General features: G+C 43.1%; 4 protein-coding genes across 6 annotated transcripts; 2 read left to right on the top strand and 2 right to left on the bottom strand.

The window, feature by feature from the left end:
• Positions 1-15,749: 15,749 nt before the first annotated feature.
• Positions 15,750-29,496, bottom strand: DUSP5 (dual specificity phosphatase 5). The gene is made up of 4 exons (XM_035132802.2): positions 28,809-29,496; positions 23,158-23,300; positions 20,732-20,951; positions 15,750-18,953 (listed from the first exon to the last, which is right to left on the bottom strand). The coding sequence occupies exons 1-4, from the start codon at positions 29,239-29,241 to the stop codon at positions 18,526-18,528; spliced, it is 1,224 nt and encodes a 407-aa protein (XP_034988693.2). The 5' UTR covers positions 29,242-29,496; the 3' UTR covers positions 15,750-18,525.
• Positions 29,497-108,559: 79,063 nt separating this feature from the next.
• Positions 108,560-108,795, top strand: LOC118093894 (peptidyl-prolyl cis-trans isomerase FKBP2-like). Its single transcript, XM_060274230.1, is given in 2 exon segments — positions 108,560-108,629; positions 108,632-108,795. Coding segments are annotated over 2 exon segments (234 nt in total).
• A 44,504-nt stretch (positions 108,796-153,299) lies between these two features.
• On the top strand, positions 153,300-170,667 carry SMNDC1 (survival motor neuron domain containing 1). 2 transcript variants are annotated; one of them, XM_035133200.2, is made up of 6 exons: positions 153,300-153,440; positions 156,986-157,105; positions 159,577-159,719; positions 161,723-161,884; positions 163,187-163,340; positions 165,453-170,667. In XM_035133200.2, the coding sequence occupies exons 2-6, from the start codon at positions 156,986-156,988 to the stop codon at positions 165,588-165,590; spliced, it is 717 nt and encodes a 238-aa protein (XP_034989091.1). In that variant the 5' UTR covers positions 153,300-153,440; the 3' UTR covers positions 165,591-170,667. The 2 variants fall into 2 exon arrangements, with proteins under 2 accessions (XP_034989091.1, XP_034989090.1); XM_035133199.2 differs by lacking the exon at positions 153,300-153,440 and having other exon boundaries at positions 153,504-157,105.
• A 1,286-nt stretch (positions 170,668-171,953) lies between these two features.
• Positions 171,954-247,084, bottom strand: MXI1 (MAX interactor 1, dimerization protein). Of its 2 annotated transcripts, none has more exons than XM_035132468.2 (6): positions 246,734-247,084; positions 231,392-231,524; positions 210,682-210,711; positions 180,012-180,126; positions 177,498-177,669; positions 171,954-176,031 (listed from the first exon to the last, which is right to left on the bottom strand). In XM_035132468.2, the coding sequence occupies exons 1-6, from the start codon at positions 246,978-246,980 to the stop codon at positions 175,868-175,870; spliced, it is 861 nt and encodes a 286-aa protein (XP_034988359.1). In that variant the 5' UTR covers positions 246,981-247,084; the 3' UTR covers positions 171,954-175,867. The 2 variants fall into 2 exon arrangements, with proteins under 2 accessions (XP_034988359.1, XP_034988360.1); XM_035132469.2 differs by lacking the exon at positions 246,734-247,084 and adding an exon at positions 231,964-232,736.
• Positions 247,085-283,531: the final 36,447 nt, after the last annotated feature.

Genomic DNA, 283,531 nt, shown 5'->3' with positions numbered 1-283,531 from the left:
GAGTGCCAAATCACCCACCACCCGGACAAGAGGGAAGTGTCAACGTTCTTGGGAATCCCCCTGGTGGCTGCAGAAGTACAGTACAGAAAGAGAAATCGGGGAGGGGATAACGAAAGAGGCAAACCCGAAACAGCCCGGTTCGAAATGATGACTGGTTGTTGAGGGCGGGGACTGGGAGCAGAAAATTTGTGGGTGAGGAGAGGAATGGACTCCCATGGAAAAAGAGGATGGCGAGATAGTTCATTGCTCAGGAGCACTCCACGCTGCAACATTTTGTTGTAGGTTCTTGCAATGCATGTAACATTGCTTATGTCGTAAGGTAAAGGGTAAACCTAGACAGCATCATAAAAAGCAGAGACATCACCTTGCCGACAAAGGTCCGTATAGTTAAAGCTATGGTTTTCCCAGTAGTGATGTATGGAAGTGAGAGCTGGACCATAAAGAAGGCTGATCGCCGAAGAATTGATGCTTTTGAATTATGGTGCTGGAGGAGACTCTTGAGAGTCCCATGGACTGCAAGAAGATCAAACCTATCCATTCTTAAGGAAATCAGCCCTGAGGGCTCCCTGGAAGGACAGATCGTGAAACTGAGGCTCCAATACTTCGGCCACCTCATGAGAAAAGAAGAATCCTTGGAAAATACCCTGATGTTGGGAAAGATTGAGGGCACTAGGAGAAGGGGACGACAGAGGACAAGATGGTTGGACAGTGTTCTCGAAGCTACGAACATGAGTTTGACCAAACTGCGGGAGGCAGTGGAAGACAGGAGTGCCTGGCGTGCTATGGTCCATGGGGTCACGAAGAGTCGGACACGACTAAACGACTAAACAACAACAACAACAAAGGTAAAGGGACCCCTGACCGTTAGGTCCAGTCGTGGATGACTCTGGGGTTGCGTCGCTCATCTTGCTTTATTGCCTGAGGGAGCTGACGTACTGCTTCCAGGTCATGTGGCCAGCATGACTAAGTCGCTTCTGGCGAACCAGAGCAGCACACGGAAACGCCGTTTACCATCCCGCTGTAGCTGTTCCTATTTATCTACTTGCATTGACGTGCTTTCGAACTGCTAGGTAATGTCGTAAGCACCGCCTTTTTAAAAACAACCAAGGGTATTGTGGCCCCTGAAGGACCCACCCAAGCTGCAGTTCTTTCGCACATGTATGCAGCAACATGTAAACCACCCTAAAAAGTTTGCAGTATGCCCAAGGTCCCTTAGCATCTATGAAATATCACCTCAAAAGTTCACAATTCACAAGCTCTTCCCGTGCAGCTTCTGTTTGCAGCGGCTTGGCCTCTCCCCACCACTGAACTCGCCCCCCCCCAAATGCCCACATTTGAGTGGGTGCCAGGATTGGACTCCCACCCTCTCAGTCTGAACAGAGAAGAGGTGCAAAGAACTTCTGAGTGTGATGGTGGCTGATGTAGGGGCTTTTTTTTCTGTTGACTGACCGGGAGAAGCCCATATAATTTTGTCTTATGCCACTCCACACTCAACTGCAGCCATTTTGCATTATGTCATAAACTATTTTATGATAGGTGTCCATCATAGCTGCCAAGTTATCCCTTTTTTTAAGGGATTTTCCATTATGCTGAATAGGCTTCCTCGTGAGAAAAGGGAAAACTTGGCAGCTATGGTGTCCATGACACTTTTGCAAAACTCCAAATGTGCCCACTGGCCCCAAAAGGTTGACGACTCCAAGCAGAGGCAGATTTAGGGGAGCGCATCCGGTTCGGTCACATTGGGCAAGGAGCCTTGGCACCACTACAGGGGGCAACGCAACTAGGAGAGGTGGAGGATGCTGAATTTTGTGTGAAACCCCAAAGTCCACCACTGCTCCAAGGAATAACCATAGCCATGCATGTTATATTATACCACACACAGTGAACATCATTTCATTTTTCATACATGGAGATAATCTTCATTTTGGAAATGACGTAAATATTGCAATATATGAAGGGTAGTGTGACTGCATTTGCTATGGGTTAGGGTTTTTTTTTACAAACTTAAACAGAAAAATAAAAATGAAAGAGAGAAATCATAATAGATCTAGGAAAATGCCAATTTATATTGATTAGGGGTGACAGGAAACAGATAAGCAGAGTGATGCAAGTATTCTATCCATTGGGCAATATAAATTGGCATTCTCCTAGTTCTATCACGATTTCTCTCTTTCATTTTTATTTATCTGTTTAAGTTTGTAAATGAAAAAAGAGTAAAAGGAAAGTTACTTTATTCCTTTACTATCAAATATTAATATAATGGATTATAAATTTAGAGATTCTTTTGTAGTAATTTCTGTAGTCCCTGCTGCTTATCTCTTTAACTCTTATCAATGCTTAGGATGCAATCCAAACTCCTGGTTAGCAGTGTGGAGCTTAATGGAGTGACGAGGCTCCCACCCCATCCACAGCCCTGTTGCTTACGCCAACCATGGCAGAAGAAGGGAGGCAGGAAAAAAGCTCTTCGCTGTGGCAGCTCCCAGGCTTGTGTAATGAAGATCCCTGGATCAGGCCCACTGCTGCCACATGATGCCAGCATGGCTTGCTCAGAATCCAGTGGCTCTTCTGCCATCCCAGCTTTGCAACCTCCCTATCCACAGGCTACCACCAGCAGGGATGCCACCAGTAGCAACTTCTGCCTACCCACCATTTGGGCAGGTTCATTGATGTGCTCCTCACTTGATGGGAATGTGAGTCCAACACCCTCTTGAGGGCCACATGTTCCCTATCCCAGCTGTAAATTGTTGGGCGTGTGTAAAATGGGAACTCTCTCTGAGTGACTTTGCTTGGCATGTGACTGGGGAATGGGTACCAAGGAAGCATTTACAAAGACCACATGTGTGAATTTTCACAGGATTCTATCAGCCTTTCCCATATGAAATATGGGAAACTGAGGCCAACTGCTTGCAAGTACTATACGAAAAAGAACATGCTGATTGAGTGCTATAAAGGCCACAAAATAATCTGAAGGAATAAAGAGAAAATGGTTATTTCTACTTTCTGTAAATTATAGCAATTTTAGGCACGACGTGTAACAACAGTGGGAAGAAAATTTACCAGAGGAAATGGGATTTTCACCTTGACAGCATCTCATTTTAGAAGTGTAATTATTATCAAAATCAATTTGTATGTATAATAGAATTTTTGCAGCTAGCCCTTTTCCTATTAAAACAAATCTGTTCAGAACATAATTGCCTGGTTCCTGTCTCTCTGCTGTGAGCAGTAGATATTGGCCAATTGCTTTTCTTTATCATTAGCATTCCAACATCACAAAGCGTTCTTAGCACTCTTCTAATAGCAATAATAACAACAACACCTGTAACACCTGAAGGAATAGTTTATGCTGAGAACACTGCCAGCAAGGGTACTTATTTAGGTTTTAATCCCATCCAAACCCAAAAGCTCTGTGTGGGTAAGAATTCTTAAAGCACATGCACAATAGCCAATTAAAATCAGTAAATCCATAAAACCCTTTAATTAAATGAAGCGCTGTTAAGCTGCACATATACTTGACCTTTTCTTGGGAGATTTGTTGTTGGCAGGCATTCTAGAATTCCGTAGGCTCCTTTGCCTTTAATAGCTGCATGACAAGCAGTAAGTCAACTGTTTGAAGCTTCCCCCTATTATCTAAATTCTAGGGGTGTGGTGGGGGTGAAATCACACGTTGAACTTGTACTTGATTCTAAAGGTCTGAATTAAAGAGACGGGGTGGAGGAGTTGGTGTCCCAACCATAGCTGCCAAGTTTTCCCTTTTCTCGTGAGGAAGCCTATTCAGCATAAGGGAAAATCCCTTAAAATAAGGGATAACTTGGCAGCTATGGTCCCAACCACTCATGGTTAGAAGGTTTTCTCAATAACTAATGAAGTCATGCTTTTCTACACTTAAAGAATGTCTTTATGTGTTTCAACTTTCCATCTTCTTTCTGACAGCCTTGCATTTGTAAATTGTTATCAGTACCTCTTGTATTAGGGGACCCAGGTGGCGCTGTGGGCTAAACCACTGAGCCTAGGGCTTGCTGATCAGAAGGTTGGCGGTTCGAATCCCTGTGACGGGGTGAGCTCCCGTTGCTTGGTCCCAGCTCCTGTCAACCTAGCAGTTCGAAAGCACATCAAAATGCAAGTAGATAAATAGGAACCGCTATAGCGGGAAGGTAAACGGCATTTCCATGTGCTGCTCTGGTTCGCCAGAAGCGGCTTTGTCATGCTGGCCACATGACCTGGAAGCTATACGCCGGCTCCCTCGGCCAATAATGCAAGATGAGTGCGCAATCCCAGAGTCGGTCACGACTGGACCTAATGGTCAGGGGTCCCTTTACCTTTACCTCTTGTATTAGTCAATATCTACTGCTCCATATCAAGATTAGTCAAGAGGAAAGGTTACAGCATTTGGAGCTTTTTCATTTAGAGACAAGGTGACTAAGACATGATAGAAGTGTCAGTGCAAAAAACAACAACCCTGGACTGCTTATTCAGGCTGCATCAACAGAAGTATTGTGTCCAAATCAAGGGAAATAATAGTCCTGCTCTATTCTGCCTTGGTCAGACCACACCTGCAATACTGTGCTCCATTAAGAAGGATATTGACAAGCTGGAACATGTGCAGAGGAGGACCGAGATGATCAAAGGTCTGGAACCAAGCCTATGAGGAACAGTTGAGGGTGTTGGGTATGTTTAGCCTGGTAAAAAGGAGACTGAGAGGAGATGTGATAGCCATCTTCAAATATCTCAAGGGTTGCCACATGGAAGACAGAGCAAGCTTGTTTTCTCCTGCTCCAGAGGCTAGGACCTGAACCAATGGCTTCAAGTTACAAGAAAGGAGATTCCAACTAACCATCAGAAAGAACTTTCTGACAGTAAACTGTTCAACAGTGGAGGTTGTGGACTCTCCTTCCTTAGAGGTTTTGAAGAAGAGGTTGGAGGGCCATCTGTCATTGATGCTTTAGTTGAGATTCCTGCATTGCAGGGGGTTGGACTAGATGACCCTTGAGATCCCTTCCAACTCTGCAATTCTATGAAATGAAAGGAAGTACTTATCCACACAGTGCATAGATAGACCCAGTGGTGTCGAAACGGGGGGACGGTGCACCCTGGGTGTCATGTTCTTGGGGGGGGGTGACAAGAGGGCACCCCGTGGAGGCTCGTGGAGGCATGAGCAGCCATCGCACCGCTGCAGCCGCATGTGGAGGATCCTCCGTTTGCAGCTGCAGCTGCAAGCAGAGGATCCCAGTGCCAGCAGCAAACCGCTATGTACAGGGCATGTGCGGCATCGCACGCATGCATTGTATGTAATGCTGCTGCACATGCGTTATACATAGTGGTTTCCTGCTGGCGCCACTTCAGCGCCATATGGACGGCAGTGGGATCCCTCCGTTGCCGCTACAGCCGCGAATTGAGGATTCTCCGTTCGCGGCTGCAGCCGTCAGCAGGGGATCCCGGCATCGTCCGTACGGTGCTGGAGTGCCGCCGTTGGCAAACCGCTATGTACAGCGCATGTGCAGCGGCATTGCATACAGTGCATGTGTGCAATGCCGCGCATGCGCTGCACATAGTGGTTTGCCGCCCCGGGTGTCACGACGCCTTCGTTCGTCCCTGGATAGACCATGGAATGTGCTCCCACAAGAGGCAGTTATGACCACCGATTTGGACAGCTTTAAAAGAGGGTTAGACAAATTCATGGAGTTTAAAGGTATCAGTGTCTGCTAACAGTGTCAGAGGCAGTATGCTTCTGAGTGCAGCTGCTGGAAACCACAGGAGGGGAGAGTGCTGCTGTTCTCAGATTCCGCTTGCAGGATTCCCATGGGCATCTAGTTGGCCACTGTGAGAACAGGATGCTGGACTAGATGGGCGCCTCGCCTGATCCAGCAGGACTATTCTTATTGCTTTTATTCTTGCTATCACCTGAAGGTCACAGGGTGGTTTACAGCATAAAAATACAAAATGCATAACACTTTTTAAAGAAAGAAAACCACACATTTAAAAGGTCATAAGGTGTTTAACAGCCAAGCTTCTGGCTGAAGAGGGATGTTTTCACCTGGCGCCTACGTTCTTACCTACAGTAAAGTGTAGATCAGGTTTCTTCAAACTCGGCCCTCCAGATGTTTTTGGCCTACAACCCCCATGATCCCTAGCTAGCAGGACCAGTGGTCAGGGATGATGGGAATTGTAGTCTCAAAACATCTGGAGGGCCGAGTTTGAGGAAGCCTGGTGTAGCTGAATGCAGGAAGTAGTGCACAAGTCAATCAGTAGGTGACACTCTGCACCCTTCTTTGAACATAGGATGCTATCATATACCAGGTCAGGTCAAACTTGTCCAGCTAGCCCAGAACTGCCTACTCCAGCAAGCAGTGGAGATCACTTACTACCATAGCTGCCAAGTTATCCCTTTTTTTAAGGGATTTTCCCTTATGCTGAATAGGCTTCCTCGCGAGAAAAGTGAAAACTTGGCAACTATGCTTACTACCTTAATTCAAGATGCCTGGGATCTCAGCAAAGAAGGTGCTGTATTACTGAGTTATGGTTCCTTCCCATGGTGGCCAAGGTTACCCAGCACTGCAACATTTCATCTACCTCTTCTTAAATGAACTGGTACAATCTCTCTGCCAACTTTCAGAATGGTAGGGGAGACTGTACTATTCTTAGGGCTGGTAAAGTAGAATTCACTTTATCTCTCTGTGAGCAATCAGCCTGAAAACTTGTGACGTGAGGGAGCTGCCACTGGGTAAATACATACTAATAGATGGGTAAGCACCCAATGAATTTTGTGGCCAAATGGAGTTTTTACACACACACACACACACACACACACACACACACACACACACACACACATTTTTATTAATTTTCACAATTAAAACCGTCACATTAAAGTATACTGTAGTGGACTACAGGGCTATTTTTCAGCCTGAACTCACTGGAACTCAGTTCTGGAACTGCCATTAAGAGAACAAGGGAGGCGTTCATGGTGAGTTCCGGCACCTCTTTTTTCTAGACAAATAGCACCGGTAGACTAGAAGATCAATGGTCTGACTCAGTACAAGGTGGTTTCATATGCTAATTAAATTTCACTGATGAGGTTATATCATCAGAGCCACAACAAAAAGAACAACACTTTGAGTAAAAATAAATAAATGCAGGGAGCAGGGCTTTAGAGATGAAGCACTTAGACTCCTGAGAATGGTAATGTGGGTTCCTTTTTTCCACTCACTCAGCATATTTGCATGATGCGTAGGAGGGGGCAGCAAGAGGGTCCCCCTCTGGAGGCAGCACCAGGTAATTATCTTGCTCATCTTTCCCAATCCCTCCATCTGAGATGGAATATCCCTGGTATTTGAGAGAATAATGATATACTATAAAGAGTATGTCTGCATTCTCCTGGGTATGTTCAGCAACCAGTAAAAACCACCACCACCAAACCCCTTCCAATTATAGAGGAAAGAGCTAACAGTCATAGAAACATCGGTGAATTCACTCACCGGATGAACCTCATCTGAGCATCAGATCTGTACTTTTCTCTCCTCCTCCTCCTCCTGTCAAAGAGCCCAGGAGTAGACAAGGCAGATGAAGTCAAGGGTGATAATGACAGACTAGATAACTAAAAGGTTTGGTGCAGAATAGGGTAGGGGTGGGAGGATGAAAATGGGAGCCTTTAAGGAAGTGTGGTAGAACTTTAAAACCACACCACTTCCTTGTGCTCGGCTCTAGTAGACATCAGGGGAAGACAGCTGTTTTATGCTGAAATCGTGTCTGGGAAAAGAATCACCACCAGACATTGTGTAGGGGTGGAGGTGGGGGCAGGATGAGGAAAAGCCAATAAATACTCCCCTAGGAAGCTGAGGCACATTTCCAGGTCCTGAAGGCGTCCTTTCTCCTTTGCTGATGTGAGCTGTGAATCCACCAGCCAGTGGGCAGTTGCAGCCCCAAGGACTTCTTATTTATAGCTCCCACTCCTCATTCCCCACCCTGTTCCTGTCTGCCCAGAGATGTACAGTAGCAGTGAAAGGCAGTAACTCCTCCAGCGTCTCGGAGTGAATCAGTCGCAGTGAGGTGCTGCTGACAAGTGTTTGACAAGCCTTTGTGGTGAGGAAATCTGGAGGAGGAGGAGGAGGAGGAGGAAGCGAAAGAAGAGGAGAGTTTAAATATGTGCAAATACAAGCCTCAGATCCCATACTTTAAACACAGGGTGCTGGGATTTATTTATTTTATTTTTCTCCCACATGCCAGCTCATCGTCATTGATTCATACACCAGAGTGTCTGGCTTTCAGAAGCAGCTGTAAAGTAAGGAAGTTTCTGTCTCTCTGCTCAATGGTTAGCACTGACTTCTGAAATGAAGAGAACATGCTTCTATGATGATATTATGGAATGACAGCCTACATCCTTAAAAATAAGAGGTTCCTCCAGCTCTGTTGTTCCTTTGGGTTTCTTGGTTGTTTCTACATCTCTGAAAACTAGAGAAACTTCTGACGGCCAAGTTTCCTCAAGTTAGGCATGCAGCAGACCTCAGGAAAAATAAGTGTGATACAAGGAAGGGACATTGCTACAGGTACTACTTCTGACAGTAGACAGCAGATGTTGTCTGCTCTTTGCCAGGCTGTGTTACCAACACAGATTACAGGAAGCTGCTGTATGGTCAGTCAGACCATTGGTCTATGTAGTTTAGTAATGTATAAGTCAGAATAGCCAATATGATACGTTCCCCTCCAACAATGGCGGACCTTGGTGCCTCAAATTTCAGTGGTGCCCTATGAGACGCCAAAATACAATGCCCCCGCCTCTCGTCTTCCATTGGATGTCATAGTTGTGGCACCCCCTGCAGGACCCCGGAAGCTCCGTGCCCAATGGAACCACATCAAGTGTGCTCTTCTAGATCTGCCTTTGCCTCCAGATGTTTCTGGATTCCAACTCCCATCAGCCACAGCCAGCATGGCCACTGGTCAATGATGATGGGAGCTTTAGTCCATTAACATTTGGAGAGCACTATATTGGCCTTCTCTGTTCTAAAGTGCCTGAAATGATTCTCCAGGGTTACAGACAAGCTTATTTTCCACCCCTGACCAGAGATGCCAGAAACTTAGCCAGAGTCCTTTTGCATTCAAAGCACATACTCTGCCACTGAGTGTTCTTGCTTCTGAAAGGTCAGCAAGAAATTAGCCTTCTACTCTTTATTATGTAAACATAATGTGTGGCAAATAGTAATATTGTAGTTCAGGCTAGATGTACCATCTGAATATTCTTCCTTACTATGTTAATGTTGTTTAGTCGATTAGTCGTGTCCGACTCTTCGTGACCCCATGGACCATAGCACGCCAGGCACTCCTGTCTTCCACTGCCTCCCGAAGTTTGGTCAGACTCATGTTCGTAGCTTCGAGAACACTGTCCAACCATCTCGCCCTCTGTCGTCTCCTTCTCCTTGTGCCCTCCATCTTTCCCAACATCAGGATCTTTTCCAGGGAGTCTTCTCTTCTCATGAGGTGGCCAAAGTATTGGAGCCTCAGCTTCAGGATCTGTCCTTCCAGTGAGCACTCAGGGCTGATTTCCTTCAGAATGGATAGGTTTGATCTTTTTGCAGTCCATGGGTCTCTCAAGAGTCTCCTCCAGCACCATAATTCAAAAACATCCATTCTCCAGTGATCAGCTTTCTTCGTTAATACATTGCAGTAAATTAAAAGTCCTACTCAACATGAATTTATTCATATTCCTACTTGTCCTCTAACTCAGTTGTACTGTATACAAAATGCACAAAACCCCTAATCAAAATGAGTTTAATACATTTCAGAAAAACATAGTTTCTCTCTACATTGGATAAATGTTGGAGGGTGTGGCGTTATCTGACCCCTGGGCCGTCTGAAGGCAATCCTGTATAGGGAAGGTTTTTTTAAAAAAAAAATGTTTACTGTTTTATTATGTTTTTATATATGTTGCAAGCTGCCTAGAGTGACTGGGGCAATCCAGTAAGGTGTGGGGAGGTAGAAATTGTAAAATTATCATTATGGGACACCCCTATTTTCATTGGAGAAATGTTGGAGGTTATGAAATCATAAAACAGATTCTGAGTTAATCCCAGGTAGATGGCTCCCAGTTCCATCTACCTGAGATTCATGGGTAGTCAATGTGATGCTGCTGCACTACAGCTCCCATCAACCCTGACCACTGGCCGTGCCTGTGTTCTCTCTTCCATTTAGCCAGCCAAATTCTCTTGGGAAACTTGCAAAGAAGGCTTGATTGAATTGTTGCCTGTTGTTCACTCTTGTACAGAGAGGTATTCCACTGTTGAACATGGATATTCCATTCCCGAGTTTTGTTACCCTACAAATGCAGTTTCATAACCAGTAACTGTGAATTGACCTGTTTTCTATGAATGCACATAACCCTTTTATATTCCACATTGTGCATCAAATCCAAAGATGTCTCCACAAATCAGTCTCCTTTGCCAGCTGCAAACACATATTGACCACAGGGCTGCAGAAAATCCATGCAAGCCTTATAAATAAAGACCCATGCATTCCCTGCCCCACCCCTGCAGTCAGTCTATGTGCTGGTACCTTTCGCTTTGAGGACCTTGTTTTACTGCATCTATGTTAGGAACCTTTTCCTTAGCATTTTAATATTGGATAGAAGTAGAGTGAGAACACATGATGCAGGAGGGAAGGGGGGAGCAGGAGACATGAATGGTGACCTGTACAATGATGGCGAATGTTCTGCCTCAGTAAGTGTCTTGTTTTATCTGCTTGAGTTCATTAATGCATTGCTGCTCTCTCTTCCTGGCCCCTCATTCTCCACCACTTCCTCTCTTGCCTCCCTTGATTTTCCCAGCCTGAGGCAGGGATTTCTATAAGAGTGGATTGTTCTCTTTTTTTCCTTGGGGAGGGGGGGTGTGTCCCTCACAGGAAGAGGATAAAGAAGTAGGCAGGAAGACAAAGAAGAATGGGGTGAAGTTGCTTGAAGTGGGGAATTTGGCAGTAGCGCCCTGCAAGGAAGGTTCACATACATCTCCCATTTCTCTCTTGGTGACCTAAAAAGAAAAGGCAAAAACAGAATCCCATGAGCCATACACTTTCTTCAGAGTTTCCTGCTCCTTCCTTATGGTCTCTCTCTCTCTGTCCCCACACCTCTCTCTTCCTCTCCCCCTGCTGCCCTCCTTTCCACTTTTTCGAGCCACTTCTCCAAGTCATCTCAGGCGAACACCGGAAGAACAAAAAGCAAAGCAAGTGTTCTTCCCAGCTGTTGGGAGTAATCAGAACTGTCAGAGGCCCACTTTATGACTGCCATAGCAGGCAGAACAAAACATCTTCTGTCTTTCCTCTTCCCTAGGAGTGCCCCCCTGATCAATTCTCCAAAGCATATCCTTCTGCATACACCCTGCTGAAGGCCAGAAAACCAGCTGCTCTTCACAGCTGGATTTTGTAAGCTGAACCGTGTCAACTCTTTAGTGTTCAGTAGCACAGACATTTTTTTCCGCCCACCTGGGGCCTGACATTGTTTACTTAGCCGCAGAGTGGCTGAAAACGTGCTCTGCATAGACTATTAAGCCATTGTAGAAAGTGTGTTGACTGGTACCTTTTGATTTCAAGTACATGACATTTTACAGAGGGTAGGGAGGAAGAATCAGCCAACAATTTGCAGCCAACATTGCAGGTTTATGCCATAAAGAACTTGAAGTCAGTATGAACTGAATGGATAATGCGCACACAAGCTAGCCACGGTGCACATCTGTCTGGCATTGTGGGAAATGTGCACCTATTGAGAGGGTGAGTGGGGAATTGTGTACTTTGTCTACTCCATCTGCATAACCTCAAGTCATAATTTGAGGAAGTGTCACATAGCTTACCAGCACATGTCACAGTTTCTAAGTGGAGAATGTACATATTGACCAGGCAATGCATTAAATACTTTGCAACCAGTTCTATGTTCTGCCTATTCACCAACATCAGTTGATGACTGGGTACATTGACCAAGCGATATGCAAACTCTCCTGCTGGTGCAGTTCTCCATGAGAGTGCACAAAGGATTTTTAGGTGTATATTCCTTCCATTCATATTAAATACAACCTATATACTGTGTGTAAAATGAATAGCCACTCATGCTAAAAGTAGCCTGGCAGTAATTTGCACTCGAAACAAAAGCCCACATATTGTTCAGTTTCACATCTATTAGAAATGCACATTTTGACCAGCTAATTTGTTTTGAATGTACTAAATTTGTATTAGTGCTTAAATATATCAGAATCCAGCAGATGAAACCCTGGATGTGATGACAAAGATGGCACTGCAAAACAGAAGTACAGGTTCAGATTTTGTCATTCACCTGTCTTCCAGGTCCCTTCCTCTTTCCCAGGATCTCCACTGATGCAATTCAAACTCCTCCTTTCATTTGGGTTTTGAAGCAATGTGGATTTAGGATTTACTTATTCTCTCTCTTTTTTTCAAATATGGTACAATAAAATACAGAACAGGAGATGGGGATATGAAACTATAAGAAAAGAAGCACACACACACACACCCCTATTTAATTTATGAAAAGTTTTATGGCTCTTTTATACTGGGGTCTGCAATGTAAGGTATCTGCCTATTTTTAAGATTTCCTTCCCAATTCTTCTTGTCCTATAGACGTAACACTAAGATTTAATTTGGTTTTCAAAATGAGTTGTGAGATTAATAGAACATTATATTACAGTATTTACAAGAAACTGTATGCCTAGGCCAGTCTTATCATCGTCCTCCATGAATGCAGCTTTGGCACTCAGCAACCTGTTGCTACTCTTTGAGAAGAGCCTTTGAAGATAAAATTGCTCTTCTCCATGGAGACCTTGATGTTGCTCTGACTGCAAATCCAGCTGAGGTGTCCAGTGGTACATCCAATTCTCATTTGTGGCATCAGTTGATGCACTCTGATGATGTGGACAAGGTGCTTGTAGGAATGAGGCTGATCATGTTCCATCCAGACCATTGCCCTTCTTGGCTGATTGCTAGAGAGGTGTGTGTGTTCATTGGATGGGTCCAAGGTGTGGTGAATGCATCTCTATATAGGGGAGTGGTGCCTGCTGCCCATCCTGGAAATGTCCACCCTGGATTCAATAGTTTTAGACATCTATCATTCTGTCATTAATACCCACTTTTCGAGCAACGTAATTGAGACGGTTGTGGCAACACAACTGAAAGTATTGTTGGAGGCTATTGATTATCCAGACCAGGTGTGTGGTGAACCTTTGGCCCTCCAGATGTTGCTGAACTACAGTTCCCACCAGACCCAGCAAACATAGCCAATGGCCAGGGATGATGGGAGCTGGAATTCAAAAATGTATGGAAAATCAAAAGTTTCCCAATGCTGATCTAGATCCATTTTAGACAAGGTTCTGATCCGATGGTTTTGGCTATCATGGTGGATGACCTTTCTCAAGAGAGGGATAAATGTTATTCTGATGCAATCTCTAAGTACTGTACTATAGTTGTTTTGTTATACCATTGAACACTGTCTCTTTTTGGACTGACTCTGCAAGATAAAAATTGCACGCAGTGTTCTTCAGCGATTCTCTTCCTACCTGCAGGGTTGGTTTCAGAGAGTAGCATTAGAGGACTGCCTGTTGGCCCCACCACAGCTATGCTTTATGGGCCCCAAAGGCTACCATCTTGCCCCCACACCGTTTAACTATACAAAGCTGTTAGGTCTCAGCATTAATATGCTGATGACATCCGGTTCTGTTTCTCTGTGACATATGAATCAGTTGAGGTTGTCCAAGCCCAGAGCCAGTGTCTGTAAAATTCAATATAGTTTTTGTGAAGCGCCCACACAGTTTGCACATATATCAGGCCGCAGACAAGGGAGGAAAATGCATCATTGCTGGTAATGGAAATTGGAATTTCTCTCCTAATCTTAATACACTCTATGAATAGCAGAGCAGCTCTGTTTGCAAGCTGGAAAAGCCAGAGCAAAATGGCCCCATCATTTCGATACAGATAGAAAACAAAATGGGATGCTGCAATTGCAATCCCCCGTTACTTGTGTGCCCTCGTTTGATTCACTCAGATGACTCAACCCCACCTCCTCAGCTATATTCATAGTTGGAAAATTTAATTTACTCATGTCTCAGAGCAAGCTGGTGATGTGATAGAGCACAAATGTCAAGAGAACTGAAATGTGTGAGGCTGGTGGTGATGCCTCCCCCCACCCAAATTCCTTCTTCCCCATATTCATGGCAAATGCCTTTTCTTGCAACAGTAAGAATGAGGTGGCATTACGTATCATCATCAATGCATAAAAGAAGGGGCATAAGAAAGGAGAACTGATGAACCTAATTCATCCTTGGTGCGACTGTATTCCTTATCTTTCTGCTACAGCATAATATGAACCAAGACATCTGCACACCAGCACACCAAATCTTGATTTCAGCAATGCAGTGGTACCTCGACTTACGAATAACTCTACTTACGAATGTTTCTACTTGCGAACAGAGCTCCATCCGCCATCTTGGATGCGGTTTAGATAGGATTTTTTCTACTTACGAATTTTTAGATAGGGTTGCTTCGACTTATGAATTTCTTCTCCCAATGCATTCCTATGGGATTCAACTTACAATTTTTTTCGACTTACGAATGTGCGTTCAGAACGCATTAAATTCATAAGTAGAGGTACCACTGTAATTGCAACAGGTGGTCTTAAGCAAGCTGTTACTTCTTGATCTCAGTCCCAGCTCTGCAAAACAAAAATAATACTCATAGCTTGCCTTACAGGATGGTTGCATGGTTGAGTATTTGTGAAATGCTTTGAACACCCCAGATCAGGGGTTGCCAAGCTTTTATAGGCTAGTGGGCACATCTGAAATTTTGAGAAACATCACCTACATGAGCCACTGCCAGGCTCAGTCGCAGAGATGGAAGAGTGCATATCCTGTCTTGTGGGCCTGTTTAAAAGGGCATGTTCACTGTAGGAGAGGCCGGGCCTGTGCAAACAGAAACTGAGCAGGAAGAGTAAGCAGTCTATTTGTGCATTGTGGGTTTTTGAGGGGGTATTAACCACTGAGACCTTTCACAAAGACCATAGGATGTACTGGCAGACTGTTGGATTTTGTTTTGAATAGTCATTACTTTAGTGCCGGTCTAATGTAAACACTGTCTGTTTAAGAGAAACAGGTGCAAACGTTTCTCTTAATTGCTCACAGGCGTGGGCTCTGGCTTTTTGTATATAAGGCTCTGCTATAAAGCCTTCTGCATCTCTTGCTAGATCTTGCAGTTTGATACATCTCGTTATGGATCACTCTCTGTTTGTTCTTAGTTTAAGAGATCCCCTTTAGTTAAACCTTAGTATAATTACTTTGTTTGCTGATAGTTCTCGGGTAGTTTAATGAGGGTTTTTGTGGGAGGTTTTGTGGGAGGTTTTGGATGTGGGAGAAAGTATTTATATTTAGTTTAAAGCCTTTAGAGTCAGTTTGTTTTTTACGTTGAAGAAACCCAAGTTAGTTTTTCATCTGTATGCTTTGACAAGCATACAGCTAGTAAGGGGTTTCACACAAGGCAGATTATACCTACACTCTTGGTGGTGTTTTGCTTAGCTAACTGCGCATACTCTGCGTGAAGAATACTTTAAGGGGCCACTGGTAACTGGGTGATTTGTGTTTAGTACCCAGTCATTCCCAATATTAGTTTTACTTTATATATTACATTCCAATACAGACTGGGTGACACCTGCCCTAGATCACTGTAGCCTAAACTAAAACATATACATGTTTGATTAGCATACCTAATTCTGTGTTGGATTTAGACCTGCACGCATTATGCCAGGGAACTAACAGATACAGTTATACCTTGGTTCTCGAAAATAATACATTCCAGGAGGCCGTTCGACTCCTGGAACCATTCGAAAACCAAGGTGCAGCTTCCGATTGGCTGCAGGAGCATCCCTATTTGAGGGCATACATAAATAAATTCAATAAACTGCTTTGAAACCTATTTTTATTGGCTTGATCATCCTAACGAGTTCTCCTTCAGAAAGTAGCTGCTGTAGTTTTGAGGGTATTGAGAGCTTTGTTAAGCAGTTTCCTACTCTCTTCACAGAAAGCAGCAATCAAAGTCCTTGGTGTAAAAGCCATGATAGTTACCTGCATTTGAAACTAGGTTGTGAGCGTGTTAATTAGGTAGAGCTTTTAAAATGGTGTGTGCACTCATGCTTGCACACAAAGGACAGGCCTCCCCGCAACCACATGGTATAGTAATCTCTCTATAGAGCTTCAAGGGTTCTGTATTTTAGTTGACATTTACCGGTAGTTTTCCATTCTATGAATTGCATCTTGAACCTTGCAGATAATATTTTCACATGTTGTCTGACTTGGTGCATATAATCAACAGAACAAAAAGTTTCAAATTCTGTTATTTTTTTACATTTTTATTTTCTTTTCTTTTTTAGAAAAAAAATATCATATTCACATTCAGAAGTTTTCCAGGCAGTTATTGCCATTTCTCACATTTAGAAAAAAATGTGACTGAACAAAGCAACAGCAGCACATTGAGCCACCTGTAGACATACAAGCTAGACACACAGTTCCCCTGGAACAAAAGGACCCCAGTTGGCTTGGAAATAATGTTATTCCACAGCCAGAAATGTGTTATGGAAGAGATCAATCAATACAGGGAAAAGCAAGCCACATGACGTTCAACAAGACCACGTAATATATAAATGGATAACACTTCAATGGGGAGGTGCATTGTTTGCAAGCTGCCCCCTTCCAACTTTTTTTAAAAATCTTAAAATGCAGTAAATCTAATTGCAACGAAAAGAGAAATGGATAAGCATTTAATTTTTTTCAAGCATTCTTTTACTTAACCAACTGCTGTAGAACTGCCTGCTCTTTTAAAATTCCTTCTTTGCTGCTCTTTAGTGAGTGCATACTGTTAGAAGAGGAGGCAGTCATCTCTCAACAGAAGTCCAAGTCTGGAGTGGGGTGACAATATGGCCTGTGAACAACCTGTGCAGCTCCACCCATTAATTTCTTTGCAGCCTGTTAGCTCAGCAGTATGTCCTACACATGGCCGTTACTGAACTGCAACTGAACCAGTCTGTGCTTTGGCCATTGGCATCAAGCCAAAATAAAGCTGTAGAACATAGGTTCTCCATTGCAGAAGCCTACTTGGAACTTTCAACCATGGGATGTCAGAAACAGATTAGCCAGTGTGGAAAATGTGTAGCCTTCCTGATGTTGCTGGAGTAAATCTTTCATCACGTCTGATTTGGCCATGCTGTCTGAATCTCATGCCAATGCAGATGTCCAACAACACCTGGAAGGTCAGCAATTCACACACACACCCCACCAAGTAACAGTACATCTGTGCACACCATCCGCCTGAATTTGACTATACTTCACTCAAAGGGTAGGTGCAGCATGGCTACCATATGCCAGCCACACAGAGTTCTACTGGTACCATTTGGGAATATGTGTTGCTACATCCAGTTACAGAGTTGGTAGGGTTCTACTATCGAGTTGGATGATTCAGGGCTGAAATAGAACATAGCAGGTGTCCCCAGTGGAACAGGGGGAACCTCTTGTGTTTTGATAGGACCATGGTGTTTTAAGAATGAAACATCCCCTGGAAATAAGGCATCTCTGGAAACACAAGCTGGATTCAGCTGGATGAGAAAGAGTGGAACCCTTCTGATGTTGCAGCCTTGGGACGTGCACAAGTTCCTCTTGGCAAGACTACCTCGTTTTGTTATCCAGGCTAAAAACTGACAAGCACCCAAGGCCTCTGGGGAAGGATAAACCTGACCCCAGTTGTACAGCAGTAAGCAATGGTCATTGGATGTGGGAAGAAAGAATTCTTCTGCTCCTACCTTCTAACCCACGTGCAGCCTATGGTGTAGTACATATTAAAAACACACAAAACAGGAAAAAGCAAACATTCAAGTTTCTGCCATCACCGAAATGTCAGTGTTTGCTTCTTTTGTAAATTGTGCTTTTCATTACAGCTCTGCTTTCCTGACACAGCTGTTTATTGCTTACACTTTTAAAACAAGGCTATAATTAAAAGAGAGGGAGGGAGACAGCAACGGAGAAGCAATCAGACCAGACTGACTTTATGTGGCGTTCTGTCTACCCCAGCGTAGTCTGGAAGTATAGTAGTGGGTGCACCAACAGTCCAGAATTTATTTTTTAAAACCCTTAAACAGTGCACAACTTTCTTTAAAAAAAAATCATTCTTTTGAAAGCCTGATCTAGCCAGTGTCCATACACTTACGTTCTCAGCCATAATGAAGGGCATCTACTTCCGGGAAGAGGAAGAACTATCTTCTAGTTCAAAGCACAAGCCTAGGACAATTTGAGCTACAGCAGGAGATGGCTAGACTCGGCACAAGTTAACAACCTGAAACGGCATAGCTACCCCCCAAACTTAAATGCACTGAACAAAGATTCCCTCTCAATGTACAATGACTTTCCCCCTTCCTGGTATAGACAGCCCCTCAAGTGTCCAGTTCAAGGTGAAATTCATGAGGTCCTCTGTATTGCATGTAGGTGAAATGTATCATTATAGTCTCTGCCGGGCTCATGGGACTGTATTGTCTCTTGTTCCCAGGAGGGTCCAGCAGGATGAAGATGCAGCAATATTTAGCTGGTGGACAGGTGAGTGAATGGGCACGGAATTCAAAACTGAGGTAGGAAACGCAAAACAGGAGCCTTCGAAGCTTTTGCCCAGAGCCAGCTCTTCGGTGAAGAAAGACACAGCATCCCTTTTGCAAGAGGCAACAGGAGGGCTGGGAGTCGAGGACAATATTTCTGACTCATACTGTAGCAGCTGGCCCATGAAGCCAAAGTTTGGTGAGATCAGACTCCTACGTTGCTTGATGTAATCAAAAGCCTCCTCCAGGCGGAACTTTCTCATTTTCATCAGATACGCCATACAGATAGTGGGAGAGCGGGAAATTCCAGCTTCACAATGCACCAAGATCTTACCCCCTGCCCGCCTGGTGCAATCTAAAGAAAAAGAAGAACAGATGAGGGTGGTGATGATGCATTGAATACTATAAGTGGATCCCCACAATGGCAGCACAACATTCTGCAAACAATTGTCCAAAAGGTGAAGTGGGCTGACAGAAGGTGTTCCACAAATGGAATTAATGTCAGAATGGCAGAGAAGAAATCTCCACTTTATTCACTAACAGTGGCTTAAGCATTTAACACATTTGTTCAAATAACAAAACTTAATAGCTATACGGTAGATTAATCAAGTTTGGATAAAGTTAAGAGGTTTGCCTTCCCCTCATCTAGCCGAACCATGGCAACAGATGTGTAATACGGCAAATACTACAATGCCACAAAAGAACTGAATTCAGTTAGGTTCTTTTCGAAAGTAGCACAGACCTTGCGGCAAAAGGTGTGGGCTTGCTTGCTGCATGTTCCCTCCCATCTGATGAGGAGGTATGCCTATTTTTCCATTGGGTAAGAGCATGAAATGTACTGCTTCTGTTCCCCACCTTTTGTGGGCCCTTTTGGTAGACACTCAGCATGCATTTTGAGCAGGGATGTAAAGTCCCTGGGTTCCTGGGGTTTCTACCGCAAAATGCACAATAAAGTAGCCTAACATCTCTAATTATAACCCTTGATAAGTGGCACTTGGATTTAAGTCAGGCTATAAATGGCTGAGGCAGAACCACCATTTTACGCAATGGGAGGCCCCTAAGTTACTCACACAATTCAATTATTGTTATAAGATTAAAAAGAAAATTCTGAAAATAAGCTCCTTGTGCAAAATGTGTTGATTAAAAATAGAACTTGCCCTGTTTGGCTGGCGTGAGAAATATATTACCCACATTTCATCTTACTGCATTCTGCTCTGGGTTACATCCTCAAAGGCATGCCGTAACAATCGAAGTACCCATCTATCTTAACATTTCTTGAATCCTCAAACTTCTCATCTTCAATATGGAGTTACTGTTTCATATATTTTAATATAATCATTATTTTAATGCTTGTTAATGCAATAATGTGTCCTAAACCGCTTCCTGCTACCAAGCTTAGGGTACAGTACTGTTTTAACAGACATTAAAATAATAGTACTTGCACTAAATGTAAAGCACTTAACATTTTCAGTCATTTTCACAACAACACTATAAGGTAGGTCAGCTTTGTTAAACCAATACTGAAGTTGGGGGACAGAGACAGTGGCTAGCTTTAGGAACAAAATTTGAACCAAGGACTTCTTGGTTTACGGCTCCTTGCTATTCTGCTCAGGTAGATTATGCAGCCTCACTTACAGTACTCTTGCATATTTGCTGGCTGAGAGATGCATCTAGCCCACAGAGGCCTAGGCCACAGTAGTTCTTCTGTAGTTTATACCTCACATTTCCTCAATTAGCTCAAGGTGGGTAGCAAAACGAGTTTAACACAGTGAAATCAATTTCTTCTTCTTCTTTATAAAGCCTCTCCCCCACCCCCTACATATATAGGGCTACTGGTCAGGGATGATGGGAATTGTAGTCCAAAAACAGCTGGAGACCAAAGTTTAGGAAACCCTGCTCCACAGCCATTTATCACTCAAATCTTCCCTGTAATAAAATATTTTAACCAGCCTACAGAAGGGGCAGGAAGGAAATGCACTTCCTGGTAAGTGAGGGAGCTGCGAAGCCTGATCACAAGCTCTGGAAGGGCTTTTTCCTTAGCCCCAACAAAACCTATTTCTGGAAATGCGGTTTGGTCTCTGATGGCGGCCTCCATAGATGTCACTATTAACTTCAATAGAGAAAGACACCTACCAATAAATTCTATTGCTTCCTGGAAGTGTGAGCTGATGTCTGCTGTGTGATTGTCCTCCACTGGAATCCATTTATAGCAGTATTGATCCGTAAAGGGCTCGGAGCTCTTCCTGGAGACATTCAGGAGTGCCGTGATGTTCAGATTGGCTAGCGACTCGCACTTGGAAGCATGGTAGGCACTGCCAAGGTACAGGAAAGGAAGGATCTCCACTGGGCCACCCTGGAAGGCAAGGAACCGCATATAATTATAGGCTCTCATTTACCGTTTTCTGTTTTTTCTTCCACACACACAGAGAGACGCAGTAGAACACAGACAGCAGGGGCTGAGCTTTGGACAATTTTAGGGTGTTTTCCAGACATCACTGTGATCAGAGCTGTCGCACCCAGACAGGAAGTACCGGTACTTTGCAAGAGGTGCAGTTCCTGCTGCAGGGGTAGAATTACTGTTGTGGTCTTGGCACAGTGAGAGCTTTGCCAGTCCTGCTACTTCCGTACTGGCCGGGACTGCAACAAGGACTGTCCCTTAAGACCTGTGGGTTGTGAGCAATGCAAAGACTCTGATAGGGAGTCCTGGCCAACCACTTATCCACCCATATAGGCTAATATGGTAGCTCACCAGCAAACCACTGTGACAGAAGACTCCTTACGAAAAATCAGCGGATTTGGTTTTTCTCATTCACATTTGCCATGTGTGGTATCACGAGCAATTTCCTTACGCCTCCCCGCCCCCCCCCCCCCATGAAGCACACACCAAAAGGATTTTTACTTCTCCCTCCCGTCACCATGATGAAAAAAATGTAGGGGCAAGTTCCCCCCCCCCACAGCATCCTACTAAAAACGTAGACACAAAGCCTGTTCAGTGTCTCATGACGGAGCCTGGTAGGCACGATGTACTTTAACCAGAAGCTTCAAAGATATCTTGACAATGCTATGCACTGTGCGCGTTTGTTTTAAAGTTCAGTTTGAAAGGAAAACATGAACACATTACTGGGCTTAGCATGACACTCTTTTCATGCGCGCCTAATTCATAATTGCAGGATGGCAGCTGGCATGTGCCTCCTCCGACTTCAAGCTGTCTTCGCCTCCCAAAGCAGCATCGGCATGGGGCCCTCAGCCCTGCACAACGCTCTCCCCTGCGGCTCTCAGCCACTCAAGTCTTCTCCCCCTTTGTGGATGGAAGGCAATAAACAAGAAAAGAAGCTAACATGCTAGAAAACGTCACAGCATTATGTTTAGTGCCCAGAAAACCAAGCCAAGGCGCCATTCATCTTTCATAAGGTGTCGGAAGACCCCTTCAATACATCACCTTTGGGAATACAAAGAGTGCCATGCGTAACAGATCCCATGTGGGTGAGCGGTTGCACATGTCAAGGCTAGGACTGGGAAGTCCCGGGTTCAAATCCACTCAGCCTTGAAGCTGACTGGAGGCGACCATGTGTCTGCCACTCTCAGCCAAACAACCCCCAAAGGGATGGTGTGGGGATAAAATGGGGAGGAAAAGCTGTTATAAGAGTTCCTCGGAAGAAATGTGTGATAGAAATGTAAATACTACTATTAAGTTCTGCAACGTCTCCCACTCTTGACTCTCCCCCCCCCCAAAAAAAGTATACTTAGGTAGAAATATTTTCCATTCCTAGTCTTTTTAAAGAAAATATTTTAGCATTTATAGATGAGAAGGGGAAGCACAGGCCCCAGCAACAGGTACAGGTGGTGGGAGGGAATATTAAAGGAGCGCACTGTGTGTAAACAACAACAACAACAACAACAACAACAACAACAACAACAACACTACTTCCAATAAATAGAAGAGCTGGCTTGCAATGGGAGGGAGAGGTAAGGTCAGGCATCCCCCCAACTTCGGCCCTCCAGATGTTTTGGACTACAATTCCCATCTTCCCCGACCACTGGTCCTGTTAGCTAGGGATCATGGGAGTTGTAGGCCAAAACATCTGGAGGGCCGCAGTTTGGGGATGCCTGGGTGAGGTGATAAACCCCCACTCAGCTTGAAAGGTTGCTGGGTGAACCCTTGGCCATATGCAGTGTCTCAGGTTAAACTCCTTTACAGGACTGTTGCGAGGGAGTGAAGCGTGTATAGCTCCTTGGAGGAATGGTGTGAACAGGAATGTGTCACTATACAGTTCTTAAAAGTTACAAACTCTACATATCAAGGAAGAAGAGGAGGGGGGAGAATAGGTGGCTTTGACGGCATCTCTCTCTCTTTGTTTTAAGGCCACTTGTCTTCAAAAGTGCACCACACTCAGACTTCTTATTTGAAACATGACAAACATGCATGCCGAGTCCTTTTGTCACATTGCCAGACATGAATAAAAGAGTGAACTAGTCAGCTACGAACAGGATGATGACAGGAAGAGCCCCCGAGGAGCCAGAGCGTGGGTGGGATTAGTCATATCTTCCCCTCAACACACCTGATCGTATGCTGGTTTGTGGTGGATGCAGGGCTTCTCGTAGAGGCTGCTGGTGCTTCTCTCCGTTTCAGGTCTCTCTTGGGATATGGGTTTTACATCTATGCAAAACTCGGGATACTGCAAATAAAAGGTTTCGTAGCCTCCTGAGGAGAAAGAAGCAAACAAAGAAATGTCAATTAACGGGGTTCAGAAGTGTGTGGGGGGGGATAGTTTAATTGTTCCTGGTCGTCAATTAAATTGAGGCTGTGATAGTTCTCACTGCATGATTAACATTTTAAAAATAAGTGGGGAAGTTTTTCCTACCACAGCTAAACAGGGTTCAAACAGGGCACCAGGCGCTTTGTGCCTAAAGATTCTCCCATTGCGAGCACCTCCAAAAGCTTGGGTGCCATTTTTTGCACCTGGCTGACACTCAAGGATTACTGAAATGTATGTGCTTTGAAGCCTCAAAATATACCATATGTTAAGGAGTTTAACAATAAAGAGTACAGTGTTTTGAAAATTGAAGTATGCTACCAATACAGTGGTACCTCTGGTTGTGAACGGGATCCGTTTCGGAGGTCCGGCCACATCCCAGAGGACCGCTTCTGCGCATGGCGCGGTTTAGTACTTCTGCACATGCGCCGAAACCCGGAAAAATAATTCCGGGTTTGCTGTGTTCGCATCCCAAAGTGTACGTATCCAGAGGGATACATAAGCGGAGGTACAACTGTATTTTTTTTGTAAATACCAAATTAAATACTGTTATGTATTAACAATTTCTGCTAATAACGTGATATTAACAATGTGTCACTTAAGTGAATTGCATATTAATTCATGCCTATCAAAATAATAAATACAAAGTGTGACACACACACACCCTCCCGTGGCGACTAGACATTCTGTTTTGGCACCCACAACCCAGGTCCCAGGAGCCATTTGGCTCCTAGCTTTTTTATCCCATTTTCTAACGCTGCAGCTAAATCAAAAATCAAATCAAAAGAAATCAAATCAAAAGAAAAACAGTATGGCAGTTAAAGGTTAGTAATAGAGATTGTGATTCTTTGCGAGCAGAAATCAGCTGACTCTGTTTCAAAGATTAAAACTAACACCAACAATTCTCCATTTACTTCTGAGACATTTATTATCATACAGCTTCATGTTTGTATCCATTTGAGGAAGGGCAAGTTCCGAGAGGGTGTTCTGTACCGATTAATAACTTCCATTCCATTGTGTTATGGTAAATGAAATGGATCCATTAAGAGCCGTAAAACTTAATTAAACCCTATGACGGGCTCAGACAACAAAACAGCCCCAGATGAGTCCTTTTTATTTTTTGCTGTTAGATAAATTAATTAAGTTCTCTGCGCAATTAGTGAAAATGAGCGTATCTGTTAAGCTCAGACCTTGGATGAAATTGTGAAGCATGCAAATCGGCTGCACCGTGTATTTCTATGTCTTTTTTAAAGGTCTCAGAAAGGATAGGTTTACTTGGGAAACAAAACCCGTAACTTGTTTCAGTGAATAACTGTCATGGAAAGTGCTGTACTGTACTGCTACATCTTCTCAAAGGTAAATTGCAGCAATGGATAAATTGACATTCTGAAACTCTACCTAATGAATCACATCTAGGATATTACAAGCCAGCATTTTAAACACTTCTCTCTTAAGATTTCTATTCTGCTACATATTCTATGCCAGGCATGTCCAACAGGTAGATCATGATCTACCGGTAGATCACTGGTAGATCAGTGACTCCCCCTGCCCCCAAAGAAGCTGAACAACTGCAGCTCCCCTTAAAAAGCTCAGCTTTGACCCGACCCCCCCCCAAAAAATGGGCCTTCCTCCTTCCTAAAAAAAGCTCAACAACTTTGACCTGAACCCTAAAAAAAGGAGTAGATCACTGCCAGTTTTTAACTCTGAGTAGATTATAGTCTCCTGGGAGTTGGCCACCCCTGCTCATAGCTGCCAAGTTCTCCCTTTTTTAAAGGGAAATTCCCTCATGCTGAATAGGCTTCCTCGCAAGAAAAGGGAAAACTTGGCAGCTATGCCCCTGCTCTATCTACTGTATGTCCTTGAGTAGCTGCGTGCTGAAACAATCTTAGCAGGATATTGACGGTGAGGAAATACAGAACTAAGGAACCAGTCCAAAGTCAGTGGAAGTGTGGGCTTCAGTAGATTCCACGGAGCCTCTTTTACAGATTCATTTAATCCAGCAAGAATGCAGAAGCTTAATTATCCTGCATTTAAAATTCCAGTTTACCCTTGTTAAAAGCTACTAGCTGAGCCTTAAAAAAACCAGCAACAGAGAATGTGTCCCTTTATCAACTAAAGTTCTGAATATATTTTTTAAAAAAGATTACATTGATCTATCACATATTTGCTGCATGAAAAAAAATTCCCTATCACTCAGCAGAATGGGAGAAAAGACAACTATTCTGGAGCAACAGCTCATTTCAGAGTGCTTTGGTCACCTCCTGAACAGGGCTCTGTATGGGTTTTCAAGAAGGCCGTGAAAACTGTTCTTCTTAGGAGCCAGCTTTTCTCCTTTTTCTCCTCTGAAATATACTGATATTTCATTCCACATCCTCTTTCTATGCCTCCTGACAGTTTATAAATAGGGATTTTATATGGTGAGCTTTCCTCAATTTTATGCCCATGGATTCACCAAACCAAGGAACCAGCCAAACTGATTTCTCTTGGGTGGCTGGTGCCTTTGCTCAGGAGGCCAATAGTAAACCAGGAGCCTTTGGGGATCAGGAGATTTGCAGGCAGTTCTTAAAGTGAGTCACCTTTTCAAGTCCTCCAGCTCTCTCTCACACAAACAGACACACACTTCTGCTCCCCCACTGGCTGAACTCTGTTGCTATTATTTCTGCTAATGCTACATTACTCATCTTGTGAGAGGGCTAGGCTTCATTTTCACCACCAATGATTAAAATCCGATGCAGAACAAAGTGGCAGAATAATCCAGCATTATTTTTATTGGCATTTATGGCTGCAGCCTCTCTCATGAAAAATGACTGCTTATTTTATAGGGGGGGGGGAGAGCCCACACTAGACTCTTTGAGGATGCCCCCTGCCCAAGGCTGACAATTTAAACGATAAAGCCTATCACGAATTTAAACATTGCCGCATATAAGTGCAGATGAAATACAATGAATTAACGAAGGCTGGAAGTTTATATAAAAAGGGGGGTGCTGCTGAAAAGGATTGTGTCATTCCGCAGTAAAAACAATTCCCTGAAGAGCGAGGCTGCATTTATGGCGGCTGACAAGAGTTCTGACTCACACCTTTATCTCACTAGGACTGCCTAAGTCCAACCCCAATCGGAAAACTTCATTCCATTCAACCGTGAATTTTCTCTCTCATGTCACAGTTCAGACAAAACCCTTGGGACAAACCCCGGGACTCTTCTGTTACTTCATAGTGAACATTCAAACAGAACTAAAAATATAGCAGGAGTCTCAAGAGCTTGTGACTCACACAGAATTCGCCAATTTAGCCAGCTTCTGGAAGATGGAAACCTGTGGCAACAACAGGGTGTTCTATTTAAGGACGTGCAACTTAAGATTGTATTCAGACTACAGGCTCGCTTTTTAAAAAGATGGTTTCCCACTGTGGCAGCACACTCTTAAGTGCTCTTCATTTTTGGTTTCTAAAATCACTTGCTATAGGCAAGCAATTTTGGCTGTGTGCACGCCATACCTTTAAAGTATATTCAATGCATATTCTTGACCCTTTTAACCAGCTACTGTGCCCATAATTCTTTGAGGGGAGGAATATGCTTTGGGGTCTACATAGATGGCCTAGAATAAAAGGCTCAAATAGCGAACTCTTTAAATGTGGATTGGAAGAATTCAAAGCATATAGCCACACAGAATTTGCCATACCAGTATGCCTAAGGACTGGATGGCAGGAAGTGTTTGGTTGTGAACACTGTCTTAAAATATAAAAAAGGTTTCTTATCTTGCAATGTGTAGGGTGTGTGTGAAAAGAGCTGCAGCCAAGCTTCAGGTTGGCAATAAGGAGCTTTGGAATGGAACGCATTATTAGCAGCTTCACTTGATGATGTTTGTGGCACAAAGGTCACTCCTTGAAAGAAAGCGGTACCACTACTACCACATTCTTCCACCCCGTACCTGCTTAGCTCCATAGATAGGGGGCACAAGACTTCCACAATCTTTCTGTACATCTAAGTTCTTCATATATAGGGGTAAGGGCAAAGAATGTGAAGTCCACATGAATTAGGCACACACACTGTACGCAGAAAGTTTGCTTCATGCTCAGTGATGAAAATGGACTTTGCCATTTACACACAAGGAGGATCGAACCTGCAGGCAGCCTGCATAAAAATATGCAGCACCTTTCACAGGACCAGTTCCCATATTAACTCTCGGCCCTATTCTGCTACATACAAAGAGGCAATTGTTTGCTTTTCCCACCCTCACAATTTAGGTGGAAAAGAGGATGGCATCTATGACCATTGGCATCTGCCTGTTTTGGAACACTGGAAGAGTGCACATCGCCATCTATATTTCTTTTTAATTTTGTAATTTACAAGAAACTGCCCTTTAGAGGGCACTGCTGAGTTTTTACACTGCTGAACTCCTTTTTATTAAGAGAGCGGGGCATTATTATGTATTATAAACCTTGGTTTCTACCCAACCCATCCCATGTATTAGTTTACAGCGTTTCCGATAAATTTACTCAAAGATTATAGTATTACTGAGCAGGCCAGGAACACTCCAATAGTGTCCAGCATTTTGGAGTTTGGGATACTTGCCCGTGTCCACAGGGGTAATTTATTCTACAACTCTGAATCCCTCCCCCAATCCCACATTTCTCTTTAGATGAACGTTTGATACTTTAACCCAGTGCGGATACTGACCGTAATTAGTCACTAGACAACTGAACATCATTTCATTGCACCTATTAAATTTTAAGCTCTTTTATTTTCACCACCAGCAGATTTATCTCTTGTCCGTTGATGGGGGAAACTTTGGGGAGAAGGAGGGAGGGAGACTATGGAAAGACTATGGAAATACAAACCATTTGTCTATATCCACCCAGCGGTAGCAATCCTCTAGTCATGATTCCCTACGCGTGTGAGTGCCTTGGCGCTCTCCAAGACACACGTTGCTTTAGGCGAGGAACCCACCACCTCTCTCGAGATCTGCAAAAGCTTTGCAGCCCGGCATTACTTATCCAACATCAGCGCCCCCTCCTCAAACACTAACGGGGGGGGGTGTCTCCAGATTCCTGACATCGGGTGCTGAGGGGACGGGCCGATTCGCGTGAAACTCTGAAATCTATTATTGCATTCGCGTTAAATTAAGGAAACAGGCGAGGCGAGCCTAGCAGGACCAGACATCGGTCGGCGGACGTCCTAACCAAAAGCGCGAGGAGGCAAAGCAACAGAAGGCGGCTACACCTCGCTGGCTTCGCGATCACTCCTCTCTTTCCGACCCCGAGATCTCGCCTTCTAGGGCAGGCAGAAGAGTCCGGCTCCTTAGCCGTCGTGCAGGCGAGGGAAATTACTCGCAGAACTCTTTGGCCGGGAAAAGAGGCTCCCGCCAAACTCCGCCACTAAAGCAACCCTCCAAAGCCGATGGGGGAACTGGCCCCCACGATTCCCAGTCCTCGCCTCTCCCCCTCAGGCCGCCCCTCACCTTTCAGGAAGCAGACCCTCGCTCCGGTCTCTGGCAGGCTGGCCAGCAGCGTGTTCAGCACGATCTGCGCCGTGCTCTCCTTCTTCAGCTTCCGCCAGTGCCGGGTGTTTTGATCCAGGACGACCACGGCCGTCAGCAGCCGCCGGGAGGGCACCGCATCGTCCCCTTCCCTTTCCTCCTCCTCCTCCTCCGGGCAAGCCCCAGGCAGGAGCAGCCGCCCTCGGGCCGCTTCGTCGGGCACCACGAAGTGTAAGGGCACGGGCCGCCCGTGGGCGCGGCGGATCACCACCGAGTTGAGGTTCACGTTGAGCGATCCGCGGAGGCAGGAGGCCGAGTAGGAGAGGTACGGTCGGCAATCCAGCACCAGGCAGCCGGCGGGCTCCTTCCGCAGAAGCTGCTTGAGCTGCCGGGAGTCAAGAGCGGTTACCTTCATCGTCGCCTTCTGCCCCCTATAGTTCCCTTCCCTCGGGGAGGCTCGGGAAAGTAGCGCAGCCAGGCAGCGATTAAACTAAGTGGGTCTGGAAACAGGCACCCCGCCTTTTTTTGCTTTTAAAACGGAGCCGGAGGGGCTGCCAACCCTCTTCCTCTTAATGCCCCTCCTGGCTGCGGCTGCGGCGCGCCCCTCCCAGCCTTTGCATTTCCCTTCGCGTAACTCCGGTCAGGGGATTCCGCTTACAAGAAGAGGCAATTTATCTGAATGAAACGCCGGAGCCGCGCGGCGCTGTCCATATAAGGCGACTGACGTCACAGAAACGTTCTCAACCTGGCACGCCTCTTTTTGCTAAGCCGTGCCCGCTCGTGGGGAGAAAGAGAGAGAGATAGGGGAGATTCCCTCCCCCAGGAAGAGGGAACGCAGAGGCGATGCTCAGTAAAGCGTTAGTCAGACTTCTTGAAGCAAAGGAAGTTGAAGAACGCCTCAGAAATTCTCTAGTCACCAGAAAGCCCTCCTCACACTCACACTCACTCAATCATCACTTGCTTCCGTCGACTTACTAAGAGAGGGAAGGAAGTGTGATGGTGGCTGTGATGATGGTGGTAGAAATCATGGAAGTGGTGAAGAAGCGCGGGCAGAGCAGAGGTTGCTCGCTGCTCAAGTCGCAGTGGACAGGCCCTTAAGCTGCCCAGTGCAGGCCGCAGTTATTAAAATGGCTAAAAGTGGGAATGCAAAGAGATGAAAAACAGCCCCTGTTGAATGTGTGACAGCACATCTATTAAATGAACAGCTGATATATAGGCATGATATATAGGCATGTGCAAAGGGCTGAGTATAGATTTTGGAGAGGGCTGGTTTTAGCACAACTCATTCCGCACAAGACACCTTGGGATGCTGCCATTTTAGCAGGGCAGGTTCCTGAGGGAGCACAGTTTGCTTTGCTCCAGGACTGAGTAGATGTGTGGAATGCCTTTCTTGACAGAAACGACATTATTATTATTAGAAAGTATCAGTTTGAAAACGGGAATAAGCTCACATAAAAGTCCTATGTAGAGTGAAGCATTTTATGTGAAAAGGGAAGAAGCAAACTTACACTGTAGTACACAGTTTAGCAATTACTTGAGGATGTTTTTAGGAGTTAGGAGACCAGGATGATCATGTTAGGTGGAAGGCACCTGTGTATTTTAAAATCCTTTGATTATCCCTTGGCAGTCTTCTACCACTTCTCTTAATGTGGATTACCACCATTCACAAGTTCTGCCTTTCTCAGCTGAAAAGTCATCATGCCCCTTTCCAATTAGTATTGTAGGAGAAAACATATTCCCTCACCGGCCTGCCCATTCCAGATGCTGGCCTGGAAACGGGCTCAGATATAATACAGAGCGTAGCCATACTTCTCTGAATTACCTGCCCACCCATCCTTGTATCTGAGGCAAACATACATTTAGTCAATTTCTCTTCTGCAATGCTTTGTGGGTTTTCCATATGTGTTTGGTTGGCCACTAGTTGATGAGAACAAGAGGCTAGATTAGACAGACCTGTGGTCTGAACCAGCAGGGCTGTTCCTGTGCTCTTATGAAAAAATCAAAACTCTACTGTTCATTCCAGTGTATGGCATTTTAAACAAAACACTGTAGAAATGTGAGACAGCTAAGGGATAGGTTCATAGCTGCCAAGTCCGGATCGTAAAGATCCGGGATCGGCAGCGCGCGCATAACCGGAAGTTGCGTGACGCAACTTCCGGTGGCGCTTCGCCCTTCTATGGGCACCAGAAAATGGCGGCGCCAGCGCCGGAAGTCGCTTCCGCGCATGACCGGAAACACGTAAAAGCGACTTCCGACGCCGGCACCGCCATTTTCTGATGCCCATAGAAGGGCAAACTGCAACCGGAAGTCGCGTCACGCAACTTCCGGTCATGCGCGGAAGCGACTTCCGACGACGGCGCCGCCATTTTCTGGTGCTGAAAGCATCTCATTTTTCCTTTACCAGTGGCTCAGACAGGTTCCTAAAGGACAGAAGTGTTCTCCTTATGAGATTCTGTTCCAACAAAAGCCTGATGTGAGCATCACTAAGGTTTTTGGAACCAAACTGTGGGTGGCTTCACTTGAGGGCAAGCCAGTCCAAGGCATCCTATTGGGTTTTGAGGAAGGTCAATGCAGAGTTATGTTGCATTCTTCCAATGAGGTGATTCTTACTCAAGAGGTAGAACACTCTCCTACGCCACAAGAAACATATGTTCTTGATGAATTTCCCATAGGTGCCAATGATTTTGATGATTCCTACACTGACACAAGTTGTAGTGATAATGATTCCTTTGCTGAAGGCTCTACCCCGAGTAGCTCTGACACAGGGGAGACAGTCATACACAAAGGAACTCATGCTGTTTTTAACAGACCTTCATCGGATGATGAAAAAGTGCTTGAAGCACTAGATCCACTGTTTACCATTGGTAAGAGTTCTCCCAAAAGTCCTGAGGGGGAGAATCTCAGTAAACAGGATTTGCACCTCTCACGCAGGTCTGAGAGGATTAGAAGAGGACCCAAGAGGTATTCTCAGGAGTTTGCCAACACAGCAATTGCAAATTTAGCTGTGCTTAGAACTCCAAAACAGGCAGCAGTCACACAGGCTAAGCCACAACAACAGGTTGTCAAACGCAACACTGTTTCTGTCAACAGAGCAACTGCTCTGGTCCCCTGGAAGCCAAAGCTGGTCAATCCAGTCTCAGAGAGTTCCACAGCAGGAAAGTCCTACTTTGTTTATGACAACTGTCTGTTCACTTCTCTTAATGATGCTCTCACATTTGCATCTTTTTCCATTTCAGGATTCAGGGGAGATGTTAGCATAAATCCTCTGCATGGCACAGATGCTGCATGTGGATGAATGTTTACTTTATGTGATTGCTGTAACTTTCCCACACAGGAGCTCAAGCTGTAACCTGATCTCCTGTCATGTGATGTTCTTTGTTCTCTTTCTATTTTCACTTTCTTCTGAACTGGAGAGTGATGGCTGAACACACACTTTCTGAATAAACGTAGATTAGCACCTACGATTGTTTGCTGTCTTCTTTACCGAAGCCAGTGGCAATAGTAAGAATATTGGTGATTTACACCCCAATATTCCAACAAGCGGCACCAGAAAAATGGCCGCCGGGAAGAAGCAAATTAAAGGGACAATGCTGGGATTTTCCGCCAAACGGGAGACCGCCGGGAAACGGTAAGAAAAAAGGGGTTTTCCCGGCGGATACGGGATACTTGGCAGCTATGGATAGGTTTCCAGTTTCATGGACATGGTAATAGAACAAATTGAGTTCCCACTGTGGTACACAGTCATAGCTGCCAAGTTCTCCCTTTTTTTAAGGGAAATTCCCTTATGCTGAATAGGCTTCCTTGCGAGAAAAGGGAAAACTTGGCAGCTATGTACACAGTAGTTAGAATGTTAGATTAGAGCCTGGGAGACCAGGGTGTAAATCCCCTGGGCTCATTGAGTAACTTTGTACTAGTCACAGACTCCCACACTAACCTATCTCACAAGATTGTTGTGAGAATAAAACAAGGAGGAAAAGAACCATGTTCTCTACCTTGAGCTCTTTGAAGGGAAAGGTGGGATATAAACAGTGTGTGTGTGTGTGTGTGAGAGAGAGAGAGAGAGAGAGAGAGAGAAGAACAAGCATACATCTCAGATGTATTTTCTTTTATTAGAGCAGCATGGGTGTAATATCATTGGGAAAAGAAACCCACCACCCGGGGTGTGTGACAGCTTCAGTCATTTTTGTTGATGTGTGTGCTGCATTTACAGTTCATAAAAATATATGAGGAGAAATCCCAGTGCATTACAAGGCATTGGGAAAAAGAGTCAGAACTTAGAAAGACACTCACTCCCTGTACAAATACATTTGAATGCAAAAAGCAAGGAGATTAAAAAAATAAAATGATGCTTTCTTACTCCTTTGGTTTCCGTCCTTCATAATTGATCATCCTCCTGCACTTAAGGAAAAAACCTGAACTGTGCATCCCCTCTATGAGGCCAGCAAGTGCTTCCGCTCATAGCTCAGCACTTCCATAGTGGGTGGGAAGAGAAGTTATAAGGTGAAAATATACTCTATGTAAATAGGGATAACAACTCTATGGTGGTGTCAGGAGTATGGGCAGGAGTCAGGCTCTGGGGCCTGTAGTGCTTTGCAGGACTGGGGCCTGCCTCAGCTTGTGCTGGGGAAGCAAGGTGTGGCCACACAGGTGAAGACATCAGCTTGTGCTGGAGAGGCAAGGAGTAGTCACCCAGGTGAGGCCACTTGAGATCTCACTGCACCTGGTGGCAGGAGCTGGGAGAGATAAAAGCTCAGCATTTTCCCTTCAGCTCTTTGCCACAGCAACGCTATCCCTGCCTGGTTGCATCTGGCCTCCTGCTCCTTGGACCCTCACCTTGTCGTCGCCTTGCTCCTTGCTCCTGGGACCCTTGCTTTGCCTTCGCCTTGCTCCTCGATCCGTGGACCCTTGCCTTGCCGACGTCTTGATTCTTGCTCCTTGGACCCTTGCCTTGCCGACATCTTGATCCTTGCTCCGTGGACCCTTGCCTTGCCGACGTCTTGATCCTTGCTCCGTGGACCCTTGCCTTGATCCTCGTCCCTTGTACCTTCACCTTGCTTCTTGTTCCTTGAACCTTCGCCGTGCTTCTTGACCCTTGGACCTTCACCTTGCCGACGCCTTGCTCCATGACTCCCAGACCTTCGCCTCCGCCTTGCTCCTTGACCCTGCAACTGCCTGCTGCTGGACCCTCAGCCCTGCACCTGTTCCTGCTTATTCACCACCATCTTGCCTCTGGTCCTGACGCCCGCCAACCGGACCGTGACAGGTGGCAGTAGCAGAGGACTAAGAATGAACTTGAGACAGAAAGCATGTGCTCACAAGTGACATTAAAATGCAAAAAGATTGAAATATGGTTATAAAACCATCTTCCCGTAGGGTCAGTGGAGCAGAATTTTCTCCCTCTCCATAGACCACTTGAAAACTGCAGAAGGTCTTGGCCAGGCATCTCCAAACTTTGGCCCTCCAGATGTTTTGGACTACAGTTCCCATCATCCCTGACCACTGGTCCTGTTAGCTAGGGATCATGGGAGTTGTAGGCCAAAACATCCGGAGGGCCGCAGTTTGGGGATGCCTGGTCTTGGCAGACCAATTAATGGTTGTTCTGCCTGTTGTAGCAATTGTTCTTCCATAGAATTCAAATTGTAATGCAATAGAATACAATAAAAATCAATGAGGAATATTCATGCCATGGACCACCTGAATGAAGCTCATGGACCACTGGTGGCCCATGGACCACAGTTTGGGAACTCCTATTTGTCTTTTGCAGAAGGACACGGGCTCAAATGCACTTTTTAAGTGCCATGTGTGGCTTTGGTCATAGTTTATAAAGAAGAATGTTGGGCAAAGCCCTCTAAAAGAAAGTACCTCCCTTCCCCACTTCTTTTCCTTTCCTTGTTCTTTCGCTTTTCTCATTTCCTGTATGGCAGCCCAGGGAGGTCTTATGTGGATGTCAGCCTGAGTGAGCCCTGACACACAGGATGCCTGAGGAATGTCAGGAAGCTTACCCCCAGGGCCCAGACTCTTCCTTCTCATGAAGCTGTCCGTAGATGTCATTGTTCCAGATGCTTAAAGGCTTCTCTTTCTCACAAAAATACTGTTGGGGACAGAGCTGGCAAAATTACAGCGAGTTTGACTTTCGTTAAAGATTCCTCCCTTATCATATATCAACATCCTCTGGAGTAATATGTGAAACAGAGGGAGGAAAGCCAAGGGGAAATCACGCTTCCGATTCAATTTTAGGCAGCCTCTGCTGGTTGCCTTAGCAAGGAAGGGAATACATTTAAGATGGCAACACGGCCAACATTTACCATCTTTTCTTTCCACATATACGGTAGAGATCCAGGTTTCCTCAGAATTATGGGCCTATCGCAGGCTAGTGTGCATAGGTTATAATCTGAATTTGCTTTCCTATATATTTCATTTAGGATATATACTGTAAAGACCTTTTTCTACACAGAGTCAGATCAAGGATACACCCAGCCCAGAAGCGGCTAAAGGTCTCACAAAAAAAGTGTCTCTTGGCCCTCTTATTCGAGATCCTATTAACTGGAAATGCCAAGGTTTGCATTTGGGACCTTACAGCACCAACACTGGGCAACATACATTCGCCTAATATTTGTTGTCTAGTTGTCAAGTGCAGCCTGATCATTTGCTAACGTTCTCTGTGAGCCACACCCTGGTCTTGTACTCTTCAGCCCAGGGATGGGGAACGTGTAGCCTTCTGGGTGCTGCTGGACTCCAGCTCTCATCAGCCCCAGTTAGTACGGCTAATGATAAGGGATGATGGAGTTGGGAGGGTGACATCTGGAGGGCAACAGGGTCCCCACCCCTGATTTAGCCAGTGCTTTAATGCAGGCATCCCCAAACTTCGGCCCTCCAGGTGTTTTGGACTACAATTCCTATCATCCCTGGCCACTGGTCCTGTTAGCTAGGGATCATGGGAGTTGTAGGCCAAAACATCTGGAGGGCCGCAGTTTGGGGATGCCTGGCTTTAATGAAACCCATGACACTATTCCATTATCACCAATGTGCATTTTCCCCCCTTAAAGATCTATCTTCTGAAGTCACAAGGTTCTTACAAGTATATACCGGTATCTATAATATTAGTCTCCCTTCAAGTGAGGTAACCTTTGAAAGAAACTATGGCAGTAATAGCAAACATGGTACTTGTCAGGGGATTGTTGCATCTACTCTCGAGTAAAGACGCTCCAGTCTGCTCTGTCTTTAAGAGCTTTATTGTGCATACTATTTACAGTGCAGAGACATCAGAAAACATGACTGCCTAGTCTGATTCAGAACCTGGCAATGGCGCTTGTCTGGTTTTGCACCAGCATAATAGTCTGGGAACCCCAAAATGCCGCCCCCTTGCCCTACATCTGGAACTGGGCACCGGAAGGGGCTGCGTACCTTCTCCCATCCCTTGGCTGGAGCGTTGCAGAGGCTCCGACCCCATCCTGTGCTGCCCTTCCTCCTCTGGCCAACTGGGTCAGTGTCGAGGCTCTGATACGTCTGAGAGCCCCCGCTCCATTCCTCATATCCTCCTCCTGACCTGCTGCGTGTGCTGTCACTGGGCGAAGTGCTGGTCAGGATGACTGGGGGAGGGTCCCTTGTAGGGAGTCCCCCTGACAGTACCCTTCAGGTACTTAAACTCACACCATTCCTGATCATTGGCCATGATGGCTGGGGCTGATGGGAGTTGTTTTCCATAATCATTAGAAGGGTCCATGTTGGCTATTCTTGTACTATGGACTATTCATACACTATAGACTGTGTAACAGCTGCAATTCATGTAACTGCTTGGTGACCTGCCCCTATTTCATCAGGGGCAGAGCTCACAGCTACCTCAGAGAGCCACTAGAATGGCTTTTAATAGATGATCATAAGATGAGTGAGGAATCATTCTGTCATTAGAGAAGGATGCTTTGGGACTAAGCCCATCAGCTCCCATTTGAAAACCCAAACCCAATATCAACATCTAACCTTTGCTACTGTAAAACCCAGTTCCTATGGGTGCCTACACCAGCGGGGTAAACAACAAAAATACCCTGTTCTCATGAAAGTGTTTTATTACATTTTCTAGAAAGCCTGGGGTAAAGCCAACACATAGGGGCATTAAGGAATGAGGGTCATAACAGATGCTTCCCCTTTGGCATGACTCATCTGTGCCTGCGTTTCACTTCTAGCAGGTTGCTAAACTGAGAAGTGAAAAAGGAGGTGCCTTTTTTAAAAAGGGAAATGCTGTGTAAGAAAAATACCCCAGCTTAGGTAGGAAATCCCCCTTCTTTCTCCTGTCAAACCATATCTCCTCCTTCTTCCCCATTTTGCTGCTGTGGGATTTCTCCCCATGACCGGGCTCCTGGTGATATTGACACCTGTAAATGGAGAAGAATGTCAGTACCTCTGACTTTTCCAGTCCCGGGGCTATGGCAGAAGGAGAAGGGGCCTCTGTACAATTATGACAATCAGCTGAACCTTGTCCCACAATGAATCAACAATATCAAAAGCAACACGATGGCCAAAAACAATTACACCTCTGGTAATTGGAGGCACCTCTGGTAGAACATTTTGTTTCTCACAATCATTCAGACACGGATTTATTATTTCCTTGTTATTAGTAACACTTGGGGTCGGCTATATATATATTTCCAAAAATGTTGTTAGTAACAGTGACTACATAGTCGCATGAGCACTGTTCCAGAGTATTTTCCATTCTCATGTATATTACATCTATTCGAAAAAAGATTGGGTATGTAACCTTTTTATGTTACAGTTTATAATTTCCATGCTACAGTGGTACCTCGGTTTACAAACACAATTGGTTCCAGAAGTCTGTACTTAACCTGAAGCGTACTTAACCTGAAGCGAACTTTCCCATTGAAAGTAATGGAAAGTGGATTAATCCGTTCCAGACAAGTCTGCGGAGTACTTAAACTGAAAATACTCAAACCGAGGTGTACTTAAACCGAGGTATGACTGTATTTGAAGTTGTGCAGGTCATCATTTGAACATTTTATTTTCAGTTTATGAAGAAATTACATATCGTTCTACTCACGAGTGTTTGTTGAACTAATTGGCTGATGAAGAATTCAACGAAACAGTAGTTGCTATCTGGAAACACTGTTCAGCAGAGTTCAGAGTTGGACATCAGAATTGGACATTGCCAATTACAAAGCTTCACAGCTTGTTCTCTGCCGGGTAAAGTCTGGCAAGGTGATTCATTCAGTACTTTCAGAGGCTTTAGTTTGTTAATCTTTGTTTTGAATTATTCCATAAAGTTTCACATTGTAATTGTTTTTTGCCATTATGTTGCTTTTGATATTGCTGAGTCATATTTTGCAACACAGGGGTTTGTGTGCTTACCCACAATGAACCAAGTCATTCAGTCAATATGGATGTGGGCTTTGGTCACTTGCATGGGCTGCTGGATGACTATGTGTAAATACGATTCATTTATGTAGAATCCTAGCCAGATTGGGGGCTAGTAATATTGCACTACACGTTACATCTATGCATACAATTTAAACTCAACAAAGCATGAATTATAAAGAAGCTTAATCCTTCTCGGCATAACTCTTTAAAGCAAGTCCTGTCCAGACTCTTAACACCTGCAAAGAAGGCTTCCAACATATTCTGCAATATCAACCATATTGAGCCCTATGTGTCATGATGGGCCAGGAGTCAGCTTCACCTGCTGAACAGCAGCCTGAAGGGGTGGAATGTGGAGTGACTCCACCTGAAGCTGATCAGCCTTCAAGGACACAGAGGAGAAGGTGCTGATGAGAACCAGCTGGCTTCAGCCTTCCTAAGCATAGCTTCCAGCAGCACTCAGATTCTGGTAACAAATCTTGTAGTTCTTTGCCCTACCTTGCTGCTTCCTGCTTGTCTTGACCCTTGACCCTTGGTTTCCCTGACCCCTGGACTGTCAGACCACATGGATTGCTGTTCACCTGACCCTAGGACTGAACCTGACACTGGATGCTGATTCTACGTCCAGGTAAATACATCTCAGAGACTATTCTGGTTGGCTGGCCTCCTACTCCACTGAGCTCTGCACGTAGCTGCTCAGCAATGAAACTATGATACTATGATTGTTAAGGGAGGACCTGGTGGTGCTGGCTGCCTGGCATTTATATGTGATGGGGCCTTCTTGGTGGTGGTTCCCCATTTGTTGAAATACCTTCCCTTTTGATGTGATTCTGTCTCCACAATATTGTTGTTCAGGGGAGTTTTAAAACTTTCTTGTTTACCTAGGCATTTGATGGCTGAAAAATACGTTTTCTGGTAATCTAGATAATTACCGGTATTAGCTATGAAGGGAAGGGATGTGACTGCTTTTAGATGTAGCTATTTTTTAGATGTGTATGTGTGTGTATATATATAGATATATTGTTGCATTATTTTAACTTCTATTATGTCTACTGTCCTGTGCTCCATTGAGAGGAAGGGTGGGGTATATATTTAAATAGTAGTAGTAGTAGTAGTAATGATCTACACAGTAAAGGTTTTCTGTTGCAGGACAAAGAAAGTTGCCTTTCCATGCTCTTGCTGCCCTGATTTGGTGTGCATATACATTAGTCAAGAGGGCATTCTTGGTAAACTTAAAATATGCCATCTATGCAGGTGGTTTGTTAACACCAGGGTTATCTTGCAGGTCTTATCACCTGGTGCCTTGAGGGTCATGTATGTGTATGAGATTCACCTTCCTTTAAGGACTTGATAATACAGACAACCTTTGTTTTGCATGGAGGTTATGTTCTGGACTCTGTGTGGGTTAGCGAAGCGTGCGTAAGCCCACTCTGCCCTTGCCCCTTTTCATTGTCTTTATGAGGTTTTGGTGTTACTTCTGGGTTCAGTGCTGTGTGTGTGTGTGTGTGCATGTGTGTGCGTGTGTGTGTGCAATTGCACGTCATTCGGATGCACCTAAGTTGGTCTTTGCCTATACTGTATAATATTCTATCTAAAGCAACATCACATAGTTATCCAACACATGAAAATCTCCTAAATGCAATACACATCTTCACAGCAGAAGGAGGTATGTAATTTGAGCAGTGCCGGAACATTACCTTCTTTTGGATGCTCACTCTCTCTTTCCAGCAAACCTTGACACACAGCATAGAAAATTGGAATTGCTAGCTCTGCCCTGGAGCCCCTTCAGAGAAAGAAAACCCACACACTTATTTCTACATTCAGGCAAGCATTAATCCAATGCCAGGAGGACAATATCCTATTCCCAAGTACAGTGCTGGAAAGGGCAGTAGTCTTGCTGAGGGGAAATGAAAGGGAGAGATGTGAGTCATTTCTAGAGGAGTTCAAAGGTCTGCAAGATCAGAGCACATTGCTGTGTCAGATGAGTGAATGTGCTTTATTTCGTGGGACTGCATGGCTTTTTCTGTGCCTGGCTGTATGCTTCTTCTCTTCTTGCCAGAAGGAAGAAACAGAATAGACAGCAGTGCAATCAATTCACCTATGTAGGGGAAAGGACAAAATTCACAAGAATGGTGTTGGGTATGAATTGGGATGGGAAACTGCGTCCCCCTACACACAGGAGCACCCTTTATGGCTGGAGATACCAGGGAAAAGGTTTAGTTAGTTCCACTTTAGTGATGCCCCTTATGTTTGTCCCCTTTGCTTTTGCCTACAGCAGCAAATTGATTTTATGGGAATGGCAGAACACTACCGGTATGTATGCTGAAGGGTAGGGGAGAAAGAGAACTAGAGGGGTATGGGAGGAGGGAGGTTGCAGGAGGAACAGAGTCAGGGCCATCACCAGATGGGCATGGCCCCAGAAAAGCACCAGAGGCATATTTTTTATGAAATGTGGGACTGGAATGACACACCACTTGAAGCATGAACAGATAAGGGGTCACACCAACCTTCCTTCCCACCAGTGAAATCTCATGGGCTTCTCACTCGTATCTAATAATGGCACAGACACTATCCAATAGCTATGCTTGTCTCACAGGAAATGAAGAACAGTGCGCTCCTTGCATGACTAATGATCACCCGGTAGGCCCTAAAGCAGTAGAAGGATTCCCATTGCAGTGCATACAAGAGCCAAGATCTTCAACCAGATTTCCTGGCCCAGTAACACTCTTTTTTCAAAACAATAGTTTTCGAAAGCAGAATTACTAGCTTCCTGCACATAGGCCAGAGAACGTTAACTTTTTGATGATGAAGGAAGGTGCAGTAAACCTTGGAGTCAGTTCTCACAGGAAACTCCAATATAAGTTTCAGAAGAGCCCCTTTGGATGAGGTCAAAGGCCTATCTAGTCCAAAATTCTGTTTCCCATGGTGACCAGCTAGATGTCAAAGTGAAGCCTATGAGCAGGACCTGAGGGAAAGAGCATTTCCCACTGTTGTTTCCTCTAAAGACTGACATTAAGTGGCATGTCCCCTCTGTTCCTTACAGCCTTCATGACTTTGATAGCCTTTTATCTTCCACAATGAATGTATCTCTTCCACCTTTGAAGCCATCTCAGTTGGTGGCTGCCACCACATCAAGGAACAGCAATTCTCATAGCTTAACTGCTATGCACTGTTTGAAGGAATGCTTCCTTTTTGTCTTCCCCTGATATCGGGCATTGTCAGATGACAACAGATTCTCTAGCCTTATGAGAGATAGAGGGAGGGGAAGGACCCTTATCTGTACCCAGCCCTATTCAGATTCACGTCTTTGTCCAAAGTCCTATTCAGGGATGAAAAGAATGCCCCAGGGGAACACACAGTGCAGCAGGTGTGGGTGACCACACCCCACCAGGTCACCACCACATGCCCTGCCTCACCTACTCTGACCTCCCTTCCCTGAATGGGAAGGTCCCACTGCAGGATGAATTCTAAGCACACCCATCTAAATGGGCTTTGAATCTCTTTTCCGATTTTGCTGGTCAATGTGGGAAGTGCAGGAATGTAAGGGTCCTACACACAGAGACATTAGGGCTGTGGCTAAGGTATGGCTCTATCTATATCCTCTCTCCAGTTTATGTCCTCATATGTTCTTTTGATTACCTGAATAGGGCTTGATTTGACAGACTGGCAAACCGTTCACTGTAGAGAGACTGTGGGATGCAAGATAAAGCTGACTAGTTCAGGATGTACAAGTTGGCCGCTGCTATATTTTACAATAGTAAGCCCATAACATTATGTTGTTCGGGCAGCTGAGAAATGTATTCTTCCTGTTAAGGAAGGAGCTGCTATTCCCAAGGTATCAAGGGGAAATAGAGCCAGTATCATAAGGGTGTTCATGGGTGAAGAAGAAAGGCAGGGGGGTATTTCCAGGAGGATGTGGGGGTAGGAGGACTTGAATGAAGAAGGGTGTGGTGCCACTAAAGACAGGTGTGAAGTGGACTTAAACATATTGCGTTGCGCAGTGGCACTTCTGGAAGGAACTGCCAAAAAAGCAGGGAAATTGCAGGATAATACTAAGTTAAGAATAGAATTTGGCAAGGATACTCCTTGTTCATAATAATTCACAAAGTACAAGCTATCAAAACCCGATAAATTCCTCAAAATGAATGTAGCTGTATAACTCATTGCCAAAAAACTTCAGAATTTATAGGCCTTGCCCAATATAGTGCCAAAAGCATACTTTGCATTCCAATACAATAAGATCACTTTGTTTAATTGCCCCACACAGGTATGAATCACAGAGAAACCAACCCTCTTTAAAAAAAGGAAAAGAATTAATAAAGTACTTGCTGACCCGAGAATCACCTCTTATGCACAATTTTTCGATAAGACAGGTTTATGGATTTTGCCACAATGTGTTGATAGTTTGTACTGAATTGACAAGTACTGTACAAAGATCTGCTATTGGGAGGGTTTACGAATCCCACCCATTATAAAATCAGGAGGCGCCAGAAGGGAAGGGGGTGTTGGAGTATTTGAACAAATCCCTTTTCTTCCCTGTCAGCATCTCATAAATATATGATGGGCAATAAGACGCAGGTCCTAGGTCACCACAGCTCATCACTCTCAAGGCTATGATGGGCTGAGCCTGGATCACATTACGGTTATTAGAAAATTTGTCATATCATTTGAAAACATCCCTCATACACTGGGGATCTTCTACAAATCAAAAAATGGTTTGAAATTTTAAAACCAGTTGATTTTGAGATTACACAAACATTCAGGTTTTGTGAAAAGAAACAAAACCCTGAAAGTCTGTTTACATATTAATTAACCTCTTTTCTTTCTTTAGCTACCTATTAACCTCATTTTAAAATTAAGCTTTAAGCTTTAAGCCAAGGAAAGTTCACTGCAATTTAGTAAACTGCTCCTCAGTTATTTCAAGGCAAATACCAAAAGCTCTTCCATAGATCAGCCGGTAGCCGGAGATTGCTTTCGTAGTTTGAATATTTTTGACGTTACCCATTAAAGTTTGTAAAGCACAAATTGTAATGTTTCTCCCCGTAGCTACAGCTTGCTGTAAACATCTTTATCAGCAGGAACTCACTGTCATTTTGTAAGCTTGTAGTGTTTTTCATGGTGATTTTATTTGCACTTTATTGCTACCTCTTTCACTCTTTAGCTAAAGGAAGTGGAAATGAGGCATTTTAGAAGTGAGAACGTTCCCAGAGTGAGAACATTTGCTCTGTGACAATTATTCTTAAACTGTGGTCTTCAGTGCAATTTCAATTCATTCCCAAGACCACCGCAAAAATAATATATGGGCATGTTTTTGGAGCAAATGTTGATGAACAGTGCTCTAAAACTCAGTCCCTTCTGTTCTGTGAGGCAGCATCAGTGGATAGGTGCTGCCAAGTTTCCACATTTTCTCTGCCACTGAAATGCTCGTCTGAAGCGAAATATAATCGGTCTTCTCTGTGGAAGGTTCAGCTGGCCCTGAAAAGTAGTGTATATGCAAATGTTAGGAGCACTGAACCACTACCTAACAGAGCTCTTTACCCTTTCACCCAACACTAGGGATTACCAACTTACCCTCCCTTAAGGAGTACCAATTACCACTGTCCCATTGCTAGCCTATGCCTATGGCATAAGTCTCATAGGGATTTACGGCTACCTCAAGGTCACTCCCTGGTAACACAGGGGTGGAAATGAGGCCTAGCTTGTCTGCTTCTATCCCCTCCTCACAGTGACTCTCCTGTAAAACTCACTAGCACCACTATTGGAGTGCAGAATGAATTGAGTTTCAATTCAGAAGGCTCACAAATGCCCTTTCTCTGTGGCAGCCCAAAGAAGAAAATGTGGTAGTTCCAGAAGGTGCTGGTTCTTAAACAAAATATTAAAAAGTGATTGTGAGATGAATGTTTGGTATGGGAGTCTCCTAAATGAATTGAACAAAAAAGAAGTTAATTAAAATAAAGCAGTTTGTGGGGTGTGTGTGTTTAAGAATTGCAGTATTCTAAGCAGCAGAGAAGCTTGTGGATAGAAATGTAACTCTTCATCCACCAGTTAAAATGTCATCCTTCTCAACTGACTCTCTCAACATCGTGGAAAGCAATTAATAATTTGAATTGCCATGTATCATTGGAAAATGCCCTTTTATCATGCTACCAAAGCAGTTCAAGTTATCAAGGTGCCTGGTGGGTGCAAGAAATACAGTGTGGGATGGAGATGTGAAGAAATTTTCCACGGCAAATGTTAAATCCTCTGTTCTCACATCCCTGCTGATTTGTGAGCTGCAAGTGTGCAGATTTCCTTTCCAGCAGCCCACGACTTTCTCTCGGAAACCAGCCCAAGAATATGCCTGGATACTAGGAATGTTGTGTTCCCATGTAGACCTACAGACCTGGTACAGAGCAAATATCAACGCCCTCTCTTTTCGAGTAAGAGCCTACATAAGGAAATAGGAGATTACAACAGAGGGGTGAGAGAATTAGGGAATGGAAACTTTGTTGTCAAGAAGCATGATTTCCCCTGAAACGGCTCTTGCCTGGCACAAATGTCCCTCTGACATTCTGGGGTGTTGAGGAAACACGCAAGCAATTTTTTATTTCATTTTAACAAGTTGCACAAACCATTTAAAGCCCAATGTCCTTTGTAGCCCCTTCAAAGCTGAAGCCAGAATGGTTGTGTTATCCTTTATCACAGGGCACAATGTTATCTACCAGTCTCTTTCCCAGGGAGAGCTTACTCGGATGTGGGGTGGCCCTCCCAGTTTGAGACTGATGCAGTGTGTTTAGCTCAAGGAATTATTCGCAGAGGAAGTGCCAGATAGGTTTGATCTAGCAGACTCAATTAGCCAATGCTTTGCTCAGGAGCGCTTTGCAAAAACCTCCCAGGGGAAATGTTTCTTTCTTTAACATATTAATAGGACTTCCCCAGAGTTAAGAGGGCTAATGACAGCCTGGAGCTCATCTACATTAGATTGCTTGAAAAAACATCATGTGGGAGGAGGATTCTGTAGGGGTGAGAGTTCGGAAAATAGTAAGGAGTGGTGGAAAATGTTCTTAAATGTTTTTTTTTTCAGAGGGAGGAATTGGTTGGTTGCAGGAACCTTCCATTCAGATTTCCCAGGATTTAGACAAAAAATGAATAGCAGGAAACAAGCTGTACAAAAAGAGTACATTCCTTTGAATTGTATGGAGAACATACAGCGCAGGCATACATCCGACGGGGGAGCTGCTTGTTCCATTCAAGATAATCCTTCACTGCTGGCAGCCATGATGATTAATAGCTTGATCAAGAGCTACATCAGCACAATAAGTAACTCCTGGATCCAGATCTAAATCCTGCATCTGGCAAGCAAGGCCAACAGCTATCCAGCTCTCCCTTGCTTGTCAGGCGGACTGATTAGTGCTGTAAGAAGGAAATGGACAGTTCTAATGCTCAAACAGCTTTTAGCATGCCATGTAAGGAACTGTCAACTGTGTCCCATTTATCCACCACTGACTGCTACACAGTCATCTCTTATGTAACACTGCAATACCGGTACTGTGGTAGCCCAGAGACCTAGCCCTGACCTTACAACTTCCCACCTTGTTATGTTGGGAATACATCCTGGTTTCTTCTGAAGGGAGTACCAGCTTTGTTCTCAGAGGAGAGACGGTGGTTTTAGATCTAGCCTACCTGCACAGCACATTAGCATAGACTACGGCTGTCAAGGGCAGTGGCTTCTGGTACAATTCATTTCTACCAAAATGACTTCGCTGTTCTGTTTCCGATGTTGAGGCTGCATATGCCATTTCTTAGGTAGGCAAAATGCACCACCCACAAACCAGTGGGAAATATCAGCAGACCTGGGGGGGGGGACGACCCTAAGGTCAGCATAAGTCAGAAAGTTGTTAGGGTGACCCCCCTCCCCCCCTCAAACTCACAGTCCAGTGAGACCTGTTCATGTGCAGTGGCCTGGTTGACTGTTGGGGGAGATGGGGGGGCAGGGCAGGGATGAGGTGGAATGGCTAGAATTCTGATTAGCAACACTTCACACTGTAACATTTTGTTACACTTCCCACTTGTATCCAGTATAAGAATAGTGTGTTACTCTAGCTTTTAAAAAATAAATAAATAATAAACAATCACTGTATATCTTATAGAAAGCTTAGAATGATTGACATGGGGACTCCCAGGAGTTTCCAATCTAATTGACACCTACTTATTTTCTACAATGCCATATCTCACTGGTGATCCTGGAGAACTTACTGGCCTTGTGATATGTATAGCCCAGTTCTGTGTGTGTTTACATGGAAGTAAATTTTGCTATGTTCTTACTTACTCCTAAGCAAGAGTACCTAGAATTCCAGTTTGTTTTCTTTCAACCATGGGGCATAGACCTATATAGGCTTGTTCCTGAAATTTGGTGCTAACACAGCTCTTGACTATGCTGAAGAATTTTTACAGCATTCGATTCAATCATCTTCAGATGCATGGAATAATAAATCCAAACACTGGTAACTCAGTCTGGCCCTGGAGTCACCTATGATTGTTAAATGTCCCTAGTTTTGGGTCCCAGTTTCTTGTTGGTTCCTTGCTCTACAATATCACAACCTCATAGAATGAAATTAATAAAATCTATGTCAAACCACTGCAGTTAACCACTCTGAAAGGCTCAGAACAGGCACTGTATTACTTTGTAATTTGCCCTTCTTATTAGGCAACACTACCATCAGCTGAGAATCATTTCTCGGCATCTTGTCAAGTTTAGGCTACTGAGTGCTGCACCTTTAAACAGAATCTCACCCTGTAGAATAAAGCAAAGCACATTTCACCAAGTGTGAGAAAATAATCAAGAGGGAGTAGCCAAACTGGATCTTTGAAAATGAAGCATTACTTGAAATCCCAGTTCTTGGCTGTCCTGACTGTGTTGCTTAATATGCACACTTTTTAGAGAAGATCCTCTTCAGGTTTCATTCTTCTTTTTTTAAGGTTTATCCTGCCTCTCAGTGCAAAACTTTCTAGGTGCCTAACATAACAAATACTGTATGTAAAACAACACATTAAAAATCCAGACTCAAACAATTAAACAGCAGTGAGTCTGTGGTAAAGCGATCAGCTTGGATTCCCTACCTGAATCTCCCAAGCTCAGAACCATCTTTCCCATAGGCTTAGTGGGGTGCTGCACCAGGGCGCCGGCCTCTCAGGGGCGCCCCAGCAAGTGGGGGAGCTGCGCGGCTTTGCTGGCGGCCTCCCCTTTACCTGCATGCCCGCCAGCTGCGCCCTGCCAACCATATGCCTGGCGGGCGCGCAGCTTCCCTCCCAAGCCTCTGCGAGGATCGCTCTCCTCCCAAGGAGGCTTGGGGGGGGGGCTTCACTCTCCTCCAGCAGAGGCTTGGGAGGGGCGCAACTTCCCTCCCAAGCCTCTGTGGGGATCGCTCTCCCACAGCTGCATGGGGGAGAGTTGCGGGGGGGGGCATGGCTGGCAGTGTGCAGCTACTGCCATCCCAACACTATCCGTGGTAATTTGGGGGTGCTGGGTGGATATTTGCACCCTGGCACCGCATCTGCTAAAGTCGGCCCTGCCCAAGCTAATCACTCCAGATTTGAAATGTAGATATTTATCAGTGTTTATTGATACGCTTTTATCTATGGTTGCATGTCACCTATTATGATTGTTTGCCCGTAATCTACCAAAGCATTCTGAACAAACAGGATTCAAACATTGTATATGTGACCTATTGTTTTTCTGTCACTTTGTGCCGCACTGGGGCCTGCAGGATATTGCACGATGTGCTATGCTAAGAGCCTTAGAAAGGAAGTAGGTAATATAGCATGCCATAATAACTGAGTCGGACTGATGGTGCATCAAGATCAGCTTCCTGTCTCCTGCAGCAGCTAGAATCAGATTATTACAGGAAACGTAGAAGGAGCCACAGGGCAAATATGGGATAAATGGTTTACTCTTAGACTCCAACAAGCTGTGGCTAAGGGCAGCTTATTCAGTACACTATAGAAGTGTGCAATTCTCTGTCAAAAATGTGGTGATGGCTAATACTGCAGATGCTAGCAATACAAATGACTATTAACAAGGGTGATGAAGGCATACATCCTCCTCCTTGAGATACTTTTAGCCTAAGGATGCTGGAAGCTTTCAATTAAAACTGGGAGATGACTTGCTCCATTATTGCCCCATGCTCTTGTACAATTCTGAAGCATCAAATACCATCAGAAACAATATTCTGGGCCTCAGCCTGACTGAGGGAGGCTACTCCTATGAGTACTGAATGTCTTCTATAGTAGCCATATTTTAGAATTAGACTTGGACTGTGTGGGGACTTGTCCAGGTTTTTCACATCATGAAAAGGTATCAACCGGGACTACTGTGACATTTGAATCTAGTATGCTTGCCATTTCTAACAGATGAACCTCATTAGCTCTGGCTTCCAAGAAGCTCTGGATTTGGAAGATTGGCATAAGGTTCATCCACTTGTCAGAGCTGCTGCACTGGTTACTGAAGACGAGTCCTGAAACCCAATTCTTGCTGCAGCATTTTCAATAAAAGCAGGTGAATGCCTGTCACTTATGAACATAAGAACTGTCTTGCTAGATCACCTCAAGGTCTATCGGTGGAAGCCGGACATGGAAACCTAATTCTGCTTTCATAGTTGATAACCATTGATAGCCTTGGATAAATTCATGGAAGTCTATCTGAGTTAATGGTTATCATCCCATCATCCTGGGCAGGCTGGCAGGTGTCACACACAATCTCATGAGCCACATCAGTCATTATTTTCGTATACAGATAGCATAACACCCATACAGAAGAAAGCAGGCGAACCACACAAAGATTATCAGATGTGACAGCACCATTGTCTATTACACTGGATGCAGACATGATGACAGCACAACCAAACACGGCTTCTCATTGTGTTTTCACGCAGTGAAATAGATATGATATTTGTGCAATCATGATGGAACATGTCAATCTTCCAGGAAGCTTTGCTGTTGACCCTTAAGGTGACTATTCTGGAAAGGGAGACTGCAATGTGAAGCTACTGACATAGAGTTTATTGAGAGGTTCCCCTGTGGCCTGAATCCAGACAATGGTTTTTGTTTTAAAGCGCACTACATTTGTTAATTACCAGTGCCAGGATGTTTCTGTTATCACCAACCCTGTATTGTGAATGGTCACTGTTAATTCATTTCCCTCCAACGTCACTGTTTACATTTCACCACATACACCCTTGTATATATAATATACCAGCAACTCAGAGGGAGGAATTCAATGTAGCACTAAGGAAGTTGCTCCGTCAGCACAAGCATCTCTGCTTGCCTGATGAAAAATGTCCTGTCTCCTTTCCCCACATGCTGCTTTTGGGATGGAGGGGAAAGGGGAAAGCCTTGATGTGCTAACGGAAGCCATTGTGTGGGCTTCAGCTATCTTTTATTCAAGCATCCCACTGGTCCTGCTAGCTAGGGGTGATGGGAGTTGTAGTCCAGCAACAGCTGGGTCCCAAGGTTGAGAAACACTGCTCATACCTGGCCCAGTACAACACTTCATCCATCTAATGGTGGGCCCAAGGCTGAGGAACCTGTGGCCTTTCAGGTATTGCTGAAGTACAACCCCCACCATCCCTTACCATTGGTCATGCTGGGGTGGGTTGGAGTTATAGGGCAACATCTGGAGAGCCACAGGTTCATCACTTCTGACTAATCCACAAAAGCTTGGGTTTTTTTGTTTTGTTTCAGTTTTTCATTTTTTCCGGTTTTTGTGTTTTAATGCTGTTTTATTATCTGCATTGTGTCTTAGGAAGCCTCGGAATGTAGAGTGGTTTATGGATCCTTACATAAATAAATGCCAGAGTAAATTTGTTGCTCTTCAAGGTGTTACAAGTCTCTCCTGATGTCATTCTCTACCTATGCCTGCTTCAAGGGCTAACTTTGTAGGAAATATATCCTATTTAAAGTGGCACAAACTGGATGATGAATTTATTTCGCCTCTTCATAAATCCTGTTCCAAACAGTGAAATCTCAGAGAAAGATCTGCCAGCTACTTTTAGCACAGACATGAGGGATTCTGAGATGCAATTAGTTGCGGCAGGGACACTGTCAGGATCACAGTTAAGTGACCACAGAAGATCAATGGGATAGGAAGCCCATTAGCAAACCAAGATTATGCACAGATATTTATTTGCTGCTAAGTGCAAGCTGCTCGGCCATGGCTCATCTAGCAGCATTAACATGCGAAGTAGCACCAGCAACACAAATTCTCATGTGGGAAGTGTTTGTTTCTATCCTCTTAGTCATGGCAGAAGTGAAGGGGGAAATGGTAGAGCATTCAAATGACTTGCTTATTTGTGAGTAATGCTGCTGTTGAAGTCAAGGAGAAGCTCTTTGGGGCACATCCACACCGACACTCTGGGGCCTGCAGAGTTCCCACTTCCACCTTAGCAGAGCAGGAGAAGGGGATGCTCTTCTTGACAAGAAGAGTTGGTGCATTGTCACGCAAGAATGTCCAGTGTGACGAATTAACTCTCTTTTTATTTTAAATATATTAAAGATTTCTTAGTTTACAAAAATACGTGTGTTGGGGGGAATGGTGAGTTGAGTGGTTATGCTTCTATTCTTCTACTTAGTGTATGTGTGGAGTTTTGTGTCAGCATTACTTGTATGGGTTCTCTTACTATTCGCTTGTTGAAGCAAAATAAAAAAATTCCTTCCAGTAGCACCTTAGAGACCAACTAGGTTTGTCATTGGTATGAGCTTTCGCAACCAAAGGGCCAACCAAAGTTGTTGACCTTTTTTCAGGATTCAAGTTGTTGAGGTTTTGGGGGATTTTACCCACAGGGACTGGATTAAACTGACCGGCGGGCCAGATTAGGCCCCCAAAATGGACTTTGGACATGTCTGACATAGAGCCATAGAGTCTTCTCTCTTGACTCTTGAGTTATATAAAGTTCTGGCAGGAAACGGGTGTGCTGTAAGGGCAGATTCAGGGTCTACCTTGGACCTAACTACTGGCTGCTATAAGCTTCCATTTTTCTGCTTTAGACTTTACTCATGTTGCTAGGTAAGTCTCTGAAATTATTTCTAACTTCAGCCTCTGACTCTCAGATTTCAAACTTTGGTCCCAGAGAGCTGTAACCCCATCCCCAAACACTGGGCCTGCTGTTACTATATTCAGAGCACAATCCTATTCATTTCTACCCAAAAATAAGTCCCACAGGTTCAACTCAACTTGTTCCCAGGAAAGCATGTTAAGGATTGCATACTTGCATATTCACAAAGCACAAATATGACCTGCTGCATGTCATTGGGAAACTGAGTCACAGGATGCAGAGGTGCGGCTCATATCTGAATGGTCTGAGCACTGCTGCTGGCTCATCATGCAGCCAAATATTCCCTGGTGTGTTTTTTTAAAAAAAAATTGGGAAAAAGTTTATTGTAAGAAACAAATGATATTCCAAAATAAACACATACACATCTAAACATTATAACCTTCTATAACAAGACATGATACTATAAAGTCCCAGGTGCAGGTGAGAAGGATTTCTGTTATATTTGTGCATATCTCTAAGCACAAATGTTATATTTGTGCATATCTTGAGCACTATCCATAACATTAGCATCTTCCAACTCTGGACTGCTGTTACAAATTTGAATGAACCTTTTATGAGTCCCATATCTACACATGCCTGGCGGGGATTTGTGTCATACTACCGGATTTTAAAGCACATTTTTTAAAACTGTTGTCTGGTATATTAGAGCCACAGGTGATGCAGATCCTTTTGTCAGTCAATCGCTTTATTTGTATGCAACCCTTCCAAAGTTAAAACCATGACCAAGGCCGCTTACAACATATTTTTTAAAATACATAATCACTATTTTACTGATATTTTATTTCTTATGCAGTCTATAGCAGCATACATACCACAAGAGGTCCAGTCAAACCTCAGCTCCCAAAGGCCTCCGTTTTGGAACATTTCGGCTCCCAAATGCCAAAAACCCGGAAGTAAATGCTCCGATTTTCAAACACTTTTCGGAAGCTGAACGTCCGATGTGGCTTCTGCTTGAATGCAGGAAGGTCTTGCAGTCAATTGGAAGCCGCGCCTTGGTTGTCAAACATTTCGGAAGCCAAATGGGTTTCTGGAACAGATTACCTTCGACAACCAAGGTTTGACTGCATAGGGATATTTTAAAGTGGAATTTTACTTGCCAACTCTATGGCACTCTGAGATCCATTGATACATGCCTCTCTTTCAGCATATCATTAGGTGCCTTGGGACCCAGCTTTACACAATTTGCACAACTCACGAATTGCATCAATGAACAGTGCCAATACCCATTCGTAAATTCAGACTGTCTTCACACTTCTAGTTATTCTGGCTCCACTGAACTCCCACTACTGTACACATGACATTACCCATGATGCATAGCAGTTTCTTGAGAAATATGGCTGTTTGAAGCTGATTTGAGGGGAAATGAATCAATCCGAAAGGAAAACTTAAGTCGCATTTACTTTGCAATTAAGCAAGACAGGCATTGCATATGCACAGATGAGTTTCACGTTCAAGAGTTGTGGGGAGGTTGTAGGGTGGAAACAAAATCTTTGTACCCATGGATATGCTCGACGTGAAATATTTTACAGCATCCAAACTGAGTATGGGAGACACATTTTTGTCTGGAAGCCTTGATGATGACCCCTCAACGCTATTTTCTTGGGAAATTTACTTATTAAAGCATCATTTCCTCATCTAAAGTTTATGCCATACTTACATTTGTAGACTGGCTGCTGTTTTCATATGATATGCACAGCCATGGATGTGGGAGTTCTTGCTGAAGGGTCCCCATGTTTTGAATTTCTTTTTCTCATCCCAAGTCTAGAGACTTTCAAAACAAGCAGTGATGCATGTTGTATTAAATGTAGCCTATTCCCTCCCTCCCTCTCTCTTTTTTCCTTTTTAGTCAGGCAGCTGGAGGTGTGGGAAAAGGAAATTAGTCAGCAGAGGTAAAGATAGTTGGGCTTGAGGCCAGTGGCTGACAGCGCACTCTTTTAAAATTAATGATGTGCCCGGATATCAAGATGATGGAGCTATGATTTCATTTTGTATACAGAAACATAATGATGCTTGCACACACTTACACACATATACACATACATATCCATGGACATGGTTCTCCAAAACCAGATGCATTCATATCCTGTTGCACCTGCAGAACATAGAATGCAATTCAACTGGCCTGGAGGATGTGTACTATAAGTGTTGATCTTTCCTTTGAGTCTGTTAAGAGCTGTTGAACACTTATGGTTACTGTAGGGTTTCAAGGGCGTAAAAGGTCCTGTTATGGACTATCAATGAGAGAGGGGTGGGGAAAACCTGCCAGTTATTACCACCAACAATGCAGCCCATCTAGCTGGGTTCCAAGTACAGTGGTGCCTCGCAAGACGAATTTAATTCGTTCCACGAGTCAATTCGTTTTGCGAAAAATTCATCTTGCGAATCGCGGTTTCCCATAGGAATGCATTGAAATTTCTTGTTTTGCCCATAGGAACGCATTAATTAAATTTCAATGCATTCCTATGGGAAACCGCGATTCGCAAGACGAATTTTTCGCAAAATGAATTCATCTTGCGAGTCACCATCAGATCACAAGACACATTCGTCTTGCGAAAAATTCGTCTTGCAGGGCATTCGTCTTGCGAGGTACCACTGTAGGAAGAAATCAATTTTAGTGCCTGGCTGACTGCTCTGCTGTCCATTCAAAACCTTTGCAAGGTTTAGCATTATTGTGCAACCCTGATAGCTCCCCAAAAGTACCATGTGGTTGTGTCTTTATACTATTCTTATTCAGCTGCACTGAAGCAAAGCTTTATGGGTATGGTCACGTGCAGTGCTCCCCTCCTAAAAAAATGTTTAGGGGTAATCTCATTATGACTCACCATTTTATAGTTCAAATCGGGGGAAATACCATAAATACAGTAAACGGACAAAAGTCCAAAGATTCACAACATTTTTAGGGGTGTGCATACCCCTGCATACCCCCAGAAAAAAGCACTGCTCATGTGTATGTGTGCTGGAGTTATGTCACTGGGGCAAGAGTGTAAAACATCACACTGACAAAGTGAATATTACATCAGCCTAATCATGGAACATTGCTCTGACTGTAATAAAGACCTCTGCAACAGACCTGAGGCTGCAGCTTATGCAGTAGAAATAGATGCTTAGAGTGTACAGGATTCCTACTCCCTTTCATGCTCCAGGCATAACAACCACGGACAATTGCTGGGGCCACAGCTAGCACACGTAATGTGGGCTTGTCCAGCAGTCGTCATATTTTGAGCTGAAATCTGAAGCAGTATGACCCTGATTCTCAATTCCTCCATCATATATTTAAGGGGATCAGTGCCATATTTCATGTATGCATGCACACAGAATTATAGAATATAGGCAGACAACATTCTTATTGAGGATACTCCTTGTTGCTAAACATGTGATTCTCAGGAAAATGTAAGTCCCTGCCAGATCACGAGAGATGGGTTAGGAAATGCTAACTCAATCAGTCTTGGAGCAAGTGACATTCATGAGGTGAGGAAATCTAGAAAAAAAAAAAAGAGGGAGCACGTGGGGTAGGTTTTTGGAGCCATATAAGATTTACGTTGCATACACACTGTACCTTTAAAACACATTCGAAGCACGTTTGTCTCCTCAAAGAATTCTGGGCAGTGTAGTTTACCTCTTGCAGACTTGCAATTCCCAACAACCCTTAAATTACAGTACCCAGAATTCTTTGAGGGGAAGGCTGTGCTTCAAAGATATACAGTAAGGCCTGCACAGCCCTGGATGCCACTTGGACCATGCTAGAGCGGGAGGCCAACTGTGTGAAAGTAAAGAGATGAGGGAACAGAGGAGGGTGGTCATGATGAAAATTTGTATGTCTATAGATTTTTTTAGAAAATCTTCTAGGACATGTTAATAAACAAACAAAAACCTTGGTAACAGAGGAGGAAGAATGGGGCTTCATGTATGGGCATGGGAGTGGGGGGTAAATTTCTAGGAACTAAAAAAAAAGTCAGAGAGAATAATAATTTATTTAAAAGAATGATCTTTTTAAGCCATATGTTTTGGTGAAAAGTATGGTGCCATGTGTTTTGTTAAAATAGTTTATCCGTATTTACTAGCTGTTGCTAAATAATTATTAGTTGTTTTACTCTAAAGAAACTCTTTAAACTAATGGCTTGAAACATAGGAGAAGCTATACATTTGTGGAGGGGGAACTTTGGGGAAATGTGTGTGGCTATGAGTACGTTTGCCCTTTATAATAATGGGCAGCTTCCAACAAACATTAAAATACATCAAATATCACAGACTAAAAACTTCCCTAAACAGGGCTGCCTTTAGGTATTTTCTAAATGTCAGGTAGTTGTTTGTCTCTCTGACCTCTGATGGGAGGGCTTTCCACAGAGCAGGTGCCACTACCAAGAAGGCCCTCTGCCTGGTTCCCTGTAGCTTCACTTCTCGCAGTGAGGCAACTGCCAGAAGGCCCTTGGCGCTGGACCTCAGTGTCCGGGCAGAACGATGGGGGTGGAGATGCTCCTTCAGGTATACTGGACCGAGGCTGTTTAGGGCTTTAAAGGTCAGCACTAACACTTTGAATTGTGCTCGTAACGCCTTTGGTGGCGTTCCTGTGTTAAGAGGAGGAAGCTTGCACGTGTGTAGCTGTGGTCTGGGAGGGGGACAGAATGGAGCAAATTCAGCACACCTAGGCTTTAAAAACCATGCTGGTATTAGCAGAATGCTGTTTCCAGATGGAGATGGTGCTTCTTCTGTAGTTTTTAATATGAAGCACAGGGCCAGCTCCCTCCCACTGTTGAGGAAGTGCCCTGTGGTGGGCTGCTCCTGCTTTTCTCCCCTGATGCGCATACCTGCTGGAAGCAGCAGCAGCAGCATTGCAATCTGCACCGTGACCTGTGAGCATTGCTCAGGGGCACTGTAAGCAATTAAAACAGCAGGCAGCTCCCAGACCCAGGTGTTATGGCCTCTTGCAGCTGCCTAAGGTGCTGGCACAGGCACTGACAAAGCACCATAAATGAAATCTAGCATTCCCCTTTGCTCCTTCCCACCTGTGCTACTAGCATGCACCACCCACACCACAGCATATTTCTAACTCGATTTAACTTCAGCAGCAGTCTGGCCTGCTTTTAATAGTACAAGTTTTCCCCCTTGCAAGTCAGACAAATCAGACAGCAAACAATTAATTAATTGAGAAAGTGTTAAAGTTTGGTTAATACTGAGGAAGTGTAACATTTATTCATTAACAAAAAATAAATAAAGTCCAGCAATTTTTCGTTTGTCGTCTGCAGTACTGACCCTGGGACCCCTGCCTCACCTGAGTGGGCTAAGCATCTTTTCACTTTTGCAATTTAAATTAGCTTATTTGTCTGCCGGAACCGCTCTTTGGATTAGGAGGCTGAATGTTCATCCAGCTTCCACAGGTGTGCAAAGCCTAGGATTATGGTTTTAATATAAAAGTTATCTAATAATAATAATATCACACAGGCATGCATTCACACCTTGCCAGGCAGGTATAGGGCACCGAGGAGGATAATAGGGGTGCCAGATCCCCACATCTTACACCCTCAGCATTTATTGTCACCAGCTATTTGTCTTTTGCAAATTTTTATGTAGGTGCTAGTAGGCTCAGAACATTATATTTTGTTTCATCTGTCTGAGGTTCAAATCTAGAGGTGAGAATCGTGAGAATCGCAGCCATGGCAACTAGGCTGGGAAACTCTAATTATTTCCCCTGTTGAAGCAGAGTCTGGAATTCTATTTCAGTATCCTGAACCTCAAATCTGCATGTTGCAGCTGTGTGAACTAGGTGAAGCTTTTCTTAGTCTAGCTTGCCAAGTAGAACAGCAAAAGAAGCACAACGGGATTTTTTCTTTTTCTTTTTAATTGTTTAAAAAAGCACTGGCAAGGTTGCTCCATCCCAATCGCTTTCCTTGGGCAAATGTCATAGATGACAGAAGGGGATCAAAGTGTGCTTTCTTTAATCCTGCAGTTTGTTATCCCGAAGTCGCTGGAACACCTTGTGGTGTGAGCAGAGCATGCAGGGTTTACCTGTTCCACAAGCGCACATATGTTGTATACTGCCACATCACAGTTCTTTTTATTTCATGCCCCACTGTTGAGATGGCAAGACCCTGGATATAACCTTCTTTGAAGCAGCTTGGCTTGCCAGGCTGTTTGCTTTGCCCGGATTTCCTTCTCGCTCTCCCCCCCCCCCCAAATGTTACACAAAATGTTACAGTAAGCAAACAGGGCTTAGTCAGAAGCACACGTGATGGACTTAGGTGCTCAGTATAATCTGGGTGACATCAGAGGTGTAGGAGGAAGCTCTCTGCGGTGTGTTTACCTACTTGGCTCAGGGATACTCCAAGCTGCCAAGGGAACAAACAGATGCTTCAAACATTTGCCACTCTACATCAAAGGCACAGAGGAAGGAAACAGCTTGATCGGATTTTCCTGTGGTCAACAGGAAACTTTACCTTTGAGCTGCTTCTTTCATATAGATTAATCTTGTCTTCATCTTGTGTTCCCTTCTTCTCAGCTTTGCTCCTTCAAGTGACTCCAACAGAAGCATCACCTTCTCATGATTAGTCTCATAGGTTTCAGAATTATTAAACAGTGAAATCAAAAGAAGACATTTCAGGGTGGGGGTTGATCAAATGTCAAGTGTTTTCATTTTGGTTAATTATTCTGTAATAGTTTTCTGTTTGCTGTGGGGATAACTGTTGTATTTTATTCATTCATATCAGAGCTATCAGCTCCAGGGCAATTGTGCTATGTGGCCTGACAATGTTCCTTTCCTTATCCCACTCCCTGGCAAAGCTATTTAACATCTATTTGAAGCCACTAGGTGCAGGGCGTGGTGGTTATCAGTATGCAAACAGATCAAAGCTCTATATCTCCATTCCATCTGGACCAGATGTAGCTGTGTTCGCATGTTGAACTGGTGCATGGAAGCAGCAAGGGGCTGGGTGAAGGGCCAATAATTTGAAGCTGAATCTTGACAAGATGGACAAACTGTTGGTGGTTGGTTCTTCTGTCCAGGAATAGGATGTCTGGTCTGTTCTGGTTGAAGTTGCATTCCCACTAAAGGAGCATGTATGTAGTGTGAGGGTGTTCCTAGAGCCACCATTGTCAGTGAAAGATGTTCTAATGACCTCCTGTCTTGGTTGCTGTTGTAAGAATTCTAAAGTCTCAAATATGGAATAAATGTTGATAATTGCACACATATGTATATCAACCACATGGCTAAAATATACAGGAGAGCAATTCAAAAGCCATCTTGGCTCTCCTAAAGACACTAAATGTTTTCTCTGCCTCCCTGTTCCCCTTTGCCTGAGAGCACTGGGCAGATGGCAATCAGGGGAGGTTCCTGAAGGGATTCCTCTCCTATATCTAGGAACCTCCTTTGTATTGTCATTGTTTTCCCAAATGCTCTGCGTTGAGGGATATTTAACAGGCATCCTGATTGTCTTATCAAATGCTAGTGTTTTGTGTAAACTGTGTCTGGAACTATGTAAAACTTGCTAAATCCTCAGGAATATCACACCTTGGCCTGCCTGAGCCACAGTAACCCCACCTTATGTGTGATGTAATTTCTGACTGTTTGTAGAGGGGATGTCCTCCTTCGCCATGCCAAATGCAAACCCTTAAGAGATGTTTCTTCTTGGTCCTAGGACCTAGGTCTCTCTTGCCTCCTTGCTAGGAGGGGAGGGAACTCTCTTGCAACACAAAAATTAATATCTGCCTTGCTTTCACTGCATCCTGCCTCCATCCATCCGTCTCTGACTGATCATGGGCCTAGGGGACTCAGTCCCTTGGGGAGTTGGGCAGCAAAAGCCAACCACCCTTATTTTTCCATACCAGCTACTGTAATTCACTCTACATGGGGTGTCCCTTGATGATGGCCCAGAAAATATAGCTAGTACAGAATGCTGCATGGTGTAGTGGTTAAGAGAGGTGGACTCGTAATCTGGTGAACCGGGTTCGCATCCCCGCTCCTCCACCTGCAGCTGCTGGGTGACCTTGGGCTAGTCACATGTTCTAAGCAAAAATCTGCTCTTATTCCCTTATGGGGTACACAAGAGCCTTATTGGGTTCTCCATCGGTCGGAGAATATATAACAGAGGCCAACCAGAGAAGTTTGAGAAGCAAAGCCTTACACACACTTCTGTGAAGTCTCTCAGCCTCACTCGCATCACAGAGTGTTTGTTGTGGGGGAGGAAGGGAAAGGAGAATGTTAGCCGCTTTGAGACTCCTTAAGGGGAGTGAAAGGTGGGATATCAAGTCCCACCTTTGGGTTGGGTGACTTCATGCCAGCTGAGCCAGCAATCAAGTAGAAGAGCCAAAGATCTGCTGCATCCTAAGTTGCTGTATTTACTATAGCGTTTCCCCCTGAGTCATGTTCATTAATTCTAACGGGTCCGCTCTACATAAAACATAGCAGAATCCCATCCACAGTCTCTGTGAGTAGTAGCCATACTATCAATGAATATCTCTAATACTTTTTAATGCCATCCTAGTTACCAACCATCACTGTGGGATAGCAAATTTCTAACTACTTGCAGTATGAAGAAGTTGTTCCTTTTGTCTGTCCTCAATCTTCCACCATTCAGCTTTACTGGACAATTCCAGGTACTAGTAATGAGAGGAGGAGAAAAGGCTTATCTCTCGACACTGTGTATAACCATATACACTTCTATCATGTCCTCCATTACTCATCCCCCCCCCAAACTAAAATGCCCCAAACATGGTAACCTTTCCTCCTAGGACAAAAAAATTGGCATCAGTGCAAACTCAATTTAACAAGCTGTCAAAAGCTGCCTGTGACAGCAGAGTCTTCACAATACAACGAAAAGCAGGAGTAATAGAGCCAAATGACCTTCTTGGGGAATGGAGTTCCCAAGCCGGGACACAATTACTGAAAAGGCCATGCCCCACACAGCTACCTGCTTTTACTTCTGATGGTGACACAAAGCAGAGCCTCAGAAGAAGAAAGACATGAGAGAAGGGGTAGTTTTGTATTGGAGGAGAAGGTCCTTAAGGTATCTGCCAGTATCTTAAGCACCAGCTGTTTGAATGTGTGGAGCTGGAAACAGAATGGAAGCCCACGAAGTTGTAATATTGGAGCACTTGCTTGAGCTCCATCTGATGAATCCTAGCGGAGACTCTCACAGCTGCATTTTTTGACCATTTTGCAGTTTCCAAACACTATTCAGAGACGGCAGCCCCATGTTCAGCATGTTACAGCAATCTAGCTTGGATGTTCCAAGGACATACTCAGCTGTGACCAGATCAGTTCATTTTATTTTATTTTTTGAAAATGAAAAGTCCCATTAGCTTCAGTGGGCAGTGGGAAAGGGTGAGCAATGGTAAGAAAGGGGTGTAGAGGATGATGCATCAGTCTGTCTTTGAATCAGTGCTATTGAGGATAAAGGTGGGTTCTGAGGTTGCAAGGAGGTGGATGTGCGTCCACATCAGCTGCACACACATAAGCCTACTTCTGCACACGAATCTCCTTTGCTGGATTAGGTTGACAGTGTCTGTTGAGAGTGGCTTAGTGAGTCACACAGAAGTAGGAAGAGAGGGCATGGCTTTCTCTCTTGGCACTTCCTGTGTATAATGTCTAAGGTGAGTCTTGACATACATCTTCTCCCAAGGACGTTTTGCAGGAAACACCATCGTAAGTGCTTCCTCTCCTCTCCTGTTTGTGATGTGCAAAGCTTACAATGGCTTGCAGAAATTCCAGTAAATTAATTAAGACCTAATAAATACAGATTGCATGCAATGACATTCCAGTAACCACATAAGCTTTGCCAAAGACAAAATTCTCTGTTGTGACTTGCAGGCTTCTGTGGAAAACCACATCGCTTATTTAGCAACAAGCCGAGTTGTATCGCTACTCATTTAAGTTTAGCCTTGGCTAGTTCTAATGTAGATTGTGTGAAGCTCAACATAAAAAAACCAAGATCATGGCCACTGGTCCCATCACCTCCTGGCAAATAGAAGGGGAAGAAATGGAGGCAGTGAGAGATTTTACTTTCTTGGGCTCCTTGATCACTGCAGATGGTGACAGCAGTCACGAAATTAAAAGATGCCTGCTTCTTGAGAGAAAAGCAATGACAAACCTAGACAGCATCTTAAAAAGCAGAGACATCACCTTGCCTACAAAGGTCCGTATAGTTAAAGCTATGGTTTTCCCAGTAGTGATGTATGGAAGTGAGAGCTGGACCATAAAGAAGGTGGATCACCAAAGAATTGATGCTTTTGAATTATGGTGCTGGAGGAGACTCTTGAGAGACCCATGGACTGCAAGAAGGTCAAACCTATCCATTCTGAAGGAAATCAGCCCTGAGTGCTCACTGGAAGGACAGATTGTGAAGCTGAGGCTCCAATACTTTGGCCACCTCATGAGAAGAGAAGACTCCCTGGAAAAGACCCTGATGCTAGGAAAGATGGAGGGCACAAGGAGAAGGGGATGGCAGAGGACGAAATGGTTGGACAGTGTTCTCGAAGCTACGAACATGAGTTTGACCAAACTGCGGGAGGCAGTGGAAGACAGGAGTGCCTGGCGTGCTCTGGTCCATGGGGTCACGAAGAGTCGGACACGACTAAACGACTAAACAACAACAAATGTGTCAGGCTGTTTTGAATCAGCATAGCAGAGAGAGAGAGAGAGAGAAGGGGGAGCTTCCCAGTCAAAGAGGAGCAACTAAAGGACATAGACTAACCAGCAAAGCCAGGCTTAACTCCCTCTTACATGACTGTCTGGTTACGGCTTTGTTATGTGACACCTTGAAAGCCTTTACTTTGGAGATGAACTCTCTGAGGGATGTGCTTATCTCACATATCAACCACATCTGAAGGACCAGACAGGAAATGCAGATAACACATTTCACTGAGATTACATACTGGAAAGAGGGCAAGAGAAAATTAGATCAAAGCTTTATTATCAATCTTGAATGCCCAGCTCTAGTTAGTGAACTGGTACCTAATTTCCCACTACATCTAGGATGATCTTGGCTTCACTTACTTTCTTTTTGTAGTGATGAGATTAGTCTAGTAAAGTAGACAGGGGTGGAGGAACCCTCAGCTAATTGGGAAGTACGTAATGAACAAATGGGAAATGGTCAGATTGTGTGGGATGCTGTTCTGTTTTGGGAGCTAAGAATATATTTGCTTGGAGACTGCTTAGATGAGAGACTGGGTCTGGCAGTCCCATGTGCCCTTTTCTGTGCTTAGAGAAGTAGAAATGTTACAGATTTTAAATACAGTGTACAGCTGCATTTCAGGTCCATGGATGCTGTGGAGAAAGTCCCTCCCCTCTTAGTATAATACCAAAACTCAGGATGTTTCAATGAAACTCAATGGTGCAAAATAAAAAAATTCCTTCAGTAGCACCTTAAAGACCAACTAAGTTTTAATTTTGGTATGAGCTTTCGTGTGCATGCACACTTCTTCAGATACAGGTCTTCAATGGTGCAAAATTCAGGACAGGCAAGAGACATTTCTTCTTCCCCAAATGCATTGTTAAACTGTGTCCTTTGGGCTGGAAGGAGTTCCCCACCTCTGCCTTAAAATCAAGCCTCAGTGGCACCACTGGGCTTTTATCCTCATGTTCTGCTTGATGGCTTTCCATAGGCATCTGATCAGAGGCTGTGGGAAAGATTTTCGGAGTGGATAGGATAGGTCTTTGGTCTGATTTAGCAGTTCTCTTCTGATGTTCCCTTCATCCCAGTCTGTCCATCTGCTAATTCTTCTCTTTAGGACCCTCAGAATTATTTCCTCATAGCCTGAGGCTCCTTAGCCAGTGAATTAATGGCTGATATAAGAGCATAATAAGAGCTCTGCTGGATCAGACCAATGGCCCATCTAGTCCAGCATCCTGTTCTCACAGTGGCCAACCAGATGCCTCAGCAGGACTTGGACACAAGAGTTCTTTCCTCTCCGGCGGTTTCCAGCAATTGGTATTCAGAAGCATTATTGCCTCTGACTGTGAAAGCAGAGCATAGCCATGGTTGCTAATAGCCATTGAAACCCTTGCCTTCCATGAATTTGTCTAATCTTCCTTTGAAGCCATGCAAGTTGGTGGTCTCGTGTGGGAGCAAATTTTATAGTTCAGCTATGTGCATGAAGAAGTATGTTTCATCCCACTTTGCTTCAGTTGTTGGCGATAATAATAACAAGCAGCAACCAAGCAAGTGCTCACTTGAACCCAAACAATTGCATACCATCTTCACTAGGGACATTCAAACTCGGATGGTCAGTGGCATCAGTTCATGAATTACTCTTGAAAAATCCTGCTGAGATCCGTCAGCAAAACTAACTCAGGGCCCTCCTTCTAAGTAAGAGTGTGTGTGTTTTAAATGCTTGACTGGCCATCTTCTAAGACATGGCATGCCTATTTATCATAATCAGCTTACCAGGCAAAGGCAGTGTTAACTAGGAGCCACTGGATTAAAGTCTGCCGGCTAATTCCTAGCGCCTAACCAAGTCATACAAATGGACTGATTTTATTTGCTAGTTTCAGTATATTTTATCTGACATTTAAAGGTGGAGAAACAAGGTGCAGGGGACTTTCTTAGGAAAAGATACTAATGCTGCAATTTTCGCAGTTCGTTAAAAGCAATTGCACAGTAAAATGGCTCAGGAAGTAAAATGGTTTTATGTGCGTCAGAGGCATTAACGCAGCAGTCTCCTCAAAGCCCTAAGTGCAAAGATCTTCCTCTATCAACACATACTCTCTTTAAAACTTTGGCCTAGTTCTAAAGGATGGAAGGACACTTTATTTTTTACTTTAATTTTATTGCTCCACCTACAACACCCTCCAGCCACCTTCTCATGCCTGCCTCCTTTCGAAAACTTGCTTCTGATCAGTCTTTTCCTTTCTCAGGAAGGGCACTCTGTGAATAGTTTTGTGGTACTTTCTGGGGAGACTGAAATTTAGAGTAGAAAACTATTAAGGGTTAGTGGAGACAGACCTTCTTAACAGTTTTCTCTTGTGGCATTTCACTACTGAAAATTGCTTCCCCCCCAAAAAAAACAATCCAGATGGTGGGGATAGGGAAGATGTAAGTATATGCAGTGCTTTTTTCCCTGGGGTATGCAGGGTACACAGATACCCCTAAACATTTCGTGAATCTTTGACTTTTGTCCATTAACTGTATTTATTTTTCCTGATTTGAGCTATAAAACGGTGATTTTCTTGAGTCAAAATGAGAGTACCCCTAAACATTTTTAAAGAGAAAAACAGTGAGTATATGTATCATTTCCCCAGCAAGGCTAAAAGCAACTGGGGAGGGCTTGTTTGTTGAAAAATGCCTTGAGGGAAGGTCTGGCTGCTTCCATGCCTGTCTTCTGTTTCAAATTGCAGTCTCTGTCATTAAACCATTGTTCCTAAAGGATCACAGAAATACAAGCATGTGTCTTTTGGATGATCCTCCGTACAAAATGGGGGGAATCCTTGCAGATAGAAAACTAGATGCCAAGGAAAAGTGTGCCACCCTAGTTTTCTCCCTGGCATGTTAGATTTCTATCTGCAAAGATTCTCACCCATATTAATGCCATCCTCTGAGAACTCAGCCTGCCAGCTGAAGTGGTGCAGTCCAAGCCAGGTGCTACACTTCATTGACAACTCTCCCTGTGCAACCTCAAAAATTAAGTACGGAAATACAGTACCGCACTAATTAGCTGTATGGCTGATGCCTACCAAATGTTTCAGTCATGGGCACATTTGTTGTGTTTTGTTTCCCAGTGCTCACATTTTTTCATTCTCAAGGAGCTGCCCTGTTGGTTGACTGGACCCTTATGCTGTTCGGGGCTGGTGGGAGGGAGAAGCAGCGGGGAATCCTGCTTGCTGGGCAGCAGCTCCCAGGACAATGGCACAGCCAGGAAACATTATTGTTGTCTCACTGCTGTCGGACCAGGATGGTCTCTTGGAGAAGGTGCTCCCAGGAACTGCCTCATGGCTAATGAAGGACTCTGCCTCTCAGGAAGGAAAGCATGCCTGCTTCCATTACTGCTGCTAAATGTCTGGAAAGTAAAACATTTGGGCATTTTTTTAAGAAGATCATGTAAACTCATTGAATGGACTGGTTCCCAGTTTCCATTCTGTCTTGCCTGCCTGCAATGTGAATTAGTATGCAAAAGAAAAGGTGGGGCAGGTTAATCAAGGGATAAAACTTAAGCAGTGCATTTTTCCTCTCGCTTGCTTGCATGCTCATTCCTTGGGGAAATAGATATGAGAACTGTAAGCCATCCCCCAGAGTCCCCCATCTAGGACTATCCTATCAATGTCTTGAGGAAACTCTCTCCATGGGTAGAAAAGGTGGGTAGATCATAAATCTTGAATAGCAATGTATCAAATGGCACCATGTTCCTGATTCCACAGTCGGGTGACAAGGCTTTCACACTGCAAAGGTGGAAGCAAATGCTTAGCCTTTGAGCCCCAGCCCAAATATGCTCCCTAGATGTAATTCATATTAGCTAGCCTTATAAAATACTCCTCCTTTTCTCACCATTGTAACTGGAGTAAGATACACTTTACTGGGCTGTGTCTTCCCAAGTGTAGCAATGCAGGAATTGCTGTGTTGCAAAGGTGGCCCAAAGTAAGAAGCATGAGCTGCACACCATTTCTCCCCCTTTCAAATGTCATTGGTGTCCCCCATTCACATCCTATCTTGTGGAAAGGAACAGGAAGTGGATGAGGTCTGGGTTCATATCCTGCTGGGAACCTAGCAGGATGGGAGGTCTTCCTTTCTAGCAGCTGTAATCTCTGATTAACTCAAGAATGTTCCCCACCTAGCATAGTTTTAATTGATCATGGTTCGCATTTTAATCTGGGGAAGAACAGAAATGGGAATGTGGTGGAAAGGTATGGCAGACATGCCTACAGAGGCTTAACATCAGCAGGTGGAAGAGACAATCTCTGGGTGGTTTGTGGAACTACATGATGACAGAATGACTGTGGTGGTTGTATGCCCGATATAGGATCAATATGGCATTTCAAAAAAATCCCACTTTCATATAACAGGTCAAAAAAGTGACCTGTTCCTTTGGAACTGACACGAACTAGTTTCACCATTAGGTAAACACACCCTGACCTAACCCCTCCCCTCCCTCCTGTGCTGCGTGGGTTAAACATGGATGGCATAAAACCTCAGCTGAATCAGTAGAAGCCACAGCTTGTATTTGGCACCAGAAAGGTTCAAGGGCAAAGGAATTAATACTGGATTACAGGGCCAGTTATGTACACCAAAGGCATCCAAGGCAATAGCCTTCACTTAAACCTTTATTGTCAGAGGCAATCCAGGGAACACCGTTTCTGCCCAATGAGCATAAAGCAGCGGCTGTTCCTTATTGTCATGAATGGGCAGAGCAGATAAGCTGGCTGGAGTCAGTCGACTTTTTTTTCAATGAAGAAGACAGGAGACAGGCATCTGAGCCAAGGCTAAGGAAAGCATTTCCGCCTCATTGCCTAAGCAGTGACAGATGCACGGCTACGTCAAGCGGACCAGATCTGAAGATTTGCACTAGGTGCCAGCCCGGTGACGTCTTCTCCAAGTGTGCTAGCGCAGCAGCAGCAGCACAGGGTTCTCCTGTAGCAAACGTCCGCTTCGCGCTGCAGATATTTCAGACAACAACGTGACTTCACCTAAAAATAAAGCAGAGATAAGGCAGACTCGAAAGCTCCTGTTTGGTGTGCAATGCAGCCACTGGTTGGAGAGCGGCTGTGGTATGCTGGAGCACAAAAAATAAGAGTGGAGGAGGAGGAGGAGGAGGAGGAGGAGGAGAGAACGAACAGACAAACAACTACAAAGAGAAGCACAGAATCTTTATTTTGCTGTTCTCGGTATCTTCCCTTTGCAAAATTCCTCAATGACAAAGGACCTTGCCGCCTGCCTCTGATCACTAAGTGCTCTGCTTTCCCAATATTTGCTGAAAGTGTATTTTATGGGCCTGGAGTTCATTTTGTGCTCGGATATTAGCAATTGAGAGCTGAGGAAGAAAGAACAGCAGGCAGGAGGTAATTAAGACTAGGAAGCCACACAAATGAGGACAGTGGAGGTTGCAGAGGAGGAAGGAGGAGTAGGAGTAGGAGTAGGAGGAAGAGAGCAGGTGTTGGTGTCAGTGTTGCTGAATGGGCACTTCTATAATAGCTGGGCTGGGTGACTGTCTGGCCATGATTACAGCTATGCAGTTTGTTTTCAGGTGAAGAATGGATCAGCTTCTAGAAACGGGAACGGCAGAGTGTGCCTGCCCTGTCTGGAGAAATAGTGAACTGATCTTCACTCCCCTCAAATCCATAGCCTTGCCTCTTTAAAAGAAAGGAACACACTGGAATTAGTCACACAGATCTGGAATTGGGAGTAATCCAGCATATTTTCATCCAGTGCTGATTGAAAATATACAATCATCTGTGGAGAATGGAAAAACAAAAATGATTGTGTGGAAACATCATTCAGGCAATGTACCCAAGAGATCCTCAGAATTTGGACCCCGCTGGGTGTGCATGCAAAAACCCAGATCCTCCAAGTGTCCCAGATTTACAGAAGCCATCCCAGTTTCTGAATTGATTCTAGAATGTCCCACTTTTCCTTAGGATGTCCCCATTTTCATCGGAGAAATGTTGGAGGGTATGGAGTCATGCCACCACTGAGCCCAAGGAGTTAAGTAACTATACAACCTTTAGAAGACACCTGAAGGCAGCTCTTTGTAGGGACGTTTTTTAATGTTTAATTTTTAATGTGTTTATATATGTTGGGATAATAATAATAATAATAATAAATAATAATAATAATAATAATAATATATGCCACCCATCTGACTGAATTGCCCAAGCCACTCTAAGAGGCTCATAACAAATGTTACATTTCAAAACCATTGAAGAGTTACAGTGGCTGCTGTGCCTGTAGAGACCAATAAGTTTCCTCTTTCTGTGCTCCTCCCAGCAGTCATTCTGACTATTTTAAAAAAACTAACTAAAGATACATGAATATTCTATTCATGCTGTTTCTGACCCAGTGAGGGACTGGCCTCCAGTTAGGGTTGTGTTGGGGGATGACCTTGGCTGGGAACTGGGCATGGGGACTGCATCCTTGATGCTTGTGCTAGACCTCTCAGTGGCTTCTGTTGCTACTAATGGCAACAAATGGCATCAAATGATGTCCTGCTGGAACAGGAATGATGGATATTGTGTCCTGGAGGACAGATATCCAAAAGAAGGCGTTGGAGAATTACTGCAGAAGTCCAAGACCATTGGTCTGCACCACAGTGTTCTGCTGTAATGTTTTTCCCATATGAAGAAACAAAATTGTGTAGACCAGGTGTGGGGAACTTTTCACCACCCCTTTGCTGGGGCTGATGGGAGCTGTAGTTCAGGAACATCTGGAGGACCAATGGTTCTCCGCTCCTGATGTAGACTGTCACTTCTGACACAAGATTTATTTACTTGGCAATGGCTTCATGACATATGCACTTCGGTAAACACTTGCCACTGCACACAATTTTCTTAAGACTGAATGTCAAACTAGATGTGATGTGACATGAGAGGCCCATGATTTGATTTCCTGATGTCTTTTCCTTTGATTAAAAGTAGCAGCCTAGGATGGGGGGAATAGGGCAATGAGAGGATAGATTTTTTATAACCCTTTTCTTAGGCCATCTGCTCAATCAAACTCCATCCTCTCAAAGCAACTATGAGCTTCAGAGGGCATAAAATTTAAATATGATATGAGTAGATCTCTCTCTTTCTCATCTGGCCCCAATATATAGCTAATAGCAGCTTGCATGTCCGATGGTTTAAGTCGGGCATCCCCAAACTTCGGCCCTCCAGATGTTTTGGACTACAATTCCCATCTTCCCCAACCACTGGTCCTGTTAGCTAGGGATCATGGGAGTTGTAGGCCAAAACATCTGGAGGGCCGCAGTTTGGGGATGCCTGGTCTAAGTTGAGGAAATGGTCCTCCAGTGCCACAGCTCCAGTCCAAACTGGTGCCCCTGTGACTAGTTTTAAGGGAGAAAAAGATGCCGGGCAATGCTAGAACTTGGACAGGAGTGGGCAGAGGAAATGGGGTAGTTTCGTATCCAATCAGGTCAGACTTGGGGCTTATCCACACTTACCTTTCCTCCATGCTTTCCATGCATGGTTTGTGCAATCTTATTTTTTGCTCTGAGTCTGGAGCTTTCCCTGCGAAAACTTTACCACTGAATTGGAGCAAATGGCAACCCATGGATAAATTGAACTGCTGCTTGTTGCACTTCAGCTTTAAAGAGTGGGGTTTTGTGGGGAAAGCTCCAGGGTGTGTGGGGGAGGTGGGGGTGGAAATGAGTGCTTGGACATGGAGCTTTAAAGTGCAGGCCTGCGCCTGGAAAATGTGGGGCAAAAGGTAAGTGTGGAAAAGGCCTCAGTTACTTCTCTTGAAAAGACATGATGTAGCTTTAGGGAGAGCGATATAGTCTATTCTCAAATAAAGCACTGAGGTCAGGGGAGCCAGTCACAGATCTCACATGGGTTTGGCTCTGATATTATCTCTGTGTAGGAAAATGTCATTAGTGGTCCTAAACAAAGACACACCTATTTGGAGGCAAAAAGGAATAACATTCTTGTCTGGGAGCTTTTGTTTAATATGGAATGTCTTGTCTCCAGGTAATGCTTTCCTCTTCCTTCTAGTTCCACCCCTCTCTGCTTTTTCCTGGAAGGCTTTCCCTTTTTGGACCCACACCAAGCAGCAATCTGGACAATAGCTTTATGGTTCATTGCATTGGAATTTTAATGTCTGTGATGGGGGAGCGAAGACTTTATCTTGATGGGTTTATTTTCATTTCATTTTCTTCATTTGGGAGTGCACTGTAGGTGCCTTAGAAAATGAAAACTCTTAAAAATAACCTGGAATCAAGGTTTGTTTGTTTTTTAAAAAAAAATTTATCCCAGTCTGTCTCGCCCATAAAACCAGAGTACGTGGGTTCACCTGTGTGTTGGAGGGGATGGAATGCAATGCAATGGAACCTATTGGCACATGTGGTGGTCTTGTAAACATGTGTACAAATTTTGGGAAAAGACAATGAAGGAAATTTCTGAAATAATAGTGCCTTCAGACCACAAATAATGTCTTTTATCAATGTTTGATACTTGGTTTAATAAAGTCATGTTTATCCTCATTTCTGAAAAATGGACTCGTAAATTAGCAGTACCTCACGGTGCAGCTAAACCTATGGATTTTGCCTCTATTTGGCAGCTGCTTGTTATCCATATGTAAAGTCTGTCACAGAGATGGCAAGTCCCAATGAAATATGGCTTTATTTGGATATTCATTTGTTTTGTATTCTCTTTGGATCAGGTCATTTATTGTTTTGTGACATCTAACTTATTGTGAGTGGCTTGCTAATGTACTTTGAAGCTGGGTTATTTTAGCAAAGTTTTTCTTTTTTTCTTTTTTACTGAACTGTTATTTTAATCTTAGAATAAAGTTTTGATTTATTTATTTTTAAATGAATTGTGCATGGTGGCATGTTAAATGGGCACTTCTTTGACATTTTCTCTGGTGTCAAGCTAGCTACAGTGTCATTTCAACTAGTCTTGCTGGTGTCAATGGGAACAGAGGATGACTAGCTCCATCCTCTTTTGAAAACAATACTCACAATTACTTAATTAGTTTTAAGTGGCAGATTTATGATACCAGATCATCTCAAACTGTGACATAACCTAATCCAGTAACCTACATATTAGAGCCAGCCAGGATATATTGAAACGGCAGTCAAATTAGGCTCTTAAGGGGTGTTTCCTGCATACAGACATTATATAATTGCTGTGGCTAGTCTTACTGGCTGCTTCGGCCTTGTAATTTAATAGAGTAGTTGCAGCCTGAAAATTAAAGCAAAAGTAACAGGAAGTTTTAAAATAGCTTCCAAATAGGGCAGTAACCAGTGGCGTAACCAAGCAGGGAGGGTCAGGGTCAAAGCACTAGCACTTATTATTACACAGCAGGGAAGATGATGTCACCTCCTGGGGTGGTGCTATCTTCTGCATACCAAATGAATGCTCTTTTTTCAGTGAGAAACCCACCAAATAAGCTAAGCAAAGAAAGACAGAAAGACAGAAAGACAGAAAGACAGAAAGACAGAAAGAAAGAAAGAAAGAAAGAAAGAAAGAAAGAAAGAAAGAGGTTACACTAACCACTTCCATTTTGTTAAATTTTTATTCCATTTTCTTTTTCAATTATTACATACATCACATATCCATCACATTCATATTACCATTACATTCCCTCTTCCCTCCCCTCCTGGGCTCCCCCCAACTTCCATTTCTGATTTATTTTCCCCCTATTTCACACTGCTGTTTCTAAAAAATACACTATAACACTTCTTCATAGAATCATAGAATCGTAGAGTTGGAAGAGACCACAAGGGCCATCCAGTCCAACCCCCTGCCGAGCAGGAAACACCATCAAAGCATTCTTGACATATGCCTGTCAAGCCTCTGTTTAAAGACCTCCAAAGAAGGAGACTCCACCACACTCCTTGGTAGCAAATTCCACTGCTGGATGTACATCCACTGGATGTACATTTCCAAAATATAAAATAAAAAACAAATTAAAAAAAACCCTACATACAACAACAATGTTATACGCCGGCTCCCTCGGCCAATAATGCGAGATGAGCGCGCAACCCCAGAGTCGGTCACGACTGGACCTAATGGTCAGGGGTCCCTTTACCTTTTATGATGTAAGTAATGGGCCCCGCCTGCTAGCCTGCTACCAAAAATATCACTGCTTTGCTCATTTCTATATATAGGGTGCCTACATTCTGCTATTTATAATTATTAGTAGTTTGCATCATATGGTATTTACACCTATTATTATTTCATGTAATAGCAAGTTTCTAGAGACTATGAGTCTTTGTAAATTGTGTTTCTAAAGGAACTTTTGTTATTGCCAAATGCCAATGTGTTTGCATTATTAAGTTTGTTATGAATAAAAAATCATTTTAAGTTAGAGCTTAATAATTATTTCACTATTAATATACTGTATTTCAGTTCAACACTTACTTTGATAAAATACATATTTTGTTATGTACAAATGGCTTTAGATACTTATTAGGTCCATAAATTACCATATAGCATATACCCATTGTTCAGCAACAATGTTGACAAAGGACAGCTGGACATATAAAGGGCCCCATTACCTTCAGTAGCTTAGGGCCTCATCCAACCGAAATCCGGCCCAGGGGGGAAGGGTGGGGTATAAAAATGATACATACAATTTGAAATTTCACGCAGGAGTGGTAATCTGCAGGGAATCTGGAATAGAGAAATGGTGGGTGGGTAAAGGGTAAAGTACATACCTTTTCCCTCCCCAGCTACCTCTTTTCTCTTTCCTCCCAAAGCAGTTCTGCTTAAAAAAGAAACAGTATTAGGGCACTAAAAAGGACCCCTTACTATTAGGTCCAGTCGTGACCGACTCTGGGGTTGCGCGCTCATCTCGCATAATTGACTGAGGGAGCCGGCGTATAGCTTCCAGGTCATGTGGCCAGCATGACAAAGCCGCTTCTGGCAAACCAGAGCAGCACATGGAAACGCCTACTACACACATTAGTGTGCAGCGTGTAGAGATTCCTTTCACTACTCTACTATGGATACAGATACTAAACTGATTAATCACTTGAACATTCCACAATGGTACTAAGAAAAAAGAGTGAGATGATCACCTTTCACAGATTTTAAGCTCTCTTCTGATAGCCAGTTTACACGAAGGACATTGGAAAACAAAAGACAACCTTCTAGCTTGCTGCCTAGAAGGTTAGTCTGTTGTTGTGATGAATGTTACATCCTGTTGCAGGAAGGCGGAAAAATAACAGGAAATTTTTCAAGGAGAAGAGGGAAGATGCAGAAGAGGAGAGGTCAGCTGGCGTGGGGGGGATGCCCACTCTGTGTGAAGAGGATGCACAGTCTCAATTCCCCCCCCCCATCCTGTGCAGGGAGAGAATAGATTAAAATGTTTCAGTCCTGTGTTACTTGAGGTAGAGTGTTGTAAGTGCTACATACAATAATTGCTACATACAGTACAAGTTTTTTGTTTGTTTCATCATCATCATTATCAACATGGGGGAAAGCAGGTCTAATTATGCAATGTACTGTATAGGGCAACAGACACTCATGCCTTAGATAAGAAGTAAACAAAACAAGCCTTTCCTTTAAAAAAAAATCTTATCTTACAAGATCTTTTGTTTTCATGGCTCCTCCTCTACTGGTTCTTGATCCCAGTATTGATGTGTCTGGCCCTGGCTGCTTCTTCAAAGCCATCTTATCTGCCCCTAGGCAGGGATTGTACCTGTGTTTGTGCAGTACCAGGCCAACATGCCTTATATTGGGTACATTTAGCAGCTGAAGTAGTCATAGTTAAAGTGCCTTAGGGTGATGACAGATGTAGCATCACACAAGCACTCTTAGTGGGTTCTTCACCCACTGAATAAACTCAGCTTCAACACTTGTGTTACAGATCGAGGTATCATCCTTTAGCTTTATGCCTGAACCAGACCACTTTGTGTTGTGGCCGTAAGATGAGATTTATCTCAAATACAAGTGTGGCTCCCGATTTCAGCTGTGTTGGATGAGAAATGCAAAAGCATCCCTTTCATGAAAACACAATGAATCTAGAATGCGGCTGCCAGACTGGTGGCTGGGAGTGGTTGCTGGGACCATATAACACCAGTCCCGAAGGATCTGCAATGGCTCCAAGTGCATTTCTGAGCACAATTTAAAGGTGATGGGCGGGAGTGACAGAAGATACCCCACCATATCTTTAAACTCTGTTAAAATATGTCCAGAACACATTTCTTCCATTGCTGCCTACAGTGCTATTTTTCTAGAAAAAGAGGTACCAGAACTCACCATGCAAAGCTCCCTTGTGCTCTTATAATGGCAATGGTGCCCACCTGAGAAGTGCCAGAACCGAGTTCTGGTGGGAAAAAAAAAGCCCTGGCTGCTTGGGACTCTTTACTCAGCTGTACATTGGCTTAAAAGACAGAAAACTTCATAACCAACTGATAACAAAAGTACTCATGTTATGGCTAATGCCTGGCCATGTGTGTATCTAGGAAAAGGAAGGCTCCTCTCAACACGTAACTTTCAGCAGAACCTGAAGTTTCAGAAAAGAAGTACGAATCAAACCCTTGGTCAACATACTAGCATGAATCCTGTTTTCTGCGCATATGGACTTGGAACCTTTCCAGATATTTAATACTGCATTGTAAATCTGGGAGAGAATGGGAAAGAAAAGACTGAGGGAGGGAGAGGAAGGGATCTCTTTACTCCAGGTAAACCGTCTAATCCTTGTACATCTCCTTGGATAAAGAAAGTAATTAGAAACAAAAGAGCTGAATGCCTAACAGTTATCACTTTCATCAGTCAGTTATTATGGACTAGCCGAGTTGGTGCCTCTTCCCCATTATATAAGAGAAAGTGGGCTTGTAGCAGATAATTAACATGCAGCCTTGAAGAGGCTAATTATTTCTACGGGTCTTAGGGGAGAAGTGCCACATTAATTCAAGACTGAAGATGCAGCTTTTTAATTACATCCTATTTAGCCATGTCTATTATCAGCTCCTGAAATATGACAATCAAAATGTTCCCAGGAGTTACAAACGGTGCAGATACACGCTGCTCTTCTGCGCTCTCTTTCTGAATAGCAATTCCCATCTGGAGTCTCAAATAGCCAACAAATTCACTTTCTAGTTGGGGGGAATGGATTAAAAGGGATTAGAAATGAAAAGGGGGTGGTGACATCAAGAAACCCCAGGATATATTTCGCTATGTTCCCTGAAGGGATAGTGTCAATGTCTAGCTGGATTTTGAAAAGGAAAGAATAAACAGAACACCCTTCACAGACATGGCAATCTATTTATGATGTATTTATCCCATCCTTTAGAGCAGCTGGCACACTTCTGCCATCTCATTTCACAACAGCCTTTGGAAGTGTAGAAGAAATCTCAGAGTGGTTTTCAAATAAGATAAAACAATAAAATGATCACTAAGAAAATTGCAAGCATAATTTAAAGCATAAAAAGGTAAAATCTCAATAGACTAAAATTAATTAAAACTTACACTAGCTTTCTAAATATCTGGGTAGGCATTTCTGTCCTTACACATTTTCCTTTGCTATAAAACCTAGTGGTGAAATTAAAATGCCTTTTCTCACGAATCCTTACAGCAGCCTTAGGGCACAAACTAATGCTCTTATTGCCATTTTTGGGAGACCTGAGACTGTATTCATTTGGGGGGTGGGGTAGGGTGGGGTGTTATTCTGCTTTTCCACCAAAGAACTCAGGGTGTAATACATGTTTCACCCCCTTATCTTCACAAATGTCCTATAATGTTGGTTGGTTGAAAGAGAGAGGTATCTGGGCCCAACATCACCAACTAACTTTTGTGGAAGAGCAGGGAAGAATTCAGGACTCACCATCTTAATTCCAACACTCTACTCAAGACAGCACACTGATAAGAGAGTTGGTTTCTTAAAGCCACCCAGTCAATCATGGCTACACTAAGATCTGAACCAAAGATTTCTTAGTTACAGGTAGGTAACCGTGTTGGTCTGACATAGTCGAAACAAAATAATTTCTTTTTTTTAAAAAAAATCCTTCCAGTAGCACCTTAGAGACCAACTAAGTTTGTCATTGGTATGAGCTTTTGTGTGCATGCACACTTCTTCAGATTCTTCAGATTTCTGAGTTCATACCTTATCTGCTGTTTGCTGCTTCAACAATGCCATTTAACCCTTCATGGTTGTGTTGCACATTCCATAAATGAACAATGAAAGCAGGTTAAATGGTCCTATTGCAGGGTTAGGCAGAGTTGGTTCCATCCTTCTGCTTCCTCACCACTATTCATTGTTGACTTGGTACAAATGTGTCTTGATATGCAGGGATATAGCAAGTGGAGTTTTGCTGGATTTTTTTAAAAAAATTGTCTTTTCGTAAAGCTTTTTAGGAAAGATCTCTCTTCCTTGTCTTAAAGCAATAGTCACATCTACAGCAAATGATGCTTTTAGATTAATCATTTATTCTGGGCCACAGCTCAGTGTCAAGGCACCTGCGTTACACACTGAATATCCTATGTTCAGCCCCTAGTATCTTCAGGTAGGGCTGGGAGAGACTCCTGCCTGAAATCCTGAAGAGCCAATCAGTGTCACCAGTGCTGAGCTAGATGGACCAATGGTCTGAGTTCATACTAGGAAGTTTCTTGTGTTCCTTTTATAGTCAGCAAGTTATGACCATGCTTGAAGAATCATGTAAAATTGTTCCACAAGGCAAAGCTTGTGGTCCACTCAAATTCAAATGCCTGCATTACCATTGAGGTTGCAGTTGTCCTCTGAAGCCCCTGCCCAAATGGAGCGATGGACTGTTAAGTCCCATTTCCTTTAATCCCTAATATTTTTAGTTAAATCACAAAAGCTGAACAGAGGATTCTACTCCAAAGGCTGAAAATACTACAAAATAAAAGGTGAGTTACAATATAGTCTTCCAGGCCAGATGTTGAAAACCTGCCATGCTTTTATCAAATATTTTGTCACATGAGGCAATCCAGACTTCTTGTGAAGCTGAGGAAAGCACTTGAAATTATTGCCTTCCCCAATAGGCTGCGATAGGAAACAGAATTCTTCCCCATACAACCCCACTGCAGCACCATTTTACCTGCTTTCTTTGTTCATAATGTGCCTTAACTCATAGACACCTGCAACAGCCATGTGTTTTTCTCCATTTAGGTTTCTTAAACCTATGTTTAAATTTATAAACTTGAGATACTTTTTTATTAACTGTAGTTCCCTTGCTTGCTCTATGCTGTTTAAAAGTTCTGTTTTTAATTAATTCCCCTCCCAGCTCTTGCAAAGCTAATCTAAACGAATTTGCTGAGGACCTCTTAAAAACTTATCCGGTTTGATCTACCATCTCAGCCCTTCCAGGTTTATCGTGCTTATCCAAATTCCCCCAAAATCCAGACTTCAGTGAGGTAAATGCACTATGTAGCCTTTCGTCTCGAATTGGCAAGTGGATGGAAATATATCAGATAGTACTGTAATAGCCTAGGCTGCCCTAAAAAGTGATAGTGTTGGAAGGTCTGGACTTCGTTTCCTCCTTTGAAGGTGCAGCTGAAAGAATGGCTTCGCTCTTCATTTGGCCCCCTTGAGGGGCTAGGTCTGCCAAGTCTCTTTTCTGGCCTGCAGACTTGTCCCATGTCAGTTTACCTCTTGTCATTCCCTAACATGGGGAGCCAAACTAGAGAAAACAAACTAGAAAGCAGCCGTGTGCTGCTTCATTTATCAGCAAGAAGAAGGAGCCTCTCCAAGCAGCACTAAAAGAAGCAGCAGGGCACTCTATAGGAAATGACTTTAATTAAGCTCCACTAAGCCACAGATCCCTTTAAAAGACTTTTGTTTTTGTTTTTAAGCCTAAATGACAGGAAATCACTCACAAGTCCTCAGGAAAGGTTTGCCCAAGTCTAAAACCTCATTGGTAAGAGTTGTGTCCCCGGGGCATCTGTGAGGAACAGGGATCATGAAAGGATATAAGATGACAATTTAAAGCCCATACCGGCAGGAGGCCAAGCCAGTACATTTCCCGCTCTTTGCCAGCAGGTTCCAGAGCACCTTCAACAATTTAAAATTGAGAAATAGAAATGACAAAAACAAATTGCAGTTACAGGAACATGGTGGATCTTGAAAGCACATACAACTTGGAAGCCAAAGGTCAGGGGGAAAGTTGTGCACCTTCAGCAAAGCTGTGAAGATATCAGGTGCACATTTGTGGGGTGGGAATTCCACAACTTTGGGAGTGCCACAGAGAATGTCATCTCCTGGGCCAATCCCTCAAATTTATGAGGGAGGTGGAACTTCCAAGAGGGCTGCCTCTCCTGATCTTAAAACCTGGGTTTGTAGCGACCTTGCCTTGTATGTTCTAAGGCAGGGGTCCCCAAACTAAGGCCCGGGGGCCGGATGCGGCCCAATCGCCTTCTCAATCTGGCCCACGGAAGGTCCGGGAATCAGCATGTTTTTGCATGAGTAGAATGTGTCCTTTTATTTAAAATGCATCTCTGGGTTTTTTGTGGGGCCTGCCTGGTGTTTTTACATGAGTAGAATGTGTGCTTTTATTTAAAATGCATCTCTGGGTTATTTGTGGGGCATAGTAATTCGTTCATATTTTTTCCCAAAATTTAGTCTGGCCCTCCACAAGGTCTGAGAGACAGTGGACCGGCCCCCTGCTGAAAAAGTTTGCTGACCCCTGTTCTAAGGCCTCAGCGCCTTGCTTCATTGGAAGCCAGATGGGCTAGAGATGTTGCTAGAATTTGGCAATCCAATGATGTTTACTGCTCAGTGGATCCCAAATATTTATGTCCAACAATCCTGTAAAGCAGACCAGTGTTAAAACTACATATTACAAATGGTAACCGAACACAGAGAGATAGAGGTTTCCATGTGAGTTCTTCTTGGCAGTCTTGATCATGAAACTGTTGCTTCCAGGTCATGTTCCTCCACCCCACCCCAGTAGACTAGTGGAAATTATTTCATATTAGTGTACATTCATTTCTTCATTGGTGTTCGTTCCTCTCCTTAAAAAGAACCCCTCTTTATTCTCTTTGCCTGGAAAGGTGAAGCTGTAACTTCATGCAGAGAGACATTTCTAAAATCCTGCTGCCAAATCTCCAGCAGTCACTGAGCCCAGACAAAGAGCATCCTGCAGGCAAGCCCTTTGTGGGGACTTTAAAACCAATGGCTGCAATTTCCATCAGCCCAGGGTGTGCATGAGACAAGACTTTGCATTTCAAGCAGTAACCCGTGTGTTTGTGTCATGTGGTAGTAGTGCCATTGCCATGACAACATCTGTGCTTTATAGATGCTGTGATGTTGTCACATGCTTAGCCCAACAAAAGTAATTGGGTAACTGGATGGTGGGGAGAGAAAGGTGAAAAAAAAGAAAGGATGCATAACTCATGTGCCTTGAGTAGTCTTTGTTAATGCAGTCCAACAACTGTTCAATTAAATGCTTTTCTGTTATGACCAGGCACAGAATACTCACTTAATCCAGGAACAACTTTTCCGGCTCCTCTTGATTCCAGGCTTTGAATGGCTTGGGGGCAGAATGGAAAGTGAATCAGAAGGACAAGGTGGAATGGGTTTCTATAAATATGAACTCTGGGGACATGCCTGGTCCCCTTGCTTGTATAGAACTTGATAAATTCACAGCAGTGGATAAGTAATTCATGAACATTCATTTAACAACCTGGCTCCTTTGCACACATCCGCTTAGGGATAGGAAAGCAAATGATTTAACAGCAAAGAGTGCTTACTGCATATGTAAAGCCACCTCTCTGAGGCCTTAGGCAATGGTCTTACCCCACCAGGCTGCCAGAGAGGTCCCAGATTGTCCTTGGGGCTTTTACATCCAAAGCACAGGCTTTATATCCCTTCCCAAACGGCTGCATCTGATGTGTCTTACATTTCTGTATGTAAAATTCCATGTGGCCTGGGGCTAGTGCGCCCAAGCGAATATCCCTCCCTGCATGAGCCTTCCTATCACCTAAAAGAAAAAAGTTTGGAAGTGGTTTCATTCAGAAGGTGAAATCAGCATCTCTGTGTGTGCATACTTACACCATGGGGCTTTCCCCCCAGTAGTGGCATTTGCTGTGACAATATAATTAGAAGCGCATGAAGCTGCATTGTTATTTCCAGCATGGCCAGCACCCTATGTGTTCATCTCTGCATGTGGCAATACAGAGATAATTTGCCACAGTGCTCTCGATTTGAAAAGGATAGTCCAATGTTTTCCAATTTCCTTTTCTGCATTATTCAGCTTGAATAATGCTGGTGTCCAACTCCAACTGAAAAAATGTGTTGGACTCCTCCAGTATAACCCAGCTTGACAGAGATAAAAGGAGAAGGGGATCCATTGGTGAGAATGGTGTAACTTGTGGCTGATTGAGCAAGGCTGAAGGTTGTATAGGGAAGTTTAGTATTGGGGGGGAGGCTAATGATCAAGAAAGAAAATCCATTCAGAAAAAAGGTGGATCTAAGTCAGGCATCCCCAAACTTCGGCCCTCCAGATGTTTTGGACTACAATTCCCATCATCTCTGACCACTGGTCCTGTTAGCTAGGGATCATGGGAGTTGTAGACCAAAACATCTGGAGGGCCGCAGTTTGGGGATGCCTGGTCTAAGTTGCCACACATCCATACTCAAACAGAAGACAAAGTATGAAATGTGCACCCAGACTCCAGCCACACAAAACACACAAAAGTTTCTTCTCCAGATTGGTCTTTATGCATTGAATTGAATAAAATTTCCATTTAATCCCTCACATATTGTTTGGTGTACTTCCTGCATCACAGTACGTATACAAAAGTTGGTTTATTTTTAGCTGTTGGAAACAACATGAATAAGTAATTGATAGCAGACGATTTTCACAGAGCAATTTCAGGACGCTCAAAATCACATGCTCCTACATGGAGGCAGCTCATGCTATGAGCAGAGACAAGAGACACAGAGCATGTGCTCCTTTCTTTTGGCGGACATCAGAGCTTGCAAGTTGGTTTGATTTTGCCTTAGGGCTCTTTCTTCCCAGCACCTTTCTCTTCATCTACTTGGGCTTCAAACCAGGCCTGATGCCCCTGCTGTTACCAAATCTCATGATTGCATCAGGAGATGGAGCCACAGAACAAGCATGCGCTTGTAAAAACAAAGCTGGCATCCTCTTGTCACCTATTCCCAAACCCCACAGATTCAGACTTGAAAGGGTTTGTGTGAGAACCCCAGCAGATCTCTTTCAAATCTAGGATTTTTGTTGGGACTGAGTATAGTCATATAGTTTAGGGTTCTGCTAAAAATCTCATGCTTCTGGGTTCCAAATTCTGCAGATTGGCCTGCCTATTGAAAAGAAAAAGGCCTAGGTTAACTCAAAAGTGATGACTGTATTATAAATGATGGCGCAATCTCTCTGCTAAACTCTGGGTTCCTTCTCAATCTGCTTCTTCCCCAACCAACAAATGCAATCTCAGAAGAGCCGCTTAATTTTCAATATTTTGCTTTTCTTACAGGAAATTTGAAGGACATTTAAAAAGCACTTTACTATGAAGTTCTGCATTTATGTATGAGATTCTGTGCCGCGCAGAGCATGCACACTGAGAGATATGCCCGAGTTATTACTGATTTGGCACTGTGGCGCTCTCTCTGCATGAGAAAGCCTATCATGCTTGTTTAGGCATTCTAATATGCAGAGCCCATAGAGCCCATCAGTATCGTCTAGTGATATAACAACAATAATCTTGCTATTGCATATGCTTTCTGGGAAGGTCTCCCACTTCACATTAGGCCAGAAGCCCTGCTCAGTGCTCCCTCTCAAGTGCTTGCTGCAGCCTTGTTGGCAGTGGGGCCAGGAGCAGGGCCACTGTATCTGAGATGGTGTCTCCCGTGAGATCACACACACTGCAATTGCCATCCTCTCAATCCCTGCCACCACTCAGATGAGCCACATCAGCTGTAGTAGGAGCAACAGCCTAGGAGCAGTGCCAGGGACCCAGCATTTCCCCCAGTATGCCATGTGCTGGTGCCAGGCCTTTGTAACGTTTAATGAACCAATGGTGCTTTCCACCCAATCCCAGTTGGGTTAATGATTACATGGGAAGAGCTTGTCTGACTGGCTCCACCCATATGGTGTTGGCCCTTTAAGCATGACAGCAGCACCATGGGATGCAGCTTCTCTCCCACCACAGCTATAATGTATAGAGGGCCTCTTTGTAATCTTTCTTTGTAGGGTGAGCCATTCATGTGTAGCCACTCATCATGCCGATTCTCCGATTTTCACCATGCCACCGCACACCCACATTTACAAGATGTTTGTGGCTGCACATGAATGATTTTTCATACAGAGCTGTCTCCATGTGACTGCTTGGTCATAAGAATTGGGCTTTTGTTTCTTTCGGCCAGAGTTGTGCTATTTCCTGAGGGTCTTATTCAGACTGTCATAAGCCATGTGAACCTCTGCTTAGAAATCCAGTTCCTCGTATTTCTGGTTGAAGAGGGTGGAAGATCATGAATATTTCCTTGAAGCACTTTCCGGAATAACTTACATTTTTATTAAAAGGGGTTGGTTCACTATGTTTGAAATTGCTTAGTTTTTAAAGGCAACTTGTTATTTTTATACATTTCAGCCACCCCTCATGTTGGCAACAGTGCAAAATCTTGGACTCACCTCAAAATGTTTCCCAGCTTAACTTGCATCTACCCCGTGGTTAGATGTGAGTCATGCCTTGTGGAAATGTTCGGTGCTGATTCAAACATTAATCCAAATCCTTGCTCTGATGAAAATATTAAGAGAATGCTACATACCAAGATGCTTCCAGCAGCTCTCAGCTGGAAACCCAAACACTCTCCACCCCTCATTGATATTTGGAAGGATATTTGGTTGATATTAGCAACCATTTCCATTACTTATCCATTTCTTCGGTTGCATTGCTATTGGTAAAGCACACTCAACAGTGACTTGTTTAATATTTTGTTAGTTGATGTGGCAGGCCAGTTCAAAATCATGTATATTTGTAGCACCAATGTGCACTTGAAGCTCCAAAGGAGTGTGGAGGGAAATTGGGGGATTTATGCCTTACTTGGCTATTAGTAACTATTGTATGTACGTGTGGGCTGAGGTGGTTTGACCTTGTGTCCCTCATTGTTTTAACCCCATGCTGTGCTTCCCATGTCATGCACATCAGACGTTCAGTACAGCTGGTATATAAATACAGTCTTTCCAGTTGCCTCCTCCTGCATGGACAGGAAAGAAGGCAGGGGTGACTGAAGAATCACGAATCAGCAGAGGCCATCTAGACTTCCTGTGCAGTGCAGGATCTGTAGTGCAGGATGCGAGCAGAGCTTCCTGGACAGATGACTGTCCAGCCTCTGCTCAAATAGTACCTCTAGGGAAGGAGAGCCCACCACCTCCAAAGGCAGTCTGTTGTATTGCTGAACAGTTCTTACTGTTTGGAAACTTCGTCTCCTAGTTAGGCAAAATCTGCTTCCTTGTAATTTCTACCTACTGTATCCGTTCCAGCCCTGCCCTGTGGGTGCTAAAGGCTTGGTTTTAATAAATGCTAGAATTTTATTAGAAAGGGTATTTTAGCCAGACCCAAATGTGTATTTGGGGCAGTAAGAGGTGAGGTGGACCCACTGATAAGGCTCTGTTATTAGCACATGTTGGTTGGCATCCATCTGGCTTGGGAGGCAATAGAAGTGTGTGTCAAACTGTTGGAGAGTTACAGCGCCTGCCGTGGCTGTAGAGACCAATATGGGAGAGACATTTTTTGTTGCCGCTGAAGCAGATGCTTGACTTCTAGCGCTCTCACTTTCCTGGAATGTATGCATTGGGGAGGCGGGAGAAAATTGAAATGAAATATGTGTGTCAGATTCAGAAGCAAATGAGTATACTGGGGGCCAAAATGGAGATGTGTCCAATTATTCTCAAACATTGGAAGGTCTGCACTCGGTTTAATGTGAGCTTGGGCATGGGAGGCATGCTGACATTTGCATTTTGAACCCCCTTCAGGCTCAGGGCTATCACTCGCTGAGATCGCATGGAGTCATTCCAAGGCTGAAATGAGGTCCAATTCATCTCTAACCACTTGGTAAAGTTGCTGCCTCCTACCCCATATTGCTGTCCACTCTGCTGAGTTACAGTCTCAGATGGGCAGATTGTGCAGACTTCCATGTTCAACGTGATTCACTTCTTCAAAGGTTCCTGGAGCAACATTGGCACCCAGCCACAGAGATAGGGCTACTACTGCATTGCACTGCACCAGGGACAGGGAACTAACATGCAAAGATTTGCATGGCAGTCAAATTTCATATTTGTCTTAATGTTACAAATGATGATTTGGGGTTGGGAAAGGGATAAGAATGTGAAAAACACACAAACGTGGAATGGTTTGGAAGTGACATCACCTGGTTTGGTGCAGAATAAGTTTCTGGTGCCAGTTCTGAAGGAAGCAGGTAATGCAGAAGCAATTCAAGAGTGAGATGACTCATTCACGCAGGCAAGCAGGAGGTGGGGGCGGGGAAGCTCAAGAAGCAACCTGCTGCTGTGTCACATCATCCGTGATGTGTGTTACTGTTCACAGCTGGCTTGTACCTTTACTGAGCGCAGATAGGAAAGACAATTCCCCCTCCCTTTGGCCCCACAGCGGGAACAGCTAGCAAAGTGCCTTAGCTAAGCAGAGGGAAATTCTCCGTCTCCCAGCAAGAGAGTGAAATTACTAAAGAGGAGCAATCAGAAAGGCTGTTATTTTCCCCCACAGTGTTTATCGAAAGATCTCTAAGTAAAATGGACACAGGAGAATTGTATCTGGTCTCTCTGCTTTAATACATGGGTCACCTTTGTGGCATCTGCTGGCGGCGCACATATGTCCACAAAACCCCGGTGCCCTCTCATCCATCTCCAGCTGAAATTAGGCTTCTCAGCCTAAATGCTGGTGAGGAGGAGGAGAAGTGGGTGTGCATGCATGTGCATTACTAGAGGACACATGTTTATGGTTGTGGCACATTTGTAGTACCAGTTGCTGGGGAGTGGCACTTTGAGAGGGCTATTTGGCTCGAGCTTCCCCATGGGAAAGAGGATTCTGGACTGGGTGAATCCTTGCTCTGAGCCAGCAAGATGCCTCTTAGGTTCGTACTATGTCACTGCTGTTGTCAACACAGAAGTCAAAATGGCACAGGCCATACCTGTTGACTGTCCTGCTTTGAGCGGGAGATCCCAGAATTACAGAAGCCACCCCAGCTTCTGATTGAATCCCGATTTTTCTCTGTGGGGAGTTGGAGGGCAGGCACAGGCATGAGGTCTCCTAGCACCAAACTGCATCTTCTCCAGCAGTCAGAAAAATCCTTGAGGACTCCTTGAAATGGAAGAAGAATGAGAAACGGGCCTGTCGGGTCAGTTTAATCCAGCCCCTGTGGCAGTTTATTTCCTGGGGCAAAGTTTGGACACCACTGCCGTAATCCAAATAGTTGTGGCTGGGGACGACTGTAATTCTTCCCAGCTGTGGAATTTGAGAAAATGCAATGAGAATTCAAATCCATAGAAGAAGTTATGTCATTATCCTATGGCCTACACCAAATCCTCTTGGCCAGGAGCCACCACCTACTTGTTGAAAAAAAATCCGTGGGGATGTGCTGACATCTCCAGTCACACACCCACACCCTCTGGACTCTTGTTTAGACTGCAGCAAACATCCCCCCTTGAAGACGACCCTGTAGCTGGAGATGCTTCCATTTCTCCCAGCAAAACCAAAATTGCACGCAATGGGAGATGGATCAATAGTCTCCATTTCTTATAGCCACCACACAGTCATTGCCTGCTTTAGCTGAAACTCATCTTTCCTGTTTCATCATGAGACAGAAGCTCATAAAGGTGCCTCAGGAATGCTGCGGCTGTGATTCGAACGTAGCTGGCTGCATTCTTCTCTCTCTAGCTACGGGGTGTGCCTCAAGATTGGGAATAGGAGAGATCCTCTGTTATGTCATCACTACGGGAAATGGAATTCATGCCAGACAGGAAAACTTGACTTGAGACACCTTAGAAAACTATGTCAGACGCATATAATACAGTTACAGTGATTAGTAGGCAGTTGGTTTCGCCATTTTTGAGGCGGGGGGAATCGAATGGATTACATACAGACATAGAATACATTCTTCCCATTGGGGTGTGCCAGAGAGGTCATCTGTATTATGGAAGGCTTAGCTGTGTTGAAGGGGATTTGGGCCTGTGTTGACTTGTCAGCAATTGCAAGGAGTGGAATTCAGGAGGGGTCTAGGTGGGTCCAACCTTCCTAAGTATTTCAAAGGGTGGGCTCAGCCTACACAGCTATTATCTTGGGGCCTCAGCATTTAACTGTTTACTCACATTAGGCTAACAGAAGGCTGTCGAAACGTTTAGAAGATTAACTTTCGGGATTTTTTCTTTTAAAAAATAATGAAACAATTTTATACACAAACATGCATGCACAGTAAAAAGGTTATCACAAGCTCCAGAACACTTAAGTTTTTTTTGTCATATGTTTGCTTAGTGTGCTTTTGGCCTGGGTAGTTTAACGATGAATGATGGCCCATCAGGGGTGCCCGCTTGAATAACTTATTGGGGGGACCAGGTAAACCCTGTTCCACACAATCGATCACAAGATGAGGTGCATGCACACCAATTGAATGGCAATGCCTATCAACTTTGAGGGAGCCCTCAAATATTTTATGGGGGGGCAAAGGGACCTCAGCCCCTAGGAGTTGGCTCCTATGTCGCCCATGAAGAGTCTCCATTGTGTTGGGTTCCTCCTATCCTCAGTGGGTGGATGAAGTGGCGGAGAGCAGGCGCGCTGCCCCCAGTGACGTGGCGCGTTGTGTGCAGTGGCGGGGCGCGCATTTTGGGGGTGGGGGCACATTGTGCACAGGAATATTCCAGGAATATTCTCCAGCTTCGTGAAGGCAGTATACGGTACTTACTTTCTGATTATATTTATATACCACCTCAAGGTGGTTTACATGGTTCTTCCCATTTTATCCACACAACAATCCTGTGAGATAGGTTGGGCTGAGAAACATGTGCCTGGCCCAAGGTCATGCAGTGAGCTTCATGGCTGAGTGGAGATTTGAACTCCTAGAATCTAGATCATAGCCCATGATTCTAACCATTATACCACACAGATGACCCTTGTAGAGCTGGGGGGTGGGTGGGGAGATGAGGGGCTTGTAGTCTGACCTCATGCTCAAATCCTGAGTTTGAGCATTCCCAACAGATGCCCGTCCAACCTCTAGTTAAAAATCTCCAGTAAGGGGGAGCCCGTAACACCCATAGGTAATTGGTTCCAAACCTTCAATATTGTTTTGCAAGGGTATTGTTTTGTCCCTGTTGCCAAACCCTCCTCCGAGTTCACCCTCCCATTTGGCGCTCATTGATGTCTGCATGTAGATAACCCAATTCCCACTTTGAAAATAAATAGGGTCCCTTGCCCCGCCCTGCGCCAAAGCTGGTCTCCTGTGTCTTTAACAGCTGTGTGAGAAAGAGACCCCTGCTGTGTCAGGCCAGTGGCCTATGCAGTCCAGCATCCTGTTCTCACAGCAACCAGCCAGGTACCTATGGGAAATGAGCAAGCAGGAACTGAATGCAACACCGCTCTCCCCAAAGGCATGGGAACACAGGAAGCAGCCTCATGCTGAGTCAAACCACTGGTCCATGTCACGCAGTATTGCCTGCACTGACTGGCAGCAGCTCTTCAGGGTTTCAGGCAGGGGGTGATCGCCAGCTCTACCTGGAGACGCTAGGGATTGAAGCCGAGATTGTATAGGTGTTTTTTTTAATGTTTGACATTTTATTATGTTTTTATATGTGTTGGAAGCCACCCAGAGCGGCTGGGACAACCCAGTCAGGTGGGCAGGGTAGCAATAAAATAAAAATAAAAACCTAGGACCGTCTGCATGCAAAGCAGATGCTCTACCACTGAACTACTTACTGCCTCTGCCAGTAGAGGTAGCAGCAGGCAAAGCTTTTCCCATCACTGCCGCTGCAGATCATGGAAAGCATTCCCTGCTGAATTTCTGCTTGCCAGACAACCTTGAAAGGTGGAGTAGCCTTTCCCCAAAACGTACATCCCCCCCCAGCTTCAAAACCAAACATGAACTCTGCATCCAGAATCAGCCCCTCTCTGCATTAGGATTGTCAACTTTCTTCTTGTTGTTACAGGTAGGTAGCCGTGTTGGTCTGAGTCGAAGCAAAATAAAAAAATTCCTTCAGTAGCACCTTAAAGACCAACTAAGTTTATATTTTGGTATGAGCTTTCGTGTGCATGCACACTTCTTCAGATACACTAGAAACAGAAGTGTCAGACCCTATATATATACAGAGGGTGGTGGGGGTGGGTGGGAATGGGTGATGGGCTGATGGGAGTGGTAAACCTGTAGATGGCTGTTAATGGCTGCTGATGGCTGCAATTAGTCCTGGGCTGAGGTGCTAAAGAAAGCTTGATCATGCATAATGAGATAAGAATCCGATGTCTCTATTCATCCCAGGTGCTTCCATGGTTTTAAGCTTGGTAATGATTTCCAATTCAGCAACTTCTCTTTCCAGTCTGTTCCTGAAATTTCTCTGTAATAAAACAGCTGCTTTGAGATCTTGTATAGAATGTCCTGGGAGATTGAAGCGTTCTCCTACTGGTTTTTCAGTCTTATGGTTCCTGATGTCAGATTTATGTCCATTTATCCTTTGGCGTAGGGTTTGGCCTGTTTGTCCAATATAGAGAGCTGAAGGGCACCGTTGGCATTTGATGGCATACACAATGTTAGAAGATGAGCAATTAAATAGTCCTGAGATGGTATGTTGGATGTTGTTGGGGCCAGTAATGATGTTGTCCGGGTGTATGTGGCAGCAAAGTTGGCATCTGGGTTTATTGCAGGCTCTGGTACCAGTGTCCATGTTAAGTCTGGTGGTTGTATTATTGTGGGTGAGGAGTTGTTTAAGATTGGGTGGCTGTCTGTAGGCAATGAAAGGTCTACCTCCCAGAGCTTGAGAAAGGGAGCTGTCATTGTCCAGGAGAGGCTGTAGATCTCTGATGATGCATTGTACTGTTTTAACTTGGGAGCTGTATGTGATGACTAGTGGTGTGGCTTACCTAGTATGTAAATGCGCACAGTTAAATTTCTTCCTATTGCTTAGCTGCTTAAAGGCACGGGAGCCCCATCAGGAAAATAGGAACAAGCGACACCCTCCCTGGATGATGCCCTCCCTGGAACTCATCCTGCGATGCTGCTTCCTGTACAGTGGTGCCTCGCTAGATGAATGCCCTGTAAGACGAATTTTTCACTTAATGAATAGATTTTTTCGAGCGGAGGTTGCTTGCAAGACGAAATCGTTTTGTGAAAAATTCGTCTAGCGAATTGCGGTTTCCCATAGGAATGCATTGAAATTCAATTAATGCGTTCCTATGGGCAAAAACAAATAAAATTCAATGCATTCCTATGGGATTCGCTAGACGAATTTTTCGCAAAACGAATTGACTCACAGAACGAATTGAATTCGTCTAGCGAGGCACCACTGTACTGTTTTACTTTCCCAAAGTGTGCTGCCCTTACCTTTGCAGCCTTATAATTACATCATTGCCACACATGAATGCGCTGAATATTTCATAGAGAGAAAGCCTGAGGTGACTATTAAACATAAAACCATCAGCTCTAGCTTGTGTAACAATCCACAGCTACTGACCCAGTTTCTCAACTGCAGCGATCAAATCGGAAGGAAGTTAGAGGTGTGTTAATTGCAAACTAATGGTCAAAAATATATTGAGATTGTAATTACACCTATACCACTGTGCACTGAGAGTCACTGGGACATCATGTATTCCCAATATCCCAGGGCTCCGCAGACTGATAGACGCCACACAAGAAAGTATCTGAAGAAGTGTGCATGCACACGAAAGCTCATACCAAAATAAAAACTTAGTTGGTCTTTAAGGTGCTACTGAAGGAATTTTTTTTATTTTACACAAGAAAGTAATAAGTGCTTGTCTTAAATCTACTCTGTACATTTTAGACACCAGGCAGCAAAGAAATGAAGATTTGTAACTAATTGATTCTGACATCTTCAAATCAAAACATTTCATACAGATCTTAAATGGGGTTTTTTTATTTAAAAAACAACAACTCGCAAACACTGGCCTTTGATATTAAATGGATTCCTTTAACATTTTTAGTCTATTTGCATTTATTGTGTTTTAATATTTTATTTTGATGGATTAAAGTTGGATCCAGGTTTACTCATATTTGCACCTTGAAATCAATGGTATTTCAGTTACTCCTTGTGAGCTTATGTCCCACTGATTTCAGTGGGCCTTCTCTAACCATGACTAAGTCTGGATCCCACCCTAAAAGTTCTCCTGCCTTCCCAGGTTTTATTGGGGCAGTATGTGGGCCTTTCAATGACTTCGAGAGTGTTTCCATGTAATGATTTAATGATGATGAAGTGGAAGCTGTGAGTCATCTCCTTTTTTGCAATATTTATTTTGGAATTAATAACCAGCTCGTTGCTCCTTTTCTGTTCTCCTTACCTGGTAGGTCAGTAAGTTTTTGCATGAGTTAAGAGATAAAACTCCAGCAAATCAGATCAGGGTGGCAAAATTCTTGTCTATGTCAAAGAGGATCGGGAAACAGCTGATTAAATTATGGCTTGATTTTGTTCTCCCAGGAATCGTCCTTGTGGAAGTTATTACGGGTTGTTGAGGGAGCTTGCAGTTTTATGTGTATTCTGCCCTTCTATATAACAATTGTTTATCTGCTTGTGACCCTTTCCAGTAGAGAGAGCAGGTGATCATGCTGAAGCCTTTCTCATGCTGTGAAACAGTGAATGCCTTGGACTCCTGGCCTGAGTGCTGTCTCTGGCGCTGTGGAGCCCATTCTGCACATTGGCATATCAGTGAATGAAGGGCGATGAAACAAGCTGGACAATGGCTAGGGGGCAAGTGGTGAAAGTCGTACCATGAAGCCAACTGTGAGCATGAGTGGGGGGCGGGGCGGGAATAACTTTGTGGCAGTGAAGGTGGTGAAAAAGGCCCATTTCTCTGCCTCCATCGCATTCTCTACTTTTTCTTCTCTCTTTTTTTGTATCTGTTAACATCAACTCTAGGGAATAGCGATTTAGACTGTGAATTGTTTGCAAGGCACTTCAAGAGTAAACTCACTTGCCTCCATAGCAATCTTGATGCCACACTGCTGTAAATGCGAAAGAGCAGGTCAGGACAACTTTTTCCAGTTATTTGGCAACTCAGGGTGGGAAGGGGCAGAGAGAAGGAAAACTGCTAATGCTTGAGTAGCTGGTAGACTTAATAAATGCATTAAGGAAGAAGAATTTTTCCCCTATTTCAAGGCCAAAAGTGATTACCGGTAGTTATCTGCGTCTTAAAGTTTGTGCAAGGAAAAAGAGAGATGCCAATTTGGTTCTTGGGACACTGATAAAATCACAACGCTGTTAAGAGCAAAAGAAGGTCTGTTTATTGTTCAGATCATCAAGGAAGCCTGGCATGGAAGGAAGCCCTTTTCAAGTCTGATTTACAGACCTGTTCTAGCAGGAAGCTGTCTTGGCAGGTATGGCTAGCATCAAAGCTAAGTTCCCACCACCCACTCCTCAGTTCGTTGATTCAGTACCTGTTGTGGGTGCAATTGCTGACAATGAGCAAGACTGACCCAGTATATCTGCTTATCATTCCCTATAATTGCAAACAAGGAGTGAGTGCCAACATGGTAGAAGTCAAAAGAGGAATCCTGAGAAACTAGAGATGGTGGTTATCAGTATGCTCTGGAGAACTTCAAAGTTGCTGAAATATATGTTTCTAGAAATCTCCTTTAACCCCCCCCCCCAAAAAAAAAACCACAATCCAATGAGGAAGATTCAGAGAGTTGGAGGGAGAATTGTAAACAGGTCCTAAGCCTACACCCTGCTCAAGACAGCCAGAACAAAGGGCTGGCCCGCCTCTGCTTAAAGACTTTTGGCAAGGAAGACATCTCCCCCCACCCAGGGAACAGGGTCCATTGTTGAACTGCCCTTACCATTTACAAGTTTCTCCTAATGTTCAACCAAAATCCCTTCCTGTCACTTAAGTCCATTAGAACTAGGCCTGCCCTCTGGGGCAGCAGAGAACAACATAGCATAAGAAGAGTCTTGCTGGATCAGGCAAATGGCCCATCGATTCCAACATCTGGTTCTCCCAGTGGCCAACCAAATGGCAGTGGGAAGCCTGCAAGCTGGATATGAGCACAACAGCACTCTCCCCACCTGCGATTCCCAGCAACTGGTATTCAGAAGCATGAAGCCTCTGACAGTGGAAGGTAGAACAAGTCTTTACCCTTCAGATATTTGAAGAATGCTATGACCCAGGTGGCACTGTGGTTAAACCACTGAGCCTAGGGCTTGCTGATCAGAAGGTCAGCGGTTCGAATCCCTGTGACGGGGTGAGCTCCCGTTGCTTGGTCCCAGCTCCTGCCAACCTAGCAGTTCGAAAGCACGTCAAAATGCAAGTAGATAAATAGGAACCGCTACAGTGGGAAGGTAAACGACGTTTCCATGTGCTGCTCTGGTTCTCCAGAAGCGGCTTAGTCATGCTGGCCACATGACCTGGAAGCTGTACGCCGGCTCCCTCGGCCAATAATGCGAGATGAGCGCGCAACCCCAGAGTCGGTCACGACTGGACCTAATGGTCAGGGGTCCCTTTACCTTTACCTTTATGATGCTCTCCTCCTCAGTGTTCATTTCCAAATTTGCAAGCATTTATCATTTTAAGCATATCTGCAATACGGGGCTTGGTTTTTAAACGTTCATGCAAATGGATAACATTCTTCTTTATAGGATAGAGACGTGGTTAGGGAGCTGTTTACAGATTGTTATAAAATTGGGACGGGCAGCTGCTAAAATTACATTCCTTTTTATCTTTCCTTCCGCTGCAATAATAATAATAAACAACAAAGAATCAAGCAGACTAAGACCTAAGATAATGAATGTAACAAAATAAGAACTGTATTATTATTATTTTTAAAGGCAGTGAGTCATGCAGCTGAATTTTGTCCCTCCTACGACAATGGTCAGTATCTGCTCAGCAGAGAGAATGAGCACGCTTTCACACACTGCAGACTTGGCTGTGAGTCAGCTCAGCAAATGGATGGTCCTGAAGCCAAATTCCTGATGTGTAAAATCCACACAAAAAACCCGTAAGATATAATGACAGGCAGATAGCTGCATTTGTTCCAACAAAAGAAGTAGTTAATTTAGCTGAGTCCCTCTCCATCTCCGTCACACCTGATCACCACCATATCCTGACTTCTTTTGCCATAGAATTAGCCTCATAGTGCTTGCCTCTTATAGCATCTTTTTAAAAGTGCAAAAGCCGCAGGATTATGGAGGATTTATGAAGGAATTTATTGACTCTTGAGGAATCCACCACTTCCCTAATCCTGAAGAGGAGGCTGCATATGCAAACAAAATATGGCTAATGCACCTGCAAAGCAGCCCAACTGCCCATTGATTAAATTTTCCTGGTTTATCGTCTTTCATTTGCAGAGCGATGGGTAAATCAGTCAGTTTCAGTTTCTCATTTTTTCAAGCTTAAATGCAATTCACATTTCCACATGGTTTGTCGGGTTTTCCAAAAAACAAGTCTTCACAAAAATTCATTAGCATTTTACTGTGCATTTCTTCTAATTTCCCCATTTATCTATGCAATTTGGTTGAATATGCACATTTTTTTGCAATTTTTACAACTCTTTCTACTAATACAGACATTTTCCTACACGTGTGAGGCAGAGAAATATATCACAAAGTTTGCATTCTAGAACATGCTTGTAGATGCTCCTGCAAAATTATTGCCCTGGCCTGGATATTTTAAGAACTTGTGAGATTTGCTGGAGCCGATAAGAAAAAATGATTACAAAGGCAAAAACCCTAGCAACATTCCAAATGGTGAATCCAGCCTGCGTCCTAAAACATACAGCAAGTTCTGTAGGACTTAAGAGGCAGAGAGATGCATGACCCTTAAGTAACATCTGAGGAACAAGAAGCCCCACAGTTATGCACAGACAGAAGGAAGGAACAGGGTGTGGCAGCTGAGCTGACGGAAGGGAAGGCCAAGCATGATAATAATCAGAGAGACTAAGATCCCAAGGACTTGGGGAGGAAGTGGTGCTGATGGAAATCCTAGAACAACTGTGAGTGAATGAGACAGAGTAGATCAGGGGTCAGCAACCTTTTACAGCCGTGGGCCGGTGCACCGTCCTCTGACCATGCGGTGGGCCAGACTATATTTTGAAGGGAAAAAATGAACGAATTCCTATGCCCCACAAATTACCCAGAGATAGGGTTGCCAGACTCAACAGAGGACAGGACTTCTGTGCCTTTAATTGCCCTGCTCTCTTTTGAGTCTGGAAACCTTAAAGAGAAACCAGCAGACCCTTTGTTTAATTTCCAAGCAAAGGGTCTGCTGGTTTCTCTTTAAGGTTTCCAGACTCAAAAGAGAGCAGGACAATTAAAGGCACAGAAGTCCTGTCCTCTATTGAGTCTGGCAACCCTACCCAGAGATGCATTTAAAATAAAAGCACACAATCTACTCATGTAAAAACACCAGGCAGGCCCCACAAATAACCCAGAGATGAATTTTAAATAAAAGCACACATTCTACTCATGTAAAAACATGCTGATTCCTGGACCATCCGCGGGCCGGATTTAGAAGGCGATTGTGTCGCATCCGGCCCACGGGCCTGAGTTTGCCTACCCCTGGAGTAGATAGAAAAACAGACACTAAATCCCAAGGACAGGGAACAGTGGCTAAAGGGCATTTGTGCTTGTACCTCTTTAAATGTCCATAATGCCATACAAATACAAACCAGGAGGCCAGAGACACAAGTTTAAACAAAGGCAACTAAAATGAGCTAATGGCAGCCTGATGTCATGGCTTGAAGCCAACCTCCTGACACTGCTGCAGTTTACCTGGATGGTGAAGGGGTGGGGCAAGGTGTTGATGAGGTCAGGGATGCACTGAGCCAACCTGGTGCTCCTGCTGATGTGTCTGTGCAACCCCAAACCCCTGCCACCCTGTCCCACCCCCAGGACCACGCAGGTAAGCTGTAGTGACCCTGGCTCTGCAGTTGTGCCATGCTGGTTGTTACTGCCTAAAGGGCACCAATCACATGGATGAGTCTTCCAGTTTTGCTCTTGGCAGTTTCTCAAAGCACACCAGGAATTGTGCTTGATAAGTTTGTACAAGCCTGGATAATTTATGTTTTGCCTCCTCTTTCCTTTTTCAGTGGTTCCACCATTTGAACTAAAATCTGCACACAGCTTTCCTTAGTCCAGTGTCCACCAAATCGCACTGGCTCTAAGGAAATTTATGCAGAGCTAAGAAAAATCACATGATCTAATAATCTTTCCTGTATATCTGAATTTGGGGAGGTTTGGCTGTTTACACAACTACATGGTTTCTAACTGAAGAGCAGCTAATAGGAAAAAATTGTATTTAATGCCATAAGGTGCTATGTTGTGCCTAGAGGGTTGTTTGAGAGAGATGTCTCTCTGCATCATCATGCTTCCCACTCCCCAGCTCAGCTTTACCTGTAGAAGTATAATAATGAGGCCTTCTATCCACTAAGTACTTCCAGTAGATTATATAGCCTTTAAAGTGTTTTAAAGGGCCTTATCTCGGAGAAGGCTTCCATTTCACATAGAATACAATTTGGAATTAAGGCTGGAAGTTGGGGCTAAGCATTGATTGGATCATGGGGACCCATTAACCTCAAGAGACAGTTCCTCTTCAGGTCACTATGACCAAAGCATGCTGATGATTCATCAGGATATCATCTTGCTTTTGGGTGGATATGTTACACTATATAAGCGATTAACTTTTATCAGAGTCTTTAATGCTAAAGACTGAGTGGCAGAGCGTGATAATAATGTGAAGCTTAGAAGCTCTTCGGTTCCAAATTTAATACTGCCGCTAGGGTAGGATTTGTGGCAAGCTATTAATCTCTGTTTTTAAGAAGTTGTGGCAGATGAGATACCCAAATTTCTCCCGCATAGGGCCACACTGGGAGCATTCCCAGAAACCAGGAGCTGGAAAGTGCTTCCTAAGCAGGCTGGTTGCAAATTGGCTCAAATTGAATACATGACATTCCATGCTCAAGATGGAACAATGCATAGTCTTAGTCTCAGTAAGTCTAAAATCTGACAGTAAGAAAGGTATTTCAGAAATGACTCTTGCTATGCTTTTTGAATGTGTTGTGAAGGATGTGTGAACAAGTTTTTCAAATTTCCTTAAAGGGCATGAGCTTTATGGAAAGCAAAGTCCAAAGCCTTATGGGTTCTGCTGATATAGAAACAACACCTACCAACCTCTTATGCATAGTGCTAACCAATTACAGTGGTACCTTGGTTGTAAACCATAATCCGTTCCGGAGGTCTGTTTGTAAACCAAAGCAGGTTGTAATCCAAGGTGCGCTTTCGCCAATGGGGCCTCCCCCCCCAAAAAAATTGTTCGTAATCAAAAAAAATGGGTTGTAATCCAAAAAAAGGACACACACTTCCGGGTTTGATGTGTGTGTAACCCAAAATGTATGCAAACCAAGATGTATGAAAACCAAGGTACCACTGTACTGTACAGACTTTTAGTAGATCTGGGGATACATAATGATTATCTTGTCACAGGTGGAAATTCTAGTGTCTCTGTGGTACTGCCAGGTATGGAATGTCCAGAGGGAGGAATCAATTCTTTATTGTCCAAAGTACACTTACAAGTTAGGAGAAGCCATGTCCGCCAGTCCTCCATCTCTCAGCTACTCCTAGGTGTGCACCAATGAGGCAGTTGGCGCAACAGAGAGGCCCCGCCCCTGACCTTGGCTTATGTATCTCCCCAATCCAAGCTGTGTGCAAGCAGGCAAAGAGTCCGCCTGTGTGTAACCTGTTTCTGCTCCTCCTGCTTCAATCCTCTTCTGGTCTTGGGAGACAAAGGAGCGGGACCTGACCTATCGCTCCCTCCAACCCTGCAGCTTCTCCTTTGTCTGACCTTCAATGAAGTCCTGTCTGTAACAGGCTCCCACAGTTCACTGATCCCTTCTTCCAAGTCAGTTTTCAGTCCCCCTTCTCCCGCTGCCCACTCATCGCTATCCAGCCACCACTCCTCCGTGTCCAGCCAGTCCCTGACAACTAGGCTGCATAAGAATGCATATAAATTGAGCAGAAGTGTGCCTCTGGATGCACACTCACTGCATTTTGTTCACACAACCTCATCATCAGGTTCAATCTTAAGATAAGTAGTTCTACCTGTTTTCAGCAAAACTCAGCTGTGTATGCAATGACTAGTCTGTGCCGCTGGGTGATGAACTCACCATTCGTCCCGGGAGCAACTAAAACCTTCTAAAGATGTATTGTCTTGTGTGCTTTTCTTTTTTTTTTAAAGCAAACCAAGCTGGCAAACCAACATTCAATTGAATGAGAAAATAATTGGGCTCTTGAACTGAAGGATGCAGGGGAAGTACATGACCAACCACTGAATCAGCATTTGATTCACTGGCTAGCACATCTGCAGTGGCGTCCAAAGTAGCATCACATTAGAAGTTAGAATCATAAAATCATAGAGTTGGAAGAGACCACAAGGGCCATCCAGTCCAACCCCCTGCCAAGCAGGAAACACCATCAAAGCATTCCTGGCAGATGGCTGTCAAGCCTTTTTCAGCTATTGCAGCCTGAGGACCTGGATAAGACATTTGAGGCCAGCCACACCCTCTTGGTGTGTGTCCATATACATATTTATAGAAAGGAGGGGTGCCCCTGGGCATTAAAGAGACTGTGGTGTACTTGCTGCTTACCAAACCCACCTTGGACCCAGACATCTGGGATAACTACTGTACAGTTGCTAGCATTGCTTCAAGAGAGTAGTTGGCTCCTGTCCAACGTCAGATGCTTTTGGATGGAATTGATCAGTGATTTTTTTTCTGGGGGTACGCATACCCCTAAACATTTTGTGAATCTAAGTTTGGCCTCATGGAGGGGCAGTATTTCAATATGAGTTGGAAACTGAGAGTACACCTAAACATTTGTTTAGGGGGGGGGAACACTGGAAATGATTATCTAAACCAATTTCAATTTGGCTCCCAACCTAGTTTGACTAAAATGTCAAACTAAAATCTCCTTAATGACCTTTATTTGAAAAGGGGCTTCTGTTGCTCCTCCTTGATTTTCAGCAGCTTTTGATGCTATTGACCACAGTAACTTGCTGGACTGATTCTGTTGGATGTGAGTTGGAGGTGCAGTGATTTGGTGGCTTCTGGTAAATAGCAGGTCTTTTTAAAGAGGCCATGAGACCACCCAGAAGACCTGTTTACTCAACATTCATCCTGATTTGCTTGCACAAAACTTATGTGGAGTTTATATTATATCTGGTCTTTAGTGGCCATTCATTCTGATTTGTTTGTGGGGAAGTTTTAATGCCCATCATTGTTCAAATCACAAAAAGGCTGGTTCTTTTTTAAAAATGTGGATTAGTTGCACTAAGACGGAAGAGCCCTTTGATCCACCTTAACTGCACAAACTCATACTCTAGGCTCCCTCCTGCAAAATTGTGACAGTCTGGAGGCACCCAGTGTCAGATGCACCAGTTAGGTAAGCCTATTCATCCTCTCTCTATAAATGCAGATAATTTGTATTCCTTAAATAATCCTTGTTAGCTTAATGAGCTCAGTGAGAGCAAATATCAAGTCAGCACAACCAGAGGATATTCTGACAAATCAGCAGCAAACTTATTCCTCTCAGGGATGCTGAAAGCAAGCATCAAAATGTAGAAACCACACATGTGTTTGAGATGCAGACAATGGAGTGTCCTTGTGAGTCCAGGGATCAAAGTCCAGTAATTTATGGTGACTTAATAATAAATTTATAGGATAGGAACTAAAAACTGAAGCTCTACAGCTTCCGGTATGTAATTACAGCTGGATGGAGTGGGGGGTGGGACTCAAGACTGGGAATTAAACGTGGCCCTCTATGCTCTCTATTTGGCCTTCAAGACTCCCCCCCAGACCACAGCCCCTCCCACATACCACACTCTCCTTGACTGCTTTTGCTGGCTGAAATGTCTCTTTGAGCTATGATTGTGCCATTTTGTTGCCTAGAACCAGGAAGATGGTGGTTTGGGGGTAAAGAAATCTCTGGCTTTTGCATGGTAAAAGTCACCCACATCTGCATCCGGCCCTAAAGGTTCCCCACTACTGAATTACAGGATGCAGAGTACATCAAAGCTGCAGGACTTGGAAAATCAAAATTTAATTAGTTTAATTTAAAATAATTAATTTAAAATTTAAACATGAGATGTTTGTTTTTTAAATCATTAGCAGTTCCAAACTGGCAGCGATCTCTCTCCAATGTGGTGCCCTCCTGATATTGCTGGCCTACAACTCCCATCAACTCTGACCATTGACCATGGGAGTGGTAGTCTTTTTTAAAAAAAATAATTTTTATTAAATTTTTCATTTTAAACATTCAAATAACATATCAAATCACACAAAACATAAAAACCCAATTCCTGGGAAACCCCCCCCCCAAACTTCCCTCAACTTCCTCTTCTGGATTCTTTTACATCTTAACTTCTCCTGCTTACTTTAACATATCTTAATTCAACAATCTTCAACTTAATTATCATTAAGCTCTTCTGATATCACATCATCCTTATGATTCCTGTATTTAATTTTGTTGATTGTAAGTGTTTAGTCAATACCTGCTAGTGATTCCAGATCTTTACATTGTTTCTGTAGATATCACATAAATGGTTCCCATTCTTTCTTAAAATCTCTATTGTCCTTATCTCGATGGGAATGGTAGTCTTGAACATCTGGAGGACATCACATTGGCTGTTGCTCTATGTCTATGGCATGCTTTTCTCTATATATATTTGGTGTTTTGAACTTTCAGTACTTCGTTTCGAAATGCCGCTCCTGAATTTTAACCTTCAGAGAGAAGCGGGTTTAATTTCTTATTTCCTTTTGCTAATATCAGTTCTCCCACTTCCCCAGGTGACCTAACGGGTTATGCCAGCCTTGGTGAGAAAAAGAATCTAGGTCACGGTTATTTGGTGTGTATTTTAGCTCAGGAAGTTCCAGTGACTCGAAAAATAAAGACAGAAGAAAAGAGGAACTGTCAGGGTGTAGCGTGCTTTTCCAGTTCTGCAAACTTCGTTGAGGTGAGACACATAATCACCTGTGAAAAAAGGATACAAAACTGTCACTCACATTGATTTTCAGTCATCCTGAAAGCAGAGAAAAGACTCTTAACTTCAGGGGTCAGCAACCTTTTTCAGCCATGAGCCAGTCCACCATCCCTCAGACCATGTGGTGGGCCGGACTATAATTTTTTTGGGAGAAATGTGGGATTATATGCCCCACAAATAATCCAGAGATGCATTTTAAATAAAAGCACACATTCTACTCATGTAAAAACACCAAGCAGGCCCCACAAATAACCCAGAGATGCATTTTAAATAAAAGGACACATTCTACTCATGTAACAACACGCTGATTCCTGGACCATCCATGGGCCAGACTGACAAGGCAATTGGGCCTACCCCTGTCTTAACTCATACTTTCCAAAACACAGTGATTTGGCTGGAGGCTGAATTATAAAAGAGTTGTTGGTTGGCCAGTATGGAATTTGCTAGGAAAAGCAACCTGCCTTCCTTACACACACAAAACTGCCTACAGTGAAGCTGGGAAAGAATGGACAGCATAAGCAATGTGGTCGTTTGAGGAACTGACGTCCCACATTACTTTTCAGTCATCTGACGGATGCACTGACATTAACAATGGCAAGCCTGCAATTGCAGTGGCCTCTGCAGATTTAAATTTAGGACAAACATAATGTTGAACAATGATACGGCCTGGCCTTTGGGCCTTTTGGCATTCATCGCAAAATATTAAGGCAGAGTTGCCAACTTGGGGGGGGGGGGGCTTGTGAACACAGTTACGAATGTGTGATACATCATAGCCACACAAGCAGAAATGCCCTGCAACCATACAATGGCTAACTCTCCCTTTCCCACTTGTAACCCACCCCCCCTGCAAACCACAATTAAGGTTGAAAAAATAATTTTATTTGCTACAATAGAAAGCTTAATTTCAGCAAAGTGAGAGGCATGGGACAATGAGACCTTGTTGGTGGTAGGGAAATTCTTTGGGGGGTACATGATGCGTACCTGCAAACACCATATTGATGGTCCACCTATTATGATGGGTCTTGCCCACACAAATGTGCACTGCAGTTTTCTAGTCCTGTTGGATCTTGTGTTTTGGTCCCACAGGAATTCCTTTATTCTTCCATATATCTCTGTTGAGAATCATTTCTCCCTCATTTTGCCATTTTACTAATTCCAGATCTTAGACAGCTTCCCCATCACTTGTAGTCTAGGCAGGTACAGTGGACTTTAGTGTACAGTAGGTTTTAGTGTGGGTGAACACCTGAAAGAAAGTTAAGAAGCCAGAGTTTTGCATTTTGCATAGATTTGACAACGTGGTCCAGCCATCATCAGTAAACATAAAAAATGCCTTCTATGGCATTTCTAAAATCACTTGCCCTTAGAATTTCCCAGTGAGTCATTTCCAGAACAATTAGTTTTACTACTGTAGGAATAATGTTGATTAATTGTAAATGCTGAAATAGCAGGACAAAGGAAAATCCCAAAAATACCAAGGAAGAAAGAAAAATGAATAATAGCTTTGGTGATTAGTGGATGTTATTAATATCACATATCTGAGCATTTGGTGTTCGTTTATGTTTTGTAACTTTCCCAGATTGGCCAATGGAAAGAAAAAAATAGGCTCACAGTTTCTGTTTTCATGTGTGCTTGCTGGCCAGGTCTACTCAGAAGTAAGTCCTCTTGAATTCAGTGGGGCTTTGTAACATTTGCTACACTGTTTCCATTTGATGTTTCCATTTGTTGCTTTGAGGCATTTTTTATATTTTAAGTGGGGCAGAAATGATTTTAATAATAATAATAATAATAATAACAATAACAACAACAACAACAACAACAACAACAACAACATTGGGAGGAATTCTGTGTAGTGCTAAGGAAATCGATTCACCACCACAGAGATTTCTTAACCATGGTGAAGATTACCCACCATTTACTGCTCTGATACAACACTAAACTGTGGCTCACTGTGAAACAAGGATTTTCCCATCTTCCAGTAGTTGCCAGTGTGGTGTGTTGGAGCTGTGGAGCCACCTTCCCAACACTGACATCGTTGCAGCTTACTGGATGAGCTGAGGTTGGTTAGGGTGACTGCAAGGTTAGGAATGAACTCATGGGCATTGTGGAGGATATAGGGGAAGGGTGAGCACCAAAGCCTGAATCTTATGCTCATAACAATAAACAATGGTTTCTCATCACATGCAGACTGGGGCCAGTGTATCTGTCGTAATGAAGGGAATAGGAATCCAACCATAGCTGTCAAATGTGGTTTTACATCACTTATGTAATATATGTAGTGCTAAATGGCATTTCCCTGCTCTCCGGCACTCATCACTTGCATCAGTGGTGATTTAGTCATGCTGGCTACATGACCTGGAAAGCTGTCTGTGGACAAATGCCAGTTCCCTTGGCTTGAAAAGCGAGATGAGCACTGTGCCCCATTGACTGGACTTTACCTTAAAGGTAAAGGGACCCCTGACCATTAGGTCCAGTCGTGACCGACTCTGGGGTTGCGGTGCTCATCTTGCGTTATTGGCCGAGGGAGCCAGCATATAGGTCATGTGGCCAGCATGACAAAGCCGCTTCTGGCAAACCAGAGCAGTGCACGGAAATGCCGTTTACCTTCCCGCGGTAGTGGTACCTATTTATCTACTTGCACTTTGACGCGCTTTCGAACTGCTAGGTTGGCAGGAGCAGGGACTGAGCAACGGGAGCTCACCCCATCGCAGGGATTCGAACCCTCAACCTTCTGATCGGCAAGCCCTATGCTCTGTGGTTTAACCCACAGCGCCACCTGCATCCTGCTCATCTTTTACCTTACCCAGTGTTAAAATACTTAGATGTGCCATAACGAGATTGCAGAACTTTCATACTATAGATTCTAAATACAGCTCATGAAGTTTGCAAAGAATTGCTGCCATTCCCCCGCCCAATTTCTGCAGTATAAAAATGTATTTTTTTATAAGATTTACATTCATCTTGGAGATTGTGAGTTCTTGAAATGAGCAACTCATAATTTTATTGAAAATGTCAACTTTTGGAATCATCATACAATGGCAGAGCTATTGTATGATGCAAAGTAACATTTTCAATAGGACTTGCTTGCAACAAATACCGTAACCTGAAAATTGTGTGTGTCTAAAAACTGAAACCAGTGTGTCCCAGCTGTAGTTTCACAACTTTGATTCAAACTTCTGACATAATACCATGTTGTTCAGATGTAACAGATGGGTATCGGAGTTTAGTCAGACTGCAAAGGGAATTGTTGAAATACTGGCTGCTCCTTTTTATATTTAAAAAATGAAAGCAGATGTATACTTTAGTGCTAGAACAGGAGAACACATAACTTTTAAATAATTTAATACATTTTCTTTTTAAAAACAAAAGGTCCATAAAATAGTGGTAGTTTTGTGCCGTACAAAGAGAAGGTTAGTACTTCTGAGTTCTTGTTATTTTGTAGAGTTACACTCATGTAGTGGGAATGCATTCTGCTTTTAAAGGTCTCCTACAATAATATGAAAGTTGCATTGCACTGAATCCATTGGTCTGTTTAGCTCAGTCTTGCCTGCAGTTCAAGAGGCAGTAGCTTTCTAGGGTTTTGAACATGTATCTTTCTACCTGAAGATGCTATGGATCAGTAGTGGACAGCCTGGGATGGGGGTGACACAACTCACTTGCCCGCCAGTTGGTCCCATTGCTGCTGCTTACCAGGAGGTAGGGGGGAATGGATGAAGAGGTAGCAAGGTTGGTGTGGTGTTAATACACTGGCAGAGCCAAACCAGCATTCCCACTGGTGCATTTGCACCATGCCAACTTCCTTACAGACTCAGCCCTCCCCCTCTACCTCTCAGTAAGCAGCAAGATGCCAAGGTAATTTAATAATCAATTCCCATTGCATTTTGAATAATCATCAGCTAACTTGTTTGACAGATATATACCGTGTTTCCCCGAAAATAAGCCATACCCCAAAAATAAGCCACCGTGTTGTTGTTTTTTGAGGAAAAATAAATATAAGACGGTGGCTTATTTTTGGAGAAACACGGTAACTGTATTTTTTTCTTGTCACTCTGTTTCTACATGAACTACTATCAGCTTCTAAATGTAATTGATCCTGAGCATAAGATCCTGAGCATTAGTTTATCTCTTCTATGTTTTAAAGTAGAGTGGGTTTTTTTAAAACTGTTTTATCTTTTGTAAACCACTTTGAGGTCTTTTACAATCAAGTGGTGCACAAATTTTATGAAATAAATGAATGAATGAAATAAGTTGTGGAAATAGTAATGCTCAATTTGTAAGTGCTTTTTTTTTTTAGCTCTTCTGGCCGGTCTAGGAACAATAGCTAGACTGCCTTGCTAAAGAGAGTAAAAGACAAATGGGATGCTAGTCCTCCATGCTTGTCATTGTAAGATCTGATGGTGCCAGCCAGAGGCGTATTTGAGGACTGGAAAGCCACCACCAAAGTTCCAATAATGTGTTTTGGAATGTGTCACAGAGAGTTGGGAGGTTTAGGGTTAAATTATAGAAAATGCCTACCTGCTTAGCTTGACCTTCTGCTGCAACTGAAGGCCCCAGTGTTCCTTCCTGCCATCCTTCCTTCTTCAATGAGCAATCAAGGTTGATCTTTGTGACCTTTGTTTCACCCCTGCCAACATCCCAATGCAATTTAGGCCACTGTGTCAATTTCACAGGAAAAGATCTGTAAATGCTTAGCTAAGTCCTGCACTAGAAAGTCTTGCATTGGAGTTAGCGGGTGAAGTTCCATGAAATGCCTGCTGTTCATCTGCCAGGAGGATAGAGAGAAAGTAGCCACTCATTCCTGGCTCAGCTATTGCTGTAGCACCTAAAAGAAGCTACCTGCCTATCTAACCAGGCAAGATTAGAAGCTAGAACAACCTTTTACTGTTTATTTATATTGACTGCAATACCATGATCTATATATTTTGTTAATAAATCAGCTTTTTTAAAGTGCAGCTGGTGTGATCGATCCAAGGAGAATCCAAACACTCTATATACCGGTAGTATCTTATTCCACATCTTTGTCTTGTGACTTTTAGCCAAGCTAATCTATATTCAGTAGTTGGGAGCAGCTACCAATCCATTGGGCTTTTCTATTGTGGGTTTAATCCTTGTGACAACGGTGGAGTGTTTAGAAGCTCAGTTAAATTGGTCTTCTTCATGATTCCCAGAGAGTGTCAAGGTACAGAGAGGGGTACAACATAGAATGGCTGGGCTGAAGCTGGTTCTTCATGGGAAATGTTTTTAGCTAATTTGAGTCACAGAGGAATCTGTCAAAGATCCATAAAAGGAGTTATAATAGCAGTTAATGGTGCTTGAATTATGGGAAGAAAGATAGGAGGGCCTTCATGACCAAATACTGCACACACACACCAGTTTTAGTCAAATCATGCCCCCCCAGTACTCTTCTAAAAACAGTAGAGCAACAAGTAAGTCAATTTAATTTGCTTAGTCATAAGTCGTAACACTGTGTTGTGTGTTCATAGAATCATATAATCATAGAGTTGGAAGAGACCACAAGGGCCATCCAGTCCAACCCCCTGCCAAGCAGGAAACACCATCAAAGCATTCTTGACATATGGCTGTCAAGCCTCTGCTTAAAGGCCTCCAAAGAAGGAGACTCCACCACACTCCTTGGTAGCAAATTCCACTGCCGAACAGCTCTTACTGTCAGGAAGTTCTTCCTAATGTTTAGGTGGAATCTTCTTTCTTGTAGTTTGAATCCATTGCTCCATGTCCGCTTCTCTGGAGCAGCAGAAAACAACCTTTCTCCCTCCTCTATATGACATCCTTTTATATATTTGAACATGGCTATCATATCACCCCTTAACCTTCTCTTCTCCAGGCTAAACATACCCAGCTCCCTAAGCCGTTCCTCATAAGGCATTGTTTCCAGGCCTTTGACCATTTTGGTTGCCCTCTTCTGGACACGTTCCAGCTTGTCAGTATCCTTCTTGAACTGTGGTGCCCAGAACTGGACACAGTACTCCAGGTGAGGTTAGACCAGAGCAGCATACAGTGGTACTATTACTTCCCTTGATCTAGATGCTATACTCATATTGATGCAGCCCAGATCCTTTTCACATGTACTGCTCTCAAGCCAGGTGTCTCCCATCCTGTATTTGTACCTTTCATATATTTTTTGTAGTACTTTTTTGTGTAGTACTTTACATTTCTCCTTGTTAAAATTCATCTTGTTTGCTTTGGCCCAGTTGTCTAATCTGTTAAGGTCATTTTGAAGTGTGATCCTGTCCTCTGGGGTATTAGCCACCCATCCCAATTTGGTGTTATCTGCAAACTTGCTCAGGATGCCCTCAAGCCCATCATCCAAGTCATTGATAAAGATGTTGAAAAAGACTGGGCCCAAGACAGAACCCTGTGGCACCCCACTAGTCACTACTCTCCAGGATGAAGAGCCGCCATTGATGAGCACCCTTTGGGTTCGGTCAGCCAGCCAGTTACAAATCCACTGAATGGTAGCATTGTCTAGCCCACATTTTACCAGCTTCTTTACAAGAATATCATGGGGCACCTTGTCAAAGGCCTTGCTGAAATCAAGATAGGCTACATCCACAGCATTCCCTTCATCTACCAGGCTTGTAATTCTGTCAAAAAATGATATCAGATTAGTCTGACATGACATTTTTCAGAAACCCATGCTGACTTTTAGTGATCACAGCGTTCCTTTCTAGGTGCTCACAGACCGTTTGCTTAATGATCTGCTCTAGAATCTTTCCTGGTATTGATGTCAGGCTAACTGGGCGGTAATTGTTTGGGTCCTCTCTTTCCCCCTTTTTGAAAATAGGGACAACATTTGCCCTCCTCCAGTCTGCTGGAACTTCGCCTGTTCTCCAGGAATTTTCAAAGATTATTGCCAGTGGTTCTGAAATCACCTCTGCCAGTTCTTTTAATACTCTTGGATGTAGTTCATCTGGCCCTGGAGACTTGAATACATCTAAACCAGCCAAGTATTCTTGTACTACAGTACCTCCTTACTTATTCTGGGCTGTGTTTCCCCTGCTGAACCATCTGCTCCATATTCTTCAGGTCGGGCTTCTTCAGGTTGTTGTTTTTTAAAGAAAGTATCCCCAAATATTAAAAATAAATTGCTAATTCTTTTTTAGTGCAGGAGTTCCTAACACCTGTGACACTATTCCTATGGAAACCGTAGTCCTCCGACTACAATTCAGAAAATATCCCCAGCAATTATATCCCATTTTCACTCCGCATTCCTTCATGCAGATGCGATTCAAATTGCATGCACTTACGTAGGAGGGAGAGAGATCTTTTGAATCTTTCAATCACCTCTAATTTCAGATTTCATTCTACCGGGTCGGAAATGCGAACATGCTTCAGGTGGCAGAGGTAATATGAAAGAAATGCAACTGAAGGTTGTGATGCATGCTCATCAGTTTTATTTTAATTTGCTTCTGCTGTTGCTCCAATATTCTGCCAATAGTCTACAACAGGCATGTTCAACAGGTAGATCGTTATCTACCGGTAGATCACTGGACATCACTGGTAGATCACCGGCTCCCCCCCCCAAAGAAGCTAAAAAACTTTGGCTCCCCCCAAAAAAACTCAACACCTTTGTCCTGCACCCCTAAAATGACCTGAACCACCAAAAACAGAGCTTTCCTTCTTAAAAAAAAAAGGTCAATGTTGCTTTGCTCCTTCCTAAAGAAGCTCAACAACTTTTACATGAACCTCAAAAACAGGGCTTTCCTTCCCCAAAAAAGCTCAACTTTGACCTGAACCCCCCAAAAGATCACTGCCAGTTTTTAACTCTGTGAGTAGATCACAGTCTCTTGGAAGTTGGCCAGCCCTGGTCTACAAGGTCAAAGCAGAAGTATAGAAACAGAGGAGGAATACATAATTATGTGAAATTTAATCAATGAGTAAAGTATGAAGAAGCGGTGCACTGGGAGAATGGTTCTAGGAGGATAAAAGAAAACTGAAACCATAGTCAGGCATCCCTTGGGAAATCTGCATTGCTACAAATTAACACAACTGGTTGGGAACATAGGATTGGCATTAAGGAACAGACAGGTCCTATGCAGATGTCTAAAATCTATGTACAAGCAATGCCTAGAGAAGGGAGAGAGAGAAGTAGATCACAGTGAAAGGCCCTGCCATCAGATTCCCAGTGCTTGAAATGAATGAGTTTGGTACAATTAACTTGATTAACAATAACAGTTTGGCTTATTACTGGTACTTGCCCTTCACCCAGTGGTGGATCACAACAACTTAAAATGTAACATTAAAGACAGTTTAAAGCAAATTGCAATCACAAGCATAGAGGGTAAATCTTAAAAATATATATCTTATAAGTCAAATGCCAGTGTAAAGAGATGTATCTTGAGAGGGTGGTGGTATCTGTTGAGGAAAGGAGAGGAGCTTCTGCGATGCAGGTGAGCCAGGGAACAACATTACTCGCTCTTGCAGTGTGTGCTAGTGCTGGGCACGGAAGGCAAATGGAAGCTCCAGGGGTCAAGAAGCAGGTGGACAACTGTCCTATCAAGTCCCACAAGGGTGATGTGCTCCACATGCATTTTACGGGCAAGCTGGAGGATGGGACAGAGTTTATCTTCTCCTTGGGGACTGGACAAGTCATTAAAGGGATCAGGGCCTGCTTGGGATGTGTGAGGGTGAGAAGAGAAATCTGGTTATTCCCTCTGAGCTTGGTTATGGGGGCCAGGCAGCGCCACCCAAAATCCCAGGTGGCACAACCTTAATCTTTAAAGTTGAGCTGCTGAAGATTGAGCAAAGGCAGGAATCGTAGCATCATCTCTTCAGGGGAGGGGGCACGCAGGGATAGGAGGTAATCTCAAGAAGCAACTCAGGATTTGTTGACACTGATGGGCAGTGTTTGTTTTTTCTTTAAAAAAATGTTTAGGGGTACTCTCTTTTTTTACTCATATTGAAATACTGCCCCTCAATGAGGAGAAACTTAGATTCACAAAATGTTTAGGGGTATGCGTACCCCTGTGTCCACCCAGAAAAAAGTACTGCTGATGGGCCAAATAAAATCACATGCCAGGGTGGGGGGAGAGATGTATCTTCAGCACATGAGGAAACTGTATAATGAAGTTGCCAAATGCAAACAGGGAGGGAATCCCACAATTTAGGGGCTGACAGAAATAATACTGTTGTCTGAGCTTCTGAGAGTGGTGGAACTCAAGAGGGGCCCCTTTGCTTATCGTAACACCTGAATGGGTTTGTATGTAAGAAGTTGGTCTTTCAGAGAAACCTAGGGCCTAAGTCATTTAGTACTACATAGCTGCCAAGTTTTCCCTTTTCTCGTGAGGAAGCCTATTCAGCATAAGGGAAAATCCCTTAAAATAAGGGATAACTTGGCAGCTATGGTACTAGCACTAGCTGTTTCTGTTTTAAAATGAACTTTCCAAGCGCTACAAACTCCCATGTGTTGATTGTACCTGTTGCACAAAGCCTCCATGCCTAGAAATCATGTACAGTACAGTATAGGCTCTGTGCACAAGGTACAATCCATCCACAGAGGGCCAGGGACAAGACCTGCCTCTGCAATTCTGCTCACATATTGATTGCATCTAGGCTTCAGTTATCTGCAAAGGCTATCTCAGATGTATATTACCAAAGAATTTAACCAGATATGGGTGAAACAGCAGGACCACACCAAAAAGAAGCGAGTTCATTTCCAGTGAAGACATACCCTAAATTGACACTTGTCAGTTACTCTTTGATTTTTCAGTTTTCCACAGAAATGAGGGCCAAATGGGCCATCTTCTTTATTTACCAAGATGCAAATTCTTGCTGAGCCAAAGGTTTGCAGCCTAATATTGCAATCATGTTTATGTCTACTCATACGTCTAATAGTGCAATCCTACATGTGGTGTCTACTGAGTGTAGAGGATTTTACTCCCAGGTAAGCGTGCATAGGTAGGACTGCAGGCTAAATCAGGGTTTTTTTGGGGGGGGTGGGGGTTCAGTTCAGGCCTTGCCAACAGTGTTCTTCTGCTTTCCCTTCTCTCCTCCCCCCTGCCTCTTTTTTCTTTTTTTGGCAAGTGGCACATCTGGTTCTAAATCCAATTGTTTCACTGACTGACAGTTGGCGGAACTTCACGGCTGATTTTCATGACAAAGAAACTTTTGTTTGGTGTTCCTCTCCAGTTAACAGATGAGAAGCAGTGACATGCAGGAAGGCACAATGGAGGAACACAGCAGAACGATTCCCAGGGTTATTCTCTTTGTTGCCATTGTGTTGCTAAAATAAGCTTTGCCTTTTTTTAAAAAAAATTACTGATGCTTTTTATGTGAATGTTCACAGAATATTTTATTTATTCAATTGCCCTGCCTTTTTGATAGGCTTGCAACACACAACTGTGGAGAACATTTGTGTAGAATATATTTTACAGAGACATTTCTAGTTACCCTTTCATCCAAGGAAACTAGGACACCAGAGGAAGGTGATCTTTGAGACATAGGGCAGGTCCACACAATACAGTTAAAGGACATGATTTCCCCCAAAAGAATCCTGGGAACTTCAGTTTCTCCCTCACAGCACCCTTACAAACTAGAGTCCCCAGAATTCCTGTGGGGGGAGTCATTTGATTTACCGGTAAATGTGCATTGGATGTGCTTTATAAACTTTTTATAGCTAAAAATTCTTTAGGTGAGGAAGTGGAGAGTGCCACCTCTTAAAGAATGGCTCGATAAAGTATCAGAGTTTGACGTAATGGCTACATTAATCCACTGAATTACATCCAGGAAGCAAAAATAAAGACAATACAACTTTATGCCAAGATAATGTACTGAATATAGCAAAACAATATGTGTTACTGTATTGCCAAATGAAAGTTATGGTTTTACAGTATTTTGAAGGCAGAGATAATTACTAGTTGGTGTGGGGTTTGATCCTTAGCCTTTTCCTGCAAAGCAGCAAAGGATTAGGATCAGAGTATTCCTTCTCCTAGATGGGCTACCTTCCCAGGTTGACAAGCATTAACTCTGGAAGTTTATACTGGATTCTGACCAAACTAAGCCTCCTTAGACCAGGCTTAGTCTGGTCAGAATTGAGTATACACTTCTAGAGATAATACTAAATACATTAATTATGGTAAATGAGCCACTTAGCTGCCAGAGGGCTGTGAAGATTTGTGTCCTGAGCTTTTTAGACTCGTCTACCCATGTACTATCAAAGGGGTGCATTAGTTGCCAGAGCTGAAATATATTGGCATTATTTTCAGCTCTCCTATCCCAATATGGAGGATAAGGCTATCCATCACAAGAGTCACAAGTGAGGAGACTGCGGTGACCTGAGGTCCTGCTTTTGGGGCTTCCCACAAGCATCTGGTTGGTCACTGTGAAAACAGGGTGCTGGGATAGATGGGACACTGGCCTGATCCAGCAAGGTTTTAGTGTCAGGACAATACTTTAGGGAGCTAAAGACCCATGTGGTATTTGTGTGTTTATTTTTAGTATATGCTGTTATGCCATCCGTGTTTAGGTTGGCTAAGGGAAGCTGAGACAGAGGAAGAGTCCATAATAAAGAACCGCAATAAGGCTCCAGAGAACAGTCTCCTGGATCCCACCCAACTCTGAATGAGCCCTGTAACAAAAACTTTTCTGTGGAATTTTACTTTACACTCCTTGTTCAACTATTTCTAATGCAGATTTAATAATAGCCTGATAGATAATGATTACAATCCATCACAATGAAAGAATATGTCTACAATTTAAAAAACGCCTGCTCAGAACAGTATAGCAAGCAAAACAGGTAATTTTTTCTACCCTTTAAGCTTCCTGTGAATTCACAACAAATGATTGGCATTACACAATACACAACAAAAGCCATTTACAAACACAAATGGCTCATTCTGATTTTTTGTGTGAAAGAGGTACATGGTGAGGTTCAGGTATGTGACAAAGATGGCTCATAAAATAGATCTCGTTGATGAGAGACACACAACATTTTCCTCTATTGCTCCACAGCTTTTGAGAGTAAAATATTATTGCACATTTAGAGGACACAAGAATTGCACCTGTGTAGAATAAAATATATGCCCCTTACAAATGTTCAATAGCCCAGACTTTTCCAGTTCTATTTATTGATGATACATGTCATTTTAACCAAGGCATAGAGAAGTATGTTAGTCCCACAGAAGAATAAAAAGTAGACATGGTTCAACAAAATATGAGTGGGGTAAGACCCCTAGCTCTTCATGCTGGGATTAGTCTGGAAACAGGATACAGACTGGTCATGTAGTAACATTGTTAGAAAGCATATAGGCAGGGCCGTCTTAAGTGGGTCGGGGTGCCCTGGCGCATGGTGCGCGGATCGCTCCGGCGCCCCCGCCCCGCCCCGTTTCTTCCCGCGGCTGGTGGGTGGGCGCAGCGTGCAGTGTGGTTTCCACGCGGCTTCGTCGTGCAGCGCCGCCCTGGCGCCCCGCGCCACCCAGCCTACCCCTAGAGCCGGCCCTGCATATAGGACCATGTGATAACCAATATAGCAACCTTGGAGGTGCTTGTAGCTGAAAGGCAGGAAACAGCATTTCTATATATATATATATATATATATATATATATATATATATATATATACTTGGTTAGAAGGGAGATGATCTGGGAGAAAGGGTTCTGTAATCATGGGGAAATTGAGGCTGTGACCCTACGCCCACTTCCCTGGGAGGAAGACCCACTGAACATGGCGGGACTGACTTCTGAGTCAACATATACAAAACTGCATGACAAAGCTCTTTCAGGATTTTGTAGAGTGGAAAGGCATAGAATTACTAAAGGGCAAAGGTACAGGACAGGAGGAATGACTTCTGGGTGGGTTGCTGTGCTGGCCGTTTGTAGCAAAGACTCCAGCTTGGTACATTCATGGTAAAGTTATTGCGGTGCAAGTCTTCATTGCTTTGGCCGACGAAGTTGATTTTGTGCGCATTTGTCAGAGACTTTGACAGAAGGTCTTTTTCCACTCCATTTGGCCACACTGCTTGTGGTAGCTTCAAAGCTGAAAGCCCACTCATCTGGAATCATAAGGGCATCCTGAGGTGACGGTGAGTGTACTTGACCTTTCAGGAAGGTCTCAAACTACTGACTTCCTTCCCCACCCCCCTCCTTTCAAATCAGGCTAATGGAATATCCAGTGCATTTGTGACAGTCTGCACAGCATGAGACAGGATGAACGGTAACGGAAGGAAAGGAAAAGACTCTTGTGCTCGTTACATTTATTGGTCTTGTATTTTAAACGATTCCTCTTTCAGGGAGACCACAGAGATATTTCTCTGTGATTTGTTTCATAACGTGAAGCTTCCTTTCCTTAGAAACCACATTATGAGACAGATGAGCTGAATACAATCGTTCTTAGAATTGTAGAGATGTCTTCTCTTAAGGATATGATAAGGTCAGGTTCGAGGAAGGCAGAAGACTTATTCTGACTCATCCCAGTGTGTGTGTGTGTGTGTGTGTGTGTGTGTGATACTGCAGTTCCACATAGCTCTTATTGTTGTGATCTAGGTCCAAAATTGCAAACATGCGCTGGATTATGGAGAAAGCTAGAGAGTTCCAGAAAAACATCTACTTCCGCTTCACTGACTATGCAAAAGTCTTTGACTGTGTCGACCACAGCAAACTATGGCAAGTTCTTAAAGAAATGGGAGTGCCTGATCACCTCATCTGTCTCCTGAGAAATCTCTATGTGGGACAAGAAGCTACAGTTAGAACTGGATATGGCACAACTGATTGGTTCAAATTTGGGAAAGTAGTACGACAAAGCTGTATATTGTCTCCCTGCTTATTTAACTTATATGCAGAATTCATCATGTGAAAGGCTGGGCTGGATGAATCCCAAACAGGAATTAAGATTTCCGGAAGAAATATCAATAATCTCAGATATGCAGGCAGAAAGTGAGGAGGAATTAAAGAACCTTTTAATGAGGGTGAAAGAGGAGAGCGCAAAATATGGTCTGAAGCTCAACATTTAAAAAAAAAACCCAAGATCATGGCCACTGATCCCATCACCTCCTGGCAAATAGAAGGGGAAGAAATGGAAGCAGTGAGAGAGTTTACTTTCTTGGGTTCCATGATCACTGCAGATGGTGACAGCAGTCACAAAATTAAAAGACGCCTGCTTCTTGGGAGAAAAGCAATGACAAACCTAGACAGCATCTTAAAAAGCAGAGACATCACCTTGCCGACAAAGGTCCGTATAGTTAAAGCTATGGTTTTCCCAGTAGTGATGTATGGAAGTGAGAGCTGGACCATAAAGAAGGTTGATCACTGAAGAATTGATGCTTTTGAATTATGGTGCTGGAGGAGACTCTTGAGAGTCCCATGGACTGCAAGAAGATCAAACCTATCCATTCTTAAGGAAATCAGTCCCGAGTGCTCACTGGAAGGACAGATCGTGAAGCTGAGGCTCCAATACTTTGGCCACCTCATGAGAAGAGAAGACTCTCTGGAAAAGACCCTAATGTTGGGAAAGATTGAGGGCACAAGGAGAAGGGGATGACAGAGGACGAGACGGTTGGACAGTGTTCTCGAAGCAACGAACATGAGTTTGACCAAACTGCGGGAGGGAGTGGAAGACAGGAGGGCCTGGCGTGCTCTGGTCCATGGGGTCACGAAGAGTCGGACACGACTAAACGACTAAACAACAACAACAAAGGTCCAGGCAACCCAGTTTGTTGTGATGTTACAGACTGTGACTGCAGGACAGAGAGGGGAAGCATGTTTGTATTTAACACATCTCATTAGCTCAGCCCTTGAGACACCTAAGCTGTAGGGTGAGGGGTTTTTTTTTTTGTTGTTCAAATGTTAGTCCTTTGAAATGCAGATAATTATGTTGTGGTTGCCTGTTCTCTTGGTCCTACATAGTCTTAAAGCTGAGGCCTACCAGTCACTGATGATCACTATCTTTTCCACAGAAAAACACAGAATAAGAGCACCTTTTTTTAAAATGGCTTTTCTCACGCTGAGAAAGTGGTGGGTGCTATATTTTGAAGAATGTTGACACGCCTTACAAAGTGTGGAAAATTCAAAAACTTATGCAAATGTCTCTTGAGTAGCCCCTAAGGAGTTCAGTGTCTGACACCACCGTACCAGTAAGCTTCTGGTCTGTGCTAGTGGTTTCAACATTCGGATGCCGCAATATGTAACTCAGTAAGCATCTCCTGGGAACCACATCCCACTATTAGATTCTAAGAACTCTCCTTGACATGCCTCTCTACCTCCCCCTGAATCACTGGTCTAGCTAGAAGCCCTTCTCTGACGCATCAATAGGCATCAACCACAGTGTCTTGGGCAATTCTCCCCAATGTTTGTACATGCCACATATACAAATAATGAACTTGCAGGTGCAATGTCATTAAAAGTATCAAAGCCGTTTACAACCATTAAAATACAATAAGAACAACACAAAAATTAAACAGCTTGCTTTTACAGAAAATGTTTTTCTTAATAGTCTGCACAGGGCCGGCTCTAGAGGAAGGCTGGGTGGCGCAGGGCGCCAGGGCGCAGGGCCGTCAGGGGGGCGCCGTGCGCTGCACCCACCCACCAGCCGTGGCAAGAAATGGGGTGGGGCGGGGCGCCGGCGCAATCTCCGCACCACGGCGCCCAGGCGCCCGACGTGCTTAAGACAGCCCTGAGTCTGCAGGTGACTGGCAGTGAATAAAAGTCTCCAACGAATGTTTGAAATTTGATAGAGAAGGCACCTGCTGAAATTCTGTTGGAAGAGCATTCTCTAGTAATGGGACAATAACACGGAAAGCTCCCTATCATGTTGATGTCAGATAGGCCTCACCAACTCAGAGACAACCAGGGACGCTCTTACTGATTTATCTAAATGTTTGAATTGGAGTATAAGGATTCAGGTGGTCTCTAACCTTTGTAACTTAATACATTGAACCTGTTTCAGTAATAGTGTAGATGTTTTAACAAAGGTGTCAGTGGCTGCTGAACAACAGCTTTCTTGCACTAACATTTTGTTGGATCCCACCCTTTGTCTTACCAGCTCTAATCGAAACAGACTCATAGTTCAGTCAATCAACTAACCTCCACTGACTTTAATGGGAATTATAGCCAAGCAAGGCTGCCCCTAATGGGGTGAGTGGCCCAGGGCAAATACACTGTCTGGTGGCATGCAACTAAGCTTTACTCAAAGTAGACCCATTGAAATGAATGAAAATGACTAAATCAGGCCTATTAATTTCAGTTGGTCTGTGCTGAGCAAAACTTAGTTGAACACCACCTTTTGTACCTCCCCACCTTCATCTCCCCTCTGCCACCTCCCCCAGGCCACAGCCTGCACTAGGAAGGAAGCATGGGCATAGCCAGTAATTATTTGGGGGGGTTGCTTTATGTTAGGGGAGGGGGCAGAAGGAAGTAGCCAACCTTGTAGAGTGGGTGGAAGGCAGCAAGTTTGATGTGACTGCAGGTGCCAGGCGTAGGACCCCAAAAGTGTGGGGCTTGGGGAGATTGCCCCTTTCTACCCTGCTCCCCAGGACAGCCCTGCTCCCGAGTGAGTAGGTAGCTGAGTATCACAGAAAGTAGTCCGTATGCTGTGGTTGTGGGGGAGCTTCTGGGCAGGCAGTTCATTGATGCAGGCTTTTCCCATTGCAAATCACTTTTCAATCTTTCTGGCAGCAGCAAGATTTGCTTTTTGCGAGTGCAGTACGCCACGTGTTGAATGGCGAAGCCCTGAAAAGTCATTAAACTGCTGCAGAGGGGAAAGCGTGGGCTTTTCCATTCTGAGAGGGCTAATGGTTTGAACTCTGCCTTCTATGCAGAGAACGGTAGCACTTTTGGAACTCAAAAAAGGATTGTGCAGATAAGCCCTTAGTCACTGAGAAATCAGGTGCACCCTTTTTGTACATGCTGCCAAACTCAGGTACATCTTTCCATGTGGCAATATCTCTTTGTCAGGTTACTGGCAAGCACACCATTGTCTAGAAGGAAGTGAAGAAAGCTAAACAACTTACCCCAAAGAGACTGGGGGACATTCTCCTCAAATGAGTTGGGACAGATCTTCTTCCACTTGATCAAATTCCTCTCATTTGCTACACATGATTCTTTAGGACCCAGGAAGAGTTTTGAAAGCAGTTTCTGGCCAGCACCTACAATGAGGATTGTTGAGAAAGTCACAGCAAGGAAATGCTTCCCAACCTGGACATCCATGATATATACTGGTTATATATTTACCTGCAGCTCAGTAAGCAGTCCTCAGTGACAACTCAGACCATCTGACTAAGAAAGTTACCGGTTGCTGAAATGATTCTTGCCAACACATTTTAGTTGATGTTGGTCCCAAAAATGGGAATTCTGCTATGCATGATCACTGGCAGAGGAAGAGGGGGCGGGGGGAGCACACCGCCCCTGGCAGCGCGATCCCGGTGGGGTACCATCATGGCTGCCCCCCCCCCCACTGGGTGCCACGCCCCTGCAGGCAGCATGCCATGCCCCTGCGGGGGGTGCACCACGCCCCCAGGACACGCACCAGCCACACCCCTGCCCGCTCTCTGACCCCCCCCCTGTGCCGGAGCATGAAGCTCTTCCATTGTGCATGATGTCGTGCCCTATCTAATGTATTTTCGTCTGTTTCGCATCAACTTCTCTATTAAAAGGGTTTTTTTTAAAAAAAGTTAAGGAATACTGGAAACAGATCCAGAGAACATTAAATAATCAGATCCTAGGAGAGAGAAAATAGTCTCCTAGGATATTTTTATTGACTATATTAAAGAGGGAAGTCCCCAAGGACAAGGAGATGCTACTTTTCTACATGATTTTTTGCAGCTAGAATGGTACTGGAAAATCAAACAAATTCTGAAGCTGAGGGAGTGGTATGTGAAATGCTGGATCTTAGCTAAGCTGAATAAATCAACATAGGCTGTTTGAGCCAACCAAGGACTGCAAACAGAATTAAAGTTTAAATATATATAAAAGTATTTAAAAATTGTCCAGTAGCACCTTTGATACCAACTACGTTTGTTCTTGGTATAAGCTTTTGTGTGCATGCACACTTCTTCAGATACGGTATCTAAAGAAGTGTGCATGCACATGAAAGCTTATACCAAAAACAAGCTTCATTGGTCTCTAAGGTGCTACTGGACAATTTTTTAATTTTTTTATATATTTCAACTGTGTCAGACCAACACGGCTACCTACCTGAATCTAGAATGAAAGTTTGGAAAGGTATGGAAATGCTTCAAACAATTTTGGGATGATACTGAAGGTAGACAGCATCTTAAAATGCAGAGACATCACATTGCAGACAAAGGTCCGTATAGTTAAAGCTATGGTTTTCCCAGTAGTGATGTATGAAAGTGAGAGCTGGACCATAAAGAAGGCTGATCGCCGAAGAATTGATGCTTTTGAATTATGGTGCTGGAGGAGACTCTTGAGAGTCCCATGGACTGCAAGAAGATCAAACCTATCCATTCTGAAGGAAATCAGCCCTGAGTGCTCACTGGAAGGACAGATCGTGAAGCTGAGGCTCCAATACTTTGGCCACCTCATGAGAAGACTCCCTGGGAAAGACCCTGATATTGGGAAAGATTGAGGGCACAAGGAGAAGGGGATGACAGAGGACGAGATGGTTGGGCAGTGTTCTTGAAGCAACGAACATGAGTTTGACCAAGCTGCAGGAGGCAGTGGAAGACAGGAGTGCCTGGCTTGCTATGGTCCATGGGGTCACAAAGAGACACGACTAAACGACTAAACGACTAAACAACAACAACTGAAGGTAGGTAACCTTTTCCCATTATTGTGATATTATGCTCCATGCTGGTTCATTTAGTCAGTGTTCCCTTTTAATGAACATTCTGTTCTCTGCACACAGTAGATGCCTCCAAGGCATTGGATAGTTACGCTAGGGCTCTGTAGAGCTGTGGTGCCTTTTTGTTGTCGTTAAGACTCATGGTATTCTAAATTAAGAATTATGTTCTTTCGAACTTCCATGTTCTGGACTACATGGACCTTTCTTAAAGCAAACTTCTGGCATCTAAATGTTGCCCTTAAAGTCAACTGATCTGACTGCAAGTCTCCTCCCTCTCTTTCCCATGCTGATTGTAAACCAATGGCCCCACATCCTGTTCCAAACTGTCACCCTCAAGCAGACCAGCTGACTCATTTCATAATTGCCCTTTGCTAATTTAAATGCTTCCATCAGAAAAGGGATGTCACTTCCTCATGCAGTGTTTTTGAACTTGTGTTATTCTAATTATCTTTCACCATTCAATGTTCTTCAGAAGAGAACAGCAGTGACACATGATGTTAGTGACACCATCATGTCGCCTGGCCTCTTAAAAGCTGAAGCCTGATTTATTTAGGGAGCACACCATGTTTATCTGAAGGTGCTGACTTCATCCGTCTCTTTGAAATAATAACCCAAGCAGCCTCCAGAAAGAGGGCAAACTGCCCTTACAGCATACCTTCATCACTTCTTGGGAGATGACTTCTCTGCTTCCTTGCTTCTCAGGCATTTGCAGAGATGTATTGCTCACTTTTGAGATTGGCGTGGCAAATGAACTCTGACACAGGACCACCCCTTTGGCAGGGAGGGGAGCACTTCTCCCCCCCCAAAAAGAGGAACGAGCAGCACATTGAATTGTACAGGAACTGACAAGAAAAAAAGACAATTGGTCGAGTTTGTATTCATAGTCAGAAAGCCTTAAATGATGATGTTTGAGCCCTTATGTCTCTCCCTTTCCCCTTTGCCTTATTCTGAGAAGCAAACAGAAAGATCAACAGTGAGCTTGATCTCTTGGCCCTGCATCCTCTAGCTCCCCATCCCACCAGTATCCCATGATTCCTCCAAAGAGTTCAAAGGAAGAACATTGTTCTTCCCCTCCCCAATTTAACCTCACAACAATCCTATGAGGTAGGTTGGTCTGAGAAACTGTGGCTAGACCAAGATCACCCAGAGAGCTCCATAGCCGAGTGGGGATCTGAGGCCCAGTCTCCCAAGTCCTAGGCTGACATTCTTAACCACTACACTACAATGCCTCTAGATTCTGTTCATGTTTACTGCTGCCAAGCCAAGTCATCTAGCCTGTATTGGCATATCTGGTTTGTCATATCTAAATGCAGGACTCTTACCTACCTGGACATGGGTGGCGCTGTGGTCTAAACCACAGAACCTAGGACTTGCTGATAAAAAGGTCGGCGGTTCGAATCCCCGTGACGGGGCAAGCTCCCGTTGCTCGGTCCCAGCTCCTGCCAACCTAGCAGTTTGAAAGCACGTCAAAGTGCAAGTAGATAAATAGGTACCGCTCTGGTGGGAAGGTAAACAGCGTTTCCGTGCACTGCTCTGGTTCGCCAGAAGCAGCTTAGTCATGCTGGCCACATGACCCAGAAGCTGTACACCAGCTCCCTCGGCCAGTAAAGCAAGATGAGCGCCGCAACCCCAGAGTCATTTGCGACTGGACCTAATGGTCAGGGGTCCCTTTACCTTTACCTACCTACCTGTTCTTGTCTTCTAAGAAAAGTAAGGGGGCGGGGGGCGGGGGCAAACCAGTACAGAAACCTGGAATTGCTTATCTGTGTGTCTGTTTTTGGTGCATCAGGAGATTATGAAGCTGTAACATGAGTGCCAATGCAGGGTTGGACTTGAGGGTGAAGAATATGTGTGCTTCTGCTGTTTGCTCACTGAAGGCATGTGTTAACCGCTTAAACCACAAATAGGTCATTACACACACACACACACACACACTGGTGGTTCAAGTTGAATGCTTATGTACACACCAGAGAGGGGATGGGGATGTCTTCATTACCTGACTTGTTTCTCTACACCTGCAACCTCCTAATGCACGATTCAATGCAGCTATCATCCGCGCATGCACAGCAGGTGTCTGAAATTTGCACCCCTCGCTCAGCTTAACCACAGCTTCCATTTCAAATCAGATGGAAACTGGTTTGAGGGAAAACACATCCAACAGGTGCAGTGCTCAAGAAACTACAGGATAACATGCGGATGGTGGCTAAGGTTGTGTGTATTTGGCTTCAAACACCAGCGGTGGGAGTGTGCTGGAGTGAACAGTAATGTGTACAAAGCTTGATTTGCAACCTTTAAAAATGCTCCTTTAAAAACGCTCCATTCCAGAGCATCTGTTGTTCCTCTTCCATCGATAAACATTCCCCACCTCAGGCCAAGGAAGGGACTGAGGAATATAATTTATTGCAATTCTCAGTGTGCTCCTTTGTGTGCTCCTGCTTTTTCTGTTGGCGCCTGTTCACACTACCACTGCACAATTTACCAGACAAGAATGCAGGTTTTTCTTTTAAGTGGGAGAAAAGCAGAAGGAGAGGAGGAGGAGGTGAAAAATCTGCAGTAGAACAGTTCTTTCTCTGAGTGCATTGACAGGAACTGTTGTCAGTTATTTTTAGGTATTTGTTAAAGTTCACATCGTCCAACTTCTTTAAACAGCATGTTGCGGTGGTTTGGAAGGCATACTTTTTTGTTGTTTTGTCAGTCTTAGGTGCCATATGGAGAGCTCATATTTTTAGCCAGAAAATGTGAGTTTATCTCTCTTATTTTGAAAGCCAGGACAATTGGCAGATTGAGTGCTAAAATTTAGAATGTTTGGCAATTCCCCATTAAATTCTGCCCTGGATGCATTTTGAAAGTGGTGGGGATAGAATGTGAATTTTTTATTTATTGTGATGTGTTTGGGCACCAGAGTTTAGTGGTTACAAGGCATCAATCATTGTTGAGTTTAGTAAAAGCTAGAATTAATCAAGGTTTGATTAAACTGGGCCAAACACAGAAACCCACTGAATTTAGATTATGCATGGCAGAGCTAGCTAGATGGTGGTTATCGGCTGATGAGGGCCCATCATTAACCCACCATGAAAGCCATCAAAAAGGCAAAGACTGCACATTATTTTAAAATTAAAGTGAAAGGACTTGCATGGCCTACAACCCTGATTTTAAGGATTTGCACATTGTTGAGGTTTCTCTGGATCCACCATTTAAAATGACAGCCGAGGGTAAGATAAAAGCCATGTAAGGGCTTTGAGACCACCATTGAATGGGAATTGGGCAGCTGGTAGGGCAAACCAGTGACAGAGAAACATGTACTGGTTCATTGACTTAAAACAGAACCTTTTCACTTGTGACACATATTGTTATTTGCTGATGTTCTGATAATGTGGGCTATTGGTTCCATGCTGGCTGTTGTTGCTTGTTTTGATGCTGACTTATTTATGATAGCCCTAACCTTACAGCACATAGAAAGTATGCCAAAATCAAGCCAATCTCAGCAATCTCTAAACGACAGTCAGGTTAGAACCAACAACCTATATAAAACCTGCAGTTAACAATCCACATGACCTACTGGAGAATATAGCACTAATCAATGAACCCCAAAAGTGCTCTGAAATGAAACACTTCCAAGGTGTTATCTATTTTAGATGCACATTTTCCCTACTGCCACTACATGGCACAGGGCCTTTCCAGTAGCAGCACTAAAGGTGCTGGAACTCTTGATGTGCACCAGGAACAAGATTCAGTTCAGATTCAGTGCTTTGTAAAATAGCCCCCTCAGCTATGACAAATTTCTCCTGTACCTACCAAAGCGTCAACACTCTGATTTCTTTGTTACAAAGGAACAAATGCCATTAATTATTGACAGCTCTAGCTGTTCCTGACAAGAGCTGCAAAAAAATGCAGCTGGAAATTTCTAGAGGGTAGGAATGGATTGAAATGGAGAGGGTTTGGCTAGTGGTTTAAAAAGACTCCATGTGACAGTGCTAATTGTGTGGGGAGCCAGTTGCCCAGAGGCTCTGCCAATGCAGCAAAGTGGCACATTAGAAGGCACCACACGTAACCACTGGCTGCCCAGCTGGTCAAAGTCCCCACACAGGTCATTCTAAAGCGATGAGCATGCACTGCATAGTCATCTGTGTTTACCATCCGCTTGCTAATGTTGGCTTAAATGACTAAGGTTTTCTGTTTTGAAGTACCTGAAATGGAACTGAGCTGAGATGCTTTGGGTGCCCCTCCATTTCATCCCTGTGAAATGAAATCCCTGTTTTACTTGCCACTACGAGATCCTTTTGAAACCACTATTGGCTCCATTTGGGTAGGCTTGAGGGTTTAGCCGATTCCCTGGACTTCTAAAACAACATCTGTTAACACAGTTTAGTTGATGCCCTCTCAGTGCCACCCAGGAGGACATAATCACCTCTGTAGTTTTACATCTGAGATACTCATTTACATCTCTGCTTTCTCAGCAACAGGGTCAGATCACTGAGCGGCCCAATTTATCATCCTCTGAGCCTTTTCTGCAGTGTTGCAACCTCCTCCACCTGCTTCTGCATCACGTTTTTGCATTTAGTTATCCCCCAGTTCTTGAGTTACTTAACATTTGTTTCCCTTTCTTAATTTTATATTTGCAGAGTCTTGCCAGTTTAAAAGCTTTATCATGTTAATACAACTAGGTATGATTTTTAAAAGATTTGTTGGGGTTTATTCGTACAGATTTTGAAATGGATCATGCTAATTCCTCAGGGCTTTGTAGTTGTACTTAATCATTTTAAAACAAAGGCTTTAATATTGATTACCACAACAGCATAATCCTACCTCTGTTTAAATCACTGGCTTTTGTGGAACTAGGATTTTGGTTTTACAGCAGTTGGAAGAATTGTGCTCTCATGGTGATCCAGCCCATCACTACCAGGCAGATCAAGGAGATGCCCCCCACCCCCAGATCAAGTAAATTAATAGAGTACTTAACGAACTGACCAATTGCATCACAGATATCTCGGTTCTGCCCCCCGCCAAGCCTGCCCCTCAAAATAAATTCTGGCTATGCCCATGAAGGTGTGTAACCTGTAACCTTTCAGTAATATCCAACACTTATTACCACTGGCCATACTGGTTGGGGATAACAGGAACGAGAGTCCAACAATATGGGGGGTTGTCACTGGTTCCACACCCCGATATAGATTATTCTGGGTGACGGTTAAACATAAATACCTCCTAGAGCTTAAAAAAAAAATGATAACCTAAAATGATAACCTGTAAATCTGTCTCAAGTTGATGCTTGCTAGGACAGGGGCAGGGGGAGAAGGAAGCAAAACCTGTCCCACTCCAAATACTATTGCCGTGTAATCTGAACAGAAGAAACTATTTCCTTTGTCTCACCCTCCAAGGCTGACTAGTAGGCCACAGTTATGTCAGAGACAGGATTGTAGCTGCGGCAAAATTATATAGATTAACAGGTCACAGCAAGCGTTAGTCATCTGATATGACACTGAGCAAATAATCATGCTGGGTATTTTTAGACCCTTGTTGATTGAGCGTAAACAACAGGAATTTGCAAGTGAAACTGGTAGTACGCAACTGGGCAGAACAAAACTGACCCACCTTCAAAACCCAGCCCTCAGTGACAATGTTAAAAATATTCAAACCACATAACAAACATTCTTTCGCAAAAAGGCACGGCAGTTAGAAGCATGGGGAATGCAGGAGACACGATTCCCACCTCACATTGCCTTTATATCGCTTAATCAACTTAATACAGAAGTATAGTGAGCTACCGCCAGACAGGTTGAACCTCTTGCTTCTGCTTGGGAAGCTTCTGAGCCCTGTTGCTACCAGGACCCTTCCCTTCAACCCAGATCTAGGGGGGGGGGAACCAAGACAAACAAAACCTTGTGCATTGCTCTTGTGCCATGTAGCAATCTTGTGGCCACATCCACACTCACTGCAGCCTCCAGTGTGTTGTCCAGTGCAACTTATTTGGAAGAGTTTCAGTTGATGCGCCCTGATATTGTGGACCAAGTCCCTGCAACAATGTGATCAGCAACTTGCCTCCTGAACTATTGCCCTTCTTGACTTATTAAAGCTTGTTTTGGGGAGGTTTGACCACATAGGTCCAGGGTCTTCTTAATTATGAGGAGTGGTTCCCAACTGTCCTGAAAGAGGTGGGAATCTGACGACTCCTGAGAGACCCTACCCTGGTTTGTGACAATTACCAATCAGTTGCAAATACCCCCCTGTTAAGGAAGGTGATCAAGAGGATTGTGGCAAAATTGCAAGTACTCTTGGATGAAATGATTCTTTTGGCCCATTTCAATCCAGGTGCATGCCTGTCCTTTAAATTTGGATGGTATTACTACGACTTAATAAGAGTAGACTCAGACTGCATAGAAGCGTAATAAAAGAGCAAACCTTACCTTTCTGTTTTGGTTTTTTTAATCTGTAATTTTAGAGTTGTTATTTTAGTCATCACTCAAGTTTCATTTATGAAATACTAGATAGTATAAAATAATTATGCCCACAACTTGATTGACAGTGCCTATTTAAAAGCAACTGTGCTCTTGAAAGGAGACAGACAAAGCAGCAGAACAGGTACATATGCTGCTTCTGATTTTTTTTACATTTTTAAAAACTGCTTTACCCTAAGGAATAATGGTGACTTTATATCTAATGAAGTGTATATTTTTAAAGGTATCATCTGCAAAAGGCTGGTTGATATGAGTCATCTGTAAGTACTGTCATTATCGCTAGGGAGGAGCAAGCTGAGAACTTGTCACTGGAGAGGAATCTAAGGGTACCTCCTAAGTAGAAGGTAAATAAAGAAAGTAAGTTCTTAAACTAATTAGTTACACATCAGAGTTGCTTAGGAAACCATATTTTGGTCAGTGCTGTTTGTTTGTTTGTTATTTTAGGGGATAATCTTTAAGGAGATATTCCACATCCCTTGCCTCCTCACCTCTGCACTTTGAGTGTACGATGTTAAATGATGCTTCTATTATGTGGCTGTGTGGGAGGGAAACAGCTCAGTTTCACAAAATGCAGGCTTTTCAGAGCCTATTTTGGGCACCTTTTTTTCTTTCTTCAGTTGATTCATTTTAAACTCTCTGTGCATCACAGGTGAACATCAGAGATTTACCAGCACCTGGAGAGCATATTAAATGAGGGGGGGAAACCAATGAAATGCACCAAAATTTTCACCGTTGAGATTCTTCTCTATATCAAGCAGAGCTTTAATTATCATATTTAGGATTTAAATAGCATTCAAAAACATCGTGTTAATATGTCAATCGGACCACAACCCTGAAAGGTTGAATACTATTGCAGTTGAGGCTGAGATATAATGACTTTCACCAGGCCACTTTAGTGAGTTCCGAGCAAGGCAAGACTTGAATGAGGGTCTTTCTGCTTCATGGGAAGCCGGGACTTTCTCTCCAATGTGTTTTCTGTCATCTGTTATTTCACAATGAGACCTATAAGACCATCAGTTTCCATATGAAGGAAATGAAAAGAAACAAGTTAGGTATCTTTCTGCGTATGGCAGGCTTATCATTTTTATGTGCTTACATCCCCTTCCTTTCTGTACATATTCTATATCCAAGCTTAACATAAAAAAAACAATATAAGTTTAATTTCCAAGCAAAGGGTCTGCTGGTTTCTCTTTAAGGTTTCCAGACTCAAAAGAGAGCAGGGCAATTAAAGGCACAGAAGTCCTGTCCTCTATTGAGTCTGGCAACCCTAAATATAAGAACAAACACAGGAAGAGCTCTGCTGGAACAAAGGCCCATCTCGTCCAGCACCTTGTTCTCACAGTGGCCAACCACACCCCTGTAAGGAAGCCTGTAAGCATACCACTCTTGAGAAACTATTGCACAACTTGTGACCCCTCCTTGCCCCACAAGGCTCACCCCACAAGGCTCACTCAGCTTCCTGTTTTTGCTGCCTGCCAAGACACTAGCAGGCTGCAATATTTGGTTGGTGGGTTGGGTTTGGCTGGCTGGGTTGTGCAAACCTGCCTGATAGAAACCAGAACTGATTCATTTGATTTTGTGTCTCGGGAAAATTGAAATGGCATCAGTTGTGGCCCTTGAAGTGCCCATGGGTAAAGTACTTTCAGTGGAGTCCTCTCCCTGAATAGGCTATAAGCTCCCAGGCAAAGAGAAGCCACATCACTGCTCTTACTCCTTGTTCCTTTCACTGCTTGCTGGATAGAGAGGGCAAGTGAACAACTGTCAAAAGGAAGTAGCAGGAGGAGGGCTCAGAGACTCCAGGGATCAGCCGTGGGCCCTTGGCAATACCAACCCCTGACACCAAGGCCAGAAGAAATTCACAAATGACTAAACAAGCCACTTCAGCTGTCCTAATGACTGCAAGATATCACTTCCCTTTGATTGGGGAAACCTGGTGTTTTCTGAGTAATGAGAGCTAAGGATTCCACCCCCCCTAGGCTAATTACAAGAAATCATACACACTACATTCTTGGTTCAACTAAATATGCAAACACTTATTTGGGAAGCATCAACTGCATTCTTAGTACACATGTTAAATAATTGCTGAGCTGCTTACCACTTTTAGGAGCTGTGCTTTAAGTCCTGCTGTTTCCCTCCTTTTGTGCAAGCACACAATAGGTTACTATAAACCAGGGGTCCCCAAACTAAGACCCGGGGGCCGGATGCAGCCCAATCTCCTTCTAAATCCGGCCCGTGGACGGTCCAGGAATCAGCATGTTTTTACATGAGTAGAATGTGTCCTTTTATTTAAAATGCATCTCTGGGTTATTTGTAGGGCATAGGAATTCGTTCATTTTTTTTAAAAAAATATAGTCCAGCCCCCCACAAGGTCTGAGGGACAGTAGACTGGCCCCCTGCTGAAAAGGTTTGCTGGCCCCTGCTATAAACCTTACTTAAAGGTAAAGGGACCCCTGACCATTAGGTCCAGTCGTGACCGACTCTGGGGTTGCGCGCTCATCTCGCATTATTGGCCGAGGGAGTCGGCGTATAGCTTCCAGGTCATGTGGCCAGCATGACAAAGCCGCTTCTGGCAAACCAGAGCAGCACATGGAAATACTGTTTACCTTCCTGCTATAGTGGTTCCTATTTATCTACTTGCACTTTGACGTGCTTTCGAACTGCTAGGTTGGCAGGAGCTGGGCCCAACCAACGGGAGCTCACCCCGTCACAGGGATTCGAACCGCCGACCTTCTGATCAGCAAGCCCTAGGCTCAGAGGTTTAACCCACAGCACCACCTGGGTCCCTATACTTAGCTGCTTTTAAATAATGATTTTGAGGTACCTGTTATGTCGGCAGCTTGTCAGAGAGCACACTGACTCCATTCAACCACTGGTAACTGTCAGGCAAAGAACTCCCATCCATTCCATGTGTAGGCACAGGCAATGGGAAAGCATCTTCCACTGCAACTGAGGTTACAGGTTGGTGGCACACTAACACTGATCTTCAACAAAGGAGAATTGCCAAGGGGCTCAAGAGGAGGCTGCTGGTGCCCCCAAGCACTTGCTGCCTGAGGCAACAGTACTCTGCCTAATGGTAGATCTGGCACTGATCATTCTAGCATTTGTTCTTGTTAAAGATAAAGAGCAAGTATTCAATGAAAGTCACCACACTCCGGCAACCAACTCCTGGCACAGGACCTTGAGACGCTTCACCTGGAACTCACTTAACAGAAAGGGTACCCGTCTATGGGCTGGATCAGATGTAATGCTAAAGCAGAGTTCCCCCCTTCCAGAGCTGCCACAAGCTGAATTAGCCAAACCTTGTCATGTCATCTGCACCTTGACAAATTGTGGATAATCTTAACTGTGGTTCGTTGGGGAGGCAGAAGCCCATTTCAAACCAAGGTTTATTTCAGCAAACCAGAGTTTGGACATAACGCCGAATTGTGGCTAATCGGAAATGGAAGTGTAACTCCCCTTCCACCAGAAAAGAAGCTTATAACACTAGTTACTTTGCAGGGGTGGAGTAACCCACATCCCCTCAGCCGTAGCCCCACACCCTCTAATATGGGTATAATAATGATGGGCTTTATCTACATTGACATAAGGGCAGCATTTTAAAAAAATGTTTACAAACTCAATTTTAAAAAACCAACTTGTGGTTTTCTGCATGAAATAATACCCTGGTTAGAAAGATCATGAGTGCCGTGTTTTGTTTTGTTGTTTTTAGTTCACACATTGCTAGACTTTTCCTCTATTAATTTGTCTAAACCGCATATGAGGATGCTGTGTCCTCAGTGAGCTGCTGGGGTGGGTGGGTTGCCCTTTATATTTTTAAACTTTTTTTCCACTTCTTGATTCTCAGTGTCAAATTTGACCACAATCCTCTCAACAACCACCACCTGAGGCTGCTTTTTGTAGAACCCTGTACTGTACTTTAGTGTCCAAGTGAAACTGAGACAAGGAGTCAAGTCATTTAAGTAAAGTGTGGTCTCAAAACTGGTTGACTCAGAAGTTTCTTGTTCATCACAATGACGCTCTTATGTGTAATATGTAATTGTGTGTTATATTTAAGCTGAACTCCCTCTTTGTAAAGTGCTAGCAGATTCATGTCAAAATGTATCATGAGCTAATTTATGGTGGTTATATTAACAAGTGTTAATGTCTCATTTTTAATCTAAGAACCTGCATTTCTTAGTACAATGACTACACAGTACTAATGATTCCTTATTATGCTACCCAGGATGTATTATAAATCTTCTTTCATATGGAAGTAGCAAAATTTGTGCATTCATAGCTCGGTTTGCATTCCCTCAGAGGGCTCCTGGAAAATGTGGAGAATTTTTGGGTTTTATTTCTGGAAACTTGTTCACAACCTGATCATTAATCAACTGGTTTCTCTGACAAATCCTTGATGTCATGTTTGCATAGGTTATACTTCTTGCATCTGCCATTTGGTATAATTATTCATATTTAGCACTATCAATGTGCACGGCTCTTTACAAAGTATAAGACATCATTGCCTTGAAGGACTTGCAACCTCAAATCTGACAACTCAGTTTCACTCTGTTCTCACTTGTATACCTAGAGAAATCTTACTATTTATGGACATGACCCAGCTACATTATAAGAAATAAACATATACTTACCTTTCTCTTAGGAACTGGTGGGACTTAAAAGTGCTTAATTTTGTCTGGACTGTACCTTAAGCCAATATATACCCATTGCATCTTCTGTGTTGAGTTTAGATGTCAAAAGAACATGTGCAACTATCTAGAATAGAAGTCACCAACCCTGTTGTTGGTCCATGTTTATAATAAAAGGTCATTTCCTTGCACAAGATAAACAACAAATGTGGTATAACTTAAACATGGTACATTGGGTATGTGCAAATCCATATTTTCCCAATGCTCAAATCACAATAGTTGATGTGATTTGATGTTGGAGCAGTTCAAGCCTGCTTTGTCCAACTTCCAGCCTGGGCTCCACTTGGAGGTATCCAGGGTGCTACCCACTTGGATTGCCACCTGTGCTTTGCCTAAGGCTAAGCTCCCTTATCTGGACCTACCCTCTGCTTTGTCTGAGCTTGCCTTATTGGAACCTGGCCTCTGTGTGACCTGACTTTGCTTCCTGGATCCTGACCTGGTACTTGTAGCATATGACATGGTCTCCTTGGAACCTGAAAAAAACACATGCTCCTCACTTGGTCCAGAATCCTGTCCTCCAGTTGGGACATTTGTCTGGGACAGAACGATGTGCTACCACCCCTTTTAATGTAAATCTCATAGTGCACCACTAGCATTGACAAGGCTACACTTGAACTATCTGGAATGCTTACAAGTTTTGCTGTCATTCTTTTATCATCTGTGCATAGAATATGGCATAACCTGCTGCCTTGAGATGGCCGAGTATCACAATTACCAGCATTTAAATGGTATAAGCATGTGCCGTTATATCTGCGTAGAAATGTCAACAAACGCATTGGTTGACTGCATGAACACTGTTGTACACCTTTCTAGAACGCTGTTGTTGTTGTGACCAGGTTGCCATTTGCAACAAACTTTCTTAAAAGCTGTGGCTTTAGCTGGTTTGCGGTTATGCATGCAGGTAAAAGGTAAAGGACTCCTGGATGGTTACGTCCAGTCAAAGGCGACTCTGGGGAGCGGTGCTCATCTCACTTTCAGGCCAAGGGAGTTGGTGTTTGTTCACAGACAGATTTCCAGGACACGTGGCCAGCATAACTAAACCGTTTCTGGTGCAACGGAACACCGTGACGGAAACCAGAGTGCACAGAAATACTGTTTACCTTCCCACCTCAGTGGTACCTATTTATCTACTTGCACTGAGCCTCTTGGGCTTGCCAATTGGAAGGTTGGCAGTTCGAATCCTCACCACTGGGTGGGCTCCCGTTGCTCTGTCCCAGCTCCTGCCAACCTAGCAGTTTGAAAGCACACCAGCGCAAGTAAATAGATACCAGTGCAGTGGGAAGGTAAACGGTGTTTCCATGTGCTCTGGGTTCCATCACAGTGTCCCGTTGTGCCAGAAGCGGTTTAGTCATGGCCACATTACCCAGAAAGCTCTCTGTAGACAAACGCCAGCTCCCTTGGGCTGAAAGTGAGATGAGCGTCGCAACCCCATAGTCATCTTTGACTGGACTTAACCATCCATGGGTGCTTTACCTTTTTACCTATGTATGCATGCTATTCTGAGGAGATCATGTATTTTAAAAGACTCAGAAAAAGAAAACTTTGCCCTTTTGTCCTAAGAAGAAACTACCTCATCATGAAAGGTGAGAGCACTTTGTCATCAAATAAGTCACTTGTCCAGAACAGCAGTTCACTGTTTATCAGTAGCAGAGGCTGATGTGTTTGCCAGGGAGTGGGAGAGAGTGGCTTGGCTATTACTGGGTGAATGAGCATGTACTAATGTGTTAGAAGCTGGGCGACGTATGTGTATCACACAGGCTTTCGTGATGGATGATGATACAACATTTTTGCTAGGCATTAAAATCCCATTAGCTGATGAATCATTTCTGCCTTTTGCAAAAAATATATCCTTTCACTCAAATGTATCTTCCCCAGCATAAAAAGCAGGAACCCAAAGATTCCTTCATTTTGAAATTCCTATTTTGGAATCCTAACCATATTATCAGCATTTTATATTATCATAGTGATCTGTTTATTTTGCCTCCGGCTGATGTCTGATTTATTTTGGCATAAGGCTTCCCATGCGGTTATAAATACATGTAGTAGACTGATAGGTTGCATGTCAAATGACAGAACTGGAAGAAACCATAACCTACAAAAAAGACCCCTTTCTATGCTGATTGGAAAATGCTGGGGTCAGGGATGTATAAGTTGGCATGTGAATGACTCCTGGCTCAACACACACCAACTGAGTTAGAAGAGGCTGGAGAGAAGCCAAACTACATTAGATATACATTTGGGAGGATTGTGAGTAGAATTAAGCTAATCACATATATGTAATCAGTCCTATTTTGAAACCCAGGATTCTGTCAATGGACGGAAAAGCCAGGCCATTTTTGAAAATGTATACTGTAGTTGAAATTACAGCTGGATGCTAGTTATATGGAAAGCTGATCTCTGTGAAGCTATGTAAACACACAGAAAAAAGGTCAAACCAGAGGGCGTGTTGGTCAGTGTTATTTCAGCAGGAAGCATGTAGGCGTTTTATACTGAAGGGCAATCTGGAAATTATCTATCATTTTAAAATACCAACTGCTAAATGAAACTGAATTGCAAGTGAGGCGCATATCAATGCCACAAAACTAAGGCCTGGGGGCCGGATGCGGCCCAATCGCCTTCTAAATCCGGCCGGGAATCAGCATGTTTTTACATGAGTAGACTGTGTCCTTTAATTTAAAATGCATCTCTGGGTTATTTGTGGGGCCTGCCTGATGTTTTTACATGAGTAGAATGTGTGCTTTTATTTAAAATGCATCTCTGGGTTATTTGTGGGGCACAGGAATTCGTTCATTTCCCAAAAAAAAATATAGTCCGGCCCACCACATGGTCTCAGGAACAATGGACCAGTCAACTAACCTGACATGCAAGCAGGAACCTTGGCAAGAGCTTCTCCAAGTGTGATGGGGCTTCCCCCTCTTCCCCATCATGCCTTCCCTAAATTGGCTCTGGAGGGTCAGGAGAACCCACAAAACTCTACATGAGAGAACGAGATAATTCCATCCAGCAGGAATAAATGCTCTCACTGACAGATCAATCTATCCCCCCTCCCCGCCCACAAGGCCTGGGTTGCTGTGCATGCTTATAACAAATCACATTTTATTATTAACAATAGCATTTAGAACCATTAATCTGTGCAGAAGTATAGCCTTTCCTGAGAATAATTGCATATAGACTTGAAACACAGGGAAAGAGGTAAACTAACTGCCTTCGCTAAATGTGTAGAGAACCTTTCTTTGAAATGCAGGGCTCCCTTGCAGGAAGCATGATGAACTGCCACACACTTCAGAGACTCCTCTGTGCCTCACATCCTGTCTTCTATACAATATTGTGAGACTTCCCTGTGCAGTAGCTACGCAAGTAAACGTGCCAAAGTGGAAAATAACAAAAAGAGAAAGGTACCACAGGAAGTGTAGGTAGTGCGGGGTGGGGGTGGGGGGTGGGCGAACGACGTCAAGATTTTACTGCTAGCAGAGGAAAAGCCACTCTGTATGATCACATGGAGATCATGCCAGCATTGGCAATTGCTACATTACTGAGGCCAACGTGGCGAACAGCTTTCAAAAGTCATCACCAGTGGCTTTCAGGCAGGCCTTTCTAATATTTCAACTGGGATTTACTTAAGTTGGTAAGGCAGAAGATTGCACAAAGAACTGGCAAAGCAGTAAACAGCATAACTGGTATGATAGTCACCAAGGGCAGCCCTCTTAATTGTTCCACTGCCCTAAATTCAGGTGGTGGTGGTTTGGGAGAGGACCTTCTCTGTAGCCTAAGCTGTGGAATTGCCTCTACATAGAGGTGCATCTGCCACCTTTATTGTATAGCTTTGTATAGCCTTCACATGCTGACAATCACAGTGGTGAGATGTCAGTCACGATTTTGTGACGCCAGGGAGTGCCTCTTGGATATCTTGTCTAGCTGTGCAAAGGCCCATCAGTGACTTAACTGCTTCAATCATGTTGAGCTGATAACCAGTGGATAATGAGACGCGATTCCCTATCCATTTGGTGAATGCATATGATGCGCACCATGGAGGCAGATGCCTTTGTGAACTCATTTTAACCTCCCACACTCTGCTGAACTCTCTAGCCACCAGGCGCAGAGAAAATGCAGCCGCCCACCTCTGCGGTTCATCTGATTGGCTGCAACCTGAATTGGATCACAGGCTTTTAAACATCCAGGGTTCTTTTTGTCTTTTTCAAATGCAGTGTAAGAGATGGGAGACCTCACTATCATTAACAGAGAATTATTTTAGTACAGAGCCAAGATAAAAGGCGGGAGACTCAAGGAGAACTAATCTATGCCTGGCAACCCACACTTTAATCACATGCCGATTACTTTGTTAGTCATCTCTTTATCAGTGCTCTCAGCCCACTCTGGCTCCTTTCGCAGTAAACTTTAATTAACCAGGGAAACATTGTGTAGGAGATACTCAGGCTGAGAATTGTGAAGGTGGCAGTGGTGAGGAGACAAAGAGGTTCGAGGTACTTGGGTGTGATTTAGGAGAGGGAGAACACTCTGTAAAACTTGAGTGTTTTGCTTTTGGCATTTTGCCTAAGTCCCCAAGCAGGATTCTATTGTATTTTTCTCATCAATATCTGCCTTACGGTACTATTGGTGTCGATCTCTTTTTCTAAAAAATGTAAAAGATACAAAAGTGAGTCATGGCTCAATAAAATTACTGTTCTATCTGGTGTTTTGTATTGTTTTCCTTATTCTAAAAGGGTGGCTGTCAATTCAGAGGCAAATAAACAATGATATAATATACTATCGTTTTTTGTACTTGCTCCCACATAAGTATTTAAAAATGTTATTATGCTGCATTGATTATTTCTCCCTTTAAAACACAACAAAACTAAACGATCATCATAGTCTTGCAGCAGCATTAGTATTAGCAGGATGGTGGGCATGGGGCAGGATAGTAAGTATGGGGTCACATTGCTATTTTTGTGTGTGATGTAGGAAAAAAACCTGCTCCTTTTCCCTTATGGGGGTATCCAAGAGCCTGTATAGAGTCCTTAAGTGGGTTCCCTACTGGTAGAAGAAAATAACAGAGACCAACCAGAGACTATTGAGAAGCAAAGCAGCTAGTAAGCCTGATCTTTATTAAACTGTTGCAACAGGGCCCTCACTCACCACATGCAGGAGGGAGGAGGAACCCAGAACAATGGAGTGCAAGCCCTTAAACAGACCCTGTAGCTCAAGACCACCCCCAAAAACATCATACATACCTCACAGAAGCAGGCGATCTACAACAGAAATCCTGTCTGCCAGGATACCTGCCAATGGTCACTGATTGCTTTACTTGGGCAGCCCAACCATTCTTTTGTGATCGTAAATATTTTAATTCCTGAATCCAGGTCACAGGCTCACCCTATTCATACACAAAGATGTCCTAAAGACAGGTAAGCAAAAGACAATGGAGAAGCTTTCTCTTTTACCTGTCCTAAAGACAGGTAAGCAAAAGACAATGGAGAAGCTTTCCCTTTTCCTTCCTCCTTGCAGAGAAACATTTGAGGTCAATTTCGGAGAGTCAAAATGGTTTCAGGATGTACTATTTCAGACACGTGGTTTTATATACTTATGTATGTGTTTGCCTTGTAAATTTATGAACATTTAATTTATATATTTGAGACCTTAAATTCCTATAGCATGTGCTTGTGTTTTGATTTAAATTGCTGGTGTGTGTCACTACTCTGGAGTTGTACAGGAAGAGAAAACTTAGCATCCAAAAAGATAAATAGACTTGTAGAAGTTTACCAAATGGTTCAGTTATACAGGGGAATGATTAAGTTGTCTGGATTGCCACTCATTCATTCTGAGAACCAGCAGCAATGGGGAAAATGTTAAACTAGGACTAGAAAGACCCAGATTCATATCTCTACTCAGTCATATACTCATAGAACTGTGAAGTTGGAAGGGACCCCAAGATTCACCCAGTCCAACCCTCTACAGTACAGGAATCACGTTTAAAAAATCCCTGACAGATGGCCATCCAACCTATGTTTAAAAACATCTATGGAAGAAGAGTCTATTGCAGTTTGAAGTGACTGGATGCATAAAAAATGACTCCTTTTTGGAAATGAAGCATTGTCCAGACCCATTAGACCTTATTCAAAACTTTACTTGCAGAACTTTCTTCAAAACGAAACAAAAACATCAAAGTTACATCCGAACAGTTCCATAAGACATATGCAAATTGAAGGCATTGGCTCAGCATCTTATAAAATATGAAATAATTCCAACAGACCAGAAGCAAAGGCCTGTTTCTCCCCACAGCCTGCATTCCAGCCTATCTTTTGCCTTTACCTGGAGATTTTCATTTACATCCTCACTCTCATGGAGTCTGGGAACAAAGAACTATGGTCACCACCCTTCCACCATGGCAAATTTGTAATTCAATACCTCTCATGTGATCTAAGGTTAAAACACCATGTCAGAGCTACCTGAGAGCAATAATGGTTTATTATACCCATACAAGTAATCTCAAAACCCCACACATACACTAAACAGAAGAATAGAAATATAACCACTTGACCTCACCCCACTCACCATTCCCCCCTCTCCCCCTCTTTTCTTCCTAACTTAATATTGTATGTAACACTAATGTCTCACAACAAATGAAACTGAATTGTAGAAACCACAACTTGAAAAAAGAGACAACACGTGTTTTTGTACACTAATGAATCTTTAATTTAAAAATGGTTTATCATCAAGGAAGTATATAGAGCCTTTTTTGCTTTTAATTTAGCTTAAATGGAATCTTCCAGTTAAGCCCTTTCACAACAGATGTAGCCATTCCCATTTCAGTGTGAATTAAACCAATTATACTTAACAGTCTGCCACTTTCCAAGATAGTCTGTTCCACTGGCAGAAAGCTCTTACCATCAGAAAGCTTTTCCGAATGTCCTTCCTTCATGAAACTATCTGGATGACCTAGGACAGGCCTCTGTATTTCAATCCTACAAAGATGTTGTTAGGAGGAAATGAGTGGTGGGCGACTATGCACGTGGCCTGAGATTCCAAAAAGAAGGGTGGGATAAAAATGTAATAATTCCTACAACATTCATGCAACCATATTCTATGCAATAATCGCAAAACCAACAGATAAGCTATTTGGCAGAAATATATTTTCTGAGAAACAAAGCATATTTTAAGTGCTGACAAAAGGCTAGATTCCAACAATAGGGGAACAACCATGAGAGAAGGCAAGCAGATTGTGAGTGACTAATGAGAAGTGAGTGCTCAGAAAGAGCCGAGTGTGAAAAATGTCAGCAGGTTTTATACGTCAGTCATTTTTATAGATTGTGCTGTGTTGTGCCTGCGACCTGTGAATTCACCCCAGGGGAGCATTTATATGTAATATTTTAGGCAGTAATCCTTTGGTCTCTGGGAGATGGGGGGGTGAGACAGTGGGGAGGTCAGCACGCTGCAAGTACATCACTGGTTGAAGCAAATAGGGTGAATGGGCTGAGTGTGAAGCAGGAGATGGTTTGAAGTTGCAGGATGAAAAGCTTTCCCATTTGTATGGACATAGGAAGCTGTCTGATACTGAGTCAGACCACTGGTTGATCTAGCTGTGTACTGTCTACACTGACTGGCAGGAGCTCTTCAGGATTTCAGATAGGAATCTCTCCTAGTCCTACCTGGAAATGCAAGGCATTGAATCTGAGACCTCCTGCATGCAAAGCAGATACTCTAGCACTGAGCTGCAGCCCTTTATTTGACATGCTGACATGCCACCCCTAAATCATGCACACACACATACTAGATAGATAGATAGATAGATAGATATGCTGGTTAAATGTACAGTGGTGCCTCGCAAGACGAATTTAATTCGTTCTGCGAGTCAATTTGTTTTGCGAAAAATTCGTCTTGCAAAACACGGTTTCCCATAGGAATGCATTGAAAATTCTTTTTTTGCCCATAGGAACGCATTAATTAAATTTCAATGGATTCCTATGGGAAACCAAGACGAATTTTTCGCAAAACGAAAAATTTTCGCATTCGTCTTGCAAAAAATTCGTCTTGCAGGGCATTCGTCTTGCGAGGTACCACTGTATATGTATCTCCCCTTTTGTTGCTTTGCAAATATATTGCAAAAGTACTGCAGATTACATGCTGAAACAGAATTGCTGGTATGAAGTTTTCCCCTCTGCATACTCTGTATCCAGCCATGTATAAACCTGCTTTCCATGAGTCATCCTATCTGCATACAGTATTGTTATCATGTCAGGAGTAGGTGAAGGTTTCAGTCCTTAACATTATCTGTTAAAACTATATAGATAAATTCATATTTGGAGGGGACATCAAGGCCACATCATGTATGATGAGCTGAGCTACTAGCCATGTCCAGCAGCTGAAAGAGCAAGGAAAGGGTGGAAGTGGAGGATTTCTGCTCTTATTCAAACCAATCCAGCAAAAGTCAAAGGTGGCCCCTTCCTCTCACTCCCTTGAACCAATTCTGACAGATGCCCACTTGTCAGGCACCTGACAACATCACGATCTCAGATGATTGACAGGTGAGTGGTCCCCACCCACTGTCAAAGTTGGCCTGCAGGAGTTGGGGAGATGAAGATCTGGCTCAGCAGGCCAAAATGGTTCCTCACACCTGATGCGCATGACCACCCCTCCTCACATGGTCCCTTATGGACCAGCAGCTTTCATGTATTAATTTTTTTTAAAAAAACACTTATATGCCACAAATTACGTGGCATATATCAAAGTGGTGTACAGCAAATAAAAATGCATAAAGACCAAGACCACTGATAAACTATAGAATACATAATTCTTTCTTGTATTGCCTTGCAAAACCATAGCTGCCAAGTTATCCCTTTTTTAAGGGAAATTCCCTTATGCTGAATAGGCTTCCTCGTGAGAAAAGGGAAAACTTGGCAGCTATGTGCAAAACCCAAGTGGCATAGAACAGTTGGAGAAAAAGGCTCTGTCATTCAGCAATATGAGAAATTCAACCACCACATTCCTGTCCAGCCAAACTCTCTCCTCTTTAGTCTACAGCTATATCCCTATCATTTCTTTCAGCTATAAAATTATTCCAATTTTCTCTTGTCACCTGAATGCTGGGGGGGGGGAACCCTTCCCATCATGTGCCCCCCAGCACTTTCTTGATTTGCACATTTATTAATTTATTTTTAAAACCCAAATTATTTAAAATGCCAATAATTTCTGGAACACCCAGCAACCTAATTACTAACAGCTTTTCATTTGTACTATCATTAAATTCACAGCTGCAGTTGAAAGTGACAGGCTGCTATCTCACACACCCAAATGAAAACATACAGGGGGAAAACCCTCCCATTTAATGGGAGCCCATTTAAATCCTCAAAAGAACAGCAGTTTAATATAACCAGATGATGCCATTTTTGCTTCAGGAAGGACAATAGGTAGCAAGAACCAGAATCAGATAATATTTGGAAAGATTCAACAAACTTTTTTCCACATTTTTGTCAGAAGACATTCAAGGGTTTGGTGTGGAAAAGTCTAGTTGCTAACACGACACACCCAGCCTAGACTTCCGTCATTTCTTACATTGCAGTTTTCCAGTTTACCTTAATTCTTTTATTGGTGGAAGTGAGAAACAAGAACTTTGGGTGAGATGCCTGGATCTCTCTGTCACCACACAGCAACATCCAGCTCATATGCCATTTTCTCAGCCTAAACTAGCAGGGCAGGGACAGTTGTAGAATCATAGAATTGTAGAGTTGGAAGGAACTCCAAAAGTCATATAGTTCAACCCCCTGCAATGCAGAAATTGTGCTTCTTGGGACTATGAGTATTCAGTCAATTAAGATATATTTAATTCAGGGATGGAGGTTTAAGCGAAGCGGGCAGAGAAACCTAGGTTGCATAAAAGAAACAAAACAGTTTGTTCTGAAAATAATCTAAGCTAGACAGTAGCCTTTTTTGTGCAATAATGGGTTCTCCAAAAATATAAGGTTACTCAGCTTTTCCACCTCCGGGGATTCCCAGTTGTGTGGGAGACTACATGTAGAAGGTCTGCTTTTGATATAGTCCACCAAACCGCAGAAAATGGCTTGCTAGCCCCTGCAACTTTATTTCCAGATCTGATTGTGAGATAAGATGTCTTGGCTGCTCTTAAAGAGTTGTTGTTTAGTCGTTTAGTCGTGTCCTCTTAAAGAGTAGAAGACAGCATTTCTTCCCACTCCAGCACTGGGGCAAGTGGACAAGTGCTACCTTGAATAGCAGACAGAGGGATCTCTTATCTTGTTGTTGTTGTTGTTGTTTAGTCGTGTCCAACTCTCCGTGACCCCATGGACTAGAGTACGCCAGGCACCCCTGTCTTCCACTGCCTCCCACAGTTTGGTCAGACTCATGTTCGTAGCTTCGAGAACACTGTCCAACCATCTCGTCCTCTGTCGCCCCCTTCTCCTTGTGCCCTCCATCTTTCCCAACATCAGGGTTTTTCCAGGGAGTCTTCTCTTCTCATGAGGTGGCCAAAGTATTGGAGCCTCAGCTTCAGGATCTGTCTTTCCAGTGAGCACTCAGGGCTGATTTCCTTCAGAATGGATAGGTTTGATCTTCTTGCAGTCCATGGGACTCTCAAGAGTCTCCTCCAGCACCATAATTCAAAAGCATCAATTCTTTGGCGATCAGACTTCTTTATGGTCCAGCTGTCACTTCCATACATCACTACTGGGGAAACCATAGCTTTAACTATACAGACCTTTGTCAGCAAGGTGATGTCTCTGCTTTTTAAGATGCTGTCTAGGTTTGTCATTGCTTTTCTCCCAAGAAGCAGGCGTCTTTTAATTTCGTGACTGCTGTCACCATCTGCAGTGATCATGGAACCTTATCTTATCTCTTATCTTACATCCTAGCCATAAGATCAGAGATAAGCCCTCTGCTTACACTTTATGAGTTAAAGGCCAGTGTTAGAGTGGGGTGTATGGGAATTATCTAAAGGGCAAGTAGAGGAATCTTATCAGCCACCCCACCCCAACACTGGAGTGGGGAGCACTGAAAATGCTGTGCATGTGTTTGCAAACATGTGTCCACATGTCTGGTGCATGTGTGTTCATGTGTTTGAACGTGTGTGGCATTGTGTGACTGCGTGGAAAAGGCCATAGCTGAGCACAGCATCCCCCTTGCAGTTGAGGTTCCTGACCTTGATTACAAACGGTCCTATGTTACAAACCAAGCTAAGTGCTAGCGCATGTCTCCAATGTGTCTAGTTCCCCCCACAGCTTTCTTCCAACAGCAGTTCTGTTGCACCTCAAGTGTTGTATGTGTTCCTCCTCCGAAATAACACAATGGAAAGGTGGAGTGGAGATTTGTATGCATCTGAGGTCCTAAGCAAAACTTCAGTGCTTATTGAAATGGCACAGTGTTATTTCTAAAATCTATACAGCTGTGATTTCATCCCAACTGTGAAAACAGCTTGAAAAGAAAGAGACTCCATTCTGCAGTGTTTGTATAGCAGACATCGTTGCTGGCTTTGATGAGTGTTAAATGGAATCTTTTTTCCGGATTTGTATGCCCAATCCCCAAAGCAATTCAATGTGCCATGATAATAAGGTAGTTTGAGAGATGTTTATCATGTTTGGTGGCAAAGTGTTCTTAGCAACTTCCCTGCAAACACATTTGGAGCAATAGCAATGTGGGGTCAATAGCAAATATTTGCCCTGTATAGTGCATATATGCATAAAATACAATTGTCTTGAGGTGCTGGAAATATTTAAAGCTCTTGCACTGCAGGAAAACTTTAGGAGTTCTGATAAAACTTCAGTTTCCATAGGAAGGAGTAGAACACTGGTGTCAAACACAAGGCCCGGGGGCCAAATCCGGCCCGCCAGACCTCGTCATGTGGCCCGCCGAGCGCCCCAGCCAGCGGGACCCAGCAGCGGGACCTTGCTGCTGAAGCGCCGCACCGACAAAGCGCCGACAAACAGCTGGGGCCTGGGGGGGTTAGAAAGGCACTGCGTGGAGCGCCCCGAGCCACAGCAGGAGAAGGAGGAGGCAGCTTGCTGGTCAGTGCCCAGCAGCGCCGCACGGAGAGTGCCGAGCCTCTGGGACGCAGCAGTGTTCTGTAGCACTTTGAATCCTCCTCCTCCTGCCACGGCTCGGCACCTGGAAACGGCTGCTGCTGCTGCTGAAGCACAGACAAAGCACCCAGCAGCGCCGCGTGGAGGAGGAGGAGGATTCAAAGTGCTACAGAGCACTGCTGCGTCCCAGAGGCTTGGCACTCTCCGTACGGCGCTGCCAGGCACCGACCCGGCAAGCCGCCTCCTCCTCCTCTTGCCTCAGCTCCTCCTCCTCCTGCCGCGGCTCAGCCTCATGAACGTGCAACCCTGAGGCTTTACGCACGTCTCCTAAAACGGACACCCGCTGCCTCACGCTGCATGGGAAATGCTTTTTGCCCCTGGGTCCCTTCGCACTCTTTTCTGGCGCTGAATCAAGGCGGCGACCCCCCTTCCCTTTCTTTCTTCCTCTCTCTCATTCTTATTCTTTCTTTCCCTCTCCTTCCTTCCTTCTTTATCTCTGTCTTCTCTCCGTCTTTCTTTTTCTTTCCTTCTTTATTCCCTTCTTTCTTTCCTTCACTTCTTTCTCTCCCCTCTTTCCTTCCTCTCTCCCTCCTGCTCCCTCTTTTCTTTCTTCCTTCCTTCCTTCCTTCCTTCCTTCCGTCCTTCCCATCTTTCTTCCTCTCCCTCATTCTTATTCTTTCTTTCCCTCTCTACTTCCTTCCTTCTTTCCCCCTTTCCGTCTTCTCTCCCTCTTTCTTTTTCTTTCCTTCTTTATTCCCTTCCTTCTTTCCTACTCTTCTTTCTCTCCCCTCTTTCCTTCCTTCCTTCTTTCCTTTCTTCCTTCCGTCCTTCCCATCTTTCTCCCTCTCCCTCATTCTTATTCTTTCTTTCCCTCTCTACTTCCTTCCTTCTTTCTCCCTTTCCGTCTTCTCTCCCTCTTTCTTTACTTCTTTATTCCCTTCCTTATTTCCTACTCTTCTTTCTCTCCCCTCTTTCTTTCCTTCCTTCCTCTCTCCCTCCCACTCCCTCTTTTCTTCCTTCCTCCCTCCCTCCCTCCCCTCCCCTCCCTCTCCCTCTCCTCAGAAACATAGGATGCTGCTTTATACTTCTGGCCCTTAAACCCTGGAACCAGAAGAGCAGCTCCAGTGAGTCAACCTCAGCCAGTCCCTTTGGTGAAGGGTGGTGGCTCACTGGCAGAACATCTGTCCTGCATGCAGAAGGACCCCAGCATCTCCAGGTACCAGTAGCTCTGCAAAGCTCCTGCATGAAACCCTAGCGAGCCTCCACCACCCAGTGCAGTTACCAAAAATCATTTTTCAATAAACTGTACAATAATTGTACATTTGAATATCTACTTGCCATTATTCTGACTATGTTTCTGCTTTCAGAGCTAGTTATTACTGACATTATTACAAAAAACAGTAATAATTGAATGCAGTGACAATAATTTATGATAATAAAGAGTGGACACATAGTCCTACAGATACAACCGGCCCTTTGAGGGTGACCAAACTGCTGATGCGGCCCCCGATGAATTTGAGTTTGACACCCCTGGACTAGAATAACATTTGTGTTCCTATATATCTTGAACTTTGGGGAGGGAGGGAGGGCTATAAACTCAATAAATAATAATTAGAATAGTACAAACAATAAAGTTGAAAAAAAGAAAACTTATTTTAGACTGCTACCTCTGAAACACGGGTGGCGCTGTGGGTTAAACCACAGAAGCCTTGGGCTTGCTAATCAGAAGGTCGGCGGTTCAAATCCCCACGACAGGGTGAGCTCCCGTTGCTCGGTCCCAGCTCCTGCCAACCTACGGTAGCAGTTCGAAAGCATGTCAAAGTGCAAGTAGATAAATAGGTGCCGCTACAGTGGGAAGGTAAACGGTATTTCCGTGTGCTGCTCTGGTTCGCCAGAAGCGGCTTTGTCATGCTGGCCACATGACCTGGAAGCTGTACGCCGGCTCCCTCGGCCAATAACGCGAGATGAGCGCCGCAACCCCAGAGTCGGTCACAACTGGACCTAATGGTCAGGGGTCCCTTTACCTTTACCTCTGAAACAAAACAACTAATATTAGAGCTCTATGCCATTTACAAGCAAATACATTGATTAAATAGTGTGGCCAATATGTGTAAGTAAACATGGATTATACTGTTCTACCATAACTACCTCTATAATTGACCAGGAAAACCATTTACCGGTAATCTGTCCCCAATAACTGATCTACCCATTTTGCAGAATGAGGTGGTAAATTGAGGTGGTAGAATTCTGAACAGTACCACTGGTGTGGGTGTCATATTTTTTAATGTTCTGATTTCTGCACAATAATTTCCCTGTATATAGCACATCAGAGACAAAGGTTTAGACTTAGAGAAACCCTCTTCCCATTGTGCTTACTTGTGCTTACTTGCTGGCCACATGACCATGTTAATGTTGTTCTATGAAAAGACCACCTGGGATTGTATCAGTCTCTAGAGATGCAGTCCAGAATTCTGCCACTTCAGAGACAGGCTATGTTTTACATTGACCAAATCCAAGGACACAGGCTTTGGCTGCTCACAATTTAAGGTGCCTTCCAGATAGTCAAGGAAAACTTGGAGGTGCTTGCCTTCATATCAAGAAAACAAGGTGCTGACTTGTGGCTGTTATCTCTTTCATCTCATACAACTAATTTCCTTAACAATTAAGAAGCAGGAGAAATTAGCTGAGCAAGATATAAGCTAGCAGTGGTTTCTTCTCTTTCTGCATGGGAAAGGACAAACACCTCCAAATTTCATTGAAGATCAGCTTGCTGGAGGGCACCTGTAACATTTTAAAGGCTAGTTGCTTTACACATGGTGAATGTCATAATCTGCTACCTCATTATTTAGTGCAGTGTTTCCCAACCTTGTGCCTCCAGCTGTTTTTGGACTACAACTCCCATCATCCCTAGCTAGCAAGACCAGTGGTCAGGAATGATGGGAATTGTAGTCACAAAACATCTGGAGGCACAAGGTTGGGAAACACTGATTTAGTGTAACATGTAGAATAGCACTGAGACAGATCACATACAGTATCTTGAACTTCCACATCAATTATCATTGCTATAAGTATAATCAATAGTATTCGCTGGAGTTTCAGGTGTTTATGAATAATTTCCTGACCTATGGTCTTGACTTCTTGGACTCCTGAGACCAAAATACTGGCTGAAAAGCTTCTAGCATTCCCCACTCCCTTATCCATTCTGCTATGGAACAAGACAGAATTATAAATTAGAGCCTTGTTTCCCCAGGAAGGCCAAGAGAACACTTTTGCTACTGGGAAGAGACCTGCTTCACCAGTAGTTAATTGCTGGCCTGGCTATCAAATGGTATCTGCCCAGGAATTCATGGTTAGTTTGTATTTGATACATGATCAGCAATGGGAAAATAGTTGATAAAACATAACAGGGTGATTTATCACAATTTTTTTTTGTCTCAGTAAGGTTCCTTAAGACTTGGGTTGTATTAGGCCAGGGATAGTCCATGTGGTTCCCTCCAGATGTTGCTGGACTACAACTTTTATCACCCCAGTCATTGGCCACATAGGCAAAGGCTGGTGGGAATTGTACCCCAACATCTGGAGAGCATCTTGTTGACAACCTCTGTATTAAGTGAATAATTTTTCTCCCAACAAAATATATGTGAATAAACAATGGCCCTGAGGAAAGGGGACTCAATGGTGGGTAGACAAATCCTATGCATGATTTCTTGGAAGTAAGACCCACATTGTTCAATATACATCAAATAAGTATGCATCCTTCGAGTTTCATTTTTTAATTCTGAGTTGTTTATCACCTTGGGTGTCTTTCAAGCTGAAAGGCAATTAATATTATCGTTAAGCTCATATCGGAAGCAAAACATAATTATTTCATGTTCCAATTTTGTTTATTTAATGTAGCTAATTAAAGTAGATGTGGTCTTAACAAGGCATGTATTTTTATACATAGTAATTATTTTTTTACTAGCACCAAACAGTGCCGCTCAGTATTGAGGGCTTACCCATCAACGTTATAGCGGCCGGGGTTTCCTCAGCTTCAAATATCACCCTTCACCAGCAAGTGCCAAGGCAGGTTACAACAATTTAAATTCAGTGTTAAAACATATGAAACAAATTACAATCACAAGAATAGGGTACATCCTGGGGAGGGGGGGACACAAAAGCACATGGGGTAAAGAGGTGCATCATCAGTATTCACCAAAAGCTGTATAGAGAAGGTGATGGATGCCGTTCTGTGGGAAGAGAAGTCCACAATTTAGGGACGGGCTGACACACAGAATGCCATCTGCTGGGGCGCCAACCACCCTGAATTTCTGAGGGAGGTGGAACTACCAAGGCAGCCCCTCAGCTTATCAACACCTGAGAGGATCTCTCAGATATCTGGAGTCTAGAAGACATTTAGGGTTTAAATACAGGTGTGAAGTGTCAGCATGCATGTATGCAAATGAAGTGCCGCGGAGCATTGTGGGGCAGCACTTTCTGTGCTGTGCTTGCTGTGACTTGAAGGAGTGTGGGCTGAAGTTAGCCCAGGTCCAAGTCCAGGTTTCCCTTGACGGAGGCAGCTTCGCTGCTGCTGCCTCGTTTTAGTCACTGCTGCCGATAAAGGAGCAGGCGAGGCAGAAGCGCAAGCATGAGTGGCTCCGTGTGCCGCCTCGGCAACAGCTCCAGCTCCCTCTCCTCTGGGGTGTGTGGATGTTGACCATGCCTCCTGGGGGGATCCTGGCCATGTCATTGCCAGCCAGCCAATCGGGTGGTGTGGGGGCGTGGGCGTGGCTGGTGTGCCCCCCCTAGTTTTAATCCTGGGTACGCCCATGCCTCAGGCCGCAATAATCAAAACTGGTCTGACACAGATGGAGCAGACAGTGCAGTGGAAAGCACCATTGGACATGCTCCAACTGTGGCATCCAACTCTGAGGAATTTTGTCCTTAAAGTGCTGCTGAGGGTGTCAGAGCAGTGCTCACTTGGCCAAAGGACAAAAGCCCATTCACCCCACTTGGAAAAGCTCTTCCAGAAGGCTACTCGTGGACACAATGGTGGTAGAAAAGTAAGCTTTCTTCGCCGTCACCGCTGCCATGTGGTAGGTGCCATAATGCAACCTCGCACATGTTCAGACCCAGATTTATGCCACCCGCACTCTGGCCATTGACCCTCCTGTTTCATTACATGCAGCTCACCAGAGTACTAAGGCGACCTATCCAATTAGCTTGAGAAAATTGATTTTTTAAAAATGTATTGGTTTGTTAACTGAACCGCTAGAAAGTCTGAGAGGTTTCTGATGACGCATCACAGAGTGAGTCACAGTGCAATGGATTAGTCATAGCTGTAAGATAAATACCCCCAAGTTTCCTCTAAAGTGACAGGTTTACCTGATCTTGCTGAAGAATTTATGCCACAGAAGTCACCATCATCTGAAGTCATGTAGCTCCAGCCCCTTTGGGCTACATTAATCCAGTGTCATGCCATGCCAGTTGCCTGGGGATTTTATTCAAATACACTTTTCCACAAAGGGATCAGGCCAGAGTAGCATGCACTGTGGGAGACGATGGAAGAGGGCAGCTCAAATATTGGCAAGACATGCGTCATGAAGGAAAAACGAGGCTCCATGGGGGAATTAGACTTTTGCTCTTCTTCTTTTTTCACCCATACTATCCCTGTGATGTTTGTCCAGGTTCAAAATATTAAATCTTGCTACACTGGAGAAAGAGGAAAACTACAACTACAGTGGCCTTTGGTTTCTTCACTGGGATCTTTAAAACAACAGGACAGCTAGCTCTTTCAAAAGAGGAGAAATGCAGAGCAGTGCTGTCATAATAGTATTATATCAAGTGGAATTCCTAGCCACAGGGCTGGAACCGAAGGTTTGCTTCTGCTAGGAGAAAGGCTTATTCTGCTGATGAAAGAGTACTTTCCAACTTAGCAGCTCCAAGTCCAGAGGAGCTCATCAGGTCATGCAAGTGTAAGACTTTGCACATGCTCATTCTCAAGACCATTTTATGGCTCCGTAGAACGCACACGACAGCTGATATTTTCTGCATTCACTGGTGCATATATTGTAACACAATCCCTGATAACAATGTGATAGCACCGCTCTATGAGATATATTCAGCTAGCTCTTGCACAAAAATTTACTGAACAGCACTACAGTCATACCTCGGTTTAAGTACGCCTCGGTTTGAGTATTTTCAGTTTAAGTACTCCGCGGACCCGTCTGGAACGGATTAATCCACTTTCCATTACTTTCAATGGGAAAGTTCGCTTCAGGTTAAGTACGCTTCAGGTTAAGTACTCCACGGATCGTCTGGAACGGATTAATCCACTTTCCATTACTTTCAATGGGAACTTTCGCTTCAGGTTAAGTACAGATTTCTGGAACCAATTGTGTTTGTAAACCGAGGTACCACTGTAGTGCATTTCCCCCATTTGCCTACACCATGCAAAAATTATGCCAGAATTCATATCAGTGATTGTCTCCAATAAACCTTATCATAAGCTAAAGAAACAGGGAAAGGAGAGAATGCAAACAATATAAATTAAACAGAAACTTAGTCTAATAATAATAATAATAATAATAATAATAATAATAATAATAAACCAAATCAGTAATTCTGGAAAATACTGCAGCCTAGTTGGCTTGGTTGAGAGAATTCATGACTTCAAGATCCTGGTCATCAGAAAACTAGATGCCACTTTAAATTTGGACAACAGAAATGGGAAATACCTGTATTTCCATGTCCTTGATTAGTTGGCCTATTGATCTTTTATTATCAATATTATTATCATATAAATACATTTCTTCTTTTCCAATTATGATGTTTTACCTATTGAGGAATAGATTTGCACAGGGTGCATGCAAGAACACACACAAGTTGATAGAAACCATTTCAATTAAACAAAAAAAACACCCCATCACCGCAAAGTGAACAATGTCAATGCAAGCTGTTCCTTATGCCCCATTGTCTTTATGTACACAAGAAAAGTGGTTCTGCCCGTTCCCTTCATTTATTGTAAAATATCATGCACAATCTCTGACTCATGCCTGGGATTTGGTTGCTTTATGTCGAGCACGACCTGTGTTAGCTTTGTTCCTTTTAGCTGTACAAATTGGTCATCAGTAGCACTGTGGGAAGTAACTCGTTTATTAGTCATAGCCAGCTCTGCAATATGAATGCCTAAAGCAGAAAGGGTCTCTTTTGATCACCCTGGCCTGCAGTGAAATTGCCCCATGGATTAAAATGAAAATGTTTGGATGAGTGTTTTAATTTGTTAAGCATTTGCTAACTGACTGTGTATGTTGCATTTCGGTCTTCTTGTCTTTGGGAAAGTAGTGCTGCTCTATTTGATGGAAGCAAGATCAAATAGTCATAAAAGAGCAAAATTTCCAGACACATTTCAAACTTATATTTAAGCTCCATCAACTCCTCCACCATTGTTGAGGTTCGTTAAGGGTGCTAGGAATTGCAGCTCTGTAAGGAGTAAAGAACAGCTCCCATGTTTTTCTTGGGGGGGGGGGGAACGTTAAAGAGATACAAATGAAATTTACATGTATGGTATGGGTGTGGCCTGTATGGCCAAACTAAAAACCATGTGTTTAACCAAACACAAATGCATCGGGTTTGGTCCAGTGTGCCTTAAGAGGGCATTTGCCACAAGTTCCACTCCAAGGACAGCAGGTAGTAGTGGTTCTGCCTTTAGAGATGAACAGAAGACAAAGGGGCCAGTGGCAAATCTTTGCCAATGAGGAAGGGAAGGAGCAGTTAAGGTGTGTGTGCCAAATGATGGGTAGTATTTGCCTCTAAATTATTTGCATGACTGGCCTACCTTTCTTCATTCAAAGAATGTTTAATCTTTCCAGACATTCTGGCTTGGCAGCCAAGGCAGTTTTTCAAGGGATTAAAGATGCCATAAGAGCAACCTGAAATATGCCCTAAAAGCATATAAACTTAATTTTATTTGCAATACTTGGTGTTGAGTGTATGTATGATGATGGGTAATATAGTAAAAAAAAAGTTTAATAAGAAATGTAATAACACAAAAAAGGAGCTGCTAAGCACACCCCAAGTCGACATAAATGAATTGCTTTCCCCTAGAAAGATATATTTCCATTCAGTTATATTAGAGATCCCCTTCATGGATCAATGCCTTGTCGTGGTGAAGGGGCTTGAATAACTCAGAGAAGCTATGAGCTATGCCATGCAGGGCCACCCAAGATGGACAGGTCATAGTGGAGAGTTTTGACTAAACGTGATCCACCTGGAGAAGGAACTGGCAAGCCACTCCAGTATCCCTGCCAAGAAAACTCCATGGACAAAGACAACAGGCATATAAAAGTTATGACCAAACTGCGGGAGGCAGTGCAAGACAGGAGTGCCTGGCGTGCTATGGTCCATGGGGTCACGAAGAGTCGGACACGACTAAACGACTAAACAACAACAACAACAAAAATATTAGAGATATATAGACACAGCACAGTCAAAGAACCTGGGAGGGAAGGTTTTGTGCAAATGCAGCAGAGCTGCCATCTAGTGCTTGGCACAGACATTGGCACAGACATTTGCAGGGGAGAGAAAAGAATGAGCTGCTGTAAAAACTCAAAAGTTGTTTTTCACAAGTGATATTTAAAAGTGTTTTTGTTTTTGGAATTTTTGTGTTGCCTTTAAGCTGACTATGATCCTTAAAGTGTGTACTTATCTTAAAATTATATCTTCCGCTTCCTTCCTAGTACTAATGGCAGTCATTTTAATTTATAGTGTATAGTAAATATTTTTTATATATTATCTAAAGAGCAAATGACGATCCTTTTTAGATAAATTATTTTAGTTTATTTTTAAAAAAATTAATTTTGATGATGTAATGCAATAATTTACTGTGCTGGTTGGTGACCGTAATAAAGATTTGATTGATTGATTGATTGATCAGTGATGAGTCTCAGATCAATAGGTGTCAGGCACTGGATCTACACAGATATAAAAAATGCGATAAAAAAGCTCTCTCTCTCTCTCTCTCTCTATATATATATGCATTTTGCCATTGAGCTCCACACCACCATCTGGTGGCACATTTTTATAACACACTTATAACATTATAATTGCAGCTGTGTAGTTGAGTCCAGGGACTGGCTGGACGAGGAGGAGTGGTGGGAGGCTCCAGCCAGAGAACCCCCTAAGGAAGCCTCAGAAGAGGAAGGCTCAGAGCCAAGGGAGACATGGGAGACAGGTCAGAGGATGAAGGTGGGACAGAATGGTTGGATGCTGAGCAAGCAACAGGCTTGAGTGAGAGAGAGGAAGAGGCAGAAAGCACTGCAGATGTAGGACAGGCAGCTGGGAAGGAGGTGGGGGCTGAGGCTGCAACAGATTCTCAGGAGCCTGCCAGTCCTACTCTATTCAGACCCACCCCACTTGTCTCCAAGGGCACGGAGGGCTTTGCATGTAGCAGAGAGCACAGTGGGCCTCTCCCTGACGGAGCTTAAGTCTCATGGAGAAACAGCCAGATGGGGAGGAGATTTAGGGGGAAGTGGGAGGCACAGATTGTCAATTTTGGCAACTGCTTTACCAGGACAGTCTTGCTCATGGGTTTCTCTGTTTGTATTCTGTTTCCTTGAATAAAGAATCAACTTTACTGCTCATCTCCGAGTCTCCATGCTGACCTGCAGCTGAACCAGCCCTGACAGCAGGTACTCCTAGCATCTTAAAACACCCTTAATATCTATGTCGCCATATATGAAGTTTCATTGCTATTTAGCAGCAATTTTGACTGTTTTCATTAAGGCAAAAGATGAGGGGCTTCTTGTCTTTTTATTTTTATCTTTACAAGATCATTATACAAACCTGAGCTAGGAAATAAAACTGTGATTGAGAATAATAGAAATAAATAATAGATCCTAAGTACCACAAACAGAAGGCATCTAATCCAAAAAGTATTTTCCACCCCACCCCACAAAAACCCAACCCTATGGAGGGTTGGGGGATGATTCTGGTGTATAGCATGGAGGCTGCTGGAGGATGGTGTTAGGGTCATGACAAAAGAAAATTGCCTTATTTTGAGTAACAGTGGTCCATCCAGCTCAAAATTGCCTCCACCGGACGTGGGATACTGGATCTCACAGAAGGGTAGATCCTGACTGGGTTACTTTCCAAGTGCCATTTTGACACATGCTTCAAAGTTAAAGTTGTGAAAGCAGACAGAAGCTTATCTCCAATCTTAGCATTGTGGTCCCACAATATGTACAGTATATGTGTTTATGACGGATATGTGTGCAAAGAGTATGCAATTTACATGGGGGTTACATTCCAGGGATCACACCTAAAGCCAAAATCACGTGAAGCAAGGGTCGACAAGATTTACCTCGCCTGGGCCGGTTCACTCCTGCGGAGATCGCTCCGTGGGTTGTATCGCGGCTCAGCAAACGCAATTTCTGGCACCGCGGAAGCAAGTCCCTGCTCTGCGCTGATTTAGTGCAGCGCACGGGGACTTGCTGAGCGGGTGGCTCAGTTTGAGGGCAGCTCGTGGGCCATTTTAAACGACCCGTAGGCCGCTTGTTGCCCGTGGGCTGCAGGTTGCCAACCCTTGACGTAAAGTCAAACCCCATTGGGTTCAATCGTGGGTGGGATTGCCAGAGTCATTTTTTTTTAACCAAGCCCCCTTTCACTTCTTTTAAAATTTGTTCAGGCTGATCTGGTTGCATAATTAAAACAAGACTGTACCTGCCTGTGGGCTTATATTTTAGAATAATAGAATTGTAGTGTTGGAATGTACCATGAGGGTCATCTACATGAGGGTCATCTAGTCCAACCCACTGCAATGCAGGAAACTTTTGCCCAACGTGGGGCTCAAACCCATGACCTTGAGATTAAGAGTCTTGCTCTGCTGGGTTCCCACAGGGCTTATTCCCAGGTGCATAACGTAAGAACAAAGGATGAGCCAATGGATCGTCAGGCCAATGGCCCACCTCGTCCCGCATCCTGTTCTCACAGTGGCCAGCCAGATGCCTGCGAGAAACCAGCGAGGAGAACAAGTCAGTTAAAAGCAGCGAGCCCCCCGCTAAAATAATTATTTCTGTTCCGATTTCCCCCTAGAAGATTCGATCAGTTTACATAATAAGCCCTACAGCGAGATTGGGTTTTTTGGTTGACTCTCACATGCCGAACGCCGCTTATTAAGCGGTTTCCTTTGCACTTCCGCCACTCACGCCCCGCACATGGAGGATTCCAAGGAAACGGAATTGGGAGTAGGAAGTATCGGTTTCGATCCGCCTCTTGGTTTGTGCTTCCCCCCCCCCGGAGTGGTCATGTGATCCGGCTTGTTCGTCAGGTCCGGCTTCCCCCTCTCGCGAGCGTTCATTTCCGCCGACCGGGCTCTTTGCGTCGTCGCTAGAAGCAGCAAGAAGGGAGGGGGCGACGTTTGTTGGGGGTCAGACGGGGGCAGGCAAATCTCGCGTGGTGCGCGCGCGCGCGCGAGCACAGACTCTTCTCCTGAGGCCTGACGGGACAGAGAGAGGCCCTACGCGCGCGAGGCCAAGGTGAGAAGCGCGGCCCTTCCCCCAGCTTCCCTCTCCTCTCGCGGGGCGAAGGCGGGCAGGCCTTTCGCTCTCCTCAGCCCTCGGCTCTCCATCACGACCTCCCCTCTCCGTACACGGCGCTCCCGTTCTCCAGGCCTTCGGCCCCTTCCTCACTCGCTCCGGGGCCTCCTTTAGGCCCGCCCTCCCTAAGGCCCAGGCGCGTCTTCCGGCCCGGCCGGCGGGTCACCCGTGATTCCGCCGCCTGAACTTTTGTCTACGGCCAGCCATTGTCTGCGCGCTTCCCGCACGTGGAGGCCTGTTTCGTCGGCTTACAAGATTCGCCGCCTTCTGTGTTCCAAGGATTATACTGTTTTGTTTTGTTTTACGGGAGGTCTGTCTCGGCTCTTCCGTTCTGTCCCGAAACCTCCGCTCCTTTGTAGCAGGACGGCTGGGTTTTAATGGCACCGCTTTTGCGGGCTTTTTTCGGCGTATGTCCTTTTAATTGGAGTCATGTCCTTTTGTGGCGAGTTGTATCCTGTGTAATGTGACTATAAAGAGTGTATTGTCCACAGGATGGTGTTGGTATGCAGAATTTGCTTTCCACACTTTCCACCCCCAGAAAAATAGTACGTCAGGTCACGTGCTATTCCAGCTATTCCTACCTGTAGGTCAAACTACCAAATTTGGCTTTTGCTAATTCTGTACAGATAGTGTTTTCTAAACTTCACACCCGGTGTTGAAAGGACTAGGATAGTTCTTGTGTCTTAACAAAGGATCTGTGTTTGGATTACTTTCAGTTTTTATATTTCCAAATTGAGCACTAGTGTGATGCTCAAGAGTTCCACCCCAGCTCTGCTCCATGCCTCACCCACTCTGTGATCTGTACCATCTTGTATCTGTCACCTTGACAAAGACTGAGGAAAGAGGCTTTTCCAAGGCTAGATCCATAAACACAATCCATGTGTTGCTGTGAATTTCCTTATGGGAACTAATGCTAAGAGAGAAGGATTTAGTAAAGGAGTTTGGTTGTCCAGTATGACGCTGAAAATGACTCTTGTGTTCACAACAGTTGAATAGTCATACTTCTCAAGGACTGTGTTCTGGAAAACTGAATACAACTGAGAAGCTGTGAATGTGCAGATTGTTCAATCTATTTGTAAGCTACCCTTAAGTAACAGGACCATTAGGGTGGTGTACAGCAACAGATAAATAAAAAACTGTAAACACCTAAGAAGGATTCAAGGTGCAAAGGTCTCCTGCAATAAACAGGTTGCACCAGGCACCTGAAATTCAGTAGGGTTGGTGCCTTCTTGTGTGGAGGAGGCATTCCATGGAATAGGGTCCACAACACTGAAGGCACAACTCCTTATTGACATGAGTCATGTTTCTGGTTCATGAGGAACCACTCTCCTCCCTAAAGGCAGCTCTGATTTGGATTCTGGGCAAATCGTGTGCACATGACGGTATAAACAAGGAAATGAAGGAAAAGTGGTTTCTAAATACAGTCATACCTTGGGTTACAGCCGCTTCAGGTTGCATCTTTTCGGGTTGTGCTCCGCACCGAACCTGGAAGTACCGGAACGGGTTACTTCCGGGTTTCAGCACATGCGCAGAAGTGCTAAATTGCACTTTGCGCATGCACAGCAGTGCCGAATCGCAACCCGCGCAGACACAGGTTGTGAATGCTGCAGGTTGCGAATGTGCCTCCCGCACAGATCACATTCACAACCCGAGTGTCCATTGTATTGTTCCACTGTATTTCGTCAGCTAGAAGCAAAGATTCATTGAGTCCCTTGAATTGTGATGGGAGCTTCTATTGCTTCCATGAAACCTAAAAGTATCTGCAAAAAGCATGGGTCTAATATAATTACAGTGGTACCTCTAGTTGTGGACACGATCCATTCCGGGGGTGCCATTTGCACCCCAAAAAGTCCATAAAAAGAGTGGCACTTCTGCGCAAGCGCGGAGCGCAATAAACCACTTCTGCGCATGTGCGGAGCGCGCAGAATGCTTCTGCGCACACGGCGAAAACTGGAAGTTTGCCACGTTCGCAAACCAAAAAGACGCAACATGAACCTAACGCAACACAAGGTACAGTAGTCTGCAGAGGGCTTTCCTAAGTAATTCTTTGAGATTGAAAAACAAAACAACAACCTCTCCTTATATTTTATTGTTTTTAATATTGGAGTAGAGAAGAATTCTGTGTAGCCTGAAAGCTTTCATATCATGTTAAGCTTGTTTGGTCCTAATCAGAGTATTTTTGGTAACTAGTTATATTATAATGATAGGTTTAGATGAAAAAGGGGTAGATTACATAGAGAGTAATGTCAGTGCTGCAGCTCTTCTGGGAGATGTCCTACGGTATTGTGTGCTTCCAAACATGGAAAGTTTGGCAGCACCCAGGTATTGCTGTTCTGATTGAATCTATAAATGTAAAAACAAACTTGCTTTCAGGCTTCTGAAAACAAGGTAACATTCTGTAACCAAGTGGGCAGTTCTTTACCAGCCCCAATTGATCTACCGTAATTGAATCCTGACATTCTTCACCCCTTGTGGGCCACTTTGAGAGGTAGGTGGGGCTCTCAGTCACCATAGGTGAAAGTTTTCATTTGCAGTCCAGTTTGAAATCAAAACATATGGGCAAAGGCAGAAAGCTTTGGAAGCGTTGCCAATTAGTGCTTGCCAGTGCAGTAATCCCTATTTCATTAACCCATGTGGCTTGAAATCAACTATAGCTTGGTAGTACTTGCAAATCTTACTTTGGGCAAAAAACATAGTTTACCTGCCTCACACCATATGTACCGGTAATATATGGCATAAGGTATAGGGCAGGGACATAAGGTGGGCATCTCTTGGAGGAAATGGCCTCATGGGCCAAATTAGGACACACTGGAGATTTTGCACTTATGCTTTACAGCATCAGATTAAAAAAAATCCAGTCAACATTTCCTGAATATAACCATATCACCACTCCTGATGATGATTGCTCCCCAACATCAGGGGGCTGGGATTGATATAAAGATAATGCTATTTGGAAAGAGAAGGGTTAAAGTGATGGAGTTGATTCTTAGTAAGGAGAAATGAACCCTGGCAAAGGAAATAACTGGAGCAGTCTCTACAGCCCATAACAAGCATCCAAACCTACTGGACTGCTGCTAGATAGGCCAGTTCCTTGATAGGCTATCTACACATGGGGAAATTATGCAGTATCATTGTGTTTTTTAAAAAGTCAAGTTTTACAGAGCCCCCCAAATGCAACCCAGTAACTGAACAGGGATAACATGGTGGATGTTTGGTTTACAACATTGGTGAGATGTCCTGTAAAAAGTGAGGGAACAAACCATACAAAAGAGACTACCTTATAACTTGATTACTGCCAAGGTAATCTGGCATTATTTAGGAAGCCTGCTGTGGACCAGCTGGAATTTCCAACCAAGGCAAGTTACATAAATATTCTGTTATTGATAAGGCTGCACTAAGTCATTAGTGATTAAGTATTTTGCCTCTGCAACTGTTTTCAAACAGACTTCCCTCAGTATTTTGTAATGCCTTTTCCCCCTTTCCAGATGTCGGAAGACCTTGCAAAACAGTTAGCTAGCTATAAAGCTCAACTCCAACAAGTTGAAGCTGCCTTGACGGGAAATGGAGAAAATGAAGATTTACTAAAACTCAAAAAAGACTTACAGGTGAGAATAAAAAAAAGCTTTGTAACTTAAATGTTTTTACACGTATAGTGAAGAGCATCGTCTACACTGTCAGTGGCAAAGAATTTACTACAGTGATATTAACAAGAGATGTGCTAAATGTTGGGCTTTAAAAGTTTCACAAAGAACTAGGGCTGTCACCTCATTAAAGTGATTAAAGGCATCTCAATTGTATGAATTTTTGGCAATTAAATTGACATAAAATATGCACCTGAGTAAAAATGAGAGTTCTGAAGCAATAAAGTGCCCTTAGATCTTTTGATGAAGGGGGGCATATAAGTCAAATAAATCATGGGTAGGCAAACTAAGGCCCCAGGGGCCAGATCCGGCCCAATCGCTTTCTGAATCTGGCCTGCAGACGGTCCGGGAATCAGCGTGTTTTTACATGGGTAGAATGTTTCCTTTTATTGAAAATGCCCCTCTGGGTTATTTGTGGGGCCTGCCTGGTGTTTTTACGTGAGTAGAATGTGTGCTTTTATTTAAAATGCATCTCTAGGTTATTTGTGGGGCATAGGAATTCATTCCCCCCCCCAAGAAAAAAATATAGTCCGGCCCCCAAACAAGGTATGAGGGGTCTGCTGAAAAAGTTTGCCGACCCCTGAAAAAAATGAACAAATAAGCCATTTTGTTTTCAGACGATTCACATGTGAATTGTAAGAGTTATTATCTCAGAAAAGGCATTTGCTTGTGCGTGAATAAAAAAATGATGGTGTTTGCCACCCACAATTTTTATGAGTGCTTGTGTGCCGAAAATACGTATATTTTAAAAACCTTCTGCTCAGTCAACTGGGGCACCTTTTTAGTTGCTAAGAAGTTTTAATGGATTAATGTAGCTGATTAATCAATACAACCTCATACTTTTATATATTGCTAAGTGCTGTATGCAGAGTCTTTTAGTACTGGTACTTTAACACTGATCTCTAAATGCCTTTTTTTACTTGTAATCTTTCACATTAAGGCAGGTGGAATGATTACCACAAATTGAAAAGCACTGTCCTGGAGTGAATGTTAATCTGTGTGTTCATTTGAGTTTTGCTTTTTGAAAAACATGGTAAACTAGAGTCTTTTAGGAAACAAATTTAGAATACTAGATAATGCACTATTATGTGTGCTGTTATCTTTAGAATCTGATTCAGGTGTGCCTTGCAAGCACTAAACAGTCATCAGTGGTTCTAGCTCTTTGTTCCTCTTAGACTGTATTTTGCAAATGAATTTGTCATATGGTCTGTTTGTTCATTCATGTTTTCTTTGCCATTTCTACATGTAAGAGCAGCCTTTTACAAGCTTATTGTTCAGCTGCCAATATCTGAGGACAAAAGACAAGTCTTAATCACATCAGATATGAAAGGTGCATATGTATTAAATTATTCCTTTTCTTGTTAAAATTTGTTCTATTTTTATTCCACCTTTCAGGCAGATACGCTCTCTCAGAGAAGCTCATCTCAGTCAAAAGTTCAATGGTGGTGGCAGGCTCACTGCCTAAATGAAATGATGCACAGGCCCTGCCCCATGGTTACAAATTAAAGGGACAAGAGAAAAAGAGCAAGGGAAGCAGAAGCAGAAGGAAGGAAAAAGTAGATGAGGGAGATTAGTTTGACAACAATGTGTTATGGGTTTTACCTTCCTCTCCTCTCCCTGCATGCCCCCAAAGTCTGCTTCAAAGGCTACCCCAACCTTCTGGAACAGATTTTGAGTGGGTACAAGGGGAAGGAAAGGAAAGAGAAGTTCTGTTGCACAAGTAGGACAACAGTATTGGATACAATCCAGTAGACTTAAAAATCTAAAATACATGTAATTTATTACCTATAGCTATAGTCTATTAATAGTTTTATTTATGATCTCTAAATAGCAAAAAACATATGCAGGAAACTCCTGAGCCCTTGCTCATATGTATTTTATAAAGAAAAGTATTCTCTTTATGTGTTCATTCTTGGTATCTGGCTATTCTCACATAAGTACAGTTTTTCAGTATTCAAACAAGAAAACTGACCTGCTGAAAAACCTCTTTCTTCCACTACCCAGTGCATTCATTGCACAATAATTTTCTTTTTTAAAAGGCTCAGTAATCCTTGCTTTATCACTGGAAGGAGAGCTGAAAACTCCATTCTGTAGTTGTGTGCCATTTTCTGCAGTCTACTTTTTACTGTTCCATTAAATATAATAATCATTTGTAATGCAAAGAGGAAAATGAAGACGAGAAATTTCCCTGCTGCCCTCCGCCAATGTTAAAATTAGGATGAGCTATGGGAGTAGTATGAGATACTTGCTAAGAAACCAGACAGATTCCCAAAGCTTATAGAAAAACCTTTTGTAAATTATGCAAACAGATTTCATGTGTTGTTCAGTCTGCTACCATTTGCCAGCAATACCATAGTTGGTAAATAGTCTTCATGTATGGGCAGGGGTGAGACTACTTAAACTATGTTTGACGACTTATTCTTTTCCACCCCCAGGAAGTTATAGAATTAACCAAAGACCTTCTTTCAACACAACCTTCAGAAACACTTGCAAGTTCTGACAGTTCTGCTTCTGCTCCTCCAAGTCACACATGGAACGTTGGAGACAGATGTATGGCAATATGGAGTGAAGATGGACAGTAAGTGTAGAAACAAACTTCTGTAACAGTAACATGAAATAATACAGTTCCATGGTAAGATACTTCCCTTTGGTTTATACTCCCCTCTTCAGTAAAAATCATTGATTGGATCTTGTATTTTTCAAATACAAAATATATTAAACTTTAGAGCTAGGTTGATTGTTTTAACTGTTTAATTTGACTAGACCGTTGTAGAATATAATATGGTTTCTAATATCTTTAAAAATTTGCCACCTTCGAAAAATCCGGTGTGCAGTAACTGAAATCTGTTGCGTATACATTTCATCACTAATCTGAAAACATTAATAGGAATGTCATTTACTTCAAAACTTGGAGCTCAGTTGAGATTGTATTAGGATACTTGGGAACCATTGAGGTGGCAGTAGGGAAAGAAGTATAGGGCAGCAAACTTTTCCACTGCTTTCTCCCCCTTAATCTTTGAAGCGGTGGCGGGAATGGGCTTAGAGAAAGCAGAGGTCCTTGCTCACAATTGTGTACATGTAGAAGGCTGCTGCTGTTGGGAGGATCCGTGGTTGTTGTAAGGGAATATAAAGCAGGATATTTAACATCCTTTCCAAAACTATCCACAGGCAAATATTTTCAGAGGGTTGAAAAAAGACTTTTAGAGCTCCCTTCACAAATAGTGATGTGCCACTAGGGTGTATCCTTTTGCACATTTCCAAAGTGAATCAGTGATGGTCCTCCACCAGGAGAAATTCAATTTACCTTGGTCTTTGCTGGAGTGGGATGCAGCAGTAAACCCATCAGAGTCATTCTGTTTGGTATCATTTGCTGACAGCAGAAAGTGAATGTGTGAACCAACACATTTCCTCCTGGTCCTGTTGCCTTTGACCTACCTGCTGCTGATAGAGATATTTTTTAACCATCAGGGGTGGTTTTTTGCAAGGTTTGGGTGTTTCTTGCCATGGCCTTCCGCTTCTCCATTTAGGCCCCTGAGATGCCTTGACTCAGACATTCCACTTAGTTTACTTAAGCATGTACTGCTTTTGAGTATCAGGTGATGTGATTGAGAAAAATAGATAATTACCTTGATTATCTTCATTTAAGTTACTATCACAAACCCTACATTACTTGATGCTTTTTTTAATCCATCTTCTTACGTTAGTAATTCACTGCTTTCAGAGAGGGAGATTATATGAGGGCAGTGAAACCTCTGTCAAATTACAATCTCACATTGTAATCCTATGCATACATATCTCCTCAGAAGTAAGTCCCATAGAACTTCTAAATACGTGGGTATTGTGGCTGAATGCCTCTTGTGGTGCTGAAAATCAGTACAAATGATAAAACAGCCAAACACAAATTCTCCAGATTCTATTAAACAAATTAGTTCTCACAAAATCAAACAAAAATCAGGTTAAATGTGTGAAGGTGAAAATATATACAGTGGTACCTCTACTTACAAATAACTCTACTTACGAATGTTTCTACTTACGAATGGAGCTCCGTCTGCCATCTTGGATGTGTTTCCTGCTCGGCAGAGGGTTGGACTGGATAGCCCTTGTGGTCTCTTCCAACTCTACGATTCTATGATTCTATGTGGTTTAGATAGGATTTTTTCTACTTACAAATTTTTAGATAGGGTTGCTTCTACTTATGAATTTTTTCTCCCAATGCATTCCTATGGGATTTGAGTTACAATTTTTTTCGACTTACAAATGTGCGTTCGGAACGCATTAAATTCGTAAGTAGAGGTACCACTGTATGTGGTAACAGAAGATTCAGAACCGAAGTTTATTTCAAACTGCTTGACTTAACGAGCTCTTGGACTTTTGGATTGTAACTAGTTTGTGTGCCAGGCACCAGACAATTCTTGAACTGAACAGAATTTATGTTTTCAGTGTTTGACTTGAAATGCCAATCCAAAATGAAGCAGGAATGTCCTGAAATTTAATACTAATATTAATCACTGCAAATACAAGTTTTGTAGGGTTGAGTTGTAAACCATTACTCACATGCTTACAGCCATGATATCTTTACAGGTGTTATGAAGCTGAAATTGAAGAGATAGATGAAGAGAATGGCACAGCTGCAGTCACCTTTTCGGGATATGGCAATGCTGAAGTCACACCCCTGCTCAATCTGAAACCTGTGGAAGAGGGAAGGAAAGCAAAGGAAGACAGTGGCAACAAACCCATGTCCAAGTAAGTGGCTGAAACAGTTTTCAGTTTGCTCAGTATGTCATATAGCAATAAGAAAAGCTGTAAGGCTACTTTGCTGATGAATAATCTCTTCCCAAAGGTGATTTTTACAGCAAAAAAAGTCATAGAAGTCAACACTATCTCTAGATGTTATTAAACCGTACTCTGCGTAGTTACCCTAGATTTGGGAAAGAGGTAATGCACATTGTCTATTCCCCCCCCCAATTAAATAATGCCTTAGGATATGGGCTTGGCTGCCCCAATTTTAGAGGTCCAACCCAGGGAAACTTGTAAAGTCCAGAACAGTCTTTGCCATCTTAGGACTGAACTGGTACTAAGAACTAGGGGTGGACAAATGGGTCTGTTTCTGTTCTGTGACATTTTTGTTTGTGTTTGTTCATAGGTCCCTTCCAATTTCACATTAATCTGTGATTTAAAAAAAAATCCAAACGAAAATATGTATTTAAATTTGGATTGGAATATATGGAGTGAATTAGGTTAGTTCTTAAAAATGCAGTTCTTAAATTATCCTCAAGCCCTACTGTGAACATATACATAGATTGGATTGAGATTATGATGAAGGTGTTACGGTTTGTGCTACTAACTTTAATGCTTATTGTGCTGAATTGGTTAGTCTCATGAACTCCAAAACTCCATGCCTGTGTAGTAGTATATTTCCCCTGGGACAAATTCTGAGCTCTGTGTTTAGCAAGGCATTAGCTAGTTTCAACTGATTTCTGAAAGAGAGCCGCTATTCGTAGTAGTGCATGAAAGTAGGATTGCTGTGCTTTATTGAAACTTGCAATGCATAGATTGCTTTACAGAAGGAATGACAGCACTTTCTACAGCTGGAGAATGAAATGGGCCTGGACAGCTGAAGCCCCATTGTACTGAGAGTTTATCTTTACATTCACCTAGCCCAAGGTGAGACTCTCTTAATCAGTGTATCCTTGCTTTTATCTACATGTTCTGAGAACAAAAGTGAAGTTAAAGCAAAGGTGATGTGGGGCTTCCAGTTGGTTGCAATGTAGATGTAATGCCCATACAAAACCATTGCTGTATACTGTGGCTGAACTGCCAGTGTTGTAAAAAGAAGGCAGTTCTGGTGGGTAAAGATGTGGATGTAAGGCAGTATTGATAACTCAGAATTAACCACCTCGGCTTAATCTCTTCATGTTTGATGTTTTGTGAAAATTTGCCCTGATTGTATAGCAACCACCTTGCCATGACACATTACTGCCCTTAGACTTTCTGAAGAGGAAACTGAGGTACATAAGTAACCTGCAGTGCCATTTCTCATTTTAGAAAAGAAATGATTGCTCAGCAACGAGAATATAAAAAGAAGAAAGCTTTGAAAAAGGCCCAGCGAATCAAAGAACTAGAGCAAGAGCGAGAGGACCAGAAAGTCAAATGGCAGCAGTTCAACAACAGAGCTTATTCAAAAAACAAAAAAGGCCAGGTTTGTATATGCTGTGCATTAGTAGCTTGCTGATAGAGGTGTCTTGCTGAAGAGGAGCAGTGTTAAATGTATGGCAGCACAGGAGTAATCCCCCAAACAAAGACAAAAGAATATTATGGGCAAAGCTGTTTGTTTCTGGAATATACCATGGGAGAGATCTGTTTATAATATTCCTAACTTACAGTGGTACCTCTGGTTGCGAACTTAATTCATTCCGGAGGTCCGTTCTTAACCTGAAACCGTTCTTTTATTATTTTTATTATTATTACAGTATTATTAAAGATTTTCTTGATTTACAAAAGTATGTGCAATGTCTCTGATAACATTTTTACAAATCAGTTTCATTTGTTGAGACATTGGGAAGAAAAGGGGAAAAGAGGTAGATTGGGGAAAGATGGGTGGGGGTGGGGTCGGGTGACGATGTTTCTATTTTACTTAATGTATGTGGGGGGTTTTGTCAGCATCACTTGTGCAGGTTCTCTGCTGTTCGCTTGTGTTCCTTTGGTGGTGAGAGATGTTAGAGTTGGCCTAGGGTATGATTGTTCATTTGTGATTGGCTATGGTGGTCTTTGTTTCGTGTTTGAGTGGGGTGGGTGGGTGGGTGTTTTGGATCAGGTTAGCCATATTGATTTGTATGCTGTGCCTGAAACCGTTCTTAACCTGAGGTACCACTTTAGCTAATGGGGCCTCCAGCTGCCGCTGCGCCGCCAGCGTGTGATTTCTGTTCCCATCTTGAGGTAAAGATCTTAACCCGAGGTACTACTTCAGGGTTAACGGAGTCTGTAACCCAAAGTGTTTGTAACCCGAGGTGTTTGTAACCCGAGGTACCACTGTACAGTGGAACCTTGGTTTATGAACACCTCGGTTTATGAATTTTCAGTTTATGAACGGCGCAGACCCATCTGGAACGGATAAATTCATTTTCCATTACTTTCAATGGGAAAGTTCGCTTCAGTTTATGAACGCTTCAGTTTATGAACAGACTTCCGGAACCAATTACACCCATGCTTCAGTTTATGAACGCTTCAGTTTAAGTACTCCGCGGACCCGTCTGGAACGGATTAATCCACTTTCCATTACTTTCAATGGGAAAGTTCGCTTCAGTTTATGAACGCTTCAGTTTAAGTACTCCGCGGACTGTCTGGAACAGATTAATCCACTTTTCCATTACTTTCAATGGGAAAGTTCGCTTCAGTTTATGAACGCTTCAGTTTATGAACAGACTTCCGGAACCAATTGTGTTCATAAACCAAGGTACCACTGTATTGTTAAATATCACTACACTTAATTTGAGTCCCTGCAAATAAGGTGGGATAAACTAATGGATATGCATTCAGGTTCCAGTTTCCGAGCACAATGCGTTTCCAGGAAATTGTTTGCTAGGCAAGCATTTGCATAACAAGCAGATGATTTCCATTATTTCCTATGGAAACATTTCTAATACATGCTTTCTGCCTGAGACTGCTACAGCCAATAAGCAAAAGCCAGATAAAGGGATATCTGATTTGTCTGATGACTCTCCCTCCTATGGTTTTTGCCCAGAATGGGTGCTGGTGACCAGTAAAGCACAAACATGTAAGGACATGAGCAAACTCCGGCTGTTTGGATATTTGAATCAGCCATTTCTGTAGCAAAGTTTGAGTATAATTCTTTGTGTTTGAACAACAGATAACAAGCGTTCCAATAGCAGCACTGTAAAGTTCATGCCTGTAAAGTTCATTAATAAGCAGCCACATTGTAAAGCTACCCTTAACAGAGCATGCAGAAGAGACTTCAGCAAACTGAGGCTGGTAACACTTTTTGAAGTTTGTAGCTATAGGGGCAAAAAAGATTTTGTTTTCCTTTAGCCCTTCTTTGTGCATCGAAAGGACCCTTATAGAACTGTAGTGGTTCACTGGGAGAAAATATGACTTGCTGAGTGCCATGAACAGAGCAGAAGTGCTTCATTTTCAATTACAGCTTTTTTGTTAAAAGTTACTGTTTAATGATCAATAAAATTTGGTTTTATTTTGCTTTTTGAATGATGCAAGTGAACATTTGATATTAGCACTCCTTTGCTGACTTGTTGAAATTTGAAAATGTTACAATTGGTGCTTTTAATTTGTTCCACAGGTAAAGCGAAGCATCTTTGCTTCTCCTGAGAGCGTAACAGGGAAGGTTGGAGTTGGAACATGTGGAATTGCAGACAAGCCTATGACACAGTACCAAGATACATCCAAGTACAATGTCAGACATTTGATGCCCCAGTAATTGAGGGAGAAAATGACTTAACATCACTTCTGCAGGGCTTTACATTTACCTTTTTATTGTTCTATTTTTCTAAAAGTAAACTATTGGCGCATAGTGAACATGGTTGTTGACATCAGTTGGCTTATGCTGGTACAAGCCTTAAGCAAGGTAATAGCTGTTCAGATGACCCCTTTGCTCTTAAAAGATGTAAATTGCATAAAAGTGTACAAGTCAGACTGTTGAAGAAATGCCCTTTGCAGTATCCTGAAGTGTCTGATTTCTCAAGTGTCCATCCCTGTAGCATTAGTTGGGAATGACATCAAACAAATGGTTGTGAAATAAAATAGTTATCCCAGCTTTCTTGCTCCCTCTTATGTGCTTACAGGCCTGCCATCTTATTGCAGGATAGCTGTTAAGCACTGTAACTCCTGCAGAACTAGTACAATTATGACGACTTTCTCTGGATTTTATTCTATTTTGAAAGTCAATTGTTAGTTGATCACAATATGCATCTGCTTCCTTGGCTTGTAATGAATCTGGGCCATCTAATCTCCAGTTAATGATTCATAATCCAGAAACAGTGCAGTTCAAATTTTAAGATTACAGGTTGAATGCATTGTGCTGGAAGTGTTGACAAAAGCCATCTTCATGAGCAAATGAGGGTTTCCACAAAGCTTGACTGGTCTTGGTAAGCAAAATTTGTGCTCATGATTGACTCACCTGAGGAGGGGTTTGACCTTTGACATAAAGTCTGAGATGCTCTGAAACCTTAGTGTGACTTCAGGGGCATGTCCCTGTCATTTTTCCCTAGCCCAGGCTGGATAGTGGCGGAACCAGGGGCTTGTCTCTGTCACAGTGAGCCTCCGAAAGTCCCTGAAAAGCAGGAAGATACACTGCTGTTTTCCCACTTTCCAAAATCTCTGCAGTGTTGGGAGGGTGGTGGAGGGAACTCCCAGATCTTGCACTGAGTTTCGAAAGCAGCAGGACGTCTTGCTTCTCTCCAAGGCTCATCCTAAATTGATGTAGATTTCTCTTCCCCTCTCTGGAGTATGGAGAAAAGCTAGGGGAATCTCTGAATTCAGCACAAGAGGTGATATCCAACTCATACTTGGAGCAAACCCACTGAAATCAAGTTACCCAAATCAGGGAGTCTGCTTTAACTCAGTTGGGTATTATCAAAAGTCTTGAAGATTCCACCATCTTCTCCAAGCTCAGGAAGGTGAAGTTTCTCACCAGAAAAAAAGCACTTGCTAGAGCCAAGCAGGTAAGCACATTTATTGTCAGGAGCAGAACATTTTGATTTATAGGTCTTGAGGACCTACCTATAGGCTTCGTAAGATGTATTCAGTCACTTTGCAGGTTTGATTATCACTTTTAAGTGTTCAAAGAGTCAAATGTTACATATAGAAATAGTTATTCCTCTTGAGAATTACTCAGTGTGTTTATGTTGATAAATAATATGGCAAGTCACCTGCATTGTGCTGAATTCCCCCCCCCCCCGTGCTTATCCAGCTGTTTTAAACGCAACAGGAGGTTCCTCTTACAAGGTTTAACTTGCGTTAGTATTGCTGGCCCTCCTTGATTTTATTTGGGAAACCATGTGTAAAAGTCCAGGCCTATTTGTATCTTGTGGATGCAATTGCTTCCCTTTGCCATATGTATTGCTTAGGGTTATAGTCTCTCTCAATCTTGAAATGTGTCTGACACAAAAAGTTAACGTATAGCCCTGTATACAGTGTAGATAATTATTTTTGTAAAATATGGTGTTAAGTTAATGAACAAGACTGGATTTAGTTATTTCTCGTACAAGAGTAATTCTTGCTCATTAATCTGAACTCCATTCCCCATGTATATTATGTTGCTGTAGTTCCCTTTTGTAATGTTTTCTGAATTAAATAAGATCAGGAACCATCAGCATTTGTTGATGCACTGATTAGTGTAAATGTCTGTCAGTTTACTTGAGCCTAAAATCCATATCTAGTAGCTTAGAATCCATCCATAGAGAGGGGTTCTTCTTGTTAACAAAAGAGGAGGTAATTTTTATGACTGTGTTAATTTCAGTTTTGTATGTTTAACTTTTATTAAAATAAAGTATTCAAAACCTCTTGGCTTTGTTCCGAAGAATCTAAAAATGTGAAAAATAAATAAATCTGGTATGAAGTTACGTAATATGGTCAAAATTGTAGGAGTTACAACACTTCTGAAATAACACTTGTGAAGTCCACAGACTACTAAGGTTCTTTTTTTCCTTCTAAAGAGATGTTCCTTGGTCAAATTGGACTATAGAGGTATCTTAATTTTTATCTAGCAGTACTGCGGCTTATGCAATTGGTGACAATTTACCTGTTAGGAAGACATGCATATTGAGGCAGGATCTTCAGTTGTCCTTGAAGCTGATCATTCAAATTCTGAATGTCGGGGTCCTGAGATTAGAAACTGCCAGGATTAATATCTTGATTCTGTTGTTTGTTGTGACTGAATAGCTAACTTTCCTATGGGAAAGCATTTAACTTCCTTTCAAAGCAGGTAAAGATGAAGGCCAGTGCAACAGAGCCTACTGTTATTTATACTTACTGTAGGAGATTTGTGCACTTGTATGGAAAACTGGGCTGCAATTTTCAGTAGACTAGGTAAGCCTCTAATCTACGTAGATGGAGCTATGCTGTTGCAGCAGTTTGACAACTGAACTAGTATTAATTTTTTTTCATTAGCGATATGGGAAGAGAAAAGGGCAACAAATCTTACTAGAAATAAAATTTCATAAAATTTATTTGTATATTTTAAACAAGTTTATATAGATGCCCACAAACAAAAGAATGTTTACAATGATGGAAAATGTAACATCTTTGTCAGCACCACCCCTGCACCATTATAGATAATGCTGCTTCAGTATTGTTTTGACGATTGGCGCTGTTCAATCTAAGCACCAATCATGGATTGGTTGGGGGGTTTTATCAGTCAGTTCCTCAAGTAGCAGTTGGCTACAGCACCATTAGAGTAACTGCACCAAAGTTCAGGAAACCTCAGAGGAAGCAAAAGTAGTGAAAACAGAAATCTTAAAAATAAACTTGCACATAAAAATATTTGTCAAGAGGATACATATCTGTTTAAACACGGAATTGCATTCCTAGACCAGTGCAGTATCATTATATAGAAACATAGCACTGTACATTTCCCCCCTTTAATACACAAATTACAAAGGAAACCCATAATTCAGTAGAGGTTGAAACAGATTTGCTGGTATTTTTTTTAACAGCTGGGAAAAATTATAATGGCACAAACCTAATTTGTGCATCAGACACTAGTTAATGTGATTGAAGATAAAATGTACTTACTGAGTTTAAAGACCTGTATTGTAGTCATTTTACATTAGAATATAATAGTTGCAAACATAAATCCTATGCAAGATTACACTGCAGTAACTCTTTTCTTTTAAAATAGCAAAGTAATAGTTAGAAGCTGCAGAAGACTAAGTTTAGGAAAACATTTTGAGATTTGCAAATGTGCTAGAATTACAATTTCCTTTGCATTCTGTGATGGCTAGGCTTGAAGATCAGTAGCAGGATTGTTTATATACCGCAAGAATGTGACAGTTTAAAATCCAAGAGCTACGTAGCACAACAGTGATTGATGAAAAAATGCACTTTTTTCTTATGCTAGCTGTTGTGATTTTAAAACAATTTAATATATGTGCCATGTCAATAGGTGCTGAATAGGGACATCAGCCTATTCCAACAAGAGCACTATCAAAAATATCTCCAGAGAAGCACGTTTTCTCTGTGGAGGAGCCCTATCATTACTTATTTGGGTTGAATTTGAATCATGTTTTTATAGTGGTTAAGGCATTTTATGCATATAAAGGGTTAGCTTGTCTTCATTTGGCATGTTCTTCATTCAAAAAAGGGATTACTCTGTTCTGGCAATTTGCAACAACCAATGAGCTGCTTTGCAAGAAACATCTGCCTGATTACACCCCCTAGTTACTACCAATTGTGCATCATGTTGCACAACCTGGTTGGTCCCTCCCTTAGGGGTCAGCTATAGGGAAGGGTATATAACTGGCACTCAGCTTCCTGACATGCAATATTTCGTTGTGTTGGAGCACCTGCTAAGTTGCCTAGCTCCTGTAAAATTTATAGCAGGACTTGCTGATATTTTTCTATCTAGCAAATGTCTGAATTGAAATGTGTCTTCCACATTGGATTCAGTAATTGATATTACTGTTCAGCTCTTCAAATCCTACATAGCCTTGTAGATTTCATTGTTTTTTTTTTGTTTGTGACAAGTTAAATCTTGCAGAGCATTAGGAGCATTAATGCCGCTACACTTACTTGACTGAAGATTTTAGCCACAGTATAATAGAGAGTTTGGCATGCTTGAGCCCACTGTAATCAAATGACCAGCATGTTGAACTCTTTGTGTGTGACTTGGTCCCTGTTGCTTTTGTAACAGAAAGTAAGGATAGCTGTGTATTTGAGAAACTGTACAATACTACTGTAGCTTGCAATTGGGGGTGGGTGAGGAAGATAGCCTTTTCAGGTAAGTAACTTTGCTTAAATATCTATCTTAAATGTACAGAAAATAGGAAAGGAGCTGAAGGTTGATTTACACGCAGAAGTTTCAGAATAGTAGCTACTGGAAAATCCTGCCGTTTTCCTTAGAAGCTTGTCTTATACCCCCACGGCCACATGCAGCATTCAGCTTTTGGCATGCCACAGTAACCATTGTTTCTTGAACTCCTGATGCTGGATCCTTTGCCTAGTAATGAGTTGAAGGTTAGTCCAGTGTAGAACGTTTGTGCATTCTCTCCCCCCCCCCCCCCGCGCAGCTATTTTGTGTACAGTGATCATCTGAGTTGGCCCTGAGCTTTAATCTAGTCCTGTTATAGTCATAGAAGCAGGTTCCTTCTGTATGCAGTGGTTGTTAATAGAGTAATATACTAAAACCAGGATCAAATTGTGCTACAAGGAGTCAAGAGGGGCAGGGGCAAACTACATAAATGCTAGTGGTATCTGAAGTATGAGGATGTAGATATTCATAGCTATTTTAGTAGCATTTACACCCAAATTTCCTCTGTTTTTCTTAAAGGGATCTTTTAGCATTTTTAAAAAATAGTTCTGACACTGGCTCATATATACCTGCTCTGGTTTGACCAGCTGAACAGAGAAATAATGGATAGTGTTTAGTACAGTTAAAAAAATCCTTTGCAACTTGGCTAGAGAGGAGAAAAATGAACAATTCTTGATGCTGACGATTCTGTTTTTAGTGTTCCTTCTTTTGTAAATTATCTTATTGTTTAGAACCTTCCAGTGGCGTAATTTAATGATGGCAGGTGTACTGTGCACCAGGAAGGCCAGTGTTACAGTGTTGTAAAATGGCTAAGGATTAGGCCATGGATGAAGAGTGAACAGTAACAACTGCTACTTTCATTTGGCTCTAACACTTGCCAGTTTCTCTCTAAGGCCATTGATCTGATGCAGACTATGGTACCTCAACTGGTCCTGGTGCTCCGCTTCTGGAAGCTAAGATCATTGGTTAAATCTCCTTTAACGCTCAACCCTTGTCCCACTTTTGTGTTGCATGACCAATCATATGCTACTGGAATGCAGTTTCCAGCTCCTCAGTGCATGAAGTCTGAAGAGCAAAAGATGAAGTCACAACAAAAGAGGGTTTCAAGTTTCTGAGAATCATGAATTTTAATTAACTGTAAGTTGTTATTGCCCATATTAGCCCATTCTATTAGTATGTTACTGTCTTTGAACTGAAGTGCCATAGTGTGCCCCAAGTCATATAGTCCATCACATTGCACGAGTTTGAAGTTCAGTGCTGTCTAGTTGCTTCACTCAAGACTGTTCAGGGAAAAGTGGCCATGCATGTACAGCTGCTGTTTCCATTTTTCATCACATTCAAAAAAGCTCAGATATAGGGCACATGATTTGCATGCAATAAGTTCAATCCCCAGCATCTCCAGGAATATGGCTTTCCTATAGCAAGGCCTAAACCTAGGGAGAGAATAAACATAGACACATAAACAACCTGGTTGTTTATGTCCATTTCCTAGATGGCAGAAAACAAGCATAACTCTTGTATCGTCTAGATATATTAAGATACACATCCATTCTAGGCATAACCCACACAAGCAGTAACAATGACAAATACCTGAAATAAGAGCTTTCACCAAGCTGAAGACAAACCTGGACTGTTATATTTCTCAATAAGCATCATGAATGTCAACAGTCTAGGTGGTGATGAAGTCAGTTTAGCCTTTTTATGGTCATTAACTTTTGGGTGAATAGAATTTCCCAACCATTCAAGGCCTGGTGATGCACCTATATGGGATTACCAGTTTTGGAAATGGTCCATTCCTGCAGCTGATGCAATTAAAAAAAAATCTATGGCAAATGCAAAGTCACATTTAACTTTTGGGTCCCAGCCTACAGATATGGGCACATTTATCTGAAAGTGAAACACAACTGAACACAGTGTGACTGACTTCTGAGCAAACATTACAAATTATAAATGGGGAGGGGGAGAAGATTACATATAAATGTATCTCAAGTGTAAGGAACAAGAGGAAATTTCAAGATGTAAATGCAATTGAATGACGAACTTGGGGAAATAAAGCCTTTTCTAGATGTTATATGGGACCCAGGTGGCACTGTGGGTTAAACCACTGAGCCTAGGGCTTGCTGATCAGAAGGTCAGCAGTTCAAATCCCTGTGACGGGGTGAGCTCCCGTTGCTTGGTCCCAGCTCCTGCCAACCTAGCAGTTCGAAAGCACATCAAAAATGCAAGTAGATAAATAGGAACTGCTACAGCGGGAAGGTAAGCGGCGTTTCCATGTGCTGCTCTGGTTTGCCAGATGGCTTTGTCATGCTGGCCACATGACCTGGAAGCTATACGCCGGCTCCCTCGGCCAATAATGCGAGATGAGCGTGCAACCCCAGAGTCGGTCACGACTGGACCTAATGGTCAGGGGTCCCTTTACCTTTTACCTAGATGTTATATTGAGGTTTGAGCTGCTTTCTGGCTATCACTGACTCAAAGTTACACAAATGTACCCCTTTCATTTTTTTTAATAGAATGGCTAACATAACATGCACATTCAACCTGTTGTACCTTGTTGCAGAGGCTCTTTAACATACAAACTGTTGTATGTGATTCTAGAGCAACACTTCAAAGTCCCTCTATGTTTATATTGTGCTTGTGCAGAATTTAGTGTAGGTAAAATCTTTTTTATATGTTACTTATTATTATACAAAGGGAGGTTGTGTGTCTAGCTCTAACCCAAAGGTCACACACAGCTCTTCCTGGTGCCTTGTTGAGGAATAACTTCGGATCCTTTTTATCAATGTAGACTCCCCAACATTCTAAATCTTTCTGGCAACCTATGGAGCTAGGAAATCCCTCCTCCCCAAACATTCTTCAAGAGGGTCCAGGAACAGTCACATTACCCCTTCAACAAAGTAATGCATGAAGAGGTTTGTCCGTCCTTTCCATCTAATTTTTTACATGATCTTGACACATAATGGCACTTAGATCAGTATTCAACATCTGGACAGCAACTTTCCAGGCTCATCTTTTTTCTAGTCCTTCTAAAAAAAATTCCAGCCAGAGATGTCAGGGTTTGAACTCAACTTTCTTTTACCTTCAAAGCATGTACTCTGCTACATGAGTTCCCGTGATCAGAAATGGACTCAAAGGATGTCAGTTGGACTGATTTTGTGTCTGCAGAATCACAAACCAAGGCTACCCACACAACTCAGTACTGCAATTTTGGCTCATTTCGAGTTCTCGCCAGTCATTTTAACAGCCCCACAGAATTGTGCTGGGACACTATAGCTTCACACATGCAGATTATGGACCAATTAACAGATCTCAGTACTATAAAAGTTGTTGCTGCTGGTTCAGCTGAATGTTTGACTCCCATTAACTACAACTAATGGGTTCTTATTCCAGCCACTAGAGGGAGAGAGTACCACATGCAGTAAACCAGAATGTTTTATAGAGTCACCTAGGGGAGATTAATGTAGAACAACAACTGGATCCAGGCTTTACCAAACAAAATAAAAAAAAACCCAGCTCTATAAAACATACTATAACCTTGGTGGGATTATGCTTCTATTTCATGACACAGGTTCTAAAGTTGTGTCTTGTATTATATGACACAGTAATAGCTCTGGGGTGAATGGATAACATGTGGGTTCAAACATACACACAGCATATCAGTATCAAGACAAGATCTACATGAGAGGTCATTTGGGGTCATCTAATCACATGGCCAATAGGTTTAAAAAACAACTTCCAGGCACAAGAACATGGGAATTCTAAAATATCATGAGTGACCAAAATGGCAGAACACAGTGCATTTCAGATACAGAAATGTTTAATGGTGTTAAAGTGCTACTATTAAGCAGAACCATATGCTAACATTTAAACACAATTCCACTGCACTGCTAAATGAGGTTACCTTGTGTTTTTTTGTGTTTTTTGTGTTTTTCGTCGCCCAGCCCTATCTAAAGAATAATAAAATTAAAAATCTACAGGACTGAAATTAACAACCCAATAATTATAATCAGCAATAAGTTATGAATTTTATAAAGCATTTTTTCCTCTTTTTCTCTTTTTTCCCTTAGTAATTACGGGGTAGGCAAATTACTTAAGTCTCAAACAAGTGTCATAAATGAGGTCTCTAAAAAAAGAAGTTTAAACTTGGTAAAGGAACAAAAATAAAAATCCTTGTAGTTAAAAACTTAAAAGTGAAAGCAAAGAAGACCTCAAAGTGCAGGTTAGAAAGCATATCGCAGAAGGAAAATCATTTTTAAAAAAATTGGATACAATCTTATTTTGTTAACAGCAAGACAACTGCAACAGTTCCTGCTCAGGGAGAGTGGGAGGTGTCCCCTGAGGAACTGTGAGACACATGCCATGTTAACTGTGGGCCCACAACTATGGTTGGATCCAGGTGGCAAAGTCTGCAAAGGGAATCCATAAAGGAAATCAAAAGGAAGAGCCATAAAATCCCTGTTCCTTTTGTGCATGGCAGCAGAAAAACGGGTCCCTTTCCATTGGTGTTAGTTACAAAAGACATCTGCAGAATCATGCCTATGAGTTCTAAAAAGACATTGTTGCATGTAGGTTCTCTCACCTGAACAACTTTTACAAACATTTATCAGAATAATTTGCAAAAGGAAATAAAAAAAAAGATCATTGCGGCTCAGAATGGAGGCTGTGCCTTTCCTGCACATCATATCTTTTACAGGCTTGTCTGTCTTGTTTGTCTCTCACTCTGTCAGAAGCATCACTCTAGACAAGGAGTTACTGCTGTAGCCATTGAATCCAGAGAGCAGTTGCACTGTGTGCTGGTATTTTACAGCTCAACACCCTAGTGCTAAATAATGTGGCACAAGCTCTTGCCTTGAAACAATGTCCAGCTGAAAAGTTGAGCTGAATGAGAATTGCTTCCAGATTTGCAGCACCTCTCTTTTCACAGGGCATGAGCAGAGCTTCTAACGATTATTGTTATCTCATAGGTAATAATGATCAGAGCTGACTGGAGAAACCAGTGGGCAGAAGGTGTTGACTGGACTAGCTACTGCTGGTGAGAGTACACAAGAACTTCCCATAGTTCTTGCGTTCAGGTTAAAGGGGGAAAGAAGCTTCAATCAAGTGATGGGAGTTTAAGGAGAATGAAAAAAGGAGTTTTTGTAATTCATAAAATTGTGCAAACTCATCAGAAGAGGCTGGTCCAAGAAACTAGTATCACCTTGGCTACTTTTGTCCCACAATCTGGGACTAGCGTTAGATCATCATCATAAGATATTGGACTAACGTTTTTATTTATATTTAGCACCACAAGGGCTCTTAACAAAGCTTGCTAAATTTGGAAGATGGAAAAAAATTCCATTTCTCAGAAGGTATGACAAACTGAGAAAACGGATTGGGGCCAGAATAACCGAGATCCCTTGTCCAAATCAAATAATCTCTTAGCAAAGCTATCCACTTATACATGGGTAAATCTCAGTCCAGCTGTGCACAACTGGAGTCCTGCTTCAGACGTCAAAATAGCTATGGGTTCAGCACTAAGTCAGTATTTTGGACTGTGACAGTATGGAGACTGACTGGCTCCCCTGTTAGGTTCCCACCCTCCTGTGGACCCACAGAGCTATTCTAGAGTTGCATCTGTCCAAGCTTAGCTGTTGAAGTGCGGTTTGGAGAAGAAAAATACTGTATCTAAGAGCTCTGCTGTGTGAACTTCAACTACCCCAAAGAAATCTGCTCTGCCCTAGCACCATGCTCTAGGAAGTGAAGGAGAGCTTGACACTAGCGCTGGAGTAACCCTCATCACTCCCAATGCTTTGCAAGCTGCTGTGGTCATCAATGTCACTTGTACTGGTTGTGCTGATATCATCCACGTCTCCATGGGAGAACTCTGTGCTTTCCACATCCACTTCAATTTCTTCTGCAAAAGAAGGAAGACCCCCAAGTTAGTTTCAGGGTAGGTTCACTGTTCAATCAAGACTGGCAAAAGGTCCTGGCCACATCATGAGATTTGCTTGGAAATGTCTGGTGTTGTATCATTGAGGAAAAAGGAAGAGCAGAAGGCAGGAAACGGCCTCGTTATATTAATCAATGTTTTGAAAGAATTCTTATTACAGCCCATTTGGTGCCAGCTGATTTGGACTCCCAATTTAACAGATTTTGGATTAAACGTTTTAAATTATTGGTGAATGCTCCTGAGCAAGGAAAGGAGCTTATTACTACACAACTCTTTAACTGCTTAGTACATTTTCGGTCATTTTGATTAGAAAGTTATTGCTTAGATTATCACTTTCAGCTGCTAGCTCAAGATAGAAAATTCATATCTAGTGGCACAGCCTTGGATTAAGCAGATAGTTACCAATAAAATATCGTACATCTGAAGTCCTGCTGCTCTAGAAAACGGATTACCCCTTCTCAAATCAACAACAAGGAGCTTTGTTGCAAACCAGGGAAGTTAATCGTTGCATGCAAATTATACACAGACACTATCACATTCTACGCTTTGAATTACTAATACAAGTAAATTGGCATACTCTCACTTAATTTGCACAATTCATTCTAAACTTTTGAGTTCTCAGATATTTATATTTGCAAGAGTGAATGAGGTCTAGGAAAGGGTCATTTGTGGAGCAGGAAGACATGCAGACCTTCAGCCATCTTGACCAAGTACGCCTCAGGTTAAGTATGGACTTCCGGAACCAATTACACTCATACCTCGGGTTAAGTACGCTTCAGGTTGAATACTCCACTTTCCATTACTTTCAATGGGAAAGTTCGCTTCAGGTTAAGTTAACTTCAGGTTAAGTACAGACTTCGGGAACCGATTGTGTTTGTAAACAGAGGTACCACTGTAGTAACAACATTGGTACCATTTGCATCCAGAAATGTTTCTGCCGCAAATGAATTTGAGAGCTTTCTCTGAATATGTTTTGTGGTCCCTCATAACTAAAAGAAGAAAATGGGAAATACATTTGGGCATGGCCACCCACTTCTTCACAGTCACTGGAGGATCCAACGCATGAAACACTCCAGTGCACATTGGGTGATGGGAAATCAATGGGGTTTAAAGCCATTATCTTTGGGCTGGGTTGTGCTTCATGCTACCAGTTTCTGTGTTGGAACAGAAGGCAATACGATAACAGGAAACGAAGAGCAGCATGGGGTCAAAATTATATCTTGAACCACATCTCATCTGACTCCAGCCGTGAGCTGAGTTAAAGAAGAAACTACCACAGAAGATATAATGTTCTAGATGTCCGTGAAAGCAGGCTGTCTTGCCAGGTGAATTAGATTCAAGCTGCTCATGGGCTGAAGGAGGGGAGATGTGTGGAAAGGGAGCCTCAAAAATTCTGCACCCTTCTCTAAAGTCACAGATGAAATACTGACCCCGCTCTGAATCAGAGCGATCTGAGGAAATTGTTGATCCAGTGCTGTCCATTCGTATTCGCTCGATCTCCTGAGAGCCCTGCAGCTGCTCCAATCTTCGCTTTAAGAATCTTTGCTCTCTTTCCAGGTTATCAAGCTGGTGCTGGCTTCTCCTGTCAGCCTCTTCAAGTTTCTGCCATGATAAAAAGCAAGCAAATTATTGTTTCTTGACAGCTACGGTATGTTCTGCCTCCACTGTCAGAGGCAAGACGCCTCTGAGTGCCAGTTGCTGGGAATCACAAGTGGGCAGAGTGCTGTTGCACCCCGGAGCTGCTTGTGGGATTCCCATAGGCATCTGGTTGGCCACTGTGAGAACACAATGCTGGACTAGATGAACCTTTTCTTATGTCCTTATAGAGGATTTCACTAGTATTTTTCTGCAGACTCATTTCCCTCTGTTGACTAACATCTGAAATGAATTATGTTCTCGGGTAGCACCGAAACAGCTTGCTGGTGGTGGCAACAAGAATGAAAACATCTCTGTGAGGATTCTGGTGAGCAATTAACAGGACAAAATCAAGGGGAGCCCGAGTATAGCACTTAATTAACACGGGACGCTGCATTGTCAGCTCTCTCCATTAGTCGATCATAGTCTCCTGACCCAGGAACATTCAGCCCTGTTCAGATTATTTAAGTGGAAAAGGCATTAGAAGTTTTTTAAATATATATATATATGTTGGTGTACCCTTGTTCATTTGGTTTATTAGGTATTTCTTCGAAGCAGTTTCCCAGTTGAACAGTGGTTTATGTAATCTGCTGCAGACTCCTTTGATCGCAGCTGGGAAATCTTACCAGGCCAGTGCACAGGGTTTCCTGATGGCCAGCATGTTGCGTAACTCTAAAGTCATCTCAGGCTAATGCCATCCGTTTAAGCAAGCACGGTTCCCCTCCCTTGCTAAGCCTGAGCTGTTCCAGTGTGTTTAAGCACATCCTGATCCCTGTGAGCCTGGCACTACCCTTTGTTAAAGCAAACCATCAGGAGAAGAGTCAGAAAAAACTGTAGACACGAGCACCTGCTGTGTTGCTTCAAAACAGTCTGGCTCTTTGTGTTGTTACTGACTATTGTGCTGGCTTTCCCTTTTCAGGGCATTATAAAAACAACAACAGTTAACACTGGTGGTCCTAAGTAGCATTTTCCTATAGCATGTGGCTTGGCTCACTTGCTTAAATTACCTGGAGCAATTTGTGCTGAACATCAGATTCTCTCTATGGCACACTTTGGTCTAGATTATGTTGAATGATCTTTCACTGGTTTTGCCTTGCTTCTGAGATTGGGCTTGATTTTTAACAATTCCGTCCAGCTCAAATTCTACTATTTTCCCCCTTTCCATCTCTGAAGGGTTTAAAGCCCAAATTGAAACTACACTTCTGCTGCTATTATTAATGCAGCAATTTTGTTAATCTTTAAGGCAGTAAGGGACACTCTGCTATTTTTATTTCAGTGTGCATATTACAGTTTCAGGAGAAATTCTAGCCAAGTTAACATCTTATGATTTCAGCCATATTATTTACTATGCTGTTTTCTTCAGTATTTCTCTCAATATATTTGAGAGCTAATTTACAAAGAATGCCAGCAGAAGTGCACATCATTTGAAATGATCCAACTCTTAATTTAATTTTGTGGAAAAATCTGCATTCTAAGACTATGATTAATGACATAATGAATCACACCAGATATAAATTTTAGGCGCATGTAGTAAAGTGCAATGAACTCATTGCATATAGCCAAATGCCTTTCCAAAGCATTCATACTATATATTAGTTTTGAACTTATTCAGAACCTCCTGATTCTGAATATGCTATAGGAACAGGGTGGGGAAGACAGAAACCTTCCCACCTCTGACTGCGGCCTCTCCTGCAGTGAATTCATTAAACTTTGGTATCTTTCTATTATGGTTTTTAACATGAAGCTGAGAGCTGCAGTTTGGATATTACAGTGATTATAGTCTGTTAAAACTCCAGTGCAAGCCCTACTGGAATTAATGGTGTTTTGCACAATAAATATTTTTCAATTGATTCCAAAGGCTTACAAACTGCAGTGTCCTGCACAACTCCTATTGATTTTAATGGCATTGGCGCAAGACAAACTCTTGGTGAATTTCCTGGTTTGTGGAACTGCAAACGTTCTGGAGTTTTAACAGATTCCTTTAAAAACAAAGAGTAGCATTTCAGGAACAGTATTCCCAATGCTAGGTCGATCTGTACATTAATGGCCAAACTATGGCTACAATCCTATGCACACTTACTAGGACTCAGTAAAGTCTTATTGAATTCACTGAGACCTTTTCAAGTCAACATGCATAAGACTGTGCTGTAAAAAAAAACCTCACAATGTAATAATGTTATGGTACTAATCCTCCAAGGTAGGGTGTCAACTTTCCTTAGTGCAATTATGGCTCCTAGATAATCAAACTTCATTACCAGACTAATCTTACTGAAACGTGCTGGAAAAACACAAAGAGATGCAGCTCTTACCTTGATATGTGCTTTGGCTTTGTTAAGCAGCCCGAGGGTTGTGTGTCTGGAGCAGTCAGGTCCTAGTGGTATCAGAACTTTTAAACGTTCTAGACACAGGCGGAGGTGAGCTCGTCTGTGAGGAAGAGATGTGGGAGTCAGAGCTGCATTTCATTAGTTTCCCAAACAACAGTACCCCAGTTCCTCCAGGCATCTGGTAACAACCTTGTTGTTTCAGCCGCACCTGACATTCAACAGATTTCACTTTACGTGGCAAAACTCTGACCTCAGTAGAATGGTATGTTCAATAAGGCACATGACAAAGGGATTAACCAGATGATCTACCCCATACATTGTGGGAAAAGTCAACCCACTGCCTTCCTTATACAGTGGTACCTCGCAAGATGAATGCCTCGCGCAACGAAAAACTCGCAAGACGAAAGCGTTTTGCGATGTTGTTGGTGACTTGCAAGACGAAGTTTTCTATGGCCATGCTTCGCAAGACGTTTTTTTTTTGCGGTTTGTTTTGTTTTGCCACGGCAAACCGCGCTTCGCAAGACGTAATTATCAAAAGATGAAGCAACTCGTGGAACGAATTAATTTCGTCTTGCGAGGCATCACTGTAGTTACCATCTACAGTGAACTAAGACAAAGTTCATTCCAAGACATAAATGCAATGACTGGTTATACATGGGCAACACCTATCACATACTCATTGGAGTACTCAGTGTTCAGTAAAGAAACTTGGAAATGCAGTGGCCCCATGTACTAAACAGAGCTCAAACCAAGACGGCATGTTCAACACCACCACCATTATTCTTCCATCGCATGCAATTATTTTGATATCTAGCCACTGTGTTTAGGGAACCGATTCAAGTTTCTTATTAAAAGATCAACAAGGAGCCTAGAATTATACAATACCATCATGTAGTGAGCACAAGACATACAGTCCTTCATATGTAACAGTACAGTGGGCCTTCTTGGTAGTGGTGCCCTCCCTGTGGAACTCACTCCCTTCAGATGTCAAGGAGACAAAGAACTACATAATTTTGAGAAGACATCCGAAGGCAGCACTGTATCGTGATGTTTTTAATGGTTGATGTTTTATTATGTTTTGAAATATGCCAGATGGGCGGGGTATAATAAATAAATAAATAAACATTTATTATTACTACTACTACTACTACCACCGGTACTACTACCAGTACAACAAATGAGTCCATGGCAAGGATGCTACTTGAAACCATCTCTCCTTAATAAAATACAGCATTCCATCTCCTGGACAAATGCAGATCCGCAAGTCAAGTTCCTGATGAATATTAGCACATCAATACCAGATTAGCTAACTCGAAATACAACTGTATATCAGACTCATGATCGACTGCTTATTTGCATTCTTTAAAACATTCAGCCCACTACAGGACAAGTAACAGGAGACTAAATCAAAGTAAATATTACACTACAACAGCCTCTACCAAAAAATCTAACCTTGATTGGCTTAGGCCCAATGAGCAAATGCTAGTGGACATAAAAAAACAAAAACAAAACTTTTTAACACTTGCTAAAAAGATACGGCTTGAGGTTTTTTGTTTTTTGTTTGTAATCTTCCAGGGAATAAAGCAATACAGCTATGGGTTATTCTGCTTCCCTTCAACACTAGAATGAATGGCAGAGTCAAGAGGCATTTCTTGGTCAACCACAAAGATTTCAATGGAACACAGGAGTACACTAGGCCTAAACAACTGAACTGTAACATAAAAAAGCCTTGAATCGTGATCAGAAGCGAATGAGGAACCACTGCAGATGCCAAAGCATGAGTGTAACATACTGCTAGTGACCCACTCCTGTCAGGAGACAGGCTGGTGCATTTTCGTACCAGCTGGAACTCCTAAATAATCACTCGCAGCCAACCCACACAGCACACATTTGACAAATCCAGCATTAAAATCAGAACTGACACAAACATCCGTTTCAAGTCTTCTAGTATGGTCTTCTCTGAAGCAGGGAAAAATCACTACTGGCCCCATAGAAAACAATCCAGATACAGTGGTACCTCGACTTACGAAGACGATCCATTCCGCGACCGTCTTCATAAGTCGAGGTTTTGGGATGTCGAAGCGCCCATTATGCGCACGGCGCACACGGCGAAAAAACTTCCGGGGTTGTCGACTTCGGAAGTCGAAGCGTTTGGATGTTGAGGTATGACTGTATCTTGAATTATAGTTCACCTGCTACTGGGCTTCTACTTGAGAAACAAAGGCAACAGCAAAGACAGGTGCACATGAACATTTATTCATTTAAATAAGGGCAAACTGCACTTTTGTATAAAATAACAGTGGTACCTCCTGTTGCAGATGGGATCCGTTCCGGAGCTCCGGCCGGATCCCAAGGTTTTCACAACTGGAGGAACGCTTCTGTGGCAAAACCCGGAAAAATACTTCTGGGTTTGCTGCTTTCGCATCCCCAAGTTTACGTAACTGGAGGTACTACTGTATCAGACATTAAAAACTTCCCTGATCGAGGCTGCCTTCACTTTACTCTTTTCAATGCCTGCTAAAAATATTTCAGCTCCCCCACTTTCAGGAAACACGATTGGGGGGGGAGGGGCCTGCAAATTTTACTGTAGGGCTAAAAGTGGTGAAGGGAGCCAGGGAGAGAACTTAGGGTTACAGCTAGAGGTGGAAAGAAGCTGTCTGGATGCCAAGTCACCCATGGAAAGCAATAGAGGACTGGATCTGGAATACAAGTTTCTCAGAAGTCAGATCTACCCAGGCCTCACTGCTGCTCAGTCATGGATCTACTAGAAATGGTAGCCTTGGATTCTAGGCGCATATGTGCATATATTTACTTATTTGGACCCTTTATTTCCCACACACCCTGTTCCCTGGGAAAAGTCCTTCATCATATCTCCAGTTGTCGCTGCTCCCAGCACCTCAGTAGATAAAAAGCACATCTATCCATTCTTAGGTCAAAATAAAGACCTTCTTGACCCTGATAAGACCATGCAGACTACACACTGAGGTGAAGTGAGGAGGCACTGAACAAACAGAATTAAGTTAGAGCTCATTTTGAATTCAATATGCAAAATTATTTCATTAAACACTCCCATTAAAATATTTAATACAGTGCTACCTACATACACGGTGCTTTAAATGAATATATGCAAAAGAGCCCGTTTCTTCAGGTAAAAACCTGAATTTCAAATAGGATAGGAAACAGGGAAGCAAGGTTATATTCCCCCCCCCAGAACCATTTTTAAGATGATGCAGAACACCCCTCAACAATGGCCAAAATGCCCACCTTCTGAACTAAACCAATAAAGGTAGAGTTGGTAGCCGTTTGTTCTTGCGTCCCTCGTCTGAAGAAATCTCCCCAATGCTCATTCACAACCTGCGACTGAGAGTGAAATCCCCAAATCGATAAGACCATGACGTCAGCCTCTCCGTTTACACTGAAGGCCTCCCGAGTTCCTGAAAGCCTTCATCAGTCATGTTCATAGACAAAGGAAGGGAATGCAAGCTCAGTCCATCTGAATGAAGGCCGAAAAATTAGTCTGGGTGCTTCATTTACATTTTGTATTTCACATCCACTATTGTTAGTAATTTGAAAGGAGTCCGGGAGGAGGGAGGTGTTGGTAATCGCACAATTATATCACTGACAAGCAAGGATGATTAAGGGTGGTAGGGTCAGGGGTTTGGCTGATGAACTGTCAGAGGAAGAGTAGCACCCACTAGAGAGGACAGCCTGTCAGTGTTTGTATTCCAAAAAAAAACCGTCACAAAAGGCCGTAATTCACTTGGGAAAACAGCCTCAAGGCTCTGACTTTGTCTTTGCTGGATTTGTTTTTTAACACATAAAAAATTTAAATAAAACCTTTAAAAACTCTGGAAGAGAACAATGCGTACTAAACTCCTTCCATTTCTTGCCCCAGCTTTCATATCTTTTCTAAAATGGAAAAAGAAAAGTATACTTCACCCATGCTGCCAATCAAGAGGGCCCCGCAACTCAGATAACAAAATTATATTGACAGCTGCTGGTTGATTCAGGGAGTTGACACAAGTTAATGGTTCCCACCCCAGCAACAGGTGCACTTGCAAATGCCTAAGGAGGGCTTTGCTGGACTTGAAGGGTAGTGACTAATTCGAATCGGGGGAGATCCACGTAGGACTGTTTATGCAAATACACTCAGACTTGTCCAGCCATCTCACTGCAGCAATATAAGATCACCGTATGACTTGAGGCCACAGTATAACTATGGGTGAACTAATTACATTGCTTTAAACAAGTCCCCTTGTCTGGCAGCACCAAAGAAAGGTGACATGAAATTGAGGGTTATGAAGGTTGAACTATGTTGACAGGAGCCATAACCATAACATCTTTGACACAAAAGGGGAACACAGAGTGGTTCACAGTTGTTGTTGTTGTTGTTGTTGTTGTTGTTGTTGTTGTTGTTGTTGTTGTTGTAACTCCACAAAAAACTCCACCAAAAAAACCAGATAACCCTCCAGATGTTTTGGACTACAATTCCCATCATCCCTGACCACTGGTCCTGTTAGCTAGGGATCATGGGAGTTGCAGGCCAAAACATCTGGAGGGCCGCAGTTTGGGGATGCCTGGTATAGAACAACAGATAAAGCTCTGACAGTGGTTTCCAAGGCTTTAAAAAGGCTTGGAGGAATAAAAAGGTATTTGATTGCTGTCAAAATGACCATGATGTAGGTGGAATGTCCTGGGAAAAGAGTTCGGAGATGGCTCTCTCCAGGTCACTGCCTTGCCTTCAACGGTGGAAGCACCCAAATGAGAGCCTTAAGACAGCAAACTCAGTGACTGGGTGGAAGAGATGATCCAACACCCGCCTGGGTCCTAAGCTGTGTAAAACTTTTAAAAACTTTGAACAGCCACCACGGGGGAATCTGAAGGGACCACCTGCCCTGAGTGGAGGGGAGAAGAAGCACCAACAGTTTCTTCTAAACAAGCAGGTTGTCTTTTCCACTTTTTGTAACCCTTCCTTAAAAAGCAGGTGCTTATTGTTGTAATAATCTTCCGTAAGCCGCTTTGTGAGGTCTGCCAGAAAAGTGCTATACAAATACTATAAATAAATGAAAGGATCTTGCTCTTTGTATCCGACATGATATGTGCATATTTTTCATAGCTATAAACTGTCTACTCAGAAGTGGCTCTGATTCATGGACTTAGAGAGAGAGTGGAATCCATGCATTCAACTTCAGGGTCTCAGTAGAAGAGCAGAGGCTTTGCATAGCACAGATCCCAAGCTCACTTCCCAACATCTCCACAAAAAGAATCAGAGAGAGGAAAGAATTCTGAAGAAAAATCTAGAGGGTTGCTGCCAGTCTGTGTAGGGAATACTGAACCAGATGCACCAAAGTTTTGATTCGGTAAAGGGTGGTTTCCTGTTTTCCTTCAGAGATAGTCAAAATGCAGAACATGATAGTTACCAGGTGACACACTTCATCACCTCTCAATATTTGCCCTTTTGCTGGTTAATTACCTCCCACAGCATTAGGAGTCAACCTTACCAGCTCTTAATACGCAGGCTATGCTGACATAACATAATATCTCGCCCAGACATCAGGGGTGAAACTATTTCCTCAAATCTAAAGCAGTGCCTTTAAATTCAGAAAAGCTTTCTGTACATAATGGGGTGGCTTCCCGTCTCTGCATTTTATCAGCCTTGCACATCTAGGCTACCATTATATTTTAAGCAATTATTTCCAAGTGGTACCGGTAGATGTGGATGAATGCATAGTCTGCAGGAGATGTAAGGATGAATTTTTAGATGGTCAGTATTGGGAGTTGGAACCAGTGCAGAGAACTGGTGAATTTCATATCCAGGTGGTAGGCTTGTGGGCAGGCCCGGCTCTAGGTAAGGTCCCGGTGGCATGGGGTGCCAGGCTGGCAGGGGGGGGCGCTCGCGGCGAAGCCGTGCTGCGCGCTGCGAGGGCGGGGGCGCCGGAGCGATCTCCGTGCCTCAGTGCCAGGGCGCCTGACCTGCTTGAGACGGCCCTGCTTGTGAGCCGAGTCAGAATGAAGGCAACGTTCTGCAGATAACATTCTCCTCTGCAATATATTGGAGAATCATTTCCTCTCTGTATCTACACCCTGTGACCTACGTAGGTGTTTCCTGAAATGCTCCTAAATGGACAGGCAAAGTACGCACCAACTGGCTTTTGCGCATCCTGCAACCCAAGCAGGATGGGAGTTGACCATGTGCTGCTTAGTATCACAATAAATCCTGCAGAACAGGATGCTTCACACGCAGATGACCTATCAGGCCAAGCTTTGATATCAAAGTTACCAGCTTCCCCACCCACCAAATGCCCCTTATTCAATGACATCTAGTAGGGGCACTTAGATCCTGCGGACTTAAATCTGTCTCCTTAGTCTACAACAGGGCTTTCACGGAGCAACAGGCACCCTTATTTAAAACGCATACTAAAGGTGCCCAGGAAAAAGGACCAAATATTTGATGCAGTTTATGATAGGAAGGAAAGCAGGTCTAACTTGGGGGGTGGCTTTGTTGAATGCTCCCTGAAAGAGGAACTAGGAACTGTGTAAAGCTCTACTACTTATCAAGAGAACCTGGTTTCAGATTAAAAGACATGCATAGTTTATTCCAGCAGAAGAGGGGAGAAATGTGGAAACTTCCCACCTTTTCTTTTGAGGGAGGGGCATCAGTACAGTCATATTAATCTGCAATAACTGCAACTTTCACACTTAGATTACTGCAACCTGCTCTATGTGGGGCTTCCCTTCCACTTGGTTTGGAAGCTGCAGTGAGCACAGAATGCGGCAGCTAAAGTACCAAATGATATGGGTAGTTCTACAGATATGACACCACTGCTTAGGGATCTGCACTGGCTGCTTATCTGCTACTGAGCCAGTTTCAAGGTTTTGTTACTGGCACATAAATCTCTAAACAACTAGAGATCAGAATACCCAGCAGATAGCCTTTCCTACAGCAGCCTGACTTGACCTTTACAGTCATCAGAGACTGTGGGTTGCCATCCGGAAACCTTACAAAAACAGCCCTTTTCACGTGTAGCCCCAACCCCCAGGAAAACTCTCCCCCAAGATGCTTCGAACATATCCGAAAACTTGGTTGTGTGTTAATCAGGCCTCATTCTGATGCTTGAGCAGGTTACCATGTTCAGTTGCCGATTTGTTCATTTAAGTGATGGAACTTTTACAATGCGATTATTGTACTTTGACCTTTATTTGTATATTTTACTGTATTTTGATTTTAAATTCTATATATTTGCAAACCACTTCCAAACCATAGCATCCAAAAATGCTATGTGGTATATAAATTATCTAAAAACAACCACCACTCTTTCAGGTCATATTTGTCTGGCAGCAGATTGACACGCCTTTTGTACTGGTATAAACAAGCAAGCACCTAGGTTGACCTGGTGGCCTATCAACCACACTCCTGATCTTTATTGGGCAAAAATGACTGACGCAAGGCCCTTTGCAGAGACAGGAAGTACCAGTTTCGAAGCACACCGCTTTTTGTAGCACTGAAAGGTATCATTATGAAGGAACAGTGTGGGAGGAATGAATGAGGCCAGCTTCCATGTTCCTACTGACCTAATAAAGGAAGGTGCTTTGCATTCTCAAAACAGGCCACAGGTAGTTTTAACATGTTAAAACACAAGAGAAGACTCCTGCAAACATGGGTCAAATTCGACTCTGCTATGTAGCTACAGAATCTGGAGTTCTGCTGCTTCTACATCTCTCGACAGAAAACTGCTGGCTAGCCATAAGAGTACATGTGCAAGATCCATTTGAAATGAAAGAGGCAGAGATCCCGGCTGGATTAGGCTGATCTGATGCAAAGGTGGATGAGATCCAGTATGTTTTGGGAGGCTCACCTTGCCAGGCAGGCATGAGAAAAGCCTACACCCACAGACATTCCCTACGTGGGTGCACATGGATGTAAATTCCTATTTCCCTTAAACAAAGCTTATGTGACGAGCACGTGAGTGCATGTTAAAAGACAGATTGTTCAACCAGCCAGCCTGTGCTTTCTCCTTCTCTCAAGGTATAAAACCCCACACTGCAGTGTGTCACACCACAGTCGGACAAGTCTCCTTCTCCTCCTCGCACTTGAGCAGTCGCCCATCTGCGGAGGGCTGCAATTTCAGAGATACTCTCCACAGTTACAAATGACATCACTCCCTCTGATTATATAATGCTCGGGGAGGAAGCCTATTTTTATGAGCATTTACTGCATAGCTCTGGAGCCCTACTGTACCACGCACATGCAGGACCAGACACTGACTGCCTCCTCTGCCTCTTGGGCACAGTGACGGCAGAAATCCTGGCAAAACTCAAAGTTTATGAATGATAATTGTAGATTCCCTGCAGATCAGAGCTAGAACACTGAGGGGGCAATTCAGTGAGCACTTTTTTTTTTAACAGTCAAATGGTTTTAAACACCAGAATATGAGGTCTTTGTGCACTGCCACACTTAAGGTAGGGATTCCTGCTAAAGCTACCACATCAGTGCTCGTGGAAATGTTTACTCACAGTGATAGCTCCACGAGCAGCAATATTGCACAAGAACCAGTCACAACAAGGTTCCCACGCACATACTACCACACCATATTCCCAGTGGCGTCAGAACCCGGTGTGGAGGCTCTTTCCTTATTCAGAATGATCCCTTGTGAGAAGCAATTTCCATGCACTCGGACAGATTCGTACATTATGACCATCTCATAGAAGTGTCTTTCCCATGTGTTGGTGGTTTCATGAGGCAGCAATGATGCCACATTATAACTGCTGCCCGGAGCCACTGCCATGTGGAAGTGTTCCCCATGCTTTTCCATGAAGCTGTTTGCAATGTACGCATCTTCACCCAATGTTTTCCCCACCCACCACCACTGCACTGTAACAATTTGCAGACCTCTCACAGCAGGTATGCAAATGGATTCTAATTTCTTGGGGGTTAAGTTTGAGTTTACATTGGGGGCTAACAGAAGTTAAGCAGCTTTGTTTTGTTTTTTAGACTCACTGCACACTAAAACATATTAAACCCTGCACCAAATGGGGAGCCACACAGACTTCCACTATGAGAGACTGCAAGCAGCCACCTCATATCCTCACATGGGAGAAGGCAGGAGAGGGATAACCTCCACCCTCAAACCTGGGATTTGCATCCAATATAAGTCCTACTCGGAACAGATCCACTGAAATTAATGGACGTGACTCGTTTAGGCCTACTGATTTCAATGGGTCTACTCACAAGGTATAATTTAGCTAGATACAACCCCCAGGTATTTCCGGTTAAGAGTAGTAAGATACCAACAGGGCATATCTGACCACAAAATACATGGACACAAATACTTGCAATCATTTTTAGCCTCAGATTATATGGAATGTCACTTGCATTTCCCTTCCTATTTTGCAGCTCAATGTTTATACCATTTATCTGCAAAAGGAAGAAAGAGTTACACTAAAAAGGCTCTAGAAAAGAACCATTTTTTTCTGATACACAATAGGTTGATGCAGGAAAGGAAAGGAATGATTTTGTATTTACCCAAGTAGGCAAAGATTGAGAGCTTAAATATATCTTTGGACCAATTCAATTAATGCAAACCAACAGGGGCTTAATTCAGGAATCATTTGCACATATTATTTATTTATTATTTATCAGAAGTTGTAGCAGCAGCCATTTTTATACAAGAAACAACAGAAGTGGGGGCAGAGACCCACTCATACTTTCTTAAGACTAAAGATATGCCCAAGGCTGTATTGCAAAATTCCACATGCAGGACGCAGAAGGACCACAAAAACAAAGGTGACATATTCAGCTCTTTTTTAACCATCTATCCCCCCTCCCCCATAACTGGGCCAGCTACACAGAACACACAAAGTCACTGGTTTGGCATGCAGAATCTTAAGAGAACCCAAGTCACATTCTGCTAAGGTACCATGTGGCTTAACACCAAGCGTGTCTTGCAATGACGCACTTATTCTTTTAAAAGGGGAGGGATGTACCTAAAGGGAACAAAGTTTTCTCTCTCAATCACAAGCCTAACTCAATCCTCAAATCAGAAAGCATATTTGCTTGAATAGGGTCAGAGAAGAGGAAAGGAAATGTTCCTGTCTGGGTTTGTTACACAATGGTTACAGGATAAAAACAAACCACACACACAAAAAAAACACAGAGTGCATTTTCAATAAATTGTGTGTGTGTGTGTGTGTGTGTGTGTGTGTGTGTGTGTGTGTGTGTGTGTGAAAAAATACAGAGTTAAATTGTATTCTACAAAAATGCAGAGGAGGGAGGCATCGTTTAGGAGAAAAATAATGGCTGGAGACAAGCAGCCAAGCCTGTATTAATAAATCATTGCAAGAGTATCATTTTGGGGCCAAGTAATAAGAGGCATCTGCATAAATTCTGCATGTTCAGAGAGAGAGCAGGGAAGCAAGCAGGGGCTTCCTTCCATAAACAATTCCCAGGTCATATGCTTATCTTGTAAAGCCATCATATGACTTGACGGGTTTGCTTCATCCTTAACCCAAAAGACAATCAAATCTTTCTCTCTCCTTTCCACTCCCCGCCCCCCTAGCCACCCTTCCATTGGTTGCTGCTGTTTCGATGCATGCTCCTATTGGGCAGTTTGTTCTCTAGCAGAGAAAGGACGAAACCCAAGATTTTGCTAAGTAACAAAACCAGAAATGGAAAGCCAGCGAAGGGCTGGGGATGGATGGAGACTGTATTTCCTTTGCAATAGTGTTACATAAGTGCTCCAAAGCCTTGAGCCAGGCACGGTAACACGGCTGTGGCTTTCTGCCAGTCCTCGGTAACTCTGCTCATAGGTGCACACTGTCAAATGCAAATGCAAAAACACATGACCTTAACTCTCAGGAAACACACAGCTGGCAACACCGTTCGGAAACAGACTCGGCTACCACAGTTTAGAAAGCTTTTTGAAGGCTTTCATACTTTAAGCAAAAATATAATGGAGCCAAATGGAAAGCACTGTTTTCTCCTCCTCGATGGAAGCTGCCGTTTAATTTTCCTCCCCATTCAGTAGTTCCAGCCGATTAAGAGATAAGCTGCATTGAAATAGTTTATTTACTTAAAAGGCTGCACACCCTTTCAGTCAGAGCTTCTAAGTAAAGAAACTCTGAAATCAAGTCAGCAAAATAAGAAATGTAAAAAAATTAAAACAGAGCAACTAACGTAAGGAGGTTTGGTTAAACACAGAAAAGAGAAGAAGACAAACTGCAGCTAAAAATAGAGAAGCAGCAACAGAACCAGAAAGGGAAGCCTCTTCCCCATTTTCTCGAGCAATTTACTTGAATCCAAAACATTCGTGCCAGTGTAGCTACTGGCACAATCAGGGCTTAATTGGAGACAAAGTTCAGTCCTGGAACATATGAAATCAAGAAATAAAATGTCCTTGAGCTCTTTCACTTTCAGTCTTTTGTAGCAAGAAAGCAGGCTACAAACACACCCTCAAAATCCCCTTTCCAGAGACTAAACTAAATACACGTTGGCCACGTAACCAAAACAAGGACCAAAACAAGATAAGAGCAGGCCTGAAGGAATTTCCCTGCCTTCCTCTGGCTACTAATATAGGAACACCTTGTACCCCATTCCCTCCAGACATGTCCATTCACACCTTTAAATTCAAAGCTATGTGTACCCCTTTCAAAGGCTTGTCTCCCAATGCAAACACACTGCAAATATCACTACTAGAGGAGTGAAACCCAGGAAAAAACCTGGAAGAATGGGGAGGACCCCCTTCCCAATTTCCCCACCCCCTTCACACCCCTAATATCTACACACCCAGGAAAACAACTGCCACACCTGATCTATTTACATGCCTCTTCAGCTGATACTCTCCTCAAGAGGGGAGAGGAAGTGAACTTTATATCAAACAAGGTGACTGTACTATGCCTCGAGTAACAGAAGGGATAAAGAACCTTTTCTACTCCCCTCTTTCCAGTCTGAGTAGGTCAGTGGTGCCCTCCTAAGCACTCAGGCAGCCGCCACTGAACCTTTTACGTTCCTCCTAACCCCAGACAGGGGTGCTTTCCAGGCATTCAAAGCAATTGCTTGCAAGGGAAGCAGAGATAGCATCCAGCTTACCTGTCCCTCCCTGGAGACCAAAATAGCTTGCTTTTCTCTGTCAAACCCCAACTCATGCACACATGTAGACCCCAACATCCATGTTTGGCAACAATCTATGGGACCTTTGAGGAAAAGCAAGTGGGGCAAAGCAACATGGACCTTCATCTGCTTAGAACAACACAGAAACGGTTGTTAGGCATGTGCTACAGAAAGTATAGGCCGGGATAAGAAGCTCTGCGGTACTCCAGAAGTAGTCAAACTACAGCTGCCATCACTCCTAACCACTAGCCGTGCTGGTTCGGGCTGATGGGAGTTGGGAGTTCAACAAGATCTGGAGAGCAAAAGGTTCTCCCATCTTTAGTGTATAGGGTTGCTTCACAATTTAAAGTGCTGTGAAAGCGCCATATGAAGAACTCATGTATTGCTGTGGCTCTGGGAAATCTGTGTCCAAGTCCCAACTCAAGTCATGAGCCTAGGTAACTTGGTTCCTTAGGCATCTAACAACTGTGCATGTATGTATAAATTAATAATTTTTAAAAGTTAAAATTGAAAGAGTGATATCCCACATTAATCAAACTCAGTGTAGACTCACCGAGGTCAATAGACAAGAAACGCAAGTTAGATACCATCCAGTGACTTTGCACCAATCACTGTTAGATCCAGAGAAGCTTCGTCTAATGAAGGAGTTTCTTCTTACAGCTTCTCTGGCTTTAACCCACTATTTGTGAGCCTAGCTAGCCTATCCCCACACAGTTGCTGGGAGATAAAAATGGAATAAATCCACATATATTGCCTTGAACTTCTTGAGGGAGCAACGGAAAATAAAATATACACATTACTGATGAGGCCCACAGATCAGTTTTGTACTGTGTGAAAAGGTAGAGATTTTGGTTTATTCTCTAAAGTTTCTGCATGTATTCTCATGGTGTTTCCCATGAATGTGATGCGGAATGCAACTGTGCTAATTATAACGTCAAGATTAACCTAATGGTGCTAAAAATAAGCTAAAAATAAAAAAGGACTGCTATGGAAATAGTTGAGCGTGTATCCTGTGCCCTCATTCTGGTTAATCCCCTTATACTCACTCCTCTTTAGAAGCCATTCAACACAGGTGTGTGCGTTTTCAAAACACCGTGGCCTTCAAATGTGTTATTTGTCAACAATCCAAGAGTGCTGAACCAAAATTGTGCATATATTTGGAAATTTTCCATTTCAGAAAATGCCAAATCCAGAAATTCTAAAGGAGCTCCAAATCTTGCTCATCTTGAATTTAAGCAATCACAATGTCTTAAATCCTACAAATGCCCATTGTTTTCCATCTAATGCTGGTCCTTTACAAATCAGTTATTTGTAGAATTTCTAGAATTTCTTTTGTCCATTAAATAATCAAATGTGCAAGGAAGTTACTGTTTTGGATCCTTGAGCTCAGAGGAAAAATTCTACATGCAATACTTTGAAGTCACTCTTTAAAATGAGCAGAGCATAATTTCTAGTGAACCCCTTGATCAGCTTTCATCAGGTTATGGATAACCTTGCCTGGTAACCAAATGGTATATAGCAAAAGGGCTCAGTTTCATACAGCAAGGTCAGTTATAGTCCTGGTAGGAGACCAAGCCTTCCTGTTAGGAGACCAAGCACAGGATCAGTTGCTTAGACACCTAATCTGCTAATGTCTGCCTTGGAACGGGTTGGATTTGAGCCTGCAAAGAATGAAAAAATACTCAAGAAGGATGGGAAACACGTTGAATCATATAGTTCATGCAGTAGAAATAAAGGGAAAAACAGTATCTCCTAGGAGGAAGCCACAGTGCCTTGTGAACAAGACTAGAATAATTCATATTTCACCTGACATTGAGCCATTTCTATTGTCCTTTTACATGATTAATAACTAAATACCAGCAGACTTCCACAGGAATTTCCAAGAGATTTTTTTTGGGGGGGGGGAAGACATACCAAAAATTGGGACCATATTGGAACTCCAGTTAACCCAGTCCAGTACCAAATGTGTTTTCTATTAAAGGGAACAAATGGCTCACAGTATGGGAGTGATCATGTGACACAATTTTCCCCATAAGGGTAGGTGTTACGGCTTCCTGAATTTCCAAAATACTACACTCTAAGAGATACAAGAAATACTAATATTGCTTCATTCTGTTATCCCCAAGCCACACGGAGGACACATGATTTGGCCTAGCGCATTCCTGTGTACAGTTGCATTTCCCTTCCAGCTGTCATGCTCATGTTAATGCTTGCTACAAAGTACCCCTCCACTGCTGCTAAGAACGGGTGGCTGCATCCAGTGATGTGTGGTTCAGGCACTGCTTGCTCCACGTGGTTCTTTTCTTTGGACAGTCGTGCGGCTCTGGGAAGATGTATTTGCAGAACTTCTGAAAAAGCCCTTTGGATGCTAAGCATACTCACAAATCTCTACGTATGTGGCGCTTCAAAGTGTTTCTCACAAATCTAGCTCGCGCAGAGTTAAAACCATGCAATTTACAAGGGTTGGTTAATCTTACAAAGAAAACGAAGATTCCCAAGGTGATGATTTCTTCAGCCATGCCTGCATGGTGCAACAGTGGGACTAGTGTCCCCGCATAGCCCCGCATGTGACTTGTCTCACTCACTAGGGGCCACATGAACTGTAGGTATATTTCTGCAGTGCACTTGCTCTTTTTCTGTGGATTACTCTAGCCTGGACTGTACACAGGTGGCAGAGGTTAGGTACAGGGTCCTATCTGGACTGTATTAGGTGGCTTCTGGAAATCTATCTCCTACAGGTAGAGGCGTTGGGCAGCTACTTCGCTACTACATTGCGGTGGCGGTGGAAGCGGCATTTGGCAAAATTCTCTTTTGTTTGCAGCCATGAAAGGCACAGGAATCCCTTTCCAAATGGAATTTGGCAACCCCAGCAGTAGATTGGGATATACTATATGCAACTTGGGAGTCCAGCACTATCTGGAAGGCCACCGATTCTACACCTCTGAGCTAAACAACACATCTTCTCAAAGCAAGGCCTACAAACATCAATGAAGGTTATGTACTTTTCCTAAAACTTTTTCCTTCGCAAATGTCTCATTTTCAGCCCAAACCTACTTCCCCCCCCCACTATCCCCCATTTTTAAGCTTTTACATAGATCGTTGGGGGGAAATTGCATATCAAAAGAAACACCAGATTCTTCCTGGAGGCGCATTATTACAGAGGCTGATATCTCTCCTCTGCTGTATGGGGTGGCTCAAGATCTTGGCGTTTGGATCCACTAAGATTCCAAAATGTCACCTATCCTCTACACCAGGCATGTCCAAAGTCCTTTTCAGAGGTCTATTCCAGCCCCTGTGGCAGTTTATTCCTCGGGGTCAAATCCTAAAAGAATATCAATAACTTCAATCCTAAAAAAATCTCAACAATTTAGAGGTAACATTGTAAAAACAAAGCTCAACTTCAATCTTATAAAAAGCTCAACAACTTCGGTCGGCCCTCACGCAGGTTCATCAAATCTGGCCCTCTTTGAAAAAAGTTTGGGCACCCCTGCTCTACACGTTCTTTCTCAAGAAAATATGTAGCCTATAAGCCAATTTTTCTAGTCGTCAACAGTTTAGAAAGGGTCAGCTGAGAACACTGCACATTTCCTGAGAGAGTAATATTACCTAGAATATACTACAGGGACATGCCGTTCCCTCAAATCTGCTTTCCTACTTCTCCAGGCATCAAGGGAACAAAGTTGTTTACTTTGGGGGTGGGGAGCATGTACGCCACTCACTTGCCAAAACCAGTGTTTTTGTCCCATTATCATACACCCAAGCCAGAGTGTTATGTCGTTTTCACAAAGTCTTCCTACTAGAAGCTTTGATCCTGTATTATGATTTTCCAGGGGCTTCTTGTTTACAAGATATTCTGAATCTGTAAAACACAGGATATTTTTTCTCTCTCCTCCACGTGCAATCACATCTATTGTGCTCAGAGGAGCTCACCAGAATCCATATAAGAAAGGGTGAATTATAGAGCATTATTCATGACCTTTCTTTTCCACCTTTATTCTGAGGAGAAGGTCAAGGCATACATGAATCCCTCTTATTTCTTTCTCACAAAAAGTCTATGAAACAGGTTAGACTTGAGTCAATGGGTGGAGTTGCCAGTTCAGTAGATCTTCCCCTTCCTTCCTCCTTTTCCCCTCCCTGCACCTGCTAAATCTAATCTGTGAGGTTCCTCCAACACTCCACAGAGGATCTGAGGAGTTTGCAAGGAACATGCCAGGAGAGGAGAGGGGGAAAGTTCCATTACACAAGTGGAAATCCTTGCACCAAAGGAACAAGAGCAAATAAACAAATAAAATAAGTTACTTTTATGCAGTTTAGAATAAGCAGAGTATAGGCACACTGCAAATAACTCCAGTAAGTGAGTCAAAAAGAAAAACTTCAACTCCTGACAATCTAAATCAGGAGAATTTTCTATCCCATTTCAAATATGATAACTCTTAGAAGTTTGCATTTCCCACTAGATTCTGCTTAGGCAGCAACCTTCTTCCTAAGCATTAAGGTGATTTTAATTTAGAGGATTTTATTTAGGCTATTATTAGAGTTCTGTTCTTATTTTTGTATACCAACTAGAGAAAAATATCCTGCAAGGCAGCTGGTGAAAATATATTTTTATACTGTTGTTGTTTAGTCATTTAGTTGTGTCCGACTCTTCGTGACCCCATGGACCATAGCACGCCAGGCACTCCTGTCTTGCACTGCCTCCCGCAGTTTGGTCAAACTCACGTTCGTAGCTTCGAGAACACTGTCCAACCATCTTGTCCTCTGTCGTCCCCTTCTCCTAGTGCCCTCAATCTTTCCCAACATCAGGGTCTTTTCCAAGGATTCTTCTCTTCTCATGAGGTGGCCAAAGTATTGGAGCCTCAGCTTCGCGATCTGTCCTTCCAGTGAGCATTTTTATATAAGTTGTACTTTTTTGCTTTAGCACCTAAATGTTGTGTACAAATTTTCTGTGCCACATACCTGCTGTAAAATAAATATCCTTGCCTTACAATATGCTTTTTTCCTACACATATTTATTACTGCCCAATTAGAACATGCAGGGCAAAGTGCATCATATGATAAGAGGTGATTGTATGATGTCCCAGAAGCTAGAAATTAATTTGAATTGTTTAAAAGAAATATATGTTGATTGCAAGAGACTAAAAAAAAGAAGTTTCTTCCATCTAGGTGTGACTAGAGGAATGAATTCATGTACAGTATAGATAACAACTACATATAACCTTACAGATTTTAACACATGTTAAAGGTAAAACTGGATACTTTTGAGAAGGAATGGTTTCACTTTCTTTTCATCAGTAGTAGAATAAGAGAAGGCAATCCTAAACTCACTTCTGGGGACCAGGCCCCATTTGAACACAGCAGGACTTAGTTCAGACTAAGCATGTATAGGATTGCACTATTAATAAACAATGTAATTCATCAACTCTGCACTGTACAGAGGTTATATTACATTTCTTGCATTTTCTGTTTATTTATTTATAAAAAAAAAGCTTGGAAACATCAAACATATAGCTGCAACTCCTTTCTTGAAGGAGTGTAGCAGAGTTGGTTTGAAATCTTTATACAATTCTGTAACTTATTCTGTTTTCTGGGAACCCAATAACCTATTTTTGTCGGTTTTCAGTTTGTGGAGTGATTAATGGAATGCTACTACTTATTTTTCTGTAACATTTCCGAAAGATTGTTTTGCATGCCTCTTTGTACTGCAGCACAAGATCTAGAAGCCAGTGTGGTGCAGTGGTTAGAGCAGGGATAGGCAACCTAAGGCTCGTGGGCCGGATGCGGCCCAATCGCCTTCTCAATCCGACGTGCGGATGGTCCGGGAATCAGCGTGTTTTTACATGAGTAGAATGTGTCCTTTTATTTAAAATGCATCTCTGGGTTATTTGTGGGGCCTAAGAATTTGTTCATTTTTTTCCTTCAAAATATAGTCCGACCTACCACATGGTCTGAGGGATGGTGGACCAGCCCATGGCTGAAAAAGGTTGCTGACCCCTGGGTTAGTGTATCAGACCAGGAAGACCCTGGTTGAAACTCGCTCTCAGCCATGCAACTCTCTAAGGGGTGACCTTGAGCCTGTTATTCTGGCTCAGCTTACTCTACCTCACTGAGATGCTGTGAGGATAAAATGGAGAAATAACCAAATACACTATCCTGAGGTCCTTGGGGGAAAGGCAGGCTAAAAAGGGATCCACAAATAAACAGGTTTTTAGACTTCAAGAATGGTGGGTGCCAAATAACTCTTGACTGTTGAACAAGCCTTGAAGCCAAAAATGTCGTATTGTGGAATCAGATGGGAACATTTTGATCCTAAGAGTTTGAAAAGAAAACGCTATGGGAATACAGATATTGCAAGCGCACAGAACACCCACTACTACAGCATGAAGGAAGTTATGAAACTTCCCGAAGCTTTTCAGAGATTTGGTGCAGGCCTGCAGTTCTGACCTTCTAAGGCACGGGATTCAAAGCCAGTAATGAAACGCAGAAGTAAACAGGAGAAGCTTTTCACGGCAGGAAAATGTTAGCTGCTAAATTTCTGCGTTTCAGACCTATCATTAGCTTTGAGGGAAGCACTATGCATCTGAGAAGGCTGCCAGGAACGTTGAACAGGATACAAGGCTGTTGCGGAATCTCTTAAGGGACATATTTGCCAATTTCAGTAGCAGCACTAATACTGCCTAAACATAATTGGTACTGAATGCAGAGTATCTAATATAGAAGCAGAACAATTCCATTGTATAAACCACATCAGACCTCCAAAATTGTGAAGGTAGCTCATTCCCACAGAGGGAAGAAAGAATCCTGCTCCAAAGACAACAAAACCCAGATTGAATCAAGTGTCAGCACACACCCTGTGTCAGCAAGGGGGGTGGGGAACCCTCAGATGATATAACAAGCCTTTATAAATAATATCTTTCCAAAGCAGTTCTGGTTTCCGCCATTTCCTTCCCCAGGCTGACTCAAAATAGCTCCTATTAAAAGCTTCTCCCTTTGTAAAGCACAGTTATGGCACTGTTTCTTCACACCCACAACTATTATTTAGTGGTTTGACCGCACGGACTATAAATGACACATTATGGATAGGTCTGGGGAAATGGTGCTGCTGGCATAGGAAATGTCCTCCCCACCCCCACCCCCATAACAGAAAATGAAACGGAGTTTAGTATCTATGCAGTTCTACTTCACACTCCGCCTCACCAGAGGCAAGTTCGTACATGCATGTTCATCATTCAGTGGCTGCAGCATCAGCAGATAATTTGCTTAAGTGAAACAGGCCCATCAGACCTAACACCCCAGAAAGAGATTTCATATCACCCAACGTCCACTCCTAATAATGAGGGCAGTTTAGTGAACTACCATAGGTTAGTGCAGTATTGAGCAGCGTATAGAGATGCCCCAACAGAATGAGTGACAGGAGGCTTGGGCTTAAACATTTTAGCCCTTAGCTGGGATGCCGATGTAGACTGCAACTTCAGGTTCCTCCTAGTTGAGTGATCACAACAAGACTGGAACCTTTGAAACATGGGTGGAGGTGGAGGGAGGGAGATTAAGTGTAGAAGTGTTTTCGGCTGTTGCTCATTCTGTGGAATGCCCTTCCCTCTGCCCTCAGTTGCTTCAGACGTTTTGTAAAGACTTCCTTTTGTCCAGGTTTTGCCTGATCTGTAAGACTGGACACTGATTTATGTCTGTGAATAAATCTCTGTTTTATTGGCTTTTATATGTTTCTATATTGGTTTAGGCTGTATTTTGTTTTAATGGATATTGGTTTCATATTGTACATAATGATCTAGTTGAGATTCCTGCATTAAAGAGGGTGGGTCTAGATGGCCCTTGGTTATCTATAATTCTACACCGCTTAGTGATATATATATACAGTGTGTGTGTGCGTGTGTGCGTGTGTGTGTGTGTGTGTGTGTGTGTGTGTGTAAAGATCAAGTGGTTTAGAAATGCCTTTTAATTAAATAGGAGATCATGAAAAGCAAAGTTGAAATGGATCACCAACAAAAAAGGGCTGCTGGTGGTTTTATTGTGATGTGTCCTTTTCGTTTTTATGCTATGGGCCCTTGGCTCTTAAGTTTTTGTAAGTTGCCTAGAGACTCTTTTTACTGAGCAACTAATAAGTAAAATAATGCAAACAACAACAACAACACCCCTGGTAGAAGTTTCCAATACACAATTCAAATTCTACAGTCAAAATGTATCATGAAAATTAAATTGTGCAGCTTTGCTTCATTGCAAATGGCTCCTTTCCCTTGTGATAGAAGTGGGAATGCTGGCGGAAAGAAAGTGAAGAGCTGAACAAAAGGAGCATCAGACAGTGAAGTTGAAGAACAAAAGCGGATGGGGAGAAAGAAGAGATCCTGGACACCTGCAGAAATAAAAAATATTTATGTTTCTCCTGTTGCATACACCTAAATATAAGAATCTCAATGTATTGTTGATTGTGGTTGTAGGAAACATGGGGAGGGGGAGGGGTGCCACACACCCTTTGTTAAGAATAGCGTAACATGAGGATTGATTTTCAGACATGACGTTCACTGCATAGCTTTGGTTAAGCAGCTATGCCAGTGTGATGAACCTGACAAAATTATTGCAAGATGAGGACAGGGGGTGGGGGCTAAGTTATAACCTGCTTTGACATGGAACAGAAATTAAATACTGTAGTACTATTAGTAACAGGCACTAATAAGGTTTGGATCTACACTGAGTCATGCTTGGAATAACCAATTGCTTGACTCAGTACGGTACATGATTCAGTACAGATTCACCCCATATGACAGTCTACGCACAGAAACAAAGTAACTCTTTTCAAAGTGTTGAAAATATAGAAAATCATTTCTCAAGATTAGCTCCAATATCTGTATCACACAAAGCAGGGTCTGTTGCTCAAGGTCTTCATAACACAACAATTACTGGTATCCTGTTGTAGAAAACATTAGAAGTATAGGCTAAAGCAACACTTAGTGATTAGCTTGATATACTGTATACTGAAGTTTTTGCTCTCCTAAAAACACTTCAGGTGTAATTCAATCATCAAGCTCTGGACTTATCACTGACTGCAGCTTTGGAAATGGCTGCTTCAAGGATTTTGAGTCAATCCTTGTTCTTAGGACACACCATTTCTGAGATACCACCTACTTCTTTCTATGCATCCATCCATCCATCCATCCATCCATCCAATCTGCCTTAAAAAGGAAGGAATTCTGCATCAAAACAAAACCCACTCAGCCTACCTAACCTTTCTAAATCCAAGATTTCAAAAGGGGGGGAATGCTTGGGTACATGGACATGAGGTGGCACAAATATTTCCATGAACCTGGCAATTCGAGAAGATAGGCACTTACAAAACAATGGTAGCAAACAAGCATGTTCACTCTTTGGGGTTAACAATATGCAATGTACTCCCTTAATTTGATCCAGCTTTTTTAAAATGGGCATTATATGCCACTACCTAGTAGCATCATCATACTTGGTTTCTGCCCCCACCCCACCCCATATTTTAAAAGTTTTTGTACATAGTCTGCACCGTTCTCTCAAAGCTGCACTTCGGTTGCAAGTGTATCTCATTTCCCTAACACGGTATTAATATTTTAAATGGGTGTCTGCACAGAAAGATACCAAACTTTATGGATATCATAGCAACCAGCATACCATATAAATTTGACTTATCACCTGCATGCTATTATCAGAATTCATGCATCTTTGTGAATGGCTGTATATTTACAGCTGTATCATGTTCACAAACATTCATGATCTTATTTATCAGAACAGCTATGTGCATATTCTTTGCTTGGGTTATCTTCCTGCTTTGTAGGAAAGAATGAGATAGTTAAGGAACATAAGTTTTTGTTCTAAAGCACTCCTGATAGGTTGGCAAAATTATGCTCTTATTATTTCATCTTCTCTTTGCCAGAACTTCCCAAGTGGTTTCTACCTGGTGATGCTCATGGGTCTATAGAGCAATGCAATGTGCAACAAACAAGCTGCTCCATCAGAATCCCTTACCTAAATGAACCTAAAGATGAGCTGGAAATCTAGACCCAGCAGCTGGTTCAGGTGATATCTTTGAGATATCTGTGAACTGTGAACTGGCTAGTTCACAGATTCCTGGGCACTGATATTTATATGCAGTACCTGCCACTGATCCAGTATCTTAAGAAAATAATACGTAAAGCCCTGCACTGAAGAAATGCAGTGGCCTCAGTTCTAATAATGCAAAGTAAACATGAACAATTCCTGAATGGATAGAACACATTCTTGTTGCAGAATGTGGTTATTCAGCTCACAGATGTGGGGCTTACATTCCCTACATATTAATAGCTTGTTATAAATCTATAATTCTTTCCCTGTAACTAAACTGTTGGCTCATTGCCCCCTTTACCTTGCCACAGGCAATGACACAAACCCAAGTTATGAAGAAAAGAGAGAAAAACTGAATTGTCAACAGTTTCAATATCAGATTTGAATGCAAGAGCATGCACACTTATAGTCACAGAAAGAGAATGCACAAGTTTTAGGGGACTGAAGGTAACTACTGTTCTTATTGGAAAAAACCATTAAACATGCTACAAATCCATTAAACACTAACATACCATCATTTCAAGGATGTCTTTACTTTGTTCTTGAAATAATTTCTGGAATTGCAGCACTGCAAACTCTTGATTTTATTTTAAGTTCCTTGAGTCTTGGCAAGGCTCATTCCACCCCAAAACTCTTTCCCCAAGCCTGAAGTAGTTTTTGAAGTACCCAATGGAATGTGCATAACCCCTGTTTAATCATGCAACCCTAAGCACAAAATGACCTAAGCCACAAAGCAGTAGTACTGTACACTAGTCCGAAAATATTCTCTTATTTCTAAAATCCATTTTCTCCATATAGTACAGCTTTCCAACCACATTTTCTAAGCTTCTCTTGAGTGGAATTAACTAGGCCTGAAGCTGCTTGAGATTCGGACAAGTCAATTTCAACACTCCATTTACCTGCCTGCACATACTTTTAATCAGGAATTGGGATGGGAAGGGAGTCTTATTCCTTTTCTATGAAGTTTGCTGTGTACACTCATCAAGCTGCCGCTGCTGTTACTACCTTTGTAGCAACAGGGGAAACAACTCTTGTTGTTGGGAAACAACAACAGCACAGATTTCAAGGCAGGCAAAGCAATCACGTGGCTAAAGAACCAGACTGCCATCCTGAAACTTGCAGGCAAGTTTCCTTTCCACACTGGCTGTCCACCTTCAGTCCAACAGACTTTAAACAGAACCTAATCCAAGGCTGACATTCGGCCCATCTTAAAAGCAACTCGCAGTAGGCAGCACTCACCTGACCTCCAGTCAATTGCATCACTGCGACTTGCCAGAAGGGGGAAGGGCAAGGCTGGTACAGTGCAAAGATGCCAGTAGGAGCACTGGTTTGGCAAGAAATCCATTTGGCTAAATGGTTAAGTAGGTGTAGTAATGTATAATCCTTCCACCCATTCAAGCACCCAACTTTCAGGATTATAATGCCACCAGTTTTCCCAGATCCTGCTACCTTCGTGGAAAACACAGCTAAGACTTCAGGTCTGTAGTATAAACACATCCTCCAGGATTTCATCAAGCAATGACAGAAAAGGGCTTTTCTTTCTTTTGCATCTCTTGAGCATTCCTCTGAAACCACTTGTTCCAGCATTTACAAATTTTTAAGGTGCCACCAGACATAAAATGCAGTTCAGGACGTTCGACCGATATAATGGCCAGTGACTCAAGTTATATTTCCTTGCCCCTCACCTCATGCTTCGGTGGGCTCTTGTAACTTTACCTCAAGGTACTGCATGTACATTTTGCTCCTTTAAAAATGTAGAATCGATTTAAAAACAATTAAATAATATTTCAGGGAGGAGGGAGGAAATGGCTTAGTGGCATTAGCAGTTGTCTATAAACAAATCAGTGTTACCGTACACACAGCCAGTTTCTGCTGTAACAAAACTGGTTTCCCCAAAACCAGACAGGGAACAAAATAAGATTGTATATTTTAAAAAGTGCTTTGTCCACTCCCATAGCAAGCTTACCTCACAAATTATGTACTTTTGTATGCACGCTTCCTTTACACAAGGAGATTCACCATTTAGAAGTGCTCTGATTCACCTCCAAAATGAAACATTCATCACAGCTAGTCAAATACGTGAGGATAAAAATGGTTTGCTCCTGCATTATCAATCATTTATACGGCAGTATTTCAAAGTGTTTTACAATAATTATTTTGCTTATCAACTCAACAAATGTCTGAACAAGGTCACAACAATTCCCTTCCGCACATGGGGGCTTGGGGCCGAGAGGCAGCCAGTCCCCAAGGTTATCCAGAATGTATAAGGCTGACTAGACGTGAATCTAGATTTCCCAGAACCACATTTCAACTCTCTGGCAGCAGAGGTGCTGATAACTCATACCAAAAGCTACCACTTTCATCAAAATGAAGAGGCTTTACTGTGTATCAGGTGGGCACAGCTATTACAACATATAAATGACAACATCACACACAGATTTTCCCCCAGTACACACTATACAGAGAAGCAAGGAAGAATTTACCGAGGGGTAAATTCCTCCAGTGAGGGCACAACTTGAGAAAATAGATGTGACCAAAGAGGAACTGTTATTAAGGGAGACAAAACCTGTGCACAGCCAAGTCCTAGAACTTGAAACTAAAGAACCTGAAATGAAGCCACACACATTCTAGTTTTTAAAAGTGCACTATGTACTCAGAATGTACTATGGATACCAACAAATATGCACACATTTATTCTGAATATGGTACCAGAAAATCAAAGCCTTTAGGTTCTTCTACATGGAAAACTTTAAAATAGTCACACACCACTCCCAAATTTAAGCTGTAATTTGCAAGGTCCAAATTGCTAGGCAAAATTCAGGGTCTTTGCTTTCTAAAAGTCTATTAAGATCTGAACGTAACAGAAGAAAAAGATTTGCATCTAGCACTTAGTCTTACAACTTATTAATATGAAGTATTGAAAATAAATGCGTGCAGATTTTACCATGCATTTAGGAATATGATATAAATGAATGTGAAATACTTGAAGTAGTTTTCCTGGGATTTTTTACAAAATGAGTCAGGGAGGTTAAGGTCAGGATTGTTCTGCTTGGTATTTACGCACACAGTGGTAGCAACAGTGAATTATGCCTGGGTCCAAATGGAACTTCAGATGAAAGATGGGATATAAATATTTTAAATATGTGCACACATTTCAAAAACGTGTAGGTTGTGGTGGAGAGACTATTAAAACACATCTCAAATATTTGACTCACAGCTTAAACGAAGTTACACACAAACAAAGTTGCACACAAACAAAGTTGCACACAAACAAAGTTGGAAAAGTGCAGAAAGAAAGCACTGGGGAAATATTTGGCCCCAGAATTTATAAAAAGTGCCGCCAATGAACATAGTTTCAGCTTGTTTACTGAAGTGAGCAGGCCCACTTGAAGCAATCTTGTAGAATTTCAAGGAGGATGGGGGGGGGGAGAGAGAGAGAGAGGAGAGAGAGAGAGATTAGCAAGTGAGTTAGAATGCTAATAGAAAAAAAGCACCATCTGGCTTCTAGCCAGAAACCAGCGAAGCCAGTTGGGTGTAAAACAGAAAGGGGTGGATGGGATGGATATGGTACACAGCCCAAAGCTAGCTGCCCTTGCAACAGAGGCATCTAAGAAAACCAAATAGGGCTATGAACAATACTGAATCCAAGCTAGTAGAGCAGGTGTGAGAAGCCAACAATGGTTTACAAACCCCATCTAAAGCAAACCATGGTTAACATTAACCTCAGTGCAGACATAATGCTACACAGTGGTTAACGCAAAGAAGAGGGATATTAGCAAAGCCTATGATTTCTGTGCCTTTGTTTTTAAAAGCCACACCTGCCTGACCAGAAGGGGTTAAAATAAAATTTAAACACCACACCAGACAAGCACCCACTTGCAGACAAAGGGGGAAGAAACTGAGTCAGGGACCTAATAGTGGACAATTTTGAAAATTACAGGGTATGTCAATAATGGAGATAACAGGGGGATTCAAAAAGGAAATAATCTCCACAAAGTTTGGGGGGGGGGGCGATAGAGAAAGAAGCAAAAAGGAGCAACTGCCTGCAACAAAGCCATTAGATTCAGGGTTTTTATCTTTGCCAATGTTAAGTCTGCAGACAGTTGCAGACTTAAAGACGCTACAGATAGAGCAATGAAAATCTGAAGGTGAAGCAATCCTTTTGTTTGCCTTGGAGCCCAGAAGGAGATTTCTCCACTAGCATTAAAACACACTGTCTGGTTCTCAGGTGACTGTTTTAGCTACTTCTACTTTTAGCTGCACCAGAAGGCCATCCATTAAATTTTGTCGGCAGAAACGGCTTGAGAAAAGGGACACAAGCCACAGAACCGTAACTCTCCCCCAAACACCCAAACACCTCACTACCTGCTGCCTATTTCCTTGTGATCTGTTGGTGTTGAGCCAATCACTCTCCTGCTAGCAGCCCACTGATATCCTTGCAAGTATCCAACATATAAAAACACAGAACTCATTTCAAGTGAAGGCAAAAGTTACTCCGCAAGCAAAAATGCCACCAACCTAAAAGCAGCACTTTGCTGCAGTGATATAGCTGTGGGAACCTACAGTGAACCCAGACTGCTTTCTCCATAGCTGAGCATGACTAGAATAGGGCGTAAAGTATTGCTTTGAAACATTAGGGCAACGTTGGATGCCAGTGTTTGGGAGTAGGACGGAGGAGGTTATTCACTGAAAGCAAAATGGAAGATAAGTCTGAGAAGACCAGCCATCTCCAAACCTGCTCTGATGTTTTACAGTTAGAAGTTCTTGAGGCTGAAAGTCCAGGTTTAAATTCTCTAAAGCTCCTTCACAAACACAGAACAGTGCAAGAACCACATAACACGATCCTCTGCAGTTGCAAGTGAGGATGTTTGTGTATATCACAACCATATGGATGGCGCCACCTGCATGGAACTTTCCCTAATCTAACCCTTGCTAAAAGGGAGCTGGCAGGTGGGAAAGATCAAAGAGACCGGGCCGAGCTCTGTGACTGCAATATTTACGCGGAAACATGGAATCATACCTCAGGGAACTGCTCCCATTTTACTGTGTTCGCTTCCTCCCTCCCCCTCACACACACATGTTATGGAGGGACAGCGTATAACGAAACCAAAAACAGGCAAAACTAATTTTAAAAGCGTCCCAAGTTCAATGCTGCTGACATAACACAAAAGAGAATAAAGAACACACACTGGGGATTTTTAGCTCTTGTTGTGAAGGGCAAAGGAAATAAAACAAAAAGACTTTAAGAAAGTACTGTAAACAATACAGGTTCCTGAATGGTGGCATGCTCAGCTTTGCAGCTCTCTAGCTGTACTAGGATGGCAGAAGCTCCAGATCGCCACTACTCCACAAGCACTGTCTTAAGCCTGCCGCTGTCTTCACTATGCTGCAAAAACTTCTCCCCACATTGCATATTTCAGTCTTCCTGCCACTGACAGGAAACTGAAACACCGCATACAGCAACTTGACTCGTAATAGAGACCTATAAATTGCAATGCACTCTATGTGTTTCTTAAATGCATGAAATAGCGGACAGTTTTCTTCCGCACCCCACCCCTCCCAAGGAGATGTCCAATTTTAACAAGGCTACTATGTTCCTCGTGATAAATCTAAATTCTACACCATTAAGACTCCTAGAAGTCCTTTGGGGTGATAAAGACACTGACAAAGGGCATCATTTAGGCATACCTGCAAAAAGCTAAATCTGTAGCTTTTAGGAATACATTGTGAAGTCGAAATCTCAGAACATCCTGTGCCAGTTATCACAGTTTAGCACTCTTATGCCGCTAAAGTATCTTGGGAACTGTAGTATGTTAAGGGGGCTGAGAATTGTTCAGACTCCTTGCAGAGGTACAATTGCAGAAGGAACCATGACTGCTAGGGTGGCACAAGAGTGCTTGAAATATATGGTGTGGTCATGGGTGTGACTTCTGTAAACATTAATATCAGTTCTTTGCAACTTGGGTACTTCCTCCTTTCCTGTGATGTTCCTTTTTTTGATGAGCAAGGGCGTTACAATACCCCTTCTATCAATCCATGGCCAGCAGCACCTATTCATTTATTACAGTTATCAGTACCCATTCAGCATACAAGGTTGCTCATTAGTAAGAAAGATTCATTAATCACACTAGCAATATTTTCAAAAAATCTAACAATTCATCAGGATTCTTCCTACAGAGCAGAAGAGCTTTAGATGGTGGGGGGGGGGGAGAGAATCAGTCCAGCTGATGTCTTCCTCATCTGCCTACCTCTTTCCCAAGTCCTCTTTAGGCATTCAAAACAATGCATAAGGGTGAAAACTGTGTAGGGGGCACACAGGGCCGAGTCTAAAAGGTCCGATGGAGAAGCCTGGATAACTCAAAGTTCTCCATGCCTGGGTTTCCCTTGGATATTCTGGCTGCATTCAACTGAGCATGCCCAGAAGCCTCCCTTTGTACAAGGGTCCCAATCACAGGGTGGAGTGTGTCCAGATTCAACTGGAAATTGTTTAGAGCCCCCTTTGCAGTGAACACATGAAGGTTGGCATGTGCAGTGTTGCTGGAGGATGAAACACTCTCTCTCTCCCCCCCCCACACACACTCTCTCTCACACACACACATATTCTCCACTTTAAGCCCACCGCTGTACATCTGAATGCATAAAGAGGGCTCTTGAATCCTTCCCACTGTGGTAGATAGCCCTTTGCAGGCAAGAAAATAAAGCCCAGCTTCTCCTATTTGATTGCATCTGTTGCTCCCTCCCCTCTGTTTTCTTTCAGATCTTGACCTCCTTTGCATTTCCACAGACCTATCAGAATTTCCCCTAGTGTTTCCCCCCCCCTTTCTAAAATCCCCTTCCCCTCACAAAACTATTGGTGCCTCAATAGCATACAGCTGTGTGCACTTTTAGCATTATCGTTAACTGAAATTGCAAGCTCAGCTCAAGACAACAACAACGGGCCCAGCCCCCAGCCCTTTGCAGAAGGAAGTAAACATACACAGGAAACCCACAAAGAACAGGCTTGCGATGTCAGGGGACAAGGCAGGACACCAAAACAAAAACTACAAAGCGCTGCTGTGACAGAGGGACGCTGGTGCGCACACAGAACCTTTTGATTTTGTGGAAGCACGTTAACTTCTGCTGTTCCAGCCAGAGAGTTGTGGCTGTGTCTTTAGCCAGGATGCTAAGCTGGAGATGCCCTTGCTGCGGGTGGCGTGGGGGGACCCGTTTCAGACCCAGGGTTGGGCTCCAATCTGAGCACCTTACCAGAGGGCCACATGTCAGTGGTGGAGAGGGCCTGAGGCAAAAGTGAGCAAGGCAGCAAAGGTGAATATTACCTTTGCACAGGAAGCTAATTTCTACCCACACTCATACAGCCCCCTCTCTATTCTCCACCCAGGCAAGCAAGATACGGAGTGTGAGGGCAGGTTTGCTGGGGCTGGTGTAGTTGTAGTCCAGCAACATCTGCAGGGCAAAAGGTTTTCAGCACCTGTTCAAGGAGTTGGTGAGGCAGAATTTGCGTGGCCTGGGGAGAGGTCCAAGAGCCAGACAGAGAGGTGGTTGGGTCCCATTGGAGCCCCAGGCCTGAGGTCCCCCACCCCACCCCTGCCCTCTTCATTATCAGTGGATTCGGAAGGCAGTCTGAGTAAGTCTCCCCTTCCCATGCAAGAGGTTTTCCCTTCCACAGGGCCATTTCAGCGAGCCTGGGAACAGAGATTCAACCAACCTCCCTACACCCACCCTCCCCAATCCTGAAGATACGTTTATAAATAGGAAGCCTGGGTACAATGATAGCATCCTGAAAGCAATGCCATAACCCGATCTGCGTGTGAACGAAGTCCCTGTTGTCTCAGTAGTATTTATATTACTCTAACTCCTGTTACAAAGGAGATGAGTCATAGAGTAGAGCCAGCCAAGCAACAAAACTGCATGGCTTGCTGAAAAACTTGGGCTCAAGGATAAGCGGGCTGCATCCTGAAGCACGTTACAAGAGCACCACTCCAGAGGAGCAATGGCTAGCCAAATTTAAAAGCCATTGGACAATGCCATTTCCCTGCAATAGGCAGGGATTATGACAGGCCCGATAGGCAGAGAAAAAAGAGGGGGAGGCCAACCCACCCACCCCTCTTTAGTTAACATGTAGTGTCTGAGAAATCTGATACCCTAGCAACCTCATGTATGGACACTGACCCAATCAGATTTCAGTTTGCAAAGAGAAGAGAAACAGTATTTCTTCTGCATACAGATGAGCTGCAAAAATGGGTCACTTCTTTGCATTTCAGGGCGGGTAAGAAGAGAGGTACTTCTTCTTTCCCAATCTTTGCATGGATGTTTGTGTGTGCTGTTTCGTTTCGTTTTGAAAAAAGCACTCACCTGGTGCAATGTGGCATTTCCAGGCTGCCAGGGCAAACCAGAGGAAAGCTGAAGGGTTTAACATTTAGGCACAATGATAAAAGTTTGCATTTTCAGGAAGCCAGTTTATCAGTAACTTACCGGTTCTTTTCTAGTTCGTTGTGCGTAGATCTGGAAGATAAACCAAGAAGAAAAGGATTAGCCATTTTATAACTTCAAGAGCCAAGTCCCCTAAATTGTGAGCAGTTTTCCTTTCTTAGTTACAATGGATCAGAGCAGCACATTTAACAACACACACAAAGAATTACCGTATTTTTCCGTGTATAAGGCTATGTTTCTTTAAACCCCCCCCCAAAAAAAGGTTTAAAATTGGGGCTCGTCTTATACATGGGTAGTGCCAAGGGATATTTTCTTAATTTGGAGTCCCCCAAAATAGGGGGCGTCTTATAGATGGGGGCGTCTTATAGATGGAAAAATACGGCACTTACTGACCCTACAAGTACAGGTCCTTGATTATTGTTTAAATATTTGGAGCTCTAGACGGTTTTCAAGGCTTGGGATTTTCATTCAGCGACATCCACTTGTTCATTGTTTCAGTCGCCACCAGTGCCCTGTATGAAGCAGCGCAGCCCACATAATTTTAGAGTTATGACACAGCTTACACATGTTAAGTTACCCCAAGATGAAAACAGAGATCAGGGAGAAAGCCCTGAGTACTCACAAGGCTCCTCAGATCATATTTCAGCTCCCATTGATTATCTGTTCACTTCTTCCCGTAAACAAATCAGAAGTTGAAACAGTGGAAGAGGTTTCAAACTCAGGCTAAGTCATCCTGAACAAGCCAATTTACGGAAGTTTTAATTCTTTTGAGCAATTTGCACGTTTCCAAGGCCCTTTGCATTAATGAGACTGCAAACTTTGTTTTTTATTGGCCTACATCAGGGGTCCCCAGACTTACCGCGCGGCGGGCCAGTGCCCGCCGCGCCGACCGCGCGGTGGGCCGGAGGGTAGGGGAGTACGCGCGCAGCGGGCCGGAGGGCGGGGGAGTGCGCGCCCGTGCGCATGCGCACACGCACACGGGCGGGGAAAAAATCGCCGAAAATCGCTTGTGCGCATGCGTATGGGCCTCCCCCGACCCGGAAGTGCACCAGAAATGACCTCTTCCGGGTCGGGAGAGGCCCATACGCATGCGCACAAAGGATTTTCGGCGATTTTTTTGCCGATTTTTTAGATCGTCGCTGCGCCGCGATAGCGGGCGGCGGCAGCGGGCGGCGGGGGTCGTCGCGGGCCGGATTAGAAGGCCGATTGGGCCGCATCCGGCCCGGGGGGCGTAGTTTGGGGACCCCTGGCCTACATCATGGATAACATAATGGAAGCAGGAGACAATGAATGTTTGGGTCCCACCAATTTATATTATTTAAAGTGCTAACCGTAACCAACAAGATCCTATGACTTAAAAAAAATTGACATAAAAGAATTTGAGAACAGCATGTATATTTTATGATAGACTAACTTAAAATAAGGTTAGTGGCTTAGAAAAAGAATAGAAAGAAATACCCATTTGTTTGCCAATTGACATCACACTTGGATGAAGGCCAACTATTTCCTTTTAATATATTAAAAAATATTTATAACTCACCCTTCATTAACAGATACTTGGCCATGGTGCAAAACTTTTAAAACCACCATACAACAAGCACCGAAACCCTCAAAACAAATAGAGGGAGATAAAAATAAGAAAGCAGGCCAATAAGCAACTAAACCTTAATGTGCCTGGGCAAATAATAGGTTTTGACCTGGTGAAAAAATATTGTCAGAGCCAATCTCTCTTTTAAGGGGAGGATATTCCACAAACAGGGTGCCACCACAGAGAAGGCTCTCTTCTGCATTACCACATACCACCTCTCCCCCAGTGATAGGACATGTTGAAGACACTCCTTCGATCTTAAGAAAGGGGCAGGCTGATATAGGGAGAGGAACTCCTATAAACTATCAACATCTAAAAAAGATCCTTGCAGAGAATCCTAATGACAATAGAACTGACTTCAAAACTACAGTAGTTCCAAACTCATTGGTGATTCCTCTATTAAATCAGAAGCTTCTTAAGAAATAAGGGTAGGGGAACTGGTGAACAGGGGCCAACTTTTGCTGGGCAAGTAGAATGCACAAAGATTAATCTGAATTACTCACACCTCCAACCTGGAACTGAATGGATGGCTACATGCATAAGCCACTAACTGTAATATTGTCAGGAATTTGGAAGCTGGTTCTAAGAAGCACAGTCTCCTATCTTCTGATGGACAGACGCCTGGCTCCTCTCCTACTGTGCAAATTATTACAAAGCCTAAAGCAGAATGCACAAGTGTAAAAAGAAAGCCAGCAACATTCAGTGAACTTTTTTTTAGCCTAAAGATGTATGAACATTTGGAGTAAAATCAAATGCAAACACAATGGGACCCTATTGTCACATGCGATGCAGAAACTTAGAATTTTTTTTTAAAAAAAAGATGAGAGGACAGAACTCACATCCTTCTGGCATTCTCATAAGGATTCTTCTCCACCATTTTGACATTTTGTTGACCAAGCCATTAAATGTATGTTTGAGCTCATTGGTATAACACAGCTTCACCCCTACCCATTTCTTAGGTTGTCCCCATAATAAGCAGCGGTCATCAGAATGTTACAAACATCCTTTTAATCTCTATTTTGGAACAACTAGCTTTAAATTTCACACACACACACACACACACACACACACACACACACACACACACACCCATATTCCTATCCATACACTGTATTCTTTAGACTGTGCACTGTGTTAAAATACATGGATTTCAACTATTAAATAAGAATGAAAGAGGGGTGGGAGACACTACAGTTCTCCCATGACCCCAAAAATAGAACTGAAATTCCTTTGAACTGTATTTCAAGCAGCAGCATCTAAAGGTTTAGAAATAAAATCTGGCACTGTTGTGAACTTATGCATTTGGAGTAATCTGTGTGTAAATTACTGTGTGTAAATCCAGTGTGTTGTTAGTTTTATTTACTGTTATGTTCCTGCAGGAGATGTCTCCCTCTTGCTGGAGTCTCCATTAATGGCTCCAAACCCAAAGATATGCAAGGGATTGAATTCCAACATTATAATCAAGCCAGTCATGAAGGTTGGCGCTGAAAGAACAAAGTTCAGCCCACCGCTGGGAACAAAATTAAAACAGCAGGCTCTCCCTATTCCTTCTCACACAGGAGACTCTTTATTACTTATCTTTCTTCTATCAGACACCAAAGCTGAGGAGGGTTGCCATTTTTCCATGAAACTGGAAAGTTTATTATGTGATTTATAACCATATTGGCCTAAAGTAGTATGAATTTTCCCAGACAGGGAAGGGGGTGGGGTGGAGGGGGGGAACCTCTGCCACTTTTAAATATATCCTGTCAGACGATTAACATTCCTTAAAATATAAAACATTTTGAAATACATCTAGTGTACTCCTTGGTGACTTGAGGTGTAATCAGAATTCTCTCCTCAGAAATCTTTGCCATTTCTTCCATAGCTTCCTCATAGTAAGTACACTCACAATTGCCTCTAAACTAGAAAGTAACATTCTGACTTTCTGTTAGATCAAAATACGCTCATGTGTTAAGTATTGCCCACAACGGTGACTAAATTGTGCGGTTTCATAACCATCGCTCAGTGGTATGCTAGACAGAATTTGGCTAACACTGCACTCCTCTAAGTATCTTTTTAGAAGGAAGCCCCAATCTCTTGAAGGGGCTTACTCCCTGGTAAGTGTATGTGAACAGCAGGCTGAATCCTATTTAGCGTTCCATTTTTTGAGCAGATTTTTATTCCTCATACGGTAGATGTACACATGACCACCAGATTAATTTCATTTTTATTTTTATTTTGGTAAAGGCAGAGAAAAGAGCCTCGATACTGTATCAGTAACAAGTATACAGCATACAGCATTTACCAAATTTCTGTGAGGCTGAAGGGACAAAATGTTTGCCCAAATGACCATTTTGGTACAGAACATCAGAGTTTTTCAAAGCACCAGCCTTATTACATATACACAGAACCCTAGCCAGAAGTGGAGCTAAAATCTGATGAGGAAAAGGGATTAGCTGCAGAACAGCACAAACGGTTCCAATTCTTATTATTCTTGTTTACCAGATTTGACTCAATTGCACGCAGTTGTGTTTCCAGACTGGGGCCTTATATCACAAATGGGTCATTCTGATACAATCTCTCTGTGTGAGTATTTGGCTTCCACACACCCGAGTTTTCTTAATCCTGGGTATTCATCATTTTCCCACCCACGTGGGTTTGTTGCCCCATCTCTCCATCACAAACTGCACAAACTTTTTCTGTTCAGGACACTTTTTCATAAACAATCCTCAGATGGTGCACAAGAGCAAATGTTGCAAGCCTTAGTTATCTTGTTTCGCAATAAGCAAAAATAGAGACTTGTAGTTTTTGGGTTTTTTTGTGGGGGAGGGTGGACATCTCCATTTGTTTGTTTCTAATTTTTAGTACCAAGGTTTTGCACAAGACAAGAGGGATAAAGATTTTTAAATCTAATTTTAAAGGCTAGAAAGTGTAGGGCAAAAGGTAAATGTGGAGGAGCCCATAGTCTCAGAGGTACATACTACACACACACACACACACACACACACTAACTAGAGAGATCTCGAAAAACAGCCTCTCCTAATCAGGTTGCTGAAATTCAAATGTGCCTTCAGCATGTCGCAGTTGGTGGAAATAAGCCCACTCATATCATTTGAGCTACCAGGAAGAAAATGGTTAGATTGTGCTCAACTGGGAAGCAAATGGAAGTATAAGGGGTGTTGTGTTAGAAGCCACCCACCCAAATCACACACCCCAAAATGCTAACAAGCTTCCATACCAGCTATAATTACAGATGTCTTAATGGGCTGCTTTTACTTATCAGATTTTCTATAGTAAGGGGAGATCCATATTATTATTATTATTACCTTTGAAGCACGGACCAGTATTTTAATGGCAATGATGTCATGTGGAAACTAAAAAAAGAACAAAAACAAAAACCAAGCCTTGCCTACATGAGCAGCACCAATTCCATAATAAACTCCTATCTGGAAGCACTCTTAGTCACAATTCAGCATAATGCTCAGTAAAGCAAGCTTTATTCCATCATCATATATTCGCTGAATTTTGTGGCGCTGCTTCACACTCTGCTGCTGCCTCCATTTCATAAGGCTATGTGGTTCTTCAATGCTGACCCCTTACTTTAGAACACAGGTGGGCAATGTGGGCCCCACAATAATCCCTCCCCAGCTGTCTGAGAACAAACTGGCAGGTTTCTGTTATCCACGCCATGGGTTCCCCTAAAGAATTATGGGAACTGTAGTTTTCCCCCCACTGAGCTACAATTCCCAGCACCCTTAACAACCTAAAGTTCCCATGATTCTTTGTGGGAAGTTATGAGCTTTAAATGTACAGTGTGGATGTCTGTCTGTCTGTCTGTCTCTTCTTCCCCCACACACACTGATATCAGAAAGAAATAATTCGAAATTCAGAGGACTGTTAATTCAAACCTGATGTAGCCGTGGGGGGAAACTGAAGCAAATCAATCTTTATTCTGGATTAGCCAGTCCAGAAGGCATGTCCCTGGCTCTGCCATCATTAATTTTAGCTCTGACACTGGCAGGGGCAAATGCACACACAGACATGGATCCATTACCTCCCTCCCCCCCAAAAAACCATGCACACTAAGGAATCCTCCTCTTGACAAAAAATAGGCTCCCCAGCATTTGCAATTCCTTACTACAAAGTATCAGGCAGTGCAAAGTTAATTAGCGCAAGTCTTTAAGGTAATGTTGAACAGCCACAAACAGATCTCTTGGGTAAGCCACTCCCCTCCAGCCTGACATAGTCCTAATAGTTGGGTGTAGGCTTAAAATGCTTCATCTTGGAGAAAGGCCCAGTCAATGGTCTGGAAACACCCAATATTGCAGAGTTACCAAAACTAAGCAGATGAGTAACCTGAAGGTCACAGGGCAAATTATTTATTTATTTTAATGAAAAGTAATTTCTAATTTTTCCCAAGAATATTTGTAAAAATTATGGCCACCAGCCATCGTAGCACAGGTACAGCATAGCCTGGGAGAGAAAGGAAAGGAAGAAGGAAGATTCCTGGGAGTGAATCCCCTTCTGCATAAGGAGTGGTACGGCTGTGGCATGAGCTTTTCTTCTTCTTTTGACTTCAAACAGAGCCACGTGGCACCAAAGGTGCCCTTCCACTCAAAGCAAGATCAGATCCTCCTTAGCAGAACATTTCACAATGAAGTGAAATCCAGAGGTGTTCTTCCATTTGCACACGTTAACTTTCTCTCTTTCCCAACTGGATTTCGTATCTCGAACTGTTTATAGTTGTAAGCCTCTTTACGCATGCCCAAAACACAGTCCCAATAAAGAGATGGGGAACTTTTGGCTTCTAATTGTTGCTGGACTACAATTCCCATCAACCTCTGTAACTGTTTGTGCTTGCCTGGGGCTGGTAGGAGCTGCAGTCCAACAACCACCTGGAAGGCCACAAGTTCGCCATCCCTGTCCTAACAGCTGGGTTATATGCTGTTCCTCACTGGGAAACATTGGCAAGTAAGCTGTTTGAAATCCCCCAAACCCTGCTGCAAAACAAGCTTTGCAACAGAGAAATATTTACTATGCACTGGAGAGCTTCATGTACCCAGTGTACAGGCATGCCGTTGCATAATGCCTTTGCAGCTGCAGGTACTTTGTGCAGCAAGGTATCCCCTAGTGCTTTGCACAACAGTTTGCAGAACAGCACTAGGGAGCAAACCCATTCTACCCACCCTTCTTTGTAACCTAACCTACCATCGTCTTTTTCCAAAGTGGATATTACAAAGGAGGAATGTACTTTTACATTTCTAAAACAATTCGTACATCAAAGCAGCTAAATATCTTTTCACATCAAGGCAGCATGCAGAAACATACGAACAAAAGAACAATGAGTCTGTTTCTCTCCCTCCTCCCCATATAAACTCGTGTTGCTGTTGACTTTCCCTGTAAACTGCAAAACCCAAGACATAGAATAGAGTTAACAGCCGTCTTGGCACATTCATACTGATGAACTTAAGAAGCGTAGAGAAGGGGACATAATTCACAGTTCTGCTGCTATACTAGACTCATTGAAATAAATAGGAATTCAAGAGAAGTCGTGTTTTGGAACAACATGTCCTGGAAGGTTATTTAAATGTACAGACCTGACCTAACCTGGTGAATTGAAAGCATAGCCTACAACACATTGGCCCAGTTCACACGTCACATTAAACCATAATCTGATAACAAGAACTGGTTTAATGTGCATGAATAGTGTACTCCAGTCTAAATAACTTAATTGTGCTACAAAGAGTAGTGTACTATTGAACACTGCTCAAAAGTTCTTGCGGTGTTCCTTAGAAGGCTGGATTGTCGTGTTGCCTGGACTTGAGCTCATAGTCTCTTTCCTCCAAAGAAATCCTGAGTGATAACCAATGTTTGTCCTGGGCTTACTGTTTATGGTTTGTTTGAAGGAAACAATCGACAGCCCTGGTCTGAACAAGCAGCCAAACTCAAGTCTTCTTTCATCTGTGGTATGGCAACAGCAGGAGGAGGGGACCACCCCTGCAGAAACATTTGAACAGAATGCACCAGCACATTTCTCATTCAAATTACACCACAGCTAGTTGAAAACTATGGTTTCATATGATGTGCTATCTAGGCCAATGACTGTAATACACCCACTAGAGAATGAGGGTCAGTTTGCAAAATGGCAATTGCAATGCTTTGAGCAGGACTATTAACCCAGACCTTTGCTACTACTAGTAAGTTATTGAAATATTAAGCAACGTCAAGTCCTCAGCACAACCAAGACAATGTAAAATAATACATCTGCTTAACCTAGTTTCTTTATTTAAATAAAATATGTTGTTCCAGGGAATGGAAAAACGACCTTTAGAAATACAGCCTCATGAATACCCAAAGTTAACCCCTACAGAGGCATAGAAAGTAACACTTGGAGCAGCAGCAAGCAATCCTGGAAATTTATTGTAAGTCACAAGATTCTCTTTACATATACAGTATTTAAATTCACTGGAGTGTCACTACATGTGTTTTATATTGAAAATGTTACATCCATGGGCACTGCCTGTGTCTTTATTTTTATTGCTATACACTACTAAGATGGCACGGCCACTCTAAACATAATACCGGTAATTATAAAATATACATGAGAAACAATTCATAAGGCCATTTTTTACACATATAAGAGTCACCACCTGATGACTATGCAACACTTCCAATGGTATAATAAAACAGTGACCAAGTTATCAAGGGGTACATATAAAAGACCTCTGCACTACACAAAGTTACCAGGATGCTATCTAGTGATGACTTTTCCATGTCAAAAGTGGCCATTTAAAATCAAGTCTATGTGTGAAAATAACTCAGCCTCTGTTTTTCCATGTTCACATTTTCTATTAGAACAAATAAATGTGACTTGAAATAAAAATCATCTACTGATCTGACGCAATACTGTAAATTACTTGCAGTTTGAGCAATTTCACTGCCCATCTCGAATAATGTTTCTTTGCTTGCTTTCTGGGTGCCGAGACCTTTGGGATCGGTTGGACGTGTCAATTGATTTTAAATATCTGTACTGATGAATTTCTCTTTCCTTAAGATTTATTTTATTATTCGATTTTTTATTCTGCCTTTCTTCCATGATGGAACTTTGATTCCTAAGGCAATTGGTCTCCCATCTAAGACAAGACCTGACTTAAGACCAGCAAGATTACAGCATCATATGCCTTTGGATCACACCCTGGGAGGAATGATATTAAGCTAAAATTCAGAATGGCAGAGGAAGCAATTGGGCAGGTTTGAGCTTGAGCTATGTTTTAACTTGAGGCGTAGGTCAAGTCACAGAGTGATAGTTAGAATCCAGTCAGAATGTACCTGCATCCTAATATAGTCACATGCTTCTTCACTGGTCTGCCCTCGCTAGAATAAACCTAAAAATATGCTCCAGCAAAAAAAGACATTTAGCACCATAGGGTGAAGCAGCTCAAGTAGAATGTGCAACTAGACCAAGGTCACCCACTGAACTTCATAGCAGAGTTTAGATTTGAGCCCAGGTCTCCCAGATCCTAGCCTTACACTGGAGTCACACTGCCCCACTGCTGAAACCTGGTACCAAGACTCAAACTCAGCTTGATAGCAACAAGTCTGTGCATTCAAACACAGGGCTACCTCAATCACAGGAAGGGGGGGAGGCAAAGAGAACATTATTTTTACAGCAGCAAAGTGATGTGTGCGAGGGGGCTCTAAAGCTACTCTACAACTCCCCCCCCCCAAAGCCCCAAGTGCTTTACACCCAGCCAAGGTTACTGCTGAGATCACAGTAGCATAAAAAGGTGCTCAGGGAGAGACGTTCTGGGTGGAGCAAGGATTCTTCTCCATTCCATGAGATTCCTTCCTTCTTTCCATGTGACGAGGTAGTTCCACGTTAAAATGCAAGGGACTGTTGCAGTCACCTCTAGGTTGGCCCCAGGTTTTACATCTCAAAAGAATTAGCTAATCTCTTCTACAATAAAAAAATTCCTTCAGTAGCACCTTAAAGACCAACTAAGTTTATATTTTGGTATGAGCTTTCGTGTGCATGCACACTTCTTCAGATACACAGTGTGCATGCACACTGTGCATGCACACGAAAGCTCATACCAAAATATAAACTTAGTTGGTCTTTAAGGTGCTACTGAAGGAATTTTTTTATTTTGCTTCGACTCAGACCAACACGGCTACCTACCTGTAACTCTTCTACAATAATAACCTGTGCAGCACGATTTCTTCTTGTCTCCATGAGGGCTTGGAAGGTAGTGAAGAACCAAGGCTGAAATATTGCGGAACTCAACCAACCAGCAAAATGTTTTGTCATAACCATTAGGAATCGCTACAACACAGGAGCCAAAAGAGAATATGCCAAAGGTTTCAGCACTGAGAAACCAACAAGGAAGCAAGATTAGAGATGGATTAATATGTATTGTCTCGAAGCTGCGGGAGGCAGTGGAAGACAGGAGTGCCTGGCATGCTCTGGTCCATGGGGTCAGGAGTAACCAGGAGAACTATCAGTAATTTACATTTGGATCCAGATCAGGCAGATATATTTCACCGAACATTTCTGAGTATGGTGGTTATCAAACTATGTCTGTTAGATCTGTGGCACTTTTGCTGCAATGCCGTTTGTAGAGCTCTGGGCAAAAGACACAAAAGCATAGCATCAACACTAAAAAAAATCAGGGTTGGATGTGGTGGTGGTGGTGGTAAAGTGCTAGGTGTCTGTATCAGATATTTATGATCCAGGTTTAGAGAGGCCTGAGCAATATTTCAGACACATTAGTGGTGTGTTTCATTTTCAATGTTACTAATCCATATAAGCCAATATTCAGTTACAATAACAAGTAATAAAATAAAAGTTACAGAACAAAAACAAAACAAAACAACTCAAACATATTGCTCAGCTTTATAGATAAAATAAAGTATCTTATTGTATCTCTTTGAGGGCAGTTTTCAATATTTTGATAACACGGTAAATTCAAAATAATACCTTTTCATAAAATCCACATATTCCAAAAGGCTTTGGGTGCCATAATATTTCTAAACTGCAAGGGCAATTTCAAGAGTACCTTGAAGCTTTCTTTCATGCTCAGAATGTACACATCACTAGGGTCAGACCAGTGATAACTCCAAAGGAATTTTGTTCACCATGCCTTGTGTGTATTTTGAACTATCTGTATTGAAAAAGCTAATACAGTGGCATCTCGGTTTGAGTACACAATTGGTTCCGGAAGTCTGTACTTAACCTGAAGTGAAATTTCCCATTGAAAGTAATGGAAAGTGGATTAATCCGTTCCAGACAGGTCTGCGGAGTACTTAAACTGAAAGTACTCAAACCGAAGCGTACTTAAACCGAGGTATGACTGTAGTCTTTAGTTTAAGATAACAGGCACCTCTTCATTTATTAGGCACCTTGGATGCTGCTGTCCTCAACCAGAGTGCTCTGCTAGGACAGGGGTAGCCAAGATGGTGCCCTCAAAAGGTTTCAGATTACAACTCCCATCAGCTGCATGCTCAAAGGTGATAGGAGTTGTCGTCCACAGCATCTGCAGAGCACCACTGCATTAGGAACATTTGGTTATGGAGGACAGTTGTTGGATTAGATGACCTGTAGGTCCTTTCCAGCAAAAAGATCTCATGATGTTAAAGGTTGTTGAAACAGAAGTCAGGATTGCAATAAAGCAGGCACAAACCTAAAACCACAAAAATAGTGCTAACTCTTCCTCCAGAAACCTAGCAACAGCAGTGTTCAGTTTCTACGAAATATTGTACACAGCTCCATTTCTGATAAGTGTGGGGCGGTTCCCACAGCTGGCCTCCTACGACCAGCCCGATAGGAGTATCAGACAGTCTACAGACATCCAGGAAAGCTGTGGCCTCTGTAGCTAATAAAAGCTTAAAGGAGGTCATGTTGGACCTCTTGGAGCTAAATATATCATCCCATCCTACCTCAGGGCAGTTGTACAGCATGTCCTGTGCCCTTCCTTTCCCCTCATGGCAATCCTATTGGGCCAGTCACTATTATTCAACCTAGCATCACCCAGCAAGCTTTGTGGCGGCATGGAAATCTGAACCTGAACCTCCCTGGTCCTAGCCTGACACTATAACCACTACACCACACTGGCTGCATTCGTGATCTTTCCTATGGGTAAACCTTTGGTCACCAAGTCAGCTTCCTCAAGCCAGCAATGCTCAGCAGTTCTCCAAAGGCACCTGGTTTTAAAGCAGTCGCTAAGCTTCAGAAGTGTCAGAATAACAGAAAGACCAAAGTCATCTTGCCGCATAACCAAAATATTAAGTCCATCTGGTTAGGCAGCAGCTGAAATCCGGGTGCTTTCAAGCTGGATTTCATTTGGGTTAGAACCAGTGAAAGGAGCCAATATATAGTTCCACAATATATACACCTCCCCTATTTTCTTGGCCAAACAGAAAGAATAATATACATGCAGAAGTAAGCAGCCCAGTTCTGTCAAAAAGCATCGCCTACCGCAAGCCTCTCCTTTGCCACAGGGTTCTGGGATAGGAGTTCAGGCAAAACAGGTATTTTGTATCGCACGAATCTGGCACATTTAATTAAACTCTCTCTCTATCCCCAAGTATTTGCACTTCCTAGATATTACCAGGTACTGGACAACATCCCATGTATGTGGTCTGCGTATTCTAAAAATATCAGCCCTGCAAAAGAGTTTAAGAGACCTACATCCTACATATGTTGTCGCAGCTCCAATACATTGAGGCGGGGAGAGAAAAGTCAGAAGGTAGATCTCTAAATCCATAAAATCAGGAGTAACCCAGCACAGCTGACATTCCACACAACCCCACGTGGTCGCTGGCATCTCAATGCCACCTGCAATCACGTTCGTCTTGTATACTGTGGCTCAGTTATCTGTCAGAATCCAGTCGTGTGTAATGAACTCGGGACACACCGCACACAACAGTGACACATTCGCGTGCACCATATATAAAACGCATCTGCAAATATATATTTGGAAACACAGTTTCAGAGCCATTCACACTTTACTTTTTAAATGTAGGCACATGCTACATTTTTTAAAAATGCCAAACTACTTTAGCAGTGCCATCAGTTCCAAACGGTACCTGGGCATTTAAATGGTTAGGTTTCTCTGCAGTGTGCACAGAAATGGTGACTGAAAAAGGATTGGGCCCACATCTGTTTATTACAGGGAAGCCCAGCCACTTAAATGGACATGAATCATCCACAACTGATGGCACAACACATGGAATTTGCTATTTAAATTCTGGTAGTTTGAGTACTCAGGTTAAAAGAGAGATGAACAAGCCCTTACAGAATTCAAAATGATTCAGTAACATCTGTATTTCATTTACCAGAAATCAAGGGCTAAAACAGAAAAAAAGGACAGAAGAAAGAGAAATTCAGTCAGAATTAAAACCTGAAACAGACCAATAAGGGGTCTTCTGGGAGTAAAACCAAAACCAAAACAAATAAACCCAAATCCATCACAACAAAACAAATATAGAGCAAAGGATCTGGGAGGACCTTTCCATTATGATGATCCTCATGAATAAATTTTAAAGCAATCTGGAAAGATCTTTCAACAATCAGTGTCCATATGCCTCATTTCATGCAGACAAAAATATCCTCAATTTCTATAGACAAAAATATCCTATCAGATAAGCAGTGCAAGCCTTAACACGGGCATCCCCAAACTTCGGCCCTCCAGATGTTTTGGACTACAATTCCCAACATCCCTGACCACTGGTCCTGTTAGCTAGGGATCATGGGAGTTGTAGGCCAAAACATCTGGAGGGCCGCAGTTTGGGGATGCCTGCCTTAACACGTCAGGAAAGAAACTTCAGCAGTTTAATTCATGAAAATTTGCAGGATCAGGACCTTGGGGAAAACTGGCTTTTAAAAATATATCAAACCAAAACATATGCATTTACCCAGGCTTTTAACAAACAACAACAATGCCACTGTTTTATGTTACTATTTTTTATGGATTATGTAAAAAAAAAAATGACCTTCCATGATTTTATAAACCACTTTATGAATCTATTGAATTGAGAGATGGGTTATAAGTGGCTAAAATAAAATCAATCGAGGTTCGAATCCATTGCACACTTAAACGTGAATTAGCACTTCTGAAATCAGTAAGAATTACCGTATTTACTCGAATCTAATGCTCACCTTTTTTGGCCAAATTATGTTGTGAAAATTAAGGTGTGCATTAGATTCAGTGGCACATTTACATCTGCCAACTTTTTTTTAGTTGTTTCAAGGGTCTGAAAACTGAGGTGTGCGTTAGATTTGATGGTGCATTAGACGCGAGTAAATACAGAACTTCTAACTTAACTTGCATAAAAATAATTCCATATAAGAGATTTTCATATTCCCTAATGGCGCTAGCAGCAATAAGGAAGTAACTTTATTTGTGTAACATTATCACTATGTTCTGTGTTGCCACTCCACAGCATGTACTTAAGAAAATGCCAGCAGCCTTGCCAAATCTCTTTCTAAACAAGGGGGGGGGGAGCACACCCTACAAATTGAAACCACTGAATTGTACACTGCCTAAACATAGCAAAACAGCAATTGACTTCTCTGACTGGGCCTAGGATTTTGCGAAGAGCTTCAGGGCTCGTCTGGGAAACATGACACTAAAAACAGTGCTGTGCCATTTCACAATTTTTTTTTTTCATTTCAAATGCAAGTGTTGCATTTTGAAGAGGGCAAAAAGTTTGCAAGAAACCTCCTACCTTCTTCCATGCCTGTTCACTGCCATTGTTCCTATTGTTTATATATAGAGAGAGGGGGGAGAGAGAGAGAGAGAGAGGGAGGCAGGGCTTCTTCACTATGCAATTCTAGCTAACCAGGGATCACACATTGTGAATAGAATGATGTCATCGCACAGCCACATTTGAACATACAATGATTTCAGCAAGGGCAAATGAAGCTTACCCACTGCCCTCACACTGAAGGAGCGCAAGGAAAGAGAGAATGCATGTCTAAAGCTCAGGCCACCAGGCTGTTGGTCCCCAACTTGCTTCACTAGGCAATTTCATCGTATGCTAGCCCTACACAGCAAATGTCCCTCCTTTTCTTGTTGCACGACATGAGCTAGGACAGATAGCACATAGGAATATGGATTCAGATGCAGACACTAACCATCTCCACTGCACTGATTTCAATAGGATACTCCTATGGAAGAAGAAGAAGAAGAAGAAGAAGAAGAAGAAGAAGAAGAAGAAGAAGGAGGAGGAGGAGGAGGAGGAGGAGGAGGAGGAGGAGGAGGAGGAGGAGGAGGAGGAGGAGGAGGAGGAGGAGGAGGAGGAGGAGGAGGAGGAGGAGGAGGAGGAAGAAGAAGAAGAGGAGAGATGCTGGTATGCATATTCTGCACTGAAAAGTGCTTTGAGTACCATCACAAAATGGCTGCTAAGGATGGCCAAAATGAGGTTCTAGTACTCTGTACCAGTGAGTGCTGTCACAGAGTAAGCCTTGTGTACAACTATGAGAAGAGAAGAATCCTTGGAAAAGACCCTGATGTTGGGAAAGATTGAGGGCACTAGGAGAAGGGGACGACAGAGGACAAGATGGTTGGACAGTGTTCTCGAAGCTACGAACATGAGTTTGACCAAACTGCGGGAGGCAGTGCAAGACAGGAGTGCCTGGCGTGTTCTGGTCCATGGGGTCACGAAGAGTCAGACACGACTAAACGACTAAACAACAACAACAACAACTATGTTCAGATGTGCATCCCTTTCCTGCCCTGATGAAATCAACTACATATAACTGAACTGCCACAATGGAGCAGCAATTGTGCCTCAGCAACAGGGATGTCTCTCCACCTCTACATACCTAACACCTTGCAAGGAGTTTCATACCCCTTTCACAAAGGGCTGTGCAAAATTGTCCAGAAAAGAGAGGCACAAAACGTTCATGAAACCCAGTGCTCGTCTCCCATTTTGGCTCAGCGCTACTTAAAACTACTTAAAATCAGGACATTCAAAAACAGTGTGGCTGGAAGTATAGAAACTTGGGTGCACTTTGCATGTACATTCATAGAAATGTTTTCAGGATGAACAAAAATATTCCAAAATAAGTACTTTTTCAGATATCTTCTTTCAAACAGCAAAACAGCATGATGCCGAACACTGCCCTCAGTGGCTGATTCATACATAAGTATGGAAGGATTTATTTTTGTCAGTGTAATAATAAGGTTTCCTCCCCCCTCCCCTTTTAGGACTTTACCAAGTATACATAAAGTATACAGCAAAATCTCTTGATACTGTAAAATGTATGGATGAAGGTTTCCCCCAAAAAACAAGTACTGTATGCCCTTATTGAGCTACTCATCCTCTCAATATGTTTCTCTATTTTCCATTATAGACCAATGCAATGCGCTCCATAGAGTCCAGGTTAGCTCTACACTTAACTTACAATATTCACTTAGGCAAAGGAGATTGTGCTGTTTAGAAGCCAGAAGCCAATCTTCATGCATGTCTACTCAGGACCCAAATTCCCGTGCTCAGCAATGCCATGTCTCTACAGTATAAATATGCTTAATATTGCACCATTGGTTCTGAAGGAAATTCCATACAGTTCAAATTAAATAGGGGATATATGGCCCTTGCTGCCTGGTGGTATAAGGAGAGAAAAGGAGCCAAGGGGAAAGAGGTCCCCTCACAAACCTTAATCTTAAATCCTAGCAAGGCCCACTTTTGACTTCTGTCCCTTTAACGAGCATCTTCCCACAATGACGACGGCTAAACGTGCTCTTCTAAAAATAAAAGCATGAATTGGATTGCAACACAAATAGTCAAGCCTACGGACCAAAATACCGTAGCACTCTACTTACTCTACCTTACTCAGCACCAAGTCACTGTATTAGATGTTTCAGAGATGCCACAAGTTTTGTTACAGAGCAACTCTCTCCGAATTGTCCACTTTCCTACACAAGCTGGGCGTGAAGCGGCACTTCCTGACTTTGCCTACTAACAGCCACCAGTGCTCTCAGCCTCAATTTGCCGTATCCTTTCATGAACCCTGTTAGACTGAGGGATTACACAGCAGACCATTTTAACTTCATTAACCTGATTATATGTTGGAAAAAGCATCCGTCTGCATGCATGCGGCTTTCTTGATTTCCTGCTCATGCAATAATGCTTTGGCTATTGAAGAGCCACCGAGCTACAATCCACCAGACTCCACTCCCACACAAGTCCTATTGAAACAAGTCAGGGTTGTTCAGGAGCAGTACATGGGGAAGCACAGCACTGGCATGCATGGCTGAAATGAGTAACTGCTAGGCAAGCAGACGCGTTAACCACCCCTTTGGTTATAATGGGACAAAATGACATCCGTGTAGAAAACTTAAAATCCAACCCCAACCCCCGTTCACAACAAATAAACATTAAAATAGTGAATGTGCAGAATAAGAACACGACAAGTGTATATTTCATAGGGGCTGGAAACGTGCAGAGGTTTCACCCAACAAAGCAAAGGCCACATTCACATACAAGGTTAAGCCATTAAGGGTGGTTAGCTAAACCACACTGTGCATGAGCTGCCTGGCTTAAAGCTGTGTCCGAACCTGCAGTCATGGGTCAAACAGTCCAGGATTGCAGGTGCAGAGATAAAGCTGAACCAGATGCTCCATGGTTTGTTTCCCTGCTGGTGGAAGGGAGACACAAAGCAGGAGGGCTCAGGTTGCATGCAATTTGTGAGCAGTTTGGTTTCACAAAAAACAGCCATCATAGCTTAGCATTACATGTGAATGCAGTCGTAGTTCAGTTCTCTGTCCTGGAATCTAGCTGCACATGCAGTACCCAGAGAATATCAATATTCATTTTGTAAATGGAAAATAATTTTCTTATAACCATTGCTACTTAGGCGAAGCAGAAAACCCCATAATCTACAGGCAATGTAAGGACTATGATGTGACATTTGACAGTTCAGGTATCTCCAATGGAGAACATTGCCAAATGATTATTCTGAGATCCTCAAGACACCGTCAGTTACCTGCTTTAGGCAGTTCAATAAAAGCGTCTCTCTCCCCCACCCCCCCGACCTTTCCTGATTTTCTTTTCCTTCTTATATCTTTCCCTCTCTGATGTGTTTACATTTTTATCCTGCTTTTAGTATCTGTGTATCATATTCTCATGTTATGTTTCAAGGCACATCTCCATGCTTTAAAGCACCATGTTGAACACTGCTTAGACTTTTTTTTAAGTATTAAAGCAGTCAAAAAAAATTCAGAACAAATAAACAATGCTCAGGGGAAATGCCACAGCAAAAATAAAATACAAGTACAGGACCACAAAATTATACTTCCATCTATGGAAACCAGCAGATTTTTCACCAGCCTGCTTCATTCAGCACCTTATTCATGCCCTGCTGATTACCATGTTAGCTTGGTAGAAGCACGTCATATGGAGAATACAGCACATAATTCTGCATGGCACTACTAAGGGAAGAGTGTGAGCCAAACTAAACATGGTAGGGGCAGCCACACAGCCCTGTGCAAATGGTGCAGTCATGTGAATCTAAAATGGTAGGTTCTGGGGTTTTTACAACAAAATGTGCACATTGACAAGCAGAACTAAATTTTTGTCCCATGCCGTAACTCCCTATATTCCATCAAATCATGGTTCTCCCTGCCCACAAATCCAGTGCAATTCTGGTATTAGAAGCAGGCTGGTGAAAAATAAATTTATTTTTATGCCTGTCCAGCCCACAGGGTTTGTTTTTTTAGGAAGCTCCTGTGATAAAGAATGCTTCAGTGCTGGGAATCCTGACACTCAGTATATATACTCAGTATATACCCCCTGTTGTCCTACTGCTGATGCAAACACAGAACAACAACAGCTTCCTCATTGCAAATAATCTAAATGGTGTCAAATACTACATTTACCCTACTAAGTAAGGAAAGTTGTGAAGTAATCATTACTCCAGCTCTAGTAAAGTGAAATTCCTCTTCCAGAAACAAAAACACTCACTGTACATTATTTTATATGCTTTGAGGCTTATTGGAGATTCAGAAAACATAGGCGAAGGCCTCAACAGCTGGAAACAGTTCTTCTAAATTCAGCCCTCCTTACCTATTAATACACTTTTATATTAACCACACACAGGCTTGTGTATATGGAAGTGCTCTTCAATTTAGAACTGTTTGAGTCCTTCCCACCCCACCAATAAAGTCAACACCAGGAAGTAACAGAAATGCCGTCAAGAAAACAGAAAGCACACTGAAAACTCATCACCAATTATGCCCACGAACTCTGCTCAAGATTTTACTCCGGAACATTCTATGACTCCAGAGCTCTGGAAGTGGGAGGAGGACAAACCAAGAAGTAACCTTCCTTGTATTCATGGGACTGACTTTTGAATAAGCGGGCAAAAAGATGGGCTCTTAGATTTTCAGCCTTCAGTATCTCTGCCTCGTCTGTCTTTTTAGCAGTTCTCTCACCTCACACCTTGCTTCCTTTTACTCATGGTTCCTTCCCTCCTTCCATCAGCAGCTTCCACCTACCCCTATTTGCTATGTTTTACATTCCCTTTCCTTGCACACCCAACCCATACCTGAAAAGGGACAGTGCATACTCCTGCATTGCAGGGGGGTCCTGCTGCCGTCTCTCTACCAGGCCCAGGACAGGCCTGATAGACTACAAAAGGACTGCTGCTGCCCAGAAAAGAGTACTGTTTACATTCTTTTAAAATGATTTTCAATTGTGTCATTTTTAATTGTTTCAAACTGTTTTTATGTGTTTTGGGGTGGTTCTTCAACTGTTTTTGTTTATATTTTGATGATGTATTTTGGATTTTTATATTGTAATTTTATCTTGTGAACCATCCTGAGACCTGCAGGTATAGGGTGGTGTGTGTGTGTGTGTGTGTGTGTGTGTGTGTGTGTGTGTGTGTATAAAACTAATGACCCTCAGGATCCCTTCCAAAGCCTGTCCACATCCTGCCCTTTTAAATCTGGGGTCTTCCTTGAATGATGATTTATTATTATTTATTGTTGTTGTTGTTGTTGTTGTTGTTGTTACAACCCAGGGCAAAATTCCTGTGACTTTTGGGGGAACAAGCCGGCAAAATTATTTTTAGCCAAACCTGCATGTTGTTTGACACATCATGCAAATAAATGACCTCTATGCAGAAATTGTGAATGTGGTATTCTGACATTATATATGGCTAATTCTGAGGGCATCGTTTAGCTTTAATAACTTTATGTCTCTACAAAATGGATTCTAAATTAACTTCAATACACACAAACACAAACATTTTAAAAAAGGGAATGATTACCGACCACCTGGGTAACTTTGGACAAGTTGGTTTAAGTATATTCAAAAGAGAGCAATAGAATGAATTTATTTCAGGAAAATGCAACCACCAAAATCAAATTACAAGTGAAACCTTCCAACTAAAGCAGTCCATGAGGCTTCAGAAATATTATCTTTATTGAAAAGAACTGTGCAGGTCTTTTTTTTCCTTTTTTGAAAGATTGCAAAAACTTGTTGACAACTCACTACTGCATAATGCATACCACATGAGGCATAGAAAGCAGGTTTCTACATTACACTATTAGCAAGCCATTCACATAGTGGTAGGTAGTTTAGTGTTATGTGGTCATACTACTACTACACAAAAGTAACATAAAGCAAGAGTACATCAAGGGGCGCCTATAATTTCTTTGGGAAACGTTTCAGCAAATATGGCTAGATCTAGAACTGCAGGTACGTATGCACTCTCCAAAACAATATTTAGCCTGCAATCCTAACAAACTTACCAAGGAGTAAGCTCCACGGAACACAGTGGGACTCATTTTGGAGGTAACATGCATAGGATCAGGCTCAAAACCAAGGTTAGTTTCCCTAGAGCAAAATCATCCTTGCTTAGAAAAGCCTTCAGTGAGAATGAAGGATGGAAAGTTACATAAAAGGCAGCATGGCACAACCTGCAGAAGCAGAGGCATTACATAGCCAGCTCGCTCTGCTGGATTTAAAGAGCCAGCTACCAGAACAGCATGTTGGGAATTTTTTCTATTAAAAGGCACAAGCCTACAGCTTATCAAGAACTGGGAGGAAGTGAGATCGCAGAGAAAAGGAAACTGAATCCCCAGAAGTTGCAAGCAAAATACAGCCTACTGTGCCTGATGGGCTTACAAAGGATCACAAAAGCCTTTTTTCTTTTTTTTTACTCCCTGCAATTGGTACCTGTTAGCAGTGCCCGTGCTGCTCCCTCCGCTGCTATGCTTTCTTGCCCGGCTCAGCCTCTGCGGTGGCTTTGGGTCCTGCAGTCCAAGGCTCGGCATGGAGGGGAAGGTCGAGGCATACCCATGCTCACACTCTGCAGAAATCACCAGCAAACGGGGAAAGAGAAGGATCAGTCAAGAGGGAACAAAACAGTAGGTTCCAAGGACACATGAACTTAGGGAGGAAGCTTCAGCGAGCCCAGAGATAAGTCCTCAAGGAGTGGCTTCAAACAACCAAGAACTCTGGCGGGTAAACAGGGGCTAAAGACAACAAGTCACCTGTCCGAGGGAGAGCCCAGAACATAGCAGGCAAATGCTTAGGATGGCATGCCAGCAGTTCCTAGACTCTGCCATTTGGGGGGGGGGGCATCTCTCCACCCTGTTTATCTACAGCATGTGAGCCTGCTCGCCCTCCCCCTTTTTCCCAAGACCTCCCCAAACACCCCATTCATTAAAAAGGAGAGAGAGAACAATTATTCCCCCTAATGGGGGACGTGTCATTCCAATCCCCACCCCCTTCCTCAATCCAGTTACCTCTCTCTCTGCGCTCCAGGTATTCAGCTGCCTCCAGAAGGCGCTGGATGTTAATCATCTCCACCCGTTCCATAGCCCCTGGGTTGGATGAGGCCGCTTGCCAGCCCCTGGGCACTCTTAGATCTTCTCCTGGAGAGTTGAGAGGAAGGACTCCCCGCTCTCCCCTTTTACAATAAGGGTGGCAACAACTCCGCTTCCTCTTACCGGGAGGGGACGGGCACAGGGCAGCAGGCGAGGCGGTACTAAGGGGCTGCGGGGTCCTTTCTGATGCCTCTGGGAAGTTTGATCAGCGAGACCAAGAAATGAAGAGGATCTAACAACTCCTGCCGTAGTTGCCCCTGGACCCTGCCCACATCCTACCTCGAGAGCCTGGCGCTCAGTCTCCTGCCCCTCTTCATCCCCTGGTCAAGGAGCACCACGACCCGCCTAGTCCTGATCCTTGGCTCTCGGGTGCTCTTTCCCCCTTCTCCGCCGATCTTGCCCCGCGCCTCCCCCTCCCTACACGCCGAGTCCCACCATCGATCCCTCCTCCGACCTCTCCGTCAGCCTTGCCCCGCTAGTCCTGCATCCTTGCTCGCCGTCGCTGCCCGCTCCTTCCCTTGACCCTACACCTTCCCATTCAACCTCGGGGCTGCCCCTGCATCCATGGTCCAAGCCCTGTTCCCTGGGATCTGGCGGTCGTTTTCTCCGCCTCCTGCAGCAGATCCTGTAGGTCCCTGCCTCTTTCACAGTTTGTTTACCTCTGGTTAGAAATCATGGGAGGCGGGGGGAGGGGACACACGCGCAAGCACACACACACGAGAATACTCTGCCGCGGGGCCGCTTGGGAAATGTAGTTTCCCAGCCTGCGCTCCCCCTTCAAGGGCGGGGAGCATGCACAGGAGCAGCAATAGCATTGTGGGAAGCCTCTTGCCTTCCGCGTTGCGCGCACCCTTTCGTGGCTGGACGAAAGCAGCTGCAGCAGGAGTGATGCAGGAGGGTTTCTTTCCGCCAAGACGCTCGTTGAGGGAAGTCGCTTGCATTTTAAAGTGTCACTCGCACTTTGTGCAAATTAAGCCACTAATTTGCACAGAACAGCTAAGGAGCCAGAGCCTATCTGGGTCTACTCGGAAGTAAGCGCCACTGATTTCAGTGGGACTTGCTCCCAAGTTAGTGCGCACGGAATTGTGGCACAAATGTGTGTGTATGGGGAGGGGTGCCATTACAAGACTGCATATGTTCTGTATTGCTTTTGTTTTTATTTTTTAAAAAAGCATTTTAATGCCTGCCGCGAAAACTACAAAATTCTGCTCTTGCAACTCTTCGAGCAGAAGCCGGAAGTCAGTTTCGCTGAGATCAGTGGGACCTGTATTGAAGTAAACACATTTTTGATTGGACGAAAATCCTTCACATCATGTTCCCTTTGTGGCAGAGCTGTCCGGTAAAAACGCGGTAGTAGGAGGGTTAGTCTGGATGGGGACCCTGCTGTTAATCCACCCGAGGTGGTGTAAAAAGCACAAGGTCAAACGTATTCAGAATCAGCACTGCCAAATCTCAGCTTCTGGAGTCTTATCAGGACAGGAATATCTCAGCCTAGAACTGCCCACTCTGTTTGCATGAAAGGCCCCCACTTACGCTGATTTGTCTCCATGCCAGTCTGATAGGTGGTTTGTTGCTGCTGGCCAGCATCACCTGAAGCGTTATCAAGTATTTTAATTTTTGACTGGTGATCAAAGATCCCTGGTTATTTCATCGGTGGGGGCAGAGGAACAGTTGATGGAAAGCAAGCATGCACCCTTCTCACAAGTGGTCCTTTCCTTCACCCACCCCCTACCACTTTGCCAGACCCCTGAAATTATTTCAAGGAGATACACTTTTCATATTCAGATTATTCCCAAATAATCAACTGAAAATTAAAAGAAGGCTGAAATCCTAAGCAGGCTTACTACTTGAAAGCTAATTCCATCAAAATCAATTGGACTAACAGCACAAGCCTAACCATGGCTACTTATACATAAGCCCTATTGAATTCAATGGAATTTACTTCCAGGTAAACAGGATTAGAATTGCAGCGTTACTTAAGAGAAAATAGGTTTAGGGTGAGAGTGTTAACATGGAAAATACTGTCATTTCTCTTCAATATAATGTAAGGAGAAAAATCACTCTCGCCCTCAAATTTTATTCTTCTGTATGGGAGCATGTACACTTTGGAATTCCCTGCTCATTGATATTAAGCAAGAGCTTTTGCTGTACTGTTTGTTTGATTTGACTGTTTACCCAGGCATGTATTTTTATATAAAACTTTAGTTTGCAATTCATATTTTTAAGTGCTGATTTTATTTCAGTTTTTAATTTTTTCAGTTTAACCTTTTTTAACATCTGATTTTATTGGTAATTTTAATGTAGATGTTTTAGGTAAACTGCTTACAGGTTTGGATCATTAAGTGTCTAAATCCTGTTATAGAAATAAATTTCAGAAGTCCACTCTTCTGCTTCTATGCCCCCCCTATCCTTTTTTATTGGTGCTGCCATTGTTGCCACTCTAGAAATGCAATAATAGGCCAGCTTGAACTAACCTGTCCTGCAGGTTGATTAAAATTCGGCTAATCAAACATAAGCAAATAAAAGAAAAACAAAGAAAAGAAAAAAATTAGAAGTTATAAACTGAACCACCTAGGCTAACAAAAAATGCAACATAAACTGTCACACAAAAGCAAGAGTAACATCATACTTTTATTAAGAACAAATTAAAAGCCATAAAGAAATTAGCGAGCTTTTCAGGTGATCTAAACTCTTCAGCAAACTGGATGGTAACACACACACACACACACACAGAGAGAGAGAGAGAGAGAGAGAGAGAGAGAGAGAGAGAGAGAGAGAGAGAGAGAGAGAGAAGGGGGCACACAGAACTGCTGAGCACATAATGGAAAGACAATGTCTGCAATTTGTAATAGCCAGTGCTTTTTTTCTAAAAAAAATGTTTAGGGGTATGCTCATTTTCCTACTCATATTGAAATACTGCCCCTCAATGAGGCCAAACTTAGATTCACAAAATGTTTAGGGGTATGTGTACCCCTGCGTCCCCCCAGAAAAAAGCACTGCTAATAGTTGCAGACAGAATGATGGGGAGGACATGCTGTGCAGAAGTACAGGACAATCCTATGCATGTTTCCTTATTTCCCCAGGTTGAATGTGCATAGGATTGCAGCCTTAATTAAGTTAGACCAGGCTTGATGCAAAGGATCTCAGGTTGTCCCAAAAACTGTAAGGACAGAGAAGCACATCTGTTCTCTGCAAAAATATAAACGCTAGCAGTTCTTCAGGCATGCCTCTAGCCCTAATTGCAAGACAGAAGGAAGATGTAAAGGAATACAGTATGTAGTAATCCTTGCATTAGCAAAGCTGGATATTTTTTTATTTTATTTTTTAAGTGGGGAAATGTGCTTTGAATGTTCTTTAAAAGTATAGTGGGTACACAGTAAAGGAAGACTCACAGATGGATCATGCAATTCTAGGATCCTGGGCAGGTGAATTAGTCATTTATTTAGTATTTCATAAAAAAGCTCCTAACATAACTGCAGGAATGTGGCTTGGGCAAACTCAAAACAACCCAGGACTGTGCCCTGCACCAAGCAGGAGCTTGGACAAGATCCCCTACAAGGGTGGGAAGCCTTGGGCCCAGGAGCTATATAAGGCTCTCCAAGCCTAAAACTCCAGTCCTGTGCTTTTGCCTGGCTGGAATGTGTCCATCTCGTGTGCCTGGATAAAAGACTAATACCTTTGAAGCACATTCAGAGCACATTCTTTCCCTCAAAGAATTCTGGGCACTGTACAGTTTGAGGGTTGCTGGGAATTCTAACACTGCGAGGGGTAAACAGCAGTGCCCAGAATGTTTTAAAGATAAGAATGTGCTTTGCATGTGCTTTAAAGGTACACAGTGTGTAGCCAGTGTATTGTTTGTGGACACATGGATGGGTGACTCCCTGGAAACCACACGTAAGCTGCCTTGGGGTTCATGACAGAAGAAAGGCGGGGTATAAATGTCATAAATCTTCATGGCAGGAAAGTACCCAGCTGAACAAAGGTAAGAGTCCATTGCTCTGCTTGCTTTTGCTGGCCCTGCCCAGCACTGGCATGCAACTCCTGGAGCGTTGTCCATGAAGGCATGTAGCCCTTGAGCCGAGAAATATTTATTTATTCAATGCATTTATATGCCGCCACCTATTCAAAACGTTCGAGGCAACCCACAACAATATAAAATGCAAAGCCATTCAGATAATTATAATTGAAAAATAAATATGACACCGCCCAAAGACCAAACTAAAATACAACAAGCTCATACTAATGAGCCTCAAAGGCCTAGGAGAACAAGTGAGTTTTCAACAAGAGCCGAAAGCACATCACTGTTGGTGCATGCCTTACTGCCTACTCTAGACAAAGAAGGTCCTTTCCCCCCTTCTAAAAGTCTATAATTTCAACAAGAGTTGGGGGCCTCAAGGGATGGCTGTGTGCACACTAAAAATGTAAAGCACCCCACAAATAATCCTGGGAACTGTAGTTTAAGGGTACTGGGAGTTGTAGCACTGTAGGGAGGGAACTACAGTTCCCAAGATTCTTGTTGGGGGATGCTTTAAATGTTTGGTGTGTACACAGCCTATATCTGATTAGGATTTTCAAATGTTGGCCTGCATTCCTTAGCCCAGAAAATATGAAGGCCCGTGAAAAGTTCTAGTGATGAAGCTAAGAGGGTTTGGTCCTGAGCACTGCTTAGAAGGGAGACCACTTGGGAACCACCACTGCTGTTGCCTTGTGCAGAAAGCATTTTATGTGTGTGCAGGGGCCAAATGTAATTGTGCCATCTGGTCGTGCCCCTTGGCATGCTGATCACCATGCACTAATGGGCACATAGGCCACAGGTTCATGCCAGTCTATCTCCTGTGTACAGATCATGTTGTAGGAGCCGTAGTGCATTGGGTTCTATGCACTCCAACACATAGAAGTTGATCTCACCAATGGGGCACGGCAAATTATCACAATACCTATTACAATGCATAGAAAAAAATGTTATCAAGGGTAGGGTGGTCGTCTGATCACTTTGGCAGAAGAGTGGGTTACAAATGAGATGGCATTTAGTACCCTGTAAAACAGACTGTAGGTGATTGCCATCCAGTTTCATGATTGTCTTCTAGGATTGGTCTTAACTGCAGAAAGTCACTCTCCTACTAAATGAGCAAAACAGTATTCTGTCAAAGTGTTCACTGTTGCCTTTCCCTTCAATTCTCATATCATAGGGATAGGATCGCCAACATCCTGGCTTTCTGTAACACGGGACACGGTTCAACTTCTCATGATGTAGACCTGAGAGATGCAAGGTGCGGACTGGGTGAAAGGGTCCTTCTAAAACAAGGGTAACCATGTCTGGGACTGGTGGGACTGGAGTCCAACAACATCTGGAGGGCCACAGGCTCCCCATCCCTCTGCTATAGGCAGGTTACAAGATTCACAACAGCAATCCAATGAGTTGGAATTATCTGCCAAAATGTTTGTGGCATCAGCGAAAGGTTCAAAGCTACATCAGGGTGTTCCATGATGCTGACTAATCCATAAACTCCCCAGGAACTGCATGTAAACAAGCTTAGCTCCTCATCCGGAAAGTGGGGCCATTTTAGGAGTTTTCTGAGATTGAAGGAAATAAGGGCTGTAAAATTGGCTTAGTAAAAGTGCTATATTTCTCCCCATACCCAGAAAACACAGGCCGTGGAGGAGGGGCATTCTATGGAGGTATTTTGGAATTTTACTTCTCACATCAACTTTACGGTTGAGCTTTCTTCTGTAAACATCAACCATGGCAAATAATGCAGTTTCCCCCCTTTTTTAAATGAGCTTCTCACCATTTCCTTGGAAAGTCTTGTGATAGTTGGCTTGTTAAAAACCTCTTGTATCACAAGTCACACACCACAGCAAAGTAACCCTCGAATGGAAAGCCAGAGTACCCTCAAGAAGTAGAGATCAGGTCACAGTCAGGGAGAAGAAGAGAGCACATTTTATGGGTAATGATGTCTTTGTCATTTCATTCTTTGGATTGCACTGCCTGCCAATTGGCAGCTTTGACACCAATGGGCTGTCTCCTCCCACTTGACCTTTTAAGAAAGGGACTGTTTACATCTTATTAATGGCCACTTCAGCACCCGACCCCTTCCATCTCTTAACAAGATCCTGAATCCAAGGAAGGACCTCCATAGCAAATTCCTGTCCATAAGCACAAACTCAAATTCTCTAAGTATTACTTAGTTGAATGTCACTCACTCTTTCTGAAGCAATGCTTGTCACTAACATGTGCACTGATAAATATGTCTAAATATTTAATACTTTGTGTAATTAGGGCACCCTGTGTGTAATCTTTTACCCTTGATACCAAAGGATATAACAAAATTCCACTATCATGAATATATGTGTAAACACTCCACCACTGTTTTACCTCCTTTGTTGCTTTGGGTCTATGATACATACAAGATAAACCTCTATGGCTACAGCAGCAGGAGGCCTCAAAGTTCACATAAATGCATAATACTGTTCAGATACCCATTTAACCTGAGAATAATATTGCAGCGGCGTTCCATAGGGATGCTTCAGCCACACAGATATTGCTCAGTGTTATCTGGGGGACCAGAGGAAAAAGGACGAGAAGCCACTACAATTGCTAACCTGCCTTATTCTTGGATGCTTGGACAAGCAGAAAAATGGTGAAAGCATCATTTTAAAACCTTGCAGTGTACTTGCGACTAGTGATTCTCAAGGGCAGAAAGTAGCATGGATGAGATTCAAATGATTTCCTGGCGGCACGTTGGAAAGCAAAGTGATTTGGAGAAGAGTGCATAGCACCTCTGCAGGTATCAAGTTCATTCCGTGTTGGTCAACTGTGAAAGCTAAGCATGACATCTGGATTCTGATAACAAAACAATTTTGCCCCTCGCTATCCTGCCTGCCCTTCTGCTGCAGCAGACACATTCCTGTTGTATTTCCTTTAAACCCTTCATTTATCTGCCTTCTTAATCAGGTTTGCCAACTCCTGATGCTCAGAAAAGCAAGTCAACTCTCATCCTCATCCAAATTGCAAGAGAGGCTTATATATTATGTGATCTAAAATAATACATTTTAGATTGCTTTTTATTTGCCATCTGGTTTCTGAGCCTTTAGGCTACACTGCGGTCAGACATTTTATTTTTTTTTATTTTTACTTCAGATACATGGTGAAGAAGAAAAAAGGAAAAGGGAATAATGGATGAGATGAAGTTGAAGCACTTTCATACATACAAGGAAAAACAATAAAGAGAGTGAACTCAAGCTACAGTGAACTTGAACTATGCTACTTCATTCTAATAGCAGCACTTGCAATTTATGCATATAGAATAAGTGCATATAGAATGAGTTATAAGTTATAAGTTATTTCTATAGAATAAGCATATAGAATAAGTTCTAATAGCAGCACTTGCAACTTATGCATATAGAATGCATATAGAATAATTGCAGCACTTGCAACTGATGCATATAGAATAAGTGAGATGCTTCTGATAAAAGAACATAAACAAGGCTTTTCTTTATATATTCTCCAAACAGCACAAAAACAGACCAAAAGTGTTTTGTTAAATGCATACTGAATGCCACAGACACTCAACCTTGTTTCCTATGTGTGTCCTTATTTTATCATTCTACCTCTGTCATAGCAAAATGAATCTTTAAATAGTTAATTTGGGGAACACACAATGTATTTTCACAGACATGAGAAATAGCCATGGGGCAATGCCAGTGGTTGAGCGCTCTTCATAGAGGGGTCTTGGGAGCTCCTTCCTCAGGGCCACTTCATCTGTTACGGCCTCAAAGGGGTGTTGGTGCTAAAATCTTATTGATATGGCAGACCTCCACATGGAGTGCATACAGACATCCAACTGACCGCAGTGTAAATTTGCTAATTTATCAAATGTTTGCTTAGGTTGGTTGGCTGGTTGGCTTTGTAGTATTCTGCTACTCTACCCCATTACTGGAGACTCTTGAGAGTCCCATGGAAAGCAAGAAGATCAAACCTATCCATTCTTAAGGAAATCAGCCCTGAGTACTCACTGGAAGGACAGATCCTGAAGCTGAGGCTCCAATACTTTGGCCACCTCCTGAGAAGAGAAGACTCCCTGGAAAAGACCCTGATGTTGGGAAAGATTGAGGGTACTAGGAGAAGGGGACGACAGAGGGCGAGATGGTTGGACAGTGTTCTCGAAGCTACGAACATGAGTTTGACCAAACTGCGGGAGGCAGTGCAAGACAGGAGTGCCTGGCGTGCTCTGGTCCATGGGGTCACGAAGAGTCGGACACGACTAAACCACAACAACAACAACCCCATTACTGACTTGTTCTGCTACTATACATAGAAGACTATTTCTCCATGCATTGCCCTAGTGTTGTTTTCTCACTATTTCCTGATTCTTTCTTTAGGGGAAAATATGGTTAATACTGTCCTCGTAGTCTTAAAAAGTTTATTTATATTGATCATGGTGTTGTTTTGACCGTCAGCAGAACATTGTCTTCTCTCTCTCTTTCTCCACCCCCTCCCTCTCTTTCTCTGTCTCAGAAGTTGTTCTCTTTCTCTTCTTAGGGGGGAAACCCCAGGATTTAAAAAGAAGATTCTGCTGCATTTAAACCTGTGCACCAGTGGGGCTGTCAGGGCAGCGGTCCAGGGCACCAAACAGCAAAAAAATATACAGGCGGCCCTGTAAGGCTATTAATCTCAGGATTATTATTTTAAAAAAACACCTAGCTGCGCCATTGCTACGAAGTCTTCTGTTGTATTGCTACTGTTGTATTGTTAAGGCTGATGGGAGCTGCAGTCCAAAATAATCCAGAGGGCATTAGGTTGAGGAAGCCTGCTGTATATGTTATGGCCTATCACAATCTGAATGAAAACAAAATGGAAATGGAACAATCATAAAATAGTATTATGTTTATTATTACTTTGCAATTAAGATTGATCATGGGCACACATACTTCATCCAGCCCTCGTTATGAAAAACCTCATCAAACACACCCAAAGTCCTGTTAGAAATATATTTTTAAGCAAATTCTTCAAAAAAAAACTGCAAAGATTTAAATCTTTCAAAATACATAAAAGCACTTAGAACAGAAATCAAAACAGAGCATAACATAATGTTGAAAAAGCAGGAAAGGCAAGGAATCACTCCACATTTAAAAAAAAAACCCACAGATCACCCCACCACAAAAAAGCACATTACAATTAGATGCTAGTTGCATTTGTACTGGACCATGGTGTTGGTAACATCTGAAAAATGCTTAACTTCACCCATGATTGAACCTAACTGTATGTATGCCAGGACCATCACACAGTCTACAAGAATCTCCATGTTGAAGCCAAGCCATGTGGACGGCAGCTTTCAGACAGTATAGCTCCCACATGGACTGCCACTAGATTACAACGTATGAAGTGGATTTTAATCTTGGGATTAATCTTCGGGAAATGGTGAGTTATTGTTTAATGGTATAATTGCTGAGAATCCCTGTGGTGTTATTATTTTGCTTTATCTGTATTCCATGTGGCATTTGTGTGAATTGTCTTACTTCTATGCTTTATGTACACATACTCAGAAGGTTCCATGGCTCATTTGCCCTACACAATTATAGCACTGGTCATAAGGATGCACGAGAAATAAACTTTGGTATCACTTGTCGGCCAAAAGGCTATATGGCTGGCATTTAGCAGGTGCAGAAAATGCTCCACATCAAGGATTTCAGCTTGGGAGGGGAGGGGGGGCTCCAAACATGTTTCATTATGTAGGAGTGGTGTCAGTACCATTTGTTTTAAGCAAAATACTCCTGCCGCATAAATAATTATGTAAAGCATATTTCTAGACATTGGGGGATTAAAAAGAGAAGCAGGAGCCACGGTGATTTGATGTGGTCCAACTTTTTAATCAACCATGGAAGCCACAAAGCTCAGAGACTAGCACTGGTGTACCACTGGCACCACAGTAGCGCCTCTGACGATGCCACATTTTGAGAAAGATCACCGAGTCTTGTGACACCTTGAAGGCTGACAGATTTATTACAGGAATAGCTGTAATGGACTACAGACTATGTGGGCCACAGAATAAAAACATTTATTAGTCTTTTAAGATGCCACAATACTGTTTGTTTGTTTGTTTGTTTGTTTTTTGTAACAGACTAACATGGCTCCCGTTCTGGAAATCATTGAGGTCATGTAAAAATAATCTTGAGACAATCTCCCAAGAGGGTGAAAAGACCTTACTGATATGCTGATGGGCTGGCTAGCAAAGCATGTAGGGTATAATTATTACTGTATTGCTAACCTTAAAAAGACCATTTCAGGTTTGAGCAATCATCTCTTAATGAACATATGGATATATCCTTAGATGTTTGCAGCCAGTAATGCCAATGCCTCTCTCAATCATGCATTTTTAAAATACAGATATTCTTCTCTCTCCGTTATGGGTGCTTTGTATTGTTTCCATTTTGATCTACAATGCAAACACACATGTTGAAGTTACAATAATCTTGTGCTGCAACTGGGGATTCCTTTCTTTAAAAATGTTTAGGCCTTAGATGTTTGTTTAAAACACATGCCCAAGTATTATGTTCCTTGCAAAATGAACTCAACTAGTAGGATGATTACCATTATTATGAATTATGCCAGTGCTGGGCTTTATAAAATTAATGCAGATATTGCCCTCAAGCAGTAGCCTGCCTGTGGAGACAATGACATATGGTGTATGAGAATCAGAAGATGAAATGGAACTGAGCTCTCCTGTTCCAATGTGAGTTATAAACAAGCACTAGAAAAGTGAAAATGATAAATATTTTATATAAGGGAGGGGGAAGACAGTGCACAAGCCAATTGCAACCTGTCATAAAAAATTGAAATGATAATATTGATGTTAAGTCAGAGTTACTTTTTCTTTCTTAGCTGCCTTTAATTATGCATTTATTTATTTTGCAAAGTAATTGCACACGTTGTTTTAGTGGACTGGAACGGTCGTCTCTATATAAAAGAAGCCATGCTTTGCAAGGTAAGTGATTTAATTTACATTTTCCTAAAAGAAACTGCGGCTTTCCCGAAAGTCATATTTACTGGTCCGTATGGGGGCGGGGAGCGGGGATGGCACTACCAATCTGCAGCTAGTAAACAAGAGGTGAGCGCGAATCTGCGTGTGCCCTCCGCACGAAGGTTTACGGTAGAGCAGTGGCTTCACAAAGCCTTTGATGTGCCAAAAATTCAAAAGCAAAGCGAAGTGCGACAGAAGACTGGAAACATCCTGGAAAAAACTTCCAATCTTTATCTAGGCCTATGAGTTTCTGGTACCTTGACGGGCATAAATCCAGCTGATGGAAAAATAAATACAGAGGAAAGCCTTTCAAACATAAATAACTTTTACTGCCTGGCAAAGCACCCGCCCCATCTGTGCCCCAAGGAAGAACACGAACATTTTCTGGGCAGCCTGAGCGTGCTCTCTTTCGGGAGAAGCAGGGCGTCCCGCAGATAAAGGATTTCATCACTTGCTTTGCAATCCTGCAGGAATTTACGAGGGGCTCTGCCATTCCCTGCCTCGCCGCGCAGGCAGGAAAAAAGGCTGCATCTCGCGGCACCCTTTCCTGCCCTTGCTGCTGCTGCGATTATTTGCAATGGCGAGGAGGCCCCTGCCTCTTTAAGCAGAGACTATGACATCATCCGACCACAACTCCCAACAAGGACACCCTCTCGGCTGCAGGCACCTCCCATTGATCTCCAGGCTCAGCAACGCGTGACGTCATAGGGACGAAGGAGCGCCCCCATTGGCGGAGAGGCCCAGGATAGCCGCGCCTTCCGAGTTAGAGCGGGACCAATCAGAGGAGAGGAGTTTGTCTCCATGTGGAAACCATGTGGTTCTGAGCAGGAGGAGGAGCCGGGGCTGATTATACTGTAACCCAGCCAGGCGGATCAGAGTGCAGCCGAGGCAGCCCCGGCGTTTGCGTTGTGGCCTCGCTAATGAAACTTGGGGGGGGGGGGACTGCGCGTGGACGCTGCCAAAGTCCTCACGCCTTGTTTGTGTGTTTTTTTTTAAGAAGTTGTAAAAAATGGCATTGGATAAGCGCATTTTAAAAAGTTTTAGTGAAGCTACATGCGGGGAGGGGGGCTGCAGCACTGCTGGTTTGGGTTTGTTTGTTTTTTTGCAAATGCAGGAGGTGTAGAGAAGAGAAGCCAACATCTGCTCCTCAGCATTTTCTAACCGTGCACAAGGTGTGAGAAATCCAGAGTAAACCGAGAAAGATGCTTGTTCCCCGAAGGGGGGGGGGACACGCGCACGTGATTTCTTTCCCTGGAGGAGATTACAACTCACGAAACCGACAGCCCCACAGACTTTCAAATCGGGTCCATGGGGACTGCATTGTTATTCCACGGAGGCGTTATTAATACTCGGTATTGCTTTCTGAAGCCAGTGCATTGCTGCTGCCGCCCCTCAATTTATCCAAATAGCTAGGAGAGCGTCCCAAAAAATACGGGATAATAAAAAAGTTCGCATTAATGAGAGTGCTGCTGTTTACATCCAAGTTTCATATTTATGTAGGCCTTCCTGCATAAGACACCTGTCGAATTCAAATAAATAAGGCTGTAGAGGAGGACATAATGGAGGCGAGGAGTGTTCCTACCGCATATGCCTTGCTGATTCAAAGAGAATATAAAAATAAACCATTAAACTGACAGCACCATTTAACAACACGCAGATCTTCCGCTGTAAGCAAAATTACTGTTTTGAGTTCAACTACTGTCAGCACCTACAACCCATGTAAGATAACTGGAGGGGCTGCTTCTACATAACTAGCAAGACAATGCGTAGGTTGCTGCGTTGATGTAATCCCTTGTTGTTTTCTCCCTTTCTTTGGCATTGGATGAGGTCTTTTTAAAAAGCTTGGAAGAGGTTTTTTTAATTCTCTGGAGGGAAACTGATCCTGTACTTTGGTGCAGGTTTGTTTTTGTAAACTCAGAGAGAGAGAAGCGAGCCTGACCCAGTTATGTACACCACCTTCACCTGCACTAATGAAAGGAGGTGACCAAGAGACATGGAGTGGTCCCACACGGGCCAAGTTGCCAAGAGATCGGCGGGCGCCACCCCACCCTCGTGGGCTACCTGGCTACTTTGCTCTTTGCCTACGTGACTTCCCAGAGGAAAGGGAGGGAATGAGAGACCGCGGGGGTGGGGTGGGGGGGGGTGCGATCCTGCTCCATTAATTTAGCTCATCTGCCTTGTGTGATCCGGCCGCGTCAAGCGAAGGTCCCTCCACCTGAGTCCTCAAAAGTCTGGTTGGGCGACTCAGGAGGAGGAACAGGATTTACAAGGAAACAAGCTGCCTTCTAAAAATATTTCCATTGATGACAGCAAGGCCTTTGCCATTGCAAAGCTCGACGACCAGGAGGAGGAGGAGGGGAGGCTTTGTCGAGTCTTCGCCCTCCACCCTCCTCCCGGAAACAATACCCATATCCACTTATTCATTAAAAAGAGAGAGAGAGAGAGAGAGAGAGAAAGCGATCAACAAAGGCTAAGCGAGTTGAGCTGCAATGGAAATTTACACGGGGGGATTGCGCGGGGGCGACAGGCGGGGGGAGCGCTAGATCCGTCAGGCCCACTTTGTCCGTGGGGCCGAAACAACAAACGCACAACCCAGAGACTGCTTGCAAGATGCAAATAATAAACTTAAACCCAAGGGGGGAGCGAGTTATTTCACACACACCCGCTCTTCTTCCCCACTGCAGGGGCTGACGCGATGCATTGCTTTATTTATTTCCCCCCTGACCTTCCTGGTACAGTAGATCACACGCCAGCGAGGTTTGGTTAAAACGATCCCCGGCTTGTTATTGTTCTAGGAGCCCCGCACGAAGACGTTGCAAACGAGCGTTTCCCGACGGATTGTTATTTTCGCTGACGGCGACGCTAGCGAGGGGGGAGGGGTGCTGGGGCAAATCCTTCTCCACCAGAGGGGGAAGGGGGGAAATGCACATACAGTATCTGTCTATTTGGCTACCCCGCTTTTGTTCCCTTACACTTATTATCCGGCTCGGGTTTCTGGACGGAGGAGGGAGGGGGAGGAGTGCAAGAGTTTAAAAATATAAACAAGCTCCCTCCTCCCTTTTCCTTTCTGCTTAAATCTTCGAAGTATTCCGTTTGTCTACTAGCCGAGCATAAAGTTTGTTTTGCATTGTCTCCCCTCCTCCCTCTACACCAGCCCCTAGTTTGGCCAGTTTTGTTCTCTCCCCCCCCCCCCTTGACACATTACCAGTCTTTTATGGGAACGGGAGATCTCAGAAAAACATGCCACAAAGATGCAAATATAACATGATGACATTGTTCTGGGTCACTTTACGGATAGCACGGGTTCTGGTTTGCTTTGTTTCTGTTTCTAAAAAGAGAGAGAACTATACAAAAACAATGTTTTTTTCTAATTCGATCGGGTGTTTTTTTAAAAAAATAAAAAAATCGAAATCTCTTGGTGCATTAAAAAAGAAATACCGTATATATTTGCTGGGATGTGGTTGTAAGGGAGAAACTAACCGAGAGTTTAGCCTGATCTGGTAGCCCCGGCTCTCTCTCTTTCTGTCTTGTTGCATCTTCATGAAGATTTTCTTCATTTTCTGTTGTCATCGCACATGCCTGGCTCTCTTTATTTTTTATTTATTTTTTATTTTTATTTTTAAGGAGCAGCAGAAGAAGGAACCAAACATAACCAAAACTCCACTTACTTTTGTTTTCCTTCTCGATTTGCTCCAGGTAACTGGCTGCTTCCAGCAAAATCTGCACGTTCTGTAGGAAAGTGTTGATCTTCTCCATGGAGTCCTCGCTGCTGGTGTTGAAAATGTCACTGAACGGGCACCTGGACATATTATCTGCCACTGGCAGTTGCTGCTGCCGCGGCTGCCCTACGCCAGGCTCCACCACAGCATCCTCTTCACATTTGAATTCCTTCCTCGGCCTGCCACGTTTCCCCATTGCTTCTGCAAATGGAAACTTTGAAATTTTTAAAGCCCTTTTGGCCGACTTTCCTCCTCTTGTTGCAGTTTGTGTGAGTGTGTGTGAGAGAGTGTGTGTGTGTATGTCTAGGAGAGATTGAATGAATCAAGGGACCTCTTGATTCAAAGACTCCGGGCAGGTCCTAGTGCTCGTCTTTTTCCTTGTCTATTAAAAATGGGAGTTCATTTCTTTCTTTCTTTCTTTCTTTCTTTCTTTCTTTCTTTCTTTCTTTCTTTCTTTCTTTCTTTCTTTCTTTCTTTCTTTCTTTCTTTCTTTCTTTCTTTCTTTCTTTCCCCTGTTTTACTCAAAGGATTGAGCAGAGGTTCAACCACATTTTTTTATTTATTTTTTAAAAAACATAAACCCCTATTGGAATAAAGCACATATTATCCCTGCACAGTGCTTTATAGGGAAAAAAGGTTCCCTGACCCCAAGGAGCTTACAGTCTGATTCTCTGTCAACCACTGGGGGAGGGAAGTGCAGTACAAAGGTAGGGAGGGAAAAACTTGAGCAAATGAAGTTACATGATGTACATGAAGGTGTGTTACAACTGGGAATAAAAGTTAAGCCAAAGGGCATCTAGAAAAAGTAGAAATAATTATAACATATTATTTTTCATTTTCTAATGAACAACACGTACCTTTCCCTTTTGTCATTTCAAGTGTCAGTCACATAATCGTTAAGAAACTTATACCTGGATAAGCCAGTATTATGGTGTTTTGCTTTTTCTTTTTCAAAATTCTTGTTTTAAAAAAACCAAAACAGTGTAAAATATGAATTTGTTTGCTGGTTGACATAGCCCACAGCTTAAACTGAAGAAAAAAATGGAAAAGTAGCAGTAGATGGCTAGAAAATAAGGACAAACATCTCTTATTCCTAAATGTTGAAAGGCTTATTTGAGCTGTACATGGAACACTTGATCTCTAAAAAATGGAAACATAAATATAAAATGCTTTTAAAAAACTGGGATGGGCATAGGAAGGTGTTGTACACTGAATTTTCCTATTGGTGTGAATGAAATATAGCACAACATGACAATGGTATATCTATTTTTTAAAAAATCTACAGGTATGCTGTTTAAAAAGGAATATTAAAATCTGGGACAGAAACAATGGCATCATAAGTAGAAAAACTAACACAATAATCTCCACCTCTGAATTCTCTCTCTCTCTTACATTTCCCAACCGATAAGATGTTGTAGTTTGAAGACCAAAGAAGTGTCATTTCCCCACAACACATGAACTTGCTGTAGAAAAGACTCACAGTTCCTCTGAACAACTGTGCAACAACTTAGTCTTGATTGTGAAATAAACAATAATCAGGAAGGACTGCCACAGAACTACCACATGAAAGACAGAAATTCAGCAATTTAGCACACATATGATATAAGCATCATCATTTCTTATGCTGCACTGTCAGGAGCTGCTCCATGTGGTTAATCACTGAACTGCAGGCGGCAGTTTCTTTAAGTACAGTACAGTACCTTCAGACCCTGGACTGACTCTGCCCATCCAAGCTGGCGATGGGATCTTCCTGGGCTGCTGGGCAGAAAGGACTATAACAAGTTTCCTGTTCCAGCGATGCCTCACCTGAAAAACAAGGTTTTCCTGAGAAGTGGTGTGTTCTTGTTTCCTGGGTCTGGTTCCTAGTTTGTCCTCTGGTTTTGATTTGCTTTATTGGCAAAATATTATTAAAACAAACAAACTCATAAATGTGATACAGAAACGCCCTTTTTACATCATGGAATCTTAGGAATTTCTGTTCATTTTTGTGTGCATTTATGTGGCTGTCTTACTGGTTTTTAGGCTGTGTTTTTGCTTTAATGTTTTCATTCTATATTAGCTGGCCAGGCCATGCATTGCTGTGGCTCATCCCTGTGATTCTCCCCACCCTGTCCTGATCCATGACCTATCCCGTCCCCTCCTGCCCCCAACCCACACCCAGGCGAGTCCCCACCTCCATTCAGCCTAGTGTAAAGGCGAGCCTCCATTCGGCCTAGTAGCTGCAGTACCAGTGTAGCCTCCGATAGAGGCCCAAAGTTTTCTAGCTGTAGTACCAGTGTAGCCGCTGCTAGAGGGCGCTGTGTTGCAACCTCTTCTGCCTTCTATTTCCCAGCTTCCCCAGCCCTCTGATTTCAGGGTTCCAAACCAGTGGGTTTTACCTGGTTTTCGTGGAACAGGTGTGACATGTGGCCAATCTATGTGCATGGAAACACTCGCCTATACCCATGTGATGTTGTGGCCAAATTTGACCGTGATCAGGCAAGCGGTTTGGGAGAATACCGTGTTTTAACAAACTTGGACCCTCTACATTTTTATATATATATAGTTTTGTTTTCCAAGCTGTACATTGCTTAGAGATTTTTGAAATGCTAGGTGGCACACAGTATAAATGCTTTTAAACAAGCGAAGAAATACATTTTTAAAAGGTGACATTCAACTGTGATCATGCCTCCTTGATGGTGAATGGAAAGATTATGGGATTACAGAATTGTAGATTAGAAGATACCCCAGGGGTCCTCTTGTCCAACCACCTGCAATGCAAGGAATCACGTGACAGATGACCAAACTGTGTTTCAAAACCTTCAATGAAGGAGAGTCCACCACCTTCTGAAGTAATCTCTTCCACCGTCAAACAGCTCTGTCGGAAACTTCCAAATGTGTAGTCGGAATCTCCTTTCTTGTAATTTAAATCCATTGTTTTGGGTCCTACCTTCTAGAGCAGCGGAAAGCAAGCTTACTCCTTGTGACAGCCCTTCAGTAATTTGAAAATGGCTATCATATCATTTCTCAGTCTTTTCTTCCCTGGGCTAAACATCCCCAACTCCCTCAACTGCTCCTCGTAAGGCTTGGTTTTCAGACCCAGTATCATCTTGTTTGCCCCACTCTGCACATGTTCCAAATGTTAGTGTATGTAGAAACTTCTGGGTTTTGTGTGGCTGGCATGTAGCCTATTGTACAAGGGTAAGAGTCACATCCATTCTTCTGACCATTTTTGCCACTGACTTCACCCAACACTGACGTGTGGTCCCTGGAAATTTCCCCATGTAGAAATGTGGTTCTCAGGCTAAAAAGGGTTCCCAACCCCTGGTTTAAGGGATACTTCTGACACCAATGTTCCCTTTCTATCAGAGGTGCTAAAACAAATATCAGAATTACCTATTGAGGGATTCTGATGCCTGATTAAAATTGGACCATGGTTACAATTACCTATTACCACTAATACCTGATTATTGACCTCATGTACCTTTTAATGTGGACTATTTCCTCAATCAGCAGTGAGTGTACCATATCTTCTACACTGAGTACCACAGTGTTGATGTTAGATATATATTTCCAGAAGCAGACATTGAACGCTCACTGTTTTTGTTATCTCTTTTTAAACAAGTGTGCCCAGTACAATGGTTATATTAAAATGCATATTACAGAGATGACTGTCTTTTAATTGCTAGAGAATGGATGGCTGCCATTCAGATGCATAACATGAGCCGGGGGTTTGGTAATATTTTTGATGTAACCATTTGTGATTTTATATGTGTAGAAAAGGGGTTAACATGAATAAACAGACATTGATTTTTCTGCTTCCTATAACAAAATATTGTGTAGTCCCCAAATCTACTACATATTTTGGAAATCGACATGTCTCTCTGTCCATCTGTTTTCTGTGCTCTGGACACCTCTCTGCCATCCAATTTGGCACAAGGGTTCCCTTGGTGGAGGAACTGCTTGTCTGAATATTGGATACCATTTTGAATCAAGTCGGCACACTGAAACGTTCCATACTGCGCTTATTTGGACACCTCTTGAGATTTTGTCGCCAAACTTGGCACATCAGTTCACAAGATAGAGGAATCAGTTCAGATATCATCACATGCCATTTTGAATCAAGATGGCAGACAGAAATGTTCCAAATTGCACTGATTTGTACATCTCTGAAAATATTGTCACCCAATTTATCACAAAGGTTCCTGATGTTGAGGAGCAGCTTTTGGATACCATTGGACACCATTTTGAATCAAGATGGGCTACTGATCCTTTCAAAACTACACTGATTTGGAGACTTCTGACGATAATTTGAATGCTAGGCTGCTGCTGGAAGACCCCTCTCCAGAGGAACACTTGGCATTCCCCAGAGCAAACATTACAGAGGAGTAGACTCTGACAATGAACAGCAAGGAGATACAGGTCTCTCAGGAGTCACAGTACCCCAACCTCCTCTACAAGACACCGAGGGTCCCTGAACAGAATCAGAGGCTGAGCCTCCACCCAATCTGGGGACCACCAGTCCTTAAAAATGCAGGCCCGTTCAGCTACCAGATACTAGAGTGCCCATTTGGAGAACAAGGACTCCTCAGGAGTAAGATACCGTACTATTTGTGGGGAAGCTGTTTGTCACAAGTAGACCAAACTCTTCATGCAATCCAGATGGTCTGCAACTTTGCTGTAGGTGGTGGGACTCTAAAGGTTCTTGGTTAAAAGCCCCCAGTTCGTGGCAAAGAATGCTAGAATGTCTTTGTACCAGCTCCCTGGCTGCCCTTTGTTTTGACCTTGGACTGTTCCTTGACCTTGTCTTTTGTGCTTTGACTTTGGACTGTGACCAGATCTCTCTTTTCAGATTGCCCCGTGAGTGGCCTGGGAACTGCTGGACTTGGTTTCATTCAAAGAAGGACGGTAGCCAAAATTTTCATGACGGTTCCTGAGATCAAAGAGGAGATTTTTGTCTATTGTTGGGTTCAATTGCATGCTGTATTTAATCAAGACGGCGGACTGAATCTTTCAGAACTGCACTGATTTTAACCACTGATTTCAAAACTGCACTGGTCCCACCGCCCCCCTAGCAGTGCTGGGCTATGCGAGGCACTTTCTGCTAGTACCGTATATTATAATACAAACTATTTTGCATACAGCATTTCATCAAAACTGGGCCTTGGTCAAAAAAACCACGCAAATGTGGCCTGGATCAGCAAGTCTATTAAAGTAAAACTTTGTAAACTGAACTGCAAAGTCTCAATGCTGCTACAGACTTGACCTAGCTTTTTGCAGATCTAAATATCATTGCACTTACGGTAGTTTTCACACATACTAAGGTAGGGGATAGATCAGGCCTGGTAGATTTGGCCTGGGTTTCACAGAGAACATGTTGCTAGGGGAGTGCTATAATAAATAAAGTGGTGTCTTTGTTCCAACTCCAGACAGTTTTGATGGATTAATAGTACAGAACGATGTGTTCTAAAATGCAGAAACTAGCCGGTACTGTAAGTGCCACACTCTCAAATGCTGCCATGTGCTTCTGTTGATAAGTTCAGCTTCAACTTCAAGTTGGAGCAAGTGTGGATGTGTGTTCATGCATCATGCACGTGTATTGTGAGGGGAAAGTGCAGACTCTGGTACTGTTGCATAACCTTAAGATCTTGAAACTTGATGTTACAGGGCCAACCTGTGTAAGTCAACAAAGAGCTCTTGGATTGAATTCTCATTCATACAATTGACTAAAATCATGAAAGACTCAATGGCTTATTTGTTATATATATATATATATATATATATATATATATATATATATATATATATATTCACAATGTGCAATTCTAATACAGTATCAGCTGACTGCAGCAATCATATCATGACAATCCCGTGAGACAGAATTTGAAAAGTGAGCAGGGTGGAAACAATGCCATTTGAACACAGGAAAGTGAGAGGGTAACAGTTCAGACCTACTTTATCTTGCTATTGTTGTTATGTGTTGCTAGCATATTGTTAGTGAAGGCATTGAAAATAAAGTTGCCAGTCTCCTTGTGCTTCTACATAACTGTCTAGTGTGGCTACATTTGGAAGACTATGTACTTGTTCTACTTGTTCCATCTTCAGGATGATATCATAGCACTGGAAAAGATATAGAAACAATCACACAATACCTCAAAACACATCATATATACACATATATGTATATATGAAGTAGCACCAATAAAATGATATGAGCCATAGTGTAACTAGTATAACAAAGTCAGGAGGAACAATCAACTGAAAGCGCTCTGGAAGAGCCATGGTTTAGTCCAGCACCTAAAATGGGTGGGGAACCTGCTATCTCCAGATGTTGTTGGACTCCAACTCCCACAAGCCTCAGACACCATGGCCAACAGTCAGTATTGATGTGAGTTATGTAGACCAAAAACCTCTGGAGGGCACCCATCCCTAGCCTAAAAGAATGAAACGTTGAGGCCTGATGAACCTCCTCTAGGAGGCCATTCCGGGAAGCAAGTGAATATTGGGTACAAAGAATATTTCCAAGCTTTTCATAATAATGACAGTGCTTTCTTACCAGTGGCCCATCTTTAAAGCACCTATTTTCCTTAGAGGGTTACCGCCATTCCAATCCAGAAACGACTCATCAGCTGGGGTATGGCCACTAAGCTACCTTCCTTGCAGGTGGGTTGCTGTTGCTTACTGGGAGGAAGGTGAGGCAGCAGGGAGGTTGGTGCCATGGAAGAGTGCTAGATTGATTCTGGCGGTGCATTTGCACCATTCCAACCTCCCTACTGCCCCACCCTTCCTGGTAGGCAACAGTGGCCCAGCTGTTGAGAAGCTAGAGTACTGGCTCTGCTTCTGTTCAAAAATCTTTGTACATTTCCCCCCACAAATTTAATCTGTTTTGTAAAGTTTGCAACTTTCCATTAGGAGACCAACCTGGTGTTTTTTTTGTTTTGTTTTCGAAAAGCAATAAACATACTGTTAATCTTCATTGCATTCAACGTGAGTGGTATTAAAATGGTGGCCTTGTTTGTTTTTGCAGTGATGTCATCATTGGGCTATTTAATTTTTGTCATAGTTTTGGGAGACACTTAGCCTGGTTGTTTCTTCTCTCTGGTACTTGGAGTACTATCAATATACACGGCGCTTTAGAGAGCCCAGCTAAAAGTTTTACAAGCTACATTCTACAAACAAAGAAGAGTAAAAGCAAAGGAGAAAAGTCAGCTGTGGCCAAATGTGGACAGGAACAAAACAATGGCAAAATATGAAGGAATTACATTAAAAAGTGTCTTCACCGTTTGTCTTTTTGTCACAGAGCCTGGAGTTTTCAGGGTGAGGCAAGCAATCTGTCATCCCTGGCCTTAATCCATCAATATGGTCAATAATCACCAGCAGAGTAGGAACCAGGAAAAACCAACTCAAGCAGCTTCAGTGGAACCTCAGATATATAGAATCAAAAAAGGTTGATATATCCCCTTTTCAGGGGAAGGCAGTAGATCTGAACTAGGTTAAGTTCCAAGCAAAGCTGAAGGACAGGTGCCAAGGCCCAGGACGTGAAGAGGCAGCAAGACGTGGTGAGGTTCTGAAAATAGAGGAAATGAATTTTAGGTACAGGAGAAGGAATACCAGAACAGCCTGAGGTGCAATGTCTGACAGAGCCAATGGCTGGTTAATTAACATCCTACTGACAAGAGGAAATTGCAGCCACACTAGACTATCCTGGCCATATTTACTGTTGGCCAATCAAGTCAAGAAATGTTGCATATTGAGCTGCCAGTAAAGAAGCCCTGAAATAGCACACTAGATTTTGCCTTGGATATGATTTTTTTTAATGAAGGCTCACATTCTCTCAGTAGGGATCTGCCAAGGGCTGGGTGCTGGGAGTGTGGAGCTATAGTCATCACTAGGTGGACTTTGTCTAGAGCTCTCTCTCTCTCTCTCCACCCACCTCTCTCTTTCATTGTATGCTTTCCTCCCCTTCACCTGTTTGTCCATTTTGCCTTTCTACACATCCCTCCACCCGCTTCAGTGGTGGTTGGTGCGCACTGGGGAATAGTTGGGTGTCTGGCTTCAAGCCCCAACAGAAGGTGGAACCAGAGCCAATGGGAGGCAGAGTCAATTAATTCTACTTCTATCCCCCTCCCCCTCCCTGGAGTTAACACTGAGACCAAAGAAGAAGGAAGCAGACAGACAGTGAAACCCCTTGGACTGATTGTAAGTAGCGGGGTAGGCAGGTGGGGGCTGTCTGAGGGCAAACTGAGATTGGTCCGCCTCAGTTTTTTAGGACAGTTGCTGATTTCACGGACTGGAAGTGGCTCCGCCCCACTGCAGCACCCGAAAAACCAAGGAACCAACAAGCCCCCCTGCCACCCAGAATCCCAACCCTAGATGCATAGCAGCCACTGCACTAAAGACCGGTGCCTCCCTACAGACCCCCGTGGTGCCCAATGCCCCCCCCCCACGCCTCGTAGTGCAGTGCCTGACATTTAGGTCACATCAACCTCACGAATTTGAAACAGAATTTTCTTATATCTTTTCAATAGTCACGACTTCTCCCAAAGGATTCCAACAATTGTTGCTTGTCATTGGCACTGACTTCACAGAGCTACAATTCTCAGCACTTTACAGTTCCCAGGCTTCTCCATGGACTGTATAAGAATGCTTTAAATGTATGGCACTGATGTGTCCTCACTGTTCTTGTCTTATATCGCTGATAGAAATTTTGAATTACTCATGTTCAGGGCTGCTAACAGGGAGGTGCAAGAGGTACACATGTACCAGGCCCCATGCTAGCAGGGGCCCCATACTCTTTTTTAAAAACAACAACAACAACAATGAAAGCTAAGTCAACTGGACATTTCTGAAGAAAGTTAGAGTACAAAATGTGGAGGTAGCTGTAATGCCTTGGCACTCAGCAGGCAGCACTATTTAGCATTTCCCACCCTGCCCGGCCCAAAACCTCTGCTGGGCACCAGGTTGGGGAAGGCGATCTGACAGGGTTTGCAAGAGCCTATAAGACAGTGCTGAATGCCTCTGCCTCTGCCCTAGCTTAAGATACAGCTTTAATTGCAGTGGGGTCAACAGCTGCTATTTGCTCCATAAAATGCATTTACACAACCAGGCTGCCAGAAGGCAGCTGTGGAAACTAAAGTTTACTTTAATGCCCCATCTACGATCTATTGGCTTCTCACTCCATCACAGATTGACCTCAGTTCTTTGTATGAAGGAAATTCCTTTTCAGAGAGTGATGGGTAGTTCATTCTCTGTGACTCATTCTCAAATACTGTGAAGAACACGAAGTGCACCCCACCCTTAAGAATGTAGAAGCAAACGCTATGGCAGTGTCCATTGAGGGAGGCAGTGAAATTCCTATCAAAATGTGAAATGAACAAAACCTTATAAACTCAGCCTTTGCAGATTTTGCCATACATTGCTGCATAATGCTGCTGTTATATGTCTAAATAAGGTACAGGTGTTCTTTAGAAGTAATTCTTTATTTTTTTATTTATGTATTCCAAGTTTTCAATCCTGCCCTATTTATTTAATAAGCTCAGTTACTCGGAGTAGCTTACAGAAATTAAAATGTTCATTGAAACTACATCCTAACAGAACAACAATATTGAAACAAACAATGTGAAAAGGAAAGAGGTTCAGAAGATTAAAGACTCTAAACAAAGTTCACCATGTAAAGATATTCTATGGGAACGGCCATAGCAGAGTGATGGCCCATCTGCCCTGCATGCAGAAAATCTCAGATTCAATTCCTGGAAGCTCAAGTTAGGGCTTGGGGTGGGAATCGCCCCCAAAGGAATCCCCCCGTAAATATTGCCCCCAATATGAAGTCATTTCACTGTTTTCACTAGCATGTGTACACTTTATACCCTTTCTGTACACACTGCTTGGGGAGGGCGGATTTTGAAGGATGGCTGTGTTTCAGTTCATATATTTTTCTCACAAAGTGTGAATTTGATGAGATCCCCTTCAGATGCAAACTGAATCGAATTTCTGCCCAATCCCTAGTTGAGAGGATGGAAGTGGGGAAAGCCCTGACCAAGAGGAATAGGATAAAAATGTAGCAACATACTAAAAATAGCTTTGATTTCCCAAGTGTCCAGTTGCCTCTCTTCCAGGGCATAGGTAAATACATCCATTAAAGAGTCCGCTTGCAAATGATTCAGAGGACAGTACACTGGCCATGATGATCTCTTACTTGAGCAAATGCGGAGGCACAAGAGTGTGCATTTACTGCCATCATCCGCTGAGGCCCTTCTCCAGTTCCCACCCCTCCCCCTTCAGGGGCTGGGTGGATGGCCACCAGTGACAGGGACTTTTCTGTTGTGGCCCCTTTGAGCCTTCATTTGTTTTATGTGTTTCCGTGATTGTTATGCCACACCTTCCCTGCTGGATTGATAGGTATTCCCAGGGCACTTTATAATCTCCATCAATGAAACAGCTTCAAACAAAATACATTGGTGCAGTAAACAAAACAAAAACACTCTAATGATATGAAAGCAATAACAGCATAATGCAGAATACAAAAGCTGGAAAAGATTGTAGATTTTGATCGCAGCTGTGCATCACAGCCCTAGGCATAATAAGTAGCAAGTGCCAGAAAGCTCAGTGCTTAAAAAAAATGTTTAGGGGTACTTTCATTTTCCTACTCATATTTAGAAACTGCCCCTCAATGAGGCCAAACTTAGATTCACAAAATGTTTAGGGGTATGCATACCCGTGTCCTCCCAGAAAAAAAACACCCACTGGTGATACAAACTCCCAAGTAAGGAAGGGTTTAAATGAAAAAGCTGGGGGCAATTAAACAAAACAAAACACACAGCTTTTGTTCAGGGCAGGAAAGACGACAAGATGTTTGTAAAGATGTTGTTATCACTTGTTTGCTGCTCTGGGCTCCATTGGGAGGAAGGGCGGAATATAAAATTGATAAATAAATGCATTAATAAATGCACAAATAAATGAAAACTCCCTACGGAAACATACCTGTCTCAGTCCCCCCCCCCCATCCCTGAAGTGCCTGGTGAATTTTTATTTTTTAAAAAAATTATCCCTCCCATGGATTTACAGAATTACAGAATGCATTTGATTGATCTGCCATTTTGTACAGTGATTCTCACAATAATTGTGTGTCTGATCCTGTTTTTCAGCTTGTTTTGCTTATACAGGCTTATAATTATGCAAGGGTGCAGACCTTTAAAATAAATAATGGGTCCAACCCAGCAAAAGGTGAAGCCCCCTCCTCAAAGCCCCATTGTATTCAATGTGAGATGGATTTCATCACGTTCCTAGCACTTCCTAGCACTTCCACTTCCACTTAAGAGCAGTGAACTGGGTGACATGTGCCTTATGTGGGTTCCAGGATGCTGTCTGGTAAAAAAACAATACCCTTCCCCTATGCTCCACATGCACACACAGTGGCTGCTACTTCCAAAAGTTTAGAGAGAGCTGAGAGAGATTCATACATCTCTGTTGCCACATCTCATTTGGCCCTCAGAGTTCAGCATCCCATGAGAGAAAATGGGAATGACAGACTATTGGGAGGCTGAATGACAGGAGGATTAGAAAATGTTTTGCACATTAAAGCTGAGATTGACAAATCACTTTGACTAGCCTACTTACTCTTAAGTCAGTCTTCCATGAGACTTGTTTTGATTAGGCCAAACTGTTTTTAGGAAGAGTATTCTTTCTTAAGCTGTTTATGGTTTGCAAAGTACTATATAATGAATGAAAGGATTTTAAACTGACACAGAGAGAGAAAGAGAGGAGAAATGAATAGTTTGGTGTCTCTTTACACTGCAGATGGAATCAGCTCTCCTCTTAGGTTGATGTAATGATGCTCTGAGTGTCCACGGCTCGGGTCCCTAGTGAGATGGGCCAAACTCCGTCTGCTAAAAGGTGAATTTTACACCACTCCTAGGAATACAGTGATTGATCCACTGTCTGGAAAAGTGGCTTAGGCTGGAGGGTAGAGAGGTCATTTGACATCACTCAAGAGCAGGGAGAAGACATCATGGTTTCGTGTATATCTATTTCTTTACAAAGGCCCCATTTGAGTTCTTATTCTGAAGAGTGTTGCAACTGCAAGCCTAAAGGGTGAACTTGATCTTCAAATGCTGGACATTCAGTTCACAACTATGGAAAATCTAAGGAAACAAACAAAGCATGCAAATCTGACCTTTCCTTATTTCCTGTCGCTTTGCTCACTTCAGTTGTTCAAGGGAAGGGAAGTGGATTATTTGAACAATTTTAGTTTAGCTATGATTATCAACCAAGAGTCTTGTTTCACTATCTAGTAATCTACACTAACTAGTAATCTACACACACACACACACACACACACAGAGAGAGAGAGAGAGAGAGAGAGAGAGAATGCATGTGTGCACAGATGCATATATATTTTCATCGCTGTCTGCGGGTTAGATTCAACAATGCTATCCCTGTAAGGCAAGGATTTCTGCTTGCACAATGCAACTTCCCCTCCTGCCCTTCGCCTTCTCAAATCTGCACTGGGGCTCCCTCAACCCTTCAGAGTAGATTTGGGGGGCAGAAGGGTACATGGAGAGACGAGAGGGAGTGGAAGTCCTTGCATGAACAGGAGGGCTGTATTGGATTTGAAATAGTTTTTAAAATATGGAATTGTTTTTACTGTGATAATCTATGGGAAACAATTTATAAATGGACTACACTGCAGCACATTTGTATCTGATTGTATCTGCGTCTTTCTTGCTTGGCAATATAAGATAATATATCTGTTTTCTGCACTGCCCTCTCAAGGCTCTAGGGAAATTTTGTACATTTCGCCAAACATCAGTGTAATATGAATTAAATTGGCAATTTCAAGTTTGCCAGGGTTCCAGGTTGTGGCTTTTCATACATTGCAATGGCTTATTATGGGACGTGTCTGGGTTTCTGTCCTGCGTCATAATCCACCTAACATCTGTGGGGACTACAGAAGGGCCTATGATGAAGAGACCGGCACATAAGGGAGAAAGTAATTATTGAGGGACCCTGCTCCAAAGTCATTTAGGGCTTTTAAAGTTAAAACCAGTATTTGACATTATTATTTATTTATCTCAGGGTGGTTCACAGCATAACAATACAGTCATACCTCGGTTTAAGTACGCCTCGGTTTGAGTATTTTCAGTTTAAGTACTCTGCGGACCTGTCTGGAATGGATTAATTCACTTTCCATTACTTTCAATGGGAAAGTTCACTTCATGTTAAGTACGCTTCAGGTTAAGTACGGACTTCCAGAACCAATTACACTCATACTTCGGGTTAAGTACGCTTCAGGTTGAGTACTCCACGGACCTGTCTGGAATGGATTAATCCACTTTCCATTACTTTCAATGGGAAAGTTCGCTTCAGGTTAAGTACGCTTCAGGTTAAGTACGGACTTCCAGAACCAATTACACTCATACTTCGGGTTAAGTACGCTTCAGGTAGAGTACTCCACGGACCTGTCTGGAATGGATTAATCCACTTTCCATTACTTTCAATGGGAAAGTTCGCTTCAGGTTAAGTATGCTTCAGTTTAAGTACAGACTTCTGGAATCAATTGTGTTTGTAAACCAAGGTACCACTGTATAAGATAGAAACACAAAACATATAGTAAAAACAAGAACAGAACAAAACAAACCGATAACCAGGCAGGGGGGGAGGGGGTTGTCATTGAACCTGGAAATGGACTGGGACCCAGGGAACTCATTCAAGGCTTGGAAGAAGAGTGCCATATGCCAGGTACGTAATCTAGATGCTATGTTTTGTACTAATTATATTGTCTGAACTATCTTCAAGGGCAGTCCCAGAGACTGCGTTTTGTAATAGTCTAAAAGGAGCATGAAAAATTGTGGCTAGGCTATCTCTGCCCAGATGAGGTCACAACTAGTGCATGCACCAGTTTTAGCTGATGAAAGGGGTTGAATGCCACCAAGGCCACTTGAGCCCAAAAAGACAGGGACAGATCGGATTGAACCTACAGATCTTAAGGTGAAATGCTACCCCATTCCCAATAAACCAGGCACCAACTCTGTCTTACCAGTTTATTGACCCCCATCCAGTCCAATGCCACTCTAGGCAATAGTTCAAATCTTCCTATAGCATGATCTGAATTTGAAGCCAGATTATTTTGAAATGGTTTCTTTTTCCTTTTTCAAAAGCAGCTGCCGAGGGCATCAAACTTATCAGTTGTTTGCAGACTCTCCTATTCTATAGCAGAGAAACACTTACCGTACTGGTTGATATGTGTGGTGCTGGAAAAAAAGATAAAAGAAAGAAGAGGAAGAAATAAGGAGGAGTCTAGGCCTTAGAAACAGTGCAGCAGTCTAAACTGGAGCCAGTGAGCTGATTTCATACCCACTGTGGAGAACTGGAGAAAATGCGTGTTACAAACAGTGCACGTTGCCATGCTGTTCAACATCAAAGTGCTGCCATTGCAAGGACTTTTGTAACAAAGAAATGAAACCTCGGGACCAATCTGTGTCATTAGCCCCCCAACCGCTCCAATTTTGCTATTATGGAAATGTCCTCCTCAAATACAAATTGGAACTGTACAGTATAATTAGAAGAACACATTCATTTATTTAGGAGTGAATCTCTTACTGTCCCCCAATATCTTATGTCTGTTAGGCTGCCATGTTTCTGGGGGACTCAGTCAAGGGATGTGGGTCATTATGTAACAAGATCCATTTCCTCAACACAGCTTTATTTTATAGCAGCGTTTCAGAGCCCTTTCAGGTGAAAATTGGAGCAGACCCCTTCTAGGGCATCACAATTGGTTTGGTAGGCACAACATTCTGCCAAGGGAAGCAAGTATTTAGCATGTTATTATTCCCATGTTGTAGGGAACAATATTTACTGATTTTATTTTTTATCAGATTCTTGGTCAATTGCTAATTCATATAGTTTTCCAATTCATTTAAAAACCTGTATTGTGTTTAGTTGCTATTGTTAATCACAGAAGACGAGCTAAAATAAAATCAAACCAGGTGGTCTTACCATTCTGTCAATGGGTACTGATTATAGCACATACTTGCTTATGCAACAGAATTTGATTGTGCAGTGCATAATTAATTCTTGGAATTCATTGCCATGAGATGCGATGGTAGCCATTAACCTAGATGGTTTTGGTGATGGACCGAGGTAGAGAAGGGGGTTTCCTTTCTGACAGATACTTTCTTATATATAACCCCCCTGCCCCATCCCAAGAATTATGCTAGGCTACCATCACAAAGCTATCCTTCTATTTGGATGGATTTATAAAGCAAACTGGCAGTGATCCCTCCCATTAAGCCCAACTTTAGAAATATTAAATAGTAAGGAGCTTTAGGTTTACTTTCCAGAAAACACCTAGTCTTACAGAACTTTGAGAACTATCCTTCTAAGACAAAGGGGCAGCTTTAATAACTGTGCAGTCTAGCATGAGTGGAACATTCTATTGAGAAATTCCAGGGGCGGAGCCAAACACAGCAGCGGCTCCTCCTCCTCCTCCTCTTGGGACTACCAGCAGCAGGAGGCTACTTGAACCCTCCTTCCCTTCTGCAGCAGCAGCAGCAGGAGGGGAAGGAGGAGTCAGCCTCTGGAGCCATGCCCCGCTTGGCGCTTTGCCTTTGCATTTTGGGGACATGGGCAAGAATGGCACCTACCCCTCAAATATAGAGGGGGCTCAAAAGGACTCTGCCCCCAAGAACCAACACCCTGCTCTAGTGTTGATCTGTTCAGAATACATGGTTTATCAAGATTAAAAACCAGCAACAATTAGATAAATTCATGGAATACAGGTCTATCAATAGCTGCAGGCTGTGATGGCTCAATGAAGGCTAAGCCCCACTGAACCCAATGGGACTTTTGAGTAGACATGTGTAGGGCTTCACTACCAGAGGCATTTGGCACACCACTGTATCCAATCAGGTGGTAGTAGTAGTTGTTGTTGTTGTTAGTGGGTTTTTTTTAAAGTAAACAGGCCTAGTAAACAGGCAAAGTTTCACACAAAGCTAAAAGCCATTGTAAAAACCATTTCTGACAGCATAGTTGTGGCATGTTTATGCAGAAGTAAGTTCCAGTAATGCGGCTTACTCCTGCCGGGCGAATGTGCATGGTATTGCAGTCTAGAAGACACAAAGACACACTGCATACAAATGGAGCACAACTTCCTTAGCCCAAGCCCCAGTTTCATAAAAGCAACTAAGATGATACTTGAGTGTTGCTTGATTTCAGCAAGGCTTGAGGGTTTCCACCTGCGCCAGAGAAAAATGCTGGGTCCTTACTAATTTGCAGATGTGAGCAAATGTTAATGCATATAAACATATGAAACAACACTCAAACTTATTCTTTTAAAACTGGCCATGTAAGAATAGCAATTAGCCAGGCTACTGGCAATCAGGTCAAGCAAGTTTAACCCTATTTTGGTGGCAATGGGTTGGTTTTTTTTTGTTTATAATAGTAAGTGTAAACGTTTGTGGGTTTCCAGTTCTTTGCAGAATAGAGGTCTCTGTTGCTTGGCTGCCTCTAGGCGGGCAATTTTAGGGCAATCTTCCATAACAGCTGCTCTGCTACTGGCAACTGCAGATCTAGATGAGGCTCAGGTGCGTTTTTAACCACCTTATCATCTACCTATGCTCACAGCAAGTCTAAAGGGCAAAGTGTAAAAGATTCTGTCAGTGTGGCACTTGTCATCTGAGCAGCTCTACCGGTCATGGAGCCACAGGCTTCAGTCAGCAGGGAGGAAATGAAACCTTTGCTCAATTACAGGCTAGAGAAACGTGGCAACATTTTCAGCCTAGTGCTACTTTGTGAAATGATTTCTTAGCCCAGCAAAACCATTTTAAATTCAGCCTCTTTCATGAGCCCTTAGATGAGGAGGAGGAGGCCTGGAGAAAGAAGGGAGGGAGGGAGGGAGGGAGAGTCACGGATTTTGTTTGCTTACCATTGTTCCATGTCTGAAGCATGCTCTCATTCGGTGTTAACTCTGCAGTCCTAGGCCCATTTACCTGGGAGCAAGCCCCTTTGAACTCAGAGGGACGTACTTCTGAGCAAGTACCATAGTTATGGGATCTGCTGTAAGAAAACCCAAATGTTATTTATTCTCAATAAATAAATACAAATGTGCTAATCAAGCAATGCAGGCGCTTGGATGTGAGGTTGCTGCTCAGTAGTTCACATAAATCAGGCCTGCACACAGTGCTGGATCCAGGTTTTTGGAAGCCTTGGGAAAGAGATTCTCAAAGGGCCCCTTTTGACCAAAAGGCCCAGTTGTTGACCAGAGAAGGGATGACTTCTGGGAGGAGTGCAGAGAGAAGAAACACCATGGTGAACCAATAGCAGCAAAACCAGACATGTCTCTCGCATATGGGTCAGGGATTGCCACTGGGGATGAGAGTTTCATCTGGTGCTTGCATTAGTGGCCAATGAAGTTGGGCAAGGCTGCCCTCGGGACACTATGGTTGCTGCAGCTTACCTGGACCAAATCCAGCACTCCAGCCAGGGCATCCTCACAGCCCCAACCTCACCACTCTCCCACCCCAGCATTGTCCAGGTAAGCTGTAGCAATGCCAGTATGGGAAGTGGGGCTCAGCACCTTTGACCTACCACCCTGGCCCTTGCTGGGTGCTCAGTGAGATCCCATCCATCAAACCAGGCATGGCCAAACTCGGCCCTCCAGCTCTTTTGGGACTACAGTTCCCATCATCCCTAGCTAACAGGACCAGTGGTCAGGGATGATGGGAACTGTAGCCCCAAAACAGCTAGAGGGCCAAGTTTGGCCATGCCTGCATCAAACCAAGTACAGCACATTAGCAAAAGGATTGAGTTTGAGACTATCTACAAGCAAAGTGTGTGCTCTTGTTGCTGAGCTTTCCCACTAACTTTTAGTAGGATCAACAGGCAGCTCAGATGAGATTATATTAGACACCCTGATTATAGGTTCTGATCTCTTTTGTAGAACAGGTTGGGTTTTTTTTCTGGGCAAATTTTATATCTTTTGTTAACCTGCTATGCATGCTGGCTCCTGTGAATGTCCGATCTTGCTTTTAAACATGGGCAAGACACTAACAAGGGGCCATAATTCTATACCATCAGAAAACACATAATTATAACTTTGTGTCACATACATATTCATATTTTTACACACATACACTAGAGCAGATTATGCATAAGCACATTTCAGTATACAAAATATAACTTTTCAGTTATGGTTTTCAATAATACTCACTAAGAATGTGTCATGTGTGTGTGTGTGTGTGTGTGTGTGTGTGTGTGTGTGATATAGATATAAAAGTACATATATAAGTGTGTATATATATATATATATATATATATATATATATATATATATATATATATATCACATCACTATATATATTGCCTAGCTTTATAAAAACAGGTTAAAGTTCCCTCTTTGTTTGGCATAATTACTCAGAAAGAGGAAATGGAATTATTTACTGCACTGCATATACTTTTAGAAGGCATATGCTTATGTTTAAAATGTATTAAATATTAATAAAGTCATCGTGTGTGTAATACATTTTTATATATAGCAAGCAATATGCATCTCAAATTCTGCTAGACTCTTAAAGCCTGTTGAGGTATGTGCTCTGAAATGCAATGCTGGAAAGTACACAGATATTCCAAATTTTTCATCTGCGGCACGGCTGTGTCTGATTGCCACGCCATTAGAGCCCAACCTCAAGCACAACTTCTGGTGTGTGTGGAGGGGGTGGGCAATGGGGGTGGACATGGCAGAGAGTTGGGAAAGTCTGTTTGGGTGCGTTGAAACACCCCCCCCCGCAGTTCATTTGATCAAACACCACGAGAAGAGCTGTGTAAATAAACCATGTATCATAAAGACACCACAGTCTCTGCTGTGCCGCTTTGTCCAAAAGGAATACAGACCCTAGTAAGTGTGCCTGGTACCCCTGGAATCATTATACTGTGGTATAATGGTTAGAGTGCTGGATCAGGGCTTGGAGACCCAGTGTTTGGGCCTCTCACTTTTAAAACTTCTAACCTCACAGGATGAAATGGGGAGCAGGAGAAGCTTGCATGCCTCTTTGAATTCCTTGGAGTGTAAGTAGCGATTTCAGGGTGACGTCGCTGTCACCTGTCAAAGCACAGGAATAAATCATAATAGTGTAGCGTTGGCAAGCCACGCTAAATGTCAAGATAGGAAGCACGTATCAATAAGGAGGGATCAATGGGACATTACAGGGCAGCAGGTCATGGCAGAGCGAAGTAGAACAGGGCAGAACAAGGCAAGACAAGACGAAGCAGGATTTGACAGGTCAGGACTGGACAAGGAGAGGCAAGTCGGGAGAGAACAATAGGGTCCTGGAGAACTACTGAGAGGGTCATGAGCTGGTAAAGGAGGGGTATTTGGAGAGTAGGCATGTGACAGGAGCATGGGCAGAGTGCATGAGATGTATGCAATGGAGACCATGCGGGAAAGTTTTGGGGTGTTTACAAAAGTGACGTGCACAGGAAGCATTGCCTTGTATGGAGACAGATTGCTGTCATTAGTGGAAAGTTACGCTAACAGGATAATCATTAACTGTCAAAATGCCTGTCAATAAAAGGAAGCGCTCGGGCTTGCCCAGGGTCGCCTTCCACAAAACCATCCTGTCTTTCTCGCGCCGTCTTTGCCAGTGCCGCATTGGAGGGATGGTGTGATATACTTGAAATAAATAAATACATTGCCTCCTCTATTTAAAGGGCTGTCGGAGGATTGTCCCGCACTGGAAGGGTTGTCTGGCTTAAAGAACCATAAGCAAGCAGCGAACATTGAAGTTGCCCATTAAGAGGTAGCACCAGAACACAAGAGGGGCACATGTGTTTAATGACTTGTACTCCTGTCACATGATGGGCATTATATTATTTTCATGACGCTAAGGCACGAGACTATTGATAATCTTGGTGACTTTCGTGCCACCCCTTCTCATGTAGACTCAGGTTCTTCTGAGGTTTCAGACCTGGGCTATGGTACCTAAAAATCTGCTGTTCCTGCAAATGGCACCTAGTGTTGAGCAGTTCCTTATGAACACACCCAAACTAACAGCCTGCCATTTTCTTTGTACTCTAATTTTTAAAAGGCATTGCTTTTTTTTTTTAGTCCATGGCTTCTTTTCCTTTCATTTTAAAAGTGGTACCTAAGGTTTAGTCCAGGATGAAGCGGAATGGCAAGTGAATATAATTAGAGGTTCAAAAATCTGATTATACACTTGTGTACAACGTGTAAGTAATATGTTACCAAATAATGGAAGAGAAGGCAACATTTCAACCTTGCAATTATTTCCTTACGATACATCGGAGCCGCGGTGGAAGTGAGGCACTTAAAAGGCAAGGAGAAAGGGGTCATAAAATGTCTGGGCTGCAGGAATGCTCTTTAAAGCAATTCAGATATTTAGGCACCATCTGCAGTGTTGGAGAGTTCCCCATTCACACATGTATGTATGTTGCTACCAAGAAATCATACCTGAGAACTCAAGGCTAAATATCCGAACTGATTCCGCTATTAGCTATTAGCTGATGGAATAACCTGAGGTGGTTGACTCATGAAGGCAGTTTAACACGGGCAACTTATCTCCTGTGGAACATGCAACTGTGAGCTGAATGTGGAATGGAGAATAAATATATTTTATATTGCTTGGTATGTTTTTAGTGTGTGTCAGTTTTCATCCATCCATTTCATTTATTTCATAAAATGTATAAATCACTTGATTGTAAAAGAAACCTCAAAGCGGAATACAAAAAGAATAAAACAACAAAATTATCAGCAAAAAAAGAGAACAATTTAGAACCTTCCCAAAATAATTAAAATCAATGATAAGCTGAAAACCAGATTAAAACACCTGTCAATGTTCTACAGGTCTGGAAAGGCTTGCCTAAGCAAAAAATGTTTTTAGCAGGTGCTGCAAAGAGTAAAGTGAAGACACCTGCCTGGTGTCAATCGGCAGGGAGTTCCAAAGTGCAGCTGCTGCCACACTATCCATTTCTTACAAATGTAGAGTATTATGTGACAACTGTAACCACATAATTACATATATTTATTGTTCCGTGGATGTTCCATGCGGAAATTCGATCGTACCTGCTGAATTGAAGCTTGGTTAAGCAAAATCTCTCTTCAGATTCTCTGCGTTTCTGATAAGATCCAATTCAGTGGGTAAGATCGGAGTTTTGCAAGGCCCAGCCATGGAATAATGAGAAAAGCTCTTGGACCTGAGAAAAAGTAATCAATATAGAATATGATCAAAATACAGATCAGGCAAAGGTGTGGATGAGCCCTTCCTCCTCCTTCCTAGGACTCTATGGTTCTGTCCAATAAGTGAAAGTAGCATAAAGCTGAGCTGAATTCTCCTCAGCTACCTTGTCCCCTGTTGTGGCAATTGGCACAGAAAATTCTAGATCTTCTCCCTTTGGCTCCATTGTGTAGGGCATTAGCATGCATGCCGTGCAGAAAACTAGTCTGGGCAACTCCTTGGCATCATTTATTTATTGTGAGGAAAATGAAAAGGGGGATGTAAATGCAAGCAGCAGGGGCAAGGTGGGTGGGGCGAAGAGAAGGGGAAAACCTTTCAAAAAAAGCCAATGGGGAATAATGCTTAAGGGAAGATAAAACAGATTCTTAACTCATCCAGAACAAACTCAGTTTCCCATGACCAGTATGTTGCTGTTTTTTACCCTTGACCCTCTGAAATACACTTCTACCTGGCGTACCACATGGTTAGTAAGGGAGCAATGTCCCTCTGCCTGGCTCAGCGATGCCCCATGTTGTGAGAGGCTTCAACACCCCCCCTCCCCACTTTTCTCCTCCCTGCCACACTGATTTTGTCTGCGAGTGTCTGGGCAGCCAGTCTGCACTTTGTGGCAAGGTTCAAGCAGACAGCTAGACATGCAGGCGAGCCATTCTTTGAGAACGTGGCAGAATGCCATCTGCCGCTTCAGAGTATTTCCCCCCCCTCCCTCGCTGTCCTTGCACTCCTTTCCAACTCTCACACATGCATGGCCCTGGCTTTTGGAGACATGCTTACCAACTGTCAATTAGCAGGCCTCAATACACGGGAAAAGAAAAGCAAGCTGCCTCATGACAATGATGGCATGTGGTGTGTGTGTGTGTGTGGACTCTGTCACCAACACATTTGCCATGAAACTCGAGCCCTAGAAGGTCCCTGACCTTAAAAAAGAATCCCAGCCTCTTGGTGCTTTCGATGACCTCCTCTCCCTCTCTTCTTCGTGCTTCATGAAAAGATGCATTGTGATGATTTTACGCAGCAAAGAGATGGCGATGATCTCATAGGTCTGGGTGAAAAGGGACTGTCGTTGCTCAGTGCTGTTGGAGTGATCTCATTGGTGTGCTGGGACTAGGCAAAGGGAGACCATCTGCAGAACTTTTAAAATTTATTATTATTGGTGACCGTAGTGGGGGATGTTGTGTGTGGCACGCCTGGCTTTTCCCTAGTTTCTTTGGGCACGGGAAAAACGGGGTGCTGTTGCACTTGGGGAAAGGTTCAGGTGTACAGGTGGGAAGTAGGCCAGCCTCCGGCCAGAGATGGCCCAAGGTATTCTGCTGCCTGAGTTTCCCCTCTCCTCTTTGTCCTTCATTGTTTCTCTGCTGATATAAAAGAGCAGCACAGGAACAAGTAAGGGGGAAAGTAACAAATGACAACTGAGGGGCCCTGGGGTTCTTAGCAGAAACAAATGAGGAAAAATAAGAGAAATTTTAAGCATATGGCCATTTTGCATTGTGAAGGATTGATTTGAGAACAGACACCCAAAGGCATTATGGGATGAGGGTCAAGGAAGATATCATACACCAGCACCAACTCTACAGTCCAATTTGCTTAAGTCTAACAAATGCATTAAGGAGTTAAGATCATAGAGTAAGCTGTCCTGCCAGCCTTAGATCACTTTCAGAGAGACTAGGTAATCAGGCATTTGTTTACCCCACCAGACTACCAGAGAAGCTCAATGTTTGAGGAGGTGTTAGCCAGTTACTCCAAGCTCAGACTGCATGGCTCTCACAAGTCACTCTTGACGTCCCATACCAATAATTTGAAATTAAACTAAGTTTCACTGTCTGTGCAACCTTTCTGACTGATGTATGGAAAAGCACATGAGCCTGACCTTTGGAGATTTGGTAAATAAACAGTTTTTAACTTACTAAATGTGTGGACTTTTCCTGTGTTGGGGGAAGAGGGTATTATTTTTGGAACTCACTTGAAATACATATTGTAAAGGTCCATGCTTATTTCCATGCTTTACTTTGCTGTATATTTTGCGATTTAAAATCTCTGCTGTTGTTCTCCCGCCAAAGACTCTTTGCCCCAAACTTGGATCCAAGGAATTATCCTTTTTACACCAACTTTTTACCTTGCCAACCAACACAATGTAGAATTGAGCTGATTTCAGTTGACTTAAGTATGTTTAACTTGGTTGGATTGTGTCTTACAGTCCTGAAAGTGACCTGCTTCTTTGTTCCACCAGTAGCAGAAGTTGATGGAGAGTGCTTTTTGGCAGACAAATATGCCGCCTATCCCTTGACCATTATCCTCTTTTCCCCAGGAACAATAGAAGTATGTTTGTCCAAGATGAAATCTACAAAATGGGCACTTAATAAGATCTTCACATCTGGCCAGTTATTTTCTTTTTCTAGTTCAAGGTAACAAAAATAAAGAGATGAGCTTTTATGTTATGTTATTATTTTTTTACTGCCAGGATTTGCTACCTTGTTTCCTAATGGCTGTCCTGATTCCTTGTTTTAGGGCAAGAAAATGATCTAAATAAATAGATTTTGACAGGAGGCCAATTCTGCTGCCAGAATTACACTAATTAAATATGCATAATTTTCTTAATTATAAATAAATAAATAAAGAGCAGATTAAGGTTTCTGCTGGTATAATTGGTTTTCCTTCATTTTGGAACTGGATTTCTTTTCAGGAAAAGATGTCTATCGGCTAAAGAAACATTTAAAAACTCAGCTGGAGTTGAGCAAAGTCCTTGCTCAGCAGAGTCCAAATGTGTTTATGTGCCAAAACATACGTTACCACAGGAATTTCGAGATCTAGGTCAGAGATTCAAGCTTCAAAACATGTTTCCAGGGTAAGAGCCCATCGGCTGATGTCTGAAGAATGCAGTAACACCAGGGTGAATGTGGGAGTAACTTTCCCAATTTCATTGCAACTAATTTATCATCAGTGAATAAAATGGAGGGCTGGATTCCACCTGACATGCTCAGGCTCTGTCTGAGACAGCCAAATCCATCCCCTTTAAACTCCAGATGATTTTAACAAACCTCTTCCAAAGGAGGGTGGTGTGATAAAGATGAGCCAGCCTCAAGAAACGGACTTGAATGTTAGCCACAGAAACTGTTAGGCCAAGAAGCAATTTGACTGAAAAGCTTTTGTGGCTACGCCAGCAGCCAGTTGAGCTACTAATTGCTTTTATTTTATTTTTTCCATAGTTGGTAGCCATTTTCACACATTTACAAGCAAGGACGGTCTTCCCCATCCCCATAGCCTTCCCCCCTTTTAAAGTCTAAAGAGGGAGAAGAAAACCAAAAATTAGTAATAATAGTGCTAAAGATGTATTCTTGGACAGAAGGCTTTTTGTGGAAGACACTCTGCATAGGCGTGCATAGATTTGGCTCACGTTTCCACTGCTCTAAATTACAGCCATGTCCTCAGAGCTGGGAAGCAGAGAGGCATATAAACAGAGGGTTCCCTCGTACGGGACATTGCCCTGGTTGACCTCCAGTGCCCCACCCCAAGCAGTTAACGCTGCTTTCAAAGGGTGCATAGTGTGGGCCTGCTCAATTCATGGTCCCCAAAAGCACTTCAGAGCCACATAAAGTATGTTTTGTGTTTTCGAGCTAAGGTTCTTCTGAGCAAAATGCTATACGAGTATATGCTTAAAGAAATTTAAATGGACCCCTCTGGAGTGCCATTTGTGAGGCTGGCTTGGTACTTGGAGAGAGTAGTTATTGGGCACGGCGACGGATGGGGCAGTAGGACGAAAAAACATCTGAAAAGCTTCCGCACCCCAGTTCCCAATCCCACAGTAGAGCTTTCACATGCATTTTCTGCCATGTGTAGCGGGTAGAGCCAAACCGGTACCCTCCAGGTGCTGTGGACCCCAACTCAGGTGCTGTGGACCCCAAGCGTGACCAGTGACCAAGGAGGATGGCAGCTGTAGCCCACAAGTTCTGGAAGCCACCACATTAGCTGCCATGTGCTACAGGACTCATCTTGGGCAATCCATAATGGTAATTTGGAACAGAGACCATGAGACCATCTCTGGAGGCCCCTTCTATCAGTTCCAAAGCCATGTTTGGTTGGCTCAAGTGGGAGACTTTGGAACTCCCTACCTAGAGGGTTTCCTCTTGTCCCTCTCCTTGTTATTAAGTATTTTGAATATCTCCGTTGACAAATGTTTCAGAACTCAAACGCCGAAAACCCGGAAGTAAATGCTTCCATTTTCGAAAGCACCTCGGAAGTCAAATGGCTTCCACTGCGTGTTGCTCAATTTTCTCAATTACCGATTTTTTCCGTCTATAAGACGCCCCCATGAATAAGACTCCCCTATTTTGGGGGACTCTGATTTAAGAAAATGGGGGGGAGATACTATCCGTGTTTAAGATGAGCCCAGATTTTGCAAATTATTTTAGAGTAAAAAAACATGGTCTTATACACGGAAAAGTACGGTAAATTTGGAGAACGCCCTTTGTGCCTCGTTTTTCAAATGTTTCGGAATTCAAATGGTCTTCCAGAATGGATTATGTTCAAAAACCGAGGTACCACTCTATTCTGGAAGCCTTTTGGCCTTTATAGAGACAGGATCCTATAGCTTCACAACATACATTAATTACAATCAATCTGGTATTTTACTCCAGTTTTCCTCTCTGGCTTCTTAAATTATCATAGTGGGCTTTAATTGTTATTCAATTGCTGTTTCTGTCCATCACTGTTTTCAAAGGATTTTGTTATTTTTGTAAGGTGGCTTGTATCATAAAGAAAACCCAGGGTATGAGCATTTTGAATAAAAAAATAAATGTTCTGAACAGTAAATAAAATTTTCTGATACATTTTCCCATGGCATTATCTAGCCAGGGCTGACTTCTTGTGCTTAAGGGGGACAGTCGAGCACTCAAGGTAAATCAGCACCTTAAGACGGTGCCTCTGCCTGCTGATTTCAGCAACTGCGTGCTCGCCTCTGAGGGAGACCCATTTGTGCAAGCTCTAACCACGACCTCTTTTTACTCAACTGTGTTATACCATCAAAGTTGTGTGTTAAATGAAACTTGGCTTCCTGCCAGCATAAATGCACAGAAAAGGAAGACTATAAAGTCGAAGCTGGGTCGGGACTCAAGAGGTCTAGCATGAAGGGCTTCTGTGTCATGTAGAGGGGGAATCCCCCTCCCCACACAATTATCTCCCTATGTTGCAGGGGCGTAGCCAGGATCAAAACTGGGGGGGGCAAGCCATGGTCGTTCAGGGGCGGGGCCAAGGCACAGAAGGGGAGGGACCACAAAGTGGGCGGGGCTAAAGGGCCAACGGGCCTGATGACATCGTGGCGGTGGCAGCAGCGGCCACCTTGTGCTTCTGGGGCTGGTAGCGTTGGCGGCTACCCTGCTTGGCTGGAGAGGACGGGAGGGTCGGGCAGGCGAGAGGGGGTGGCAGGGCGGGCGAGGGCGAGGCAAGACACGGCCGCAGCCACGACGCCTCCGAGGCGTTGCTGCATATCAGCATAATATTTCAACCATGGTTCAAGCCCCACCTTAGGAAAAAATCCTGCATTGCAGGGGGTTGGACTAGATGACCCTTGTGGTCCCTTCCGACTACAATTCTATGATTCTATTGATATATTACCATAGCATATGCATCATTCTGCTTTCTTGAATTGTCCTACTCCTAGGCATAGCACCCAACTCCTAGAGGCCTAGGTGCCCCCCCCAATTACTGGTAAATACCGTATTTGAAAGAGTCATCCCCCCATGTTGATGGGCTTTCTATGTGGGGCTTATCTGCCCCCCCCGTATTTTATTAAGGATGGAAGAGGGAGGGAAGGAAGGAAGAAATAGAGAGAGAGATAACTCATATTTGTGGGTGTCTCTGGATGACGCTGTGATGCTGGAACTCTGCAGCAAGAGGACAGGAGGGTCGGGCAGGCGAGAGGGGGTGGAAGGGCGGGCGAGGGCGGGGCAAGGCATGGCCGCAGCCACGACGGCTCCGAGGCGTTGCTGCATATCAGCATATTTCAACCATGGTTCAAGCCCCACCTTAGGAAAAAAATCCTGCATTGCAGCGGGTTGGACTAGATGACCCTTGTGGTCCCTTCCGACTACAATTCTACGATTCTATTGATATATTACCATACCATATGCATCGTTCTGCTTTCTTGAATTGCCCTACTCCTAGGCATAGCAGCCAACTCCTAGAGGCCTAGGTGCCCCTCCCCCCCCAATTACTGGTAAATACCGTATTTGAAAGAGTCATCCCCCCATGTTGATGGGCTTTCTATGTGGGGCTTATCTGCCCCCCCCCCCATTTTATTAAAGATGGAAGAGGGAGGGAAGGAAGGAAGAAATAGAGAGAGGGATAACTCATATTTGTGGGTGCCTCTGGGTGACGCTGGGATGCTGGAACTCTGCATGTACAGGAGCCTTGTAAGCAGCTTTCTCTCTGCTTGATTTACAGCAGGCACGTCCAACAGGTAGATTGTGATCTACCAGTAGATCACTGGATGTCTGTGGTAGATCACTGGTAGCCCTAAAAAAAGCTCACCCAAAATTTTCCTCCTCCCTCAAAAAAGTTGAACTATGACCTGAAGCCCTAAACAAAAATGGACCTCCCTCCCTCCTAAAAGAAGCTCAACAAGTTTGACCTAAACCCCAAAAAACAGGGCTTCCCTTCCTTTAAAAAAAACTCAACAGCTTTGACCTGAACCCCCCAAAAGGGGGTAGATCACCCCCAGTTTTAAACTCTGAGTAGATCAGAGTCTCTTGGGAGGTGGCCACCCCTGATTTACAGTATACAGATGCAGGAGGAGGGGCAGACTGGAACACCAATGCTTTTTATAAACATCACTGTGTCTGTCAAAGCTACAGCCCCCCCTTTCTTATTCACTTCTTTTTAGCCTTGCAGAGCCACCTTAGTCAAATTGAATCCCCTGAGTCTGCACCCTCATTAAATCGCCAATAGAACTCTTAATGCTCCTGAATGCTCATTAACAGCTCCCACTTAAGAACAATAGGGTGAAATGGTCAGCTATCGAATCTTGCCTGGGGATATATGCTCCATTGTCTTAACTGCTTAACTACTGGTAGCCACTTTGCTTTATTTATTTGATGTGTTTTTGTTACTGCTGTGTGTCCCCCCCCCCCAGCAAGCGGAGACTTAGCTGCTCTTGCTAAAGCAAAGCCCTTTCCACTTCAGTTTTTGGAGGGGAAAAGTGCTGGTTATGGTCTGTAAAATACATTAATTTTTTTGCTTCTAGGGGGGGGCAGCTGCCCCCTCCTGCCCCCCCTGCCTACGCCCATGCTATGTTGCATCATGGTTATTCTTTTATAGAACTTAAGGCGATCCATGGTAAAAACTGAGTGGGATAAGGAAGAATTTCCACATGCAGATATCTATGTCAGCCTCTAAAAGCTACAGAGAGGCTTGACTTGCTACTACTACCTAGAGGCAGACCCGTGCAGAGCTTGCTTTGCCTGAGGCCTGGGGCAGGCAACTTCTTGGACTAAAGTTATAAACTCAAACAAAAAGCAGCCATTCCCTGGTGGGGGCCCCAGCTGGCTTAGCCCTCTGAGGTCAGGGGCAAGGAGGAGCAGAGCCTTCTGGTGGCATCTTGTGCAACAGCCTCTACATCTGGCACTGTATGTAGCAGGCAAGCCATAGTCTAAGAAGCTGGCTGCTCTGATTGTATAGCCTGCCCTGGTCCAGCACTTCTGTTCTGTCTAGCGCATAGTCTCTCCACATACCTGGACTTATTTTAAGAAGCTAATCCTCCTCCCCACTGAATAAATTGCAAGCTTCCATTGATAGAATTTCTGAGGCGTAGGGAGCAGCAAGAAGGGTGCTCTTGGAGGCTGAGGCAGGCAAAAGCCCGCAGCCCGGTTCCCTGGCTGGCCAGGTGGGGCTCGTTAGCTCTGGGAGGAGGGCTGTGATTCCTCAGCTGGAGGAGGCTTGGAACAGGTGAGGGTCACCTGCCTCATCAAGCTCAGATGCTGCAATCAGACTCCAAAGTACCCAAGGGAAGCAGAGCTGAGGTGCTGTGTCTGGTCAACTGCCCATGTTGATGGACCTTGGCTTGGTTCCTCCTGGACCTCTATGGGACAGTACTTCGGGTATATTGACTGCTAGAATTCAGACTTAGCTACGGTACTTTGATTGATCTCGGACTGCATTTCCTGACCTTTGCATGGATTGATCCCTGGGCTTCGAACTTGGCAATACTGACTTGCTACCAGGTAGGCCAAGGGTTCAGGACACACTGTAGCAGAAATCCACAAAGGGTTGTGAATCTTTAAACCTTCCCTCAACCTTTGGTGTTAAAAATGACTCTAAAAGTTAGGAGGAACTGTGCCCACCATTTCTGCCTTTTTGGTGTAATGCTTTCAAAGGTCCCTTTGTTAGTGTTACATCAAGAATAAATAAGCTATCCTGAATGAGGAACTGCATGGCATCAAAGCCTTCAGTCACTCAACACAAGCAGAAAGGATCAAACTCGGAATTCTGTCTCCCACCTCCTGCTGTATTAGTTACCAGCCCTGGGTGCTAATTTCATTTATTTCTCAGCTTTCTTCCATAACGGAACTTAATATGGCATACACTGACCAGATGCCAGCCTACCTAGCTTTACCAAATGCATGATGTGTTAAGAGGCATCTATATCAAATAAACAGCCACTTGAGCACAAGAGCCATCTTTCCTGGAGCTGAGGTAGCTAAGCATACATTTCTTTTCAACTTTGGGACCACCTTCTTGTGCTGGCTCATCTTTGGGTTCATGTTTCTTGACCTGCACAGGCTGCTCTCGGTGGGCTGCCTTGCTCTAACTCAAGCCCTGACTTTCCGCTCTTGCGATGCTCATGGGAATTGATCACCTGCTCAAATCTGACTGCATGCTTTTGATTTCAAGTCCTTGTCTTTCTTCGCTAGGACTCTCTGAACTTTGACATTGGATTACAATCCAGCATTCACTCAACCCTGACGTAGATGCATGATGGTTCTTCTGAACTGCTTCTTCTGATATTCAGGAATCCAGGAATATCTTCTGATATTCTGCGTCTTATTCCAGGCATGTCCAACTCCCAAGAGACTGCAATTTACTCCCACTATAAAAAAAACTGGTAGTGATCTACCCATTGGATTGACCAAAGCTGTTGAGCTTTTGAGCTTTTTGGGGGGAGGAAAACCCAAAGTTGTTGAGCTTTTTTGGGGGGGCACCGATCAGGATCCCGCAATCGACCAGGATCGATCAGGGACGACCCACGATCAACCGGTTGGACATGCCTGTGACTTATCCGACTCAATGCAAGTCAAGGGTTCCTTTCCCTCAACTGTGAAACTCTAAAAAAACCAAAGACCAAAACAGTGATAGAAGAAAATTAAGAGAACCTTTGATCCAGAAGTTCTAAATATGTACAAAAGCCCCCCTTTTACCATTGAGTAGACAGAACTTCCTTTTGTCTGACTCCAACATTCACTTTCCCCCAAAAAACATTCACTGGCCAGACTGCAATTGAAACCGGCTTGGATCAATGCAAATTCTCCTGCTTGAATGGGATACTGACAAGATGATCATCCTATTCTTGTCTTCATGGTTAGGCACCTGGTATCTGAAAGAGAAGCTGTGGCCCTTCAGTCTCTAACTCCCATCAGCCCCAGTCAGCATTGCCAATGGTCAGGGATGATGTCCACAGGTATCCCATCCCTGATCTAAAGGAATATCTAAGGAGCCTTTGTCTTGTTCATCTACTCTCACTCGCAAACTTAATTTTCACACAGCTGAAATCATGATTAGTTTGGCCCAACAGAAGGCTGTTTGGGAAGCTGATTTTATACTTACTGCTGCAATGCTGTGAACAAAGGTGGGAAGAAAAGTGTGGGTGATCCTTCTGGCTTTCTGCAAAGCAGGTGGCTTCCCTACCCCACGTCAACTGCTGTCCTTGCGGTGTATTTGACACACATCTAACAGCAACAAAGTTACTTTCACTTCCTCAAGCATCTCTTCAGGCTATTTTTGAGTGCGATCCTACCCACTTACCCTGTTGATGGCTGAGTGCAGAGGGGCAGGTAGTAGAAAGGTGTAATGTTGCCTCTCTGATGGCCATCAGGAGGAGAATGCCAGCAGAGGAAGCAGGAGGGATGCTGTGAGTGGGGTCCATTCAGGGTGGGGCTACTGGTAGATCCAAGGCCTTAAGGAGTCTAAGCCGCAGGCATCTGTTTGGCCACCATTAGAAAAGGGACTAGATGGGCCACTGGTCTGATCCAGCAGGCTCTTCTTCTTTCATAAGAAATGGCTGGATAGATACAGGAGAGATATGGACCATGGTCAATGGCATACATCAATTCAGAAAGCAGTGGTGGGATTGCATAGGATGCAGAGTAAAGGGAAATGTATACTGTAGTCTCAGTCATGGCTGGTACAAGCTGACTGGGTGTGGAATGCAATGGTAAATCCTTGTCTCTCCTGCTCAGGTTCTCCATGAAGGTCAGTCTGCTCTAACCTATAACCACACCCATGTTTATTTGCTGCCCCTTTTCTTTTAATTAGCATTATGGTTGTATTATTTAATTAGCCATTAATGTTGCAGGACGGGCTTCCTTTTTTGTATTTTAAACTTTATTTCAAAACCAGATTCATGCGTTTGGCGCTTGCTCTCTCCCCATTGAGCTGCTTTTCAGCAGAGCCAAAGGACCGAAAGTCTCACTTTGATTCCATAGCAAAGGGTGTTTATTAATGTGTGGTTCACAGCCACCAGCTTTAATATAAATGCTAATAAATAACCATCAGGGTAATGAGTGCTATTTGGCTTCAGGCATCGCCCACAAAGCTTCTAGGTATTTTTTTGTGCACAAAAGGGGGGGGGGACATTCCAGCTTCAAGAAGCTGCTGCCTGAGGCCCACTGAAACTTGGCAAAAAGCCTTCCTGGGACAGTTCACAGGGCAGGAGCAGAGACAAAAATATTCACTGCACAATTTACCCATGTTTTCAGGGTGGGGGTGGGAAACCATTAAGGCTACATACAATTTTTTTCCTCTTCACTGCTTGCTGAGGATCCCACAATTCTGAAGAAGCTTTTTAATTTTAAAAACTAGACCAATAGATACAGCAACATCTATAAGATAGGAGTTCTATACATTCCAACAGGTTGCGTATTTTCTTTAACATTTCCTCCTTCAACAAGTGGCACATGGATGAAGGATTAACATCAGAATGTATTAAGGGAATTACTGTAATATTTTGAAATGCAGTAGAACTAAGAGATGATTAGGATTCTGTCCGATCTCGAAGCATGGGAAGTCAGCTAATAATAATTTTTTTATTAGGCATAATATTGGGATTTGTTTGATTATTGGATCATTTGTATAATTTGGAATATAGAATTTGGTGTGATTGGAAATTTTTAAAATAAATATTATTTAAAAAACAACAACAACAAGTGGCACATGGCTGCATCCAATCTTCTCTCTCCCACATGGAGCATGCTTGGGTACGGTACTACTGTGTCCTACTTTCTTAACATATCAGCTTATTTTTCACCAGACAGAAGCTAGGGGAATAAAATAAAGAATGCAGGGGCAGATAAACTTGGGAGTTGCAAAACTCTTGGTAACTTTGCCAAAAAACCAGAAGAAGAAGAAGAGGAGGAGTTTGGATTTGATATCCCGCTTTATCACTACCCGAAGGAGTCTCAAAGTGGCTAACAATCTCCTTTCCCTTCCTACCCCACAACAAACACTCTGTGAGGTGAGTGGGGCTGAGAGACTTCAAAGAAGTGTGACTAGCCCAAGGTCACCCAGCAGCTGAATGTGGAGGAGCAGGGAAGCGAACCCAGTTCACCAGATTACAAGTCCACCACTCTTAACCACTACACCACGCTGGCTCCAGGACACACACACAGACGTGATGACAAAAATGATGAGGTTGGATCCAAAAACTATGACTGTGTCTACTTCTGTTTATTCCACAACTGGTGCACACCCACAGTTGAGTAGGAAGAGTGTTCACACAACGTTAGCCACAATCCTTATGTGCCATTTCTTATGAGATACTGCATTTTGATGCGTCCCTGTCCCCCATCAGCTTGGATTAGTGTCACGAAAAAGAACTGTGTAGTTGTATTTGAAGTTGGTAATGTCTACGCAGCCTGAGTGAGCCACTGTTTTTCAGTACTTTATCCACTTAATTTGAATGGGACTAAAGCAGGGGTGACTAACCTGTGTCACTCTAGCTATTATTATTATTATTATTATTATTATTATTATTATTATTATTATTATTATTATCCCACCCCTCAAAAGGAGTGCAGGGCGGCAAACAACAAGCAACACAACAATAAACACATCTTTAAAATCCACTTTAAAACAATTCCAATACTAATGCAGGTGACGAAAATACAACAGAGATGATGCCTGCCTAACATTTTAAGGAGAAATCCCATAACAAAGGCCCGATTCCTATATTGTGCAGAATGGACCTCCTCCTCCTCCTCCTCCTCCTCCTCCTCCTCCTCAACTTTATTGCACTAGCCAAAGGCCATGGCATCATTCACAATGGAAACAAAAAGAAAAGCAACAATAAGCATAAAAACATGAATGGACCTCCTGATAAGTTGTTATTTGCAGGAGGCCCTCACCTACAAAGTGATCAACTGGGTATGTAAGAGGTGAGATGATTTTTCAGATTCTTGGGACTACAACTCCAACCAGCCCTGGCCACTGGTGGTAGCTGGGAGACCAACAACATCTGCAGGCCCACAGTATGACTTACTCTGAATCTAGTCCAAAAACAGCAGGGGGAACCAATTCAACACTGTCTGGTCAATTCTTTCATGGTTGCAATTTCAGAACATTCAGATCCATCGAATTCTGTGCCTCCAGAGAACAAGCTGGGAGTGGAATAAGAGGTTTACAGACAGAAGCTATGCAATGTTTTCAATCGCTGGATTTTTACATTCATCTGATGTTTACACACACACGTTGGCCTGGTTGACACACAACTCTAAGCCATGATATATTCAAACAGGCACAAATTATCTTGTGCTTAAGGGTGGGTGATGGGTTCACACATAACACCAAGCCATTAAAAAAGCAAAAACAAAGGCTTCAGAGATGATGTTTTCAGTAAAGAAATCCTAGTTAAGTCACTGGGCAGGGTTCACACTTAACACTAAGCCATGGTTTAGTAAGCCATAGACTAGCATTACGTGTGAACCAGGTGTGAACCATGTGAGTAGAGCCATTAGTAGTTATGTTGGCTCTACAGAGCATATGAAGTGTTAATGTAAGCCCTTGAGCTGCACACAACTCTTCTTTATAGGTCATCAATAAGAAAACTTGTTCGAAGCTGAGGCAAATGGTGTCATCGCAGAAGAGCCCTCTCGAGTTTTTCTGAGAAAGTTGCAAGGAGGCAGCTTTGAGCAACCAGATCTGGTCATCCAATGCAGCTGATCCCTGCAAGATGCACAAACGCATATGTGGGAAGAACTGAAAATTGAGCATGGTGCAGTCCCTCTTAAGTGAATGCTGGCCCATGAAACTCCAGACCACAGTAAGTTTTGGGCAGGCACAGGCAAACTTGGCCCTCCAGATGTTTGAGACTACAATTCCCATCATCCCTGACCACTGGTCATGTTAGCTAGGGATGATGGGAGTTGTAGTCCCAAAACATCTGGAGGGCTGAGTTTGCCTATGCCTGTTTTGGCGGGTGGGATGGGAAGAGACTTAAGCATAGCAAACACTATCCATTTGTTTCCATGAATGGATCCAAACTTGCATCATACTAAGGGTGTCTTCAGAAACAGGACTGTTGATTTTTTAAAGAGACCTTAATATTATGTGATGATGTATACAATAAATGGAGTATCTATTTGTTTTAAACTGTCCCTCCCAGCATGATGGATCCTTCTACTTGACATACATTATAATAGAAATAATCCTGCAGTTGTTTATTTCATGATATGGAAATGTATAGGAATGTTTGGATCTAGGTAATGTTGCCTCTTAAAAGATGGTCCGTAGCACTCTGATACTCAGCTCCATTCTGCTCGTTTGTTTTAAACACCCTGACCTAAAATGCTTTGCCTGTTTGATGTGGAACCTGCATGTAAATCTAAAATGTGTGATTTGCATAGTTAGCTCTAAGATTTACATGCTGTCCCATGTGAATTTGATTTCAAAGCAGTTTATAATCACGTAACATCACATCATTTGCTCGCAAGTGTCCACTGCGAAGGGCTGCCCAGCAAGTGTGTATTACATGCACTTTCAGGGAAATGTATTTTATGTAGATTCTACATTAAAAATTCAATTTGTGTCTCCACCCAAGAACTTTGTATTGAAGTTGTCCTAAAATGGAGAGTAAATCTGCCTTGTTAAATGTGATATACTCTTGAGTAGATTATGGAACTTACATTCTAAAAAAAGATATATTCTGGGACCCAATACAGTTTGCAAAAGCAAGCATAATAATCTTAAAAGATTTTAAGGAAAATGTGTACATGTGTGTGGGAAGTGGGGGAAATCCTCTGAGATAAACATTCCATTTCTGGGTTTCCAACTGAGCTGATAAACATAGATGTCCAAAAAAGCCAGCTGTTCCCTTTCATCTGTTTGAAGTGCAACTGGAATAATGCCCACAGAGCCTCCACCAAAATACTTTCTTTGAAAGCAGCTTGCTAATTGTCTTTCAAGGGATTAATTCCACATACACACAAAAATGCAAAAGGGAGCAGATGCCACCTAATGGACATTGGTAGTATAGCCTTGCTATACTAGAGTCCCATGGACTGCAAGAAGATCAAACCTATCCATTCTTAAGGAAATCAGCCCTGAGTGCTCACTGGAAGGACAGATCCTGAAGCTGAGGCTCCAATACTTTGGCCAGCTCACGAGAAGAGAAGACTCCCTGGAAAAGACCCTGATGTTGGGAAAGATGGAGGGCACTAGAAGAAGGGGATGACAGAGGAGGAGATGGTTGGACAGTGTTCTCGAAGCTACCAACGTGAGTTTGACCAAACTGCGGGAGGCAGTGGAAGACAGGAGTGCCTGGCGTGCTCTGGTCCATGGGGTCACGAAGAGTCGGATATGACTAAACAACAAGTATAGCCTTGCACTGCATACACAGGACTGTATCAGGACTGGAAGAAAAGAACATTATTTTGTTTCAACTACGCCAGACCAACACAGCTACCTACCTGTAACTGTAATTATAATAATAATAATTTTCTTTTCTTCCAGTAGCACCTTAGAGACCAACTAAGTTTGTCATTGGTATGAGCTTTCGTGTGCATGCACACTTCTTCAGATACAGTATACTCTGCTCTGAATGGTTAATGTCTGTTGGGAGTGTATACACAAACAAGCAGAAGCAATTCTGGATCAGTTGCTATGAATGTAGAAGTCATATAGCAACACAGTCTCCTTGTTTCCAGACACTGCCTAATTTTTTAAAGTTTCTCTATGACAAGTAGAAGTCTACAAACCCAACTAGGGACATGCATTTATAATACTCTATCCTAACAACTGTGTATATTATGTGATTACAGAGTTCTAGACC

This window comes from Zootoca vivipara, chromosome 5 (assembly GCF_963506605.1).
Source record: "Zootoca vivipara chromosome 5, rZooViv1.1, whole genome shotgun sequence".
NCBI lineage: Eukaryota > Metazoa > Chordata > Lepidosauria > Squamata > Lacertidae > Zootoca > Zootoca vivipara.
Note: the sequence above shows the minus strand (reverse complement) of the source record. Positions and strands in the feature narration are given on the sequence as shown.

Coding starts and splice junctions, on each gene's coding strand:
- DUSP5 (XM_035132802.2), bottom strand. CDS start 29,241: ATGAAGGTAACCGCTCTTGACTCCCGGCAGCTCAAGCAGCTTCTGCGG. Junction 23,301..28,808: donor GAGGGTCTGCTTCCTGAAAG/GTGAGGGGCGGC, acceptor CTTTCTCCTCAG/GAGGCTACGAAACCTTTTAT. Junction 20,952..23,157: donor ACAAACCAGCATACGATCAG/GTGTGTTGAGGG, acceptor CTTGCCTTCCAG/GGTGGCCCAGTGGAGATCCT.
- SMNDC1 (XM_035133199.2), top strand. CDS start 156,965: ATGCCTTTTCCCCCTTTCCAGATGTCGGAAGACCTTGCAAAACAGTTA. Junction 157,106..159,576: donor AACTCAAAAAAGACTTACAG/GTGAGAATAAAA, acceptor TTCCACCCCCAG/GAAGTTATAGAATTAACCAA. Junction 163,341..165,452: donor CAAAAAACAAAAAAGGCCAG/GTTTGTATATGC, acceptor TTTGTTCCACAG/GTAAAGCGAAGCATCTTTGC.
- MXI1 (XM_035132468.2), bottom strand. CDS start 246,980: ATGGGGAAACGTGGCAGGCCGAGGAAGGAATTCAAATGTGAAGAGGAT. Junction 210,712..231,391: donor AGCACGGGCACTGCTAACAG/GTACCAATTGCA, acceptor TTTATCTTCCAG/ATCTACGCACAACGAACTAG. Junction 176,032..177,497: donor TCGCTCTGATTCAGAGCGGG/GTCAGTATTTCA, acceptor CTTCTTTTGCAG/AAGAAATTGAAGTGGATGTG.